We start from the raw sequence: 284,740 nt of genomic DNA on the forward strand, positions 1-284,740 counted from the left end.
GTGCCTTAGAAACATATTGATTGGCACCATCCATGTAAACTTTTTGCATTTAGATTAAAATGAGATAAAAGGAGCAAATCACTGGGCGCACAGATCAAGAGTCCAGTTCCACCCCAAAAGGTGCCAGCAACTGAACTCTAGACAACATCCCCGTTTTACCACAATGTAACTACTGAATTGGAGAAAGCCACATAAAAAAAGAAATACAACCTTGCGTGAGTCAGTACGGAGGAGAGACACAGGCTAGGCAGTGCAAAAGCATGTGGAGAAAAAAAAAACTGGGACTTCAACCTGATCAGATAGCTATTATAAAGAGATGAAGTCAGAAGAAAGAAAAAAAAAAAAGCCTACCAACCTTAGCAAAACGTCAGGGACCTTCTAGCAGCTCAGTGGGAGACCAGAACAATTTTATGAGAGATGCAGTGAGAGGCTGATAACAATCTGAAACTGTCAGTCAATCTGTTAGAGACATGGAAAAAAAGGAAGTTGAAGACAGGAAGAACAAATTAACCCTTATAGCTACCATAAGGAGAAGGCTAAGTATACGCTAGGTATAATGCTAAGAAAAAAGCCTCAATGTACCTAGAGACTGAAATATACTGTACCTGGGATTCAGGATGTCACAGGGACAGAGACAGTTGGGAAAGGGCAGGAAAGGAGCTGTTTGCCAGATCCCTACCCCAACTGGGAGCAGCAGGATTCTGTCAGATTTGGATACCGCACTTTGCCACCAAGGCTAGGTCCCTCTATGAATCCACTAAGGGGGGGGGGGGGAGCCATTCCTATGGGAAAAACAGCAAGACCAAGCCTTCCAAGACATTAAGGTTAGGGATGATTGAACTTTTCAAAAGTTTGGTTCGGCCAGAACAATTAATTAAACAATAATTAAAGCTAACTATAGTGGAAAATAGCACCCTAACTACACTAGATATCCCTTTCCTCACACTAAAAATTGCTAAATGACACTTTGTAGCAAAAGTCACAGAACTGCTTCCACTCTCTTCCATGTCCCTGTATAACAATGCTAGGAATTTGGCGGGGGCTATCTTATATACTGGGGGGCATATTCACTAATGATTGGCCTATGGACCCCCTAGTCACTCCAATCACATTCCTAGCATTCTCCTGCCCCCTCAATTGGCTTTTACTAATGGTTCTGGTCCAATCACTGGCTTTTAAAGCCCATTTCCTGAACCATTGCATTTTGGTCGGTTCTGGTTGCCGAATTCCGAACTTTTTCAGCAAAAAGTTCTAAATTCGGCCGAACCAATGTTCGGGTCGAACCGATGATCGACCCGAACCGTTCGATCATCCCTAATTAAGGTCTCCTTAATGCAGGCACCTGCCTTAGTCCTCCCAGACAGCCAAAAAACCCTTCTATTTGTATGTCAGTGAAAAGCGGGGAATAGCCGTGGGAGTCCTGATGCAATACTTGGGACCATGGCAACGCCCCATGGCGTACCTCTCAAAACAACTGGACACTGTAGCATAGGTTTGGCCACCTTACTTGCGGGCTATAGCAGCCACGGCCCTCTTAATGACAGAAGCTGACAAGTTATCACTAGGTCAGGAAACCTATGTTCGGGTTCCACACCAGGTACAGGCACTAATGGATTACAAAGGAAATCACAGGTTCACTAACAGCCGAATGGTTAAATACCAGGCCATGCTGTGTGAAAATCCTTGAATCCATTTAGAGACTGTGAATACTCTAAACCCAGCCACTCTGCTTCCTACCTCACCAGAACCTCTGGCACATGACTGCCTTCAGGTCATGGATGAAGTCTATGCAAGCCGGCCTGACCTGAAAGACAGCCCCTTGGAAAAGCCAGACATTGAATACTTCACTGGTGGCAGCAGTTTTGTAAAAGATGGGATCCGCTATGCTGGCTATGCAGTGGTTACACAGGAGACAGTGATAGAGGCAGTAATTAATTGCGCTAAACAGAGCATTACAACTTGCTGCCGGACTAATACTGAATGTTTATGTGGACTCTAAATATGCCTTCCTGACTCTCCATGCTCATGGAGCCCTGTGTAAAGAAAGAGGGCTCATTACATCTGGAGGGAAGAACATCAAGTATGGAACAGAAATACTGGAACTCTTGGAAGCAGTATGGGCCCCCTCTGAAGTTGCAGTGGTCCATTGTAGAGGCCATCAAAAGGGAGACTCCCAGATAGCTAGGGGCAACAGGACTGTGGACCAAGCAGCCAGGGATGCAGCATTTCAGCGGCCATCACAACAGAGAATGGCCCCCCTGTTCCAGTACTACTCTCTTAATGGGATCCAATCTACACAAAGGCAGAACAAGATCGGATAGAGACTGAACCTGGGAAGACCAGTGGTACCAGTTGTAGGATGGAAGAATTGTCATCCCAGCTACAGTGGCAACTGAGTTAGTGACATAATTCTACAGGGGAACACACATAGGCAAGGCTTCCATGGAAAAGGCCCTAGAAAAACATTTTTATATTCCCCGGCTACCTACACTGACCCAGGCTGCAGCCAGCAGATGCATAGAATGTGCCTAAAACAACCCCAGACAAGGGCCTGTACAAATTCCCAGAGTACAAGCTGTAGGAGCCTCACCGATGAAGGAATTGCTAGTGGATATACAAGTAGAGGTAGAGGCCTGGCCAACACGAAATGAGACTACAAAAGAACTAGCCAAATGCCTGCTCCATTAAATCATTCCCAGATATGGAATCCCCTCACCCATAGGTTCAGACAACAGCCCAGCCTTTGTTCACATCACAAGTGCCTCCGGGAATTAGCAACAGCACTCAAGATCACTTGGAAACTGAACACCACATATATAGATCTCAGAACTCTGGAAAAGTGTACAGGATGAATCGCAAAGCTGCAACTGGCCAAACTCTTTCAGGAGACCCAAATAAAGTGGACTTTGATTTGATGCTGCCCATTGCTCTGCTGAGGATTCGGAGTACTCCAACAAAGAGGACAAAACTGTCCCCTTTTGAGGTACTATATAGTAGGCCACCACCCATCATAAAAGACATCAAGAGAGACTTACACCAGATAGGGGGGGGGGGGGGTGATGAACCATGAACTGTTACAGAAATTAGGGAAGAATATGCAGGACTTAGTGAAATGGGTCCAAGAGAAACTCCCTATAAGTCTGTCAAACCCAGTCCACCCCTTTAGGCCAGGAGATGCAGTGTGGGTGAAAGAGTGGAACACAACCACCCTAGGGAAAAAAAGGAGAGGCCCTTATACTGTCCTACTTTCAACCCCCACAGCCATTAAGGTGGCCGAGGTGAACCCTGGATACACCATTCCAGGGTAAAGTGAGCTGCTGACCATACAGACTCCTGGCTGAGCACAGAAGGCAGCCAAAAGGCAGATGTGGGTGGACAAAGGAAGCCATGATGAAAAAGGGCCAATGTAAGGGAAAGAGTGCCCACACAGGAACACAGCAAGTGCATGCAAATGCTTGGTAAAGGAGGAGATGCCAGATGGACCAAAAAGAGCATCACCTCAGAGCCCAAACCAAGTTAAGGAAGACTGAAACCCCAACAGGCCAAAGAGCACAGCCAGTCCATATCCCAACATAGAAGATCATAAGATCTATGGAGAAGGAAATATCCTAAAAACAGCCAAGAAAAAAAAAGGAAGGGGGCCAATGCAAAACCATCCTACATAAAACCATCCTATATATATCGTATGGGAAGATACAAAGGTTTGTTAGTGCCCTATTACATAAGGTGCTCAGAGCGTCCAGAAACAAAACCCTCCAGAAACCATTTATAGCTTAAAATTTTGTTCAGACCTGGGGGGCGAGTAGCTTTTAAATTGTAAATCCATCGGGTCTCTTTCTGTAAGAGGACCTTGTTCCAGTCCCCGACTCTCCCATCAGAGTTAATTGTCTTTAAAGCCCAAAAAGTCAATTTAGACATATGATAATTATGGGCATGAGCTACAGTGGGTACGGAAAGTATTCAGACCCCCTTAAATTTTTCACTCTTTGTTATATTGCAGCCATTTGCTAAAATCATTTAGGTTCATTCTTCTTCCTCATGAATGTACACATAGCACCCCATACTGACAGAAAAACACAGAATTGTTGACATTGTTGTAGATTTATTAAAAAAGAAAAACTGAAATATCACATGGTCCTAAGTATTCAGACCCTTTGCTCAGTATTTAGTAGAAGCCTCCTTTTGATCTAATACAGCCAGGAGTCCTTTTGGGAAAGATGCAACAAGTCTTTCACACCTGGATTTGGGGATCCTCTGCCATTCCTCCTTGCAGATCCTCTCCAGTTCTGTCAGGTTGGATGGTAAATGTTGGTGGACAGCCATTTTTAGGTCTCTCCAGAGATGCTCAATTGGGTTTAAGTCAGGGCTCTGGCTGGGCCATTCAAGAACAGTCACGGAGTTGTTGTGAAGCCACTCCTTCGTTATTTTAGCTGTGTGCTTAGGGTCATTGTCTTGTTGGAAGGTAAACCTTCGGCCCAGTCTGAGGTCCAGAGCACTCTGGAGAAGGTTTTTGTCCAGGATATCCCTGTACTTGGCCGCATTCATCTTTCCCTCGATTGCAACCAGTCGTCCTGTCCCTGCAGCTGAAAAACACCCCCACAGCATGATGCTGCCACCACCATGCTTCACTGTTGGGACTGTATTGGACAGGTGATGAGCAGTGCCTGGTTTTCTCCACACATACCGCTTAGAATTAAGGCCAAAAAGTTCTATTTTGGTCTCATCAGACCAGAGAATCTTATTTCTCACCATCTTGGAGTCCTTCAGGTGTTTTTTTAGCAAACTCCATGCGGGCTTTCATGTGTCTTACACTGAGGAGAGGCTTCCGTCGGGCCACTCTGCCATAAAGCCCCGACTGGTGGAGGACTGCAGTGATGGTTGACTTTCTACAACTTTCTCCCATCTCCTGACTGCATCTCTGGAGCTCAGCCACAGTGATCTTTGGGTTCTTCTTTACCTCTCTCACCAAGGCTCTTCTCCCCCGATAGCTCAGTTTGGTCGGACGGCCAGCTCTAGGAAGGGTTCTGGTCGTCCCAAACATCTTCCATTTGAGGATTATGGAGGCCACTGTGCTCTTAGGAACATTAAGTGCAGCAGAAATCTTTTTGTAACCTTGGCCAGATCTGTGCCTTGCCACAATTCTGTCTCTGAGCTCTTCAGGCAGTTCCTTTGACCTCATGATTCTCATTTGCTCTGACATGCATTGTGATCTGGAAGGTCTTATATAGACAGGTGTGTGGCTTTCCTAATCAAGTCCAATCAGTATAATCAAACACAGCTGGACTCAAATGAAGGTGTAGAACCATCTCAAGGATGATCAGAAGAAATGGAAAGCACATATTAACCTAGTTAAATATATGAGTGTCACAGCAAAGGGTCTGAATACTTAGGACCATGTGATATTTCAGTTTTTCTTTTTTAATAAATCTGCAACAATGTCAACAATTCTGTGTTGAACTGGATGGACTGATGTCTTTTTTCAACCTCACTAACTATGTAACTATGTAACTATGTGTTTTTCCGTCAATATGGGGAGCTGTGTGTACATTCATGAGGAAGAAGAATGAACCTAAATGATTTTAGCAAATGGCTGCAATGTAACAAAGAGTGAAAAATTTAAGGGGGTCTGAATACTTTCCGTACCCACTGTATATGCCTACCGATAGTTGTATAGATGTCTCCCAATTCAGCTGACAAGATGTGTTCCTTCACCCTTCGCCAGAACTCCCTCTTCATCTTCCCTATGTAGAAGGCCCCACAGGGGCAGTTCATTAAATAAATGACTCCCACTGTTGAGCAGTCCACATGATGACGTGGTCTATGTTTCTGTACATTAGGCAGAATATGATGGCTAGAGTCAACCAAAAATGGACACCAGTGGCATTTTCTACAAGGGTGTGTTCCCTGATTAGTTCTAGTTGTAGGGACAGAGGTATTGAATATATTCGACACGAGTTTATCTTTTATAGAGGGGGCTCTTCTAAAAGTAATTAATGGCTTGGGAGGGATTAGTTTCGCAATTTTTTTTGTCAGATTGAAGCAGATGCCAGTAATTAGAAATGTGTTTACGTATAATATTATGTTGGAAATTATAGGTAGTAATAAACATAATAGGTTGTCTAACGCAAGAGACATCCTTGGGTTTATTTTGCACTAGTGAAGGTCTTGATGGTTTAAGGGCCTTATTAAACGCCTTTCGTAGGCAGGTTTTTGAGTAACCCCTATGTAAAAGGTTATCTCTGAGTTGAGAAGCTGCCTCTTTGAATTTATCATTGTCACTGCAATTTCGATGTTGTCTTAAAAATTGCGAATACAGAATAGAGCGAATCAGGGGTTCTGGATGGAAGCTATCGGCTCTTAAAATAGTGTTGTCAGCCGAGGGTTTGCGGTAGAGATCACTCACCAGCATACCCTTGGGGGTAACTTCTATAGAAACGTCCAAAAAAGTGACTTTTTCCGAACTGTAGGACATGGTAAATGACAGATTGTAGTTGTTTATGTTCATAGCTGATATGCACTTATGTAAGAGATCTGGAGGGCCATCCCACAAAAGGAAAACATTGTCTATATAACATACCATAAAAGAATATGTTTGGTAAACCACAAAAGATCACCTGAATGGAGGAAAAGACATTCCCATTCATTCCCCCAGTTACAGATTGGCGTAGGATGGGGCACAACATGTCCCCATCGCTATTCCCTGTACCTGGAGGAAATGGGAACCATGAAAAGAAAGAACATTATGATAGAGGATGTATTCCAAAATGTCAAGAATAAACTCATATTCCTCCTCAGAGTGAGTCAGGCTCTGTGAGAAGAAATTTCTAACGACCTGTAAACCCTTGCGATGGGGGATAGATGAATAGAGTGCCTCCACGTCAATGGTCACGAAAAGTGCACCCTTAGGAATGTGGAGGCCATCTATTGAAGACAAAAACTGAGCTGTATCCCTAACATGGGAAGGTAAACTAGTTGCAAAGGGCCGAAGAAAGGAATCAATAAAATTACTTGCATTTTCCGAAAAAAGACTTGAGTTTCCGGAAATAGTCGTTCTGCCCGAAGGGTTTAATAGGGACTTGTGGATTTTGGGGAGTGCATAAAACACAGGTAGTCTTGGATGCCGATTGTAGATGAAATCAAAAACTAGTTTGGTAACAAGGCCTTTTTGAAAGGCCGGTTTCAAGTAACTTGTAGAATTTTTTATTAAATTCCTCAATATTATCTTTGGCAAGGGAATCCAAAGCCTTTTTGAGATCCACAAATACATTTAAGTATGTTGAGGATGGACACACATGGATGGATTCAATGGCTTTCATAGTACAGTGGAGAAAAGCTGCTAAATGTGGGTTTGAGTAAACCGAAGGGAATTTTTGAGATTTATTTTTTAAAAGTGATTGTGAAGCTGGATCAAGGGGTGGAGGGGAGGGATACAGAAGACCCTCCGAATCAATGCGGTCTATAAGGTTCCGTGGGTACCCCTCCTCAAAAAGGAAAGTTAAACCACGTAGCGCTCTACGTTCTTAAATGGTTAAGCGCTCAGGATATTCCTTCTGTACATCTTCAGAATTCACAAGAGTTAACAGTAAGAAGATTTTGTGGGCAAACAATTGAAGATCCTTAATTACAGAGAATTTGTCTAAATCATTAGATATGCAAAAATTGAGACCTAGAGATAGAACAGAGATTTTGTCCCTAGATAATTCACGTGAAGATAAATTAATAACTTTTAACTTATCTTGTTCAATTGTGTCCGTGTCATGTATGTTTCAATCTGTTTGTGACCTTTGTGAGGTTTGTGATGATCTACCAAATGGGAAAAAGCCGGTGTGGAAACTTGAAGGGGAATAGGTGCAGGTGTTCGCGTTTTAGGTGTAGCTCCCAAATCCCGTAAGCCCAAGCCTATGTGCTCCAGAGACTGAGTCTGAGATGCTCGGTAAGAGAGCCCATCACCAGAATTACCTTTTACCACCTGTGCAGAAGAAGAGCATGAACCTTCAGAATTAATAGTGCGTTGTTTGAAATTGGAATCAATAGAGGATTCCAAAAAATTTTTTTATGTGATATAGAAGAAAAAGATGGATCAGTATTATTGGGAAAAGATTGTGTTCCTACATTGCCTTGTTTGTAATTGGATCTATTATTAATTCTAGTTTCCTGTAAGTTCCAATTGTGAACCTTCGCATTGTTAAATGCTCTTCTATCACGTTCAAATTTGTTATCCTTTTTAATGAGGATTTGATTTTTACATTTTTCCAAATATGATTTTAATTTAACCTCAAATTCCGCATATTTCACATGTGACTTTAAAGGGGTAAGCAAAGATAGTAGTCTCTGAATTTCACCATCCAATCCATCCATCCAATATCCATCTGGGTTTTGTAATCAGAGGATAAAAGAATCAGCAAATTCTTTGTGCAAGCATTTAAATTGTCCTCCCATTTTTGTTTGAAATCCGAAGACACATTAGGAAGGTTGGGAAAGATCTGAACTCATAATCCTTTGGGATTATATCCTTCCAACATATATCTCTCAAATGTTCGGGTATGCCAATAAAGAGCAGATTTCGCAAACTTGAGAAAAGAAAAGAAAGATCTGATAAAGGTTTAGAGATCTCATCATGAGTGTTCAAAAAGCTTTGCGTCAACAGATCCCATCCAATGGCTTTCCTCTTTTTGGTGGACTGATTTTATGGATATTCATTTTCTACCATATACTATATTATGCTTTTTATATCTTCACCAGGACTAGATTGTTCATCCTTGCCTTAGTCCCTTATGGGTTCTGGTTTGGGCCTCGGCGTTTGGCTGTTTCCCCCACTGACCTTTTGTCACAGACATTATATATGTTTTTAACAAAGGATTTCTTTCCTTCTATACTTCACTCTGATGTAAGTTTCATATATATATACTAATACATAATGGATATATATATATCTCTATGTTTAACCACTTGCCTACCGGCGCATTGTAAAATGACGCTGGCAGGAACACTCCCTCGATCCGGAGGGGCGTCATATGATGTCCACCCGTTTCCACTGCTCTCCCGCCCCCCCCCCCCACTGGGGGCTCGCAGAGTGGCGATCAGGGATGTGGTGTGTCCGTCGGGACACAGCCCATCCCCGATCAGTGTAAAGAGCCATTAAAAAAATGGCTTTTTACCATGTGACCGGCTGTGTCCAATTACAGCCAGCCACATGCACTGTCCTCATGCATGCCGCTCGTGGGCACCCCCAGGGGCGTGCAGAGCAGCGATCGGGGGTGGAGAGTGTCACTCTGACACAGTCCATCCCCAATCAGGATAAAGACCCAATTAAATTGGCTCTTTACCTCGTGACCGTCTTTGTCCATTTACAGCCGGTCACAGAATGTAAACAGAAACCACGGTAACTAGCTGTTACCATGTTCTCCTCCTCACACACCGATCCTGTGTGAGGAGGAGATTGCGGTAACAGCTAGTTACCGACTACAGTCCACACCTAAACACACTGATTGCCCCCCCAATAAAGAGGACCTGTCACTAGCCCATCAAAGTACCTGTCACTAGCCCATCCCAGTACCTGTCACCAGCCCATCAGAGTACCCGAGTACCTGTCACCAGCCCATCAGGTACTCTGATGACAGGTACTCTGATAATAGTTACTCAGGTACTCTTATGGGCTGGTGACAGGTACTCGGGTACTCGGATGGACTGGTGACAGGTACTTAGGTACTCTGATTTAAGGTACTTGGGTACTCCGATGACAGGTACTCGGGTACTCTGAGTACCTGTCATCAGAGTACCCGAGTACCTGTCATCGGAATACCCGAGTACCTGTCATCAGCCCATCAGAGTATCTAAGTACCTCTCTGTATCCCATCAGAGTACCTGAGTACCTGTCTCCAGCCCAGAGTACCCTAGTACATGTCTCCAGCCCAGAATACCCAAGTACATGTCTCCAGCCCAGAGTACCCGAGTACCTGTCTCCAGTCAACAGTGCCCAAGTTCCTGTCTACCTACTTCTCTTCAGCCCATCAGAGTACCTGAGAACATGTCATCAGCGTACCCAAGTACCTGTCATCAGCCCATTCAAGTACCCGAGTACCTGTTATCAGAGTACTTGAGTACCTGTCACCATCCCATCGGAGTACCCGAGTACCTGTCATGGAAGTACCCGAGTACCTGTCTCCAGCCCTTAAGAGTATCTGAGTACCTGTCTCCAGCCCTTAAGAGTACCTAAGTACCTATCTGTAGCCCAATAGAGTACCTGAGTGCCCATCAAAGTATCCGGGTACCTGTCTCCAGCCCATCAGAGTACCCAAATACCTCTCTGCAGCCCATCATAGTACCTGAGTACCTCTCTGTAGCCCATCAGAGTACCCGAGTACCTGTCTCCAGCCCATAGTACCCGAGTACCTCTCTGTAGCCCATCAGAGTACCCGAGTGCCTGTCTCCAGCCCAGAGTACCCGAGTACCTGTCTCCAGCCCAGAGTACCCGAGTACCTGTCTCCAGCCCAGAGTACCCGAGTACCTGTCTTCAGCCCATCAATTTACCCGAGTACCTGTCTCTAGCCCATCAGAATACCCAAGTACCTCTCTGAAGCTTATCAGAGTACCCAAGTACTTTTCTGAAGCCGATCAGTGTACCTGAGTACCTGTCTGCAGACCATCAGAGTACCTGAGTAACTGTCTGCATCCCATGCCTCCTAGATTATGAAAACAAATGAAGAATCCACACATACTAATGAAAAAAGCAGATAGCAATAAATAGAGCCAACACCCATCTATAAAACAGTATAAGTAAAATTGCAGCGCTGATAAATGTTAGCAGAAAGTCTCAGCTGGGCAGAACTCATGCTCTACTATAAGAAATGTCCAAACAGAGTCAAAAATTCACACGATTGTCCAAATAGAGGGTTCCCAGAAGTAATTCTGGTGTCACATGTGAATAAAATACAGAGCTCACAATAGTGTAATATTGCAATGAGCAGATGTAAGGAGCAGGGGACAAGGTCACACCAGTGATGGAAGTTTAGATGAACACCACGTGCATATCTCCTTCTTCCCCACGTGCAATGCAAGCTCACCAGATTAAAATCCAAAAAGGCATATCAGGTGTTTTGCAGTCCCCGCCATTATGGCTCCATATCCCACACTCAGACACTCCACACGAATATTCACACGTATATACAGTAGGGAAGACACCAGTATTAGCATAAAAGCTAATCCCATTTATTGGTTAAAATGAAAAATACAATACATGGTTACTCACATGTGTCACGCCGCTGCATCACAGCGGCACAACCAGAAATGGCAACCACGCCCAATGCATTTCCAACCAGTGTTGACCATCAGGGGCATAACGTCATGCAATTACTGTGCCCTTGATATATCAGACAGTCATGCAAAATTGTCCATTTCCTGTGTCACATTACCGGGAGGGGTTTGGTGTGTCACTTCCGGTTTCGGTGCCATTTTCCCTTAGTCTAGCGTGTCATTTCCGGTTTCGGTGCCATTATTCCTTAGTCAGGCATGTTATTTCTGGTTTAGGCGCCATATTGCCGTAGTCTGACCGCGGTTTTATTACAGAAACAAAGTGCAGAACCGAAACCTCCTCCAGGAATGGAACAATCCTAAATTGACCCTCGTCAATTTGCAGGTTTAGGAGGTATTCATTTTACCTACAGGTAAGCCTTATTATAGGCTTACCTGTAGGTAAAAGGTAAAAAAGCGATGATACTTCCGCTTTAAATAAAATACACCATATTGGCAATCAGAGAGACTCAAAGAAATACACTCAGCATGGGCAATAAAAAATATACTAGAAAAGAATAAAATGTATAACATTTACAGAGACTAGACATGTATAAGAGGAGAAACAACATAGTAAAGAGAGAAGGTATATCACAAAAGCAAAGATACATAATCACCATCCTTAGCTAGTGTCTATAAAGCAGTTTATGTCCCAATCTATGTATACCCAATACATTTCCAATCTAGAGACTTTCTTAGTTTGATTACATCCTCTCCATTGTGGTTTAGTCAATGCAATCCCAACAAATTTTAAGCAATTAGGGTTTCTGTTATGACACTGCATTTAATGTAACGATAGACTGTGTTTGCTATATCCTGTCTTTATGCAATAAACGTGTTCTGATCTCTTAACCTCCTAGTCGTTCAGCCGAGATACTGTGTGCCGCATCCACATTCCAGCAAATAAACCACATACCCGAGACTCACAGGTAATAAAAGAGTCAATACTATACGTTTTTCCAGTAGCCTAAGGCTGGCCATACATTATACAATTTTCTTACAATTTTCTGTACAATTTTCTTGAAATTTACCTTCAACTATGTAGTACAAAGGCCTGCCTAATTGGATACAAGTGAAAGTGTTGTTAAGCTTTGACCTCATATTATGTGGTTTGTGGTAAATCTAACAGAAAATTGTACAAGAAAATGTAACATTTATGGCCAGCCTTAGAGGAGAAATTAGTAATCTTCCTCTTTCATTTATGGTTCAGTGTACATATTACGCATTTATTACATGGATAGAAACCTTTTAGGTCCCTAAAAACTGATATTTGGGTTCTATGTGGATCTACCACATTATTTACTAGTTTATCTCTCAAATTAGCGACCTTTCTGAAGGCTATATCTGATATTACTCTCTCAGATATTAATCTGAGTATAGTAATCCTCTAATTTGGTACAGTTTTGCTTGATTCTCATCAGCTGACTTTTAGGGATATTATGGAGCCAAGATGGATAATGGCAGCTATTGATAGGAATGTAGCTATTCCTGTTGGTTGACTTGAAGAAAGTTTTTGTTTCCAGTTGGTTATTATTCACCATGATAGTAAGGTCTAGAAAATCTACTTGTTTGCTACTGGAAATGAAAGTAAGTTTGATGATCTGCTCATTGGTGTTCAGGAAATTCATAAAATGTTCCAATGACGGGATATCACTGTCCCACATAAGCAGAACATCATCTATAAATCTCTTACAGAAAACCAGACTGGTCCATTTATTCTTAAAGACCACCTCCTCTTCCCAATGTGCCATGAAGAGGTTTGCTAGACTGGGGGGCAAACTTTTCCCCCATAGCAATATCTCTTTGTTGCAGATAGTAACGATTTTGGAACCAGCAAAAATTATGTGTCATGGCAAATATTAGGAGCTCAATAATACATTTTATCTGTTTCAAGGGACTATTACCATCTTTCTTAAAGTAATGTTTCACGGCTCTTGCCCCATCATCATGGTATTGGTGTATAGAGATGTTACATCTGCAGTCACCAGTATCATACCATCCTTAAATTGGAAGTTAGCAAGTTCATTGAGGACATGTTTTGTATCTTGTAGATACGCCAGGGTGTTAATTACCAGTGGCTGGAGAAAAAAAGTCTACATATTTACCAATACTAGATGTAAGAGAACCTATCCCACTAATGATGGGTCTGCCCGGGGGATTATTAAGATCTTTATGGATTTTCAGCAACCAGTACATGACAGGTATTCTTGGACCAGAGGGAATGAGATATAATTTTTCCTTCTTTGTAAGAATACCCTGTTTATATCCCTTAGATATCAAACATTCCAAATCTTTCACAAAAGTTTAGTCTGATTTTTTGAAAGGGGGAGATAGGTTTCACTATCATCAATGATATTATGCATTATGTTTAGTTTTGTTGTTTATCCAATACCACAACCCCACCACCTTTATCCGCAGGTCTTATTATCAGTTCGTTTCTATTGTTTAACCTTTTAATACCTGAGAAAAGTCTCCTCTCCTCAGAAACCTTTCTAGAATTAACTTCATCCATATACTGAATCACCAGATCTCTGAAGACCACAATATTGGAATTGGTATTTGGGGGGTTAAAGAGAGATGCATTTTTAAGGGTAGTATGTCTATAATTTGTGGAGGCCTGAGATTGGATGTGGATGGGGTTCTGCATAAAGTGTCTCTTTATACTCAATTGTCTCACAAATTTGTTTACATCTATAAATGTCTGAAACTTATTGAGACCTTTTTTAGGAGCATATTTGAGTCCTTTACTTAGAACTTCCAATTCATCCCTCTTTAACGACACAGAGTTAAGATTAAAGATCCCTTTATTCAAACTCTCATCTTCCGCCTTTTTGAGTCTATTTGTCCTCCTCCCTCCTCTCTTTCCTCTCTTCCATCTGTATTTCTTATTCTGTTCCCTCCCTCTCCTAAAAAATGAACACTGGGCTACATTGACTATGTTTACATCTTAAAAACCTTATGACTAGAGTTGAGCGAACACCTGGATGTCCGGGTTCGGCGGGTTCGACCGAACTTAAAAAAATAGTCCGGGTTTGTGAACCTGACTTAACCCGAACTTTGTCCTGATCCCATTGAAGACAATGGAGACCCAAACTTTTGAGCACTAAAATGCCTCTAAAACAAACATGGAAAGGTCTAGAGGGCTGCAAATGGCAGCAAACTCATCTTAAGAGCATGACAAGTGCTCTGCAAACAAATGTGGATAGGGAAATAACTTAAAATAACATAAAAAACAGAAAAATAAAAAATATTAATCTTAAATGATGTAGGAGGAGGACGAGGCCCATATGGAGTAGGAGGTTGAGGTGGCGGGGATATGGCGGTGGATATGGCGGTGTAGGTGGAAGCGGCGGTGGCAGTGGAGTAGGAGGACGAGGTAGCCAACACTGGTTTTGGTTTTTAATAAAAAAAAAATTTACATTCGGGTACACCCCAAAAGAGTAAGAAAGATCAAATCCAGCAATGGCTGGTTAAGGCCAGTATACATGTCTATTCTGCACAAGGTACGGACAAGTCCTGTGGGATCCATGCCTGGTTCATTTTAATGAACATGAGCTTGTCCACATTGGCTCTGGACAGGCGGCTGCGCTTGTCTGTGATAACGCCCCCAGCCGTGCTAAATACCGTTCAGATAATACACTGGCTGCAGGGCAGGCCAGCACCTCCAAGGCGTAAAGGGCAAGCTTAGGCCATGTGCCCAACTTGGAGACTTAGAAGTTGAAGGGGGCAGACCCGTCATTCAGTACGTCTAGGCCTGTGCACACATACTACTCCACCATGTTAGTGAAATGCTGCCTCCTGCTAAGACGTTCCATATCAGCTGCTGGTGCTGCTGGTTGTTGTGGTGAGCTGACAAAGCTTTTCCACATTTCGGCAATGCTAACCCTGCCTTCTGAGGTGCTGGCGGTGCCCTGGCAGCGTTGACAACCTCTTCCTTCCTGCCTTGGCCTTGTGCTTCCACTGTGCCCCCGCTGTCAGGTGGGAATGCCACCAGCAGCGCGTCTACCAGCATCCGCTTGTACTTGCACATCATCCGATCACGCTCCAGTGAGGGAATTAAGGATGGTACCTTGTCCTTGTAATGGGGATCCAGCAGGGTGGCCACCCAGTAATCAGCACAAGTTACTATGTGGGAAACTCGGCGGTCGTTGCGGAGACACTGCAGCATGTAATCGCTCATGTGTGCCAGGCTGCCCAGAGGCAACGAAAAGCGTCCTCTGTGGGAGGTGTATCCTCTGTGTCCTCCGTATCCCCCCAGCCACGCACCAGTGATGGCCATGAGTTGAACATGGTTCCATATCCTCCTCCATCTCCTCATCCTCGTCATCCTCCAGAACTGTGCCCCTGCTGGACAATTGTGTCTCTGGCGTTTGTGGGTGCAGGAACCCACCCTTGGAGCCACTTGCGAATGACTGCCCTGAAAGCCTTGGAAATGTTACCTCTTCCTCCTCCTCCTCCTCCTCCTCATCCTGCGCCACATCCTCTTCCATCATCGCCCAAAGTGTTTTTTCAAGAAGGCATAAAAGTGGGATAGTTAAGCTGAGAATGGCGTCATCGGCACTGGCCATGTTGGTGGAGTACTTGAAACAGCGCAACAAGGCACACAGGTCTCGCATGGTGGCCCAGTTATTGGTGGTGAAGTGGTGCTGTTCTGCAGAGCGACTCACGCGTGCGTGCTGCAGCTGAAACTCCACTATGGCCTGTTGCTGCTCGCATAGTCTGGCCAGCATGTGCAAGGTGGAGTTCCATCTTGTGGGCACGTCACATATGAGGCGATGAGCGGGAAGGCCGAAGTTACGCTGCAGCGCTGACAGGCGAGCAGCAGCAGGGTTAGAACGCCGAAAGTGCGCACAGACAGCCCGCACTTTCTGCAGCAACTCTGACATATCGGGGTAATTTCTGAGGAACCTCTGCACCACCAAATTCAGCACATGCGCACGCCAAGGGATGTGTGTCAAACTGGCTAGGCCCAGAGCTGCTACAAGATTTCGCCCGTTATCGCACACCACCAGGCCAGGCTTGAGGCTCACTGGCACCAACCACTCATCGGTCTGCAGTTCAATGCCCCTCCACAACTTCTTCGCAGTGTGTGGTTTTTCACCCAAACAGGCAAGTTTTAAAAACTGCCTGCTGTCGTTTATCCCCGGCTGTGCTGAAGTTGGTGATGAAGGTGTTACGCTGACCGGAAGAGAAGGCGGTAGAGGATGCGATTGGCCATCAAATAACGTTACCGAACAATGGACAGTACCCGAACATACAGTGAAATGTTCTGGTTTGGGTCCGGGTACCGAATATCCAAAAGTCCGTTATGAACCCAGACAATACAGTCCGGGTTCGCTCAACCCTACTTATGACATCAGAGATTATAGAATCATGGTATATTTCCCTGTTAGAACATTATATCTCTGAGAGAATGGTTCCCAGATCCCTGAGATGGGATGTACCTCTAGAACAGGATGGTTTAGGAGAAGAGCAGGATTGGTTTTAATTCTTCAATGAGATGGGCATTGATCTCCTAAAATTCCTGGTAATTAGAAAGAAAAAGAAGTTGGCCAGACTAGATATTGGGATCAACTCTACTAGGGAGAAGTTGGTAGCCCATAAGGAGAAGGAGGAATATCTAAACAAGTCAGAGAAGCTGAGTAAAATTCTAGTTGTAACTGAAAAAGAACAAAAACTAAAAAAGAAAAAGAAGTTCATTAGAGATACAAAAGATTACAAAGAAGGGAGAGTTTTTAAATGGCAGGATATTCCAGAGGAGACCGATAACATTGTAGTGGATTCCCCTTTGCCGATTATCCCTCCCCCGGTAACACCTGGGCACCTGTTAGAAGGACAAAAAAAGAAAAAATGTTACAATACTAGCTATAATGGCAGGGAGAATGCTCATCCACCCGATAAAGAATGGAGGCCTGATGAACAGATAGACTTTCAGGTACCAATTAGGAATAGGTTTCAACCCTTGGTTAGCGAGAGGGAAGGTCACTATGGAGATAGATTTATCTTTGACCATCCCCAACAGTCCTATGTCCCTCCTCAAAATGGACAAAAAACATACTTTCCCCCTAAGAGGAGAGTTGATGATAACCGTGGTAATTTTACCCCGAAGAAAGCGTGGAATAATATCCCAAGAGGCTCTTTTTTATCATGATAATAGGGGTCATAATGATACCCCAAGAAATTCTAGTTATCATGATAATTGAGGATATAATTCCTATACACCTCAAGGCCCCTATCGCCACTTTGAGAGGAAAAACAACACACCAAGACATTTGAATCAGAATAATGGAAATAACCAAAATGTCTGACAAGTGGGAATAGAAAATGGCCTCCAATATTCAAGCAATGGCAACTATAACAACAGTGGTCATTTTTTAGGAGGGGGAGGGAACAGAATAAGAAATACAGATGGAAGAGAGGAAAGAGAGGTGAGAGGAGGACAAATAGACTCAAAAAAGTGGAAGATCAGGAATTTAATAAAGGGATCTTTAATCTGAGCTCTGTGTCGTTAGAGAGGGATGAGTTGGAAGTTCTAAGTAAAGGTCTCAAATTTGCTCCTAAAAAAGGTCTCAATAAGTTTCAGACATTTATAGATGTAAACAAGTTTGTGAGACAATTGAGTATAAAAAGACACTTCATGCAGAACCCCATCCAATCTCAGGCCTCCACAAATTATAGATATACTACCCTTAAGGGGGTTTTCTCAGGTATGAAAAAGTTAAACAATAGAAAATAACTTATAATAAGACCTGCGGATAAAGGTGGTGGGGTTGTGGTATTGGATAAACAACAAAACTAAACATAATGCATCATATTATTGATGATAGTGAAACCTATCTCCCCCTTTCAAAAAATCTGACTAAACATTTTTTGAAAGATTTGGAATGTTTGATATCTAAGGAATATAAACAGGGTATTCTTACAAAGAAGGAAAAATTATATCTCATTCCCTCTGGTCCAAGAATACCTGTCATGTACTGCTTGCCGAAAATCCATAAAGATCTTAATAATCCCCCGGGCAGACCCATCATCTGTGGGATAGGTTCTCTTACATCTAGGATTGGTGAATATGTAGACTTTTTTCTCAAGCCACTGGTAATTAACATCCCGGCGTATCTGCAGGATACCAAACATGTCCTCAATGAACTTGCTAACTTCCAATTTAAGGATGGTATGATACTGGTGACTGCAGATGTAACATCTCAATACACCAATATTAAACATGATGATGGGGCAAGAGCAGTTAAACATTACTTTAAGGAAGATAGCAATATTCCCTTGAAACAGAGGAAATGTATTATTGAGCTCCTAATTTTTGCCATGACACATAATTTTTGCTGGTTCCAAAATCGTTACTATCTGCAACAAAGAGGTGTTGCTATGGGGGCAAAGTTTGCCCCCAGTCTAGCAAACCTCTTCATGGCACATTGGGAGAAGGAGGTGGTCTTTAACAATAAATGGACCAGTCTGGTTTTCTGTAAGAGGTTTATAGATGATGTTCTGCTTATTTGGGATGGTGATGTCCCGTCATTGGAACATTTTATAAATTTCCTGAACACCAATGAGCAGAACATCAAACTTACTTTCAATTCCAGTAGCAAACAAGTAGATTTCCTAGACCATACTATCATGGTGAATAATAACCAACTGGAAACAAAAACTTTCTTTAAGTCAACTGACAGGAATAGCTACATTCCTATCAATAGCTGCCATTATCCATCTTGGCTCCATAATATCCCTAAAGGTCAGCTGATGAGAATGAAGCGAAACTGTACCAAATTAGAGGATTACCATACTCAGAGTAATATCCTTAAAAATAGATTCATGGGTACCTAGGATGATATCGGCGAGGGATAGGTTCATTCAGCTCAAATTCCTTCATAGGGCGTACTATACTCTGCAGAGGGTGGCTAAGATTTACCCCAGGGGCTCTGATGTGTGCCCCATGGGCTGCGGTCAGGTTGGCACCTTTCTTTCTTCATATGGTGTGGTCCTGTCCGAGCATACAGGACTATTGGCGGGCGGTGGTCACTGAGATCTGGGGTATGGGCGTTCCCTTCATGGTTCTCGAAACTCAGGTGATATTGTTGGGGCTCTGTGAGGTGGTCTCCCCTAGAGTTCATATGCAATTGTTTGTGTTCTACCTTCTGTTTTATGCAAGGAAAATTATTTTGCTTAAGTGGAAGTGGGCTGACCCCCCCCCCCCCGGTGACACATTGGAGGGCTTTAGTGGACTCCGTTCTGCCCCTATATAAGCTTACTTACATGAGTAGGGGTTGCCCCCAAAAATTTGACAAGGTCTGGGGCCTCTGGATGGGTTCCCGGGTTGAAGTGTGATCTCCTTTCCCCGCATATGATTTGGATCTCTCTCCCCCCTCTCCCTTTTTCTTGCCTTGCTGTATTCCCTCACTCTTTCTCTTCCCTCTGCTTTCTTCTCCTCTCCCCCTCTCCACCCCCTGATCTGTTGTCCTGGCCTTTACCCCTTGGCAGACTGTTCCTTTTCCCATGACACCTTAGATGAAGCCTGATGTGCCTAACGGTTTGATTCTGTATATTTGCTGATGCTGCACTGTTGTCACTACCTGTCCTGCTGTAACATGCACTGTACCTTGTATTTTTCTCCTGTATTTTGTATTGCTTAGTTGTACGTTGTACTTTACTTGCTGCTGTAAATCAATAAACACGTTTCTGTTAAAAAAAATAATAGATTTCTGGAGAAGGGATATGATGACAACACTTTGAAAAGGGTGATGAGAGAAGTGGGTAATATGGATAGGAAGTTCTTGCTGGCTAAATCAGAATGTGATCAGACCATTCTCTACTTAATCCTACGAGATTAAGCCCATAATAAACAAAAGGTGGGATATTTTGAGATCTGACCATACTTTGAGGGAACTCCTGCCTCTGAGACCTGAGATAGTCTTCAGAAAGGTCCCTAATTTGAGAGATAAACTAGTAAATAATGTGGTAGATCCACTTCGAACCCAAATATCAGTTTTTAGGGTCCTAAAAGGTTTCTATCCATGTGATAAATGCGTAATATGTACACTGAACCATAAAAGAAAGAGGAAGAGTACTCATTTCTCGTCTAAGGCTACTGGAAAAACGTATAGTATTGACTTTTTTATTACCTGTGAGTCTCGGTATGTGGTCTATTTGCTGGAATGTGGATGCGGCCAACAGTATGTTGGCCGCACCACTAGGAGGTTAAGAGACCGGATCAGAGAACACATTTATTGTATAAAGACAGGATATAGCAAACACTGTCTATCGTTACATTATATGCAGTGTCATAACAGAAACCCTAATTGCTTAAAATTTGTTGGGATTGCATTGACTACACCACAATGGAGAGGATGTAATCAAACTAGGGAAGTCTCTAGATTGGAAATGTATTGGGTATATGAATTGAAATATTTTTTCCCACATGGACACAACATAGATTGGGACATAAACCTGCTTTATAGACACTAGCTAAGGATGGTGATTATGTATCTTTGCTTTTGTGATATACCTTCTCTCCTTACTATATCAGTTCTCCTCTTATACATGTCTAGTCTCTGTAAATGTTATACATTTTATTATTTTCATTGTATATTTTTTATTGCCCATGCTGGGTGTATTTCTCAGAATCTCTAATTTTGAGACTGCAGGATTCTATGACAGAGAAATCAGTTTACACTTCACTCACTAGATGGCGCTACCTGGCTCTGATTGCCAATATGGTGTATTTTATTTAATGGGCATTAGAATTCTGTTCTGGTTAAACGCCACTATCTAATCCTAATTATGATTATTGATTAATGGCAATGATTGTTTCGGATATTAGGTGATGTTTGATTAGTAAGTTTTCTGATATATAGTTTTTATAGAGTTCTATATTCATATATATTTTATATTCTGTGCATCAGCATATGTTTGGTATCTTCATATAAATGTTTTAGGCTGATGAGGGTCAATTTGGGATTGTTCTGTTCCTGGAGGAGGTTTCGGTTCTGCACTTTGTTTCTGTAATAAAACTGCGGTCAGACTACGGCAATAGGGCGCCTAAACCGGAAGTGACATACCGGACTAAGGAATAATGGCACATAAACCGGAAATGACGCACTAGACTAAGGGAAAATGGCGCCGAAACCGGAAGTGACGCACTGGACCCCCTTCCGGTGTAACGTTAAAAAACCCTACCTCGTGAAAATTCCCTACCCTCGTCACTTCCTGTGCACATACGTCATGGAACAGCTGAGTAGCTTCCCACTGCGCATGCTCAGAGCTGCGGAGGGTAGGGAATTTTTACGGGGTAGTGTTTTGTAACGTTACACCGCATCAGCTGTTGCCGCAGGTACATTAAATCATCTCCGCTGCATCATTAAATCATCTCCGCTCCAACCCCTCTGACTTCCCTGATCTCGGCTGCAAAATGTTAATGCGACGGCTGGTCTATGAAAATATAAATCACAGACGATCTCAGCTCCGTGATTTATATTTCCATAGACCCGCCCGCCGCTTTTATATTTTGGAGCCGAGATCAGGGAAGTCAGAGGGGTTGGAGCGGAGATGGTTTAGTGTACCCGCGGCAACAGCTGATGCGGTGTAACGTTAAAAAACACTACCCCGTGGAAATTCCCTACCCTCCGGAGCTGTGAGCATGCGCAGTGGTAAGCTGCTCAGCTGTTCAATGACGTAGGTGCACAGGAATTGACAAGGGTAGGGAATTTTCACAGGTAGGGTTTTTTCACTGAACACCGGTAATGTAACACCGGACATTTTTGCATGACTGTCTGATATATCAAAGGCCCAGTAACTGTATGATATTATGCCCCTGATGATCAACACTGGTTGGAAATGCATTGGGCGTGGTTGCCATTTGTGGTTGCGCCACTGTGATGTTTGCAGCGGGGTGACGCATGTGAGTAACTATGTTTTGTATTTTAATTTTAACCAATAAATGGGATTCGCTTTTATGCTAATACTGGTGACTTCCCTACTGAATATACGTGTGAATATTCGTGTGGAGTGTCTGAGTGTGGGAGATGGGGCCATGATGGCGGGGACTGCAAAACACCTGATATGCCTTTTGAATTTTAATCTGGTGAGTTTGCACTGCATGCGGGGAAGAAGGAGATATGCACGTGGCGTTCATCTAAACTTCCATCAGTGGTGTGACCTGGTCCCCTGCTCCTTACACCTGCTCATTGCAATATTACACTATTGTAGGCTCTGTTTTTTTTTTCACATGTGAAACCGGAATTACTTCTGAGAACCCTCTATTTAGACAGTTGAGTGAATTTTGGACTCTGTTTGGACCTTTCTTATAACTGCCCAGCTGAGACTTTCTACTAACATTTATCAGTGCTGCAATTTTACTTATACTCCTAGATTATGTGTTGGGGTGTTTGCTTTTCAAAATGGGGTCATTTTGCGGGGGTTTCCATTGTCCTGGTGCTCCAGGGCTGTCACTATCTGGAGTCAGGCTCGAAGACCAATAGCTATAGCAGCTTACACAGGAACCAGCTGGATAGGAACACAGGCAGGTCACTCTGGCAGATGATGCAGGCTCACTTGAGGTGCGGAATCTAAGTACTAACCGGTGTTCACCAGTGCTCCTGATGTTTGGAGATGGATTTTGCTGTGTGTTAGTACCAGGTCGCGGTCCTCAGGATTGCCCCCCAGGAGGTGAGCAAGCCAGGGTCCAGTAGCAGATATAGCAGGTTAGGATCAAGCAGAAGCGGAGTCTAGCAATAGCCAAAGGTCAGTAACGAGTATTTGCAGTTCGGGATTAGGCAGAAGCATAGTCAAGGAACAAGCCAAGTGTCGATAACGAACGGTAGTGAAGATAGCGATGGCAGCAGGACAGACAAGCGAGATATTGGCTGGTGAAGGCACAATATTCTGATGACCAGGAAGCTCAGAGACATGGCTAAAAATCAGGAAGTTCATGGGAGGAGCAAAGGGTTCAAGTTTCAAAGCAATCAAGATTCACGGCAGGATCATTCAAGGATTTGTCCAGGGAGCCATCCAGCATTCCAGGTTGCTCGGTAAGTAGAGTCATTGCCAGGCACAGTCAGTGTCCCAGGTTCAAGTCTGGGTCCTGACAAGGGCCTTCAAAAGTGTGATTGGTTGTAATGAAATTCTATGTGTAATTTATGCTCCTAGAACACCTGACAGTGCTCCTTGCATTTTGGGTCTTTGTATGTGGCTATGCTGTGACAAAGTCTCACAAATGTGGTATCCCCATACTCAGGAGGAGTAGCAGAATGTATTTTGGGGTGTAATTTTTGCAATGTACATGCTATGTGTTAGAAATATTTTATAAATTGACAACTTTGTGTAAAAAAAAAATATGTTTTCATTTTCTTTCCACATATTCCAAAAACTTTTGGGAAAAAATGACATGTTCAAATGACTCATTATGTCTCATAGAATATACGTTGGGGTGTTTGGTTTCCAAAATGGGGTAATTTTGTGGGTAATTTTATTGTTCTGGTGCTCCAGGGCCTTCAAAATTGTGATAGGTCGTTAGGAAATTATATGCCTAATTTATGCTCGTAGAACACCTGACTCCGGGGCTCCTTGCATGTGTGGCCTCTGTATGTGGCCAGGCTATGTAAAAGTCTCACACATGTGGTATCGCCATACTCAGGAGGAGTAGCAGAATGTATTTTGGAGTGTAATTGCAAGTATGCCTATACTGTCTGTGAGAAATAACCTGTTATTATGACAATTTCGTGTAAAAAAAATAAATAAATAATTTCCTATTTTTCCAAAGACATGTGGGAAAAAAATTCAACTTCAAAAAACTCACCATGCCTCTTACTAAATACCCTGGAATGTCTACTTTCTAAAAAGGGGTCATTTGGCGGGTATTTGTACTGTCCTGACCTTTTCAGGGCCTCAAGAAATTAGATAGGCCGTCGGTACATCAGGTGTGATTAGGTGTGATTAATTTTCAATGATTGGCACCATAGCTTGTAGACTCTATAACTTTCACACAGACTAAATAATAACCATTAATTTGGGTTATTTTTACCAAAGATAGGTAGCAGTATAAATAATAGAAACTAAAACAAAATGTTTTTTTTTTTTTCCCCAAAATTTTTGCTCTTTTTTCACTTATATTGCAAAAAATAAAAAACCCAGTGGTGATTAAATACCACCAAAAGAAAGCTCTATTTGTGTGAAAAACATGATAAAAAAATTTGATTGGGTACAGCGTTGCATGACTGAGTAATTATCATTCAAAGTGTAAGAGCGCTGAAAGCTGAAAATTGGTCTGGGCAGGAAGGGGTTGTAACTGCCCTGTATGGAAGTGGTTAATGATTGTTGTGATTTTATGTATACTACTTACCTGTTTTATTTGATGGGACTGATGGGGTGGCACTGATGGGGTGGCACTAATATGCAGCACTGATGGGCACTGATAGGCAGCACTGAAATGCAGCACTGATAGGAAGCACTGATATGCAACATTGGTGGGCACTGATAGGTGGCACTGACGGACGCTGATAGGCGGCACTGATGGGCACTGGTGGGCGGCACTGATAGATGGCAATGATGGGCACTGGTGGGTGGCACTGATAGATGGCAATCATGGGCAGCTCTGAGGGGGAGGGCACTGAAAGGGTCCCTGAGCCCTGATTGCCATCCCTGGTGGCCATGGGTGGGCATCCCTGGTGGTCATGGGTGGGCATCCCTTGTGGCCATGGGTGGGCAATACCTGGTGGCCATGGGTGGGCAATACCTGGTGGCTCTAGTGGCACCCCCCAAGGGTCTGCACTGGTAATCAATGCTCTGATTACCAGCACAGACCCCCCCCCTGTCAGTAGAGCCGCAGTTCGGCTCTCCTCTACTCGTGCCTGTCAGGCACGAACTGAGGAAAGCCGATCAATGGCTCTTCCTAATTACTATGTGACCAACTGTGATTGGACACAGCTGGTCACATGGTACAGAGCCGGGAGCGCGCAGTGCGCTCTATCCTGCTGGACGTCATATGACGGCCAGTCAGGATAATACAACCACTTTGCCGCCGTCAATCTGTTATAGGGCGGACGGCAAGTGGTTAATGTAAATTATTTTCTTTCCTTGAGTTTATTATTTTTATCTATCTTTTCTAAACAATCATTGATTTGATCTGTTGTCACAGGGCCCTTAAATGGTACATGGCCCATAGGCCAGTGCCTACTTTCCCTATTTGGTAATCTAGCACTGAGAGAAGTTGCTAGACCCTGGCACCCAGAGCACATGCCCCGGCCTTCTACTGAGTGCCCCGGGTGCCTTCTGCAATAGTTCCCATCATCCTAAATATGGTCAGTTTTGGTCATCCATTTATATCACCATTAGTAACTGCATTTTACCTTCACGGTTCTTTAGAATCATGTTGGTAGATATTCGTAGAACCTGGCAGTTTTAGCTATGCACTTAGCTTTTACATTTACCTAAATATCACAATGCATATTTGTTTCTCATTTAACAATATTAGCCCATTGATTACCAATGACATATAGTATATTACATGCACATTACGCTTTTAGATCATTATTTTGTTTATCCACATTTTAAATAATTTATTATTTATCTTTTTTTAAACAATATTATGTTTGTTTTTTATGTTCAGTAAGCAGTTCCGAGAGATTTTACCCACTATTTATTATGGTATACTACAAACGCTACAACCTTTTGGTCCAGATGCCCAGGGGTGCCTCAGGTCTTTTAGGAACCTAAAAACGCCCCTGCAAGGACATAAACCCAGGAGGCCTGAAAAAGGAGTGCATGCTCCGCAAACGCGTCGTCTTGGCAAACCCCCTGCACCGGGAAGTCGAGCACAGGACAGTCTGCTGAGCCGCGGAGAGGCTGACACACATCAGCCGCGTCAACTTACTTCCTCCCAGGGAAGTCTGATATTAGGACTGATCATTTGAGCCAGAAGCACACTCTATACCAAAGTGTGAGTAACTATGTTTCTTCTGCCACAATAAAAATGTTATGCTGCACTCACATGGCGCTTTTTGTTTTCCTCCAGTTACTGAACAAGCCCCTTCTTGCTTAAACATAGAGCAGCCGTCACATGAGCCAGCACACATCTCCTATCAACACACCAATACTAATTGGGGCGCAAACAGAAAAATGAGTGACCAGCGTGCCCCCATCAATGCAGAATGCCACAGCATTGCCCCCAATCAATGCAGAATGCCACAGCATTGCCCCAATCAATGCAGAGTGCCACAGCATGCCCCCCAATCAATGCAGAGTGCCACAGCATTGCCCCCAATCAATGCAGAGTGCCACAGCGTGCCCCCCAATCAATGCAGAGTGCCACAGCATTGCCCCCAATCAATGCAGAGTGCCACAGCATTGCCCCCAATCAATGCAGAGTGCCACAGCGTGCCCCCAATCAATGCAGAGTGCCACAGCATTGCCCACAATCAATGCAGAGTGCCACAGCATGCCCCCCAATCAATGCAGAATGCCACAGCGTGCCCCCCAATCAATGCAGAGTGCCACAGCGTGCCCCCAATCAATGCAGAGCACCACAGCGTGCCCCCAATCAATGCAGAGCGCCACAGCATTGTCCCCAATCAATGCAGAGTGCCCACAGCATTGTCCCCAATCATTGCAGGGTGCCACAGCATTGCCCCCAATGATCATTGCAGAGTGCCACAGCATTGTCCCCAATCATTGCAGAGCGCCACAGCATTGTCCCCAATCATTGCAGAGTGCCACAGCATTGTCCCCAATCAATGCAGAGCGCCACAGCATTGTCCCCAATCATTGCAGAGCGCCACAGCATTGTCCCCAACCATTGCAGAGCGCCACAGCATTGTCCCCAATCAATGCACAGTGCCACAGCATTGTCCCCAATCAATGCAGAGCGCCATAGCATTGTCCCCAATCATTGCAGAGCGCCACAGCATTGCCCCCAATCATTGCAGAGCGCAACAGCATTGTCCCCAACCATTGCAGAGTGCCACAGCATTGTCCCCAATCATTGCAGAACGCCGCAGCATTGTCCCCAATCATTGCAGAGTGCCACAGCGTGCCCCCTTCAATGCAGTGTGGGCTTCCCCCTTCCCCCCTGAAACCAATGCACTTACCTGGAGGTGGCTTCTCTTCAGTCCGGGCGGTGGCGGAGGCGGCTTTTCCTCTCTCTGTCCCCCGGCGCGTCTCCATGAGTACTTCCGGTCCCGCCTCCTCCTCGGCCAATGGCAATGGGTTTGCCTTGCGGCCAATCAGGAAGTGCGTATCGGACGCGCTTCCTGATTGGCCAGGAGGAGGATCGGTGTGGCAATAGCGAATTTTCATTTTCATTCGCTATTGTCACACAATGGGTGGAGTCGGGACGCACTGCTCTGCGCCCCGGCTCCACCCTTTGCATCGCCCTATTAGAGCCTTTGGCTTCAATCAGGTGATGTAAAAAAAAAAATCCCCATTAAGCTCCATGCGTCCGGCGCCCTGCATGCAGATTAGGGGGCCGGACGCATGGATGGGGGGCGGCGCCCCTGCGCCCCATATACACCGGCCGCCACTGCGGTGCTCATATAGACCCAAGGACCTGCGTCTCCTCCTAAAGGGCCAAGTTTAGCAAATGTGCCACAGCCAGGCAAACTCAGGCTACACTAAACTGAGATTCACCTTTCTGCCTATTTTTTGATTATCTAGTATTCCTAACCCTCTCTCCCGAAGTTGAAATGAGCAAAAAAAATAAGAATGGTTTAAAGTGATTGGCACTCAACTTACCATATGCCATGGATTCCCCAGGGAAGGTGGTACCAGGGAATGCAATGTCAGCCTGCTATACCATTTTGGGGTTTGAGTGTCAAAATTGGTGCAACACACCCCGAGTTGACAAACCAAAATGATGTTTTATTCCAAATAGGTGCTACAGCCAACATGTTTTGGGGGCTGCATATTTTGTCATGGAATAATGTAGGGGAGGGAATGGGGGGAGAGTTGGGAACGCAAACAAGCCCCTGAGATATTAGCTTTTTTTGGCTTTTGTTACTGTGTTATGATCTTTTCTATTTATTATTAAAGCGGAGTTCCACCCAAAAGTGGAACTTCCGCTTTAGGGAGTCCTGACCCCCCGACATGCCACATTTGGCATGTCATTTTTTTGGGGGGGGAGCGGGTACCTAGTTTTGACAGGTACCCGCTCCCACTTCCGCTCGGAGCGCCGCGGCGCCCTGAGCGGAAGTTCTCCTCTCCCCCTCCCTCCCTGAAATCTTCTGGGACACATCAGAGGTCCCAGAAGATTGCCGGCCAATCACGGCGCGCAGCGCGACTCGCGCATGCGCAGTGGGTACCCGGCTGTGAAGCCGCAAACTGTAACAGCCGGGTGCCCACAGCAGTGATGCCGGCGCCGAGGGAGAGGATCGAGGCTTCCGGCAGCCGCATCGCTGGACCGTTGGACAGGTGAGTAAATGGCTCGAACTCCGCTTTAAATACATTTATAATTTGGTAGCTTCTAGTTGTTGTCTCTGTACACATTTCCTCTTTGGTTTAGATAAAATTCTACTGTAGAAACACCCACTATTATTGTTGTTCATATTTTTATACACATTGGGTTAGCACCAAAATCAATTGTGTGGGCCTCCAAGACTGACTGCTTCATCAGGGCTTAAAATCAACAGTATCCTTTGGTAGGAATTCAAACCGAAAGTTTAAAATTCTGTGTTAAAAGCACTCAGCTCATCTTCAGCAACTGGTTTGGAATAAGAATAAACATAAAGGAGTTTTGGACTTTAAATGAAACCGCAGGTGCAATCTGGGGAAATTGTATAAATGTATATATATATGTATATACTGGTACGTATATGTATAAGGTCATAGCACAATAACCATAATGTATAAAAATTACCAACATTTTATTCACATAAAAAGTATATAATGTTACAATGCAGTAATAATGGTAAACATGATCAAAATAGCTGGCACCATAAAATACATATTAATCAACATGATAGTACAGAGAATAACATGATTGCACGTATAGAATTAATAATGACCGAAATAGCTCTCTAATCACACAACAAAGAATTACATAGTATTAAAATAAATAAATATATATTGTATCTAATTCATAAAGGTATAATGATAATACACTGTATGATGGTATGGTGTAGCATCTAGAATATCTCTACGCGTTTCGTAAATACGTTCACTCATCAGCAGCAGATGTGAAGTGTACAGATGTATAATCTACAATAGAATATAGACTCATTGAGTTCATATGCCAGTAGGTAAAGGAAGAAAAAGGAAAAAAGGGACAAGACTCAAAAGAAAGCACAAAGCAAATAAGTTTTCCTCCTCATGGTTTGGAATAAGACCTCATTATGAGTTCTAAATCGTGGTGTGGCACTCAAACACCATTTCTACAATCCAAGGCTGCTGGACCAGTTTCTCAATTTGCTGGAGCAGCCCAACCATCGTCTGGAATGCCCCAGTGGGATACTACAGTACATTTTTGTCTAATACATTAGTTGGGGCCTAAGCAGGGCCAGATTAACGTAGGGGCTATTGGAGCTGCAGCTCCAGGCCCCTACCTTTATATAGGCCCCGGGTTGGCCATATTCACTGTTACCGCTCTACTGTCTCTTGTAAACACAGAAGTCTGGCTTCTATGCTCGCTTCCCCAGGCAGCTCCCTCAGAACCTCCCCACACAGCACGAAGGCCGGACAAGGAGGGACAGTTGCCGATGCATGGATGTGTTTATGGGCTTCAGAGACAGCATCCCATGTTGAATTAGGCATGCATGGCTGCACCCTTCCTCCTCTGGGTGCATGCCAAGGCACGGCCCTTAAGGCCCTTCAAAATCCTCAGCACCAAGCCCATGATGCTCTTAATCCGGCCCTGGGCCTAAGCGTATCTACCCAAGGTTCCAGCACCATCCATCCACTTCTTTAAGCATACAGTGGTCAGTCCACACCAATCTGAGAGGAGAAGGGCTACATTTAGTAAGTATAAATTATACAACCAAATTTACTCCTCTTAAGCCTGTGGTCTTGAAGTTTGTTTCATAGATTAGACACGGAAAATTATGCTAGATGACAACATTTTCTAATACTTTATTTTGCCACAGGACAATACATCATCCCAGATGTAAACTGAGAATATAATTGACTCTATTTCAGCACAATCCATCATCACAGAAGTAAACTTAGAGCATAACGACCTTCATTTTGTTTTAGCCCGGGTGAACAGCCTCATGCACAATCTAAAAGAACAATGCACAATAGGTTATCAAGCGTGAAAACAACTCCAATCTTTGTTAAAAATTAACAGTCAGAGTGGATAAAATACATCCAAAAGACAAAGGGATCACTTAATGCATCACACAGGTCTTGCAGCTCTCTTTCAGTGGCTTGGAAACAACCACCAATACTGCAATAATGCAAAATACAGCACAATGAGCTAAAGCAAGAAAACAACTAAAATCCCAAATTTTGTAGTAGTCTAAAAATCTACAGTGATTATCTTTGGCCCAATACAGCAATCCTCTATGTAGAATCAAGTAGCTTGGCCAATGGTGGGGCTGCACACAAAAACAACATCCAGAGTCCCATACCTGGGAGGGGAGTGGAGGGTAGGGTAGAGTTCTTCCCCTCCCACTTCCTGAGTTGGAGCATTCGGTCACCAAGGCAAAGCATTTCAGGGTGGAATACCCCTTTGTTAGACCTAACATGCTGCAGGCTATGTCCTCCATGAACTGGCTTTCTAGCAGGTTTACTAATATTACACCGCATGAGCTTATTTTACATAAACACACAATTTCAAAAGGCAAACTAATTAACGAATATACATAAAAAGCCAGTTTTTAACCAGTTCCCGTCCCCAGCCAATAGCAAAATGATGACCAGGCGGTGTTTAAGTTATCCTGACCTGACGTCATATGACTTTCTTCAGGATGTGCCATTAGTGCGCGCCCCTGGGGATGAGGCGTTTCCCTCGAACACAGCGCATCCCTGATCAGGGTATAGAGCAAATAACATTGGCTTTTTACCACGTGATCAGCTGTGTCCAATCGCAGCCAGTAACAACCGTAAACATATATCGGTTACTCGCTGTTCCTGGCTTTTTCTCTTCACACACCGATCGTGTGAGGAGGAGAACCGAGAACTGTGAGTTACCTGTTACTGTGGATTGTACACACACTACTGTGCACCACACGCCCCCCCAAAATAAAGAGAACCTGTCAGTATAGTGGATCTGCCACACAGCCCATCAGTGGACCTGTCATAGAGCCAGTCATTGGATCTGTCAGGACAACCCCTTAGTGCCACCATCAGTGGATCTGTCTTACAGTTCATTAGTGCCACCATTAGTGGATCTGTTAGTGCAGCCCATTAGTGCTGCCATCAGTAGATCTGTCACAGGGCCAACGCCACTGCCACCCATCAGCAGTACACCCAATACAACTTTACATCAGCCGCTATGTTCAAAAGATATTTTACTTCTGAGGAGGTACTTAAAATCCTTACTATGTTGGATAATGAGAGCAGCGAGGAGCTCTCACTATTCGATTCTGATTCGGAATATGACCCAGTAGAGAGTAGTGAATCAGGGACCGAATCAGAGAAGGAAACAGTCCCTCCCAAATGAATAAGAAGATCAGAAGACCTGCCTACCACCAGCAGTGCTATACACCCCAATGGTACCAAAATCAATGGAGCTAGAACCCAGGAGGAAAGTCCCAGCACTGGAATAACGCACCAGACCCAAAGAATCTGGGCCCAAACCTATCTTCCAGATGCCCTGGCAAACCCATTATGGTGCCTTCCAGTTCAGGGTCAGCTACAATCCCCCCCCCGCCTTTCACTATACAGCCAGGTGTGCAGCCCAACAAACTAAAATTTCTGTTAAAAATGTTTATTTTATTTGTTTTTACCTGAAAATTTGCTGCAATACATTGTGGACCAAACTGGCCTTTTTGCAGAGCAACATATTGCCACCAACCCCAATTCATTATATGCTCATATGTTTAATTGATGACTCCTCACAGTGGAGGAGTTAAAAATTGTTTTTGGGCCTTATGTTTAATATGGGGCTTATAAAGAAACATTAATCGGATGCCTATTGGTCCCCCAACCCCGTCCATCACATGCCAATTTATTCTGCTGTCATGTCCAGGACACACTATGACATGATCATGCGCTTCCTGCATTTCAATGAAAACTCACAGTGCCCTCCCCAAGATCATCCCAACCATGATAAATTTTATAAAACATTTATAAATTCTTTTTCTAAGTGATTTGCAGAAATGTATGTCCCAGACAAAAAAATTTGTGTGGACAAATCCCTTGTCTATTTCACTGGCCGACTGCAATTCAAACAATATATTACCAGTAAGAGGGCCAGGTATGTACAGATTGAAACTAAGCAAACTTTGCCCAAGAGTCCCAGGATATGTGTATGCCTTCCACGTGTACAGAGGCAAAGACTCCCAGCTCCAGGCCCCTGAGTGCCCAACCTACATTGAAACAAGCGGAAAGGTTGTCTGGCAACTAACATACCCCCTGTTCAAAAAAGACTATCATATCTACATAGACAATTATTATACCAGTTTTTCCCTTTTAAGCCACCTGTTCCATGAAAAAACCTTGGCCTGCGGTATCACCAGAAAAAAACAGGAAGGGCTTCCCACAACATTTAGTGACAACAAGGCTACAAAGGGGGCAATCTGCAAGTCAGAAGGACAAGGAAGTGTTGGCCATGAAGTAGAGGGACAAGAGAGATGTTTATGTCTTGTCCATCATCCACAATGGCACCTTGGTGGAGTTTCACGGAAGACGCGGTCCCATTGTAAAGCCTGAATGCATCCACAATTATAAACAGTTAATGGGGGGGGGGGGTGTACTTAAGCAGATGCTACAGTCCTATTTACCAATTAGAAAGTCCTGTTTCTGGTATAAAAACGTTGCATTTTTTTTCTCTTCCATGTGGCCATGTATAATGAGTACATCATCTATCAAAAGTCAACAGAAAGACCCAGCACCTTCCTCAAATATATTGAAGAAATTGTCACTGCCCTGATCTACCAGAAAGGATCCCCCCCAGGAAGCATTCGCTCTGATTGTGTGAGTCGACCTCATGAGCAAAATTTTCCTGAAAACTTTCCCCCCACAGAATCAGGAAGAAGACGCCAAAAGAAATGGCATGTATGCAGCGGAGGAGGAGTTAGAAGAGAAACCAATTATCATTGTCCTCAATGTCCCTCCCAACCAGGCCTATGCATCAGAGACTTTACACAGACGTTATAACATATTCCTAAGATATTAGTTCCCCATATTTTAACTGCCATTTCCCTGTTTCTAATACCTGTGTGGATCATTTGCCTGCTGCCTTGATTGACCATGACTCTACCTTCCACGTTAACTGACCCTGGTCTGTTTACCAACAATTCCTCTGCCTGCCGTTTTGATTGTTTCCAAACCATGTTTCTACCTTCCAAATTACCTGACCCTGGCCTGTTTACCAATGACACCTCTGCCTGCCGTATGGATTGTTTCTAAACTACCTTTCTGCCTTCCGCGTGCATTGACCTTGGCCTGTTAATTGACCATGTTTTTTGCCTGCCGCTTGGACTAATCTTTTGCCCTGCTACTGTAGTAGTGGGATGCAAGATAAAACAGGGATCTCACATATGTGGGGGGCTTGGGAATAATGTTCTGAGTAAAGAAAAACAGTTTTTGGTTTTCTCTGGCTTTTGTAGTTCCCAGAAATGGGTCTGGAGACTAGAAGCTTCAAAGAGATTTGGGTGGGAGAAGCCTCTACCACTGTCCCTATGCTTTTCTGACCAAGTCATCAGCTTGATGTTTCTTCCTCCTGCCTGGACAAATACTGTGGCTTTGCTGACCATATCTCTGCCTGCTTCCTGTAATGATCCAGGACTTTATGGACCATATTCCTTCCTGCTGCCTGGACCAATACTTTGGCTGCACTGACCATATCTCTTCCTGCCGCCTGTACTGACTATGAACAGTCTTGCTGCCTGGACGATTCCTTTTGCAGCTGCTGACCATGTCTCTGCCTGCTAGCTGGACCAGTGCTATGGCTGTGGTGACAGTAACTCTGCCTGCTGCCTGTACTGACTATGGACAGTATTCCTGACTGCTGCCTGGACGATTCCTTCTGTTATCGCTGACCACGTCTTTGCCTGGTGCCTGGACCAATGCTCTCCTCTGTGGATCACTGCGCTACTAAAACCACAGGTAGTCTTTTGTTTACCCTTTGCTCAGCAGAATGTATTTTGGGGTGTAATTGGTATGTACATGCTATGTGTTAGAAATATGAAGGGCCTTAAAAAAATGCAACAAGTTGTCAGGAAACTATATATGTAATTTATGTCCCTAGAACACCTGATGGCGCTCCTTGAATGTTGGGCCTCTGTATGTGGACAGGCTGTATAAATGCCTCACACAGGTGGTATCACCATACTCAGGAGGAGTAGAAGAATGTATTTTGAGGTTTAGGTTTAGCTATGAACATGCTATTTAGAAAAATTATATAAATTGACAACTTTGTGTAAAAAAAAAAAAGAAAAAAAATATATATATATACAGGTATATGTTTTTGTTTGCTTTTCACATTTTCCAAAAATGGGTGAAAAAAAATGGCATGTTTAAAGGACTCATAATGCCTCATAGAATATACGTTGGGGTGTTTTCTTTCCAAAATTGGGTCATTTTGTGGGCATTTCCATTGTCCTGGTGCTCCAGGGCCTTCAAAGGTGTGATACATAGTCAGGGTGTGTAGATCTGTAATTTATGCTCCTAGGATGTCTGAAGGTGCTTCTTGGATGTTGGGCCTCTGTATGTGGCTAGGCTATGAAAAAGTTTTACACATGTGGTATCGCCATACTCAGGACGAGTAGCAAAATGTGTTTGGGGGTGTAATTGCAAGTATGCCTATGGTGTGTGTGAGAAATAACTTGTTATATGACAATTCTGTGTGTCAACAAATGAATAAATCATTTCTTTATTTTCCCAAGAATTGTGTGGAAAAAAATCAAAAACTCTTACTAAATACCTTGGATTCTCTACTTTACAAAATTGAGTCATTTGGGGGGTATTTGTACTGTCCTGACCTCAGTACTTGACCTCAAGTATTGGGACGCCATGCCTTAATGGCATCCCAGTCTTAGTCCGTAGGGTTCAATATTGAGTTGGCCTACCATTTTCAGCTATACCAGCTTCGACTCTTCTGAGAAGGCTGTCTACAAGGTTCAGAAGTGAGTCCTGATCTCAACCCGATAGAAAACATTTGGGATGAATTAAAGTGGAGACTGCGAGCCAGGCCTTCTCATCCACATCAGTGCCAAACCTCACAAATGAGCTTCTGGGAGAATAGTCAAAAATTCCCATAGACACACTCCTAAACCTTGTGAACAGTCTTCCCAGAAGAGTTGAAGCTGTTATAGCTGCAAAGGGTGGGCCAACTTAATATTGAACCCTACAGAGTAAGACTGGGGTGCCATTAAAGTTCATGTGCGTATAAAGGCAGGCATCCCAATACTTTTGGTAATATAGTGTATGTAGCAGTATAAATGTTGACCCAAATTTCTCTTCACTTGTATTGTACCTTATCATGGCACTGGCACACTTCTAACCTCATGAAGTTTGTTGTCACTTGGAGAAACCATGGTATGTGTCCCATGTGGACAGGGGTCCTCTCTCTCCTTCTCTCTTTCTTTCTCTCTTTATGGAAATGGATAAAATATAGGATGGGACATAGAACTAGGATAATATCTTGGAATGTGAGAGGATTGGAAGATAGGGGTAAAAAGCAAACAGTTTTTGAAACAATAAAAACTTATAAACCAGAAGAGGTACTGTTGCAGGAAACCCACTTAGAGTGAGAGGACACAATACTTTATGATACATCAAGTTGATGATAAATGGGTTTTTTTTGGTGAATGTTTATATACCTCCCCCTTATACTGATGAGGTATTGAAGAAGGTATATAAAATAATGAAACAATCTCCAGGAACCCCAATATTAATAATAAGGGATTTTAATAACATACTAAATGTGAAGGAGGATACATTTAAGGCACCAAAAATTAAGGGGAGAGCAATGAAAACTAGGTTTGCTAGTTATGTACAGGAGATGGGGTTGGTGGATATATAGAGGTTAAGACATCCATTATTAAAAGTAGGGATCGACCGATTATCGGCACCACCGTTATATCAGGGGCCGATATGCACTTTCCCCCATATATCGGAATTGGCCCCTGAGGTTACAGATATTGCAGATATTTCAGGAAAGTGCTGTACCGGAGTGATGCCTGCAGCTAGATGCATCACCCTGGTACCGGCGTCCATAGTCGACGGTCGGCTGTCTTGTAATGACAACCGATGCGGCTGAGAAGCCGCTCAGCTGTCATTACAAGGTGCGGGAGGGGATGTTCCCCCCCCCTCCCGCCACCTTCCGCGGCTCGTCTGGGTCTCCCGTCCCACCGAAAGACCCGGGCATCCTACCTGCATGGCCGCCGAAGACCCGATCAACGCCGCATTCGGCTCTGATTGGGTCTCCATGTAAAACACCCGGAAGTGATGTCACTCAGCGCCAAATTAAAAAAACTGACAGCATTCAAAACAGCCAAACTTGGCGTTTTGAATGCTTTTCAGTGCCAAGGAGGTGTTTGGGGTCTTTAATGGCACTTTTCCACTGCAAGTACCGGCTAGTACCGGCTCGGCTCTACTTGGCCCTGCTTGGCCCGGTTTGCTTTTCCACTGCGGTACCGCATGGTATAGTTTCGGAACGGTTCGGTACGGTACGGTATAGGTTTGCTTTTCCACTAAAGTAGTACTAAAGTTAAGTGGGTGGGATAACAACAGGGTGGGTGTGATTCTCTGACCAATCAGTGGCTAGTAGTGACTGCATGCAAAGGATTGTGGGATATGGTACCAGTTTGGTACCTGTTGGAACCACAATCGAGTAGGTACTGTTTTTTTAGAGCCGTACCGTACGGTTCGGTTCCATGCAGTGGAAAAGCAAACCCATACCGTTCCGACCCTATACCATGCGGTACCGCAGTGGAAAAGCACAAAAGCGTGCAGAGCCAGTACGGTTCTATGCAGTGGAAAAGCGCAATTAGACTGCTAGAACCCTCCACAAGAAGTACCTGTGAAAAAAAAAATTTTAAAAAAATATATTTTTACATGTCTGAAAATATCGGCCGATACCGATATCCGATGACCAAAATATCGGTATTGGCAATAAAAAAACTATATCGGTCGATCACTAATTAAAAGAATATTGTTGTTCAAGTACATATGGTTCCTTATCAAGAATTGACTTGGCTTTGGGGAATATTTTCCTGGGTTGATACTATTCAATATGGACCCCGGGGAATTTCCGATCATTCCCCTTTAGTATTATTGATGGAGACTGCGGGGGAAAAATTTCTTTTACCATTTTGGAAAATGAATCCTCAATGGTTAACATTATTGAAGAAGAGGGGCATAGTGGAAAATAATCTAACTGAATTTTTTAAAAATAATAAGGATACAACGTCACCATTAATAGTATGGGACTCTATGAAAGCTTACTTACGTGGCATACTGATCAAGGAAATTGCTAATATTAAGAGCTCATCAAGACAACATGAAGAGGTAGTGATGAAGTTAGTAAAACAAGCAGAGCAGGTTTTTACTACTAGCTATACTGAGAAAAATAGACTAGCTTGGCAGAACGCCCAAAAAATATATAGAAATGTAATCTTAACTAAGACGGAGAATGTGAGATTCTTTCAGAGCCAAAAGCATTTCGAAATGAGGGAACAGGTAGGACATATGTTGGCGGGTATAGTGAAAGTTCAGCAAGGCCCTGTAACTATAACAGCTGTTGCTAATGGTATAATAGTACATGACACAAGAAGAATTCAGGACACCTTTGTTGACTTTTGTACATCATTATATAGGTCTGAACAACAAAAGATAACAAATCAAATTGAACAATTTCTTAGTAAACTTGATATCCCAAAACTTACAACTAATGAGAGCGAGTCTCTGGGAAAACCGATTAACTTTAGAAGAAATAAAACAGGCAGTAGCACAGATACGTATTAACAAAGCACCGGGGCCAGATGGCATCCCGGTTGAAATATATAAGAAATATGGTCAGATATTACTGCCAGAACTTTTAGAAGTATTTAATGCGGCTTTTAGGGCACAAAAACTCCCCGATTCAATGTTGGAAGCAATATTAACTACTTGCCGACTGCGCACAGTATATTTACTGCGGCAGTCGGCCCCGGCCAGGCAGAGTGACGTAGATCTACGTCGCTCGCCTGTCACTCCTTCTAGAGCCAATAGCGGGCGAGTGCGCGCCCGCCGAGGCGCGTGCCCACCGAGGCTCGTTCATGGAGGAGTGCGGGAGTGTGACTGGCGGACCCGATGTCCGCCGGTCACACTACGATCGCCGGTACAGCGGGAGAAAGACAGAGCGGCTTATGTAAACAAGCCGCCTGTCAGTTCTCCCTGTGTAAAAATGAAGATCAGACGGTTCTACTATGTAGAACCGTTGATCTTTGTTTTTACACCAATAGCAATGTCCCACTACAGTTAGAAGCACACCCCTAGGACACACTTAACCCCTCCCTGTCCAATTCAGTTAACCCCTTCCCTGCCAGTGTAATTTTTGCAGTAACAGTGCATATATATAGCACTGATTACTGCAGTAATGTCACTGTTACCCCCAAAGTGTAAAAAATGTCAGTCAAGGGTCCGATCTGTCCGCCGCAATGTCGCAGTACCGCAAAAAAAATCGCAGATCGCCGCCATTACTCGTTAAAAAAAAACACCAAAAATGACAAAAATCTTTCCCTTTGTTAGTAAACGCGATAACTTTTGCGCAAGCCAATCAAAATACGCTTTTTGCGATTTTTTTTACCAAACATAGGTAGCGTAAAACAAATTGGCCGAAAATGTTAAAAAATTTAGATTTTTACATTTTTTTGGGGGGGAATTTCATATAAAAAAAAGTGAAAATATTGTTATTTTTGCAAAAATTACGCTCTTTTTTTGTTTATAGCGCGTGATCAAAAAATTGCACAGGTGATCAAATACCACCAAAAGAAAGCTCTGTTTGTGGGAAAAAAAGGACATGAAATTCGTTTAGGTACAGCGTCGCACGACCGCGCAATTGTCCGTTAAAGTCACGCAGTAAAAAATCGCAAAAAACCCCCTGGTCTTTTAGCAGGAAAATCCTCCGGTGGTAAAGTGGTTAATAGTGATTCCAAAACAGGATAAAGACCCTCTAAACCCTGAATCTTACCGTCCTATATCACTTCTTACATCTGATGTTAAGATTCTAGAAAAAATACTAGCTAATAGACTGGCCCAATATGTTAAGTCATTAATACATGAAGATCAAACGGGTTTCATACCATCCAGAGCTACTTCAACAAATATTTGTACATTATTTCTTAATATGCAACTACCTATGCACAATAATGGTACAAGAGCTATATTGAGTTTGGATGCTCAAAAATGTATATTTATGTGCACATTTAATTCATTAATTAATTGCACTTGGTATTTATACTCTTGACACTATTAGTTTGGTCTTTGCTATATGTGCTTAATTTATATAGTTTTTGCCACTATATCTATACACTTTACATAATTTAATTATTTAATGGGTTGAGTGCAGCTATTATATATCATCATATAATTTCTTCATAAGATGGTATGGAACTCGCAATTACTTTATATATTGCATAATTTCCCTGTATGGATTACCTCATGTTGATTTAACCACTTAAGCCCTGGAAGATTTTACCCCCTTCCTGACCAGGGGGTATTCTGCGATTCGGCACTGCGTGACTTTAACGGACAATTGCGCGGTCGTGCGACGCTGTACCTAAACGAATTTGGCGTCCTTTTTTCCCCACAAACAGAGCTTTCTTTTGGTGGTATTTGATCACCTGTGCGATTTTTTGATCATGCGCTATAAACAAAAAAAGAGCGTACATTTTGCAAAAATAGCAATATTTTTCACTTTTTTTTATATGAAATTCCCCCCCAAAAAAATGTAAAAATCAAAATTTTTTAACATTTTCGGCCAATTTGTTTTATGCTACCTATGTTTGGTAAAAAAAATCGCAAAAAGCGTATTTTGATTGGTTTGCGTAAAAGTTATCCCGTTTACTAACAAAGGGAAAGATTTTTGTCATTTTTGTTGTTTTTTTTTTTAACGCGTAATGGCGGCGATCTGCGATTTTTTTTGCGGTACTGCGACATTGCGGCGGACAGATCGGACCCTTGACTGACATTTTTGACACTTTTGGGGTTACCAGTGACATTACTGCAGTAATCAGTGCTATATATATGCACTGTTACTGCAAAAATACACTGGTAGTGAAGGGGTTAACTTTATTTGAGAGGGAGGGGCTGTGTGTGTCCCTAGGGGCGTGCTTTCTACTGTGATTGGCTGTGGCTTGAGCTGTAAGGACACTGATCAACGGATCTACATAGTAGATCCGTGTAATCAGTGTCTTTACACCGAGGAGAATGACAGGCAGGTTGTTTACACAAGCTGCCTGACTTTCTCCCTCTCCCCCGCCGATCGCAGAGTGGCCGGCAGACATCGGGTCCGCCGGTCACACGCGCGGGGGGGTCCGTGACCACGCGGGAGCGGAAGCGCGCCTCCGGGGGCGCGCGCTCGCTCCCTAGACCCTCACAAGCAAGCGACGTAGCCCTACGTCACTTTGCCTGGGAGGGGCTGACCGCCGACGTAGATAGTCGTGCGGCGGTCGGCAAGTGGTTAAAAGAATAGATTCTCTGTTCTGGGAACTCATATGAAAGTAAAAACAACCTTGATTTAAGCTATCTACATTAATGTTAGATAAAGAAGCTGGTGGTCCATCGATCCCCAATGCTAAAAACAATTTTCTTGCTTCGCAACTGCAGCAGTTTTTTGGCTGGCCGCAAAGGACAATGGAATCGAAGCTGAAGCAAACCAAGAGACAAATGCAGTGCCAGTTTCTCCGGATGAAAATCATCCACCCACTCAAGCACCTGTGGTATGTTTCTTTCAAAGTGTCACATTTTGTCATATCACAACCCCCATCTCCAAACCACTTATTGTTGACCCCTTCAAAAAATGGCAGATGGTGTTAGTGCAGTGACATATTTGTAGAAAAGCTTATCTGTATTCTCATTCCATAGGCCCCAACATCCATGGCTATAAATTTCATGTTGGCATCACTGAGTCCCAGCAGAACAATACAGAAATACTTCTTGTAGTTAAAGAAGCAGGAACCAGAATTTGGTGGCTTGATGAAACAGACATGTTTATTATCTAATGCCCCAATGCAATTTGTGAAGTTAGTTTTCTCCCAAAACGCATCAGCTATTTCTTCCCACACATTGGATGCTGGTTCTGGCAGGATGAGACAAGTGTCATGCACAATTGTTGACACGGTTGATATTCCCATTAGACATTGATTGTGCAGGGAGGTGAAACTGGCACCAATGGCAAGGTAATTAAATAATTGAGAAAAATGAGAAATCTGAAGATAGATAATTAACCGCTTGCCGACCGCCGCAAGTAGATATACTGCGGCGGTCAGCCCCTCACAGGCAAAGTGACGTATATATATGTCACTAGCCTGTGAGGCTCAGGGGAGCGAGCGCGTGCCGCCGCCGGCGCGCTCCCGCTCCCGCGCGGTCACGGACCCCCCCGCGCGTGTGACCGGCGGACCCGATGTCCGCCGCTCACTCTGCGATCATCGGGGGAGAGGGAGAAAGTCAGGCAGCTAATGTAAACAAGCCGCCTGTCATTCTCCCCTGTGTAGAAACACTGATCATACAGTTCTACTATGTAGGACCGTTGATCAGTGTTCCTACAGCTCAAGCCACAGCCAATCACAGTTAGAATCACGCCCCTAGGGACACACACAGCCCCTCCCTCTCAAATAAAGTTAACCCCTTCACTGCCAGTGTATTTTTACAGTAACAGTGCATATATATAGCACTGATTACTGTAGAAATGTCACTGGTAACCCCAAAAGGGTCAAAAATGTCAGTCAAGGGTCCGATCTGTCTGCCCTAATGTCCCAGTACCGCAAAAAAAATCGCACATCGCCGCCATTACGCGTTAAAAAAAAAACAACAAAAATTACAAAAATCTTTCCCTTTGTTAGTAAACGCGATAACTTTTGCGCAAACCAATCAAAATACGCTTTTTGCGATTTTTTTTACCAAACATAGGTAGCATACAACAAATTGGCTGAAAATGTTAAAACATTTTGATTTTTACTTTTTTTTTTTTTGGGAATTTCATATAAAAAAATGTGAAAAATATTGTGATTTTTGCAAAATTGTCGCTCTTTTTTTGTTTATAGCGCGTGATCAAAAAATCGCACAGGTGATCAAATACCACCAAAAGAAAGCTCTGTTTGTGGGAAAAAAAGGACGTCAAATTCGTTTAGGTACAGCGTCGCACGACCGCGCAATTGTCCGTTAAAGCCACGCAGTGCCGAATCGCAAAATACCCCCTGGTCTTTTAGCAGCCAAATCCTCCGGGGCTTAAGTGGTTAAGCATATTTTTTAAGTATTGGTTAAACATATCAAAAACCTACCTTAAAATCAATGGTAAGCTGTTCTTTCGCACTTATGCTTCTTCTCATGTTGGTGTGCCTTCAGTTCATACGTCCTCTCTTACAAGGTCTAGTACTTGATCAAAAGTTGCCACCGACACCTGAGTAAAATTGTAGAACTTGTCTTGGTGAGTGCGCAGTTCACCAATCATGAGGTCAAAGTAGCCAATAGATGGATGCTGGGAGGTCAAAGGATGGACCCAGTAGAGACAACGTCTCCTCCGCTGAATCAGATCCATCTGTCTCCTCCTTTTAATTCTCATAAGCAGCAATATGAGCATTGCAATCAGATGTCATCCCTAATCCATACTCAATGATCACGATTCAACAAAGGTTGAACTCCATTCACCGAACAAAGACACAGGAAATGGGTGGGAAGAAATGCACTATGGGTAGTCAAGGGACAAAAAAATAAACATAGTTGCTATAAAAATGACAAAAATAGTTCCATTGCAGCTAAACGCCGCCGCATGGAAACGCAAGCAATCGTAATGTACACCGCAAGTGATCGTTGTGCTTGGAGCAAGGGATTTCAAGATAACAAAAACATGCTTTTACCAAGGGCAGAACAACCGCCCGTGTGAAAGAGGCCATACACAAAGGATCTACTAAATAGAAACACTATTGCTATAAGAATTTGGATGATTAAAAAAAAAAACATAATACCACCTTATTGTTAAATGGATATATGGTAGACATAAGGAACACAAATGCAACTATCATTTTTATTCTCTATATAGCAGGACAGAGGCGTAACTAGAACCTTCAGGGCCCCGATGCAAGAAACCATGAAGGGCCCCCCAGACCCCTGGCCGGGGCCCTTCCCTTCAAGCCCGGGGCTCTTCCCACTAATCCTGGGGCTCTTTACTCTCATTGCATGGCCTTTTATTATGGTCCCGCATCAGGATCCTTTCACAAGTTCTGCAGTGGGCCCCCTTCCTGCAATCTTGGGGCCTCCCCACAGTGGTGAAATGCCAGGGCCCGGTCGCAAGTGTGACCTTTGAGATCCTAGAAGTTCACCCACTGGTTTGCTACCGGGCCCCCTGGAGCATGGGGCCCGGTAGCGATTGCAACCCCTGCAACCCCTGTAGTTACGCCCCTGTAGCAGGATCATTAAAGCATGGTACTGATTTACAGCTCCTTGTTGAGGTCAAATGATGCCGGTGTGTTTCATTTGAAAATCCAATATGTTTCTTGTTTACAGAGAATTATAAATCTCTTATTATTGGGAATTATGTAAATGAATGAATGCTAAATATACAATGTGATATATATATTAAAAAAAACTGATGAAAGAACTTCTGGCATGTTCGAGATAAAAAGTGTACCACCCTCCTAGGTAGGTGCTAGGTAGGTAAAAACCTAGTGTCTCCATCTGTTTATCAGGGGAGCCTGATTGTTAGTTAGGCCTGTTGCATGTGTCCATGCGTGATTCATCTGGTCTGAGGGAGTGTTCCCCCACTGTATCCAATAGGGGAGCCTGTTAGACAGTGGAGGAAACCCAGCCAGTGACACACAGGCTTTGTGACTGTCCAAGAGGGTTGGCACAGGCAGTAGTGCATCCTGGGATACGTTATATAAGCCAAGGGCACATGTGACAGGGCCTCTTTGGGTGGGAAGCCAGGTCCCAGGAGGAGGGTGAGGGCTGTCTCTCCTCCTGTTGCTGAGGAAGGTGGGCACAGGCGGTCGGCCTTGTGGACCAGAAGTGTGGTGCTGAACCAGGAGGTCCAGTGGATGCTGACAAGGGAGTTGGAGGCAGAGCGACCCAGAGAAAAACAGTGTCCGTGAGTATCGGGAAGCTTGCCGGGGTCTGCCCAGGAAGGGGACGACTCAAGTAGAGTGTCAGTGGACAGGGGGTCAACACACACAGCAAGTAAGAAAGGGGGTGCCAAGTTAGACCCTGAAGAGTAAATTAAACAAGAGTGCATATTCTTATCTTCACTTCAGTGGCAAAGTGAAGCAGCGGCCTTGCCGTACACACTGCAGATAGTTTCCTCAGGATTGTGCATAGTTCAAGTTGGAGTATCCCATCCAAGTTCTAAAATAAAATACAAAAAAAACAAATCCCCTGGACTGTTCATTGTCTGAGCCAAGAACTGTTAATGCCGTGTATCTGCTATCAGTTGCTAATGGTAACCCAGGGGAACCCAAGAAGTGTAATTCTCAACAACTCCCTAGGGGGCAGTGCTACATATAAAAAAAAAAAACAGATGAAAGAACTTCTGGCATGTTCGAGATAAAAGGATGGCTGGCCATATAATATACAATTTTCCTTTTAGATTTACCAAAACCGTATAATATGAGGTCAAACCTAAACACTTTAAATTTTGTATCAAATCAGACATGCCCTTACACTACATAGCCGAAGGTAAATCTGAAGGAAATTGAATATGAAAATTGTATAACATATGTGATGTTTGTGTAATGTATGGTTAGCTTAACCACTTTAGCCCCGGAGGATTTTCCTGCTCAACGTCCAGGCCACTTTTTCAACTTGGCACTGCGCGAATTTAACTGATAATTGCGCGGCCATGCAACACCATACCCAAACAAAATTTACGTCCTTTTTTCCCCACAAACAGAGCTTTCTTTTGGTGGTATTTGATCACCTCTGCGCTTTTTATTTTTTGCGATATTAATAAAAAAATAGCGAAAATTTTGTGAAAAATTGACATTTTCTACTTTGACAGTTAAAAAATATTCAATATATTCAATTTTTGTCATATATTTAGGCCAAAATGTATTTAGCTACATGTCTTTGACAAAAAAATTCTCAATGAGTGTATTTTTAACCATTTTAAGACCGGAAGATTTTACCCCCTTCCTGACCAGGCCATATTTTGCGATTCGGCACTGCGTTACTTTAGCGGACAATTGCGCGGTCGTGCGACGCTGTACCCAAATTAAATTTACATCTTTTTTTTTCCCCACAAATAGAGCTTTCTTTTGGTGGTATTTGATCACCTGTGCAATTTTTAATTTTTAAAAAAAGGAGCAACAATTTTGAAAAAAAAAGCAATATTTTTCACATTCTGATATAGAACATTCCCCAAAAAAAAATTATAAATCAAAATTTTTGAACATTTTAGGCCAATTTGTTTTCTGCTACATATTTTTGGTAAAAAAAATCACAATAAGCGTATTTTGATTGGTTTGCGCAAAAGTTATTGCGTTTACTAACTACGGGAATTTTTATTGTTTATTTTTTTTTTTTTTACTTGTAATGGCGGCGATCTGCGATTTTTTTTGTGGGACTGCGACATTGCGGCGGACAGATCGGACCCCTAACTGACATTTTTGACACTTTTGGGAATACCAGTGACATTATTACAGTAATCAGTGCTATAAATATGCACTCTTACTGTACTAATGACACTGGCAGGGAAGGGGTTAACACTGTTGGTGATCAAGGGGTTAAATGTGTGCCTCAGTAGGTGATCAAGGGGTTAAATGTGTGCCTCATGCTTACTGATGTGTGTGGGGGGTTCTGTGACACAGACAGAGATCGCAGGTTCAGCTATGCTGAATCCTGTGATCTGTCACTGTCTGTCACAGAGAAGATCCACCTGCTTTGTTTACACAAGCGGGCGGATTTTCTCACTCTTTCCCCGATGATCGGAGAAGAGCGGAGGTGATCACCACCTCTCCTCCCCTGGCCCGACTCCCGCTGTGTCTGAATACAGAGGGAGCGAGCCTCTGGCGGCGCGCGCGCGCCGCCGAGAGTGGGAGGAGTCCAGCGACATAGGTCTACGTCGCTGGACCCAGCCGAGCCGCTCTGCTGCAGTAGCAGCAATGTGAGCGGTCGGCAAGTGGTTAAGTTGTTGTCTGAATGATGTCAAAATTATCGTATTTTTTACATCCGGGTTCCCAGTTTGACTTGTTTTTGCAGTTGCATCAGATTTCTTGTAATAAAATCTGAGTAATGTAATGCTGAATATTAATCTGTTCATGTGCAACAAATCTGGTTTTTACCTGGAAGCAAAATGTAATTCATTATTCAGAAGAGATAACTTAAATCAGCTGATAGGGACCCGTTTCTTTTTGGTTTGGAGTGATTTGTTGGAGAAACCCCTAAAAATGGAGAGGAAGGGTAAGGGAGATCAATGATAAATTTTATGTATTATTGATGAAGAGGACTTCTTTATAATGTAGACCCAGAAGATCTTCTTTCTTCTGTTCTTCTACTGCTGGAACCCAACAATTATTTGAAATGGGAATAGCATAAAATGGCAAAAATTTGTCTACTTCCTTATCCTTCTTACTATCCTATACTTGTTTTTGTATAAGGGACTCATGCATGATTCTTTGCAATTTCCTCCTAAAATTATTTATTTTAGGGGTGGTAAAACTTTACAGCGTCATTAGTGATCTAGTTTTCCATTGTATTTTTTTTTTTTTTAAATAAAATTTTATTGAATTTTAACAGTATAAGTACAAACAGGTGAAGGTGATAAGAAATGCAACATAAAAGAAAACCAATGGACAACAGGTCACATAGTGAGAATATGGTTAAAGCGGAGTTCCACCCTGGATTTTTTTTTTTAATACCCCCGGGACAGTCAGGGCTAGTACATTCCACAATGGCTAGCCTCTGATCTGTCCCGGGTTGCACTTACCTGTTAGGACAAATACTTACCTTGCAAACGTCTTGTCCAGCGCTGCCATCTCAGATGTGGGCAGCTTGAAGCCAGCGAGATCCTCTTCGGCGTCTTCTTTCGCCTTCTTTGGTCCCACGATGCTCTGCGCCGGCCCCGACGTCACTTCCGGGTCGCGCGCGTCATCCCTCTACAGCTTCTGGGCATGCCCAGAAGCTGTTTAGAAGGGGATGACGCGCGCGACCCGGAACTGACGTCGGGGCCGGTGCAGGCGCAATGATTCCTGGGAGCTATGACGTCCAGCTCCCAGGAATCATTGCAGAGCCAGGAAGTGACGACGGGCCGCGGCCGAGGAAGGAGGAAGAAGGAAGTAAGGTAAGTATTTTTTCTTCGCTACGAGGTAAGTAAAAAAAAAAAAAATATGCGATTATCCATTTCTTTTTCAGGTGACCCGGAGCGAGAAGATGGAGGTAAGTATAAAAATAGGGTGGAACTCCACTTTAAGTCCATTTTATTTTTTATTGTGTAAGTTCTTGAATTGTTTTGTTCTAGGAGTGATCAGACTTTTTTTGATACCTAACTACTTCTGGACCGGAAGGATTTGCCCCCTTAATGACCAGGTCATTTTTTGCCATTCGGCATTGCGTTATTTTAACGGAGGATTGCGCGGCCGTGCGACGCTGTAGCCAGATAATATTGATGTCCTTTTTTTCCCCACAAATAGAGATTTCTTTTGGTGGTATTTGATTACCTGTGCGATTTTTATTTGTTGTGCTATAAACAAAAAAAAAAAAGAGTGACAATTCTGAAATATATATATATATATATATATATATATATATATATATATATATATATTTTTTTTTTTTTACCTTTCTGCAATAAAACATTGGCAATAAAAAAAAAAAAAATCAAATTTTTGTCATCATTTTAGCCTAATATGTATTCTGCTAAATATTTTTGGTAAAAAAAAAATCCCAGTAAGTGTATGTTGATTGGTTTGCGTAAAAGTTTTCGCGTCTACAAACTAGGGGAAAGATTTCTGTCATTTTTATTTATTTATTTATTCTTACTAGTAATGGCGGGGATCAGAGATTTTTAGCGGGACTGCGACATTGCGGCGGACAGATCGGACACCTTGCTGACATTTTTGACACTTTTGGGGGGGACCAGTGACATTACTACAGTGATCAGTGCTAAAAATATGCACTGTTACTGTACTAATGTCACAGGCAGGGAAGTCGTTACATTTTTTGCGGGACTGCGACATTGCGGCGGACAGATCAGACCCCTATTTGTGACATTTGTGACACTTTTGGGGGGGACCAGTGACAATAATATGCACTGTTACTGTAATAATGACGCTAGCATGGAAGGGGGTAACAGTATAGGTGATCAAGGGGTTAAATGTGACTCTAGGGGAGTGATTCTAACTGTACGGGGATGGGCTTCTGAGATGACCACAGAGACCTGTGATCCTATATAGAAGGATCACAGGAGCTCTGTAATCATTTCAGGGAGAAGGACGGTCGGCTGTGTTTACAACAGCTGACCGTTCTTCTCTCTCAACGGGGAGCGATCGCGGGTGTCAGGTGGCAATCGGAGCCGCCTGACACCCGCATCGGGGCTTCCCCACTGACGATCGGGGGCAGCGTGCGCTCACCCCCTAGCTCCTCCCAGGCGAGCGACGTAGCCCTACAATGTTTTGCCTGTACGAGCCAACCTGCCGCAGTAAATATAACGTAAGCGGTTGAGAACTGGTTAATATATGTATAAAAATGATTTAGGTGTGTAAATTATTCACAGAGTTATTGTTAAGTTAACTGATAAGCTTTTAAATTTGACCTAGGTATCCAAAATTAAATATTTCTAAAGTCTATCTAGATTGCATGCAGGTATATGGGGACATCAGATGCTGTGTTTCATCATCACCTGCCATTGTGCAATACAATGGCTCTTTTGTTCTTCAATCTTGGAACTGTTGCAGTGTTTTGTAATGTGAAATTCTTGCCCCATGTCTTACCTCACTGACAGGATGAAAATTCCGGGATTTCATCATCCTTTTCTGTTTATTTCATGGCAGAACATATTGCTCATAAACAGCGAATTAAAAAAATGATAAAAGTATACATAGCATTGGCAATGCTCGTTATATATTCTATCTTTTACAAATATGCAGTAACTGGGCTGAACTTAGCTGAAATTGTTTACTATGAATTCACTGCATGCTGTAGGAAGCCAGATACAGCCCACTTCAATTCCTGGCTGTTGGACCTCCAGAACCCTCTAGGCCTTTCCTTTCTTAGTCTGACTTTCCCTGGTCTACCCCTCTCAGTCTGACTTTCCCTGGTCTACCCCTCACAGTCTGACTTTCCCTGGTCTACCCCTCTCAGTCTGACTTTCCCTGGTCTACCCCTCTCAGTCTGACTTTCCCTGGTCTACCCCTCTCAGTCTGACTTTCCCTGGTCTACCCCTCTCAGTTTGACTTTCCCTGGTCTACCCCTCTCAGTCTGACTTTCCCTGGTCTACCCCTCTCAGTCTGACTTTCCCTGGTCTACCCCTCTCAGTCTGACTTTCCCTGGTCTACCCCTCTCAGTCTGACTTTCCCTGGTCTACTCCTCTCAGTCTGACTTTCCCTGGTCTATCCCTCTCAGTCTGACTTTCCCTGGTCTACCCCTCTCAGTCTGACTTTCCCTGGTCTACCCCTCTCAGTCTGACTTTCCCTGGTCTACTCCTCTCAGTCTGACTTTCCCTGGTCTACCCCTCTCAGTTTGACTTTCCCTGGTCTACCCCTCTCAGTCTGACTTTCCCTGGTCTACCCCTCTCAGTCTGACTTTCCCTGGTCTATCCCTCTCAGTCTGACTTTCCCTGGTCTACCCCTCTCAGTCTGACTTTCCCTGGACTACCCCTCGCATTCGCTAGATTACAGTTCCTTGAATTATGGAAATCCAGCATCTCAGGTGGAAGTTAACTGAGGTAGTCTGCATGCAAATGTAATTGTAGCACTGCCCCCTAGGGAGCTGATGAGATTGGATTCCCCTGGGTTACCCATAGCAATAGTCTGTAAAAACATATCATTTTATCGCTTGGCTCAAACAATGAACAGTCCAGGGGATTTTTTTTGTGTTTTATTTTAGAACTTGGATGGGAGAAGGGATGAGTGGGATACTACAACTTGAACTATCTGAGGACAACTGACTGTAGTGTGTGCGGCAAGGCCACTGCTTCACCTTGCCACTGAAGTGAAGTAGAAGATATGTTCCTGAATAGATTCCTCTTCAGGGTCCTAACTTGGCACCCCCTTTCTCATTTCCCATGCATGCTAGCCCCTTGTCCACTGACTCTCCGCTGGAGTGGTCCCCTTACTGGCAGACCCCCTGGCAAGCTTCCCGGTACTCACTGACACTGTTTTTTCCTGGGTTGCTCTGCCTTCAGCTCCACTCGTCAGTATCCTCTGGACCTCCTGGCTCAGCACCACATCTCTGGTCCACTAGGCCGACTGCCTGTGACCACCTTCCTTGCTGACAGCAGGAGAGATAGCCGTCACCCTCCTCCTGGGACCTGGCTTCCCACCCAAAGACACCCTGTCACATGTGCCCCCGGCTTTTATGACCTATCCCAGAATGCACCACTGTTGTGCCAACCCACTGGGACAGCCACAAAAGCCTGTGTGTCACTGGCTGGGTTTCCTCCACTGTCCAACAGGCTCTCCTATTGGATACAGTGGGGACACATTCTTTCAGCCCAGATGAATCACACCCTGGACACATGCAACAGGCAGAACTAACAATCAGGCTCTCCTGATAAGCAGATAGAGCTACTAAGCTTTTACCAACCTAGCACCTACCTAGGAGGGTGCTACATAATCTACCTAGAGACACCTACTCCTCCAGACTGACACCTACCCATCAAGCACTTTTCATTTTTTTTTTTTAAGTGAAAACTGGAACGTTTTGTTTGGAAACTTCATTAGCATGTGAACAGCAGTAATGGGAATAATGGCGTTATCAATAAACAGCATTACTAACGGCGTTACTTTTTTCAGTAACGAGTAATCAAATGAATCAATGTTTTCCCCGTTACTGCAGCATTACTGACTCGTATAGGTTGTCTTTAGTAAAAGAGCTCTCATCTACCACTAGAGGGTAGTAGAAAACTATGTACCATCATGCATATGAATGCATCTCTATGATCCCCCGCTGTCGAGATCAACATTCGCTGGTGACGTCATTTCCAGGCTCTCAGCCTTCCGCTGTCTGCTCATCGGTCCTGGTGTACAGTGCTTCTGGAGGCCATTCTAGGTTCACCAAGAGCCACCATACCCTCCCACAGCCATCAGGCCATATTGGCAAATGAGACAGCCGCTGGATTGCCTCAATTTGGCCTCACAACCTACAGCAGGGGGTTTTCCTTCATTCCACCAAACCCTTCCTCCTACAGCCATCCATCAGGCCATATTGGCAAATGAGACAGCCACAGGATTGCCTCTATTTTGGCCTCACGACCTACAGTAGGTAGTTTTCCTTCATTCCACTATACCCTCTGTGACTGTATTACCCGTCACCGGAGGTGAGGAGCAGATACTTAATGGTTTGAATTGCTTCAGATGGGACAGTAATATTTGTCAACCACATCTTCATATACAAATATGAAGATTTAATAGCACCTTACACAGTGTATTCCATTTGCTTGTCTGTGAAAGAGACACACAGACTGTCATTGGCAGACTTCCCTATTGTTTGTGTATTGGAAGGGAATGTGGATTGTGCGTGTCTCATTGTTAAATGTTAACGACCTCACATTTTTCTGTCTGCCTAAAGATAAGCTTATTATGGGATGTATATGTGTATGTGGATTGGCTGCTACGGGGGAGGGTGGATTGTCCCACAGTGTATATCTTGGTGTACACTGTATGGGAGTGTAAAACTCTGTTTTCATTGGATTGTGAATGCCAGGGCCTGTTTTTAACAAGGTCCACCTGGGCGGTAACCTTGAGGGGGAAAACTGTATAAAAGTATGTTTCTTGTTCAATAAAGTTTGAGATATACTTAACCCTCAATCTAGAGTCCTGTCTCTCATTGGGGGTACCTGCTAAAAGGGATTGCTACGTTCCTTATACTCCCTTGGATAATCACTAAGCTCTTGTAAGAGCTTGTTCCTGTTCCTGCTGTACTCTCTGGAGAAAGAGAGGTTCACCCACTGGAACCTGGAGCCTTGCCATAGGTCCAGGGTGGGTAGGAGATTGCGAGACCCCAACCAAGTTGCTGCAGTTCGTGGGGTCTGAGGTGGTTATGGTGTCTGGTGGAGTGCTTGGAGCCCTCGGGAAGCACTAGGAGCATCCATCAATGGAGGTACCCAGTTGGGGTGCCGGTTGATCCGTTACACCCTCCCTCCTACAACCATCCATCCATCAGGCCATTTAGCCAAATGAGACAGCCGCGGGATTGCCTCTATTTTGGCCTCACAACCTACAGCAGGTGCTTCATTCCATCTCACAGTCAGTAGAGAGTGCATATTAAGGCTATGGCTATGTAATTATGTCATGGTGTGAACCAACTTTTTATGGTCCTAAATAAAAACGCTCTTATGGAAGCTGTATTATCTCCAGCACCTTCATTGAACCATTATTATTACAAGTTCTTTGAGAGAATTTTTGGTGTTACTGTTCAGTTCACACACACGCCCAGACACAGTCGCACACAATGGCGGGGACGACCAGGAGTCAGAGCAATGAAAAATCCAACGAGTTCAAAGGTAGCTTTTCCAAACTGGAAGTATAGGCACTACTTTTCCCTCATTGAGGTCAAAAGGCGAGAATGTCTTATTTCCTGTGGATAAGTTGCACGTTACATAGAGTCTCTCCACGTCGGTGGCAAGTAATTCAAATCTAATGAAGCACCTCACATCGTCTCATGCTGCCACAAAACTAGTGGCCAAGAACGCAGTTGATAACGTGAGCTCCGCTATCAAAGGAGGAGATGGAGCCACGGCATCAAAGCAACTGAAACTTGATTTTTCACCACCGCAAACTCTTCTAACTCAGACAGAATTAAACAAAATAATTTCCAGATATATAGTTAAGGAGATGCTGCCGTTGTCGACAGTTGAGTCAGATTATTTTCGGGCAATCATTGCCAAAAAAGCCGTGAGACAGGGGGCAGGCCCGCCATACAAAAATACTTTTTCAAAGTACATAGAAGCCGAGTATGCCAGAACGAATGCCGAACTCAAAAAGACCTTTGAATATGTAGAATATTTTTCTACAACAGCTGATATTTTGGTGGCACATAATAAAAGCTATCTTGGTGTAACCGCGCATTGGATAAATCCAAACAGCATGAAGCGAGGGAAAGCAGCATTAGCATGTAGAAGATTCAAGGGTCGTCATACTCATGAGTCATGACATTATTGCAATTGAGCTTGGCAATATTCATCCTTCCTTTGGCAAATCCCATAAAATGACATCAACTGTGACGGATAATGGCTCCAAGGCCTTTTAACCACTTGCCGACCGGTCTGCGGTTACTTCGGCAAAGTGGCTCGATGTCGTCCAGCGACGTAGGCCTACGCTGGACCCCTCCCCTTGTGGGCGGCGCGCGCGCCGCCGGCAGCTCTCTCCCGCTGTATTCAGCCACAGCGGGAGTCGGGCCAGGGGAAGTGAGGCGGTGATCACCGCCGCTCTTCCCCGATCATCGGGGATCGAGTGTGGAAATCCGCCCGCTTTGTTTACACAAAATCTCCTAAGTGACAAACAGTGACAGATTGCAGGATTCAGCATAGCTGAACCTGCGATCTGTGCCTGTGTCACACAGTCCCCTCCCCCCACACACGTTAGTAAGCACCAGGCATACATTAACCCCTTGATCACCAATAAAAATTAACCCCTTCCCTGCCAGTGTCATTTTTACAACAAAATTTATAGCACTGATTACTGTAGTAATGTCACTGGTACCCCCAAAAGTGTCAAAAATGTCAGTCAAGGGTCCGATCTGTCGGATCAATGTCGCAGTTCCGCAAAAAAAATCGCAGATCGCCGCCATTACTAGTTAAAAAAAAAAACAATAAAAATGACATAAATTTCCCGTAGTTGGTAGCTGCAATAACTTTTGCGCAAACCAATCAAAATTCGCCCATTGCGATTTTTTTTTACCAAAAATATGTAGCAGAAAACAAATTGGCCTAAAATGTTAAAAAATTTTGATTTTTACATTTTTTTGGGGGAATTTCATATAAAAAAATGTGAAAAATATTGTTATTTTTTCAAAATTGACGCTCTTTTTTTGTTTATATCGCAAAAAGTAAAAATCGCACAGGTGATCAAATACCACCAAAAGAAATCTCTATTTGTGGGGAAAAAAAGGACATAAATTTAATTTGGGTACAGCGTTAAAGTAACGCAGTGCCGAATCGCAAAATATGGCCTGATCAGGAATCAGGGGTAAAATCTTCCGGTCTTAAAGCGGTTAAAAATACGCTCATTGAGAATTTTTTTTGTCAAAGACATGTAGCTAAATACATTGTGGCCTAAATATATGACAAAAATTGAATATATTGGATATTTTTTAACTGTCAAAGTAGAAAAATATTGTTATTATTTCAAAATTGACGCATATTTTTATTAATATCACAAAAAATGAAAATCGCACAGGTGATCAAATACCACCAAAAGAAAGCTCTGTTTATGGGAAAAAAAGGATGCAAATTTTGACAGCCATGCAGACCAATTTGATTCAGTGTGCGGTGTATGGTCTGAGCACTGACAGACTGGCCCCCACCCCTTCAACCTCTGCAGCAATGCTGGCAGCACTCATATGTCTATTTCCCAAAGACAACCTTTGGATATGCCGCTGAGCACTTGCACTCAACTTCTTTGGTCGACCATGGCAAGGCCTGCTCTGAATGGATAATGCACAATTAAAGATCTGGCACCTGCTTGAAAGTGATGGCATGATAACATAGCCTAAAATGTTCTAAGCTGCTTTGGAAAAACTCTCCATGGGGAGGAGAGACAATGACAAAAAAAACACAATATAGTATACTAGAGCGCTAAAGGACAGGCTTGGATGAAAAAAGGAGCTTGACAAGGCGCAGGCGAGTGAAACATGTTGCCATAGTGACGGAACCAACCCTCCGAAGCTTGCCTTCTAGTGCATTTCGTCCTCTTTTTCTTCTGGTTTCCAGGCGCGGTGATTGACGTCATCACCGAGCGAGCGCCCCTTCTACTTCCGGCTGTCCAGTGCGTTCCAAGGACTTCTTCCAAAACATCTCGGACACCTGTCCACCAGCCGTCTGGGCTCTTTCATCTAGATTGGTGTGTCCCCCAGGTCAGAGCCTTCCATTGGCTTGCCCCTCTGCCAACAAGTGTGGCTATCTATCTCCAATGGTGTGGACAAGGATGCAGATGAAACCCCAAAGGACATAGGAAGGCTACTATCAAGGTACTACCCCAGTCTTTTATTGGAACTGTAATTCGTCTGCAATTTCTGAAGTTTTCCTTAATAAACATGGATTTTTAAAATACACTTATTGAGGATTTTTCCCAGTCCCTGTACAGTTCTGGTCATGATCATCAGTGGATCTATGTTCATCCAAGCCTGTCCTTTAGTGCTCTAGTATACTATATTGTGGTTTTCTGTTCTGAATGGAACCTGTCCTGTTAAACCTCTGTATGGTCTTGGCCACCGTGCTGCAGCTCAGTTTTAGGGTCTTCTTATAGCCTAGGCCAGTGATAGCGAACCTTGGCAACCCAGATGCTTTGGAACTACATTTCCCATGATTCTTAACTATACTGCAGTGTGCATGAGCATCATGGGAAATGTAGTTCCAAAACATCTGAGGTGTGGAAGTTCGCCATCACTGGCCTAGGCCATCTTTATGTAGAGCAACAATTCCTTATTTCAGATCCTCAGAGTGTTCTTTGCCATGAGGTGCCATGTTGAACTTCCAGTGACCAGTATGAGATAGTGAGAGCGATAACACCAAATGTAACACACCTGCCCCCCATTCACACCTGAGACCTTGTAACACTAAACAGTCACATGACACCGGGGAGGGAAAATGGCTAATTGGGCCCAATTTGGACATTAGGGGTGTACTCACTTTTGTTGCCAGCGGTGTAGACATCAATGGCTGTGTGTTGAGGTATTTTGAGTGGACAGCAAATTTACACTGTTATACAAGCTGTACACTCACTACTTTACATTGTAGCAAAGTGTTATTTCTTCAGTGTTGTCACATGAAAAGATATAATAAAATATTTGCAAAAATGTGAGGGGTGTACTCACTTTTGTGAGATACTGTATATGTAAAGAGCTGCGTAAATTGAAGGCACTATATAAGTACCTGAAATAAAAGGTTGACAGGATCGGTCCAATCATGTGAAAGGAGCCTTACAGTGAAACCATGGACAAAAGAAAAAAAGATGTACTGGTATAATTAGTGTAGGAAACCAATGCGCTACCAAAATGAAGGTGGTGAAAACTCGGAGGACTCTGATGTGAATGACCAAATGACCCTAATGAGCAGCAGCCAATCCTTATACTGTAGTGTCTCCACATATAACTGGATATAGATAAAAAAAAGTGGATAGGCGCTATTCCAGAGGGGGTCTATAATACTACTCTAAGTGAAATTGTGCTGGAAAAATGTATACAAATATATATAAAATATATATAAAATCTTCATATAAGCACATAAAAATCACAATAATGTATTACATCAATAAAGTGCATGTAGTATTGTGCAACGTTGAATGTGAATCATGCTAAGTGTACATATTTCATATATAATGTGCAAAACTAGTGCATAGTCCCAAAAAAGAAATCATAATAGTCCACATAGATATATGTATATCAGCACAAGAAAATATATATATAAAAAAAAGAATAAATATGAAATCATCTCAAGTGCATAGGATAAATAACTAATCCAACCCAAAGTGAAAAAATTATTTCAAAGTGAAAAAAATTCCCAAAAACATAGATGGATGGGTGTCTTCTGTGAGGTGAAGAAAATCCCAGAGAAACCAGAACTATGACCACCAAATATGTGCAATGGCCGCTCACCTTAATAGCAAGGTATACATCACAATCTGATAAGGCTTTGAGGTCATGTAAAATCTTTCCACAGCTGGCCAACAGATTAATCATGGACTGGGATAGCTTCAAGGCAGGTGGATGGATCCTCTCCAATATAACTCCACTCATCTATCGCTCCACTCATGTAATGACAATAAGCGGCTCCATGGTGTAGTATTTCAACATAAAACTTTTATTGTAAATAAGGTAACTTACATTAAAAATCACAATATCCAGTTAAAACGGCGACAGCGGGGTCCCCAAGCAGTGCAGAGCGTCTAAATCACCTACTTCCGGCCTCGGCTGAAAACTGAAAGTGACGTCACCCGGCTCCTCCCGATGCGTTGCGTCACATTCCCACATCCCTCCTTACTCCTGATGGCTCATCACACAAAAACAGTCCAGGGATATTGGTTTTTAGTGTTTATTTTGGAACTTGGATGGGAGAAGGGAATAGTGGGATACTCCAACTGTAACTATTCCCAATGGATAAGGACAACTCTCACTTGGCCTCACCAGGTTGTTTGTGGAAGCAGCTGCACTGCTTAAACCATACTGCCACTTGTATGGAAAGGGTTAATTCTCCTTTCTCTCTTCTTTCCAGCAATAGACTTGGTGAATCTACATTACCTTTGGAACACTCACTAGCAGCCCCTTTACTGACACCCATCCACTGACTCTTCTAGCTGCAGGGGTGGACCCCCCCAGGTCAGGCCCCTTGACGCAGATCTGTACTCACTGTACTGCAGAAACAGATTCTCCAGTGTCTCCCCTCCCCTCTCAGTCAGATTCCCTGGACCTCTGGGTTCAGCTCCTCACTGGCACTCTCTAGGCCCACAGGTCGACCACCTGAGGCCTCACGACCCCTCTACAGAGGAGGGAAAGCTGCCCCCTCTCTCCGGGACTTCGCTATCCAGCCAAAAGACCCCGAGCTCATGTGCTCCTGGGTCTTTATACAGTATCCCAGCATGCGCCGAGACACTTTTCTTCCAAAATCCTAAGTCCCCAGTGCAAATGTGCAATATAAATATATAAATAGCAAATCGTTAATATATAAAATATTGCACCCAAAGGTTTTAAAAATAAATATGAAAGTGACAAGTGCTCTTAAGGTTCCAAATCAATGCAGTATAAATATATAAATAGCAAATAATGAATGTGTATCCAGATATTGCACACAGAAATAAATATAAATATAATAAAAGTTCATCAATTATAGGTGGCAGGTGCTCTTAAAAGTCCATCAACCATAAAGTGGCAAGTGCTTTCCACAAGTTAATTCTGTGTTTCCAATAAACAGTCAGTCCCAGAATGTCAATGGCAAAATATCATTCAGTGTATTTTAATCTCCTAAATTGACAGTGACAAGTGACCGGTGCTCTTCAAGGGACATCCAGTGTTTCCCAGTGCTCAAAAAGTGCTCCCCCGATGGTCCCGCACTCACCAAAAAGCAGTGCCCTCAAGGGGCTCTCAGGCCTTTCAACAATAAGGTGGTATCCGGATCTCTTACTCGGGGTCCACTCTCATAGGGTTTGACTCATTACCATGTAAAGACAATATCAATAGCCCATAGTGTACCAAAAACCTGTCATTTATTTAAATTAACATATCCACTTACTCTACAAACAGCAGTATTCAGTATAAATTTTCCATCCAGGATATCTGGGTCCTGTGCGCTCCACGGCCCGTAACCAGAAGCTGCTGGAAGTGACGCAATGACGCTCAAAGCTCTGCCCTACGCATTTCGTCAGAGTGACTTCATCAGGAGCTGCGCCATCTTGCTGCACCTTCAGCCTATTTATGTGTTGCCGTAACTTAGCAACCCGAGTCACATGATGTGGCGGCCATATTGGAATTTGATAATAGAATCTTTAGGCTTTAAATAACCAGGATCATAGCCTAGCATGCCGGAATTTACATGAATCGGTGTTGTTCCCCCTCATTTAGATGGCCCATATTGGATCAATTTGTCTCTTTATTCACGCTGTTTGCGGGTTATACTGCTGTTACTTACATGACAAAAATTGAAAATCAATACTTACATTTTATTAAATCCAAGTTAAAAAATCTAATAAAATTTATATAGGTAATATAATAAAAATAAATATTATATAAAAATATTGTAAAATAAAATAATTTTAAATATTGTTAACATTAAAAAAAAAAAAAAAATCGACATTTATTTTTCTTTAACCACTTTACCGCTGAGTACCGTAGTACTACTGCGGCAAAGTGGCTCTTGTAGGTCTGACGACGTAGACCTGCGTCGCCAGACTCCTCCCCCTGTAGGCGGCGCTTGCGCGCCGCCGGAGGCACGCTCCCGCTGTTTTCATTCACAGCGGGAGTCGGGCCAGGGGAGGAGCAGCGGCGGTTGCCGCTGCTCTGCCCCGATCGTTGGGGAATCCAGTTTGGAGATCCGCCCGCTTGTGTAAACAGAGCGGGCGGATCTCCTAAGTGACAGGGAGTGACAGATCGGAGTCCCTGTCCCTGGCTCACTCAGTCACCCCCCCCCCCCCCACACGTTAGTAAGCACCAGGCATATATTAACCCCTCCCTCTCCAATAAAATTAACCCCTTCCCTGCCAGTGTCATTTTTACAGTAACAGTGCATATTTATAGCACTGATTACTGCAGTAATGTCACTGGTACCCCCAAAAGTGTCAAAAATGTCAGTCAAGGGTCCGATCTGTCCGCCGCAATGTCGCAGTCCCACAAAAAAATCGCAGATTGCCGCCATTACTCGTTAAAAAAAAAAAACACCAAAAATGACAGAAATCTTTCCCTTAGTTAGTAAACGCAATAACTTTTGCGCAAACCAATCAAAATGCGCTTATTGTGATTTTTTTTTTTACCAAACATGGGTAGCAGAAAACAAATTGGCCAAAAATTTAAAAAAAAATTGGTTTTTACATCTTTTTTGGGGGGAATTTCATATAAAAAAATGTTAAAAATATTGTTATTTTTTCAAAATAAACGCTCTTTTTTGTTTATAGCGCAAAAAGTAAAAATCGCACAGGTGATCAAACACCACCAAAAGAAAGCTCTGTTTGTGGGAAAAAAAGGACGTAAATTTCGTTTGGGTATGGCGTCGCACGACCGCGCAATTGTCAGTTAAAGTCACACAGCGACAAATCGCAAAAAGTGGCCCAGACGTAAGACAGCAAAATGCTCTAGTGGTAAAGTGGTTAAATTCTGTGTTATGTTTGTGTCCACTAATATTGATTTTAGTGTATTTTTAGAGAAAAGATTGTCTTGATAAATTCGGGGGGGCTGCCAGGTAGGCTGTACGGGGGCCTGCCTGCACACATATGTATACGGTGATCGCACCACACATCACCACGAATGTCAGTATTGGAGCAATAATTCTTGCTCCAGACCTCCAGTGTAACTGTAAACTGATGGTAACCTGTAAAGGCACTTAAAGCATTGCCTATGGAGATTTTAGGTATTGTACTTTGGCGCTGTTCCACAGGCGTACGCAATTTTAAAGCAGGACATGTTTGGTATCTATTTACTCAGCGTGACATCTTTTATATTTTACCAATAAATTGGGTTTTATATTGTGTTTGCTGCACTAAAATTTGTTAAAATGTGTTTTAAAATGGCTGCGCAAATATTGTGCAACATAAAAAAAAATCGCAATAATCACCGTTTTATTCTCCAGGTTTTTCTGCTTTCAAAAAAATATATCATGTTTGTGGGTTCTAAGTAATTTTCTAGTAAAAAAATTGCTGTTTTTTTTTTTACATGTATGACAGAAATATCAGAATTGGCCTGGGAGTAAAGCGGTTAATGTAAATCTTTTTTTTTTTTTCTTTAAACTGGAGAGGCTCTTGGAACATGAAGTGGTTCATTCAGTTCATCTGGCCTGTGTAGCTTCACTCTTTACACGCCCTCTGTGTTTTTATCAATAAATATGTAAGTTATTTATGTCTGCTCTTTATCTTGTACTTAGCAAAACATCTGGATTCACGGAGTGCAAGTCCCATAGATCACTATTACCTGCCATCCATCCTCATACTTAACCTGGAGTTCTCACAGCCAGTCCTCCTTCTTAAAGTAGAACTAAAGGCAAAACTTTTATTTTATTTTATGGTGGATAGAGTAAGTGGGGGTTATAACCCTTGTAATTGTTTTTTTTTTTTTTTTTTTTTGGGCTATTTATTACTACTGTAAAACCTTCTTTATTTTAGTATATTATGTGTGATCCTCTTATATAAGCACTGTCTGCTAATGAGTGGGGGGGAGGGGGGAGGGGGAGGGTGAAGGGGGGAGGAGAAGAGGGAGGAGGGGAAGGGGGGGAGAGGGAAGGGGGGAAGAAGAGAGGGCAAGAGGGGGGAGAGGAAGAGGAGAGGGGGGAGGGGGAGAGGGGGAGGGGAAGAGGAGAGATGGGAGGGAGAGGAGAGATGGGAGGGGGAGAGGGGAGGGAGAGGAGAGATGGGAGGGAGAGGGAGGAAGAGGAGAGATGGAAGTAGGAGAGGGGGGAAGAGGAGAGAGAGGAGGGGGAGGGGGAGGAAGAGGAGAGATGGGAGGGAGAGGGAGGAAGAGGAGAGATGGAAGTAGGAGAGGGGGGAAGAGGAGAGAGAGGAGGGGGAGGGGGGAGACGAGAAAGGGGAGGGAAAGAGGGGAGGAAGAGGGGAGATGAGAGAAAGAGGGGAGGGGGTAGGAGGGAAGGAGGGGGGAAGAGGGGGTAGAAGGGGAGGAGAAGGAGGAGGGGGGGGGAAGAGGGGGTAGAAGGGGAGAAGAAGGAGAAGGTGAGGGGAGGGGAAGAGGGGGTGGGAGGGGAGGAGAAGGAGAGGGGAGGGGAAGAGGGGGTGGGAGGGGAGGAGAAGGAGAGGGGAGGGGAAGAAGGGGTGGGAGGGGAGGAGAAGGAGAGGGGAGGGGAAGAGGGGGTGGGAGGGGAGGAGAAGAGGGAGAGGTGAGGATGAGGATAGAGGGGAGAGAGAGAAAGGGGAGGGGGAAGAGGGAAGAGGGAGAGGGTAGGTGAAGAGGTGCTAGGAGGAGAGGGGAGGGGAGGGAGAGGGAAAGGGGAGGGGAAGAGTGGAGGAAGAGGGGAGGGGGTAGGAGGGGAGGAGAAGGGGAGGGGAAGCGGGGGTAAGAGGGGAGGAGAAGGAGAGGGGAGGGGAAGAGGGGGGTGGGAGGAGAGGAGAAGGAGAGGGGGAGAGAGGGGGAAGAGGTGAGGATGAGGGTAGAGGGGAGAGAGAGGGGGAAGAGGTGAGGATGAGGGTAGAGGGGAGAGAGAGAAAGGGGAGGGGAAGAGGGAGAGGGGAGGTGAAGAGGTGTTAGGGGGGAGGGGAGGGAGAGGGAGAGGTAAAGGGGAGGGGAAGAGGGAGAGTGGAGGGGAAGAGGAAGTAGGAGGGGAGGGGAGGGGAGGGGAGGAGAAGTAGATGGGAGAGATAGAGGGAGAGGGAAGAGGTGAGGAAGAGGGTAGAGGGGAGGAAGAGGGGAGAGGGAGAGTGAAGGCAAAGGGGGGAGAGGAGAGGGGAGAAGAGGAAGGTGGAAAGAGGGGAGGAAGAGGGGAGGGGAAGGGAGGAGAGAGGGGAAGGGAGGGAAGGGGGGAGGGGAAGGAAGGAGAGGAGAGAGGGTGAGGGGAGAGAGAGGAGAGGCGATCTAACTCTCTGGGGCCATCTCACGTGGCTTTGCTTTGTACCAAACTGTCCCCCTCTGGCATGAAGAGGCGACTGAGATCAGGAACACAATGGAAAGCCGCTGCTTTGCATTGTAACCTTATAGTGTAACATTATACAAATCCTCGCTCAGCATCCATATGGTTAAAGCTCAGCTCTACTGGTTAAATAAACAAGATTTAGATGGCTGCACTCCTTTGATCCTCAGTTAAAAAGCCATCTTTATTATAAATTCTAAAAACAGCTCAACAAACACAGGGATAAAGAACAGACAGGGATGACGTGTTTCACATTACATAGAGCACCCACCGATAACCGGTTGGGTCACCTGGTTAGGCCACCTGATATACCCACCACTGGCAGGCTGTTTAAAAGGAAAACACACAAAAAAACCTGGCGCTGAGAACTGACATATAAAGAGCAAAAACTAAAAAATAACGAAACCTAATAAATAAAAAACTGCTATTGATAAAAAATGACCATAGATCTTGTCAGGGGTGCAGCTGACCCATACTCAGTCCCAATGAGATAATACAAACAAAAATGGGGAAAAAAAGAGCTCCCCCGGACCAAGGACAAAACTTGCTTGAAGATTAAAAGTACAAAAGTCACAGTTTATTGAAAACATCACAAATAAAAGATCCAAATGGGGAAATAAAAAACGCTAGCCACCATGTGGAACAACATGGATGGAAATGAGCAGTACCTTAGCAGGAGCCAATGCCGGTGGCAATATGCTGTGAGGGAGGTGATGACGCCCTAAACGGGGGATGAGATGGAAAGCGTGCCTGGCAGAGATGGAAGAGAAGTCAGACAGAGGGACACCTATCTCATCCCCCGTTGGGGATGTCACCTCGCTCACAGCATATTGCCACCGGCATTGGCTCCCGCTATGGTACTGCTCATTTCCATCCATGTTGTTCCACATGGTGGCCAGCGTTTTTTATTTCCCTATTTGGATCTTTTATTTGTGATGTTTTCAATAAACTGTGACTTTTGTACTTTTAACCGCTTCCCGACCACCCGCCGGCTTTTGCTGCGGCAGGGTGGCTCTCCTGCGCAAAACGGACGTAGACCTACGTTGGGCATGCGTGGGAAGCTAGGGGGCGAGCGCGCTCCCACCCCCACCCGGCAGCGGGGAAGTCGATGCATGGATCAGGCGGCTCGGATTGGCACCTGACACCCGCGATCGCTCCCCGCTGAGAGAGAAGGACGGGCAGCTGTTGTAAACACAGCCGACCGTTCTTCTCCCTGAAATGATCACAGAGCACCTGTGATCCTTCTATATAGGATCACAGGTCTCTATTATCATTTCAGAAGCCACGCCCCCCACAGTTAGAATCACTCCCCTAGGCTCACATTTAACCCATTTATCATCCTCAGGGTTAACCCCTTCCCTGCCAGTGTCATTATTACAGTAACAGTGCATATTTTTAGCACTGATTACTGTAGTAATGTCGCTGGTAACCACAAAAGTGTAAAAAATGTCAGTTAGGGATCCGATCTGTCTGCTACAATGTCACAGTCCCGCAAAAAATCGCAGATTGCCGCCATTACTAGTAAAAATAAATAAATAAAAATGACATAAATCTTTCCTGTAGTTAGTAGACGCGATAACTTTTGTGCAAACCAATCAAAATGCGCTTATTGCGATTTTTTTTTTTTACCAAAAATATGTAGCAGAATACAAATCGGCCTAAAATGTTAATAAATTTTGATTTTTAAGAATGTAATATAGCATAAAGTAAAAAATATTGTTTTTTTTTTTTTTTTCAGAATTGTCGCTCTTTTTTTGTTTATAGCGCAAAAAATAAAAATCGCACAGGTGATCAAATACCACCAAAAGAAAGCTCTATTTGTGGGAAAAAAAGGACATCAATTTTATTTGGGTACGCGCAATTATCTGTTAAATTAACGCAGTGCCGAACCGCAATATATGGCCTGGTCATTAAGGGGTAAAGTCTTCCGGTCCAGAAGTGGTTAATCTTCAAGCAAGTTTTGTCCTTGGTTGGGGCGGGGGGAGCGTTTTTTTCCCCCCCATTTTTGTTGTTTGTGCTTAAAAGGAAACCATAAGACCCGTTTCACAGGTTTCATCAAATCAGTCACATTTTTTCTAAGAAAAAACAGATTCAGTTTCCATCAGTTTTCAGTTCAGTTTACGCCAGTTTTTAACTCTGTCTACTCGTGTCCTTAACAACCTTGAGTAACCCCAGCTGTCAGTGATGAAATCCTCACTGACAGCAGAATTTAAAAAAAGAGCTGGAATTACTATTCTTTTGTTTATTAATTCCTATTTTTTTTTTACTTTATTTTTACATCCTGTTGTCAGAGGAGATGAGTCACTTAACGTTAGAACGCTGGCGGGTGCCGTCCCATAACCACCGATGCAAAAAATAGATGCAAAAATGGACCATTGCCTATTTACATCTACTGTACATCAGGTTAGGTCCCCTTACATTTTTTTTAAATGAAACAAAAACAGTTCCTGAATGGATGCGGATATAAACAGATGATCATCTGTTTACATCTGTTTGCCCATAGGAATGCATTGCTCTCCTTTTTTCATCTGTCAATGAACAGGGGAAAAACAGACCTCCTCTTCTTGAAGTATCGATGTATCCTTAAAACCCAACTCTGGGCAAAAAGAAATGTTGCCATGCAGTAGGGCTGTGCCCACAGTGCACAGGTTACCTGCTCTGTTTTGTCTACGGGATTAGAGAACAGAGATATACTTACCTAATCCTCCGATCCCCCCCCCCCAAGAACGATCCCTGTGGCTCCTGCCCCCCCCCCCCGCAGTCTTGTGTGGTGGACTCTTCCTGATGTCATCATGCCCATAGACCTGCTCTGGACCTGGCTCCTCCTGTTGGTGTGAGGAAGGTGGTTCAGGCGGTCGGCCTAGTGAACCAGGGGTGTGGAGCTGAGCTGCAGAGGATCCAGCGCGCTGACAAGTGGAGCTGCTGGCAGAGACTTTTGGGAAAAACAGTATCGTGAGTACCAGGAGTTTTGCCTAAGGGTCTACCTAAGAGAGGGGACCACTCCAGAGAAGTCAGGTGATCAAGGAGCCAGCTCACACAGGAATCATAACACTAAAGGGGGAGCCGTGTAGTTAACCCTGAAGAATAGGAACAGTAAAGGGGGTGACAGGAAGGACCCTGAATATTGTTCTGCAGTAGAGGGCTGCATTGGGTGCGGGCTCCCGCGGGACCCGCGAGACCCGCCACAAATCTCGCGGGTGCGGGCGGTTTTCCCATTGCTGCGGGCGGGTGCGGGCGGTCATGAACTTTTGCAGGAGACCCGCCGGGAACTCTATGATGTAAGGACACACTGTACTTGTGCATGCTCTCCCCGCAGCTATGGTTTCTTCCTTCCCCAGCGCAGCCAATAACCAATGCTGATACAAAGCCAGACCGAACCATTACACAGGAAAAGGAGGTTGCGCAAAGAAAAAAAGTCTTCCCTGACCTCGCTCCGCCAGCTCTCGGTACTCTTCTCGGGGTATGGTGCATGACTGTCAGTGTACCATACCCCGAGAAGAGTAATGAGAGTGGGCGGAGCGAGGTCTGGGAAGACTTTTCTTCTTTCCCTCCCTCCTTTTTCTGTGTAATGGTTTGGTCTGGCACTGTATCAGGCATTGTATGAGGTTATTGGCTGGGGAAGGAAGGAACCATAACTGCGGGGATAGCATATGTGTAATGGTTTGGTCTGGCACTGTATCAGGCAACATTGTATGATGTGGTTATTGGCTGGGGAAGGAGAAGGAGAAACCATAGCTGCAGGAAGAGCATGATGAACCTCTAAAGTGGGGTACACACTAGTAGAAAATCTGCCGAAAATTCCCGTCCGAGGTAAAATCGTACACAACTTTCAGCAGCCGATGCCGACATTTTCAACTAAAAAAAAAACGGAGGGACAAACACCAAAATTTGTATCGTCCGTCCCCAGACGACCAATTTTTGTTGAATTTGTATTCAGTACGTCCGCGAAAAATCGGATACGAAGGACCGCGCATGATCTGAAGTTGCTGACGACCCGGAAGTCTAGGAACAAATGTCCCAAAAAAAAAAAAAAAATCGGACGAGAAATTTTGTGAAAATTATGCACTGTCAACTAAAAACGGTTATGAACACTGAGCAAGAGAGAGAAAAATCGGAGGATATTTCGTCCAATTTCCATCAAGTGTGTACAGGCCTTAACTCTAAGACCTCTTTTCAGCATCATTATACAGCATTATAAGATAAGGGCTTTGACTGCAGATAAGGGCCAGCACTGAGATAAAGTTTGCGGGAGTGGACACAAACATTGCAGGTGCAGGCGGGATTGGACACAAACATTGCGGGTGCGGGCGGGTGTGGAACACATAGGTTGCGGGTGCGGGCGGTCCTGGTCATACATTCAGCAGGTGCGGGCGGGTGCGGGTTTAAGAAAACAGGCCTGCACAGGGCTCTAACACAGAGGTCTGATGTATCAGCAAGCCTCACTCCTTTAGGCATGTTTGCTCCACTGTCTCTAAGTTGCGCAAGCATCACTCGGTCTTTGTTGATTCCCCATTCTTCAAGCATGCCTAGAAACATTTCTCTACTGGACTCAGCTGTGCATCACTTTTGCATTCAACACCAATTGCCTTTTTGTCTATCCGCTGTTAATGAAGTGGAATGTAAGAATGATTAGTGACTCGGACTCTGTTTGTGACCAGCAGTCCGTTGTGAATGAGAGTGAGTTGCCAGCATTCTCTGGTTGCAGCATAGCCTTTACTTTGTCAACTATCTTTTGGTGTAGCTTTGCCAGCATTTCGTTTCGATAATACTTCTCACTATTCAGTGTGTAGCTTGGCTCAAGCATGGAAATCAACCGCTTAAATCCTGAGTCAGACACCATTGTAAATGGATAGAAAATCCCAAACTAGATGGGAAAATATAGCGCTTGCTGGTGTGTGCAGGGAACTATAGGAGTGGGTGTGCAATATAGTAATATCTAAAAATCTCTAAAACATTAAAATGGGCTGTACCCTTAAAACATAAATATCATAAAAAATATTATAGTTAATGTGCCAAAATCAAGTCCAACAATTCACTGTGATAACAAAGTGCTGAGTGATATTCAAAATAGTTCATGGGTGACTCAGTGATGAGTATTCCAAAAAGTGCCAAAAAAAGGAAATAAAGTGCTGGTGCTTGGTGCTGGATCCTCCAATGAGACAGGATATCCAATCATGCAGATATTAAGGGTATGATGCAAACTCACCAGATAGGGTGGGTCTCAACTACCTTACGGCAAAGAGACCAGTGGTGCTTTGGTGACCTTCCAGGTCAGAATAATGGCAACTGCTGGGCTCCTATCCCTCTCGGCCGGAATCCCCCAGATGGGGTAAACGGGTTCCTCACGGATTCTCCGGATATAATTTCAGGGAACAAAAAGGACAGGCTTAGCCCTTGCTGTGTTTGTTAGAAAGCTTCATTACTTGATGGTATGTAGATTTGGGATAGAGTAAACTCCTTCCTGTGTCTTACTGGTTGCTCTATCCCAAATCTACATACCATCAAGTAATGAAGCTTTCTAACAAACACAGCAAGGGCTAAGCCTGTCCTTTTTGTTCCCTGAAATTATATCCGGAGAATCCGTGAGGAACCCGTTTACCCCATCTGGGGGATTCCGGCCGAGAGGGATAGGAGCCCAGCAGTTGCCATTATTCTGACCTGGAAGGTCACCAAAGCACCACTGGTCTCTTTGCCGTAAGGTAGTTGAGACCCACCCTATCTGGTGAGTTTGCATCATACCCTTAATATCTGCATGATTGGATATCCTGTCTCATTGGAGGATCCAGCACCAAGCACCAGCACTTTATTTCCTTTTTTTGGAATACTCATCACTGAGTCACCCATGAACTATTTTGAATATCACTCAGCACTTTGTTATCACAGTGAATTGTTGGACTTGATTTTGGCACATTAACTATAATATTTTTTATGATATTTATATTTTAGGGGTACAGCCCATTTTAATGTTTTAGAGATTTTTAGATATTACTATATTGCACACCCACTCCTATAGTTTCCTGCACACACCAGCAAGCGCTATATTTTCCCATCTAGTTTGGGATTTCCTATCTATTCACTTTGCAATTTATAGTAGCTGCTCATCCTATAAATTTATTCTTTTTATCTATTAGCCACATTACCCATTTGATTAGGCACTCCTAGGCGCGAGGAATATATTCAACTGAATATATACATTTGCACCAATGTAAATGGCTGGTTATCAGTGACAATCATCTCTGTAATTACTCTGTCCAGCAGTTAGGATCTTCCATCTGAATCTAGACAATGACATCTGTTTTTTTTTCACAAGCATATCTGGTATTTTTGCTTGTATATCTGTTATTGTTGCCTGGTACAGTGGAGGAGGTATTGAATCAAAATTACATTGATATTAATTTTGTTTTTTTCTGTGCTGTATGATACAATTCAATATGATGAACTCTTAAATGGGCCCAAAGATTTGAGGTATTTTTGTTTTTTGCAGTTACTGATCCCATGCTTATGTTGTTTGTATATGTGTTGCACACTGCTGATTTTCCTGGAGATGGTCAAGACGAGAAACAGTCCCAGACCACACTTTTACTCTTTCTCTCCTCATCCATCTCCATTTCAACTTGAAAGACACAAAAAAGATTAAAGGAATGGTTTGCTTAAGTTGCTGCTGATGCTGGCACTGGCACCCATTTGTGGGTTGGTGGCTGACGCCTGGCAGTGTGGCTGGCTTGGTGTCATCCGATTGTGGGTGACTTGCTTGCCGGAACACTGTGGTGGCTGGCTGGTGTCACCCTGTTCTGGGTGGCTGGCTTGCAGGAACACTGTAGTGGCTGGCTGGATTGGTGTCACCCTGTTATGGGTGGCTGACTTGCAGGAACACTGTGGTGGGTGGCTGGCTTGGTGTCACCCTGTTATGGGTGGCTGGCTTTCAGGAACAGTCTCTGCGGTGCCTGGTTGGCTTGCTTGGTGTCACCCTGTTATGGGTGGATGGCTTGCAGGAAAACTGTGGTGGGTGGCTGGATTGGTTTCACCCTGTTATGGGTGGCTGGCTTGAAGGAACACTGTGGTGGGTGGCTGGCTTACAGGAACAGTGTGGTGGGTGGCTGGCTTGCTGGAACACTGTGGTTGGGGGCTGGCTTGGGGTCACCCTGTTGTGTGGGTGGCTGGCTTGGTGCCACTCACTCACCCTGGCCTGTTGTGGCGGGTAGCTGGCTTGCTGGAACACTGGTCACAGTGGCGGGTGGCTGGCTTGGTGTCATCTGGGTGGCTGGTTACTTGGTCGCTGGGCTGGCACCCTGTTGTGGTAGGTGGCTGAGGCCAGGGCCTGTGGGTGGATGGATGGCTGGCAGCGTGACCGGACCAGACTGCAGCTGGCTGTAACACGAGGCTGTGGGAGGAGGGGGAGGCGTGGGAGGCGGTGTTAAGTGCAGTGCGCATGGTGAAATGGCGTCACGTACGGGCCGCGCAGGCGTGGGAGTCGGTGTTAGAAGGCAGAACGTGTGTGCGCAACATACGGAATGACGTCACGGAAATATCGTCAATATCGGTAAATCAAAGAGAAGATACAGATCTATTAGGAAAAGTGCATATCGGCCCCCAATATATCGGTGTTGCCGATAATTGATCGAGCTCTACTTTTAAGGCGTCGCCTACAGATGTAGCACTGCGCCCTTAAGGACTGCTGGATAACACACTCTCGGGTCCCCCTGGGTTACCATTAGCAACATTGGCATCCACAAATGAACACTTCACTTCTTTGGCTCAGTCAATGATCAGTCCAGGGGTGTGTAGTTGTTTTTGGTGTTTTATTTTAAAGAGAAAATAAAGAGAGATGGGAGAAGGGAATAGTGGGATACTCCAAATTGAACTATTCACAATGGATGAGAACTCCTTTCTGGAGATGCAGCCAGGGTGCAGATTCACCTTGCCACTAGATGAATTTAGGTCAAGTCTCTGTTCAGACGACTTAGTTGGATAGATTATCTTCAGGATACCTGCCTAGTATCCCCTTTCATTCCACGGACTGACACCCGTCCTCTCATTATCCTACACCAGGGTGGCCCCCCTCAGGTCAGGCCCCTAGACATGATCCCCTGTACTCACTATACTGTTTTTTGAGGGTTTCCAGTGTCTCTACCCCTCCAGTCAGTTCTCCTGGATCTCTGGGTTCAGTTCCTTTCCTCTGGTCCCCAGGCCGACTGCCTGTGACCGCGTACCACTGCTACAGAGGAGGAGGCAGCCGCCACCCTCCCTCCGGCACTCTGCTCACCAGCCAAAGACCCCGCAGCGCACGTGCTCCGGGCTTTTATACAGTATCCCATAATGCACTGAGACTGCCAATCACTGGGACTGTATCAAAGCCAAAGTGTACTCATTGGTCAGGTTTCCTCCCACTGTCCAACATGCCCCCCTATTGGACCAGTGTGGAAACACTATCTAGACCCAATGAATCACACACTGAGCACCATGATCAGACCTAACTCACAGATCCTGCTCTCTGGTAGGCAGAAACCAACACAGATTTCCCTGCTGCTCCTCTGATAGGCAGACAGAGCCAAAAACTATACTCTCTCACTAGCACCTACCTAGGAGGGTGCTACACAGAAAATATAGGGTACTGAAGTTTATCACCAGTTCATGGACGCACACAAATTTAAGGTTTAACATGTTGGGTATCTATTTACTCTGTGCAACCTCGTCTTTCTATTTTACAAAAACATTATGTAATTTATTAAGTTTGCATCCCTTAACCGGTTAAGGACCGCCCCACGTACATATACCGCGGCTGGACGGCCCTTTCGTGTGAAATCATGTACCTGTATGTGATTTTTTTTCTGCTGGGTCTGGGGCATGCACGCAGGACACAGCGGGAGCTAATCAGCTGGTTTGGCAGACCCGCTGATCATTAACAAGACAGATTAATCAAATCTAATGGGATTATAACTTCAAGCGTAGAAGCGAATGTGAGGGTTGAGATCCAGAAAGAGCCACCACCAACACCAAACACACTGCCTCTTACCCCAAATAATGGACCTCCTGTAAAGAAATTCAAACTGGCATGATAATATCCTCAGTGATCGGAGCCCCAAACACCATTCATTCCTCAGAGGTCCCTCTCGTATAACAAAGAACTCTCTCTATTATGGTCCAGAGGCTTTTAGTGTCTCAAAAATGCAGAACGGGAACACTCATTGGGTAGTACCTTCAAACAAATTAATTTATTGAAAATAATCCAAAGAATAAACTCACAATGCGGTGGGAATAAAATCGTGATGCTTTCCAGGAAACCGATTGTTTCCAACCTAGAAAATGGCTGCTACGCTCGGGTGCACGATGACATCACATGTCTAACTACCTCCCTACGCATTCCGTCAGCAATGACGTCGTCAGGTGTTCCCTTTCTGCATTTTTGTGACACTAAAAGCCTCTGGACGATAACAAAGAGGATTCTTTGTTATCGGAGAGGAATGAATGGTGTTGGGAGGAGCTCTTTCTGGATCTCAACCCTCACATTCGCTTCTACGCTTGAAGTTATAATACCATTAGACTCTAGACTTTTAGCAGTGGCAGCTGGTGCTCCATGGGCCGGGGAAGCGGCAGAGGGATCACACCATACCCCCCGCGCCCCCGGTCACCGGAGAGGAGGGTTTACTTCCTCTTTAATGACCAGGCCATTTTTTGTGATTCGGCACTGGGTTACTTTAACCACTTTACCACCGGAGGATTTTGCTGTCTTCCGTCCAGGCCACTTTTTGTGATTCGGCGCTGTGCGACTTTAACTGACAATTGCGCGGTCGTGCGACGCTGTACCCAAACAAAACTTACGTCCTTTTTTTCCCACAAACAGAGCTTTATTTTGGTGGTATTTGATCACCGGTGCGCTTTTTACTTTTTGCGCTATAAACAAAAAAAGAGCGTTTATTTTGAAAAAATAACAATATTTTTCACATTTTTTTATATGAAATTCCCCCCCAAAAAAATGTAAAAATCTAATTTTTTAAAAATTTTTGGCCAATTTGTTTTCTGCTCCATATGTTTGGTAAAAAAAATCACAATAAGCGTATTTTGATTGGTTTGCGCAAAAGTTATTGTGTTTACTAACTACGGGAAAGATTTCTGTCATTTTTGGTGTTTGTTTTTTTAACGCGTAATGGCGGTGATCTGCGTTTTTTTTTTGCGGGACTGCGACATTGCGGCGGACAGATCGGACCCTTGACTGACATTTTTGACACTTTTGGGGGTACCAGTGACATTACTGCAGTAATAAGTGCTATATATATGGCAGTGAAGGGGTTAATTTTATTGGAGAGGGAGGGGTTAATGTATGCCTGGTGCTTACTGACGTGTGGGGGGGGGGAGGTGATTATGTGACAGAAGGACAGATCGGATGTTCAGCTATGCTGAACACTCCGATCTGTCAGTCCCTGTCACTTAGGAGATCCGCCCACTCTGTTTACACAGGCGGGCGGATCTCCTCACTTGATTCCCCGACGATCGGGGAAGAGCGGCTGCGATCGCCGCTGCTCCTCCCCTGGCCCGACTCCCGCTGTGACTGAAAACAGCGGGAGCGCGCCTCCGTCGGCGCGCGAGCGCCGCCTACAGGGGGAGGAGTCCAGCGACGTAGGTCTACGTCGCTGGACGGGAACGAGCCACTGTGCCGCAGTAGCAGCACAGTGGCCGGAGTTAAAGTGCTTAATGGGCAATTGTACTGTAAAAAAAAATTGATGTCCTTTATTTCCCACAAATAGAGCTTTCTTTTGGTGGTATTTGATCACCTGTGCGATTTTTATTTTTTGCGCTATAAACAAAAAAAGAGCGACAATTCTGAAAAAAAAAAAAAACAATATTTTTCACATTCTGCTAAAAACATTCCCAATAGAAAAAAATGTAAAAATCAAATTTTTCCATAATTTTTAGGCCAATTTGTATTCTGCTACATATTTTTGGTAAAACAAATCCCAATAAGCGTATTTTGATTGGTTTGCGCAAAAGTTGGATAAAGAATGAATGAGGCACACTCTAAAGCATACTATTGCCACATCCCTGTAATGAACGAGAAAAAAAAAGGGGGAGGGGAGAATGAGAGAGCTTCACAGTATAGTGGGGTCTCTCTGCCCCTCAGTTGGGACTTTATAGGCAACTAGCAAATGCTGATCTCAGTGGGAATAAGTGTAACAATCATTTGATACAAAAGTCATTTATTTAACACGAACATACAAAAAAATGCAACAGTAGACATGTATTCAGTAAAACATGGTATATACATGCAAAAGTTATCGCGTCTACAAACTACGGGAAAGATTTATGTCATTTTTATTTATTTTATTTTTTTTTACTTGTAATGGCGGCGAACTGCAATTTTTAGCAGGACTGCGACATTGTGGCGGACAGATCGTACCCCTAACTGACATTTTTGACAATTTTGGGGGGACCAGTGACATTACTACAGTAATCAGTGCTAAAATATGCACTGTTACTGTAAAAATGACACTAGCAGGGGTTAACCCAGGGGCGATCAAAGGGTTAAGTGTGAGCCTAGGGAGTGTTTTCTAACTGTATGAGGGATGGACTTATGGAATCAACACAGAGACCTGTGATCCTAAATAGGAGGAACACAGGCGCTCTGTATTGATTCCTGAGAGAACAACGGTCTGCTGTGTTTACAACAGCTGACCGTCATTCTCTCTCCACGGGGAGCGATCGCGGTTGCCCAGCAGCAATCATGGCTGCCGGCCCCTGCACGCCCCCAGGAGCGCTTCCGCGAACCGATGTACCTATGCAGTCAGCAAGGGGGTAAATAAGTATAAAAAAGGTTTTTTTCTTTGGTCCCCTGAGCAGTGTCCAGCCTCCCCTGGCCTTTGGTTGACAATCCAATGCCTATTAGCCTAGAATATGGGCATTACTGATATGTAAGATGTAGCTTCTATTGATTTCATTAGGGTCCAAATTTGGAATCTGACTGTGGGGTACAGGGTCAAAGTTTGCTCAATGATGATGTATAGGAGGCGGACCGAACATCGCATATGTTCGCCCGCCGAGGCGAACGCGAACATGCGAAGTTCGCCGGCGAACAGTTCGGGACATCTCTAGTGTCCACAGGGAAAAAAGAGGAGAGGTGTGAGAGCCCTTATAGTGTAGTGTGCATCTGAATAGGTAGTGAACTAAGGAAAATGTAGGTAGAAAAGAGGAAATTAAAGAACTTACATCTGGTGTGCTTGTGGTTACCCTGCAGGGTGAGACATGCAACCTTAGAGGGTGCAAGTGGAGAAAACTGCTGTCTCTACGCAGGTTAAAGCTGGTTGAAGGGGTCCTGAGCCTGGATACCAGAAGGTCTCTCAAGCTGGTTAGATAAGCGGAGGTAAAAAAAAAAAAACATTGGTGGTCCAAAATTGCAGAGGTGTCCATTGTGGTGTACTGTATAATGCGAATATGGTGTGTCTAGAGATGGATCAGAGTCATGTTTGACAAATATCATAGGAAGCCATTTTGTGGCTCACAAATGCCACTTCTTCAGTTTATAGTGATACACAAAAGTTTGCTGATTCCTGGTTCTAAGCTTTACCATATGTAGCACCCTCCTAGGTAGGTGCTAGGTTAAAAGCATTGTGGCTCCATCTGCTTATCAGGGGAGCCTGATCTGTTAGTTATGCCTGTTACATGTGTCCAGGTGTGAGTCATTTGGTCTGAGGGAGTATCCCCACTGTATCCAATAGGGGAGCCTGTTGGAAAGTGGGGGAAACCTGGCCAGTGGCAAACGGGCTTTTGTGGCAGTTCCAGTGGGAGGGCACCACTGCAGTGCATCCTGGGATTGACCATAAAAGCTAAGGGCACATGTGACAGGGCGTCTTTGGCGGGAAGTAGAGTCCCAGGAGGAGGGTGATGGCTGTCTCTCCTGCAGTCTGAGGAAAGTGGTCACAGGCAGTCGGCCTAGTGAACCAGGTGTGGAGCTGAACCTTGAGAATCCTGGAAAGCTGACGGTGGAGCTGCAGGTAGAAGTCAACTGGGAAAAACAGTGTCTGTGAGTACCAGGGGGCTTGCCAAGGGGTCTGCCCAGGAAGGGGGACCACTCCAGTAGGTCAGAGGACAGAAGGTCAGCTCACAAAGTAAGCAAGAGTAAAGGGGGTCCTGAGTAGAATCCTGAAGAGCAAGGGTAAAAGGGGGTGCCAAGCGGGACCCTGAACAGTAATTCGCTAAATAGTTTGCCTATCAGACACTTCACTGCAGTGGCAAGGTGAAGCAGCGGACTTTCCACACTCAACATAGCTAGAAGTCCTTAAGTTGTGCATAGTTCATTTAGTTGGAGTATCCCACTCATCCCTTCTCCTATCCCAAGTTCTAAAATAAAACAACAAAAACCAAATCTCCTGGACTGTTTCCTGACTGAGCCAAATGCTTGAAGTAGTTTTAATTGCTATATTGTTGTCATGGGTAACCCAGGGAAACCCGCTTCAAGCAGCTCCCCAGGGAGTAGTGCTACACATACCATGTTTGAAGTTTAAGTTCAGCCCAAACTTTTATTCTATTTTGTATATGATTTGGAATATTTAAACCCCTGGCAGTTTGGTTTTCCATATTTGTCCCATTAGGGAGATTCTCATTAATTTCCTGTCCTGTATAATAGTGATCGACCGATAGCGTTTTTTTTAGTGCCGATACCGATACCGATATTTTGGCAAACATTTTCGGACATTTTAAAATATATATTTTTTTTATTTTTCACAGGTACTGTTGTGGAGGGATCTGGGGGTCTAAAAGACCCCAAACCCCTCCTCTGCACTTAAAAACATCAAAAACTCCAAGTTTGGCTGTTTTGAATGCTCACTTTTTTAAATTTGCTGCTGAGTACCCGGAAGTGATGTCATGACATCACTTCCGGGTTTTTTTACATGGAGACCCAATCAGAGCCGAATGCGGCTTTGATCGGCTCTTCACTTCGGCGGCCGTGCAGGTAGGATGCCCGGGTCTCCCGGTAGGACGGGAGACCCAGGCGAGCTGCGGAAGGTGGCAGGAGGGGGGACGTCCCCTCCTGCTCCTTGTAATGACAGCCGAGTGGCTTCTCAGCCGCATCAGTTGTCATTACAAGGCAGCCGACCGTCGGCTATGGACGCCGGTACCGGGGTGATGCCTCTAGCTGCAGGCATCACTCCGGTACAGCACTTTCCTGAAACATCGGCAATATCGGTAAACCTCAGGGGCCGATTCTGATATATAGGGAAACGTGTATATGGGCATTGCCGATAATCGGTCGATCCCTCCTGTATACACAACAAGATGTAAGAGAAAATTTCCTCAAAGTGAAGGAAATCCCCTGTCAATGTCCTTATTGGAAAATGTCCCCTCTATTACTCTTTTAGTGACAACTCAAAATGAACACAGGTTTTCACCCAAAGCTACAAAAAAAAACGTTTGACTTTAGATACAATTTAACTTTTTTCTCAACATCTTTCTATGAAAATCATATATATTTAGATGAGTGTTGGAATTATTTCCAGGAGTTCTGCTAACTTTCTTAGAAAATTTCATATGGATATTTTGCAATCAGTACTCCCTTCCCTAAAAGCTGACGGAGCTTAATTGTGCCTTGCACTGCGTAATCCTTCAGTGCTCTGTTGTACATTGCAGCCAGCTAGCTACTTCTTGTTACGGGAAGGTGTGATACATAAACTGGGAGGTAGATTTGCTTCCTTGATCCCTGGATTGAAGCCAAGGCTAATAACCGGTATATAGGACAGAACTTGTTCTTTGTAAGACATTGTCAACATGGAGAACTGGCTTGGATTATGCCTTGTGCTACTCAGCGTTACCTGCTCCTGCAAAGCTGCTAACACCTGCAGTAAGTATGATAGATATCAAAAGATGAACAGATGACAAGATGTGGCTTCCATTCTGATAAAAAAATTAATAAATAAATAAAAATGGATCTCTATCTCTTTTTCTAGATGTTCCAAACACCAAAAAGTCTTATGTCATCAGCCTGGCCATCAACATGGCTCGTAGCGTGGGGCCATGTGTCCCTCCTGATCCCAGTGTTCTTCTGGCACTAAACCTTGGGCAGGTCAAGGACCCTACAGCCCAAGACATCCTAATTGAACAGTTGAAAAACGATGCTGTGGATAGAGTGTCAAAAAGTAAGTAACTTTCATACTTTTTTTCTTTAGCTGTCCATCTTTTGTTGTACCAATACCTCTTTTGGGCAATATTGTTCTGGTTTTTCTTCTCTTTCCCTCTTGTTCTCTTGCTGAATTTAGCCACAGTTGTTCACAGAAGGGATCAAAAAGTGTTAAATGTTGGGTCACAGTACTGCCAATGTTCATCCTTCTGCCTTAGGGATTGGTTCGAGAATTATGGTAAATTGGTTGGAAATTATGAAATTATGATTTGAAATGATGGTAAATTGATTGGAAATTATGGAATTATGATTTGAAATTGTGGTAAATTGGTTGGAAATCGTGAAATTATGGTTTGGAAATTATGGTAAATTGGTTGGAAATTATGAAAATATGATTTGAAATTATGGTAAATTGGTTGGAAATTATGGAATTATGATTTGAAATTGTGGTAAATGGGTTGGAAATTATGAAATTAGGATTTTAAATTGTGGTAATTTGGTTGGAAATGATGAAATTATGGTTTTGAAATTGTGGTAAATTGGTTGGAAATTATGGAATTATGATTTGAAATTGTGGTAAATGGGTTGGAAATTATGAAATTAGGATTTTAAATTGTGGTAATTTGGTTGGAAATGATGAAATTAGGATTTGAAATTGTGGTAAATTGGTTGGAAATGATGAAATTAAGATTTTGAAATTGTGGTAAACGGGTTGGAAATTATGAAATTATGGTTTAGAAATTATGGTAAATTGGTTGGAAATTATGAAATTATGATTTGAAATTATGGTAAATTGGTTGGAAATTATGGAATTATGATTTGAAATTGTGGTAAATGGGTTGGAAATTATGAAATTAGGATTTGAAATTGTGGTAATTTGGTTGGAAATTATGAAATTATGGTTTTGAAATTGTGGTAAATTGGTTGGAAATTATAAAATTATGATTTGAAATTGTGGTAAATGGGTTGGAAATGATGAAATTATGTTTTTGAAATGATGGTAAATTGGTTGAAAATTATGATTTGAAATTATGGTAAATGCAAGCTCCAAAGTTTTTATTGCAGTGTCTTTTTTTTTTAACCTTCCTTTACTTATTGTCCCAATAGAAGAAAAAGTGAGAGCAAATCTCATTTTTTATTGCTGAAACAGGAGGTGAGGGGTAGTTAAAATAGTATGTCACCACAGAGTGGCTTTGTGGACATAATCTTCTACCATGCCTTGTCCTAATGGGCTTAATAAAATAATTATATAGATAAAATGGACTTTAATGGCATGACACTATTAAATTGATAGATACATTCTAAAAGTTTTATTAAGCATACAAAGTATGATTAAAATTTTTAACTTAGTTTTAACAATATTTGCTGTTGTTACAAAATGTGTACACCTTTTTCAATGACAGCTATAAAAAAATATATACAGTAAAACCTTGGTTTGAGAGTAACTTGGTTTAAGAGCGCTTTGCAAGACAAGCAAAATTTCCACATAAATTTTGACTTGATATACAAGCGATGTCTTGATATACAAGTAGCCTCAAGTTACAGCTGAGTATAAAAGAGAAGAGAGGCGCCTCTAAGTGTAGCAATATGGTTAAATTTAATGAAGGTACAACATTTAGCAACTCACATGATTGATGATTAGAACAGGCACATCTAAGGATGCAGGCATCAGGGGTAAAGCTGTCCACATAGACCATCCTCTGCACCGACATCTACTTCATCCCTTCCATGCCGCCCCTCGCTTTCAGATGGCTTTACTGCAGGGTAGTCTTCCCGGTCAGGGTTACAGACTAGCAGCCGGCGGTGCAGAAGTTGGTCTATGTGGACAGCTTTACTCCGGATGCCTGCATACTTATGCCTCATACACACGTGCAGATTATCTGCAGACTTTTGTCTGCAGACTTACCAAAACCATATAATATGAGGTCAAACCTAAACACTTTCAATTTGTATGCAATCCGGCAGGCCCTTGCACTACATAGAAAAGGTAAGTCTGCAGACAAAAGTCTGCAGATAATCTGCACGTGTGTACGGGGCATTAGATGTGCCTGTTTTATTCATCAACCATGTGAGTTGCTAAATGTTGTACCTTCATTAAATGGAACCATATTGCTACACTTAGAGGCGCCTCTCTTCTCTTTGATACCCTGTAGCTCCTGCTGGATTTTGCTTCTAATCCCGTTGTGGAAGCGGTTATTTGTGGATGGACATTTTATGGTTACACAACCTATAACATTTCTATAATCTTTTTATATGGACTATAAATTGAAGTATTTATGAATAAATGGTTGTGGAACTAATCATCTGAGTTTCCATTATTTCTTATGGGGAAATTCGCTTTGATATAAGAGTGCTTTGGATTACAAGCATGCTTCCGGAACGAATTATGCTCGCAATCCAAGGTTTTACTGTATATACATATTATAATCTTTATTATATTAATCTCTTGTAAAAAACAAACACCTTGGACTGTCCTGGATTGTGAAACACGTGTTTGTATGAATCAGACACACCAATGCAATTGTTTAGAAATGCATTAACCCTTTTGGGGCTTAAGAGCTAAATAATCCAGCCATACAGTAACTGTTAATATCAACAAAAATTAGATGAAGGTCCAATTTACTTGAATCGAGAGAGGATGCACTCTTTTTAGACACCCCCTGACCCAACTATTTGTAGAAAAAATCAATCATAAACAAAAGATTTGATTTTCTTTGATTATTTCTATTGTTCCCTAAAAGTAAAGCCAGAGTTTAGGGTGCATTTAGTGCATAACCACTAACACTTGCCTGAAAAGATGATAGCTGTTTTATGGAAAAAAATATCTGTATTCTTAAAAAAATCTCATACTGGGAGTGCCTGCATTTGTTTCTGAAATGGGAATAATGCAAATAATAATAATATTTAAAATAATATATGCTGATTAAAAATTGGAGCTAATGAGAATAAATGTATAAATATAAAATATATCCAAAAACTGATATGTGTATAACTTGAGCATCAATATATCAGTTTTCAATATACTTTAAACATTTATTTATATTTTTATTCTCATAAGCATAAAATAATGTCATAGTGGGAGTGTCTGCGTTTGTTTCTGAAATGGGAATATTATTACAACTAAAAAAGAATCAAAATAATACATTCTGAATAAAATATGTATGGAGTTAATAAAGCTAAATATTTAAATATGAGTAAACTATATCCAAAAACGAATATGTGTGTGTATATATATATATATATATATTTATATATATATATATATATATATATATATATATATATATATATATATATATTAGTTTTTGGATATATTTTTTAAATGTTATTCCCATTAGGTCTAATCAGATTGTATTAATAATATTTTATTTTAAAAAAAAATTCAGATTAAAATATGGAGGTAATGAGGGGGTAAATATGAGTAAAATATATCCAAAAACGAATATGTGTATAAATATATTTGTTTTTGGATATATTTTACAAATTGTATTCCCATTAGGTCTATATTTAATCAGAATGTAAATTAAATTCATTATTTTCCTCAAAATTCTACAAACAATATCCCATAATGACAATGTGAAAGAAGTTTGTTTGAAATATTTGCAAATTTATTAAAAATAAAAAATGAAAAAAATCCCATGTACATAAGTATCACAGCCTTTGCTCAAAACTTTGTTGAAGCACCTCTGGCACCAATTATATCCTCAAGTCTTTTTGAGTATGATGCTACAAGCTTGGTACATCTATTTTTGGACAGTTTCTCCCATTCTTTTTTGCAGGACCTCCTAAGCTCCATCAGGTTGGATGGGGAGCGTTGGTACACAGGTATTTTAAGATATCTCCAGTAGAGATCGACCGATTATCGCCAACACTGATATATCGGGGGCCGATATGCACTTTCCCCGAAATATCGGAATCAGCCTTTGGATTTACCGATATTTCCGTGACGTCATCGCATATGTTGCACCACTTGGCAGCTCTTAGGCCGCCTCCTTCAGCCTCATTACAGTGTCTTTTTCCCGCCGTGGCCACACTGGAGTCTGCATGCTGCACAGGCGGTCGGTCGGGACAGTGAGTTCTTCTACATCTAGTGAGTGAACAGTGACCAACAGTCTGACACATGTTCTGTATCTGTTCTGTGAGTGATAAGCGATAACAGTGACCAACAGTCTGACACATGTTCTGTATCTGTTCTGTAACACAGCCGCCGCGGCCACCCACCACCCACAGCTTCCAGGTGCCAGCCAGCAACCCAGTCCCACACACCCAGCTAGCCAGCCAGCCACCCAACCACAGGCCCTGCCTGAGTCCTGAGTCCTGACTGTACAACTACAAGCTAGCCAGCCACAGGCCCTGGGCCTGTACATGCCAGGCCCGCCACAACACAGGGTGCCAGCCAGCCAGCCAGCTAAAAAAGGGTGCCAGCCAGCCAGCCACCAAATGGTGCCAGCCAGCCACCAAAGGTTGATGACAGCCAAGCCAGCCACCCACCCACCCGGTGCCAGCCAGCCACGAAAGGGTGCCAGCCAGCCAGCCATCAAAGTGGTGCCAGCCACCCACCACAGGGTGCCACTGCCAGCCAGCCATCCGGCCATCCACCACAGGGTGCCAGCCACCTACCACAGGGTGCCAGCCACCCACCACAGGGTGCCAGCCAGACACCCACCACCACAGGGTGCCAGCCAGCCACCCACCACAGGGTGCCAGTCAGCCAGCCACCCACCACAAGGTGCCAGCCAGATAACTACCCACCACAGGGTGCCAGCCAGCCACCCACCACAGGCTGCCAGCCAGATAGCCACCCACCACAGGGTGCCAGCCAGCTACTCACCACAGGGTGCCAGCCAGCCACCCACTACAGGATGCCAGCCAGCCACCCACCACAGGGTGCCAGCCAGACAGCCACCCAAAACAGGGTGCCAGTCAGCCAGAAAGCCACCCACCACAGGGTGCCAGCCAGTCAGACAGCCACCCACCACAGGGTGCCAGCCAGACATCCACCCACCACAGGGTGCCAGCCAGACAACCACGCACCACAGGGTGCCAGCCAGACAGCCACCCACCACAGGGTGCTAGCCAGACAGCCACCCACCACAGGTTGCCAGCCAGCCACCCACCACAGGGTGCCAGCCAGACAGCCACCCACCACAGGGTGCCAGCCAGACAACCACCCACCACAGGGTGCCAGCCAGACAGCTGCCCACCACAGGGTGCCAGCCAGACAGCCACCCACCACAGGGTGCCAGCCAGCCACCCACCCGCCACAGGGTGCCAGCCAGCCAGACAGCCACCCACCACAGGGTGCCAGCCAGCCAGACAGCCACCCACCACAGGGTGCCAGCCAGCCAGACAGCCACCCACCACAGGGTGCCAGCCAGCCATTTTGTTTAAGCCTATATTAGTGTCTGACTCTTTCTTCTTTCAATAGAGATGGATGGAGATAGAAAAATTAAAAGTGTGGTCTGGGACTATTTCTCTTTTCCATCTCCAGGAAAATCAGCAGCACTGTGCAACACTTGCAAAAACAATGTGAGCATGGGATCAATAACTGCAAAAACCAAAAATACATCTAATCTTTGGACCTATCAAAGAGTTCATGTTGAATTGTATAATGCAGCACAGAAAAAACAAAATGAATCACAAGGTGAATCATCCCTATCCCAGGCAACAATAACAGATATGTTTCAGAAAAAAAACAGGTGGCTAAAATCTGATGGAAGATCCCAACTGCTGGACAGAGTAATCACAGAGATGATGGTCACTGATAACCAGCCATTTACAATAATGTCTGATTTAAGCGGTTGATGTCCATAGTTGAGCCAAGGTACACACTGAAGAATGACAAATGTTATTGAAATGAAATGCTGCAAAAGATTCACCAAAAGGTCGTTGACAAAGTAAAGACTATGCTGCAACCAGAGAATGCTGGCAACTCACTCTCATTCACGATGGACTGCTGGTCAGGACAAAAAGAATCACTAATGAGTCTTACATGCCACTTCATTGACAGCGGATGGACAAGAAGGTATGTGGTGTTGAATACAAAAGTGATGCAAGGATCCCACACTGGGGAGTACATTAGAGAAATGTTTCTAGGCATGCTAGAAGAATGGGGAATCAAAAAAGACAGAGTGATGCTTGTGCTGCAAGACAGTGGAGTGAACATGGTTAAAGGTATGAGACTTGCTGAAGTGTCAGGCCTCAGTTGCATGGCACACACCCTCCAACTGGTGGTAAATGATGGTCTGTCAAACCAGAAGGCTTTGCTGGACATTATTAGTTACCATGCTGAAGAATTGTGCAGGCCATTTACACCATTCTGTTCTTGACAAGCAGCGACTGAGGTGCATTCAGGAAGACCTTGACCTACCCAAAAATAACCTGATACAGGCTGTTCCAACACGATGGAACTCAACGCTACACATGTTACAAAGGATGCTGGAGCAGAAGCGAGCTCTCACTATATATTCTGATGAATATGGACTTGGAGGACATTCTTTTCCTACTGCAGATCAGTGGGACATAGTAGGCAACATTATAGAGACACTCGTACCCATTGAGGAAGGGACACTGGAGGTGAGTCATTATGACTCATCTGTTTCCGCTGTGATCCCATGTGTGAGTCCTGAAGATGCTTCTTCAACAGAATGAAGGACCCAACACACGTGGCATCAAAGCATGTAGGCAGGCCATGAGGGACAGCCTCGCCAAAAGGTTTGAGAAGCATGAGGAGAATAAAAATGTTGTGCTTGCATGTCTTTTGGATCCTCGATACAAAAACCATCCTTTCTCTTCTGATGATGTATTGGCCAAGGCAAAGCAATGGCTGACAGAAGATATTCAACAGAAGGTGCAGGAAAAAATGCAAAAAAAATGTGATAATTGGTCTCGGCGCTACCTTATAGTATGGAGTAAAACCACACAAATATCAGAGTGTCACCAATGTATAGTGAATGAACTCCTAGATGAAATAAATAATTACATAACCAATGTGTTTAATGAAAATACAAAATGAAAACAACCAATACGGTGATAGGTGTACAAAATAACCATATACAATAATAGTGAACATAAGGGAAAAAGAGAGAGGGGGAGTAAACCCACTAACCACAAGTGTGTTTATCAGGTATAGAATTTCCTGATATATGTGCCCCACATGTGATATAAAAAATGATAAATAAATATAAATACTTGCTGCTGAGTGAAAATTATAATTGTCCACTAGGTGGCGTTTCCATTAAGGGCTCATGCAGCAGTATATGGTAAAAAAAGTGAATGAGTGCTGCTAAAAAGATGTGTAAAAAAACCACTAGGTGGCGTTTTACAATACAACCTGTGCAGCAATATGGATGGGGGTCTCTTCTCCGTGACGAAGGAGCAGCTCCGAGCCGGCACTTGTGCCCTAAATGCTCACACAGAGAGAAGGCCCCATAATGAGTAGTTAATCCATACAATATGTAAAGAAAGCGCAGTACACTCACTGGTAGGTTTGCGATGATCGGGATCAGAATGCAGTCGGTGCGCGCCGGGATGCTTCCGCGTTCCACGGCCGACAACCGGAAGTGACGTAGTACGTAGCAAGACTCCAGTTGACGTCCCTCTGACGAAACGCGTAGGGCGGAGTCTTGCTACGTACTACGTCACTTCCGGTTGTCGGCCGTGGAACGCGGAAGCATCCCGGCGTGCACCGACTGCATTCTGATCCCGATCATCGCAAACCTACCAGTGAGTGTACTGCGCTTTCTTTACATATTGTATGGATTAACTACTCATTATGGGGCCTTCTCTCTGTGTGAGCATTTAGGGCACAAGTGCCGGCTCGGAGCTGCTCCTTCGTCACGGAGAAGAGACCCCCATCCATATTGCTGCACAGGTTGTATTGTAAAACGCCACCTAGTGGTTTTTTTACACATCTTTTTAGCAGCACTCATTCACTTTTTTTACCATATACTGCTGCATGAGCCCTTAATGGAAACGCCACCTAGTGGACAATTATAATTTTCACTCAGCAGCAAGTATTTATATTTATTTATCATTTTTTATATCACATGTGGGGCACATATATCAGGAAATTCTATACCTGATAAACACACTTGTGGTTAGTGGGTTAAATCCCCCTCTCTCTTTTTCCCTTATGTTCACTATTATTGTATATGGTTATTTTGTACACCTATCACCGTATTGGTTGTTTTCATTTTGTATTTTCATTAAACACATTGGTTATGTAATTATTTATTTCATCTAGGAGTTCATTCACTATACATTGGTGACACTCTGATATTTGTGTGGTTTTACTTTATACTATAAGGTAGCGCCGAGACCAATTATCACATTTTTTTTGCACTTTTACCCTTGTATCCAAGGGTTGATTGGTGGCAGCTTACACCTTCTATTCACAATACCTTTCCCCTTCCCCCCTCATATGCACTTTAGTCCATAGCGCTGGTCATTTCCTTTTATTAGAAGGTGCAGGAGGCTCCTCTTGATGAAAAGAAAAGTCAAGGACAAGAAGAGAAGGTTTCTGATGTGAAAGAGCAGGATGCAGGAGAAAAATGTCCCAAAAGACAATGGACAGAAGGGAAAATTCATCATGGTCAAATAGATGCAATGTTCAGCGTTTTATTGGGACCTCATACGGAGGATTCATCAGAATCAGCAATAATGAGCCTGAATGATGAACTTCATCTCTATTTGAAAGAACCAGTAATTGACAGAAGAAGTGATCCTCTTCAGTGGTGGAAAGAAAATGAGGCACGCTACAAAAGACTTGCTTCTCATGCTAGAAGATATCTTTCTGCTCCTCCTTCCTCAGTACCAAGTGAGCGTGTTTTTAGTGAAGTGGCAACAATTTATGAAAAGAAAAGAAGCCGTTTTAATTGGTGAACATGCTGAAATGTTATGCTTTCTGCACTATAATATTGTTCTACTTAACTTGGTATATTGATTTTAAAGTGTAGTAGTAGTGTTTGTCCACCAGTCCACTGAGTCTGTCCAATCCACTGTCTAGCTTGTGTCTATTTATTTTTTTCTAGCAGTTTTGCACTGACTGCGCTGCGGTTAGTGCATAACTGCTAGAAAAAAACTAGTCATAGTAGACGGTGGATTGGAGTCAGTGCCAGTGGACTACTGCTGCAGTAGAACTCCACTCACTGCTGCAATAATTTTAAATCACTACTGCAGTAGTGCAGTAGTGATTTAAAATTATTGCAGTGAGTGAGTGCCCTACTGCAGCGGTAGTCCACTGACTACAGTCCAATCCACTGTCTAGCTGTTGCCTTGCTTTTTTTCTAGCAGTATTGCACTGGTTGCAGTGAGTGCCATACTGTGCAGAGGTAGTCCTCCACTGACTCCAGTCCAATCCACTGTGACATGTGATTGTGTGTAGCTGTTGCCTTGCTCTTTTTCTAGCAGTATTGCACTGACTGCAGTAGTTGCAGTGAGTGCCATACTCAGGTAGTCCTCCATTGACTCCAGCCCAATCCACTGTGACATGTGTAGCTGTTGCCTTGCTCTTTTTCTAGCAGTTTTGCACTGACTGCACACTGCAGTAGTTGCAGTGAGTGGCATACTGCAAAGGTAGTCCTCCACTGACTCCAGTCCAATCCACTGTGTATGTGTATTTATTGTGTAGCTGTTGTTGTTGCCTAGCTATTTTTCTAGCAGTTTGGCACTGACTGAACTGCAGTAGTTGCAGTGAGTGCCATATTCAGGTAGTCCTCCATTGACTCCAGTCCAATCCACTGTGTAGCTGTTGCCTTGCTTTTTTTTCTAGCAGTATTGCACTGACTGCAGTTGTTGCAGTGAGTGGCATACTGCAGAGGTAGTCCTCCACTGACTCCAGTCCAATTCACTGTGACATGTGTAGCTGTTGCCTTGCTCTTTTTCTAGCAGTTTTGCACTGACTGCAGTGCAGTAGTTGCAGTGAGTGCCTTACTGCAGAGGTAGTGTAGGAGTGTGTCTATGGCAGTGTTTCCCAACTCCAGTCCTCAGGGCACACTAACAGGCCAGACTTTAAGTATTACCTTGGGGAGATGCAGACTAGAATACTGCAATCCCTGAGCAGAAAATTATATCACCTGGGATGTATTTCAGTTTTCTTGCAAACCTGGCCTGTTAGTGTGCCCTGAGGACCAGAGTTGAGAAACACTAGTCTATGGGAATGTTTGACCATTCTTCCAGAAGTGCATTTGTGAGGTCAGGCACTGATGTTGGACAAGAAGGCCTGGCTCGCAGTCTCCACATTCATTCATCTCAAAGATGTTCTATCGGGTTGAGGTCAGGACTTTGTGCAGGCCAGTCAAGTTCCTTCACCCCAAACTTGCTCATCCATGTCTTTATGGATCTTGCTTTGTGCACTGGTGAGCAGTCATGTCAGAACAGGAAAGGGCCATCCCCAAACTGCTCCCACAAAGTTTATAGCATGAAATTGTCCAACCATATGCCTATTTAACAATCATATGCCTCTGTTCAGCTTTTCACCTACCCTTTACCTAACACTTGTCAATGAAGCCCAGGGTGGGCCATGGTCTGCCTCTAAGACCTGCCATATCTCTTAATTGTAAATTATTGTTTCCTAGTTTCTGCATTATAAGCTTGCTGCATCATATTCATTTTCCATTACAGCTTAGCCATTCAGCCAGTAGGGATGATCGAACTTTTGAAAAGTTTGGTTCGACCAGAACACCCGAATTTCCCGAAAGTTCGGTTCGGATTCCAGAACCCCATTGAAATCAATGGGACCTGAACTTCGGTAATAAAAAAACACCATTTTGAAGCCCTAAAACCCAACAAATGCCCCTAAAAAGTGCCTAGGGTTCTGGGTCATGCCCCAGGGACTATGAATCAGGCAAAAAAAAGTTCTTAAAAATTGTCGTTTTTGATAGAGAGCCAATTATTGAAAAAATTATTGAAAAACAAAAATGAGATTTCTTTGGATTTAGTGTCTGGGGGGTCTAAAAGGTGTACCTGTGAAGTTTCAGCTCTGTAGCATGTCCAGAACCAGAAAAAAAAAAACAGATTATTTTTCTTAGAATTTCAGTAGCGCAGGGATGGTGTTACCCTCCTTTCACACCTGGGCGTTTTTGTTTCAGGCGTTTTTCAGGCAGAGTCAGGGGAAATCTTCCATTGGGAAAACATTCCCATAGACACACTCCTAAACCTTGTGGACAGCCTTCCCAGAAGAGTTGAAGCTGTTATAGCTGCAAAGGGTGGGCCAACTCAATATTGAACCCTACAAACTAAGACTGGGATGCCATTAATGTTCATGTGCGTGTAAAGGCAGGCGTTCCAATACTTTTGGTAATATAGTGTACATCCCCTCACTGCAACAAATGTTCCTATTAAATGAATTCCCTTATCTTTCTGTTCTTGTGATAACGGTAAAATGTTACCATCTCTTTCAGCCCAAGTGAAAATTGTCACTATGACAGATAGGGTGAATCTACCCAATGGGAAGCTTCCTAAAACTAACAGAATTTGTTTGTTGTCCTTTTTACCCATCTGGAGAAAATGATGACTGGTATAGTTGGAGATGGGATCTCATCCTTCGTATTCTTCTGGTCACTTGGCCAGCTGTCTAATCTTTGGTTGGTTGTCCTCAGGGTGATTCATTTGGGCCTTCTCTCTTTCTCTGTGTAGATGTATCCTTCACCTCGGGGAAAGTGGCCCTTTATGTTCTGGCTCTTCGTTCTTCGTGTGTTGATCCCAGCAACATCTCTGTCCAAAAAGGAAGCATTGACCTTGTCCAGCTTCTGGAGAAAAAGACTCGTGAGGAGCTGCGTGCTTTTGGTAAGTTATAAAAACATGCTCTTGTCAAAAAGAAAGCTTAATATTGTTAATATATAATGTATAGCTATTTTTGTATATAATTTATTAGTCATGTTTAGAAAAAAATAGAATTCTTATACTAGTTTGTCAGGTAAATATAAAATACTGCATATGAATATTATTAGTCTTCTGTCAAGCCAGTAGCTGGAGCTCTGAAGTCCTTTAGATATTTTCCTCTTTTTACCACTTGACCTCCGCAAGGTTTTTACCCCCTTCATAACCAGGGCATTTTTTGCTATTCAGCACTGCGCTACTTTACCTGGCAATTCCCTGGTCATGCAACACTGTACATAAATGAAAGTTATATAATTTTTTCATACAAATAGAGCTTTCTTTTGGTGGTCTTTGATCACCACTGGGGTTTTTTGTTATTAAACCACTTGCCGACCGCCTAACGTACATTTACTGCAGCAGGTTGGCTCTATTGCATTAAATCACATACCTGTACGTCATTTCGTGCAATAGCCACTAGGGGGCACACCCCCATCTCCGTAAGCACGATCGCGTGCTGATTGGACAAAGGGGGAGCCAACCAGCGGGTCCGGTGGACCTGATGTCCGCCGGCCACCTGCAATCATTCCTGAGAGAGGCAGAATGTAAACAAGGCAGATCGCCATTCTGACAGGGGAGAAGATAGAGATCTTGTGTTCCTGAGCAGGAACACGGATATCTGCCTTCCCCCCAGTCAGCGCACCTCCCCCACACAGTTAGCAAGCACCCCGTAAGGACACATTTAACCGCCCCCCTGATGTTAACCCCTTCCCTGCCAGGGTCATTATTACAGTAACAGTGCGTATTTTTAGCATTGATCACTGTAATAATGTCACCAGTCCCCCCAAAAGTGTCAAAAGTGTCAGTTAGGTGTCAGATTTGTCCGCCGCAATGTCGCAGTCCCGCTAAAAATCGCCGATCGCCACCATTACTAGTAAAAAATAAATAAATAAAAATGCCCTAAAAATATGTAAGTTATAAGTTATAACTTTGTAGACACAATAACTTTTGCGCAAACCAATCAATATACACCTATTGGAATTTTTTTTTTACCAAAAATATGTACAAATTGGCCTAAATTAATGAGGAAATTAGATTTTTTGAATTTTTTACCAAAAGAAAACTCGATTTGTGGGGGAAAAAAAGGACATACATTTTATTTAGGGAACAGCATCGCACAAGCGCACAATTGTCAGTTAACCTCTTGCCGACCGCCAGCAGTACATATACTGCAGCAAGTCGGCTCTGTCCCGCGAAACGACGTAACTGTTATATAGCAGAAAGTGGAAAATATTGTTTTTTTTTTTTTTTCACGCTGTTGAGAAAAACACAAGAAATTATCTAGAAGGTTTTCATATTTTGCACCATTTTTTAAAGATATGATATGTAACTAATTAGATGTCAAGTTTTTTTTTTTCTCTTGTGGGATTAATTATGAGTTTATTAGAGTGAATGAATAATCACTGATTCTTATTACAGAAAATGGGTCATCTCAAAACGCATCCGTAATAACCACCTGGTACCAAGTAGGTCTTGACCTTATCGGTCTCTGCACTGTGTCCAGCCCTTACGCTATTTCAGCAGCACGCATCGTAGCCAATCACACTACGCCAGAGGTGTGTGGTACTGTGGGTGAGTATATGAACTGGACCTACGGCCAGATTTATGCAATATCAAACACACCCTGTAAATAATAATAGTCAACTAACATCAATGTATTTCACACAATTCTATCAATTATGCCAATAAAAGGCCCAGGCTCTTGCTTGAAGCACCAAGCTCTTGCTGAGATTGTGACCCCAACTCCCCACACACACACACAACCCCCCCCCCCTTCCACTGCTCCATCTTCTTCCCCCCTCCTTAAAAGCTTTGCCATCTTGTACATGTCCTACTGTTGATGCCCCTATTAAGCTGAAGCACCCAGCCAGCTCTAGTACCACCCACACAATGTAGGTGGCTTTACCTCTCTCACTTGCAGGGAGATCATCCAGCAGGGGTGTTGGTATACGGGCACCAGGGAAAATGGAGATCACAGAGGGTCAGTGTCAGGGAAGAAGACGTAAGCACAGGCACATAGTTATGTGCAGACGGAGAGTGTTAACCAACTGAGAAAGTCTATTTAGCCAAACCTATGGACTTTGGATTCCTGTTCACTTTCCACGCCCGCCAGTGGCGCCAAATGGCCTATATAAATACCTCTGCTGCACTAGGACCTTGCCTTATGGTCTACAGCTTCCTGCTTCCTGTTTCCTGTTCCTGGTGTTTTATTCTGTTGCTGTCCTGATCCGTCTGACCACGCTTGAACTCTGCCTGAACCGACCCCTGGCTTGCTCTTCGACTACGTCTCCGCTTTATCCTGCTGTCTGCCTGTCTGCCGTTGCCAACTCCAGCCTGAACCTGACTTCTCTGCTGCCTGTGATCTGCCAGCCTGCTAAGCATTTGCTGCCTGTGACCCGTCAGTCTGCCAAATACCTGCTGTCTGCGTCACGATCCAGCCTGCATCCAAGTACGCACGGACCTCACATCTGCAGCCTTCACCACCTGAACTTCTAGGCGCTCGTGCCACTCCAGGCTTCTGTGCCTCCTGTTGCATTATCAGGGGGACTAGGCCGGAGGTGTAAAAGATCGCCTTCCTCTCCACGTCAGGCTCCATCTCCAGGTACGTGACAGTCAGCCTAACATACGATGCCCTTTTCCCTCCCATGACCACACTGCACCCGGTGAACCTGCATCTCTCTTGTCCTTTTCCTGCACTCACTAGGATCTGCTCAGGAGATCAGATCTGTGGGAGTGATTGGGAGACAAGCTGTCACTTGTAAACACAGAAGCAGGACTTTTGTGTTTACAAGTGATAGTGGTGAGCAGAAAGCTTGAGCCAAAGGTGGAGGAACTGAGTTCCACCATGTTCCAGCTGAAAAAAAACCCTGCCCCCTGCACTCTGCACTACTTGCTCCTGTCCTCGGCTCTCTGTGTATTACTTACTACTAACCTCTGCATTATTTGCTTCCAGAGATGTATAGTAACTAAGTAGAACTACTTCACTACTGTACTTAAGTACCGAAAGGCGGTATCTGTACTTTCCTAGAGTAGAATTTTTTTCTCCTACTTCCCCTTTTACTTCACTACATTTTTTCGATGATTTCAATACTTCTACTCCGATATTTTTTTTTTGTGCTGCATAGTTACTCGTTACTATTATAAAAATTACCACTGCCAGAACAGTAGATGACAGGTTTCATGAAGCTCAAAAAAAATGTGTATAATGTCATGTGTACTTTTGACTTTTGACTTCTTTTGACTTCTTTTTTTAATAACTTTAAATTTAACTTTAAGTTTAATAAACTTTTGACTTCTTTCTTTAATAACTACATAACACAGTACTTGTACTTTTACTTTCAGTACTTGAGTAGCAAATTTTTTGTTAAAAAAGTACTGGTACTTTTACTTTCAGTACTTGAGTAGCAAAATTTAAAAAAAAACTACTTGCAATACTTAACGGATTTCAGAACCCCATTGAAATCAATGGGACCCGAACTTCGGTAATCAAAAAACACAATTTTTAAGCCCTAAAACCCAATAAATGCCCCTAAAAAGTGCCTAGGGTTCTGGGTCATGCCCCATTAACTATTAAACACACAAAAAAAGTTCTTAAAAATTGTCATTTTTGATAAAAAAGCCAATTATTGAAAAAATTTAAAAAAAAAGAGAGATTTTTGGATTTTTTACTTTGGATTTTGTATCTGGGGGTCTAAAAAGTGTACATGTGAAGTTTCAGCTCTGTAGCATGTCCAGAACCATAAAAAAAAGATTGTTTGTATTAGAACACTTTCAGCACAGGAGTATGGCTTCTCGGTTTTCACACCTTGCCGGTTTAATAGCAGGCATTTTTTTTGGGTTCTTTGCAGTCAGGAAAAACATCTGAACTTGTGTATAGTGGTACTGTGCACAAGTTCTGATGTTTTGCCTGCCTCCAAAAAACCCCAAAAAATGCCAGCAAAAACACACCTGGGCATGTTTTTTTGACGCTAGCGTTTTTTTGGCATTTTTTTGGGTTCTTTTGAGGCAGGCAAAACATCTGAACTTGTGTATAGTGGTGTATATACACACATACTTATATGTATATACACACCTAGCCTTATATAGGTGTGATAGTAGCAGAAATATATTACTGTAAATGATTTCATTAGCGCAAGCATATATTTCTGCTACTATCACACCTATATGTCTAGGGGTATATATACAGACATATATGTGTATATATACCCCCTATACACATGTTCAGATGTCATGTCTGACATCAAATATGTCCTCAAAAAAGCACTGGCAGTGGCAACCCCTGCAGCATAAAAAATGCTTGGTTGGTGAGAAGCCATATGCCTGTGCCGAAGCAACTCAGAGAAATTATCATTTCTCTATAGCGGTCACCCTGCTATGGAAGGGTTTTGTCACCCTTCCATAGCAGTCACTGTCAGTTAACCCTACACTACACTACGGTCCCCTTACACTTAACACTTTCCCTACAGAAACTAAATTTTTGAAGCTAACTAAAGTGTAAAAGGAGCACTCTAACTACACTAGATATCCCTTTCCTCACACTAAAAATAGCTAAATGACACTTGTAACACATTAGAACAGAACAGCATTCCACTCTCTTTCATGTCCCGTATAAGAATGCTAGGAATTTGGCGGGGGCTATCTTATATACTGGGGGCGTATTCACTAATGATTGGACTATGGACCCCCTAGTCACTCCAATCACATTCCTAGCATTCTCCTGCCCCCTCAATTGGCTTTTGCTGATGGTTCTGGTCCAATCACGGGCTTTTAAAGCCCATTTCCTGTCCCATTGCATTTTGGTCGGCTATGGTTGCCGAATTCCGAACTTTTTGGGCAAAAAGTTCTAAATTCGGCCGAACCTCGAACACCCAATGTTCGATCATCCCTAATTTTAAGCAACATAATCAGAATAGAAGTCCGGTGGACAGAACAGAAGTCAGTACGGATGGAAATGGTAAAAATGTATCATTTATCTAATGTCAAATCTAATTCCTTCATAGACACGGCAGCCGTAGTGGCGATGGGGTTGGTTTGTGTGCTTGACATGAAAAATGTTCCTAAAGAAACACTTAAAGAAGTAAAGAAAACCCTGTCTGGTCTGCTGAATTATATTTTGGGGCAACAAAAAGATGGACTCATCGGCAATGCTTACAGCACAGGCCTAGCTGGACAGGTATGGACAGTACACTTGTACTATGTAGGATGAAGTGTATATAAAAATGAGAACACAAATGTAATAAATTGTGACTCACCAGTTCTCAGATGTGATGGCTGCTTTGGTTTTCCATTTTAAGTTATTTTTTTCTATTTTATCTGGTGGTCCTGCCAGTAACATGCCTGGCTCAGGGTGACAACGCTCCACACTTTGTACTGTATTTATGGAAGAGCTGTGTTGTCATCCAAAGACAGGACTACAGAACACTTCCCCATCCCCTATAGTATTAGATTAAACCCTTGTTATTGTGAATCAAAAAAGTATACAGGTGCATCTCATAATATTAGAATATCATCAAAAAGTTAATTATATTCAGCAATTCAATTTAAAAATTGAAACTAATGCATTTTATATAGATGTGTTACACACAGAGTGATATATTTCAAGCATTTTATTTATTTTAATTTTGATGAATAGGGCTTACATCTAGCGAAAATCCAAAATTCAATATCTCAGAAAATTTGAATATTACATGTAGCACCCTCCTAGGTAGGTGCTAGGTAAAAGCATAGTTTGTTCTGCCTGCTTATCAGGGGAGCCTGATTGCTAGTTCTGCCTGTTGCATGTGTGATTTATCTGGTCTGAGGGAGTGTCCCCACTGTATCCAATAGGGGATCATGTTGGACAGTGGAGGAAACCCAGCCAGTAACACACAAGCTTTTATGACTATCCCAGTGGGTTGGCACAGAGAGTGGTGCAACCTGGGATAGGCTATAAAAGTCACGGGCACATGGGACAGGGCGTCTTTGGGCGGGAAGCCAGGTCCAAGGAGGAGGATGACGTCCGTCTCTCCTCCTGTCAGCAAGGAAGGTGGTCACAGACAGTTGGCCTAGTGGACCAAGTGTGTGATGCTGAGCCAGGAGGTCCAGGATACTTACAAGTGGAGCTGAAGGCAGAGCAACCCAGGGAAATACAGTGTCCGTAAAAACCTGGGAAGCTTGCCAGGGGTCTGCCCAGTAAGGGGACCACTCCAGTGGAGAGTCAGTGGGCAGGGGGCTAGCATGCATGGGAAGTGAAAAAGGGGGTGCCAAGTTTGGACCCTGAAGAAGAATTCATTCAGGAACATATCTTCTACTTCACTTCAGTGGCAAGGTGAAGCAGCGGCCTTGCCGCACACACTGCAGTCAGTTGTCCTCAGAAACTGTGCATAGTTCAAGTTGGAGTATCCCACTCATCCCTTCTCCCATCCAAGTTCTAAAATAAAACACAAAAACAACATCCCCTGGACTGTTCATTGTCTGAGCCAAGTCTTAAAGTGATACGTTTTACAGACTGTTGCTATGGGTAACCCAGGGGAATCCAATCTCAGCAGCTTCCTAGGGGCAGTGCTACATACATAAGACCAATAGAAAAAGGATTTTTATTACAGAAATGTTGGCTCACTAAAAAGTATGTCCATGTACAGTATAGTAGTCAGTCAATACTTGGTCGGGGCTCCTTTTGCATGAATTACTGCATCAATGCGGCATGACATGGAGGCGATCAGCTGCTGTGGCACTGCTGAGGTGTTATGGAAGCCCAGGCTGCTTTGATAGTGGCCTTCGGCTCATCAGCATTGTTGGGTCTGGTTTCTCTCATCTTCCACTTGACAATATCCCATAGATTCTCTATGGGGTTTAGGTCAGGAGAGTTTGTTGACCAACCAAGCACAGTGATACCATGATCATTAAACCAGGTATTGGTAGATCATGAAACCAGGTATTGGTAGTTTTGGCAGTATGGGCAGGTGCCAAGTCCTGCTGTAAAATGAAATCAGCATCTCCATAAAGCTGGTCAGTAGAGGGAAGCATGAAGTGCTCTAGAATTTCCTGGTAGAAGGCTGCACTGACTTCAGATTTGATAAAACACAGTGGACCAACACCAGTAGATGACATGGCTCCCCAAATAATCACTGACTGTGGAAAATTTTGCATTTCATTTGGAAATCAAGGTCCCAGAGTCTGCAAGAAGAGCGGAGAAGCACAGAATCCATGATGTGTAACACATATATATATATATATATATATATATATATATATATATATAAAAAATATATGAGTTTCCCTTTTTGAATTCAATTACTGAAATAAATTAACTTTGTGATGATATTCTAATTTCTGAGATGCGCCTTTATAGTCCATTGACTATCTTTTTGTGGACTATGTTTTTTTATTTTATGTGATATAAGGACTAGGGATGATTGAACTTTTGAAAAGTTTGGTTCGACCAGAACACCCGAACTTTCCGAAAGTTTGGCCCGGATTTCAGAACCCTATTGAAATCAATGGGACCCGAACTTCGGTAATCAAAAAACACAATTTTGAAGCCCTAAAACCCAATAAATGCCCCTAAAAAGTGCCTAGGGTTCTGGGTCATGCCCCAGGGACTATTAATCACACAAAAAAAAGTTCTTAAAAATTGTCATTTTTGATAGAGAGCCAATTATTGAAAAAATTATTGAAAAAAAAAAAAAAAGAGATTTCTTTGGATTTAGTGTCTGGGGGGTCTAAAAAGTTTACCTGGGATTTTCAGCTCTGTAGCATGTCCAGAACCAGAAAAAAAAAGATTGTTTGTATTAGAATTGCAGTAGAGCAGGATAGTGGCTCCGCTATTTTCACAACCGGCCATTTTTGTTGCAGGCGTTTATTGGGCTTTTTTGTGGACGTCTTTGGAGGCAGGCATGACATCTGAACTTCTGTGTAGGGGTATATACACACACACATGTATGTATATATAAACATATATAGGTGTGAAAGTAGCAGAACCCTATGCCTGCGCTAAGGAAATTATTTGCAGGCATAGGACTTCGCTCCTATCACACCTAATTGTGTGTATGTGTATAAATACATATATGTATGTGTGTATATATACCCCTATACTGAATTTCAGATGTTATGCCTGCCTCCAAAGACGCCCAAAAAATGCCCAAAACAAACACCTGCAACAACACACCTGGGCGTTTTTGTTGCAGGCGTTTTTTTGGTCATTTTTTCTTTGTTTCTGTAAAGCAGGGACACCAATCCATGTCTTCCACTAGTAAAAACACCTCCTCTATAGTAGTAAAACACTAAGCTCAGCACACATTTAACCCTTTCATCCCCTCCTAGACAGGGCAGTCTTTAAGGCAGGGCAAAAGGGGCAGCTGTCCCAGGGGCAGTCATTGTTGTGGGGCCTAAAGCAGCTGCTCTTTGAGCCCTGAACTGCCTGAGAATGGTTGATAAGTGGATTTGGGAGGGCCCAAGAAAATGTTTGCCCATGGTCCAATCAATAATAAAGATGGCCCTGCTCCTATATGTTAACCCCTTCCCTGCCAGTGTCATTAGTACAGTGACAATCCATATTTTTAGCACTGATTACTGTTCTAGTGTCACTAGTCCCGAAAAAGAGTCAAAAGTGTCAGTTAGGTGTCTGTCGCAATATCGCAGTCCTGCTATAAGTCACTGATTGATGCCATTACTTGTATAAAAAAAAAGAAACAAAAAATATCCCATAGTTTGTAGAGGTGTTAACTTTTGCGTAAACCAATCAATATATGCTTAGGCTGGCCATACATTATTCAATTTCCTTTAGGTTTACCAAAACTATATAATATCAGGTCAAACCTAAACACTTGCAATCTGTGTGCAATCAGGCAGGCCCTTGCACTGCATAAGAAATTCAAAGTAAATTTCAGGTCCACTAGGGAAGGAGAGGGAAAGGGAAAGGGAGGGGGAAGGGGAAGGGGAAGGGGAAAGGGAAAGGGAAAGGGAAAGGGAAGGGGAATGGGAAGGGGAAAAACAAGGAGACATTGGAATTTGAGCATTCGGGTGTGCCCACAAGAAAAAAAGCTAAAATAGCTAAAAACCATGAGTTTTGTTAGATGACAAGAAGGACTAAACTAACAAACATACGTTATACATACAAACTATTACATGTTTTGCATGTAATCATACAATACAAGTATTTGAATGTTGGATGATCCCAAAAGGGGGGGGGTACGGATCAACGTGTTTCGCCCACAATGCAAGCTTCTTCAGGATCCGATTTCAAATATGTATGAGCCATATGATAAGTAAACAGTATACAGTGAGTATCAATTTCCAATCTATACAGATTACATATACAGGATATACAAATATTAGATTACAATTAGATAGTGATCAACCAATATTGGTTTTTCGTTGCCAATACCGATACCGATATTTTGGCCAATTGTGGCCGATATTTTCATACATTTAAAAAACATTTTTTTTTTTATTTAGTTGACAGGTACTCTTGTGGAGGGATCTGGGGGTCTAAAAGACCCCAAACCCCTCCTCTGCACTTAAAAGCATTCAAAACGCCAAGTTTGGCTGTTTTGAATGCTGTCATTTTTTTTGAATCTGGCGCATTCATTGCTTATATCTTTAATTTGTACATATGTGGCATTTTCAATAACATTTGTAAACAGAATTATGGTATGTGACATCACTTTACCCTTAAATGAGCAATATTTGGAATATCGGCAATATCAGCCATCGGCAAAAGTCAATATCGGCCCTCGATATATCGGCCTTGCTGATCATCGGTCGATCCCTACAATTAGATATACCAAAGATGAGGGTAATGACAAAAAACAGGAAAAAAAAAGAGGGGGGGAAAAGTAAGGGAAGAAAGAGGGAAGAGGAGGCAAGGAAGGGAAGGAAAGGGAGGGAAAAAATGTCCCTTGGTCAGCATATTGGGGGGACAATAGGCAAAACTGGAAAATAGGAAGAACCATTGGTATTACCAAAAGCTTACCTTCAAAAATCATCAATAATGCATATGTACAAATGAATATACAATCAGCATCTATCTTGAAAGGATAAGGGGACCTTTGATATAGAATCAGATATGATGTTGGAACCGGGTGTTGATAAAATGAGTGAGATCGCCAACACAATCTGGTGAACATAATCAAATAGATAGCAATTAGACTCCGTTCACACTGGGGCGACCTGTCAGGCGACCTGGTCGCCTGACAGGTCGCCGTAGGTCGCCTTCCATAGAGTAGCTGTGGACCCGTTCTAATAGGAGCGACACAAGTCACTCCGACTTAGAAAAAGGGTCCGGAGCTTCTTTGGGGCGACCTGGAGCGACCTGCATTGACTTCAATGATATGAAGTCCGTGCCGGCAGCTCCGAGGTCGCGGTGCGAGCTGCGCACCGTGACCTGTGAGGTCGCCCCGGCAAGTAGCGTCGCCCCAGTATGAACGGGGTCTCAAGAGAGAAAGTAAACAAACCCCAGTGGAAGCCAAAATATATAAATACTAATTTATTGTGACTGGATATTAATAAAACATGTGAATGTGTGTCCACATAAATAGAGTGTGCCAAAAATAAGTATGTAGAGCCAAAAATAATGATCAAGAATCAAAGTAACCAATCACTATAATCAAATTTGACTTATATTATATATAAGATATTATATTATATATTCAACTTCAATCAATAATAACTACATGTATGTCATAGATAAGGGGTAAAATTAAATCTAGAAGATAACCCCTAAGCAAGCCCATCAGATCAGATATAAAAGAGTCAAATATCCATGTCCAAAATGATATGACCCTGGGTACAAAGTAAAAATGGACCCATAAGTGGACAGTTCTAGTCAAGAGAGATTAACTGTATATATGAGAATGATTCCACTTACTGACCATATCCAGAGGGTGCAAAAAGTTTCCCCTGTCCTGAGTCCAGTAGGAGCAATGCCGCAAACCAGAGGCTTCAATGAGCCTCTATATACACAGGGTAATGAATGGCTTCCACATGCCTCCTGTCCCCCACGTCCCATCCGAGGTGCCGTCGGGAACAGCGTACACGTGGGGAGACATTCCTCCATTGCGATGATGCAAAACCGGAAGTGACATCTAAATCCAGAGATGGTCAAAAAACAGGAAGTAAACAACAAGATTTCAAGGCCCCAAATGGTCAACAAACATAGAACTGGGCCATGAAAGCCAAAATAGGGGCATCAATCCTACCACCACCAAAACAAGGGTACAAACAAAGGCCTCCCTCCAGCCTGTGTCTTAGAATAAAACGTTTTTACACTGTATAGATATAACAGTGCTTGCTCTTAGTTTAAAATCTTGTGTCTCCCTGTTTTTTTAGGCTTTGTTGGCTGCAAAGAAGTGTCTTTCAGTGGTCTGGAATTGTTCTGGAATAATAGAAAAAGTGATTGACCTAATACCCAAGAAGACATTCTCCTTGCCCATCGCTGCTGCCCAGGTGCTGCCTTTCCTGTGGGGTACAAGCTATGTCTCTGTGAAGGGTCTGCCATGTCCAGCAGATAATGGTAATTATTTTATTTCATTTAGTAGTAGGTGGGGCCCCCCAAGGATCTGTCCTGGGACCAATTCTGTTTAATTTATTCATAAACGATATAGAGGATGGGATGAACAGCTCAATCTAAAAATTTGCTAATGATGCCAAGCTAAGCAGGGCAACTTCCCAGCAAGATGTGGATACCTTACAAGACACAAATACCTAAATAAAATAATGGGTTGGGCAACTACATGGAAAATGAGGTTTAATGTTGAAAAACGCAAAGTAATGCATTTCGGTGCTATAAATACGAATGCAAGTTACTCGCTAGGGGTATAACCTCTGGTGGAATCTAGAATGGAAAAGGACCTGGGGGTCCTAGTAGATGACAGACTCAGCAATGGCAAGAAATGCCAAGCTGCTGCAAGCTAAGCCAACAGAATATAGGCATGAATTAAAAAGGGGATTCACTCCAGAGAAAAAGAGGGAAAAAGGGGAAGGAAAAAGGGGAAAGGGAAAAAAAAGAAAAAAGGGGGGGGGGAATATTGATCCCTTCCATTTCCTGGCGGGCAAATGTTACCTATACCCAAAGAAAAATACTCAACGCTTACATCATACTTCCATTAAATTTTTCAATCTAGTAGTGCTATACCTTCTCTCGATAAGATAAATACAGTAGATTCCATGCTCCCCACGTCTCTATGTATTTTCTATTTTCACCATTAATTGATGCAATAATAAGGGGCAGAACTATTTTACATTTCAAATATCCAATCAAATTCAGTATTTTATGTAAGTTTACATTTTTATGATAGTGGGTTTAGTGGCTTTTTACAATTGTTGATACAAATGTTAGTCCACCCAAAACTCTTATTTTATAGATGCTGGAGAATTAATCTACTTTACAGTCTCTCCTATCTTCTGGGGACTCCAAGTTCCTGGGTCTGCAGACCTGCTGTGCCCATTAGAATGCACTATTCCTGTTGGGTTTTATATAGATTTTAGAATAATTAGAATGTAACAGAAGAAGCTAATGTTGGTCGGGAATACCCAAAACTCCGAGGTGGACAGGAACTGAGCTGAGAATTATGACAGGGAGATGCTACATTTGGAGTATCCAAGACCCAAGCCAGCAGCTGACTCAGCCCACCGGGCTCCACAACTACTTCTAGGTGGATTGGCCGTTTAAGGATCTTTAGGATTTTTTTAAAAGTTCCATTAAACCAGTAACTAAATAGGCTGTATTGAAGGGCAACAACACAAACACTGGCGTTCCTTAAAGTTGCGTTTCTCAATATCTGTATTCACCGTCTGTTTTGTCTCCTACCTTTATGCAGCTAACCTTATCTCGGTGAAATTCACGATTGTGAATAACTTAATAGGACAAAATTTTCAATATACTATTACCGTAGCAGTGAAAGTAGGATCCACTCTACTGAAGGTCATGCAAAATGCCGCTGCATTAGATTCTAGTAAATTCAGGTGAGAACTTCCATCTTAACAGTGACTAAAACTGTTTCCTATTTGATGTTTGGAGTTTAAGCGATACTGTAACAGGATGCCTAATCAGTTAAATGACCAGACCGAGAGTAACTCTAATTTGAAGAATACTAAATTGGTGCAAAACATTTTCAGAATGACAAAGAACATTCATACGCTCCTGAATGAGCTAAAACAGAATATGAAAGCTGCACAAACATAGATTTAGACTTCACAGCAGTGTCTCTGTGGTTCAATCTTGGTAATATGTGGTTGCATATCATAGTCTCTTTAAGATAATATAACAACAAGGAATCTAACTGAGAATCAATATTTCATTAATACAATTCAGAACACAAACCACTACTAGTGATTAAACTCAAAACAATGTCCTTCTCAGTCCTTTTGTTAAGATCAAGTGTAGCATCTGTTCTTATCGGTGTCCAGTAGGGGTGCTCCACCGTCATTATGGCCTTTCGGCTGAGATGGATAGATGTATAGTGTCCCTGCTATTATGATGATGGTCCTGCGGGATCTTCATGGGAAAAAAATAAATTAAGCATCCATCCATTAAAGCTTCTTCTTTCATTAATACAATTCAGAACACAAACCACTACTGGTAATTAAACTCAAAACAATGTCCTTTTCAGGCCTTTGGTTAAGATCAAGTGTAGTATCTGTTCTTATCAGTGCCCAGTAGGGGTGCTCCACCGTCATTATGGCCTTTTCGGCTGAGATGGATAGATGGATAGTGTCTCTGCTGGTATGATGACGGTCCTGAGGGATCTTCATGGAAAAATAATAAATTAGGCATCCATCCATTAAGGCTTTCTCTGGATCAAATAATAGTGGTCGTTCATACCAGATGTGTTGAGGCTTCACTGGCTGCTATGTATTAGAGATTATTTATACAATGGCATGAGACTTTTGAATACCTTCTGTTATAAGATGACTTTACTGTGCTTTAACTTAACTATATATATATAAAAGTGTTGTATCTCTAAACAATTAACTTTTATCTGCCTTGCTATGCCTCAGCTTTGAGTCACAAGATTCCACGTTTGGAGTTTTCATCACCGCCATTAACCACCTTGCTGGAAGCACCACTGATAAGACATACTGGCAATTCCTTAGCGATAACAAACCACTGGAAGTAGGTGAGTAGTCAGCAGACCTACCTGTTTATTACACATCTGTGTAGAAATGGCGATTAAACTATACATAAAAACAGGATCCAGTTCAGAACATGCGGGTACCCCAACAATGTCCAAATTCAAATGGGTGCTAACTCACCTAAGAATGTTTTAGGTGGCATCTCAGGAACTAAAAAGCTACGCACAATAAAAAAACATGGACCAGAGGATCCACAGTGTGTAGTAGTTCCCCAATAAGACGAACAGCAGTCTCACCCACAAAAATCTTTATTAATATCAAAATTTCATACATAAATGGAAAACACAGAATGGCCTCCACCACTCACTATTAAAACAAATGACAACATTGTGTTTTCTATTTATGTATGAAAGTTTGATATTAATAAAGATTTTTGTGGGCAAGACTGCTTTTCGTCCTATTGTGGAACTACTACACACTATGGATCCTCTGGTCCCTGTTTGTTATTTTATAAATGCATGCAGATTACAAGCAATGAGCAAATAACTAGGGGTTTCACTGCCCTGAAATATTGGGAAATATTGGAAGCTATCAGTGAAATTTTAAAGTAATGCAAAAGTAGTGTAACTAAAGGCAAACCTTTAGTTTTAGTTTTGGATAGAGTAGAGAGGGATTAGAAGATAAGTCAGTTTTAATTGCTATCTGTGTCCCGTTAGGGAGATTCGCCCTCTCTATTTGTCCTGTTTACCATTATCAATGAAAGTGAAAGTAAAAGAAAATCCCAAATGTTGGGTTGTCCCCAGAAAAGTATTAGTGCTAAAATCCTCCAATGAGGACACTAGTTCTGGTGACCTGGAGATCCCCAAGTGATTCCCTTAATTTGCAGGGATTTTCTCCTGCTTCCTGTTTTGGCTGTTGGACAGGAAGGGAAGGTAAATCTCCCCATTGGGACAAAGAAGGCAAAAAACAGAAAACAGTATAAAATTCCTATGGAAAATTGCCTTTCCTGATTTTAGTCCATGGCAGCATACATGATATAGCTCTGCCCCTATCACCACCCACAGGACCTGTTTAAATCTATAAAAGTCTGACTGAGAGCAACCTCCCCCATTCTCCATACAAAGAACAAGATCAAAAAAAGGGAGGGCTCGTATGCTGCCATAGATTGGCATCAGGAAAGGAAAGTTACAGTAAGTATTTAGTGCAAGTTTCCATTTTCCTGACACCAACATGGCAGCATACATATGATAAATAATGAGCTAAACAGGTAAGGCTTATCCTGCGAACTCAATTTTTATTGGCAATAGACATGAAGTCTTGGATGGCTTTCTTCCCAAACTCCAGGGTAGTAAGGGCTCCTAGATCCACTCTGTAATGTCTTAAGAACCTATGTTGTGATTACCAGCTTACCGCCTTGCAAATGGTCTCTAACGCCATGTGCCGTCCAAGACGAATAAAAAGCCCTGGTGGAATGAGCTCTAACATCCCCAGGAGGATCCATTATGCCTGCTCTATACGCTCTTTTTTATTAATCTTAACTATCCAGGCCAAAATAGTTCTAGCTGTAGCTTCCTTCCCCTTAAATCTTCCGGAAGGGTGGATAAAGCGCCTGTCAGAAAGTCTGAATGAAGAGGTAGCATTGGAATAAGATCTCAGAACCTTTGGGACATCTAACTCCTGCAGGCCAGGGTCTGATTCTGCTGAAAAGGCTGGAAGCACTCATTCCCTTGAGAGGTAAAAAGTGGAGGCCACTTTAGGGACGAAGTGTTCTAGAGGGTCTCAGCACGACCCTATTTGGAAAGAATGTGACATAAGGCTCTGCTGACCCTAAGGATTGGAGTTCCAATACTCTGCTGTTATGGCTACCAGGAATGCTGTTTTTAGAGTGATATCCCATAAAGAACAACTTTCTTGTTGGAGTGAAAGGAGGACTGGCCAGGAAACTCAGGATTAGTGTTAAGTCAAAATTTGATTCTCTTTGGAAGGCGAACTCTGAGGACCACGCCATTTTTTTCATTTGTAGGCAAAAAATGGCTGAGACTTGAACCTTAAGAGAACTCAAACTGAGACCCGAACCAATCCCAGTCTGAAGGAAGGACAAGACTTGCAAAACACTTGAGTCACTGGGGTCAAATTTTTGCCCCACTACAAAGGCCTTACGCTAAATTTTGTGTTGGCTTGAGTTGGCTCTTCTAAAGTTTCACAATCCATCTGAAGGCTTGTAAGGCGGATAACAAGATTTCCCTCTGCCTCAGTAGTTGGTCTTGGCTCTTGGCTAGAAGGATAATATAGTTTAAATAGTGGTGGACTCTTAGACCCTGCTCTTTCCTGAAAGTTTAGGGAGAGGTGGATAGGCCGAAGAGGAGACGTAAACTGGTAATGTTTCTCTCCCAATGAGAATTTGAGGAACTTCTGAAACTGGTGCAGGATCAGGATGTGTAGATATGCATCTTGTAAGTCCACAGAGATCATCCAGTCCCCTGGTTGAATGACTTGAATAATGGTGTAAAGTGCTTCAATTTTGAACCTCTCCACTCGAAAAAATCGATTTGATTTCTTGAGATCGATCACTGGTCTGAAACCTCCTGTCTTTTTTTTTAACCAGAAACAGCGGAGAGTAGAAGCCTGTAGACCTCTGACAAGAAGGGACTGTCAGAATCACACCCTGAAGCAATAGAATATCTATGTATTCTCAGAGTACAGCCAATTTCAGGGCACTGAACTGTTCTCATGGGGGTAAAGGAGTATTCTAGGGGTTGATGCTTGAAGCGCCAATAATGGCTTTGCGTCACAGTAGATAGGAACCATGAATCCTGGCAAAGAATTTTCCAAATCTGGGTGAATCTGAGTATTCTGGCCCTTACTGCCTCCCCTCTTAAGAAGGGGAAAAACAAGAATGGTGAGTCTGGCAAAAGAACTCACACAAACATACCAAGAGATGCATAAGAAACACAGGAGCCATGCATCTCCAGCCCCCGAGCTTTGGAAAACCAGCAAGCATGCCACAGGAGAAGAACTGTCCCTGGTTAGAGAACAAACTAACCACCTTGTTAGTGCATTTAGCAGCCTAAGATGCAGGTCAGCAGGTAAGGGGCTTATCCTTAACTCAACAGTCTGGTGTTGATCTTGAGGACAAAAAGGAAAATGAGGGAGGTTGCTCTGAGTCAGACTTTTATAGATTTAAATAGGTCATGTGGGTGAGGATAGGGGTGGAGCTATATCATATGTATGCTGCCATGTTGGTGTCCAAAAATGAACCTAACGGGTTATAATCCTCCCTTACTGTAACCAAAATGAAAGAAAAAAAGTTTTGCATACAGTTCAACTTTAACTTAGTTTGAATTTTCTCACGTTGGTAAAGTACGTTTTCCTCTATAGCAGTGGTCTCCAAACTACAACCCATGGGCCACATGCAACCCTTTGCCTGCCTTTATCTGTCCCTTGGGGCACTATCACTGATACGAGGCTCTGTTGTGCTTTGATATGAGGAACTATTCCTCTGACTGATACCAACAATGAAACACCATTCCTTCCACTGACACCCACAATGGGGCACAATTCCTTCCACTGACCCCAAAGGTGGGGTAATATTCCTCCAACTAATACCAAGGAGGAGGCACTATTCCTCCTCCTACTGACCACCAAGTCTGAGACATTGTCTACTCCCGCTGATGCTGGGGCATTTTCTACTGTCGCTGGCCACAGTCTGGCCCCCTATGGTTTGAAGGACAGTAATATGGCCCTTTGTTTATAAAGTTTGTAGACCCATGCTCTATAGTAACCATGTTTCATTCACTGATCCAGTACACAGGCTGTTTAGGAGTGTGACATCTCTGAGTTACACTTTGCAAGGATTAGCTTGCACTTCATTTCAACAGGATATATTCAGTGTGGAAGTCTTAATATCATCCCCCACAAATGCCAATCTTGGAGATTAAAGAGACACAGCTGCATGTAATGCTTTAGGGCTCATTCAGTAGCCCCATGGCTTATTTCAAGACAGCAGTGGAAATATATACCTAAAGCTGTGTGGCTCTCCCAGTGTGAAGGAGCCATCCATTCATTCCTATGGGAAGGTTGTCTATTATTTGTTCCAAAAGTGGACTGCCTCTCTAAAGAAATGAATGGAGATCTAAGGAAGGAGTATAACCGAGAGACTTCCAGTGATGAAGCCAATGTGGCTCCAAGCGGGCAGTAGAGTAATGGGGAGTTGGGGACAGATCAATATAAGTCTTGGGATGGGGGGGGGGGGGTCAAGGTCCTGTTGTCCTTTAAAGTTTAAGGTATGAATGTTTACAGCTTACTTTACAACTTTCTCTTTTGCCTTTCTAGGTGTCAGCAGCTACATACCCCAGAACAATGAGCATATCTTTGCCATCTTCAGCAGATACTGAATAGACCGGCCCTGCGGCATATACGTATCTCTATGTACAGCTAGGCAGTGGATTTAACAACTTTAAAGAAGAACTAAGCTCTCTCAATCAGCTATTTTTTTTCCTTATGTTGCTAACATTAAATATATAGGAAGGTATATTATATTTACTTGTTTTAACCTTTTTTTTAACATACAACATACCAGTTGCTTCCTGGTTTCTGTCCTAGGCAAATTATGTCATATATTCCAGGAGTCTTCATGGGCATTTTTTTTTCTTTCATCTGGAGGAGTGGAGGAGGGGCTTTCACAGCTAAGCACCCTCCTGCCTACATGACTGAGCTAGGGGCAGATGGATTGTGGGAAGTAAATGCTACACAAATCATCTGCCCTTACTCAAGATGGCCACAGCTGGAAATGCTAGGGGAGTGTTTTTCAAAGTGATTTCTCAACACAATAATTTATGGAGATATGGATGGATGAATTTGCTTTGAATATTAAAAATGAATTAAATAGTTTTATCAGTTTGTGGTGCTCAGATAAAGTTGCATTCCTCTATAACTCTTCAATAAAGGAGAAGAAACTTTACTTTTCTTGTAGTTGCATTTACTGAATTTGTCCTTTTTGTTGGTAAACGGCAACACATACAAAACTGAGTATAAATTCTTCATACTAAGAGCATTATGGATTACAAACACTGAACCAGGTGGGATAACACACTAAAGTGATATTAAAGGTTCTTTAAACTTACTTACATACTTGCGTGCTCTATGCAATGGTTTTGTACAAAGCAGCCCCATTCCTCCTCTTGTCGGGTCCCATGCCAGTGCTCAAGGCCTCCCTCTTGACCAATGGAATACAATATTAAAACAGCGCTACCAGGCATATAGGAATAAATATAAAGTGCACTAAAAATCTCTACAATGAATGTTAATAGAAAGTGCATCAGTGCTGAGAAAATATATAATCATATAATCACATAGATAAATAGAAATGATGTACCACATAAATGGTTAAAGTGCACACAAATATGCAATAAATATAAAGTGCCAAAATGTGCAAAAAAAGTGCAAATATATATATATATATATATATATATATATATATATATATAGTGCAGTCCAAAAATGGTGAATAGTCCACTTGTATATAAAGTGCTGAATATCGTGATCCACACAAAAAGTGCCCAGTGCTTCCAAAGAACCCTCTTGGGGATCCACTCACCAGACTTAGGAGAATTAAGAGCCTTATGTATATCAAGCAAAACCTCCAAAACAGCCTCCAACCTCAGATGCAGGATACTACACAGCCTTGGTGTCCCCCAGTATAACAATGGGAATAAGCCTCCAGAGAACCTTTGATCACCTCCAAGATTCCTTTCCTTTTCAAACTGCAAAAACAACAAAATTGCCCAAGAAATGTAATTATCTCCTAGTGTGAATCAGGGTTGTAGGATGGCATCTGCCAAAGTGGTGCCTCTTATCCTTTGGGTAGCATATTGCTTTACTGCCACAAGCCTTGGGGCACCAATGGCTCCTGCTGCTGTCTCGACCAGTGAGGAGAGAGAGAGACCCGCGATAGCCGAGGCTCCCATGCACATTGCCTGATTGAGAGGGAGCTTAGGTAAATATTATGGGGAGCTCTGGGTGGTGCAGCACACAGAAGGGTTTTTACCTTCATGCATAGAATGCTTGCAGGTAAAAAAAAAAAAAAAAAACTTTTAGCCTTTACAACCACTTTAAGCTAAATAATTCAACATTTAACTGAATATACAAAGAGTTTTGCTAACAATCAGTGTGGTCACTTACAGTCACTTACAGGCAAGTAATATCCCAGACAGGAGTGTTAGGAAGAGGAACACTGGACACATGGGGGCATGAAAAATGGCAGCAATAAACTTCCAATATACAGTAAATGCCCATAACATAATGACAGATGACAGGTAAAGTAAATAACATTGAATATGTGGTTACAATGACACCTGAAAGTGGGTGGGATATATTAGGCAGCAAGTGAACATGTTGTCCCTGAAGTTTATGAGTTGAAAGCAGACAAAATGGGAAAGTGTAAGTGTAACGGAACAGGACACCCCTGACCGGGTACCTCCATTGGCAGATGCTCCTAGTGCTTCCTGAGGGGCTCCAAGCACTCCACCAGACACCGTAACCACTTCAGACCCCATGAACCGCCGCAGCTTGGTTAGGGTCTCGCAATCTCCTACCCACCCTGGACCTACGACAAGGCTCCAGGTTCCTGTGGGTGAATCTCCTTTCCCCAGAGAGTGCAGCACGAACAAGCTCTTACACAAGCTCTTACAAGAGCTTAGTGATTCTCTAAGGGAGTATGGAGGACCATGCAGCAGATTCCCCCAATAAGAGACAAGACTCTAGATTGAGGGTGAAGAACTAACTCCTTTCTTCTTTATTGAACAGACTTATATACAGTTTTCACCCACAAGGTTACCACCCAGGTGGACCTTGTTGAAGACTGGACGTGATATTCACAATCCAATAGGAACAGAGTTTTACACTCTCCTACAGTGTACACAAAAATATACAATGTGGGACAATCCCCCCCCTTAGCATCCAATCCACATACCTATAAGTTTCTCTTAAGGCAGGCAGACAGAACAATGGGAGGTCATTAACACTTAACAATGTGAAAGGGCAATCCACATTCCCTCCCAATACACAACAAAAGGAAAACCTGTCTGACATTGAAAGATATGTAATATACACAGCATTTAGGAAGAACAGATTTCATGGCAAATGGGAATAAATCTTTATATTCCTATATGGAGATATGGCTGGCAAATATGACCGTCCCATCTGAAGCAATTCAAACCATTAATCATCTGTCTTTAACTTCCAGTGACGGTGAATACTGTCACAGTAAGGATGTGAGGGACTTTGACAAGGACCAAATTGTAATGACTGGATGACTGAGTCAGAGCAACTCCAAAACTGCAGCTCTTGTGGGATGTTGCCAGTCTGCAGTGGTCAAGACCAACCAAAAGTGGTCCAAGGAAGGAAAACTAGTAAACCAACAACAGGTTTATGGGCGGGCAAGGCTCACTAAAGTATGTGGGAAGTTATTGCCGGCCCGTTAAGTCTGATCCAATTGTAGCACCCTCCTAGGTAGGTGCTAGAGAGAGAGTATAGTTTTGGATCTTTTCTGCTTACCAGAAAGATTGCAGTTAAATCTATATTGTTCTCTGCCTACCAGAGAGCAGGATCTGCTAGTGAGGTCTGCTCATGGTGCTCAGGTGCAGCTCAGTTTGTATGAAGTGTTTCACACCGGTCCAATAGGGAGGCACATTGGACAGTGGAAGGAAACCTGGCAAATGATTGCACAAGTATTTAGTACAGCCCTGGTGTTTGGCAGAGGAAAGTGCCTCAGTGCATGCTGGGTGTGACGGGAGTCACTTTGGGCATGGGGGTTGTGGACCCCAAATTCCTTTTGAGAGGTTGGGGGGCACCATGCCCAGCCTTATATGGCTCTCTTATGTTGAAGTCACCCTGCATCTGTTATGCATGCAGGGTGACCAGGAGGGTGGTGAACACTGAAAATATGGTTTGGACTACTACAAATGGGACAGTCATATTCAGGAATAATGTCGCCCTTGTAATATGAAGATTTTTATTCCCTGGACAGCATGAGGTCTCTGACCTGGAAGTTCAACTCCTAATATGGTCATTCCAGGAAGTTCAATGTGGAGACGGGCTGTCTAAACAATGTTGCTTTTGGTCTGAGGTGGCTTTCCATTCACCTATTGTCAGGTGTGCTAATGACCTCACCTGCTGTCTGCTAATGGATGTATTGACACTCAGAGTAATGTGTATTGAGGGCTTGTTAGGGAACCATTGTTCTGTGTCTGACTATTGTGTACATTGATTGCCCCCTGGGGCTTCTGTCTCCTTGCACCTGGCAGTCCTTCTGGTCAAGTTATCTGACCAATCCCTGTTGACTCATTTTCAAGTCCTCATTTGCATGGCAGTCCTTCTGGTCAAGCTATCTGACCAATCACTGTTGACTCATTTTCAAGTCCTCATTTGCATGGCAGTCCTTCTGGTCAAGCTATCTGACCAATCACTGCTGACTCATTTTCAATTCCTCATTTGCATGGCTAAAGAGGACCTGAATGGGAACTGCAGCTACTTTGCAATTGACCAATGAGAGGGCGGTTGTTGGGGGCAGGATGTTCCAAATTCTGTATAAAAGTGTGCTGTGTTCTTCCAATAAATTGTCTTCCTGTTTGAACTTACATACAGCTTGCTTGGTGTTTGTTCTAATGGATTCCGGACGGCTCATAGCTGTAGTTCGGATCCCGGATCCTTGGTTGACCGAACCATCAGACGTTTTGATCTGCAAGCGGGCTTACTAGAAACAGAGGAGTGTCGGGAGAGCGGACAGAGCGAGCAAGGGTCTCGTCACACTGGGATACTGTATAAATGCCAAGGACACATGTGCTCAGGGTCTCTCAGCTGGAGAGCGGGATCCCGAAGGGAGGGGGCGGCTTCCCCTCCTCTGTAGAAGTTGCCCTGCGGCCTGAGGTGGTCAACCTGAGGACCTGAGAGTCAGAGAGGAGCAGAATCCAGAGGTCCTGCATAGCTGACTAGAAGGGAGACACTAGAAAGGATCTAATTCTGCATAAAGTGAGTACAGATCTGTGTCATGGGGCCTGTCCTGAGAGGGCCATCCCTTCAGCCAGAAGACTCAGAGGATGGGTGTCAGTCAAGGGGATGCTAGAGAGTATCCTGATATAATGTAGTTGCATCAAGTCTGCTGCTGGAGAGAGCAAGAAGACTTCCATACAAGTGGCATTATGGTTAAAGCAGTGTGTCTCCTTCCACAAGTAACCTGGTAGGCCAAGTGAGAGTTGTCCTTATCTTCTGTAAATAGTTCAGGTTGGAGTATCCAACTATCCCCTTCTCCCATCCAAGATCCACAATAAATACCAAAAACCAAAACCCCTGGACTGTTTATTAAGTAACGTGCCATTGAGAGTAAGGATGGATGTGTGAACTGTCCCTAAGTGACTGTCTGTAGGTAATCAGAGGAGGCCCAAGAAGTCATCATACAGCAAGGGACAGTACTACACAATAGAAGAGCTACCTTAGTTCAAATATTAAAAAAGTGAATGGTGGTTCTGATAAAAAGGTGTCAGAACACAGCGCATCCCTGTTTGTTGTGTATGGGGCCGTGTAGTCCCATGCTAACCCACATCCACAAGTGCCTGCAATGGGCAAGTGTGGATCAAAACTGGAACGCAAGCAATGGAAGAAGGTGGCCTGGTCTGAATAGTGTGAGGAACACAAGTTTCCAGTGTTGACTTGACCTCCAAATTCTTTAGATTTCAATCCAATTGAGCATTTGTGGGATGTGCTGGAGAAAAATGTCTGTTCTATGGAGGCCCCATCCCGCATACTTATAGGACTTAAAGGATCTGCTACTGATAGCTTGGTATATGTAAAGAATCCGCACTTAGGATATATTAGATTACTGATATAGCTGGCTGCAGCCTACCTCTATAACTATAATCCTAGGATATATAGTGAAATAGAAAAGGTAAAAGGGGAGGTGTATGGCGCTGCCTATAGCTTCCTGATTGGTTAAGTAAAATACTTAAAGTGCAATGGTGCAAATAAATATTGTGTGACCTTTTTATATTAATAGGTGAAGGTGCAATAACAAACAATTGGATGGATCCACTATTAAAAACTGGTAATGAATGAATTAGTGAATAAAAAATGTCATAACCTATGACTGTATAAACTAAATACTAATTGGTGATAAAAAAACAAGTGAATAAACCATGGGTCAGTATAGTGATATGGAATAAAGGTAATCAAAAAATTAATAGTAATCAAAAAAGTTATAATAAATATCATTAATATTGGTAAAAGTAGAAAAAAGTGAAAAATCCTCTGTGTATGCGTTTTTGAAATGCAACTAGATAAAATCCAAAAATCACAATGTAAACCAACAGGATGCTAATTAGAAACAGGCTAGGAGATACAAAATATAAAAACAGCAGGGAACCCCATATAAAACATGGGATATAAAAGGTACAAGAATAAATATGAAACCACTCTCAATAAATATGATAAAAAAGTTTCAAATAAATAGGAATAAATTATGAATATAGTCCAACTAAGAGTGTCCAATGATTTATATCCCACAGTACATTAATCATAAGTATGGTAATGATCTAATATCCACAAGTGGCTCCTATGCAAAGAGAGACAAATTTCCAAAGAAAGTGACTTCAGTGCAGGTGCTTCAGTACATTTCTTAAGGGTGCCGAATATGGTGATCACTCTGTGCTCCCCGTGTCCCCAGGACCGCACTCACCAGAAATAATTACCCCTGCAGGGGTAACAGGCCTTAGATATAATATCACCTCTAATGCCTCCGGATCCCCTGTCATGGTCTTACCTTCTTGCTGTTCTCCTTCGTTTGACATGTGCTGGCGGCCATCTTGGTTTCTGGGTTTCTTGTAGCCTCCCACTCTGCGGCTCCTCCTTCCCACTGGGAGGAGCTGGATGCCTAGCTCATATATATAGGAGGTCTGTGGCTTCAGTTCCTTGCTTGGTCCTCCTGTGTTCACATGCTTCTAAGACTGCTGCTGCTTCTGGTTCCTGATCCTGGCTTCGTCTGATTACCCTGCTGGTTCCTGATCCTGGCTTCGTCTGACTACCCTGCTGGTTCCTGATCCTGGCTTCGTCTGACCACCCTGCTGGTTCCTGATCCCGGCTTCGTCTGACTACCCTCCTGGCTCCTGACCTCTGGCTTCGCAAAGACTCTGCTTCGGTTTTGCCATCCGTTTGGACTTTTGCTTTACAGCTTGATTTTCAATAAAGCCTTCTTATTTTCACTTATCTGTTGTTGTACGTCTGGTTCATGGTTCCGTGACATTAGGACCAAGCCATGAATTCTGACGGTACAGGGCCATCCTCGCTACCCACGCTGGTTGCCAGACTTGATCAGCAGGATCACCTGTTGGGTCAGTTCGCCGTGGCGTTGCAAATCCTGCTTGAACGCACGGCTCATTTCGCTCCCGTTGCCGATGGGTCGGTTGTCGCTCCTGGGCCCGCTCCTACTGCCGCTCCGGTTGTTGCGCCAGAGTCTACCCCGACACCCGATTTTGATTGACACCAGACTCAGGGAGAGACCTTCCTTTAAGGAGAGTCTGCGGAGGCCTCCTAACAGATTGGCGCCTACCTTTGCTGTCCCACCCGTGCCTCCCTCTCCTCCCACGCCTCCTGGGGATGACTTGGCTGGGGATGAACCCATGCAGCTGGGCTTTGCTCGCCTGTCCGAGGGGGAGAGGGTACTCCGGAGACGCGAGGGCCGATGCATGTACTGTGGTCTCGGTGGGCATTTTCGGTTGGCATGTCCGAACCGTCCGGGAAACGCTCGCACCTGAGATCCTGTCAGGGGCAGATCTTGGGTGGAGTCTCCTCGTCCCCGGTTTCCCGTGTTGACAAACCACTGATCACTGTTGTCCTCTCCTGGGTCGGGGGCTCAGTGACGACCCAGGCGTTGGTGGACTCTGGTGCTGGTGGTTTGTTCATTGATAGTGTGTTCGCTGCCGCCAATTCCATTCCTCTGCAGGCCCGAGATTCTCCACTGGCTCTTGAGGCGATAGACGGCAGACCCCTTCTGCCGCCACACGTGACTCATGAGACCCTTCCAGTGGGGATAGCCATTGGTGCCGTTCACAGAGAGTCGGTCTGCTTCCAGGTTATTTCGTCTCCACACTACTCGGTGGTCTTGGGGTACCCCTGGCTCCAGAAGCATAATCCGACTTTCGATTGGAGATCGGCCGAGATCCTCTCGTGGTCACCACAGTGTGGGGCTAGTTGCATCCATGGGCCTGTCAAGTTGCTGTGTACTTCCTCGGACTCTCTGTTGCCTCCTGAATACGAGGAGTACCGGGATGTATTCGATAAGGTGCGCGCGGTTACCCTACCTCCGCACCGCCCATACGATTGTGCCATCGAGTTACAACCTGGTGCCGTTCCTCCTCGTGGCAAGGTCTATCCACTGTCGGTAGCGGAGAATGAGGCCATGGAGGAGTACGTGAAGGAGGCGCTTTCACGCGGACACATTCGCAAATCCTCGTCCCCGGCAGGGGCTGGATTTTTCTTTGTGAAAAAGAGGGGCGGTGAGTTGAGGCCTTGCATCGATTACAGGGGTCTCAATCGCATCACGATCAAGAACGCTTACCCGATACCCTTGATTTCCGAGCTGTTCGATCGCCTTAAAGGGGCCACGGTCTTTACCAAACTCGACCTGAGGGCGGCATATAACCTCGTAAGGATCAAGGCGGGCGATGAGTGGAAGACCGCGTTTAACACCAGGACCGGTCATTATGAATCCTTGGTTATGCCCTTTGGGTTGTGCAATGCGCCCGCAGTCTTTCAGGAATTCATCAACGATGTTTTCCGTGACCTGTTGCAGCAGTGTGTGGTGGTCTATTTGGATGACATCTTGGTATATTCTGAATCCATGGAGACCCACATTCTGGATGTCAGACGAGTGTTGCAACGGTTACGAGAGAACAAGCTGTTTGGTAAGCTTGAGAAATGCGAATTTCACCAATCCCAGGTAACCTTCTTAGGTTACATCATTTCCGCTGAGGGGTTCTCCATGGATCCTGAGAAGGTTTCGGCTGTCTTACAGTGGCCCCAGCCCAGTGGTCTTCGCTCCCTGCAGCGCTTTTTGGGCTTCGCCAATTATTATCGGAAGTTCATCAGGGACTTTTCCATGCTAGCCAAGCCTCTCACGGATCTGACCAGGAAGGGCAGTAATTCCCAGGTCTGGCCGCTCGAGGCCATCCGAGCTTTTGAGGCTCTAAAGTCCGCCTTTGTGTCGGCTCCGATTCTGTCGCATCCCAACCCTGGGTTGCCCTTTGTCCTCGAGGTGGACGCGTTTGAGACGGGAGTAGGCGCCCTTCTGTCTCAGCGTAGAACACCAGAGGGTCCTCTGCTTCCTTGTGGGTTTTACTCCCGGAAACTGTCTTCCGCGGAGTGCAACTATCAGATTGGTGACAGGGAGTTATTGGCCATCGTGCAGGCCCTTAAAGAATGGAGGCACTTGCTCGAGGGTTCGGTGGTTCCGGTCCTCATCCTGACGGACCACAAGAATCTGACCTACCTTTCTGAGGCCAAGAGATTGACACCACGTCAGGCCAGATGGGCTCTGTTCTTGTCACGTTTTAATTACGTGGTCTCCTACCTACCCGGTTCCAAGAACATCAGGGCGGATGCCTTATCACGGCAGTACTCCGACCTGTCCTGTCCAGGGAGGAGTCGATTCCGACTTCGGTCATACCTCCGAATCAGATCCTGGCCGCCATTCGCACCAGCCTGACCTCTCCCCTGGGTGAGCAGATTTTGGCGGCTCAATCTGGTGCTCCCTCTGGGAGACCCAACGGCAGATGTTTTGTGCCTGAGGAGTTGCGCACTCGGTTGTTGCGAACCTACCATAACTCCAAGACCGCGGGGCATCCTGGAAAGAATCAGCTGTCCTGGGCTGTTTCACGTCTGTTCTGGTGGCCTTCCCTACGTTCCGACATCGCCGCATATGTAGCGGCATGCTCCGTTTGTGCCCAGAGTAAGTCCCCTCGGCACCTTCCGTTGGGCCTTCTGCAACCCATAGTCACCGGGGAGCGCCCATGGTCACACCTGGGGATGGATTTCATTGTGGACCTCCCTGCATCCCGAGGCCATACGGTCATTCTCATGATTGTGGATCGGTTTTCCAAAATGTGCCACTGTGTTCCTCTCAAGAAGTTACCCTCTGCACAGGAGTTGGCCACGATTTTTGCCAGGGAGGTTTTCCGGTTGCACGGTTTGCCCAAGGAGATTGTGTCGGACCGGGGGAGTCAGTTTGTGTCCAGGTTCTGGCGCGCCTTTTGCTCCCAGTTGGGGATTCATCTCTCCTTCTCCTCGGCCTACCACCCTCAGTCCAATGGGGCCGCAGAACGATCCAATCAGGCCTTGGAGCAATTCCTTCGTTGCTATGTCTCCGATCACCAAGACAATTGGGTTGACCTCCTGCCTTGGGCTGAGTTTGCCAGGAACACGGCGGTGAACTCTTCCTCTGGGACGTCTCCCTTCATGGCCAATTATGGGTTCCAACCTGCCGTGTTACCGGAGGTATTCTCTCCCCAGGATATTCCGGCTGTGGAGGATCACCTTTCCGTCCTACGTGTTTCTTGGGTACAGATCCAGAAGTCCCTTGAGGCCTCTGCGCAGCGCCAGAGACTCCAGGCTGATCGCAGACGAGCGCCTGCTCCTTCCTACCAGGCCGGAGACCGTGTATGGTTGTCCACCCACAACCTCAACCTTCGAGTGCCCACTCCCAAGCTGGCGCCTCGCTTTGTTGGTCCCTTCCGAGTGCTTCGCAGGGTAAACCCGGTAGCCTATGCCCTTGCGCTTCCTCCTGGCATGCGGATCTCCAACGTGTTTCATGTCTCCCTGTTGAAGCCACTGGTGTGTAATCGTTTCACTTCCTCGGTTCCTCTGCCTCGTCCGGTCCAAGTGGGCAATCGTGAGGAGTATGAGGTGAGCAATATCCTGGACTCACGCCTGGTCCGCGGTCGGGTGCAGTTTTTGGTTCATTGGCGTGGTTATGGTCCAGAGGAGCGTTCCTGGGTTCCCTCCGCAGATGTCCATGCTCCTGCCTTGCTCCGTGCCTTCCACGCACGCTTCCCTCAGAAACCGTTCTTTACTCCGCGGAGGAGGGGCCCTTGAGGGGGAGGTACTGTCATGGTCTTACCTTCTTGCTGTTCTCCTTCGTTTGACATGTGCTGGCGGCCATCTTGGTTTCTGGGTTTCTTGTAGCCTCCCACTCTGCGGCTCCTCCTTCCCACTGGGAGGAGCTGGATGCCTAGCTCATATATATAGGAGGTCTGTGGCTTCAGTTCCTTGCTTGGTCCTCCTGTGTTCACATGCTTCTAAGACTGCTGCTGCTTCTGGTTTCTGATCCTGGCTTCGTCTGATTACCCTGCTGGTTCCTGATCCTGGCTTCGTCTGACTACCCTGCTGGTTCCTGATCCTGGCTTCGTCTGACCACCCTGCTGGTTCCTGATCCCGGCTTCGTCTGACTACCCTCCTGGCTCCTGACCTCTGGCTTCGCAAAGACTCTGCTTCGGTTTTGCCATCCGTTTGGACTTTTGCTTTACAGCTTGATTTTCAATAAAGCCTTCTTATTTTCACTTATCTGTTGTTGTACGTCTGGTTCATGGTTCCGTGACATCCCCTTAGGTATCCCTGGATGATCCTCTTAGCCCTGAGCATTGTCCTGTAGCCTGCCCGAGTCCAGTCTCACTGTACTTTGCATATATGCTCCATGGATATGTATGGGGAAGAAAGGGCCTCACATAGAGTAGTATTGTCTAATAGGTATTTATTAATTCAAAGAATAATACTCACAATAAGAGCGATAATAAAAAGCAGGAAGAAAACAATCTCGGTCACGCACTTCCGGGACGCCGTGCGTTCCACAGACCGGATATGCGTTCCAACCAGGCGGATGTGATGTGATGACGCTCTACGCGTTTCGTCTGTCCGATGTCATCAGGAGTGGCGTCATCACGTCATTCCCGCCTATTTATAGCAGCATGGTAAACAGGCCACCTCCGCTAATCCAATGAAAAAAACGGAACACAGTGTCCAATCAGATTGAGTCTTGTCGCACACTGTTGCCAGGTAGACAAAGACCATTAATATATACTTGGAATCTAAAATGTTCCGGACACTTCCCGTTCCCCTAAAAAATTACCAAATTCAGATGTTGTTACAAGAAACGTCAGTTTTAAAAGCACACTTTTACTTTCGGCAGATGGTGGTATGTTAAAATATAATTAAAGGTAAACTAATGCTACCATGATACTACAAGGTTTAACCCTTTAAACATCTGCATTTGTACACAAAAAATGATATCCACACTATGAGGAAATCATTTAAAAAGAATATCCTACGAACTTTAATATAACTATTTGGGACAAATGTAAACCCATAAAACCAGAAAAAATGAATAATGATAAAAAAATTTAAAAATAAAAATAAAACAAATAAAGAATGAAAATAAAAAATGGATAAAGGTTGTATGTATGTCTGAAGGTTGGAGTCCCTACAATTAAATATTTAGATCCCAAATATAACCTGAAACTTTTTAGTCGGATTTACAGTAACTAATAATGGACTGTTTGTACATGATAAGAGCTCATATTGTTATAAGGAAAAAATTAAGGTATATCCCAAACCTAATTGTCCCAAGACCAGGCATGTATAAAAATAGATTATTCTCAATAGTATTCCTAGGTTTTTATTAATAAATAATCTGTAAAATGATTACAGATTATTTAAATATGTTATGGTTAATTATATAAATATATAATTTATTCTACTGACTAGAAGAGGTAAAGCTATAGTTTATTCCGTTGGGCAAAGTGCCCAGGACCAGGAGAAAATTGAAGATATATTATTATTAAAAATTATAATTTATTCCATTGGGCAAGGACCAGAAGACACTTACTGATGACCTGAGTTCTAAGGGGGTGGAATTGGTACATATAAATTAACCCCTAGGAAAAAACTTTAAATATAAAGTATGTACTGCAAATATATATACAAAAGTAATGGCTGGACGTAAAGTAATCGAAGGACTTGAACATAAATAAACCACTGTTTAAAAATATAAATATATTAAATATTCATGTTAAAACTTTTTTAAAAAATCTGAAATAAAACAATTCAGGTCTATATCCAAATTAAGTCCTTTAGGCTGGAGAGATTTGAGTAGATAAATCCACTTCGTTTCATTCTGGGAGATTTTTCTTTTTTTATTCTCCCCTCTCCAGTGACCATGAATAGAATCTATACCGTAAAAAATCAAGCCTTTTGGGTTTTTATTATGTACCTGTAAATAATGTCTAGAGAGGCTGTGTTTTGGAAAGCCATTCTTTATATTATTGATATGTTCTCTAATCCTCACATGGAGGGGTCTCGTAGTACGTCCTACGTATTGCAGATTGCATGTACATTCCACTATATATGTGACATGTGTGCTATTACATGTAATTAAATTGTTAATTTTATATTTCCTATGGTTCGCTTTGGATTTAAAATCCAGTATTTTCCGAGGCTGGGAAGGATTATTCCTGCATGCCAAACACCTTCTACATCTAATGAACCCCTTCATATCAGGAAAGATTTTTACATCTTTCGGAGGGTCTATAACATTTTTGACCAATCTATTCCTTAAGGTCGGTGCCCTGCGGTAAATAAATGTCGGCTTTTCTGGGAGTACTTTGGCTAGTACCTTGTCCGTCTTCAGTACCGGCCAGTATCTTCTGAATATCCTTTCCACATTTTTATACTGTCTGTGGTACCCTGAAATGAAGGCACAGTCAAACGATCCGTTAGTTTTTTTTGTTTTGATCCCTAAAAGGTTCTCTCTATTCATGTTTCTAACTTCTGTCCTTGTTCTTTCCAGGGTGTCCATTTGATATCCCTTCTCTTCAAATCTCTTCATTAAAATTGATGTTTGTTGATCATAATCCTCTAACTTTCCACAATTTCTCCTCATCCTCATAAATTGTCCTTTCGGGATGTTGTTTTTCCACTTTGGGTGGTGCAACTTGTTTTTGGGATATACCCATTCTTGTCTGTGGTTTTAAGAAAAAGTTTTTGTTTGTAGGTAACCATCTTCTTTAAAAATTTGTAAATCCAAATAGTCTACCTGATCCTGGCTCCAATGGCCAGTAAAGGTGAGCCCATATTGGTTAGAATTAATTTCTTCCAGGAAATTTTGTAAGGAGGATCTAGATCCTTCCCAAATCATTATTATGTCATCTATGTAGCGTTTATATAATTTTATCTCTAGTATATTCTGATTGTAAATCTCCTGTTCCTCCCACATATTCATAAAGACATTCGCCACACTGGGGGCATATCTAGCCCCCATGGCGACTCCTTTTGTTTGGACATAAAATTATTTCTTATACCAGAAGTAATTACTTTCCACTGCCAGTTTTAGGCCTTCAAGGATATACTGTATTTGGGTCTTTTTCAGGCTCTTATCTTCATAGAGTGCTTTTTTAATTGCTCTAAGTCCATCTGTTTGCTTGATGCTTGTGTATAATGAGTTCGCATCTATTGTAACTAGAAATTGGGATTCGTCAATGCTTATATTCCTAATCTCTCTTAGAAGTTGTGTGCTGTCCTTCAAGTAGGACCTTCCTTTGGATACAAGGGGTTGGAGGAATTTATCTAAATATTCTCCCAATCGGGAGAACAGGGAGTCTACCCCACTGACTATGGGTCTCCCTGGTGGTTTCTCAAGTCTTTTATGTACAGTATTTTAGGTATGTGATAGATAACAGGTGTTTTAGAGGACTCCGGAACCAGATATTTTGCTTCCTTTTCCGTTAGGATCCCTAAATCCTTTCCTTTCTGTACATATTCCTTTAGTTTCCGCTTGTATTCCATTTTAGGATCTTTCTTTAATTTCCTGTATGAGTCCATTATTAGTTACTGTAAATCCGACTAAAAAGTTTCAGGTTATATTTGGGATCTAAATATTTAATTGACGGTTTGGTATAAAACCTGTTTGGGCAGGAGAAATAAGTTTATGTATAATTGTAGATAGTCTCGTAGCCAGTATTTTTCTGAAAATTTTTAAATCGTTGTTGATAATTGAAATGGATCTGAAGTTTTGGGGGTGCGAGAGGTCTTTGTTTGGTTTAGGCAGGAGAGTCATGTTGGCCAACAACATTTCCTCAGGGAATTTTTCACCTTGCAGTATATCATTATATAAGGACGAGAGTTTAGGGGCTAGGATCGGAGAGAATTTTTTGTAATATATGGCAGTATAGCCATCTGGGCCGGGAGCAGAAGAGTTCCTAAGGTCACAAATAGTTTGAGAAATTTCTAGCTCTGTGATGGGAGAATTTAAAGTAGCCACGTCTGAGGAAGAGAGTTTCGGTAGTGAGATATTGTTAAACCAGTTTATGGTATCCTGTGTGATTTCTGTCGATTGAGGTGATAATAATTTGGAATAAAAATTTTCAAATACTCCTAGAACTTCCCTTTGGTGTGAGGTAGGTAAACCCGATGTATATTAAAAAAGAATACCGCACACATGCAAAAGAAAAGGCTATCAAATATGGAAACAATCCATAAATAAAAATGGGGATTTAGTCCCACCATATGGCCATATCGTGCTCAAGCCCACCACTACGTCAAAGTACCCCATTATCAGTGGGTCCTACACTATCCATAAAAAAGGATTTTTTTTTTCTTCTCCTTTTTTATGGATAGTGTAGGACCCACTGATAATGGGGTACTTTGACGTAGTGGAGGGCTTGAGCACTATATGGCCATATGGTGGGACCAAATCCCCATTTTTATTTATGGATTGTCTCCATATTTGATAGCCTTTTCTTTTGCATGTGTGCGCTACTCTTTTTTAATATACATGTTGCTTGGTTCATAGCTGCACCGGCTTTAGATATACATGTTCAGGGTTTGCTCCCCCAATTTTTTGCTTGTTTATTAGGTAAACCCGATGAGGTGTTTAATTTGTATATGTGTGGGGGTTTTATTGATTGATTCAGTTTTCTAGCCAGCATAGTAGAGGCAGCATTGCCGTATAGTAAGAATTTGGACCTAGAATAGCGTAATGATTTCTCCGCGTTTTCAGACAGGATATTGTTTAGTTCTAACCGTTTATCATTTATTTGTTGTCTAATGAGAGGGTCATGAAGTGTTTTAGGGTTTTTATATAAACGTTGTAGGTCAGTGTTCAGGGACTGTATTTTTGCGGATCTTTCCCTATTCCTTTTAACCGCTAGAGCAATAAGTTTACCCCTAATGAAAGCCTTATGCGTTACCCAGGTATTGGTGTTAGAAGTATCCATAGGTGGATTTTGAGTATAAAAATCTGTGATTGCTTCTGAAAATTCTTGAACAATCAGGGGATCAGAAAGAATAAAGTCATTAAGCCTCCAGGTAAAAGAGAACGATGGGAAGCCTATGTGTTTAGTGTCAAATATCATCATGTGGTGGTCCGACCAAATGCAAGGGTAGATTTCCGCTGAAAGGGAATTGGCCAAGATAACTTGGGAAGTGAATATATAATCAAGTCTCGCCGAAGAATTGTGGGGGTGGGAATAAAAGGTATATTCACTAGAGCCCATATTTAGACAGCGCCATGTGTCTGTTAGTTGTAATTCTTGTAGCTTTTTAGTAATGATTTTGGGAAAAGTTTTAGAAATAGAAGAAGGGTTACTATGGTTAAGCGAAGGGTGTGCTACCATGTTGAAATCGCCCCCTAGAATCATATGTGATGACCGATGTTTATCCAATTGTTCAAAGAACTGCAGAAAAAATTCTGTGGAGGAGACTGAGGGGGCATATACTGTACATTAGCTATAGTTATTTCTTTACCTAGTATTCTACCCTTAAGTATAATATATCTGCTATCGACATCTCTGCAGACCTCAAGAACCTCCAGCGGCAGCGAATTATGTATAAAAATTGCTACTCCCCTGCTTTTTGCGGAAAACAAGGTGTAATATGATTTAGAGTAAGCCCTATGAAAAAATTTAGGATGATTTCCCTCTGCGAAATATGTTTCCTGCAATAATATGATTTTCGCATTCAACCGTTGTATTGATGAAAGGCTTTTTTCCTTTTATTGGGAGAATTGAGTCCTTGGACGTTATGCGAAATGCATTTAATCGTCATTTTTTAAAAGTAAAAAAAAGAGCTGCTGGAGATGATAAAAGTTAAATACTGTAAACACTGCCACTGGGAGGGTGAGGTCAGCGGAAAAATTGTATAGTAACTTGGGAACAATTTGAAATGAAGCGATACGAGTTACGTATATAAAGCATTGAATGAATGGGAGTATAGTTCTGATCATAGTACTTGTTCTGAGATAGCTTAAAAGGATCTTTACATCATTAAAGTGATCACATCTACACCAAATAAGACAAAACAGACTTGAAACACAGCCTATGGTGTGAATAAAAACAAACCAAAAATTTGAACTAGGGTTCAGTCGACCAAAAAGGTACTGAAACAATGTGAAAAGAATTAGAGGAAAACATCCTCTTAAACAGCCCGCCAGGGACATGGACAAGCGAACAGAGAGGGTCAACCCTAAAATCAGAGTTGATGATAAAGCAATTACCGCCTCTATAAGCCCGTCCGTCCCCATCAGGCTGAGTGTGTGCGGCTAGTACAAGCGCGGGGCAGCTGGCCTAAGTAAGTGTATTAAGAAACATTTACAGGCATAGTGTATTATATCGTATTATAATATAATAGAACAATTACTTTCCCGGAGAGGGTGCAGAAGGTCAAAGTCCTCACATCATCCTTTTGTATTTTCTCACTCTTCACGCATTCTTCTTGTCTTCGGTGAAACTAATGAATGTAATTTGTGATCAAAGAAAAATAAAATGTTAGTGCAGGAGAACTTTGCATTTAACCACTTGCCGACCGCCGCACGACTATTTACTGCGGCGGTCAGCCCCTCACAGGCAGAGTGACGTAGGTCTACGTCGCTAGCCTGTGAGGGTCTAGGGAGCGAGCGCGCGCCCCCGGAGGCGCGCTCCCGCTCCCGAGTGGTCACGGACCCCCCCGCGCGTGTGACCGGCGGACCCGATCGTCCGCCGGTCACTCGCGATCACCGCTGCAGAGGGAGAAATTCAGGCGGCTAGTGTAAACAAGCCGCCTGTCATTCTCCCCGGTGTATGAATGATGATCATACGGTTCTACTATGAAGGACCATTGATCACTGTTCATACATCTCAAGCCACAGCCAATCACAGTTAGAATCACGCCCCTAGGGACACACATAGCCCCTCCCTCCAGTGGCGGAGCTAGACTTTTAAAACAGGGGTGGCAAAGGGGTGGCTAGGTATTATTTTGGGGGGTCAATATACAAAGTGTAATTTAGTGTCAGATTCGTCCACCACAATGTCGCAGTCCCTCTAATGATCGCTGCCATTACTAGTAAAGACAGGATACAGGTGGTGGTGATCAGAGGATACAGACAGGATACAGGTTTGCCCCCAATGATTATTGCAGAGTGCGACAGCAATGCCCCCAATGATTATTGCAGAGTGAGACAGCAATGCCCCCAATGATTATTGCAGTGAGACAGCAATGCCCCCAATGATTATTGCAGTGAGACAGCAATGCCCCCAATGATTATTGCAGAGTGAGACAGCCTTGCCCCCAATGATTATTGCAGAGTGAGACAGCAATGCCCCCAATGATTATTGCAGTGAGACAGCAATGCCCCCAATGATTATTGCAGTGAGACAGCAATGCCCCCAATGATTATTGCAGAGTGCGACAGCAATGCCCCCAATGATTATTGCAGAGTGAGACAGCCTTGCCCCCAATGATTATTGCAGTGAGACAGCAATGCCCCCAATGATTATTGCAGAGTGCGACAGCAATGCCCCCAATGATTATTGCAGAGTGAGACAGCAATGCCCCAATGATTATTGCAGAGTGAGGCAGCAATGCCCCCAATGATTATTGCAGTGAGACAGCAATGCCCCCAATGATTATTGCAGTGAGACAGCAATGCCCCCAATGATTATTGCAGAGTGAGACAGCCTTGCCCCCAATGATTATTGCAGAGTGAGACAGCAATGCCCCCAATGATTATTGCAGTGAGACAGCAATGCCCCCAATGATTATTGCAGAGTGAGACAGCCTTGCCCCCAATGATTATTGCAGAGTGCGACAGCAATGCCCCCAATGATTATTGCAGTGAGACAGCAATGCCCCCAATGATTATTGCAGAGTGAGACAGCCTTGCCCCCAATGATTATTGCAGAGTGCGACAGCCTTGCCCCCAATGATTATTGCAGAGTGCGACAGCAATGCCCCCAATGAATTTTTGCAGAGTGAGACAGCAATGCCCCCAATGATTATTGCAGTGAGACAGCAATGCCCCCAATGATTATTGCAGAGTGAGACAGCCTTGCCCCCAATGATTATTGCAGAGTGCGACAGCAATGCCCCCAATGATTATTGCAGAGTGCGACAGCAATGCCCCCAATGATTATTGCAGTGAGACAGCAATGCCCCCAATGATTATTGCAGAGTGAGACAGCAATGCCCCCAATGATTATTGCAGTGAGACAGCAATGCCCCCAATGATTATTGCAGTGAGACAGCAATGCCCCCAATGATTATTGCAGAGTGAGACAGCCTTGCCCCCAATGATTATTGCAGAGTGAGACAGCAATGCCCCCAATGATTATTGCAGTGAGACAGCAATGCCCCCAATGATTATTGCAGTGAGACAGCAATGCCCCCAATGATTATTGCAGAGTGCGACAGCAATGCCCCCAATGATTATTGCAGAGTGAGACAGCCTTGCCCCCAATGATTATTGCAGTGAGACAGCAATGCCCCCAATGATTATTGCAGAGTGAGACAGCAATGCCCCCAATGATTATTGCAGAGTGAGACAGCAATGCCCCCAATGATTATTGCAGAGTGAGACAGCAATGCCCCCAATGATTATTGCAGAGTGAGACAGCCTTGCCACCAATGATTATTGCAGAGTGAGACAGCCTTGCCCCCAATGATTATTGCAGTGAGACAGCAATGCCCCCAATGATTATTGCAGAGTGAGACAGCCTTGCCCCCAATGATTATTGCAGAGTGAGACAGCAATGCCCCCAATGATTATTGCAGTGAGACAGCCTTGCCCCCAATGATTATTGCAGAGTGAGACAGCAATGCCCCCAATGATTATTGCAGAGTGAGACAGCAATGCCCCCAATGATTATTGCAGAGTGAGACAGCAATGCCCCCAATGATTATTGCAGAGTGAGACAGCAATGCCCCCAATGATTATTGCAGAGTGAGACAGCCTTGCCCCCAATGATTATTGCAGTGAGACAGCCTTGCCCCCAATGATTATTGCAGAGTGAGACAGCAATGCCCCCAATGATTATTGCAGTGAGACAGCCTTGCCCCCAATGATTATTGCAGAGTGAGACAGCCTTGCCCCCAATGATTATTGCAGTGAGACAGCCTTGCCCCCAATGATTATTGCAGAGTGAGACAGCAATGCCCCCAATGATTATTGCAGTGAGACAGCCTTGCCCCCAATTATTATTGCAGAGTGAGACAGCAATGCCCCCAATGATTATTGCAGTGAGACAGCAATGCCCCCAATGATTATTGCAGAGTGCGACAGCAATGCCCCCAATGATTATTGCAGTGAGACAGCCTTGCCCCCAATTATTATTGCAGAGTGAGACAGCAATGCCCCCAATGATTATTGCAGAGTGAGACAGCAATGCCCCCAATGATTATTGCAGAGTGAGACAGCAATGCCCCCAATGATTATTGCAGTGAGACAGCCTTGCCCCCAATGATTATTGCAGTGAGACAGCCTTGCCCCCAATGATTATTGCAGTGAGACAGCAATGCCCCCAATGATTATTGCAGTGAGACAGCCTTGCCCCCAATTATTATTGCAGTGAGACAGTAATGCCCCCAATGATTATTGCAGAGTGCCACAGCCACAGCATTTGCCCGCAATCATTGCAGAGTGCCAGCGTCCCCCCCAGCGTCCCCCCCCCCCCCGTGAGACCGGCTTACATACCTCATGGACGGACGGTCATCACAGCAGATTCTCATCGGTCCGCGGCTCCCTGCATCTTCTCAGTCCTCCCGCCGGCGCCTCCTCGACCAATGGCACGGCGTTTGCCATTCGGCCAATCAGGAAGCGGGAGGACCCGCTCCCTGATTGGCCGGAGGAGGATCCATGTGACAATAGCGAATTTTCATTCGCTATTGTCACAGAATGGGCGGGCTCGGCTTCGGGACGCACTGCTCTGCTGCTCCCTGACCCTGGCCGCCAGCTTAGAGGGATCAGCCGGTTCTGCGAACCGGCTGATCCCACCACTGCATGTGATTCCTCTGCTGCCAGCCAGGATCGGGGTGGCAACAGGGGTGGCAGGGACTTTTTCTGGGGTGTCAATTGACACCCCAGCTAACCCTCTGGCTCCGCCACTGCCTCCCTCTCAAAAAAAGTTAATCCCTTCACTGCCAGTGTAATTTTACAGTAACAGTGCATATATATAGCACTGATTACTGTAGAAATGTCACTGGTAACCCAAAAAGTGTCAAAAATGTCAGTCAAGGGTCCGATCTGTCCGCCGCAATGTCGCAGTCCCGCAAAAAAAATCGCAGATCGCCGCCATTACGCGTTAAAAAAAAAAACAACAAAAATGACAAAAATCTTTCCCTTTGTTAGTAAACGCGATGACTTTTGCGCAAACCAATCAAAATACGCTTTTTGCGATTTTTTTTTTACCAAACATATGTAGCATAAAACAAATTGGCCGAAAATGTTAAAAAATTTTGATTTTTACATTTTTTTGGGGGGAATTTCATATAAAAAAATGTGAAAAATATTGTTATTTTTGCAAAATTGACGCTCTTTTTTTGTTTATAGCGCATGTATAAAAAAATCGCACAGGTGATCAAATACCACCAAAAGAAAGCTCTGTTTGTGGGAAAAAAGAACGTCAAATTTGTTTAGGTACAGCGTCACACGACCGCGCAATTGTCCGTTAAAGTCACGCAGTGCCAAATCGCAAAATACCCCCTGGTCAGGAAGGGGGTCAAATCTTCCGGGGCCTAATTGGTTAATTATCTCCCATATCTGAAATGAGACATTAAGGATTGTTGTGAAAGTGGTGAAGAAAGTTAGATGGAATGGCCACAAGATGGTGCTATTACTGTATCACTAAGAGGAACACTGATGTCTTCTTGTAGGATTTGATAATTCCAGAAAAAAATGTAAAAATCCAGTGAAGAAACAGAATTGCCAGTAGATGTCGCTGTTGGCTAAGAATTGGATGACAGTGCAAAGTACAGCAGAGCGTAGGAAGTCAGTTATAGTGTGGAATCTAGATGGTGAGTTGGTGAATAATTCCAATGAAAGTGAACATTGGGCTGTGAGAGGAAGCATTTCAGGAGTGAAAACTGAGGATGGATGATAAAACAAAGCATTTCGGGTAATTAAAGAAAAAGGCAAAGCAATTCAGAGAGGAAATTGAATTTTCGCATGATTAAAGAAATTTATCTTCTATTATATCACACAGGATCCAATATCTTGAGAAACAGGGAATTCCAGGGGTAGAAGTTATTAATAGCCAATTTCATTCCTCACTCTTCTGTGTCCACGCCTGAACGCTGGTGTTTGCCATAAAGGGGATGGACGAGGTGCCGGGGAGGGGGCTGGGGCGTCCATGTGGTCCATGAGACCCAGTTTGACGAGGGTCTCCCTGCCTTCGTGAAGATTTGTAACCACATAGGTAGAGCCATTGTGTGGGATAATTAATTTGAACGGGAACCCCCATCTGTAGCGTCAGGGCCGGCCTTTGGGGTGTGCGAGCTGTGCGGCCGCACAGGGCGCCATGGGCAACAGGGGCGCCGTGCGGCCATCACAGCACGCAGATGATCAGGCTGCACAGCAGGAGGTAAGGGTCTCTGATGTAAGGGGGGCCTCTGTGAGGGTCTTTGATGCAAGGGGGCCTCTGTGAGGGTCTCTGGTGTAAGGGGTCCTCTGTGAAGGTCTCTGGTGTAAGGGGGGCCTCTGTGAGGGTCTCTGGTGTAAGGGGGGCCTCTGTGAGGGTTTCTTATGTAAGGGGGGCCTCTGTTAGGGTCTCTGATGTAAGGGGGCCTCTGTGAGGGTCTCTGATGTAAGGGGGGCTTCTGTGGGGGGGGGTCTCTGATGTAAGGGGGGTCTCTAATGTAAGGGGGGCTAAGTTATTAGTGATAGTAAAAAAAAGAAAAGTCAAAGTGCAAAAAAGGTGCAAGAAGATGTGCGGGGGGCGCCACTGGATTAGCTTGCACAGGGCGCCTGAACACCTAAGGCCAGCCCTGTGTAGTGTAGCCGGGCTGACTGAAGAATGGAAGTAATCTCCTTCATGTTACATCTTCTTTCCAGTGTAGCTTGAAAAATATCTGGAAAAATTTGTAATTTGAATCCATCTATCATAATATTAGGTGTGTTTCTTACTGCTCTCAGTATTTCCTCTTTTGTGATGAAGTCCTTCATGCACAAAACTATGTCCCTGGGTGGCTTATCCGCAGGAGGTTTGGAACCGAGAGCGCGGTGGATACGGTCGCAAGTAAAATTAGAATCTTCTAGCTCAGGCAACAGTGATTTAAAGAGTCTGGTGATAGTTGGAGTTAAATCTGTGTAAGACTCTGGAACTCCACGCAATCTTAAATTATTGCGTCTGTTACGATTGTCAAGATCCTCGACATGCGACTGCAATTGTGTGAAAGCTGTATGTAAGGATTCGTGATCTCTGCTGAGTTCCTTGTAAGCTAAGCAAAGTTCGTCATGCTTAGTTTCTAATTTGTCTGTCCCCCCCCCCCCCCCCAAAGCAGAAATCTCCTGTGTAAGGGTAGTGGCTGTCTTATTTAATTCTGCTTGAAAGTTGGTGATCAGTTTAGTGTAAATAGCTTCTAAACTCTTGTCAAGGTCTACCTTAGTGAAGGGTGCATTGTACTCACTGTTAGGAATAGCTTGAGTAGGCATGGAAGAAGTGGAAGCCTGCATGCTGTGTCCTTTGCTGGGGGAGGAGGGGCCGGCGCCATCTTTCTCAATGCTGAACTTTCCTCTGCTCCTGAGGAGATAGTGGGTGAGTGATTTCCGTGGGGTCCTGTGCTTTTTTTTTCCGGTTGGACGACATACATCGCCTGCCTGTGCCCCAGGGGGTAATAAAGGAAGTTGGTGGATGAGTTATGACGGCCCCTGTGCTACTTATTGCCGCCGCTCCGAGACAGGCTGTCAGCTCAGGCGTCCATAGCGTCCCGCGCCGCGCATGCGCAAAAAATGTACGCCCTTTGAAATTCTGATGGTGGTGATTGGTTTTCGGGGTCCCGTACACAGCTAGGCTCCCAAAAAGTCTCACATATGTGGTATCCCTGTACTCAGGAGAAGCAGCAGAATATATTTTGGGGTGTAATTACACATATACCCATGGAATCTGTGAGCAATATATCATTTCAATGACAACTTTGTGTAAAAAGGTCATTTTTCAAACACCTGTGACAAAAAAAATGAAATATTCAATGAGCTCAACATGCCTTTCAGGGCATTCCTGAGGATGTCTTCTTTCCAAAAAAGTGGTAGTTTGGGGGGGTTTGTACTGCCCTGCTATTTTAGCACTTCATGAAATGAGATAGGCAGTCCGAAAGTAAAAGCTGCATAAATTCCAGTATTTACACCATAGTTTGTAGACGCTATAACTTTTGCGCAAACCAATAAAAATACGATCATTGAGATTTTTTTTGTCAAAGACATGTAGCTAAATATATTTTGGCCAAAATATATGACATAAATTGAGTATATTGGATATTTTTTAAAAGACAAAGTTGAAAATGTAATTTTTTCTCCAAATTTTCGCTCTTTTTTTATTAATATCGCAAAAAATAAAAAGCGCAGAGGTGATCAAATACCACCAAAAGAAAGCTCTGTTTGTGGGGAAAAAAAGTACGTAAATTTCGTTTGGGTACAGCATTCCTTGACCGCGCAATTGTCAGTTAAAATCACGCTGCGCCAAGTTGAAAAAAGGGGTCTGGTCTTTGAGCAGCCAAATCCTCCGGGGCTTAGGTGGTTAAGGGGGAAAATCTTCCGGTCCAGAAGAGGTTAATCTTCAAGCAAGTTTTGTCCTTGGTCGGGGCGGGGGGAGCGCTTTTTTTTCCCCATTTTTGTTGTTTGTGTTTAAAAGGAAACCATAAGACTCGTTTCACACGGGTGTCATCAGATCAGTCACATTTTTTTTAGAGAAAAAACAGATTCAGTTTCCATCAGTTTTCAGTTCAGTTTACGTCAGTTTTTAACTCTGTCTACTCGTGACAACCTTGAGTAACCCCAGCTGTCAGTGGTAAAATCCTCACTGACAGCAGAATTTAAAAAAAAAGAGCTGAAATTACAATTTTTTTTCATTTTTTAATTCTTATTATTTTTTTATTTTATTTTTACATCCTGTTGTCATGGGAGATGTAAAAAGATGATGATTCACTTAACCCCCGGAAGATTTTATCCCCATTCCGACCAGGGTTTTTTTTGCGATTCGGCACTGCGTGAATTTAACGGACAATTGCGCGGTCGTGCGATGCTGTACCTAAACGAATTTGACGTCCTTTTTTCCCCACAAACAGAGCTTTCTTTTGGTGGTATTTGATCACCTGTGCGATTTTTACTTTTTGCGCTATAAACAAAAAAAGAGCGTAAATTTTGCAAAAATAACAATATTTTTCACATTTTTTTATATGAAATTCCCCAAAAAAAATGTAAAAATCACAATTTTTTAACATTTTAGGCCAATTTGTTTTATGCTACATATGTTTGGTAACAAAAATCCCAAAAAGCGTATTTTGATTGGTTTGCGCAAAAGTTATTGCGTTTATTAACTAAGGGAAATATTTTTGTAATTTTTGGTGGTTTTTTTTAACGCGTAATGGCGGTGATCTGCGTTTTTTTTTGCGGTACTGCGACATTGCGGCGGACAGATCGGACCCTTGACTGACATTTTTGACACTTTTGGGGTTACCAGTGACATTACTGCAGTAATCAGTGCTATACATATGCACTGTTACTGTAAAATGACACTGGCAGTGAAGGGGTTAACTTTTTTTGAGAGGGAGGGGTTATGTGTGTCCCTAGGGGCGTGCTTCTAACTGTGATTGGACATGGCTACTGGCGTAGGAACAGTGATCAACGGTCCTACATAGTAGAACCGTATGATCACTATTCCTACACGGGAGAATGACAGACGGCTTGTTTACATTAGACGCCTGCCTTTCTCCCTCTCCACCAACGATCGCCGAGTCACACGCACGGACTTCCTAGGGAATGAGCCGGGGCGGGCGCGCTCGCCCGCTATATGCTCACAAGCAAGTGACAGGCAAGTGACGTACCAGTACGTCACTTTGCCTGGCCGGGGCTGACCGCCGCAGTATATGTACTTGCGGCGGTCGGCAACCGGTTAACGTTAAGACGCTGGCTGGTGCTGGCCCATAACAACCGATGCAAAAATAATAGATGCAAAATTGGACCATTGCCTATTTACATCTACTGTACATCAGTTTAGGTCCCCTTACATACAACTAAACAAAAATAGTTCCTGAATGGATGCGGATGTTTACATCTGTTTGCCCATAGGAATGCATTGCTCTCCCTTTTTCATCTGTCAATGGACAGGGGGAAAACAGACCTCCTCTTCTTCAAGTATCAATGTATCCTTAAAACCCAACTACGGGCAAAAACAAATGTTGCCAATCATGCAGTAGGGCTGTGCCCACAGTGCACAGGTTACCTGCTCTTTTTTGTCTACGGGATTAAAGAACAGAGATATACTTACCTAATCCTCTGCTCCCCCCCCCCCCCCAAGACCAGTTCCTGTGGCTCCTGCCCCGACCCCCCCCCCCCTCCGCAGTCTTGTGTGGTGAACTCTTCCTGATGTCATCATGCCCATAGACCTGCTCTGGACATGAGGACGTCAGGAACAGTCCACCACTGGATCGTGGGGGAGCACAGTTTGCCGGTGGAGGGGGGGATCAGTTGAGTATATTGCTTTCTCCTCTCCCCTGGACAAAACGAGCAGTTAACCCATGCCGTGTGGGCACAGTCCCACTGCATCGGAAAACACTTTTTTTGACCTGAGGTTGGGCTTTACTAAAAATAATTGTAGCAGCCTCCTAGGTAGGTGCTAGGTAAAAGCATCTAATGCTCCTTCTGTTTATCAGGGGAGCCTGATCTTTGGTTAGGCCTGCACTCTGAGCTCAGTGTGTATTCATCTGGTCTGAGGGAGTGTCCCCTCTGTATCCAATAGGGAGGCCTGTTGGACAGTGGAGGAAAGCTGGCCAATGATACACAAGCTTTTGTAACTGTTCCAGTGGGTTGGCACCTGGAGAGGTGCATCATGGGTTTGGTGATAAAAAGGGAGAGCACATGAGGCAGGGGGTCTTTTGGCGGGAGCAAAGTCCCAGGAGGAGGTGGACGACTGTCTCTCCTCCTGCAGGTGTGAGAAAGGTGGTTCAGGTGGTCGGCCTAGTGAACCAGGTGTGTGGAGCTGAGCTGCAGAGGATCCAGAGTGCTGACAAGTGGAGCTGCTAGCAGAGACTTTTGGGAAAAACAGTATTGTGAGTACCAGGAGTTTTGCCTAAGGGTCTGCCTAAGAGAGGGGATCACTCCAGAGAAGTCAGGGGATCAAGGAGCTAGCTCACACAGGAATCATAACAGTAAAGGGGGTGCCGTGTAGTTAACCCTGAAGAATAGGAACATTAAAGGGGGTGCCAGGAAGGGCCCTGAATATTGTTCTGCAGTACAATTTACCTCAAGAAGCTCATTTAACCACTTTAGGACCGGAAGATTTTGCTGCTTAATGACCAGGCCCTATTTTGCGATTCGGCACTGCGTGAATTTAACAAACAATTGCGCGGTCGTGCGACGCTGTACGCAAACGAAATTGACGTCCTTTTTTTTCCCACAAATAGAGCTTTCTTTTGGTGGTATTTGATCACCTGTGTGATTTTAATTTTTTGCGATATAAACAAAAAAAGAGTGACGATTTTGAAAAAAAACACAATATTTTTACATTCTGCTATATAACATTCCCCAAAAAAAAAAAATGTAAAAATCAAAAATGTTTAACATTTGAGGCCAATTTGTTTTCTGCTACATATTTTTGGTAACAAAAATAGCAATGAGCGTATTTTGATTGGTTTGCGCAAAAGTTATCGCGTCTACTAACTACGGGAAAGATTTATGTCATTTTTATTGTTTTTTTTTTTCACTAGTAATGGCGGCGATCTGCGATTTTTTTTTTTTTTGCGGGAGTGCGACATTGCGGCGGACAGATCGGACCCCTAACTGACATTTTTGACACTTTTGGGGGTACCGGTGACATTACTACAGTAATCAGTGCTAAAAAATATGCACTGTTACTATAATAATGCCATTGGCAGGGAAGGGGTTAATACTATGGGTGATCAAGGGGTTAAATGTAAGCCTAGGGGAGTGATTCTAACTGTGGGGGGGTTGGGCTTGTGAGATGACCATAGAGACATGCGATCCTATATAGCAGGATCACATCGTCTCTGTGATCATTGCAGGGAGAAGGACGGACGGCTGTGTTTAGATCAGCCGTACGTCCTTCTCTGTCAGTGGGGAGAGATTGCCGGTGTCAGGCGGCCATCGGAGCCACCTGACACACGTGCCAGCTTCCCCGCTGATGAGCAGGGGCGGGAGGTATGGTGTGTGGGCTGGTGTGGCTCGGGAGGGGGGGGTATGGTGTGATCCCTCTGCCGCCCCCCCGGCCCATGGAGCACCAGCCACCACTGCTAAAAGTCTAGAATCTAATGGGATTATAACTTCAAGAGTGGAAGCGAATGTGAGGGTTGAGATCCAGAAAGAGCCACCACCAACACCAAACACACTGCCTCTTACCCCAAATAATGGACCTCCTGTAAAGAAGGTCAAACTGGCATGATAATATCCTCAGTGATCAGAGCCCCAAACACCATTCTTTCCTCAGAGGTCCCTCTCGTATAACAAAGAACCCTCTCCATTATGGTCCAGAGGCTTTTAGTGTCTCAAAAATGCAGAAGGGGAACACTCATTGGGTAGTACGTTCAAACAAATTAAATTATTGAAAATAATCCAAAAAATAAACTCACAGGATTCTTTGTTATCGGAGAGGAATGAATGGTGTTTGGGGCTCCAATCACTGAGGATATTATCATGCCAGTTGACCTTCTTTACAGGAGGTTCATTATTTGGGGTAAAAGGCAGTGTGTTTGATGTTGGTGGGGGCTCTTTCTGGATCTCAACCCTCACATTCGCTTCTACGCTTGAAGTTATAATCCCATTCGATTCTAGACTTTTAGCAGTGGCGGCTGGTGCTCCATGGGCCGGGGGGGGGGGGGTGGCAGAGGGATCACACCATACCCCCCCTCCCGAGCCACACCAGCCCACACACCATACCTCCCCCCCCTCCCCGGTCACCGGCTCACTCACCCTGGACATGTGGAGGGCAGGCAGGCAGGCATGGCTTCTCCTTTCGGCCAATCGGCAAACGGGTCTCAGGACCCACTTCCTGATTGACCAGGAGGAGGATCCGTGTGACAATAGCGAATGTTCATTCGCTATTGTCACACAACTGGGTGGGCTCAGGGCGCAGTCACGAAGGGGTAAAAAATTAACTGCAGTATATTTTTTAATGAAATTTTGCCTTTTGCAGTGATATAGTGTGGCATAAAATATTGGAATGACCACTATATTATTCTCTAGGGTGCCTGCTGTCAGAAAATATACTGTATAATGTTTTGGGGGTTTATGCAATCTTCATGCCTAAAATGGTCTTTTAAATGTGTGCAAAAAACACAAAAATGGCTCGGTAGGTCATAAACATTGTACAGATGCGCTGCTTCACAAGCATGTTACAGTATTTAGCTTTCTTTTGGTGGTATTTGATCACCTGTGCGATTTTTATTTTTTGCGCTATAAACAAACGTCAATTCTGAAAAAAAAAATATATATATATATATATATTTCACATTCTGCTAAATAACATTCCCAATAGAAAAAAATGTAAAAATGTATTCTGCTACATATTTTTGGTAAAAAAAATTCTAATAAGCGTATTTTGATTGGTTTGCGCAAAGGTTATCGCGTCTACAAACTAGGGGAAAGGGGATGGGCTTATGGAATCAACACAGAGACCTGTGATCCTAAATAGGAGGATCACAGGCGCTCTGTATTGATTCCTGAGAGAACAACGGTCTGCTGTGTTTACAACAGCTGACCGTCATTCTCTCTCCACGGGAAGTGATCGTGGGTGCCCGGCAGCAAACACGTGGATCCGCTTCCCCGCTGCCTAATGGGGGCACGAGCACCCCCCCAGAAGCGCTTCCGTGAACCAACGTTCCAGTTTGCTGCTGTTGGCTTGACTGCTGTTCTGAAAACTTCCTCTTTAACCTCTTCCCTTTTGCTCTGGGGGTTCAAAGCCTCTGTATCTTTCACAGCCATTTCCATCACTGAAGCTATCTCAATTGCCTTTGTAAGGGTAACGTCTTTCTCTGTTAACAGTCTCTTTTGGCTAGACTCACTATTCAGTCCCATGACAAACTTATCCCTCAGTGCAGTAGGTAAATACTCCCCAAAAGAACAGGTTGAGTCTAGTCTGCGAAGGGAGAGCATATATGCCATAATATCTTCACCTGGCTGTTGCTGCCGCTGATAGAACCTGAATCTTTCTGCAATCTCTAGTGGTTTAGGCTGGAAGTGATTTCCTAACAGTGTCAGGAGCTCTGCCAAAGTCTTAGTTGCTGGTTTTTCAGGGAAAAGGAGATCCCTAAGAGTGCCAAATGTCCTAGCACCAACCAGTGTCAAAAATACTGCTACTTGCCTGTCGCCTGGGATGGCATTTGCACAAAAATACTGTTCCAGTCTCTCAATCCAGGAACTCCAGGTTGTATGTTCTCCATCAAATTCACTTAATGTCCCGATCAATGACATTTTCCTGCTGGGCTCTGTGGGTGTTTGTATCCAGCTGACAATCCAGAGTTTTTTTTCGTCTTTTCTTTTCTCACACAGATAGTAACCTTGTAAATCCCATCCTCGTCACCACTGTTATATTCTCCGTGTTGTGAGAGACACAAGACTCTGATCTGGAACAACGGTTGTTTATTCAGGACTCACTGTACACTCCAACATGCATTACAGGACAGCTCTGTATATCAATGCATCTCTTACATGTTTCTAAGATGGCCACTCTGCCCCTTGACCCTTGTCATCACTCCTGGGTGGAGCCAGCCTTAAAGTGACAGTACATGTGAAGCCCTTCAGGTATAACAGTACCTATGCGTCAGTTTAAGCAGCCGAGCCAGCCTGCTGCAGTATATCTGCAGCTCGCAGTCAGCAAGTGGGTAAATAAATATCAAATTTTTTTTTCTTTGGTCCCCTAAACAGTGTCCAGCCCCCCCCTGGCCTTTGGTTGACAATCCAATGCCTATTAGCCTAGAAAATGGGCATTACTGATATCTAAGATGTAGCTTCTATTGATTTCATTAGGGTCCAAATTTGGAATCTGGGATTCGAATGTTGGCAGTCCTCAAAGGTCTGAAAGGTCAAACCGAAAAAAAACAAAGAAAAGACGCATCAGATGGTCCAGAGTAGCCTTTCTTAACCTTTTCAACACAGAGGAACCCTTGAAATAAACTTATGGTCTCGGGGGCACCCCTGCTAAAAATTTTAAATCTACAACTCATAACACATTAGTGTGACAGTCAGTGGGAAGAATGCTCCTTATTCTTGTCATCATTGGGAAGAATTATCCCCTTACAGATAGCTAAAAGGAACAATGGTGTCATTGGGAACATATCTGAGAGGCAGAAATTTCCTATTGCTCAAGGAACCCCTAGCAACCTCAGGAGGAACCTTAGGGTTCCACGGAACCCTGGTTGAGAAACCCTGTTCCAGAGTGTCCACCGAGAAAAAAGAGGAGAGGTGTAAGTGCCCTTATAGTGTAGTGTGCATCTGAGGTAGGTAGTGAACAAAGAAAATTGTAGGTAGAAAAAGAGGAAATTAAAGAACTTACATCTGGTGTGGTTGTGGTTACCATGCAGGGTGAGACATGCAACCTTCCAGGGTGCAGGTGGAGAAAACTACTGTCTCTACACAGGTTAAAGCTGGTTGAAGGGGTCCTGATCCTGGATACCAGAAGGTCTCTCAAGCTGGTTAAATAAGGGGAGGTAAAAAAAAAAAACAAAAAAAACATTGGTGGTCCAAAATTGCAGAGGTGTCCATTGTGGTGTATAATGCGGATAAGGTGTGTCTAGAGATGGATCAGAATCATGTTTGACAAATATCATAGGAAGCCATTTCGTGGCTCACAACAGGTACTGTTGTGGAGGGATCTGGGGGTCTAAAAGACCCCAAACCCCTCCTCTGCACTTAAAAGCATTCAAAACGCCAAGTTTGGCTGTTTTGAATACTCGCATTGTTTTTTAATTTGCCGCCGAGTACCCGGAAGTGATGTCATGACATCACTTCTGGGTTTTTTACATGGAGACTGCATTCGGCTCTGATCGGGTCTTCACTGCGGCGGCCGTGCAGGTAGGATACCCAGGTCTCCCCGGTGGGACGGACCCGGGCGAGCCGCGGAAGGCAGCGGGAGGGGGGGGAAGTCCCCTCCCATGACAGCCGAGCGGCTTCTCAGCCACATCAGTTGTCATTACAAGACAGCTGACCGTCGGCTATGGACGCCGGTACCGGGGTGATGCTTCTAGCTGCAGGCATCTCTCCAGTACAGCACTTTCCCAAAATATCGGCAATATCGGTAAACCTCAGGGGCCGATTCTGGTATATCGGGGAAAGTGTATATCGGCCCCCGATATATGGGCATTGCCGATAATCGGTCGATCCCTACTGTATACACAACAAGATGTAAGAGAAAATTTCCTCAAAGTGAAGGAAATCCCCTGTGAGTGTCCTTATTGGAAAATGTCCCCTCTATTACTCTTTTAGTGACAACTCAAAATGAACACAGGTTTTCACCCAAAGCAACAAAAAAAAAGTTTGACTTAAGATACAATTTAACTTTTTTCTCAACGTCTTTCTATGAAAATCATATATATGTTGATGAGTGTTGAAATGATTTCCAGGAGTTCTGCTAACTTTTTTAGAAAATATCATATGGATATTTTGCAATCAGTACTCTCTTCCCTAAAAGCTGACGGAACTTAATTGTGCCTTGCAATGCATAATCCTTCAGTGCTCTGTTGTACATTGCAGCCAGCTAGCTACTTCTAGTTACGGGAAGGTGTGATACATACACTGGGAGGTAGATTGCTTCCTTTAACCCTGGATTGAAGCCAAGGCTAATAACTGGTATATAAAACAGAACTTGTCCCTTGTAAGATATTGTCAACATGGAGAACTGGCTTGGATTATGCCTTGTGCTACTCAGCGTTACCTGTTCCTGCAAAGCTACTAACACCTGCAGTAAGTATGATAGATATCAAAAGATGAACAGATGACAAGATAAAAAAATAAATAAATAAAAATGGAACTATATCTCTTTTTCCAGATGTTCCAGACACCAAAAAGTCTTATGTCATCAGCCTGGCCATCAACATGGCTCGTAGCGTGGGGCCATGTGTCCCTCCTGATCCCAGTGTTCTTCTGGCACTAAACCTTGGGCAGGTCCAGGACCCTACAGCCCAAGACATCCTAATTGAACAGTTGAAAAACGATGCTGTGGATAGAGTGTCAAAAAGTAAGTAACTTTCATCCTTTTTTTCTTTAGCTGTCCATTTTGTTGTACCAATACCTCTTTTGGGCAATATTGTTCTGGTCTTTCTTCTCTTTCCCTCTTGTTTTGTTGCTTAATTTAGCCACAGTTGTCCACAGAAGGGATCAAAAAAATGTTAAATGTTGGGTCATAGTACAGCCAATGTTCATCCTGATGCCTTAGGGATTGGTTTGAAATTATGGCAAATTGGTTGGAAATTATGAAATTATGATTTGAAATTATGGTAATTTGGTTGGAAATTATGGAATTATGATTTGAAATTGTGGTAAATTGGTTGGAAATTATGGAATTATTATTTGAAATTGTGGTAAATTGGTTGGAAATCATGAAATTATGGTTTGGAAATTATGGTAAATTGGTTGGAAATTATGAAATTATGATTTGAAATTATGGTAAATTGGTTGGAAATTATGAAATTATGGTTTTGAAATTATGGTAAATTGTTTGGAAATTATAAAATTATGGTTTTGAAATTATGGTAAATTGGTTGGAAATTAGGAAATTATTTTTTGAAATTGTGGTAAATTGGTTGGAAATTATGAAATTATGATTTGAAATTATGGTAATTTGGTTGGAAATTATGGAATTGTGATTTGAAGTTATGGTAAATTGGTTGGAAATTATGAAATTATGGTTTTGAAATTATGGTAAATTGTTTGCAAATTATAAAATTATGTTTTTGAAATTATGGTAAATTCGTTGGAAATTAGGAAATTATTATTTGAAATTGTGGTAAATTGGTTGGAAATTATGAAATTATGATTTGAAATTATGGTAATTTGGTTGGAAATTATGGAATTGTGATTTGAAATTGTGGTAAATTGGTTGGAAATTATGAAATTATGGTTTTGAAATTATGGTAAATTGTTTGGAAATTATAAAATTATGTTTTTGAAATTATGGTAAATTGGTTGGAAATTATGAAATTATGATTTGAAATTATGGTAAATTGGTTGGAAATTATGATTTGAAGTTATGGTAAATGCAAGCTCCAAAGTTTTTATTGCTGTGTCTTTTTTGGGTAAACCTTCCTTCACTTATTGTCCCAATAAAAGAAAAAGTGAGGGCAAATCTCACTTTTTGTTGCTGAAACAGGAGGTGAGGGGTAGTTAAAATAGTATGTCACCACAGAGTGGCTTTGTGGACATAATCTTCTACACCGTGCCTCGTCCTAATGGGCTTAATAAAATAATTGTATAGATAAAATGGATTTTAATGGCACAAAACTACTCAAACGATAGATCAATTCAAAAAGTATTATTAAGCATACAAATCATGATTAAAAACTATGACTTTGTTTCAACAATATTTGCTGTTGTTACAAAATGGGTACACCTTTTTTAATGACAGCTATAAAAATAAATAAAATAAAAAATTATTAAAATTCTTATTATATTAATCTCTTTTAAAAAAAAAAAAAAAAAAAAAAACGGACTGTCCTGGATTGTGTAACATGTGTTTGTATGAATCAGACACAGCAATGCAATTGTTTAGAAATGCATTAACCCTTTTAGGGCTTAAGAACTAAATGATCCAGCCATACATTAACTGTTAATATCAACAAAAATTAGATGAAGGTCCAATTTACTTGAGTCGAGAGAGGATGCACTCTTTTTAGACACCCCCTGACCCAACTATTTGTAGAAAAAATCAATCATAAAAAATAGATTTTTTTTTTTTTATTATTATTTCTATTGTTCCCTAAAAGTAAATTCAGAGTTTAGGGTGCATTTAGTGCATAACCACAAACACTTGCCTGAAATGATCATAGCTGTTTATGCCACGGCTGTTTTATGGAAAAAATAACCTTATTCCTTAAAAAATCTCATACTGGGAGTGCCTGCATTTGTTTCTGAAATGGGAATAATGCAAGTAAAAATAGTAATATTTAAAGTAATATATGCTGATTAAAAATTGGAGCTAATGGGAATAAATGTATAAATATAAAATATATCCAAAAAATGATATGTGTATAACTTGAGCATAAATATATATCAGTTTTTCAATATACTTTAAACATTTATTTATATTTTTATTCTCATAAGCATAAATTAATCTCATAGTGTCTGCATTTGTTTCTGAAATGGGAATATTATTACTACTAATAATAATTAAAATAATGCATTCTGAATAAAATATGGAGTTAATGAGAGTAAATATTTAAATATGAGTAAAATATATCCAAAAACTAATATGTGTATAAATATATATTAGTTTTTGGATATATTTTACAAATTGTATTTCCATTAGGTCTATATTTAATCAGAATGTATTAATATTATTATATTTTTACAGTTTTGTTTTTTATTCAATTGATGAACTGAAATGGTTTATTATCTATATTCTGAAATTTGTGTGAGGTGCTTGTATATTGACTATCAATTCAGTGTTACCATCACATTAATTTTTATACTTCCAATAATTTTGGCTACTGGGTATTTGGATTTAAATATGACCCCAAGGAGGGGTCTTGTATTGATATAGAGATGTATTTATGTTTTTCTATCCCTGATGAATGGGCATTCTTGGACCCCAAAAATGCGCTGGATACTTTATGGATTGTCCTCATGACTATTATTTATTATAAAGTTGTACCTGGACCTCCTAGCAGTGGTGTGGCGCTTCAATAACCATTTTTGTTACAATGAATCTCGGAGCTTATGAGACACCCCCCTTATCAGGGCTCAATGCACTTACAGTGCATCCGAAAAGTATTCACAGTGCTTTGGTTTTTCCACATTTTGTTATGTGCCTTATTCCAAAATAAATTACATTTATTATTTTCCTCAAAATTGTACAAACAATACCCCATAATGTGAAAGATGTTTGTTTAAAATCTTTGCAAATTTATTTAAAATAAAAAATGAAAAAAAAAAATCCCATGTACATTAAGTATCAACGGCCTTTGCCCAATACTTTGTTGAAGCACCTTTGGCACCAATTACAGCCTCAAGTCTTTTTGAGTATGATGCTACAAGCTTGGCACACCTATTTTTGGGCAGTTTCTCCCATTCTTCTTTGCAGGACCTCCAAGCTCCGTCAAGTTGGATGGGAAGCGTTGGTACACAGCTATTTTAAGATATCTCCAGAGATGTTTAATCCAGTTCAAGTCTGGGCCCCTCAAGGACATTCACAGAGTTGTCCCATAGCCTCTCCTTTGTTATCTTGGCTGTGTGCTGAGGGTCGTTGTCCTGTTGGAAGATGAACCTTCGCCCCAGTCTGGGGTCCAGAGTGCTCTGGAGCAGGTTTTCCTCAAGGATGTCTCTGTACATTGCTGAATTCATCTTTCTCTTGTTTCTGACTAGTCTCCCAGTTCCTGCTGCTAAAAAACATGCCCACATCATGATGCTGCCACCACCATGCTTCACTGTAGGGAAGGTATTGGCCAGGCAATGAGTGGTTTCCTCTGGACATGACGCTTGCGATTCAGGCCAAAGAGTTCAATCTTTGTTTCATCAGATCAGAGAATTTTGTTTCTCATTGTCTGAGAGTCCTTTAGGTGCCTCTTGGAAAACTCCAGGTGGGCTGTTATGTGGCTTTTACTGAGGAGTGGCTTCCATCTGGTCACTCTACCATAGAGGCTCGATTGGTGGAGTGCTGCAGAGATGAATGTTCTTCTGGAAGGTTCTCCTCTTGCTACAGAGAAATGCTGGAGCTCTGTCAGAGTGACCATCGGGTTCTTGGTCACCTCCCTGACTTAGGTCCTTCTCCGCCAATCGCTCAGTTTGGCCGAACGGCTCACTCTAGGAAGAGTCCTGGCGGTTCCAAACTTCTTCCTTTTATGGATGATGGAGGTCACAGTGCTCACTTCATGACACTTGCCAAAAACATGCCCAAAGCATGATGCTGCTACCCACATGCTTCACTGTAGGGATGGTATTGGCCAGGTGATGAGTGGTTTTCTCCAGACATGATGCTTGCCATTCTGGCCAAAGAGTTCAATCTTTGTGTCATTAAACCAGAGAATTTTGTTTCTCATGGTCTGAGAGTCCTTCAGGTGCCTTTTGGAAAACTCCAGGCAATGAAAGTGTGTGTGTAATCCACATTATGGATGATAAAAACTAAAATATGTGTGAAATGAGCTGCTGCCCCCACTTAAACTGGCTAACTAGGTATAATATCTTAACAAAAAATGGGGTTGGCACTGCTCTGTGCGTGATAACGCCCTGGAGGAGGGTGAAACGCGTCAACGCAATTTCCGGCTCACTTTTGAAGCTTACGCCGCTTCCGGTCTTGGTGGAACGCTAGGCGGGACCAGCGCAACCCGTGCAGTCACCGCAAGTCTGGAAGTCCTTTCTGCATAGGAGATTGTATCTTCACTGAAAGCTTGTGATCACTCCTGAAATGTGAGTTTTTTTCTGCATTATTTAATAAAAGCTTATGAAACGGGATTACATTATCTTGAGTTTTTCCCTCCTATGGTCCCACATTCTTTGGCTTATTGAGGAAAGATTGGGTATTTCAGTCCACAAGACTAGTCTCAAAGGAAAACAAAAGACCCACACCAGACTAAGTGCGTTTGACCCACATGCAATATTGCTAAGGGGTCGTGGCAGTCTGGTAAGTGGAAGTATCCACGGGGAGTGGACCCTCTCACCATTGCACCTTATCTTTTTGGCACGGATTGTCACCAGTTTGTACAATAAAGAGCACTTAAGCACATTGCACCTTCACTGGCTACTTGCTTAAGGACTTTTTTGGGACTTTTATGGAACTTTATTTATTTATTTATTCATATTTAAATTATTTATGCACCATTGTATGGTATATTGATTTGCCTTCTATCACGCATATGTATTTGCACTTGATTTCACAGCACTGTATGATTCAGATTAGGATGAATTATTTAATTTATTAATTTACTGTTCATTTATTTATTTGCAATATTGCACAGTTTTCACCCACCTACACAAGAATTTTGGCACCAGTCACTTTATATATTCCGATTTGCGCTGTGTGTCCTTTTTTGTCATATATAAAATAATGTTGGCTGATATATAGTGATCTGTGCTCTAAATGGACAGTCCATACATAGTATGCAATAATCCTTCTGTTAATCCAACATTCCAACCATCATTGCAAATCCTTATGTAGCACTGTCCCCTTAGGGCTTGCTCTATAATGACTTCTCGGGCCTCCTCTGATTACCAGCACACAGCCATTTAGGAAACAGTTCCCACATCCCTCCTTACTCCCGATGGCTGGTCACACATTAAACAGTCCAGGGGTATTGATTTCTAGTGTTTATTTTGGAACTTGGATGGGAGAAGGGAATAGTAGGATACTCCAACTGTAACTATTCACAATGGATAAGGACAACTCTCACTTGGCCTTACCAGGTTGTTTGTGGAAGCAGCTGCACTGCTTAATCCATACTGCCACATGTATGTAAAGAGTTAAGTCTCCTTGCTCTTTTCTCTCCAGCAATAGACCTGGTGAATCTACATTATCTTCGGGACACTCACTAGCATCCCCTTTACTGAGACCCGTCCACTGACTCTTCTAGCTGCAGGGGTGGCCCCCCTCAGGTCAGGCCCCTTGACACAAATCTGTACTCACTGTACTGAGAATAAGATCCTTCGGTGTCTCCCCTTTCAGTCAGCTTCACCAGACCTCTAGGTTCAGTTCCTCACTAGCACTCTCTTGGCCTTCAGGTTGACCTCCTGAGGCCGTATGGCAACTCTACAGAGGAGGAGGCAGCAGTCCCCTCCCTCCAAGACTCTGCTATCCAGCCAAATAACCCCAAGCACATGTTCTCCTGGCTTTTATTCAATATCCCAGCATGCAACAAGACACTTTTCCTCTGCCAAATCACCAGGGCTGTATCAAACGTCCGTGTACTCATTTGTCAGGTTTCCTCCCACTGTCCAATATGCCTCCCTATTGGACCAGTGTGAAACACTCTGTAAACACAATGAGTTGCACCTGAGCACAATGAGCAGGCCTCACTAACAGATCCTGCTCTCTGGTAGGCAGAGAACAATATAGATTTAACTGCAGTCCTTCTGGTAAGCAGACAGGACTCAAAACTATACTTTCTCTCTAGCAGCTACCTAAGAGGGTGCTACATCAACCCCCCCACCAAACTGAGCCATGTCCTCATTGGCTCTAGGCACCCCCCCCCCCCACAAAAAAAAAACCTGTACAAAAATTTACAAGGAATATCCCACAAACTTGGAAAGGGGGAAAGGGGAAATAACATATGTACAGGGCCATGGGCCATACCCAATATGTGGCCAGTGAATACAATAAATTACGAGAAAAATATATATCTCTGCTGTACAATTTTTACACATAGAAATGTACCGGATAAATTTGTGCAACCCCCCCGCCAAACAAAAATCTGCCTGACAGGTAAAGGTAAACATCCTAACTGACTAAACTACACATGACAACTTTACATATGTACAATGAAGACAGTGAATTGCTTCTCCAAGCCTGCAAAGGAAAAGGGGAGTACACAGCAATTTTTACATCCTATATACTCACGGTCTGAGAGTCCTTCAGGTGCCTTTTGACAAACTCCAGACAGGTTGTGCCTTTTTCTGAGGAGTGGCTTCCATCTGGCCTGATTGGTGGTGTGTTGCAGAGATGGTTGTTCAGAGAAACACTGGAGCTCTGTCAGAGTGATCATCGGGCTCTTGGTCACCTCCCTTACTAAGGCCCTTCTCCCCATTTACTCGGGCGGCCCACTCTAGGAAGAGTCCTGGTGGTTCCAAACTTCTCCCATTTACGAATGATGGAGGCCACTGTGCTCATTGAGACCTTCAATGCTGCATAAATGTTTCTGTACCCTTCCCCAGATCTGTGTCTCAAAACAATCCTGTCTCGGGGGTCTACTGACAATTCCTTGGACTTCATTGGTTGGTTTGTGCTCTGACATGCACTGGTAACTGTGGGACCTTATATAGACAGGTGTGTGCCTTTCCAAATCATGTCCAATCAATTGCATTTACCACAGGTGGACCCCAATCAGGTTGTAGAAGCATCTCAAGGATGATCAGTGGAAACAGTATGCACCTGAGCTCAATTTTGAGTGTCATGGCAAAGGCTGTGAATACTTATTTATGCGTAAATCTTTCATTATTTATTTTTAATAAATTTGCAAAGATTTCAAACAACAGATGTGCAGCATATGCCAGTATAAGTGTCCATTCAACCTTTAGGCCCCTTTCACACTTGTGTGTCATGTCTTGCGACTTGGAACTGCAAAGTCGCATGACAAGTCGTACTCCATGATTTTCAATGAGTACAATTCATATCTGTGCGACTTCAAGTTGCAATGACTTCAAAGTAGTCCCTGCACTACTTTCATCCGACTTTGATGACTTGGGTTGTCCCTGGTTTGTATAGCTGAATGTACTTACTTTGTTCCTGTATGTAGAAGGTCCCAGTAGGTAGTTACTGGGATTACACCGTCCCCTGAGAATAAGGGGAGGGGGTGTTACTAGTAGGCTCAATGAAAGTTCCTACTTGTGTGTTGAAGAAGTTTCTTGGCTTAAAACTTACATGTCTGGTTGTTTAGGTTCCTCTTGGAAGAAGAGGTCAGTCAGAGGCCCCTGATTATGGAAATATAGACCTGGAAGAGGATGCATCATTTTTAACTGGATACTGTCTGTGGAGGGGACGGTAAACTAATGTGACCTAGAGAGGAAGCTGCCTACTTGCTTAGGTCCACTGTGTATGTGGGTTTATTGGAGGGTGTATCCAGAGTCCTCCTTTAAGGTTAAGGAAGCCTATGAAAAGTAAGAGAAGTGGTGCTTCTTAGTGGGGGATGCATTGAGGCCAGGTGATTGCCTTGTAGAGTAGTACAAGGTAAAAAACAAAGAAGGGGTTTTTCCTTACTTGTTCAGGGGTAACTCTGCCGTGTGGGTCTCTTTAAACTATGTCCTTGTGTGCTTCCACTGCTGCTGCCCTCCGAGACGTTCACTCCCCACCGGCTGGTGAGGAATGGCGTCCCTGGAGATCCCCGGAGTCTATTTATATGCATTGCGCATGCGCGGTGCCGCGCTGCGTGATGCCTGGGAACCAGGGCTTTGGCCGGTCTGCCGACATCTGCGCATGCGCCGAGCGGCTGCGCGCGCTCCCTGTCAACTACAAGCCTCAGCTCATATAGATAGAGATGCCGCCAACACAGAGAGTAGCTGCAGGGACCCAGTGAGGACTGGGTTTGAGGACTGCCAGGGTGGTGCTGATGGGATGATAGGCAGCTAAAATGGCCCCTAATAAAAGGGCTTACCGTGCATGTCTTTTTCTACACTTGTATCCAAGAAGGTCACTTGGTTTGCACTATACGACATTGAGAAATACAGGTTGTAGCTGTTTCAGTTCATCTTTTTGAGGCATTCCTCTATAAGGTGTTCGGGACCGTTCCAAATGATGAACCTCTGCCATAGTAGGATGTGTTGAGAGTATTCTGAGTTTTCCTCTTTGGCAAGGAATTCCTGTTCCCACACCCCCAGGTATAAGTTGACGTACGATGAGGCGCAGCTGGTCCCCATTGCTAAGCCGCATACCTGGAGGTAGTGAGAGCCGGAAAAGAAAAAATAGTTAAGTGACGATATAAACTCCAACATTTGCAGTATGAAGTTATTGAATTTCACGTCGTGTAGACTTTGTTGTCTCAACACTTGCTTGACTGCCTGCAGGCCTTTGGTATGTGGGATGTTGTTGTATAATGATTCAACATCAATGGTTAATAGGAATGCGTCTTTAGGGATTTCCATTCCATCTATGACTTGTAAGAAGTGGATGGTATCTTTGGTGTGGGAGGAGAGGTCCTTTACGTGGGGTCTAAGATACACGTCAATTACCTGGCTGATGACTTCTGTGATGTTGCCATTGCCAGATACAATCGGTCTCCCAGGGGGGGTCAAGAATGTTCTTATGCACCTTGGAGAGTGCATAAAAAGTAGGTGTCCGAGGATGTTGAATACGGATGTATTCCCAAAGGGTTTTTGATATGATGCCCTCGTTGAGGGCCTTATCTACCTTTCAGTAGAAATCCTCGTTGTATGAGTTTATGAGAATGGGAGAGATTTTTTGGTTGCAATTGGTATTTTCGGGGATTTATGAGCACATCTGTTTGTAGTGGTCTTTGTTCATGATCACTACGTTCCCACCTTTATCCGATGGCTTGATTATTATGTCATCGTTGTCTTGGAGTGTTCTGAGGGACTCGCGTTGTGTTTTGGTTAGATTATCCATTCGATAGTTGTCTTTCAATTTTTCAATTTCTTTGGTTGTCTCTCTTACGAACAATGCGATGGCTGGATTTTGATTAAAAGGTGGAAACTTGTGTGATTTCTTTTTGAATGTTGGATTGGTACGATCTTCTGTGTCATCACTGTCTTCGTCCTGTTGTATGGAGTCCCGTGGTTCCTTTGAGTCGTCTAATCCTCCTTCTTTTGCCATACATGGTTTTTAGTAAAAGTTTCCGTGCAAATAGGTTTATGTCCTTGATAGTTTCAAACTTATCATTTTGACGATTAGGACAAAAAGAGAGGCCTAGAGATAGGACCTCCCTTTCTCCTTCCGTCAGTGTGTGGGAAGAGAGATTTATTATTGACATTTCCTCCATATTTTGAGAGCTTGTGTCTTTTGGTCTGATAGTGCTTGTGCCCTGGATATTGGTTTGGCTTTGCCTAAATAAAAACTTATTTTGTGTGGTAGGGTCCTGATTCTTCTTCTTTGATCTTGTGAAGATGTCATGATGTTTGATGGAGGCGGTTGTACCCTCTGCTCCCTGTAGGTTATTTGAGTCTGTGCCACTATTCTCCCCTCCTTCATTCTCGGTGTGTCTGTTGTCCTCTCGTGTTTGTTTTTTTGTTTGTGACCCGCCATTTCTTGGTTTTTGGAATGGCCCCCTTCTCCTCACTACCGGTTGTTCTGTGCCGGATGCGTTGGAGATTCAGGAGGAGTCTGATGAATAGCTGTTGCCAGCCTGTTCATGATATTTGTTCCCAGTTAGGGGTCTATTTTTGGGCCTCCTGGGATTGTTCCACTTATATGCCTGTGGCAAACACAGCCACTGTATATTGTCCTTCGTATATGCATTATGTTTATTGCATGTGTATACCTTTAAGAACCAAGTGTTTTGAGTGTGGTTTATGTGGAGAGAGTGAGAACTCTTTCACTTGGGCCTATCATATGTCTGAGCAGTGTCCCTCAGGAGATGGGTGGGGGTTTGTTATTGTTAAATACCTGCCTTCTATTGTCATATTGTTTCTGTCTGGCAGAGTAAGGTATTATGGGATGTTCAGCTTTGTGTGTGGAATGTCTTGAAGAGGGAGGGGTTTTGACTGAGTGTAGATCCCTGTGTTTTTCAATAAACAAGGCAGTCTAGTTTTGACCTCCAAGCTATGTGTTGTCTGGTTATTGGAGGGTTGGGAATATTATACGCTACCAGGATTATTGTATGCTGTGCCTGACTACCAGTGGAGATATCGTGGATCATACTGCTACTCCGCTACAATGCCCTTCCTTGGGTGAAAGCATTCTTGTCCCTCCAATATTTTTTCTCTTTATTTCTCAATATGTTTTTGCTATGCTCCTCCAGATGTTCTTTTAGTTTAGTTTCCTGCTCACTATAGAGCGGTAGGGTTTTTAATGGTGTGAGTTGAATGTATAGCGATTTTAAGTCATCATCCAGCATTTTTATTTGTCTTTGATATTCGTCTTGTAATAGTCACATAAGGGTTGCGCGAGCATTCATTTAGAATGTTTTCCCACTCCTTCTTCATATGACTGGTGATATTGTCAAGTGTCGGGAAAATTTGTATCCTTAATCCTATCGGGTTTATGTTTTCATTGATGTATCTCTGAAAGGTTTGTATGTTTCAGTGTAGAGCCGATTTTCTTATGTCCTTTTCAGTGATGAGAACTGTGCCAAGGTGTCTTATTTCTGTTGCTCTTTGGTCTGAATGTTGGTATGTATCCCTGTCATTAGGTTGTCCCATTCTGTCCCCACAAGGTCACCCATTTTTGTGCCTGAGGTCTGTCAGTTATAGAACCTCCAATTGTAGGAGGGAAGCTCCTTCCTGAATATCTTATCTCAGGGAGGAGGAAGAGGAAACTCCTGCTATTAAGTAGGAGTGGTGTTTCTTTAAGGTGTAGAAAAAAGTATAATAGACTCTAAAGATTAGAGAGGGTTGGATGATTCACCATCCTAATTGAATTGTATTGCTTTATCTCTAGAGCTATATATAGAAAGCAGTAGTTGCCATCATCCCTAATGAAATTGGTAGAAAATAGTTGGTTCCTCAAGCCAAGAAAAAATTGGGATTGTGCAGGCAATAGTATTATATATAAAACAAAATGTATTGTGTCATACAAGAAAAAAAGAAAACACAAAGAAAAACTGTATTCATTTGAATTCACATAAGTGCTGTACATATCAAACAGTGGCGGCTGTGTCGCATGGTTGCATATTACTTATAAGCAGGTATGGAGATTCTCGATGTAGAGAACATGGGGTTCCGACGCCTTTCGGCATTAAGTCGAAAAATTGCCTTTTTCAAGGTTATCACCAAACTCTAAAAAGTGAAAATACATTAAATTAGTGACATTACGTTGGTTTTTCATTCTATTCAAAACATAGTCTTTTTTGTTGCATACCGGTTGTGCAGAGATTCCCAACCCGAAATTGGTAGGGGCTCACCTCATCTAGGGCCACAGGAGCTGCCACTGGATCTAGAAGATGGGCCTGCGTGGGAGCCAAGGGGATATGTATTGATACCTATGAGTGTACATTTGTGAGGGAACTAGTGTTTGGTTATACCAGGATTTCCCAATGACTTGGGTTGTCCCTGGTTTGTATAAATGAATGTACTTACTTTGTTCCTGTATGTAGAGGGTCCCAGTAGGTAGTTACCGGGATTTCACCGTCCCCTGAGAATAAGGGGAGGTTGTTATACTAGTAGGCTCAATGAAAGTTCCTACTTGTGTGTTGAAGAAGTTTCTTGGCTTAAAACTTACATGTCTGGTTGTTTAGGTTCCTCTTGGAAGAAGAGGTCAGTCAGAGGCCCCTGATTATGGAAATATAGACCTGGAAGAGAATGCATAATTTTTAACTGGATACTGTCTGTGGATATACCAGCCTAACAGCTGCAGAATATAGAACCATCAGAGACCTAAATCTCCTTCTCCAAGAAGGATTATATTACTCAGAGGAACCACGGGACTCCATACAACAGGACTAGGACAGTGACAACAACACAGAAGAACGTACCAATCCAACATTCAAAAAAAAAATCACACAAGTTTCCACCTTTGAATCAAAATCCAGCCATCGCATTGTTCGTAAGAGAGACAACCAAAGAAATTGAAAAATTGAAAGACAACTATCGAATGGATAATCTAACCAAAACACAACACGAGTCCCTCAGAACACTCCAAGACAATGATGACATAATAATCAAGCCATCAGATAAAGGTGGGAATGTAGTGATCATGAACAAAGACCACTACAAACAGATGTGCTCAAAAATCTTCGAAAATACCAATTGCTACCAAAAAATCTCTCCCATTCTCATAAACTCATACAACGAGGATTTCTACCGGAAGGTAGATAGGGCCCTCAATGAGGGCATCATATCAAAAACTCTTTGGGAATACATCCGTATTCAACATCCTCGGACACCCACTTTCTATGCAATCCCCAAGGTGCATAAGAACATTCTTGACCCCCCCTGGGAGACCGATTGTATCTGGCAATGGCAACATCACAGAAGCCATCAGTCAGGTAATTGATGCGTATCTTAGACCCCACGTAAAGGACCTTTCCTCCCACACCGAAGATACCATCCACTTCTTACAAATTATAGATGGAATGGAAATCCCTAAAGACGCATTCCTATTAACCATTGATGTTGAATCATTATACAACAACATCCCACATACCAAAGGCCTGCAGGCAGTAAAGCAAGTGTTGAGACAACAAAGTCTACACAACGTGAAATTTAATAACTTCATACTGCAAATGTTGGAGTTTATATTTTCACATAACTACTTTTCCTTTTCCGGCTCTCACTACCTCCAGGTATGCGGCGTGGCAATGGGGACCAGCTGCGCCCCATCGTAAGCCAACTTATACCTGGAGGTGTGGGAACAGGAATTCCTTGCCGAAGAGGAAAACTCAGAATACTATTAACAAATCCTACTATGGCAGAGGTACATTGATGACCTGTTCATCATATGGAACGGTCCCGAACACCTTATAGAGGAATGCCTCAAAAAGATGAACTGAAACAACTACAACCTGTACTTCACAATGTCATATAGTGCAAACCAAGTGACCTTCTTGGATACCAGCGTAGAAAAAGACATGCAGGGTAAGCTCCATACCAAATTGTACAGGAAGGAAACCACAGGAAACACCATCTTACATGCAGGAAGTTTCCACCCAAAATCATTAAACAGTCTATTCCATACAGCCAATTCCTACGTATCAAATGCAACAGCACAAGATACGAAGATTTCCAAAAAGAGTCCGATGCCCTGACAACATGCCTACTCAAATGAGGCTATACTAAATCATGCTTGAAAAGAGCCTTCAACCGAGTAAGGACTCTGGATCATCAAGAAGTACTCTTTAAAAAAGCCCCTAAAAAAGCCACTGATGAAGAAAAATAAGTAACCAGAGTCATTCTAAGATACACCAACCAGCATCTCCAGCTGAAAAAAATCCTAGAGAAAAACTGGGCCATTCTCACCCAAGATACCACCATCAAAGACCTGGTATCCAACACACCAGCCATCACCTTTAGAAAAGCGGGCTCCATCCAAGACTCCCTGGTGCACAGTGAATTTAAGGAACTGTCAAGCAAAGACCCATGCAAGGACTAAGGCACATTTCAATGCCGGAGTTGTATGCAGTGCCAAGTGATACATAAATGTACCACTAAAACACTACTGAACGGTAAAACCTTTAGGCCTAGGCATTTCGCTAACTGCAAGACTAAGGGAGTTGTATATTTAATGGAATGCCAATGTGGAGCCTTTTACGTGGGTAAAACCCGACAGGAATTTGGTATAAGAGTGAACAAACACATCCAGAGCATGACAATAGGGAACTTCCATCTCCCTTTAGGGCGTCATGTTGTCAAGACACATAAAAACAGAATGCCAAAAGTGACTTTTATGGCCCTAGATAGGGTCCACATCCCCCGAAGAGGGGGGTTATGGAATAAAGTCTTATTGCAGCGGGAAATGCGCTGGATAAGACACCTCCAAGTGACTATCCCCCCTGGTCTGAATGATTGCGAAAGTTACCGCCCCTTTTTGGAGGGCTTCTCCTTCGGAAAAAGGGACTAACTCAATCAGCTAGTGTAGGTTTCCCCGCACTCAAACACCCCATCAACACTCCCTGTTGAGAGAGGGAGGGTTGTTTCAACCCTGTTCCATTCAAATTACACCAGCACCCCCACTAACTACCCCCTCGTTTCAAGTGCAGATCTCTGTCTAAATACTAGGAGTCTATTCTCCGCCCCTTTATTATTTATTCATTTTTAACTTTATCTTTGTCTAATACTTTGTTCATTATTGACATAACATTTATGTAGTTTCTCAAACTTGTCTTGCAACTGCAATATTGTAAATGCATCCTTGTGCAAAAGATTGTCTCCCCCCTGGGGGGGTGGACCTCACATGGACCCCAACAGAAGCTGCGCCCGGCACGGTAAGCCCCTTGATTTGGGGCTATTTTAGCTGCCTATCATCCCATCAGCACCACCCCGGTGGTCCTCAAACCCAGCCCTCACTGGGTCCTTGCAGCTACTCTCTGTGTCGGCGGCGTCTCTATCTATATGAGCCGAGGCTTGGAGCTGACAGGCAGCACGTGCAGCCGCTCGGCGCAGATGTCGGCAGACCTGTCGAAGCCCTGGTTTCCAGGCATCGCGCAGCGCGGTGGCGTGCATGCACGATGCATATAAATAGACGCTGGGGATCTCCAGGGACGCCATTCCTCACCAGCCGGCGGGGAGTGAACGTCTCGGAGGGCAGTGGAAGCACACAAGGACATCGTTTAAAGAGACCCACACGGCAGAGTTACCCCGGAACAAGTAAGGAAAAACCCCCTCTTTGTTTTTTACCTTGTACTACTCTACAAGGCAAACACCTGGTCTCAATGCATCCCCCACTAAGAAGTATCACTTCTCTTACTTTTCATAGGCTTCCTTAACCTTAAAGGAGGACCCTGGATACCCCCTTCAGTAAACCCACATACACAGTGGACCTAAATAAGTAGGCAGCTTCCTCTCTGGGTCACATTAGTTTACCATACCATCCACAGACAGTATCCAGTTAAAAATGATGCATCCTCTTCCAGGTCTATATTTCCATAATCAGGGGCCTCTGACTGACCTCTTCTTCCAAGAGGAACCTAAACAACCAGACATGTAAGTTTTAAGCCAAGAAACGTCTTCAACACACAAGTAGGAACTTTCATTGAGCCTACTAGTAACACCCCCTCCCCTTATTCTCAGGGGATGGTGAAATCCCAGTAACTACCTACTGGGACCCTCTACATACAGGAACAAAGTAAGTACATTCAGTTATACAAACCAGGGACAACCCAAGTCATTGGGAAATCCTGGTATAACCAAACACTAGTTCCCTCACAAATGTACACTCATAGGTATCAATACATGTCCCTTGGCTCCCACGCAGACCCCTCTCCTAGATCCAGTGGCAGCTCCTGTGGCCCTAGATGAGGCGGGCCCCTACCAATTTCTGGTTGGGAATCTCTGCACAACCGGTATGCAACAAAAAAGACTATGTATGAATAGAATGAAAAACCAACGCAATGTCACTAATTTCATGTATTTTCACTTTTTAGCGTTTGATGATAACCTTGAAAAGGGCAATTTTTTTACTTAATGCCGAAACGCGTCGGAACCCCATGTTCTCTACATCGGGAATCACCATACCTGCATATAAGCAATATGCAACCATGCGGCACAGCCGCCACTGTTTGATATGTATAGCACTTATGTGAATTCAAATGAATACCGTTTTCTTTGTGTTTTCTTTTTTTCTCGTATGACACAATAGATTTTGTTTTATATATATTACTATTGCCTGCACAAACCCAATTTTTCCTTGGCTGGAGGAACCAACTATTTTCTACCAATTTCATTAGGGATGATGGCAACTACTGCTTTCTATATATATAGCTCTAGAGATAAAGCAATACAACCATATGCCTATGTAACAATTATATGCCTCTTTTCAGATTTTCACCTACCCTTTACCTAACACTTGTCATGGCAGCCTAGGGTGGGCCATGGCCTGCCTCTAAGACCTGACATATCTCTTAATTGTAAATGACTGTTTCCTAGTTTCTGTATTCTAAGCATGCTGCATCATATTAATTTCCCATCACAACTTGGCCATTCAGCCAGCTTCTGTCAAAGGGGCATGAACGAAAAAGATCTGTTGATTGGCCAATGGCTGAGAGCGCTGATTGGAGTGTTCTGGCGGGGTCAATCCCCCTGTCAGAACACAATAGCACACAAGGTAAGATCGCTGTACTAACACCTGATAGTTAGTACAGTGATTTCTTCTGAGCTGTCAGTTTTTTTTCGTTCAACCCACTTCGCTGAACAAAAATAAAATTAGTAGCGTATACAAGGTTTTGAAGTAGGGAATGGCTAGAATACCCATCTGTCTGGGAAATTTCTCTTCACTTTCTGATTTGCAGACATCTTTGAGGACAAAAGATGTTAGATTAGATTATTGTCGCCAGAACAATGTAAGATTTCCCAATGGAAGATTTCCCCTTACCTCTTCTTTTGGCGCAAGATACACTATATTACCAAAAGTATTGGGATGCCTGCCTTTACACACACATAAACTTTAATGGCATCCCAGTCTTAGTCCGTAGGGTTCAATATTGAGTTGGCACGCCCTCTGCAGCTATAACAGCTACAACTCTTCTGGGAAGGCTATCTACAAGGTTTACGAGTGTGTCTATGGGAATGTTTAACCATTCTTCCAGAAGATATGAGGTCAGGCACTGATGTGGACGAAGAGGCCTGGCTTGTAGTCTCCGCTGTAATTCATCCCAAATGTGTTCTATTGGGTTGAGGTCAGGACTCAAGTTCTTCTACCCCAAACTCACTCATCCATGTCTTTATGGACCTTTCTTTGTGCACTGGTCCAAATTATTTGGTGGAGATGAGATTATAGTGTGGGGTTGTTTTTCAGGGGTTGGGCTTGGCCCCTTAGTCTTAGTGAAGGGAACTCTTAAGGCGTCAGCATACCAAGACATTTTGGACATTTCATGCTCCCAACTTTGTGGGAACAGTTTGGGGTTGGCCCTTCCCGTTCCAACATGACTGCGCACCAGTGCACAAAGTAAGGTCCATAAAGACATTGAGTAGTGAGTTTAGGGTGGAGGAACTGACCTCAACCCGATAGAACACCTTTGGGATGAATTGGAGTGGAGACTGCGAGCCAGACCTTCTCGTTCATATCAGAACTGCGCTTCTGGAAGAATGGTTGAACATTCCTAAAGACACACTCCAAACCTTGTGGACAGCCTTCCCAGAAGAGTTGAAGCTGTTATAACTGCAAAGGGTGGGCCAACTCAATATTGAACCCTACAGACCAAGACTGGGATGCCATTAACCGGTTGCCGACCGCCGCACGACTATATACTGCGGCGGTCAGCCCCGGCCAGGCAGAGTGACGTATCGGTACGTCACTCGCCTGTCACTGACTTGCGAGCCTATCGCGGGCGGGCGCGCGCCCGCCGAGGCGCGCGCCCGCCGCGGCTCGTTCACAGGCAAGTCAGTGCGTGTGACCGGCGGACTCGATGTCCGCCAGTCACACTGCGATCGCTCCTGTGAAGGGAGAAAGACAGAGCAGCTTGTGTAAACAAGCTGCCTGTCAGTTCTCCCTGTGTAAAAGTAAAGATCTGACCGTTCTACTATGTAGAACGGTTGATCTTTGCTTTTACACCAATAGGAATGTCCCTACACAGTAGAAAGCACGCCCCTAGGACACACTTAACCCCTCCCTGTCCAATAAAGTTAACCCCTTCCCTGCCAGTGTCATTTTTGCAGTAACAGTGCATATGTATAGCACTGATTACTGCAGTAATGTCACTGGTAACCCCAAAAGTGTCAAAAATGTCAGTCAAGGGTCCGATCTGTCCGCCGCAATGTCGCAGTACCGAAAAAAAAATCGCAGATCGCCGCCATTACGCGTTAAAAAAAAAAACACCAAAAATGACAAAAATCTTTCTCTTTGTTAGTAAACGCAATAACTTTTGCGCAAACCAATCAAAATACGCTTTTTGCGATTTTTTTTACCAAACATAGGTAGCATAAAACAAATTGGCCGAAAAATGTTAAAAAATTTTGATTTTTACTTTTTTTTTTGGGGAATTTCATATAAAAAAATGTGAAAAATATTGTTATTTTTGCAAAATTTACGCTCTTTTTTTGTTTATAGCGCGTGTTTAAAAAATCGCACAGGTGATCAAATACCACCAAAAGAAAGCTCTGTTTGTGGGAAAAAAAGGACGTCAAATTCGTTTAGGTACAGCGTCGCACGACCGCGCAATTGTCCGTTAAAGTCACGCAGTAAAAAATCGCAAAAAAACCCCTGGTCCTTTAGCAGCCAAATCCTCCGGGGCTTAAGTGGTTAATATTCATTATGTGCATGTAAAGGCAGGCATCCCAATACCTTTGGTAATATAGTGTACATCCCCTCACTGCAACAAATGTTCTTATTAACCACTTGCCGACCGCCGCACGACTATCTACGTCGGCGGTCAGCCCCTCACAGGCAAACTGACGTAGGTCTACGTCGCTTGCTTGTGAGGGTCTAGGGAGCAGGCGCGCACCCCCGGAGGCGCGCTCCCGCGTGGTCACGGACCCCCCCGCGTGTGTGACCGGCGGACCCGATGTCCGCCGGCCACTCTGCGATCGGCATGGGAGAAGGAGAAAGTCAGGCGGCTTGTGTAAACAAGCTGCCTGTCATTCTCCCCTGTGTATGAGAGATGATCATACGGTTCTACTATGTAGAACCGTTGATCACCGTTCATACAGCTGAAGCCACAGCCAATCACAGTAGAAAGCACGCCCCTAGGGACACACATAACCCCTCCCTCTCAAATAAAGTTAACCCCTTCACTACCAGTGTATTTTTACAGTAACAGTGCATATATATAGCACTGATTACTGTAGAAATGTCACTGGTAACCCCAAAAGTGTCAAAAATGTCAGTCAAGGGTCCGATCTGTCCGCCGCAATGTCGCAGTACCGCAAAAAAAATCGAAGATCGCCGCCATTACGCGTTAAAAAAAAACAACAAAAATGACAAAAATCTTTCCCTTTGTTAGTAAACGCGATAACTTTTGCGCAAACCAATCAAAATACGCTTTTTGCGTTTTTTTTTTACCAAACATAGGTAGCATAAAACAAATTGGCCGAAAATGTTAAAAAATTTTGATTTTTAAATTTTTTTGGGGGGGGGAATTTCATATAAAAAAATGTGAAAAATATTGCTATTTTTGCAAAATTTACGCTCTTTTTTTGTTTATAGCGCATGATCAAAAAATCGCACAGGTGATCAAATACCACCAAAAGAAAGCTCTGTTTGTGGGAAAAAAAAGGACACCAAATTCGTTTAGGTACAGCGTCGCACGACTGCGCAATTGTCCGTTAAAGTCACGCAGTGCCGAATCGCGAAAAACCCCCTGGTCGTTTAGCAGCCAAATCCTCCGGGGCTTACGTGGTTAAATGATTTCCCTTCTCTTTCTGTTCTTGTGATAACTGTAGAATTTTACAATCTCTTTCAGCCCAAGTAACAATTGTCACTATGACAAATAGGGTGAATCTATCCAATGGGAAGTTTCCTAAAATTAACACAATTTGTTGTCCTTTTTACCCATCTGGGGAAAATGATGACTGGTATAGTTGGAGATGGGATCTCATTCTTCGTATTCTTCTGGTCACTTGGCCAGCTGTCTAATCTTTGGTTGGTTGTCCTCAGGGTGATTCATTTGGGCCTTCTCTCTTTCTCTATGTAGATGTATCCTTTACCCCGGGGAAAGTGGCCCTTTATGTTCTGGCTCTTCGTTCTTCGTGTGTTGATCCCAGCAACATCTCTGTCCAAAAAGGAAGCATTGACCTTGTCCAGCTTCTGGAGAAAAAGACTCGTGAGGAGCTGCGTGCTTTTGGTAAGTTATAAAAACATGATTTAGTCAAAAAGAAAGCTTAATATTGTTAATATAGAATGTATAGCTATTTTTGTATAAAATGTATTAGTCATGTTCAGAAAAAAATAGAATTCTTATACTAGTTTGTCAGGTAAATACAAAAAGCTGCATATGAATGTTATTAATCTTCTGTCAAGCCAGTAGCTGGAGCTCCGAAGTCCTTTTGATATTTTCCTCTATGTACAACTTGACCTCCGCAAGGTTTTACCCCTTTCATAACCAGGGCATTTTTTGCTATTCAGCACTGCGCTACTTTTGACTGGCGATTCCCCAGTCATGCAACACTGTACACAAATGAAATTTATATCATTTTTTCACATATATGCCTCGTTTCCACTGAGCGGTATGGTTCGGTTCGGTACGGTACGCAATTTTTGCCGTTTCCATTGTCAAAAGTTGTGAATGGTACCCTAATTCCCGAACCATACTGTACCACTTTTTTGGGGCCCCCTTTGTTGGGGTACCAAGCACAATCATACTGTACCAACAGGGTGGAGCTACACTCTGCAGAACATTGATTGGTTGACAGACGCCTATCAAGTGATGTCAATCACTACTTTCCGGCTACACCACGCCTATCATGTAAGGGTACTGTTGGCAGTGGAAGTGCAAGCCTGATCAAGGTGTACCGTTCCAAACCTTACTGAACCTTACTGAACTGTACTGAACCGAACCGTACCGCTCAGTGGAAAAGAGGCAAAATAGAGTTTTCTTTTGGTGGTATTTGATCACCACTGGGGTTTTTTGTTATTTAACCACTTGCCGACTCGCCTAATGTACATTTACTGCGGCAGGTCGGCTTTATTGCACGAAATCACATACCTGTATGTCATTTTGTGCAATAGCCACTTGGGGGCGCACGCCCACCTCCGGAAGCACGATTGTGTGCTGATTGGACAAAGGGGGAGCCAATCAGCGGGTCCTGATGTCCCCCAGCCACCCGCAATCGTTCCAGAGAGAGGCAGAAGGGCAGTCTGCCTATGTAAACAAGGAAGATCGCAACTCTGACAGGGGAGAAGATAGAGGGCTTGTGTTCCTGAGCAGGAACTCGGATCTCTGTCTTCCCCCAGTCAGAGCACCTCCCCCACACAGTTAGCCAGCACCCCGTTGGGACACATTTAACCGCCCCCTTCCCTGCCAGTGTCATTATTACAGTAACAGTGCATATTTTTAGCACTGATTACTGTAGTAATGTCACTGGCCCCCCCCCAAAAGTGTCAGTTAGGTGTCAGATTTGTCATCCGCAATGTCGCAGTCCCGCTAAAAATCGCTGATCGCCGTCATTACTAGTAATAAATAAATAAATAAATAAGTAAGTAAAAATGCCATAAAAAATATCCCATTGTTTGAAGACGCAATAACTTTTGCGCAAACCTAACAATATACACCTATTGGGATTTTTTTTTACCAAAAATATGTACATATTGGCCTAAATGAATGAGGAAATTAGATTTTTTACATTTTTTACCAAAAGAAAACTCTATTTGTGGGGGAAAAAAGGACATGCATTTTATTTGGGTACAGCATCGCACGGCCTCACAATTGTCAGTTAACCACTTGCCGACCGCCAGCAGTGCATATACTGCAGCAGGTCGGCTCTGTCCCGCGAAACGACGTAACTGTACGTCGCTTCGGGGGAACACAAGTAGGGGCGTGCGCCCATTTGCCGCAGAGGAAGCTGATCTGCGGGTCCGACAACCATGATTGCTGCCGGGCACCCGCGATCATTCCTCATGGAGACAGAACGGCGGTCTGCCACTGTAAACACGGCAGACCACTGTTCTGTCAGCAATGAACACAGGGATCCTGTGTTCCTCCTATTCATTCCATATGTAAGTCCCCCACACAGTTAGAAAGCACCTCCTAGGGACACATTTAACCCTTTGATCGCCCCTGGTGTTAACCCCTTCCCTGCCAGTGTCATTATTACTGTAACAGTGCATATTTTTAGCTCTGATTACTGTAGTAATGCCACTGGTCCCCCCCAAAAATGTCAAAAATGTCAGTTAGGGGTCCGATCTGTCCGCCGCAAAGTCACAGTCCCGCTAAAAATCGCAGATCGCCGCCATTACTAGTAAATAAAATAAATAAATAAAAATTACATAAATCTTTCCCCTAGTTTGTAGACGCGATAACTTTTGCGCAAATCAATCAAAATACGCTTATTGGGATTTTTTTAACACAAGTATGTAGCAGAATACAATTGGCCTGAAATGATAAAAAGAATCGATTTTTTATTTTATTTTTTATTTTTTGGGGGGAATGTTATATAGCAGAAAGTGAAAAATATTGTTTTTTCTTTTTTTTTTTCACTCTGTTGAGAAAAACACAAGATATTATCTAGAAAGTTTTCATATTTTGCACTCTTTTTTAAAGATGTGATATGTAACTAATTAGATGTCAAGTTTTTTTTTTTTTCTTGTGAGATTAATTATGAGTTTGTTAGAGTGTATGAATAATCACTGATTCTTATTACAGAAATTGGATCATCTCCAAACCCATCCATAATAACCACCTGGTACCAAGTAGGTCTTGACCTTATCGGTCTCTGCACCATGTCCAGCCCTTACACTATTTCAGCAGCACGCATTGTGGCCAATCACACTACGCCAGAGGTGTGTGGTACTGTTGGTGAGTATATGAACTGGACCTATGGCCAGATTTATGCAATATCAAACACACCCTGTAAATAATAATAGTCAACTAACATCAATGTATTTTACACAATTCTATCAATTATGCCAATAGAAGGCCCAGGCTCTTGCTCAAAGCACCAAGCACTTGCTGAGATTGTGATCTCTGACTCACTGGTATAGCTTAAGTTTACCATTGGACCCCTTTTTTTGTGGACAGTCTCTGGTGGGAGGAGTCGCTGGGAGCCTGGCAGCTTACCCTAAATCTTGCAGTGCACAGACCCCAACTCCCCACACACACACACACAACCCCCCCCCCCTTCCACTGCTCCATCTTCTCCCCCCTCTTTAAAAGCTCCGCCATCTTGTACCCTACTGTTGATGCCCTATTAAGCTGAAGCACCCAGCCAGCTCTAGTACCACCCACACAATGTAGGTGGCTTTGCCTCTATCACTTGCAGGGAGATCATCCAGCAGGGGTGTTGGTATATTGGCACCAGGGAAAATGGAGATCACAGAGGGTCAGCCTAACATTCCATGCCCTTCTCCCGCCCATGACCACACAGGACCCTGGGTACCTGCATCTCCCTTGTCTCCTTCCTGCACTCAGTAGGATCTGCTCAGGAGATCAGATCTGTGGGAGTGATTGGGAGACAAGCTGTCACTTTTAAACACAGAAGCCGGACTTTTGTGTTTACAAGTGATAGTGGTTACATAGTAGGTGAGGTTGAATAAAGACAATAGTCCATCCAGTTCAACCTGTGTAGGTGTATGTGGCCGTAATCATCTCACATACCCCTGAATGTTCTGATCCTTGAGATGTACGTCTAAGTGTGTTTTGAGAGCCACCATACTTCCCGCAGAAACCACCTCTTGTGGTAGAGAATTCCACAATCTTGTAGCCCTAACAGTAAAGAACTGGTGAGCAGAAAAGGTGGAGGAACTGAGTTCCACCAAGTTCCAGCTGAATAAAAAGCCCAGCCCCCTGCACTCTGCACTACCTGCTCCTGTCCTTGGCTCTCTGTGCATTACTTACTCCTAACCTCTGCATTAATTGCTTCTGATCTCTGTGTGTTACTCATTTCTGCTCCTGTTTTCTGTGCATTACTTACTCCTGAACTCAACTTTATTTAATACATTCTGAGAGGTTACAATATGTAATACAGCAGAACAACTAAAGCTATACCAAAAAAAGAACAGTAGGTGGCGCCTGCGCTCAGTACATAACTAACTTGTGTTTATGTTGCTTAAAATAACATGTTGGGTTTTCTTGATTCACACAAGTAATCAGAATAGAAGTCAGTACGGAAGGAAACAGTAAAAAATGTATCATTTATCTAATGTCAAATCTAATGCCTTCATAGACACGGCAGCTGTAGTGGCGATGGGGTTGGTTTGTGTGCTTGGCATGGAAAATGTTCCTGAAGAAACACTTACAGAAGTAAGGAAAACCCTGTCTGGTCTGCTGATTTATATTTTGGAGCAACAAAAAGATGGACTCATCGGCAATGCTTACAGCACAGGCCTAGCTGGACAGGTATGGGCAGTACACTTGTACTATGTAGGATTAAGTGTATATAAAAAATGATAACAAAAATGTAATAAATTACGGCTCACCAGTTCTCAGATGTGATGGCTGCTTTCGTTTTCCCTTTTTTTTTTTGTCCTCTTCTCCACAACATAGAGGAGTTATATTCTGTAGTCCACAGAGGTGAACAGGGCTAATAACACTGCAGAGAGCACCGGAAGTTAAAGTGTTTGTTACCCCAACATTTTATATTCCTGATATGTGCCTGCTGTACCATGTACTTGTATGAGAAAGTATCCCGTACTCTTTGTATTGCTTCCTTTATGCAAAATCCCTGGTGTCCCGGTCAGTCCCCCCTGCTTTCCTATTACAAACTGACCACACTAATCAGAAAAACACACTGTGGTCAGTTCTCTAGCTGTGTTGTGAACTCAGACGTGTCCTGACACACCTCCCCTGCACAGCCTAACATTGGGAAGCTCAGTGTGCTGCTGCTTCTCCTCCCCCAGCTCTTATACAGCTGAGAACAGAGGGAAAGTGATCACTTATAAATGAAAAAAAAGGGATTCATAATGTTTTATCTATACACAAATGTTTTTCCTTTTATTTTTATTTTAATCACTTTCCGACCACCCCGTAGCAGATTTACTGCTACAGGGCAGCCACGCTGTGCAGAATCACATATATATATATATACATGATTCTGCACTTTCAGGTTTGGGCGCGAGTGCGCGCCGCCTGCTGGTCACTCTCACTGTGATTTTACATAGCGGGAGCTGATCAGCGAGTCCCGCAGACCCCATCTCCGCTGACGCCGGCACCGGCTGATCATTCGTTACACTGACAGAATGTCAGTCTGCCTATGTAAACAAGGCAGATTGCCATTCTGTCAATACAGAAGACATAGATCCTGTGTTCCTGTAAAGCAAGGAACGCCAATCCATGTCTTCCACTAGTAAAAACACCTCCTCTATAGTAGTAAAACACTAAGCTCAGCACACATTTAACCCTTTCATCACCCCCCCTAGATGTTAACCCCTTCCCTGCCAGTGTCATTAGTACAGTGACAGTGCATATTTTTAGCACTGATCACTGTACTAGTGTCACTATTCCTGAAAAAGGGTCAAAGGTGTCAGTTAGGTGTCTGCCGCAATATCGCAGTCCTGCTATAAGTCATTGATTGCTGCCATTACTAGTATAAAAAAAAAAGAAATAAGAAATATCCTATAGTTTGTAGAGACGTTAACTTTTGCGCAAACCAATCAATATACGCTTAGGCTGGCCATACATTATACAATTTTCCTATTCAATTCTCTTTTAAGTTTAACAAAACCATATAATATCTGGTCAAACCTAAACACTTTCAATCTGTGTGCAATCAGGCCAGGCCCTTGCACTACATAAGAAATTTAAAGTAGATTCCAGGTCTCACTAGGGAAGGAGAGGGGAAGGGAAAAGGAGAGGGAAAGGGTAAGGGAGAGGGAGGGGAAAGGGAGAGGGAGGGGAAAGGGAGCGGGAGTGGGAAGGGGAAGGGGAAAGACAAGGAGTCATTGGAAATTGGGGATTCAGGTGTGCCCACAAGAAAAAAAGCTAAAATAGCTAAAAAACATAAGTTTTATTAGATGACAAAAATGATTAAAATAACAAATATACGTTATACATACAAATTATTACATGTTTTGCATGTAATCATACAATACAAGTATTTGAATGTTGGATGATCCCAAAAGGGACGATAGGGATCAACGTGTTTCGCCCACAGTGTGAGCTTCTTCAGGATCCGATTTCCAATATGTATGAGCCATATGATAAGTAAACAGTATACAGTGAGTATCAATTTCCAATATATACATTTTACATATGCAGGATATACAAATATTAGATTATAAATAGATATACCAAATATGATGGAAATGAAAAGAAACAGGCAAAAAAAAAAAAATGGGAGGGGAAAGGGAAGGGAGGAAAGAGGGAAGAGGAGCAAAGGAAGGGAAGGCAAGGGAGGGAAAGAATGTAAGTCCCGTGGTCAGCATATTGGGGGGACAATAGGCAAAATGGGAAAATAGGAAGAACAATGGGTTTTACCAAAAGCTTACCTTCAAAAAAACATCAATAAAGCATATGTACAAAGGAATATATGATCACTAGTTCAGCACCTATCTTGGAAGGATAAGGGGACCTTTGATATAGAATCAGATATGAGGATGGATCTGTGTGTTGATAGTATGAGTGAGATCTCCAACAAAAGAGTGAAAAGCTGGTGAACATCATCAAATAGATAAAAATTAAGAGAGAAAGTAAACAAACCCCAGTGGAAGCCAACATATATCAATACAAATTTATTGTGACTGGATAGTAATAAAACATGTGAATGTGTGTCCACATAAATAGAGCGTGCCAAAAATAAGTATGTAGAGCCAAAAATAAACAAGTGTATAATGATCAAGGATCAAAGTAGCCAATCACTATAATCAAATTCGACTTACCAATAATAACTACATGTATATCATAGATAAGGGGTGAAATGAAATCGAACAGATAATCCCCCAAACAAGCCCATCCGGGATCAGATATAAAAGAGTCAAATATCCATGTTCAAAATGATATACCCCTGGATACAAAGTAAAAATGGACCCATAAGTGGACAGTTCTAGTCCAGTGGCGTATTTTGGTTTTCTGCTGCCCTAGGCCTGACCAAACTTGTGCACCCCCAATTTAAATATGACCCACCCCTTCCTGTAAAGGCCACACCCCTTCCTGTTTAGGACCCGCCCTGTTGTTGTATTAAGTGTGGTCGTCAGCCTGCGGTCTGTCCGAATGTCCTGACCGGCTGGTATTATCATACTAGTAGGTAGCAGTGTGACCGCTTTATGGGGGTACCAGACTGATTTGTCACCTGGACCCTGCCCTCCAATTCACCACATAAGACTGGCACTATACAAAAAGTGTAGCGCAAGCTGGCGGGGACCCTTTTCGTGCCGGGAGGAGGCTGTTTTTTTTTCCGTGCAGGGTATAGCTCTTTGCTGCCCCCCCTGCAAAGTGCCGCCCTAGGCCTGGGCCTTGTTGGCCTAGGCCAAGATACAGCACTGTTCTAGTCAAGAGAGATTAGCTGTATACATGAGGATGATTCCACTTACTGACCATATCCAGAGGGTGCAAAAAGTTTTCCCTGTCCTGAGTCCAGTAGGAGCGATGCCGCAAACCAGAGGTTTCAATGAGCCTTTATATACACAGGGTAATGAATGGCTCCCACATGCCTCCTGTCCCCCACGTCCCATCCGAGGTGCCGTCGGGAACAGCGTACACATGGGGGGACATTCCTCCATTGCGATGATGCAAACCGGAAGTGACATCTAAATCCAGAGATGGTCAAAAAACAGGAAGTAAACATCATGATTTCAAGGCCCCAAATGGTCAACAAACAGAGAACTGGGCCACAAAAGCCAAAATAGGTGCATCAATCCTACCACCACCAAAACAAGGGTACAACCAAAGGCCTCCCCTCCAGCCTGTGTCTTAGAATACAAAGTTTTTACACTGTATAGATATAACAGTGCCTGCTCTTAGTTTAAAATCTTGTGTCTCCATGTTTTTTTAGGCTTTGTTGGCCGCAGAGAAGTATTTTTCAATAGTCTGGGATTGTTCTAAAATAATAGAAACAGTGATTGACCTAATACCCGAGAAGACATTCTCCTTGCCCATCGCTGCTGCCCAGGTGCTGCCTTTCCTGTGGGGTACAAGCTATGTCTCTGTGAAGTGTCTGATATGTCCAGAAGATAATGGTAATTCATTTATTTCATTTAGTAGTAGGTGGGGTCCCCCAAGGATCTGTTCTGGGACCAATTCTGTTTAATTTATTCATAAACGATATAGAGGATGGGATAAACAGCTCAATCTGAAAATTTGCTGATGATGCCGAGCTAAGCAGGGCAACTTCCCAGCAAGATGTGGATACCTTACAAGACAAGAATACCTAAAAAAAAAGAATGGGTTGGGCAACTGCATGGCAAATGAGGTTTAATGTTGAAAAACGCAAAGTAATGCATTTCGGTGCTAAAAATACGAATGCAAGTTACTTGCTAGGGGGAGAACTCCTAGTAGATGACAGGCTCAGCAATGGCATGGAATGCCAAGCTGCTGCAAGCAAAGCCAACAGAATATTGGCATGCATTAAAAAGGGGATTCACTCCAGAGAAAAAGTGATAATTCTGCTACTCTACAAGACTCTGGTCCGGCCACATCTTGAGTATGCCATCCAGTTCTGGGCACCGGTCCTCAGGAAGGATGTGCTGGAACTGAAGAGAGTTCAGAGTAGGGCAACAAAGCTAATAAAGGTACTGGAGGATGTCGGTTATGGCGAAGGACTACAGGCATTGAACCTATTCTCTCCGAAGAAGAGACACTCTAGAGGAGATATGATAGTGAAATTCAAATACTGTACTGGTGACCCTAGCATAGGGAATTTTTTTTTTTTATAAAAAGACACATGCCCATTCAGTGAAATTGTAAAAGAGTGTAAAATCTGCACCTAGTACAAATAAGAAAACCCTCACACTTAGGCTTCTTACCAGATATCCAGGACTATAAATTATAATGGTCAAACAAGCAGCAGCAAGTTTATCCAGTAGGATCACAAATCATATGAGGGAGCCTCAAAATAAAATAAAAAGTAAAACTAGTGAAGCCCATCATGATATAAAAAAATGTATTTAAAAGATGGCTACAAATACCTTCATACAAAACATAACTGGCACTAGTTTTGTATAGCAGAAGAGCAGCAGGCTGCTTAGCGATCGGGTGTGTAATGTTATCACTGTCAGGCCACTTACTGATACATTTCGTCATCAACAAGACGTCTTTGGAGGATAGGCTGAGTGAAATTGGAAGAGAAGTGGTTTAACCCTAAACTGCATAGAGGGTTATTTACTGTCAGAGTGGTAAAGATGTTGAATTCTTTTCCACAAGCAGTGAGAACTGATAGTTTAAAAGAACTATTAGATGGGCATGTTAACGATCACAACATACAGGGGTATACAATGTACTATTGACACAAACACATACACACACACATACACACACACCACAGGTTGAACTGGATCTTTGGTCTTTATTCAACCATACCAATTATGTAACTATAGAATGCTGCACATTTTTCACTACATCACTTTTTACCTTTAGGTGATGCCATTCGTATTTTTTAATTAATGTCTACTATAGGATTTAAAAAAAAAATAAACGGTTAAAAAAAATTACATTGAGAAGTTAATGAGACTCTATGAACTTACTTTAGTGGCGCGTAGTTGGTGTCTTTCATGGCATCTCTTGTTTTGTTGGTGCCGTTTCAGGGCATGCTTAGTTTGAATGATGTGGACAGAAAGTTACATAGTTACATAGTTAGTGAGGTTGAAAAAATACATCAGTCCATCCAGTTCAACCTATGAAGTGTGTGTGTGTTTGCTGCTAACCGTACAGTATACCCCTGTATGTTGTGGTCTTTAAGGTGCCCATCTAAAAATCAGCAGTAAAAAAAGAGACAGTCCAAAGTAAACGGTGACTTTGTGCTTAAAATATTGTCCTTAGTGAAAGTGAATCATCACAATTGGAAGGTGCAAGTGCTCTGGCTTGATTGGCTATGACATTGATTTCTTGTCCCGAGTGAATGAGTAAAGTGGATCACTTACCAGATCTCGTGGGTCCTATATGCCATATGGCATTAAGACCAGGCTTTGATGGCCCCCTGGGCCAAATGGATTCCCCTTTTGGTGGTCCTATGGGCTGGTAATGGCTCCTCTAGGCTCCGGGGTGTAATGACCCAATATATTAGGAAAGGAGAAAGAAGGCTCCAAATAGCGTAATATTGTAAGGATTGAAATGTTTATTACCCATACATTGGGTTCAGAGTATAAAAGCAAGGTTACACTATCACTGGTAGTCAAGCGGTGCGGGATGCGCATCCTCCTTGCGGAATAACGGGCTGGCAACTCTGAGGACATCACCGGAAGTGACGAAACGCATCAGTTTGGACCGCATAGCGTCATCGCGTCACGCATACTAGCAAGCGCTGTATTTGGCCTTTTTTAAAGACCGTTCTTTTGTCTCATAAAACACCATTGCGCACTTATAATATATATATGGGGTTTAAAACACCCCCTTAGTAGTTTGCACTGACAGCTTACAAATGTATTGGGTGCCGCACCACTCACCCTTCCTGAATCCTATGTCAGTGCATGAGTATGTTCCACTGGTGGTTTGAATAGGAGAACACAATTAGTTATTTTTAAACATGGGTATATAAAGAGGAATTGGTAGCATAGATGTTCAGTTTTAACAAAACAGGAAGCATATTAGCGTATTTGCTCTGTGTGGCTTCCCCGACATACCTCCAGGGAATGGGAGCACAAGAAGACGATAGGAGGGTCACATATGGACATTGTTTTCAGATGCTGATCTATGGATATGTGTTTACAATACTAATAGATGGACATTGGTTTTATAATGCTGATACCTACTTTGAGTCATGATAGGAATAGCAATTTATTTTAAAGTTATATTAATGCAATAGTAAAGGACAGAACTATTTTACATTTCAAATATCCAATCAAATTCAGTATTTTATGTAAGTGTACATTATTATGATAGTGGATTTAATGACTTTTTACAAATGTTGATTCAAAGGCTAGTCCACCCAAAAGTCATATTTTATAGATGCTGGAGAATTAATCTACTCGACAGTCTCTCCTATCTTCTGGGTCCGCAGACCTGCTGTGCCCATTAGAATGCACCATCCCTCCTGGGTTTTATATAGATTTTATGATATTTAGAATGTAACAGAAGAAGCTAAAGGTGGTTGGGAATACCCAAAACTCCCAGAGGGACAGGAAATGAGCTGAGAATTATGACAGGGAGACACTACATTTGGAGTACCAAAGACCAAAGCCAGCAGCTGACTCAGCCCACCGGGCTCCCCCACCACTTCTAGGTGGATTGGGCCTTTAACTATCTTTAGGATTTTTTTAAAAGTTCCATTAAAACCTGTAACTAAATAAGCTGTATTGAAGGGCAACAACACAAACACTGTCATTCCTTTTAAAGTAGCGGTTCTCAATATCTGTATTCATCATCTGTTTTGTCTTCTACCTTCATGCAGCTACCCTTATCGCGGTGAAATACACGATTGTGAATGACTTAGTAGGAGAACATTTTCAATATACTATTATCGTAGCAGTGAAAGAAGGATCCACTCTACTGCAGGTCATGCAAAATGCCGCTGAATTAGATTCTAATCATTTCAGGTGAGAACTTCAAGCCTAACAGTGACTAAAACCGTTTCTTATTAGGGATGATCGAACTTTTGAAAAGTTTGGTTCGACCAGAACACCCGAACTTCCCGAAATTCCAGAACCCATTTGAAATCAATGGGACCCGAACTTCAGTAATCAAAAAACACAATTTTGAAGCCCTAAAACCCAATAAATGCCCCTAAAAAGTGCCTAGGGTTCTAGGTCATGCCCCAAGGACTATTAATCACACAAAAAAAGTTCTTAAAAATTGTCTTTTTTGATAGAGAGCCAATTATTGAAAAAATTATTGAAAAAAAAAGAGATTTCTTTGGATTTAGTGTCTGGGGGTCTAAAAAGTGTACCTGTGAAGTTTCAGCTCTGTAGCATGTCCAGAACCAGAAAAAAAAAGATTGTTTGTCTTAGAATTGCAGTAGAGCAGGGATAGGGCTCCGCTACTTTCACACATGGCCGTTTTTGTTGCAAGAGTTTATTGGGCTTTTTTGTGGACGTCTTTGGAGGCAGGCATGACATCTGAACTTCTGTGTAGGGGGTATATATACACACACACATATATGTATATATACACATACACACATATAGGTGTGATAGGAGCGGAGCCACATCCCTGCAAATAATTTCATTAGCGCAGGCATAGGGTTCCGCTACTTTCACGCCTATATGTGTGTATGTGTATATATACATATATGTGTGTGTGTGTGTGTGTATATATACCCCTACACAGAAGTTCAGATGTTATGCCTGACTCCAAAGACGTCCACAAAAAAGCCCAATAAATGCCTGCAACAAAAACGGCCAGGTGTGAAAGTAGCGGAGCCCTATCCCTGCTCTACTGCAATTCTAAGACAAACAATCTTTTTTCTATGGCGGTCACCCTGACATGGAAGAGTTTGGTCACCCTGCCATAGCAGAGTCAGTTCACCCTACACTACACTACGGGCACCCTGACACTTAACACTTTCCTTACAGAAACTAGATTATTGAATCTAACTATAGTGGTATATAGTGCCCTAACTACACTAGATATCCCTTTCCTCACGCTAATAATTGCTAAATGACACTTTTGCAGCAGGAGTAACAGAACTGCTTCCACTCTCTTCCACAGCCCCTGTATTACAGTGCTAGAGATTTGGCGGGGCTATGTTATATACTGGGGGGCATATTCACTACTGATTGGCCTCTGGACCCCCTAGTCACTTCATTTACATTCCTAGCATCCTCCTGCCCCCTCAATTGGCTTTTACTAATGTTTCTGGTCCAATCACAGGCTTTTAAAGCCCAGTTCTTATCCCATTGCATTTTGGTCGGTTCTGGTTGCCGAATTCCGAACTTTTTTAGTAAAAAGTTCGGATATCGGCCGAATTTCGAACAGTCAATGTTCGGGTCAAACCGATGGTCGACCCGAACCGTTTGATCATCCCTATTTCTTATTTGATGTTTCGAGTTTAAGCGATACTGTAACAGGATGCCTAATCAGTTAAATGACCAGACCGAGAGTAACTCTAATTTGAAGAGTACTAAATTGGTCCAAAACATAGTCAGAATGACAAAGAACATTCATACGCTCCTGAATGAGCTAAAACAGAATATGAAAGTTGCACAAACATGGAGTCAGACTACACAGCAGTGTCTCTGTGGTTCAATCTTCGTAACATGTGGTTGCATACCATAGTCTCTTTAAGATAATATAACAACAAGGAATCTAACTGAGAATCAATATTTTATTAATACAATTCAGAACACAAACCACTACTAGTGATTAAACTCAAAACAATGTCCTTCTCAGTCTTTTTGTTAAGATCAAGTGTAGCATCTGTTCTTATCGGTGTCCAGTAGGGGTGCTCCACCATCATTATGGCCTTTCGGCTGAGATGGATAGATGTATACTGTCCCTGCTATTATGATGATGGTCCTGAGGGATCTTCATGCGAAAAAAATAAATTAAGCATCCATCCATTAAGGCTTCTTCTTTCATTAATACAATTCAGAACACAAACCACTACTGGTAATTAAACTCAAAACAATGTCCTTTTCAGGCCTTTGGTTAAGATCAAGTGTAGTATCTGTTCTTATCAGTGCCCAGTAGGGGTGCTCCACCGACATTATGGCCTTTCGGCTGAGATGGATAGATGTGTAGTGTCCCTGCTGGTATGATGACGGTTCTGAGGGATCTTCATTGGAAAAAAAATAAATGAAGCATCCATCCATTAAGGCTTCTTCTGGATCAAAATTATAGTGGTCATTCACTGGCTGCTATTTATTAGGGATTATTTATACAATGGCATGAGACTTTTGAATACCTTCTGTTATAAGATGACTTTACTGTGCTTTAACTCACCTATATATATATATATATATATATATAAAAGTGTTGTATCTCTGAGCACTTAACTTTTATCTGCCTTGCTATACCTCAGCTTCGAGTCAGAAAGTTCCACTTGGGGAGTTTTCATCACCGCCATTAACCACCTTGCTGGAAGCACCACTGATAGGACATACTGGCAATTCTTTAGCGGTAGCAAACCACTGGATGTAGGTGAGTAGTCAGTAGACCTACATGTGCCATCGTTTATTTCACATCTGAGTAGAAATGCCGATTAAACTATACATAAAAACAGGATCCAGTTCAGAACATGCGGGTACCCCAACAATGTCCAAATTCAAAGGGGTGCTGACTCACCAAACAATGTTTTAGGTGGCTTCCCAGGAACTAAAAAGCTACGCACAATAAAAAAAAACAGGGACCAGAGGATCCTCGGTGTGTAATAGTTCCCCAATAAGAGGAACAGCAGTCTCACTGACAAAAATCTTTATTAATATCAAAATTTTATACATAAATGGAAAACACAGAATGGCCTCCACCACTCACTATTAAAACAAATGACAACATTGTGTTTTCTATTTATGTATGAACCCCCCCGCTGACGACGTCATTAGTCTGACTAAACGCATAGGAGAAGCCTGCGGCACGTCACGTTGCTACCAACGAGGGGATGCGGCGGCCATCTTTCTGGTAGGATACTAGGCTGAGGACATGCCTGCCTTCACAGCCTAAAATGTGAGTTGCCATTTGTTTGTTTTACTTCTAATAAAAGTCTTTTGACGTTATTACACCATGGAAGTCGTTTTTTCTCTCTATATGTATTGGTTATGAGAGGAGCGGGTGCGGCGGCTGAAGGAGCTGGTGTGAGATACCTCGCTTTTTCCAGGATTTGTTTTTTCCCCGCTGTTCATGATCCCTGTAAGAGTCTAACTTAATCTCCATGGTGGTGGCTATCCTCACATCTTGCTTGGAGTGGTGGATTATTTGCATGTTTATCATTGGGACTGCACATTTTGTGGAATCTCCTCAACATCATGATTATGTATCCACTTATTGTACATGATTTTTTTAGGGACTGACGGACAATCTGTTCATATATATTGTGTTTTTATAGCGCTACATCATTTATTATTACTATTTATGTATGAAAGCTTGATATTAATAAAGATTTTTGTGGGCAAGACTGCTGTTCGTCCTATTGTGGAACTACTACACACTATGGATCCTCTGGTCCCTGTTTGTTATTATAGAAATGCATGCAGATTACAAGCAATGAGCAAATGACTAGGGGTTTCACTGCACTGAAATATTGGGAAATATTGGAAGATATCAGTGAAATTTTGAAAGTAATGCAAAAGTGGTGTAACTAAAGGCCAAACTTTAGTTTTAGTTTTGGATAGAGTAGAGAGATATTAGAAGATCAGTCCGTTTTAATTGCTGTCTGTGTCCCTGTTAGGGAGATTCCCCCTCTCTATTTGTCCTGTTTATCATTATCAATGAAAGTGAAAGTAAAAGAAAATCCCAAATGTTGGGTTGTCCCCAGAAAAGTATTAGTGGTAAAATCCTCCAACGAGGACACTAGTTCTGGTGACCTGGAGTTCCCCAAGAGATTCCCTTAATTTGCAGGGATTTTCTCCTGCTTCCTGTTTTGGCTGTTGGACAGGAAGGGAAGATAAATCTCCCCATTTGGTCAAAGAGGGCAAAAAACAGAAAACTGTATCAAATACTTATGGTAATTTTCCTTTCCTTATTCCAGACCATGGCAGCATACAGTTCCCCCCCTATCACCACCCAAAAGACCTATTTAAATCTATAAAAGTCTGACTGAAAGCAATCTCCCACATTCTCCATACAAAGAACAAGATCAAAAAAGGGCGGGCTCGTATGCTGCCATGGATTGGCATCAGGAAAGGAAAGTTACAGTAAGTATTTGATACAAGTTTCCATTTTCCTGATGCCAACATGGCAGCATACATATGATAAATAATGAGCTAAACAGGTAAGGCTTATCCTGCAAACTCAATTTTTATTGGCAATTGACATGAAGTCTAAACATATTGGACTAGGTGGGACTTTAGATGAGACCCAAGCTGGTGTTGCCCGGCGTCTCCATCCCTATATCAAGAAAAAAAGAGGTTTAAGGATTGTAAGAGGTGCATGAAAGTCAGCCAGCCCCCAGTCTGATGTACTCACCCTCCAGTCTGTCACCAGCCAAATAAAACCTGTCTCTTGGTACAAAGAATAGGGGTTTAGTTGACACACATTTGCAAACGCATGTGAAAGCTGCAGAGCCACTTCACGGCACCCTGTTTAAATCTGCAGTCCTACACTCTCAATTTAGTGTCCTCACACTGGAGGCACATGGCCGCTAATGGGTGGAACAGGTGAGAGGGAGACAGCCCAACCTCCCCCAACCCAACCCCATACACGACTGGCTGTTGTCTCAAAGACTCAAATAATTAGGTTATAACCATGGTGCAAACTGGAAAAGACCAGCTGAAAAGCATTACACCTCCATCCCCTTGGTGGATGCAGTATATAGATAGGAATAAAATCCCTTCCTATCTATATACTGCATCCACCAAGGGGATGGAGGTGTAATGCTTTTCAGCTGGTCTTTTCCAGTTTGCACCATGGTTATAACCTAATCATTTGAGTCTTTGAGACAACTGCCAGTTTGTGTATGGGGATGGGTTGGGGGGGATTGGGCTGTCTCCCTCTCACCTGTTCCACCCATTAGCGGCCATGTGCCTCCAGTGTGAGGACACTAAATTAAGAGTGTAGGACTGCAGATTTAAACAGGGTGCCGTGAAGTGGCTCTGCAGCTTTCACATGCGTTTGCAAATGTGTGTCAACTAAGCCCCTGTTCTTTGTACCAAGAGACAGGTTTTATTTGGTTGGTGACAGACTGGAGGGTGAGTACATCAGACTGGGGGCTGGCTGACTTTCATGCACCTCTTACAATCCTTAAACCTCTTTTTTTCTTGACATGAAGTCTTTCTTCCCAAACTCCAGGGTAGTAAGGGCTCCTACATCTACTCTGTAATGTCTTAAGAACCTATGTTGTGGTGACAAGCTCACCGCCTTGCAAATGGTCACTAACAGCATGCGCCGCCCAAGACAAAGAAATAGCCCTGGTTGAATGAGCTCTAGCCTACCCAGAAGGGTCCTTTATGGCCGCTCTATTCGCTCTTTTTTATTAATCTTTTTTTTTTTTTACAAACAAGGTTGCCCTTTATTGAAGTAAAACTGTGTAAAAACAGTATACAACAAACATGTAGCCAATGGCCACCATGAGAAACAGCCGGGGAAAACACAAAAAGAAATAAAGTAGAGATTAACAAAGCACAGGTAAGCATGGTGGGAACACAGTACAAGTATACTATGACAAATATATAAACCAAAAGAAACCAGGAGAGAACCAGCAGACCAGTAAACAAAAGCATATCCAGAGGAAGGGAAATCAAGGCACATCATCCACCCAGGGCTGCCAAATCTTTTCGTATTTGTGGGGACAATTTCTATTAATGTAGGTGAGTTTATACATGGGGAGAGCCCCATTCACCAGGGCCACCCACGCCGACAGCGTGGGGGGGGGGGAGGGGGAACCCCAACGCAGTATGATCTCCTTCCTAGCATAATACAGTAACAAAGAAATCAGCAGTCTTGAATACTTAGAGCGTCTAACTTGATCCGGAATACCCAGGAGTGCCAGCTCCGGGGTACACATGACAGTGAGGTTGAGACGAGTGTTCAATAGGTCAAACACCGCGCCCCAAAACTCCTCCACCCGTGGGCAAGTCCAGAACATATGTAGGTAGGAGCCCTCAGCCACCAGACATTTAGGGCAGTCAGCCGATCGCGCAGGGTTCATTCTGTGCAGTCTCAATGGAGTGAAATAAACTCTGTGCAGAAATTTAGTGTAAATGAGTTTGTCTCTGGAGGCAATAACCGAACCTGACCCCTGACCCAGGCAGTCCTCCCAGTCCTCTCTATCCAGATTAGGCAGATCCGCGGACCATCGCTGCCACAAACGCTCCAGGGCAGGAGAGTCCGCAACAAGCAGGGTGGCGTACAGGGCAGACAGTGGCTTGGGGAGCTCGGCCTGCGCGAGGACCTCCTCCAGACGGTCAGTCTGAAGGACTGGGGTGGTCGGAAACTGGGCACGAATCGCATGGCGCAGTTGGAGGTAGCGGAAACCTATCCAGCGGGGGAGGGCAAAGAAGCCACGCAAGTCCGGGGAGCGTGCGCAGCGTGCCAACTGGCATTATGTCCCTCAGTCTGTGGACGCCGCAATCGGCCCACACCTGCGGGTCAGGAAGCATCCGCAAATGAGGGAGGGACGGGTTGCCCCAAAAAGGCTGATGGGGGGACCAAGTGTTAGGTTGGAGAAACCGCACTCTAGCCACCTTCCAAACCCGGAGGGTAGTCCTGGTGGGGAGGGGAAGAGACGGATAGGCACCCGTGCCATGGTAGGGCAGGTTGCCAAGGCCCGCCAGGGAGCCCAGACAAGCAGCCTCGAGGCACGTCGCCGCATTCGACCGGGAGCCCGCAAACCACCAATGGACGGTGACCAGGGCAGCCGCCCAAAAATAAAATTTAAAATGAGGAAGGGCCAAACCCCCCGAAGACACGGGCAGTTGCAAGGTAGACCGCACCAACCTGGGGTGCGAGCCGGCCCACAAAAAAGAGCCAACACAGGCGTCCAGGTCCCGAAAAAAAACGACTGGGATCCATACCGGGGAGTGGCGGAAAACATACAGGAATTTAGGCAAAAAAATAATTTTGATTATGTTGATGCGGCCCAACAGGTTCAAAGGCAAGGACCCCCAGCCCGCGCAGCGCTCACGAAGACGGTCCAGGATAGGGGTAACATTGCGGGAGAGGTAATCTCCGTTGCTTTTAGTAATCCGGACCCCCAGATATTTGAATTCGTCCACCCACAACAAGGGAGAAGGGGTCGCCAGAGTGCAGAGCGCCTCTGAGTGCAATCGAAATTTAATACAGCACTCAAAAATGTAGTAACTCACATCGAGGTAAGAGATAAAGCGTATATCTTGAACGTCAGTGGCTCCGTTGTTCTTGGAGAGAGAGAAGAGTGGCGGGTTTCTGTTGTCTTCCGGGCGGGCAGGAGGTGGAGACCGCGAGGCGGAGGCTAGTAGCGTCTGACGTCAGGAGCAAGAGAAGGGCGGAAGGGCGGAATGGACTTCACTACGCGTTTCGGAGCATGCGCGAACACCCAACCGGACATGCGCACTCCTTTATCAAGTGTCCAGGACATAGGGAAGTTACAGTCTAATAAATCGGCTGCAGGGGGCATGTGTAAGTACTTAAGGTGGCAATGGCAAAGTCTTAAAGCAGCAATCTACGAGGGGCATGTTAAATAGCCCAAAACAATAATAATGATAATAATAGTGACACATTGGAGATCGTGTGGGCGAACACCACAACAGAGTGGATGTGGAAAAAGTGCAAATACTACTATGCATATAGGAGCAGCATGGGTAATAAAAGACAAGTAACACAGCCTGAAACATCAGGTCAACGTAAGGGCATATGCAGGTGAATGTGCATGGCAAATAAACCATGGTAAAAGGTATGGGAAATAAAACATGGAGAAGATATGCATTTATAAAACTCTCTAAGATGGGAACAATAATAAATATGCATATGTTGAAGGAGATACATAAAACACTATATGCATGAAATATACATAGAAAAAGCATCTCTATAGGAACTTAAATGTATGTAAAAACAATATACAAACAATATACAAACTTACATGTCTCAAAGCAAGCATATAGAGCAACAGGTATATGTAACAATACCTGTAAATAAAACATCATGTATTTAAAAACATATAACTTCGGGGGTGGTTTTTTAGAGATATAAAAACTGAGATGGATTTGTTGCCATCATCCCTGTGATAATTCGAAAAAGAAGTTTGGTTCCTCAGGCCAAAAAGGAAAAAGTGGGATTTTATAGGCAAGTTTAAATATTATTCATTTTATTAAGAAAGGATTACATATCAAGGTAAAAAACAACAAAAGAATAACATTGGTTGCATAGGTAATAGGTATTCCACAGTATTACACAGTAGGTAATTTATGAACCATTTTACTTATTAAATGGTGATTCCTGGTTGTAGAACTAGGGTTCCGACGCGTTTCGGCATATATTGCCTTTGTCAAGGAAAAAACATCACCATTTGCTATAAAGTGAAAAAGTGAAAAATACAGAAAATTAGTGACTTATTGTGAGAAATATATCAAAGCAAAACAAATAAACATCGTTTTTTCTTTTTGTGTACCTAGACTTCAGGAACATCTGTGCCCATGGGGAAGTGGGGGGAAAGAAAAGTTCAGGTCCTATGCCCCCCAAGCTTGTTACTGGATCCTTGAGCCTATTGGTCTGAAAAAGGGGAGTGGGTTGGTTTGATGCAGGCATGAGTCATTTAGTGCCATGTTTAAGCTAATAAATTTGGATATCCCAAAATTTACCTCAAGTACACGATTAATTCCTCTTGGGGATGAGTAGAGTCCTGGGGTATGTGGGAAAAAACCCAGGCTTCTGGGTTTTTTACTCACATAACGTGTGGTTATGAGTAAGCGACCTACAGCGTTGTGAAACGCGTCAACCCGACACGTCTGTTTGTACACTGTCTGTCTACTTTATTTATGAGGAATAAAGAAACCTTTTGATTTCATCATAACACCCTGAGTGCGGTCTCAAACTTGGATTTCTTCTGCCTTTATCTGTCCCTTGGGGCACTATCACTGATACGAGGCTCTGTTGTGCTTTGATACGAGGAACTATTCCTCTGACTGAAACCAACAATGAAACACCATTCCTTCCACTGACACCAACAATGAAACACCATTCCTTCCACTGACCCCAAAGGTGGGGTAATATTCCTCCAACTAATACCAACGATGGGGCACTATTCCTCCTCCTAATGACCACCAAGTCTGAGACATTGTCTACTCCCGCTGATGCTGGGGCATTTTCTACTGTCAGTGGCCACAGTCTGTCCCCCTAAGGTCTGAAGGACAGTAATCTGGCCCTTTGTTTATAAAGTTTGGAGACCCCTGCTCTATAGTATCCATGGTTCATTCACTGATCCAGTACACAGGCTGTTTTAGGAGTGTGACATCCCTGAGTTACACTTTTCAAGGATTAGCTTGTACTTAAATTCACCAGGATATATTCAGTGTGGAAGTCTTGATATTATCCCCCACAAATGCCAATCTTGGAGATTAAAGAGTCACAGCTGCATGTAATGCATTAGGACTCATTAAGTAGTCCCATGGCTTAGTGGAAATATATACCTAAAGCTGTGTGGATCTCCCAGTGTGTTTGAGTCATCCATTCATTCCTATGGAAAGGTTGTCTATTATTTGTCCCAAAAGTGGACTTTGTCTCCAAAGAAATGAATGGAGATTTAATGAAGGAGCAGAACCTGGAGACTTCCAGTGAAGGTTCCGAGTGGCTCCAATGTGGCTCCAAGTGGGCAGTAGAGGAACGGGGACAGATCAATAAAAGTCTTGGGATCGAGGGGGTGTTGAGGTCCTGTTTTCCTTTAAAGTTTACTGTATGAATGTTTACAGCTTACTTTACAACTTTCTCTTTTGCCTTTCTAGGTGTCAGCAGCTACATACCCCAGAACAATGAGCATATCCTTGCCATCTTCAGCAGATACTGAATAGACCGACCTTGCGGCATATATCTCTATGTACAGCTAGGCAGCTGATTTAACAGCTTTAAAGAAGAACTAAACTCTCTCAATCAGCTATTTTTAATCCTTATGTTGCTAACATCAAATATATAGGAAGGTATATTATATTTCCTTGTTTTAATCTATTTTTTTTAACAAACCAGTTGCTTCCTGGTTTCTGTCCTAGGCAAATGATGTCATATATTCCAGGAGTCTTCATGGGCATTTTTTTCTTTCATCTGGAGGAGTGGAGGAGGGGCTTTCACAGCTAAGCACCCTCCTGCCTACATGACTAAGCTAGGGGCAGATGGATTGCGGGAAGTAAATGCTACACAAATCATCTGCCCTTACTCAAGATGGCCACAGCTGAAAATGCTAGGGGAGTGTTTTTCAAAGTGATTTCACAACAAAATAAAGTATGGAGACATGGATGGATGAGTTTGTTTGAATATTAAAAATGAATTAAATAGTTTTATCAGTTTGTGGTGCTCAGATAAAGTTGCATTCCTCTATAACTCTTCAATAAAGGAGAAGAAACTTTACTTTCCTTGTAGTTGTATTCACTGAATTTGTTCTTTTTTTTGGTAAACTGCAATACATACAAAACTGAGTATAAATTCTTCATACTAAGAGCATTATGGATTACTAACACTGAACCGGGTGTGAAAACACACTCACTGCAGAATCCTAAAGTGATATTGAAGGTCCTTTACCTTACTTACATACTTACGTGCTCTATGCAATGGTTTTGCACTAAGCAGCCCCATTTCTCTTCTTGTCGGGTCCCAAGCCAGTGCTCAAGGCTTCCCCTTTGACCAGTGCCCCCAATAACAAGTCACCTGCTATGGGGGCACTGGTGCATGCTCACTCCTGAGCCTACTCTATGCGTCCATAAGACATATAGCGCCTTGGCTCGGCCCTGCCCCCCGCTCTCTCCTCATTTCCTCACTGGTTGTGATTGAAAGCAGTGGGAGCCAATGTAAATTGAGCAGCGCTCAAATGTTAAAGTGAGTACACTGGGATACACACTGAAATGCAAAAATAAAGTCCAATATTCAAAATTAGACAAAAAAGGAAGGTGACCAGTCCCACATAGAAGAGTAAATACTTGTGATAAATCCCACACCAAAAAGAGAATATAATTCGCTCACCAGATGGCATGGACCCAAAGTACCTTACAGCAATTGGGTCATGCAGGCTGAAAGTGATGATCTTCTTGGAACAGATGGCAGAGGCTTCCACGAATTCTCCTCCAAATGGTGGATATAGGAAGGTCACTCACTGCTGGACACTGTGCATTGAATGGGGGACATGCTGGACAATGTGCATTGAATGGGGGACATGCTGGACACTGTGCATTGAATGGGGGACATGCTGGACACTGTGCATTGAATGGGGGACATGCTGGACACTGTGCATTGAATGGGGGACATGCTGGACACTGTGCATTGATGGGGGACACACTGGACACTGTGCATTGATGGGGGACATGCTGGACACTGTGCATTGATGGGGGACATGCTGGACACTGTGCATTGATGGGGGACACGCTGGACACTGTGCATTGATGGGGGACATGCTGGACACTGTGCATTGATGGGGGACACGCTGGACACTGTGCATTGATGGGGGACATGCTGGACACTGTGCATTGAATGGGGGCACGCTAGTCACTGTGCATTGAATGGGGGCACGCTGGTCTCTCTGCATTGATGGGGGACATGCTGGACACTGTGCATTGATGGGGGACATGCTGGACACTGTGCATTGATGGGGGACACGCTGGACACTGTGCATTGATGGGGGACACGCTGGACACTGTGCATTGATGGGGGACACGCTGGACACTGTGCATTGATGGGGGACATGCTGGACACTGTGCATTGAATGGGGGCACGTTGGTCACTGTGCATTGAATGGGGGCACGTTGGTCACTGTGCATTGAATGGGGGCACGCTAGTCACTGTGCATTGAATGGGGGAACGCTGGTCTCTCTGCATTGATAGGGGACATGCTGGACACTGTGCATTGATGGGGGACATGCTGGTCACTGTGCATTGAATGGGGACACGCTGGTCAATCTTGAACCAACCTAATGATTGTTTGTTAAGTCACGCAATTTTTTACAGCGTTTTTTGCCGCAAAGCAATGCCTATTACATTTTTCTGTTTACGCCCCCCCAAAAATTTTGAGCACCAGCCGCCACTGTCCATAACTTGGCACCCAGCTACATCACTAACCAGGTCTCAAAATACCAACCAACTCGTTCTCTTCGTTCCTCCCAGGACCTCCTGCTCTCTAGCTCCCTTGTAACCTCTTCCCATGCTCGCCTCCAGGACTTCTCCCGAGCCTCTCCCATCCTCTGGAATGCTTTATCCCAATCTGTCCGTCTATCTCCTACTTTGTCAACTTTCAGACGATCCCTGAAAACACATGTCTTCAGAGAAACCTATCTGGCAACCATCTAAAAACTGTACTTTTATTTTTCATCAATCAGCCTATCCCCCACAGTTATTACCTCTTGTATCTCTTGACCTTCCCTCTTAGATTATAAGCTCTAATGAGCAGGGCCCTCTGATTCCTGCTGTATTAAAGTGTATTGTATTTGTACTGTCTACACTCAAAAGCAAACCCTGGAGAATAAAATGGTGGTAGTTTTTATGTCACACAGTTTTCAACTACATATATTTCAAAAAAAGATAGTAAAATTAATTTTAGTGCACACAAACCCAATTTTTTTACCCATTTTTTGGTAAAATATAAACAGTGAGGTTTCGCCTGAGTAAAGAGATGCCCATCATGTCAAGCTTTAAAATTGAATGTGTCTGTGTGACAGGGTCTCTTCAATGAGGAATCTGTGCTCCACTGGCTTCTTCCCCAACCACAGTGGTCAAAAAAAGTGGTGCAATATATATTGCTGCTAGCTAAGGGAGATGAGTGGAGGAACAATTATTGGGCTCCCTCATCTCTACCAGTCAGCATATGTGATGCCGGTCCTGGGCCAGCTATGGGATAGTGGAGTCTGGAAAACATGGTGGGGGATCTAGTTTGTATTTTCAGGGGTCCCAATGCCATTTTCTACAAAGAAAACCAAGCTAGCAAGTAAATGTAATTTACCAGCAATTTAAAAAGCAATTTCTTTCTTTGTAAACATCCCTTTTGCTGTAGTATATACTGTGGTATACATGCCCCTCCTGTACGCCTGTACGCCTGTATGCCCTGTGTTGAAGGCAAATCCAGGAGAACCTGTGTATTTGCACCCAGTCAATGTATATGTTTGCCTGGATTGCTGCCATTGTTCTGTTATGCATGGCACTTTATGCATTGATCTACATCCTTAGGCATATTCTGTCTGAACAGTATGGTCACTTGGCACCATCCACAGGCAGTTTATCTCTTTAACTAGTTCACACACGGCCTATGGTACAATGACAGCTGGGCGGGACCACTCTAGTTCCATGTGGACATCATATGACTCCCACAGTCACAGTCTCACACTCAGCCTGATGCTGATTTAGCAGTTCCGGGCCCAATAGCTAATGGCAAAATCCAGGACGAGCCCCCAAATGTAGCAAGGTTTCCAGGCCTGTGGCCTGATGTGGGTCTGCCCTTAGTGCCGGAATCCTCTCCAGCCCATGTGAGCTGAGTCCCCAGTGACAACTGCGGCATCTTTGTTTGTGCTTTTTATTATAAATTAAGGGGATGGGAGAAGGGAATGAGTGGGATACTCCTCTCGGCTTGAACTAATTACAATTGGGACTTGATCCTGACGCTTCCTTGACGCTAGCCAGCACCAGCCAACGCTCACTGACTCAGAGAACACTCTGTAAAACAGAGGAAGTTTTGAATCCCCGACCTATAGTCCAGTAGATCCAAGACTGAGAACCATAGAACTCCTGACACTGCTTCACTGTGTAAATCTTTGAATACTTTTCTCTTGCCTGGCACAGCTTGAGGTAGTATTTTGTAGAACTCCAAATAGCTAACACTGTAACTGGCACACGCAATACAATTCAGGGACCAGACTGCAGGTGCCCCCTTTGCTCCTTGAACTCTTCAGGGTCCACTGACTATGTACCCCCTTTACACTTCAGGGTCCTCAACCTAGGTACCCCCTTTACAGCTAGCTGACCTTGGATACCCAAACTTCTCCCAGAGTGGTCCCCTCTGACTCTAGGCAGACCCCCAGGGGCAATCCTCAATACCCACGACCTGTGTAGGCTTTCCTGGGACTGGACCCCTCTCTCTCTCCGCAGGTTCTTGGCACACCGGATCCCTCTCAGCTCAACTCAGCACTCTCTGGACTCTCAGATGACACCCCGAGACATCCACCTTCCTCAGACAGGAGGAGTGACAGCTGCACTCTCCTTCCTGGGACTCTGCTCCCACCAAAGACACCATGCCACGCATTTCCCCCCAAACTAATACCCACTCCCAGAATCCATTGCAGCATAATCTGCCTTCTGGGGTAGTTACAAGCTGGGATGTGTCCCCTGATTGGGCTTCCTACACTGCCCTATGAGAAGCCTCTCACAGGCGCCAGTGGGGATACTTCTCCTTTCAGCAGGCACATCTGGAAGCCCTGACACCCCGGCTAGATAAATCACAGCCCTGCTGTTAAGCAGACAAGGCCCACTATGGTTTAACCTAGCACCTATCTGTAGGGTGCTACACCAGGAAAAACGATTGTTAGCAAAAATATAAAAAAAAAAACATTTTTATTTTTTTTGCATACTGTCACGAGTTAATGTCACTGTTCACCGCCACACCAGTTTTATGATGATTCTGTACTGTACCGGTGACATGTAAAAAAAATGTCTTTATTTTCCCAAAAATTGTGATAAAAAATTACAACGTCAAAAAGCTCTCCATGCCTCTTAATAAATACCTTGGAATGTCTACTTTCCAAAAGGGTGTCATTTGGGGTGGTGTTTGTACTTTCCTGGCATTTTCGGGCCCCAAGAAATGAGATAGGCCGTCAGTACATCAGGACTGATCACATTTCATATATATATATATATCCCATAGTTTGTGGACTCTATAACTTTCCTACAGACTAAATAATATACACTGAATTGGGTTATTTTCATCAAATAAATGTAGCAAAATACAAGTTGGCCTAAATTTATGAAGAAGGATTATCTATTTGCAAAATTATTTAACAGAAAGAGGCACACTTTCCCTCTCCTCCTGGCAAGCCAGGCTCTATGCTCTGACTAAGGGTCCGATATTGATTTTTAAGGAGACCTCATGTTTTTTTTTTTTTTTTTTTTGGAGTGGGAATTATTCTTGCAATCCACACCAGACTCAAGGGGTTTTTTCATTACTGTGGTATTTTTGTATTCTTGTCCTAAATTTATGAAGAACAATTATTTATTTGCAAAAATTTTATAACAGAAAAGAAGAAAAATGCATTTTTTTCCTTTTCAATATTTTCAGTCTTTTTTCGTTTCTTTAGAAAAAAAAGAAAAAAACCCAGTGGTTAAATACCACCACAAGAAAGCTCTATTTGTGTAAAAAAAAGAAAAAAGAAAAATGAAAAAAATGTCATATGGGCACAGTGTAGCATGACCGAGCAATTGTCGTACAAAGTGTGACAGCGCCGGAAGGTGAAAATTGGCCTGGGCAGGAAGGGGGCGAAAGTGCGCAGTATTACATAGTTACATAGTCTGTTTGAAAAAAGGCACAAGTCCATTTAGAATGGAAGTGTTTAATGTGGTGAAGTGGTTAATAAGACAAAGAAGTTGAATCCCAGTTGTAGTGGCCCAAAACCACCACTAGATGTCGGCATACTACAAAATAATAATCTCCTGATACAGTTCAATACAACACTATGCAATACAGTACACTATCACAATACTATATCACACTATATACTATCACAATACAATACAAAAAAAATTATATATGTAACTCATTTTCACACATTACCTGTTCCATGTGCTGTGGTTATATAGCATGGACACAATTAGATAGGAAAAGACAGACATGCCTATGGGTGGTGTGGCCCAACCACTGTTTTGTCCTGCAGAACCTGTTCACCCCCTACTGCAGGACATGTAGGGTGCATATATAGCACCCTTCTAGCATAGGTTGCTGAAGAAGCTCAGGTAGATCTAATTTTTTATTTTTTTGGCTCCTCATTGGAGCAATGTGTGATTATTTGTGGCTGCTCTGGGTCCCACTAGCTGCAGGCTCGACTACTTCTCCCTGCCTTCTAGTGGATTCTAGAATGTAGTGGGCTGGAAGAGGTAGATGTGACGGAAGTGGTTATCAGATGCCTGCCCTCCTCATTAACTCATGACAAAGGACTGGCCCATCTCACACCCACTGTCTGCTGCACCCTGCACAAAGATTTTCCAGCTTGCGGGATCACAATCTAGGTGCCAGCAGCCTAAAAGCAATTGTCACTGGGCTAATTAAGCAATTAATCCTTTAACTGCCACCACCTCCTTTTTTGACCGAGCAGGAGGAACTCATAATTTTAGCAATAGCAATTATGATTTAAGGATAAATGTCTGTAACACACGTTGTCACCACAGACAGGTATATTTCAGAGATATATTGTTCAGTAGCACTCTTCAAGAGACAGGTTATTTGTTAGCTTGCATTTAAAGCTTAGGGACAAGGTTAGCATTTTTTTTTTTTTAAATAAGGGTTTAATAATGAAAAGGTCAAAATTAGTGCAAAAAAAAATATTTACAGAAAAGGGTGTTTCAAATAAATAGACCTAATTCAGCAACAGAGAAACAAAACAGAGTGAGAAGGAAGATACTTGCACAATGTCCTTGGGTTGAACAGGGTACGAATCGATGAGCCAGATGTTATCGGTTCTCAAATTTGACAGATGTTTCTGCTTTGATGGTACATGAGAACTGCCAAACTGTCCTGGCATCTCCCTTTTCTTTGGGATCAAAGGGGTTTTGACAGTGACCTTCTGACCAATCGTCTGGTCATCTAGTCTAAGGAGTGGTTGCTGGAAGGTCTCCACATTCATGACCAAGTCTCAGATACAATTTCCGTTCATATCTAGAATATCTCCAGTTTACAGTTTGAGAATGATCAGATTATCATCCAGCGGGAAATTCACTTCAAAACAAATATAAATATAGAAGCTCAAAAACGCAATTACCGAAGCTCAAGAACGCAATTACTGAATTCTGTCTAGGTGGTATCGTTGCCCCAGTGTTCTCCATAAAATTGACCATACCATACCAGATACATGCTGGAGATGTTTGCAGGCACCTGGCACCATGTCACATATTTGGAGCTCCTGTCCAAGGATCATTCCCTTCTGGGATAAAATTATTCACCTGTATGACAAACTCACGAGGGACAAGTTGCCGAATGATCCGCGTATAACCATACTGTCCATGTTGCCCGGCTCCTATAAACAAATTGAAAAAAGCCTAATTCGACACTTCCTGACATCTGCCCGATCTGTGATTGCTAGATGCTGGAGGCAACCACTGACACCCTCAATGGCAGATTGGACTTGTGAAAAGGGCAGGATCGAACATCTGGAACGCATGCTCTCATGGGACACTGGTTCCAATGAAGCCCACTCCATTATGTGGACTCTATGGCTTCATTTCCGATTCTCCTCGGCCTTTGGTGACTTTATAGCGGAGGGCCCGGACCACCCTTAAGGGTAGAGTCTTCCTTTTACCTTGCCTCCCCCCCCCCGTTTTTTTTTTTTTTTTCTTTCTCTCTTCTTTATCCCTTCTTTGTCTCTTTTCTTATTCTCTTATCTTTATCTTAACTTTACTGTATATTAATGCCACTCGATTTCCATACCTACTTCTTCCATGCCTAATGTAATTTAGGTACTCATGACATTGCTCTACTTCAGACTCTGATATCTTGGTTTACCGAATACTTTATTACTATTTTACAGTTGATGGATTCCCCTGTGTGCCAGTTGCCCTACGATCTAGCTTAGGTCGGTCGTCTTTTGTAGATCGGGGCTCAATGTGTAGCCCTGCGCTCTCGGCACAGCTAGTACCCCGTGGGGGTGTTGGGTTGGCACACCCAAGTCCCGAGGATGCCACACTTTGCATTTATTACTTGTTGAATAATTAACACAGGATATGTTACTATATTGTTGTAAATTCCTTTTAACTGGCTGACAAGTACCTTAACTGTCAGGATTTCACGACAACCGTTTATTTACCGTCTATGTATTTTATTGTTTTGTTTTTATTTGTTTCTTCTTTTCCCCCATGTATTGTTCATGATTCTGTTTGGAGTTTTGAAAATAAAAACTGATTGAACATAAATATGGAAGGCTTCCATTGTCTATTGTGCCTAGGAGGAATATGGGTTTCCAGTGGTTCACCATATGATCTGACATAGGGGTATCTGGACTTGAAATGTTACAAATTACCAGAGGAAAGTAAATATGTCCATATTATGGCTGTGCTATTGGTATTTTGAAAGTTATAAAACATGCTGAAAGTTTCAGAGTTATAACTGATAAACTGTCTGCACTTTAGTGAATCGAGCTGTTTATGACAGGTCTCCGTTAGTTCTCTGGATTGAGATGGTGACAGTTTGTTTAGGGTTTCTACATGGGCATGTGGACTGGGTAATGGAAAGGTCTGTGCTTTTGATCAATGGATTGAGAAGGTCCCAGCAGGGCCGTCATCAGGGGGGTACAGGCCATACAAGTGTAAGGGGACCCAGCGTCTGAGGGACCCGGTTCCTCAGGATGCCCGGGCCCCAAGTTGGCACCTCCACTTTGTTGTTTTCCACATTGAGAGAAGCCGCTGACTGAGAGCCCCTGGGGACCATCTGAGCGAGCAAGCACTGTGACAAGACCCTGCCCTCTCTCTCCCTCTCTTCCTGCTCCCCCTCTCTCTCCTCCCCCTCTCTTCCTGCTCCCCCTCTTTCTCCCTTCCCCCTCTCTTCCTGCTCCCCCTCTTTCTCCCTTCCCCCTTTTCTCTCCCATCTCCCCCTCTCTCCCCCTTGCTCTCCTTACTCCCCCTCTCTCCCTGCTCCCCCTCGCTCTCCCTGCCCCCTCTCTCCCTGCTCCCCCCTCTCTTCCTGCCCCCTCTCTCTATCTGTCCCCCTTTCTTTCTCTCTCTGTCCCTCTCTCTTTCTCTCCCTGCCCTCCCCTCTCTCTCCCTGCTCCCCGTTACTTTCCCTGCTCCCCTCTTTCCCTTACCCCACTCTCTCTCCCTGTCCCCCTCTCTCTCTGTCCCTCTCCCCTCTCTCTCTCTCCCCCTCTCCCCTCTCTCTCTCTCCCCCTGCCCTCTCACCTCTCTTCGTGTCTCTCACCCCCTGTCTCTCGCTCACCCCATCTCCTCTCTCTTTCCCTGCCCTCTCCTTACCCTCTCCCCTCTCCCTGCCCTCTCTCTCTCTGTCCCTGCCCCCCCTTCTCTCCCCCTGCCAGCACTGTTTACCCCAGTCTGTTTATTAAAAACCTTCCTTCCCATCATCTACCTACAGATGTAATATATAATAGTGTAGCACTACTCCCTTGGGGGCTGCTGGTTACAGGTTCCCCTGAGTTACCCTTAGCAGCAACATGACAGTTCAGCATTTTTAAAGTGCTTTGGCTCAGTCAGGAAATAGTCTAGGAGTTTTGGTTTTTGTAGTTTTATTGTAGTTTGCTGGGACGACTAGATATTGCTCATTGCGGCTAGGGATGAGCTTCGAGTTCCAGTCGAACGTAAGTTCGACTCGAACATTGGCTGTTCGCTTGTTCGTCTGACGAATTGTTCGAATGATGAACAAATGGGCTTCTTCGCGGGAACTTCGAGTTCTCGCATTATCATGGACTCTCTGACTTCTGAATTCCAATAAATAGAAATCACTGGATGGTAAGGGGAATTTAACACACAGCTGTTATCATGGCAAGCCTGGTATTCTACCACCTATGCCACTAAGCCTGCCTCAGCTGACTCCAATCTCCCTAACTTTTATCTCATTCACTGTGTGTAGGGTGAGATACGAGTTAGTTCGTTAGTTAGACAGGGAAAGTGTATTCAACCTAGCTGTACTTGACGGTGGTGTAGCTGGTAGAATACCAGACCTACAATTGCAATGATTGTGAGATTGAATCCCTTGGCCAGCAGGTGATTGATAAGTGGAATTTATAATTAATAATACATTGCTAGCAGGGAGAGAGATTTTTGCTTTTTAGTTTGTTGAGATCAAAGTTATTTATATATATTTATATTTCATAGTTCAGTTTATATCAGTTTATGTCAGTATTGCTAAAAAAACGGGATGGGGGTTCCCCCCAGTCATTACAAGGCCCCCTGGGTCAGGCATGGATTTTAAGGGGAACCCCGCGCCAAAATTAAAAAAAAACGGCGTTCCCCCCTAAAATCCATAACAGACCATTATCCGAGCACACAGCCTGGCTGGCCAGGAGGGGGGTGGGGGTGAGCGAGCGCACCCCCTCCTGAACCATACCAGGCCACATGCCCTCAACATGGGGGGGTGGGTGCTTTGGGGTGGGGGGGCTCTGCCCCCCCACCCCAAAGCACCTTGCCCCCATGTTGATGGGGACAGGGGTCTCTTCCCCACAACCTTATCAGAATATGGAAGCCCCCTTTAACAAGGGGACCCCCAGATCCCGGCCCCCCCATGTGAATGGATATCGGGTACATGGTACCCCTACCCATTCACCATAAAAGTGTACAAAAAATAATGACAAAAGCCAGTTTTGGAAAAGTCTTTTATTAAAAAATAAAAAAAATACTGTCCCCCGATGATCAGTCGCTCCATCTGTCCAAAAAATAGAAAAAAAAAGAAGAAGCTCCTGCTTCTCCAGACGCATCCCGCGGAATGAGCTGTTTTGATTTTGACAGCTCTTATATAGTGACCTGAATTCACAAGCCATCCCACAATGCACTGCTCAAGTGCAGTGAATAAATTACTGATGTCAGTAATTTATTCTCTGCACCTAAAGCAATGGATTATGGGGCGACGTCAGAGCCCTATAAAACTCAGCTAGAAGTTAGTTAGCCAGAAAGAGTCCAATGTTAATCAGGTAGCTTAGCTTGTAGAATAACAGGCTTGTAAATGAAAGGCTGTGAGTTTGAATCCCAAGGCCAATGGGTGATTAATATTAATTATGGATTTTAATTAAAACCTATTCATTGTCCCGCCCCTTCTGAAGTGACGTCAATAATTTATTCACTGGACCTGAGCAATGGATTATGGGGCACTGGTGATGTCAGATCCCTATAAAAGAGCTGTCAAACTCAGAAAGAGAATTGATAGGCAGAGAGAGTGTTAGGTTACCCAGCTGCCTTGGTGGCGTAGCCATTAGAATAACAGGCTAGCAAGTAAGAAGCTGTGAGTTTGAATCCTTGGCCAGCGGGTGATTAATAGTCACTTACATTTAAGCCTTTAAAATGAGGACTTGTGATTGTTCGTGCTTGTATGTTCGCTAGAACATTTCCCCTGTTCAAGATGTTCTGGTGAGAACGAACAGGGGGGTGTTCGGCTCATCACTAATTGCCGCAAGGCCGCTGCTTCACCTCGTCACTAGTGATGAAGAATTAATGAACCACTTTAGATAAGCTGTACTGTACTGCAGAACACTCTTTAGGGCCCTTCCTGGCATCCCCTTTGATCCTATTCTACAGGGCTTTCTACATGGCACCCTCTTTACTGTAACACTCTCCGTGTGAGCTAGCTCCTTGATCCCCTGACTTCACTGGAGTGGTCCCCCTTCCTGGGCAGACCCTTAGGCTGGCCATACACTATACAATTTTCTTATTCAATTTCCTTTAGATTTACCTTAAACTATGTAGTGCAAGGGCCTGCCTGACTGCATACAAATTGAAAGTGTTTAGGTTTGACCCTATATTACATGGTTTTGGTAAATCTAAAGGAAAGTTGAACAAGAAAATTGTATAGTGTATGGCCAGCCTTAGGCAAATCTCCTGGTACTCACGGACACTCTGTCAGCAGCTCCACTGGATCTTCTGTAGCTCAGTTCCATACCTGGTTCACTAGGCCGACCGCCTAAGACCACCTTCCTCACATTCTGCAGGAGAAGAGACAGCCATCCACCTCCTCCTGAGACTCTGCTTCCCACCAAAGATGCCCTGTCACACGTCCCCTCAGTATTAATGTTAAATCCCAGGATGCATTGCAGGAATGCCCTCCCACTGGGACTGCCATAAAGCCTGATGTGTCACTGGCTGGGTTTCCTCCACTGTCTAACAAGCTCCCTCATTGGATGCAGTGGGGACACTCCCTCAGACCCAGTGAATCACACCTAGAGATATGCAACAGGCAACCTAACAGATCAGGCTCCCCTGATAAGCAGAAGGAGCAAATAGATGTGTTTTCCTAGCACCTACCAAGGAGGGTGCTACAATCGTTTAACATAATTACTTTATTAACTTTATCCACTTAAAGGGATATTAAACCCCAAAGTAAATATTTATTATATTGCAGCTTACCAGTTCTTAGATGTGGTGGCCACATTAGTTTTCTTTTTTAGGTTTTCTTTCGTTTATTTTCACCTGGTGATCATGCTAGTAAGTCTGCTGTTTATCAAAAGAACGAGCTGTCTTGGAGACTGCTGTCTAAAGGTGTCTCTGTTGCTCCTTCATCCAGAGTGGAGGCTCTCTTATACTGGAGGTGTGCTACTGACCAGATCACCAGGGGAAAAATAAAATAAAAAGCTGAATGCAGCAACCACATCTAAGTATTGGTAAGCTGTAAATTGTATTCTCTCCATTCACAGCGGATTCGGTGGGACGGACAGTGGGTGGACACTGGGGAATGTTGGTGGTCAGGTCGGGGGGGCCCAGTCCTAAAGCTGTGTAAGGGGCCCCAACATTCCTGATGGCTGCCCTGGGTCCCAGGCTCAGTTAACAGTTTGTATATTGTATAACTGAAAGAAAAAATATGGGGGCAAGGTCACTGTGGTCTGCCTTTCACATGACACCATGGCTAAGGTGAGCTGAGACATGACAAAATGGATGCTACACACATCGCTAGTTGTTGGCCCAGTACGCATGACTATTACAGTAGACCCTTGCCATGAATATTTATGTAGTCTTAGCTAGTGATCGACCGATACCGTTTTTTTAATGCCGATACCGATATTTTGGTCATCGGATATCGGTATCGGCCAATATTGGTAGACATTAAAAAATATATTTTTTTGTTATTTTTTAGGTACTCCTTGTGGAGGGATCTGGGGGTCTAAAAGACCCCAAACCCCTCCTAAGCACTGAAAAGCATTCAAAACGCCAAGTTTGGCTGTTTTTAATGCTGTTAGTTTTTTTTATTCAGCGATGAGTGCCCGGAAGTGATGTCATGACATCACTGCCGGGTTTTTTACATGGAGACTGGCACATGCGCGCTTGCGGCAGGGATACCGGCTTTCACGGGGACACATCTTCACGCTACACCGGGTCTTCTCTTTGGCGGCGGTGGAGGTAGGATGCCCCGGGTCTCCCGGAGGCTGGAGTCCCAAGAGTGTCTGCTCCCCTAGTGTCTGGCATGAGGCAAGTTGCCCTGTAGAGAGTAGACAAGGTGAAGCGTGTCCTCAGGTTACTCATGCAATAAATTCAGAGTATGCCAAAGCTCACGCTGCACCCAAACTAACTTTACCAAGCAATTAGGCACAAAAAGTTGCTCCCCCTGCCTGGTCATTGCATTGTGCCTGACTGCCTGTATACCCAATCAGAAAGAGAACCTGGGGCAAATAAGCAGAGCCTGATTGGGGTCTGCGCTGCACATGCTGAGATAGCACAAAAGGCGTTGACTCTTTCCTTTGTTCTCACAATGTGTAGGTGCTGTATTTAGGTGATTTTTATTGTTCCAATAAAGCTGGATGTTTCTTCACAGTGCAGCTGCCTAGATATTTATGGTTTTCCATATCTATACTTATGTTCATATCAATGCTTTCAGTGATTTTCATTCAACCAGGTGTATCAGAGGGGCTGAGGTTGTTCTTGGAGTCGAAGTGCAGAACAGAGAACCCGAGTTACCAAGCGGCCCCTTCGGGGGTAGCGATACACATAGGGATATATAGTAGGGTTTTGAATCATGTGCCAGGGTTTTAGTCCTCCTGAAACCCGGACACATTATTAAGACAGGAATGTAGCTCAGAACAGGGCCTGACAGGAGGGTGAGGGGGCCCCCTACGTACCGCATTACTGTTCCCTTTGGAGTGCCCAAAGGTGTCCCAGGTCTGTTACAATCCTATAGCATATACGAAAAAAAGAATATTTGCTGTGTGCCGCTAAAGTGTCCGGGTTTGGCTTGAAAAACAAGTGGCAAACCTAATGTATGGGGACTCTTCTCCATGTCATGGAAGAAGAGCACTTCTACATTGGTGGCTGTGCAGCATCCAATGGGCAGCACAGTGAAGATCTTGGGGGAGCAAGGACAAGTGAGTATAAGACTTGGAATGGGGGGCCTGCTGGTGGAAGTAATTTAAAGTATAAGTACAGATATTGTTTTACGTATTCCCTGCTATCCCAAAAATAGTTTTAAGAAAAATTGTGTGGTGGTGAAACCAACTAACCCGCGCAAAAGGATGTGAAAACCAAATAAATAAAAATATTAAATCAGTGAATAAATATATAAATAGTGTAGGAAAAATCCTCAAATTAGAAGCAGCAATCAACACGTGAAAACCGTGGAATATAGAAAAATGAATAAATGTTACTAAATATAAGATTGCGCTCAACTAAACACTAGTGCAATCATAAGACTTATGTGCAAAAATTGATATATATCAATAAATAAATATATAAGTGCAGAATATAGATTGGTATAAAAATAGATAAATATGGTGAGACAAAATTGATCAAAAGTCCATTAATCATAAATATCATGAATAAGAGTCCATGGTGATGGCAATGAATATCCGAGAAGGAAATGGTATCAATATTATTGCAGGGCGTTTCCACACATGTAAGAAGACCAAGGTGGTGGGAAGTCCAAGGCTCATCGTTTATGAGCAGATGTGCCGCAGAGCCATGTCAGACCCGAAGAAAAAGGTTTTGCCTTTAGTTATACCTTAACCACTTTACCCCCAGCCACTGTGCTGCTACTGCGGCACAGTGGCTCGTTCCCGTCCAGCGACGTAGACCTACGTCGCTGGACTCCTCCCCCTGTAGGCGGCGCTCGCGCGCCGCCGGAGGCGCGCTCCCGCTATTTTCAGTCACAGCGGGACTCGGGCCAGGGGAGGAGCAGCGGCGATCGCCGCCGCTCTTCCCCGATCGTCGGGGAATCGAGTGAGGAGATCCGCCCGCCTGTGTAAACAGGGCGGGCGGATCTCCTAAGTGACAGGGACTGACAGATCGGAGTGTTCAGCATAGCTGAACATCCGATCTGTCCTTCTGTCACTCAGTCACCTCCCCCCCCCACAAGTCAGTAAGCACCAGGCATACATTAACCCCTCCCTCTCCAATAAAATTTACCCCTTCACTGCCAGTGTCATTTTTACAGTAACAGTGCATATATATAGCACTGATTACTGCAGTAATGTCACTATTACCCTTAAAAGTGTCAAAAATGTCAGTCAAGGGTCCGATCTGTCCGCCGCAATGTCGCAGTCCCACAAAAAAAAAATCGCAGATCGCCGCCATTACGCGTTAAAAAAAAAAAAAAAACACCAAAAATGACAGCAATCTTTCCCGTAGTTAGTAAACGCAATAACTTTTGCGCAAACCAATCAAAATACTCTTATCATGATTTTTTTTACCAAACATAGGTAGCAGAAAACAAATTGGCCAAAAATTTTAAAAAAATGTGATTTTTACATTTTTTTGGGGGGGGGTTTCATATAAAAAATGTTAAAAATATTGTTATTTTTTCAAAATAAACTCTCTTTTTTTGTTTATAGCGCAAGAAGTAAAAAGCGCACAGGTGATCAAATACCACCAAAAGAAAGCTCTGTTTGTGGGAAAAAAAGGACGTAAATTTTGTTTGGGTACGGCGTCGCATGACCGTGCAATTGTCAGTTAAAGTCACACAGCGCCGAATCGCAAAAAGTGGCCTGGACGTAAGACAGCAAAATCCTCCGGTGGTAAAGTGGTTAAGTGTGGAGTCCACCCCCAGGTTTAGTGTTATTAAAGGAGGAGTCACTTGGAGTTGTTCCGGTAAGCTTGTATACACGCCGGGTGTCCCTGCTTTCTGGTGGAGGTGTATATAGCTATCAAGTGCCAATAATATTGATACCATTTCCTTCTCGGATATTCATTTCCATCACCATGGACTCTTATTTATGATATTTATGATTAATGGACTTTTGATCAATTTTGTCTCACCATATTTATCTATTTATATACCAATTTATATTCTGCACATATATATTTATTTATTGATATATATCAATTTTTGCACATAAGTTTTCTGATTGCACTAGTGTTTAGTTGAGCGCAATCTTATATTTAGTAACATTTATTCATTTTCCCAAAAATAGTTATATTTATAGCTAAAATTTAAAGGTGATGTCCAGGTTTTGACCCAAATTTTTTTGATGAATTTTTTTTTTCCCTGTAATGCACTTTAAGGCAGTAGTATAATCTTATGTTAGAGGTGACTTTGTAATATGCAGGCTCTGTTTTACAGGCAGAGTAATGTACACAGCCAAATCTATCCTTGGAAACCTAATTTCCAACTACCTTTTATTTGCTGAGCCAAAAGATAAAGGTTTTCAATAATGAGACGTGTTCCACTGGTGGTTTGAGTAAGAGAAGAGTCTGACTGGGTGGTCACATGAGAATATAAAGAGGAGTTGATAGCTTAGGTGTAACATTTTTACAAAATTCTGTCCAGAAAAGGAAACATGTTAGCGTATCTGCTCTGTGTGGTTTGTCTGTTGTGCCTCCAGGGCACGGGAGCACAAGAAGACGGTAAGGGGTCACCTATGGACTTTTGTTTATAATGCTGATAAGTCCTTTTAGCTGTGATAAGAATAGCAATTCGTTTTTATCATTAATGCAGTTTCCAAAGCAAGCAAAATAATTTATTTTAATTCTTTAATTTATATTATTTTCGGACACCAGTTCACAAAAAGGATATCGGGGAACTGGAGAAAGTGCAGAGAAGGGCAACCAAACTGATAAGAGGCATGGAGGAGCTCAACTATGAGGAAAGATTGGTTGGGCTAAATGTATTCTCTCTCGAGAAAGGGTTATGGGGGTATGATCACCATGTATAAATACATATGTGGTCCATATAGTGAACCCCCCCCCCCCAACATTGCCCTTAAAAGTAATAAAGAGATGTAAAAATTAGGAAAAGACTCCTTCAGGAACTAGTTCTGGCCAGCTCAGGAGATTTATTTATTTTTTTAAGAGCTAGATATATTGCTAAATGCACAAAATATAACTGGATATTAATATTAATAGACAATAATGTTAGTGTTTATTAGTCCAGGGAGATTCTGATTTCCTTTGGGGATCAGAAAGGATTCGCCAACCCTCCAATGCCATCATATTAGTCCAGGGAGATTCTGATTTCCTTTGGGGATCAGAAAGGATCCGCCAACCCTCCAATGCCATCATATTAGTCCAGGGTGATTCTGATTTCCTTTGGGGATCAGAAAGGATCTGCCAACCCTCCAATGCCATCATATTAGTCCAGGGAGATTCTGATTTCCTTTGGGGATCAGAAAGGATCCGCCAACCCTCCAATGCCATCATATTAGTCCAGGGAGATTATGATTTTCTTTGGGGATCAGAAAGGATCTGCCAACCCTCCAATGCCTTCATATTAGTCCACGGAGATTCTGATTTCCTTTGGGGATCAGAAAGGATCCGCCAACCCTCCAATGCCATCATATTAGTCCAGGGAGATTCTGATTTCCTTTGGGGATCAGAAAGGATCCGCCAACCCTCCAATGCCATCATATTAGTCCAGGGAGATTCTGATTTTCTTTGGGGATCAGAAAGGATCTGCCAACCCTCCAATGCCCTCATATTAGTCCAGGGAGATTCTGATTTCCTTTGGGGATCAGAAAGGACCCACCAACCCTCAAATGTTCATCATATTAGTCCAGGGAGATTCTGATTTCCTTTGGGGATCAGAAAGGACCCGCCAACCCTCCAATGCCATCATATTAGTCCAGGGAGATTCTGATTTCCTTTGGGATCAGAAAGGATCTGCCAACCCTCCAATGCCATCATATGCCATGATTGGACCATGCTTTTCTGTGGTTTTAGTTGCCGCCTGTAGGTATGGGGGTTCTGTAAGAGCTAGATATATTGCTAAATGCACAAAATATAACTGGATATTAATATTAATAGACAATAATGTTAGTGTTTATTAGTCCAGGGAGATTCTGATTTCCTTTGGGGATCAGAAAGGATTCGCCAACCCTCCAATGCCATCATATTAGTCCAGGGAGATTCTGATTTCCTTTGGGGATCAGAAAGGATCCGCCAACCCTCCAATGCCATCATATTAGTCCAGGGAGATTCTGATTTTCTTTGGGGATCAGAAAGGATCTGCCAACCCTCCAATGCCATCATATGCCATGATTGGACCATGCTTTTCTGTGGTTTTAGTTGCCGCCTGTAGGTATGGGGGTTCTGTAAGAGCTAGATATATTGCTAAATGCACAAAATATAACTGGATATTAATATTAATAGACAATAATGTTAGTGTTTATTAGTCCAGGGAGATTCTGATTTCCTTTGGGGATCAGAAAGGATTCGCCAACCCTCCAATGCCATCATATTAGTCCAGGGAGATTCTGATTTCCTTTGGGGATCAGAAAGGATCCGCCAACCCTCCAATGCCATCATATTAGTCCAGGGAGATTCTGATTTTCTTTGGGGATCAGAAAGGATCTGCCAACCCTCCAATGCCATCATATTAGTCCAGGGAGATTCTGATTTTCTTTGGGGATCAGAAAGGATCCGCCAACCCTCCAATGCCATCATATTAGTCCAGGGAGATTCTGATTTTCTTTGGGGATCAGAAAGGATCTGCCAACCCTCCAATGCCATCATATTAGTCCAGGGAGATTCTGATTTTCTTTGGGGATCAGAAAGGATCCGCCAACCCTCCAATGCCATCATATTAGTCCAGGGAGATTCTGATTTTCTTTGGGGATCAGAAAGGATCCGCCAACCCTCCAATGCCATCATATTAGTCCAGGGAGATTCTGATTTTCTTTGGGGATCAGAAAGGATCCGCCAACCCTCCAATGCCATCATATTAGTCCAGGGAGATTCTGATTTCCTTTGGGATCAGAAAGGATCTGCCAACCCTCCAATGCCATCATATGCCATGATTGGACCATGCTTTTCTGTGGTTTTAGTTGCCGCCTGTAGGTATGGGGGTTCTGTATATGGATCTTTGTTATGTATTTTCTTCTGTTGTTTGAAATAGATGGACTAGGTGTCTTTTTCAACCTCAACTATGTAAGTATAAAGGGGATGACTATTAAATTTGAAGTACCCAATCAAGTTCAGAAAAACCTAAGACCCACACAAATCCTGATGATAATTTTAGTGACATTATACAGTTGTCAATTAATTAATTGAAAGGGTCAGTCCACTCAAAAACTCATGGCACAGGTCCTCAGGAAGGATGTGCTGGAATTGGAAAGAGTCCAGAGAAGGGCAACAAAAATAATTAGGGGAATGGAGGACATCAGCTATGAGGAAAGACTACAAGCACTGAACCTATTCTCTCTGGAGAAGAGACGCTTGAGGGGGGATATGATATCAATGTACAAATTATGTACTGGTGACCCGAGCATAAGGAACAAACTATTCAGAGAAAGGAGATACAATAAGACACGTGGCCACTCACTAAAACTAGAGGAAAGGCGGTTTAACCTTAAAATGCGTAAGGGGTTCTTCACTGTAAGAGCGGTAAGGATGTGGAATTCTCTTCCACAAGCAGTCGTATCAGCAGGGAGCATTGATAGTTTCAAAAAACTATTAGATGGGCACCTTAGAGACCACAACATACAGGGGTATACAATGTACAGTTAAAAGCAAACACGCACACACATCATAGGTTGAACTGGATGGACTGATGTCTTTTTTCAACCTCAATAACTATGTAACTATGTAACTATGTAACTATGTTTCATTATTTTGTATGATTTTCTTCTCTTCGATGAGTTTCAAGGTCTTCACACGAGCTGTGGCTCATGAGGGGGACTGCTCGATTTTTTAATCAATTTTTTATATTATGGAGAATGTAACTGGAGCAGATGGGATACACAAATGTGGGCAGGAACATCCACAACTTCTAGGTGGACAGGAACTGAGCTGAGAATTATAGCAGGGAGATCTTGAAGTCTGAGTAGCCAGGACATATAAGGCCCCTTCCACATGGGAGTCCACCTGCTCAGCGGCAGTGGTGTATTTTGGTTTTGTGCTGCCCTAGGCAAGACTAAAATTGGTGCGTCACCCCTCCTTCTTTGTAAATTTGCCCCACCCCTTCAAAATTGAAGGACTCCAAGTCCCAGCAAGGACCCCTAAGATCTCACGAGAGGGGGGGGGGGTTAGAGATGGTGGGAGAGAGAGAGTGGGGGTGGGTAAGGGAGGGTGAGGGGGAGAAATAGAGAGAGGGAAGGTGGAGGGAGAGAGAGGGAAGGTGGTGGGAGAGGGAGAGAGGGTGGTGGGCGAGAGAGAGAGCATAGTGGAAGAGAGAGAGAAAGAGGGTGGTGGGAGAGAGAGAGGGTGGTGGGAGAGGGAGAGAGAGGGAGAGAGAGAAGGTGGTGGGAGAGAGAGAGAGGGGGGATGAGAGAGAGAGAGGGAAGATGAGAGAGAAAGGGGGAATGAGAGAGAGAGAGGGGGGAGGGGAGTGAGAAAGAGGAGGGTGGGTGAGAGAGAGGGGGGAATGGAGAGAGAGAGAGAGAGGGGGTGAGAGAATGAGAGGGAGAGTAGGAGAGAGAGGGTGTGGGTGGGAGAGAGAGAGAGGGTGTGGGTGGGAGAGAGAGAGGGGGTGTGGGTGGGAAATAAAGGGGGTGGGGGGGAGAGAGAGAGAGAGGGGGTGGGAGAGAGAGGAAGAAGGGAGTGGGAGAGAGAGGGAGAGGGGGTGGGGGGAGCTCAAGGGGATGGGGGGAGCTCTAGGCACAGAGGAGGAGGAAGTTAAATCCTCCTCCACTTTGAATTATGGGCAGGGCCAGGGAGTCAAGGTCGTGACGCCCTTGGTTGCTAGACGCCAGGAGGCTCTAGCAACCAGTGGCCAATAGAGTCTCAGATGGAGGTGGAAACCGCTATTTTGCTGCCCCCCTGCAAAGTGCCGGTACAGCACTGCTCAGCAGAGAATCTGTCCGCTAAACCCCACACTGAGCAGGTGGATGGCTGGCCCGTGTCCGCTCCCCTTATTCAGAGTGGACACAGACACAATCCGCTCTCCTTTGTGGGCGGTTGGATGTAAACGGTCCTGTCTGCCTACACCCGACTGCCATCTGATCCCTTAGACCAGTGATGGTGAACCTTGGCACCCCAGATGTTTTGGAGCTACATTTCCCATGATGATCGTGCACTCTGCAGTGTAGTTGAGCACCATGGGAAATGTAGTTCCAAAACATCTGGGGTGTCAATCACTACCCTAGATGGATGGGGAACGGATCCCCATTCATCTGTTTTTAGCAGATCGGATAGGATTGGATGTTACCAGTTATAAACAGACGCATGTCCGTTTACATCTGTCGCTCCATAGAAGAAAATGGAGGGTCCGATCGGGTCCGCCTGAAAACTGACAGGTGGACCCAATCAGTCCCCTTGTGTGAAAGGGGCCGCATAATCCAGCAGCTGATTCAGCCCACCAGGCTACACTCATCATTTTTGGGTTGAGTGGCTCCTTAAGCAACTTTAAGTATTTTCAATTAAAACGTCTATCAATATGTGTTGTTGCCTTCCATTACAGCTGATTTAGATACTGGTTTCGAAGTTGTTTCTCCTCAATATCTCTATTCATCCCTGCTTTTTTCTTTTATGTCCATGCAGCTGGCTTAATCAAAGTAGAATTCACAGTTATGAATGACTTAATAGGGAACTTTTTTAAGGATTCCATTATCGTAGAAGTGAGAGAAGGGTCCACACTACTGCAGGTCATGGAAAAGGCTGCTGAACTGAAACCCAAGGAATTCAGGTGAGAACTTGCAACTTGACATTGACGAAAACAGTTTCTTGTTTGACATTTGATAATGAAACACCTGTGTGGTTCTCAGAGAGTATTTATCAGCACTCCTCGCTATAACCTCGCTCTAGGCTTATCATTTTAGAGGTTTCAAAAACCCAACTCCAGACAATTTTTTTTTTAACCAGGCTGTATACACCATTCAGCCATAGCATTAGGATCATTGACAGATTAAATTAATAACATAGATTATCTCATTATAATGGCATCACAATGTTGGTGAGGTATATTAGGCAGCAAGTAAACATGTTGTTCCTGAAGTGGTTGTGTTGAAAGTAGAAAAAAATGGGCAGTTTGTTGTATATGGGGCTGTGTACCCACAGACTGGTCAGGGTGCCCATGCTGAACCGTGTCATCAGCCAAAAGCACCTACAATGGGCATGTGAGCAACAGAACTGGACCAGAGAGCAATGGAGGAAGGTGGCCTAGTCTTAGGAACCTTGTTTTATTTTACATCGTGTAGATAGCCAGGTGTGTGTGCGTTGCTTACCTGGGGAGAGAAGTCACCAGGATGCAGTATGGGAAGAAGGCAAGCTGGCGGAGGCAGTGTGATGATTTGGGCAATGTTCTGCGGGGAAACCTTGAGTCCTGCCGTTCATGTGGATGTTACTAAAGCCCCGTACACACGCGTTGAAAATTGGCAGGGAATTTTCCGCCAACGTCCGATCTGCCGATTTTCGGCTTGTTAGTATGATGCTTCCGACAACCGACTCCGACTTTTCGGGCGAAAAAAATCTGGTGTGCAGACTAACATTTTTGTTGGCCGTCAAGACAACAGCCGATTTTCGTGCAGTCAGTACAGATTTCGACAGGGAAAAATCTGATCAGCAAGTCAGGGCTCAGTGAAGAAAGAACACAAAGAAAGCAACCCAACACATGACATCATTTCTGAAGTAGAATTTTGTTGGGCGAGAAAATTCTGTGCAGTCTAGGCACATTCCAACCAACAAAACACAACTCTGGACAAAAGACGGACGATCGGTCGGCCGATAATCGTTGCGTGTGTACGGGGCTTTAGACACATACAACCTACCTAAACATTGTTGCTAACCAAGAACACCCCTTCATGGAAATGGTATTCAGCAGGATAATGTGCCCTGTCACACTGCTAAAATGGTTTGAGGAACACAACGAGTATAACGTTGTGCCTTGGCCTCAGAATTCTCCAGATTTCAATCCATCGAGATTGTAGGATGTGCTGGAAAAACAAATCTGATCCATGGAGGCCCCATCTTCCCAGATAGCAAGGATAGCTTGCCACAAATTTGTGGCAGTGTTGAGTTGTAAATTTTGTTAATTTGCTGCACATTTTCACTGGCAAGTTGGACACTTGCAGAGCACTTGAATTTTACAGGTTCTAGTTGACACTTTTCCAATTTGTAGCAAATTTGTTAGACAAGTCTCTAGCAAGAGCAAGGTTGCAGTGGTGAGTTTACAGAAACAGCTCTGCAAGTCTACAGCAGGGAGCAAAGATGAAAATTCAGCCATAGTGACACTTGTGGTGGGATCAGGGGCGTACCTAGAGCATTTGGCACCCGGGGCGGATCCTATATCTGGCACCCCCCCCCCCCCCCAGGCAACGAACATTGACGTGTCATGTGTAAAATGTATGGAGACCCCCTTTTACATTACACAGAACCCTTACCCCTGGACCCCTTTACATTACACAGCTCCTGTACCCCTGGACCCCTTTACATTACACAGCCCCCTTACCCCTGGACCCCTTTACATTACGCAGCCCCTGTACCCCTGGACCCCTTTACATTACACAGCCCCCTTACCCCTGGACCCCTTTACATTACACTGCCCCCTTACCCCTGGACCCCTTTACATTACACAGCCCCCTTACCTCTGGACCCCTTTACATTACACAGCCCCCTTACCTCTGGACCCCTTCACATTACACAGCCCCTGTACATTACACAGCCCCTTTACCGCTGGACCCCTTTACATTACACAGCCCCCTTACCCCTGGACCCCTTTACATTACACAGCCCCTGTACCCCTGGACCCCTTTACATTACACAGCCCCCTTACCCCTGGACCCCTTTACATTACACTGCCCCCTTACCCCTGGACCACTTTACATTACACAGCCCCTGTACCCCTGGACCCCTTTACATTACACTGCCCCCTTACCCCTGGACCCCTTTACATTGCACAGCCCCCCATTGGAACCCTTTACATTACACAGCCCCATCCCCCATACAACCCTTTACATTACACAGCCCCCCAATATAACCCCTTTACAATACAAAGCCCCCACCAATAGAACCCCTCTACAATAAATCCCCCCATAGAACCCCTATACAATACAAAGCCCCCCCATAGAACCCCTATACAATACAAAGCCCCCCCCCCATAGAACCCCTATACAATACAAAGCCCCCCCCCATACAACCCCTATACAATACAAAGCCACCCCCCCAAAAAAAGAACCCCTTTACAATACAAAGTCACCCCCCCCCCTCAAAATAGCCCCTTTACAATACAAAGCCCCCCCACCCCCCCTCAAAATAACCCCTTTACAATACAAAGCCCCCCCGCCCCCCCCCCCTCAAAATAACCCCTTTACAATACAAAGCCCCCCCGCCCCCCTCCCCTTATAATAACCCCTTTTCAATACAAAGCCCCCCCGCCCCCCCCCCTCAAAATAACCCCTTTACAATACAAAGCCCCCCCCCGCCCCCCCCTCAAAATAACCCCTTTACAATACAAAGCCCCCCCGCCCCCCTCAAAATAACCCCTTTACAATACAAAGCCCCCCCCCCTCAAAATAACCCCTTTACAATACAAAGCCCCCCCCCTACCTTTTTAGGAGGAGAGCGGAGGAGGAGGAACTGTTTAAAGCAGAGAGGATGTGAGAGACTCACTGTCACTCCCGAGCCCTGAATACACAGCGATCGGCGCCTCGGCGGGAACTGCAGAAGTTACTATGCTGGTTAATGAGCAGGTGATTGGTTGATAGGCGGTCCTAGCAACCAATCGCCTTCTCATTAACCAGCATAGTAAACTGCGGCAGCGCCGATCGCTGTGTATTCAGGGCTCGGGAGTGACAGTGAGTCTCTCACATCCTCTCTGCTTTAAACAGTTCCTCCTCCTCCGCGGTGGAAGCAGTCTGGCGGCCGGCCCCGGGTGTCACCCTGATCTTCCCTGACACACTGAAACCCCCCTAATGTGTGGCACCCGGGGCGGACCGCCCCCCCCTATTGGTACGCCACTGGGTGGGATGACTATTACACAACATAACTGAACCAGAACTCGCAGCAGACTTGCAGAATGTTTGCAAAGAAAGTTGATCTGGAGTCATGCAATGGGGACTTGCCACAATTGTACATCAAACTTGTGAAGCCTGGCAAGTCTAGCAATAGCATAGCAAGTAATTTTCAAACTTGCAGCTCAATTGCTTGCTATTTGGGTTACAACTTACAGGACGTAAAGGATCTACTACCGATGGCTTGGTGCCACATACTACAGCATACCCATACCTTCAGAGGTCTAGTGACGTCCATGACGTGAAGGGTCAGGGCTGTTTTGGTGGCAAAACGGGAACCCACTCAATATTGGGTCATCATAATGCTATGGCTGATTGGTGTATACCAGGGGTCTTCAAACTATGGCCCTCCAGTTTTTCAGGAACTACAATTCCCATCATGCTTAGTCATGTCTGTGAATGTCAGAGTTTTACAATGCTTCATGGGATGTGTCGTTTCGCAACAGCTGGAGGGCTGTAGTTTGAGGATCCCTGGTGTATACCCTTTATTAACAGACTATACAGTGGGTACGGAAAGTATTCAGACCCCCTTACATTTTTCACTCTTTGTTATATTGCAGCCATTTGCTAATATAATTTAAGTTCATTCTTCTTCCTCATGAATGTACACATAGCACCCCATACTGACAGAAAAACACAGAATTGTTGACATTGTTGCAGATTTATTAAAAAAGAAAAACTGAAATATCACATGGTCCTAAGTATTCAGACCCTTTGCTGTGACACTCATATATTTAACTCAGGTGCTTTCCATTTCTTCTGATCATCCTTGAGATGGTTCTACACCTTCATTTGAGTCCAGCTGTGTTTGATTATACTGATTGGACTTGATTAGGAAAGCCACACACCTGTCTATATAAGACCTTCCAGATCACAATGCATGTCAGAGCAAATGAGAATCATGAGGTCAAAGGAACTGCCTGAAGAGCTCAGAGACAGAACTGTGGCAAGGCACAGATCTGGCCAAGGTTACAAAAAGATTTCTGCTGCACTTAAGGTTCCTAAGAGCACAGTGGCCTCCATAATCCTCAAATGGAAGACGTTTGGGACAACCGGAACCCTTCCTAGAGCTGGCAGTCCGGCCAAACTGAGCTATCGGGGGAGAAGAGCCTTGGTGAGATAGGTAAAGAAGAACCCAAAGATCACTGTGGCTGAGCTCCAGAGATGCAGTCAGGAGATGGGAGAAAGTTGTAGAAAGTCAACCATCACTGCAGCCCTCCACCAGTCGGGGCTTTATGGCAGAGTGGCCCGACAGAAGCCTCTCCTCAGTGTAAGACACATGAAAGCCCACATGGAGTTTGCTAAAAAACACCTGAAGGACTCCAAGATGGTGAGAAATAAGATTCTCTGGTCTGATGAGACCAAAATAGAACTTTTTGGCCTTAATTCTAAGCGGTATGTGTGGAGAAAACCAGGCACTGCTCATCACCTGTCCAATACAGTCCCAACAGTGAAGCATGGTGGTGGCAGCATCATGCTGTGGGGGTGTTTTTCAGCTGCAGGGACAGGACGACTGGTTGCAATCGAGGGAAAGATGAATGCGGCCAAGTACAGGGATATCCTGGACAAAAACCTTCTCCAGAGTGCTCTGGACCTCAGACTGGGCCGAAGGTTTACCTTCCAACAAGACAATGACCCTAAGCACACAGCTAAAATAACGAAGGAGTGGCTTCACAACACCTCCGTGACTGTTCTTGAATGGCCCAGCCAGAGCCCTGACTTAAACCCAATTGAGCATCTCTGGAGAGACCTAAAAATGGCTGTCCACCAACGTTTACCATCCAACCTGACAGAACTGGAGAGGATCTGCAAGGAGGAATGGCAGAGGATCCCCAAATCCAGGTGTGAAAGACTTGTTGCATCTTTCCCAAAAAGACTCCTGGCTGTATTAGATCAAAGGGGGGCTTCTACTAAATACTGAGCAAAGGGTCTGAATACTTAGGACCATGTGATATTTCAGTTTTTCTTTTTTAATAAATCTGCAACAATGTCAACAATTATGAGTTTTTCTGTCAGTATGGGGAGCTATGTGTGCATTCATGAGGAAGAAGAATGAACCTAAATGATTTTAGCAAATGGCTGCAATATAACAAAGAGTGAAAAATTTAAGGGGGTCTGAATACTTTCCGTACCCACTGTATATTCGTTTTCAATGCTGTGATAGTTTGACAATTACTGGGCCATGTAATAGTGTACCCAACGACATTTTTATTCCTTTTTTCACTTTTTTACATTTTTTTCTTTACTATATAAAGGAAGACAAGACCAACTTTTTTGAAGAAAAAAAAAAAAAAAACATTTCCCTTCCTTTCTGCCAGAAAACATAGTGAATAAAAATGCCAGGACAGTATGAACACCTCCACAAAATGACCCCTTTGTTTATTTCCAAAAATTATTGGCAAAAAAATGAGGTCACCTTGGGGTATCTACTTTCCACAAACATGCTAGTATTGAGGTTGGAAATGGTCCACTAGATATGCTGGTATTGAGGTTGGCAATGGTCCACTAGATACAGCAGCAATATACAGTAGGTCATACACAGAGGGAGGAGGTGAAGGGCACATAAAGTGGGAGGATAAAGATGAAGGGGTTAATGTTCACAGATGGTTAAAATCCTAATACATAACCACCATTGCTTCCGTTCAAGGGTAATAAATAATCAATAATCATATATGTGACAAATAATGCAAATATTAATTGCAAATATTAATTGTAGGCAACATAGCGCATCAGGTTAAAGAAAAGGTCAGCAGGGCAATCAGTCTCTCGATCAGAGTTCGTACCGCGAGGCGAGCATGGAACGCAAACCTCCGCGTGTGTTCCACCACTGAGCCGGACGTGACATCACTGAGGAACCGGAATCCACGTCACCAGTTCCCCCCTTTATCAGCTGGTCTTATAACTACTTATTTGTTCTGTTCTAATAATTTTCAACGTTCTTCTTCCATCTCCCTGGTTTGATGTTTAAGTCCTCTAGGTCCTGTTTTACCCTCTGGTGGCCAACAACCACTTTTGTGAGGTGTTTAGGATCCTGGTAGAACAGGACCTAGAAAACCTAAACGTCAAACTCCCCGCTGTTTTTTTTTTTTTTTTACAATACAGCGGTAGGGAGGGGGTTAAAGTGCACCTATGCTCAGACTATGAACATTAAACTATTTACATATTCTTAATAAGCCATAGAAGAGCTTTAAAACATATTCTTAATAAGCCATAGAAGAGCTTTAAAACAAGTCCTCATTCACCTCTCTAGATACTTGTACTATGAAGCAAATCATTCTAAGGGCTCACTCACACTTGCTCAAAATACTGACACTTATCAAACGCATCGATATCGTTAATGCGCGTCAATAGGTGCAATTGATAAGCGTTTAATGAGCATTTAAAACACTCCTCTAAACACCCTATGTGCGTGTGCAGCGTGGTTGAAAAGCGTTTTTGACTTATTAAAACTGCACCACAAACCTCTGCAATAGCTGGGCGTTATTGTTGCAGGCGTTTTTTTGGGCATTTTTTGGGCGTCTTTGGAGGCAGGCATAACATCTGAACTTGTGTATAGGGGTATATATACACACACACTTATATGTATTTATACACATACACACCTATAGGTGTGATAGGAGCGAAGTCCTATGCCTGCAAATAATTTCATTAGTGCAGGCATAGGGCTCTGCTACTTTCACACATATATATGTGTATGTGTATATATACATACATGTGTGTGTGTATATATACCCCTACACAGAAGTTCAGATGTTATGCCTGCCTCCAAAGACGCCCAAAAAATGCCCAAAAAAAAAGCCTGCAACAAAAACGCCCAGGTGTGTTGTGCAGGCGTTTTTTTTTTGGGCATTTTTTGGGCGTCTTTGGAGGCAGGCATAACATCTGAACTTCTGTGTAGGGGTATATATACACACACACTCATATGTATTTATACACATACACACATATAGGTGTGATAGGAGCGAAGTCCTATGCCTGCAAATAATTTCATTAGCGCAGGCATAGGGTACTGCTACTTTATATGTGTATATATACATACATGTGTGTGTGTATATATACCCCTACACAGAAGTTCAGATGTCATTCCTGCCTCCAAAGACGTCCACAAAAAAGCCCAATAAACGCCTGCAACAAAAACGGCCAGGTGTGAAAGTAGCGAAGCCACTATCCTGCTCTACTGCAATTCTAATAGAAACAATCTTTTTTCTATGTCAGTCACCCTGAAATGGAAGGGTTTGGTCACCCTGCCATAGCAGAGTCAGTTCACCCTACACTACACTACGGTCACCCTGACAGTTAACACTTTCCTTACAGAAACTAGATTATTGAATCTAACTATAGTGGTATATAGTGCCCTAACTACACTAGATATCCCTTTCCTCACGCTAATAATTGCTAAATGACACTTTTGAAGCAGGAGTAACAGAACTGCTTCCACTCTCTTCCACATCCCTGTATTACAATGCTAGAGATTTGGCAGGGCTATCTTATATACTGGGGGGCGTATTCACTACTGATTGGCCTCTGGACCCCCTAGTCACTCCAATCACATTCCTAGCATCCTCCTGCCCCCTCAATTGGCTTTTACTTATGGTTCTGGTCCAATCACGGGCTTTTAAAGCCCAGTTCCTGTCCCATTGCATTTTGGTCAGTTCTGGTTGCCGAATTCCGAACTTTTTCAGCAAAAAGTTTGAAATTCGGCCGAATTTCGAACAGTCAATGTTTGGGTCGAACCGATGGTCGACCCGAACCGTTCAATCATCCCTAGTAATGACCACTGGCTGGAAACCACAGACAATCTGAATGGAGAAATGTCATAAGCACACCAAGGATTCCTCAGAAGGGTCCAAAGCTTTATTCACATGGTCACACAGTGCACACACGGCAACGTTTTGGAGCCATGCAGGTCCCCTTCGTCAGGCAAGCTTTAGACCCTTCTGAGGAATCTTTGGTGTGCTGATGACATTTCTGCATTCAGATGCTGATAGCAGAGGAACAAGGCAATATACGGAAATGACCCTTAGTGCTCTGGATTGAGATAAGTAAACATTATACAGAGATATACTTTGTTCAAATTTAACATTTGAGGTTTACAACCACTTTAAGCTCACCTTCTCCATGCTAAGAAGATTTGGAAAGGAAGGAAAGAGTGCCGTGTCCAAAGAAATGTGAGTTTGAAGGCAGGTTAAGCTACTTTCAAAAAACGCCTTTTAACCTACCTTCAAATTCGCATTTCTTTGGACATCAGGTGTTCCTTCCTTCCTTTCCAAGTCTACATAGGAAAATTACCATAAGGCTGTACCAAAAAGGCAGCATTCCAAGCCCCAAGGGGGTTCACCATCCATCATTATGCACGACCTACTGCAAGGGATTTCTTCCCACTCGCCCACACAACTACCCACCCTTGACCAGTGATTGATCCAGTCACAAATGAGTTGCCGTACTAAGAAGAGAACCTAAATAATTAAGAGTCATGGAGGGGGTCCGCTATGAGGAAAATTAACTGAACTAAATTTATTCTTCCTTGAAAAGGGAGGCAACTAAGGGGGATATGACCACTTTCTTGAAATACATAAATGTTCCATATACGATGGTCCTTTACAGTAAGAGCTTTGAAAATGGGATGTGGAGGCTTCCACAGCAGCTAGTTTTAGCTGATTTAATAGGTTCACAAAATGCTGGATGTGTTTCTACAGTCACAAAATATACCTGGCTATTACTATGTGTAGCACCCTCTAGTGTGTGCTAAATGTAGGTTAGGTTTTGTAGTGTAGGTTTGTTAGCATAGGTAAATTTATTTGGCTCAGGGCTAACCCTGAGCTGTGGAATCTGGGTCAGGGTTCAGTGGCTCAGGGCTGGATGACTCATCTGGCAGCTCTCTCTGGTATTTCTTCCTGGTCTGGAAGTTTGTATAAACTTCCAGAACTTGAGGGTGGAAGAGGGGAGGGCTTGCAATGCATATGTATGAGGCTTCAGCCAATCCCAGTAGTGGGCTGCCAGGGGGCAGAGTTTGCCTCATAAATAGACATGAGCCATGCCAGCAGGGGCAGTCGGGTGGAAGATGGACATGAAGTGCTGAGGATGCTGTCAGTGGCCCTCAGGGGTACCACCTAGTCTGGGGAGGGGGGTGACTATGGGCTCAGGCTCAGGTTCTGGAGGAGGAGGCTGTCAGTGACCCTCAGAGGTACCCCCTAGTCTGGGGATGGGGGGGGTGAACATGGGCCAGGGCTCGGGTTCTGGAGGATTCCTACTAAAACATAGAGGAGGAAGTCTTCCCGGAGGCTCGGGAGCATGAGCAGCACTGTGGGGACTACAAAGGGGGAGAATTAAACATGTAGTCAGTCTCCCTTGAAGACAGCAGTGTGCTTAAGTCTTCTGCCTTTCCCTGGAGATCTCAGGTGGTTCACCAGCCGGGTGGGCTGGTGAAGAGTCAGTCAGGTGGAACGGTGTAAAGAGGCAGATGCAGCCAGGTAGGTTGACATTGCCTGAAGATGTGGTGCTGGGCTCAGTGAACACAGGGGGGAAGTGAAAAAGTCTGAGCTGCGTCATTCCAGTGTGCTATTGTCAAGGGACTGAGAGTTCTTGCCTGTAATGGGCTATTGCTGAGCTGACAGTCAGGCCCTGTCAGCTTCCCTCAAGGAATGAGCCAGCAGAAACTGAATAAAGGAGAAGGAACCAAGTGCGTACATGTTGCTGAAGAAGAGAAGACTGTATATAGAGACTGTATATAGGAAGTGGTCCCTGAAGTTATTGAAGTCAAGTGGGCTTCCTATAACTTCCCATCCTTATCTAAGTTGAGACTCCCTAATAAAACAAAGCTCTAAACCAGGGATCCTCAAACTACGGCCCTCCAGCTGTTGCCGAACTACACATCCCATGAGGCATTGTAAAACTCTGACATTCACAGACATGACTAGGCATGATGGGAATTGTAGTTTCTGAACAACTGGAGGGCCATAGTTTGAAGACCACTGCTCTAGACTGTCTCTGGAGAGCTTGTGAAGAGTTGGTGTGCCTGGCTGTGCAGAAGTGGGGGATCTCTTTAAACTGCAGCTCCTACATGGGGTGTGCTACATATGTAAGAAATAGCATTGTAGATCATTGATCCATGAAGTATCTGGTTGCCTTTGGAAACCCAGGAAGGATTTTTGCCAAGTTAGGACAAATTGGACCAAGACTTATAATAATTGTTTGACTTTCCCTGGACAAAAGGATAGTCTACTTGAAGGATATGTTATTTTTCAATGTAAAGATGTAGTTATATAAATAAAAAGTATAAAAAGTGCTGTATCTCGTAAATAATTCACTTTTATCATCTGTACCATACCTCAGCTTCCAGGCAAAAGAATACTCTTTCGGAATTTACATTACGGCCATTGGCAAACTTGCCGAAAACAACAATGAAAAGACATACTGGCAATTCTTTGGTGGTAACAATGCACTGACAGAAGGTGAGTACTATGCAGATTACTAGGCATGAGGGAATGACTAGCAATTTTCCTTTCTCTGAAATTTTGGGGCAGTGTTTGTCACCTTTTTTCAGTCAAGGCACCCTTTAAAAATTATGGACAATCTCAAGGCACCCTTTAAAAATGATAGACAATCTCAAGCTACCCTATAAAAATGATGGACAATCTCAAGGCACCCTTTAAAAATTATGGACAATCTCAAGGCACCCTTTAAAAATGGACAATTTCAAGGCACCCTTTAAAAATGATAGACAATCTCAAGGTACCCTATAAAAATGATGGACAATCTCAAGGTACCCTATAAAAATAATGGACAATCTCAAGGCACCCTATAAAAATTATGGACAATCTCAGGGCACCCTTCAAAATGATGGACAATCTCAAGGCACCCTTTAAAAATTATGGACAATCTCAAGGCACCCTTTAAAAATAATGGACAATCTCAAGGCACCCTTTAAAAATTATAGACAGTCTCGAGGCACCCCATTCTAAGTTTACATAATGCAGCAACATCCACAAGTCCAAGAAGGACATCCAACATTAGAGGTGATCTATTCTTCCAAAGCCAATACACTTTTGCAAACTTGTACTGACCAGTATTCCAATGTTTCTCTATCAGCTAATGTGACCCCACCGCTGAGAGGGAGAGAGGCAGGGGACAAACAAACAAGGAGGCTATGCAGGGGACTGACATCCTCCTTATCAACTGATTGGTCTTTAGGTTGGCAGCAGCTAGAAGGTTGTAATGGTGAACAATGAAAACCTGTGACAAAAGGCAGCCTTCATCCACACTCTGGCTTGTATACATTTTTTGGGCAATTTTTAGGCATTTTGTCAAGGCACCCCTGAAGAAACCTCAAGGCACCCCAGGATGCCTGGACACCTTGGTTGAAGGTGTTTTGGGGGAATATTAGGAAATTTCGATGAAATTTTGCCAATTTGGCAAAATGCATTGGAGTCAACGAGGAAGGAAAAAATAAGGCGTTTTATAAAAATGTAATGGGCTTCAAATGATTACGGATTCCCGGAAAAAAAATACTGTGTGGCACTGAACAGGCTGGGCTTTGAACTTCTCCACAGAGTAGCTTTAGGTAAGTATCCATCTTTGCAGAACTGCAGGAAGAGCAAACCCCGGCCCACTAAGGCCAAGTACACTAAAAATGTACTTCTCTTTTAACATTTCAAACCTGAAGCTGAAAGGTGTCTTAATAGCTTTATGTGTATGTCTGTGCAAAAAAATAGAAAAAAATATTTCTGTACATCTCCACATTGTATCTTCACTCACTGGTCAGCTTTCTCTCTATACATCTTAAATTGTTTAAGGTGGTTCCTTCTCATCTTCTCTGTTATCTTTCCTCAAAACTCACTCCTTTTGCACCATCCCACCCAAAAAAAAAATGTCAGTGCTCCCCAAAACCAGCCCTACATGTTTCATCACTAATTGCGGCTTCATCAGGGGTGCTAGCTGTTAAAAGTGCATTGTGTACTGTACATCTCCACATTGTATCTTCACTCACTGGTCAGCTTGTTACTACCTTTTGCTCTATACATTTTAAATTTTTCCAGGTGGTTCCCTCTCATCTCCTCTGTTATCTTTTCTCAAAACTCGCTCCTTTTGCACCATCCCACCCAAAAAAAAAAACATTTTTCAGTGCTCCCCAAAACCAACCCTACAGGTTTCACCACTAATTGTGGCTTCATCAGGGGTGCCAACTGTTCAAAGTGCATTGTGCACTGTACTTCTCCACATTGTGCCTTCGCTCACTGGTCAGCTTGTTTCTACCTTTCTCTCTATACATCTTAAATTGTTACAGGTGGTTCTCTAGTCTTCTCTGTTATCTTTCCTCAAAATTTTTCTCCTATTGCACTATCCCACCAAAATAAAATATTTTCAGTGCTCCTCAAAACCAACCCTACAGGTTTCACCACTAATTGAACAGTTGGCGTCCCTGATGAAGCCACAATTAGTGGTGAAACATTTTTCAGTGGTCCCTAAAACCAACCCTACAGGTTTCACCACTAATTGAACAGTTGGCACCCCTGATGAAGCCACAATTAGTGGTGAAACCTGTAGGGTTGGTTTTAGGGACCACTGAAAAATGTTTTTTTTTTTTTGGTGGGATGGTGCAATAGGAGCGAGTTTTGAGGAAAGAGAACAGAGAAGACGAGAGAGAACCACCTGGAACAATTTAAGGTGAATAGAGAGAAAGGTGGTAACAAGCTGACCAGTGAGTGAAGATACAATGTGGATAAGTACAGTGCACAATGCACTTTGAACAGTTGGCACCCCTGATGAAGCCACAAAGTGCATTGTGCACTGTACTTCTCCACATTGTATCTTCACTCACTGGTCAGCTTGTTACTACCTATCTCTCTACACATCTTTAATTGTTCCAGGTGGTTCTCTCTTGTTTTCTCTGTTATCTTTCCTTAAAACTCGCTCCTATCGCACCATCCTACCAAAAAAAAAAAAATTTTCAGTGCTCCCAAAAACCCTACAAGTTTCACCACTAATTGTGGCTTCATCAGGGGTGCCAACTGTTCAAAGTGCTTATAAACTGTTAGCTGGAGTTTAGCTTCAATTTGTTAATGTATCTAAATCTGCTAATACATCTAACACTGCCCATCCCCTAGACTGACGATGCTGCTATCCAAAGGTGCTCCAAGTGTTCCTTCATGTAGAGTGGGGGCATTCTAATACAGGAGGTGTGTTACTGGCCAGATCACCAGGTGAAAACAGAGGAGGAAAAAAGCCTAAAAAAAAAAAAACGAATGTAGCCACCACATTGTATGATTGGTAAGCTGCAATATATTACATTTTTGGTTTTTAACACTGGTTTAAAGATGCACACTGTGTTCACAGTACATACATATATGCATACAAGTATAAATTACATAAATATCCACGATAGGAAAAACAGTGTCTAAATAGATGTATAAAGAAATGACGACCAATAGTACATGTAATAAAGAGGAAGTTAAAAAATAATAAATAAATAATAATAAATAAAAGTAAATTTTTAGACATTTTTAGGGTCATTCTAAAAGAAGAATGAGAACAGCTCGCTGTAGTCATAGCCTCATATCCATTTATTTATCAGTTCAACCAAGAGACCAATCTATGCCAGATGCAAACACCCAATGTGTTTCATTTGGCAAGGAGCTTAATTATAGTGACCCTATAGTGATGAACGAAACGCGTTAAGATGTTTGCATCTCTGGATGGATTGGTCTCTTTGTAGAACTGAAGGATAAATGGATGTGAGGTGTTGAATATAATAAGTGATTCCCTTTCATCTTTTGGAGTTGCCGTAGAGTCTACTTTATAAGCCTACAACTGTAAAGGACCTGCTCCAGTCATTGGTGAGAGCCGGGGTTTAGAGCCTTAAATTGAGTATTTATCCTTGATTTAATTTCATGGGTAATGCTGTATCTTTAGATGTTTGGATGGTGTATTGGGTTGGGTAGTGCTATGGGGATGGGGTATCTATAGATATTTGGATAGCATATTGGGTTCAGGAGTGCTATGGGGGGTAGGGTATCTATAGATGTTTGGATGGTTTATTGGTTTGGGGACTGCTATGGGGGTGGGGTACCTATGGATGTTTGAATAGTGTATTGGATGGGGAATCTATAGATGTTTGGAGGGTGTATTGGGTGGGGATTGCTTTGGGGGTGGGATATCTATAGATGTTTGGAGGGTGTATTGGGTTGGGGAATGCAATGGGGTTGGGGTATCTATAGATGTTTGGATGGTAATTGGGTTGGGGAGTGCTATGGGGGTGGGGTATCTATGGATGTTTGGATGGTGTATTTGGTTGGGTAGTGCTATGGGGTGGGGTATCTATAAATGTTTGGAAAGTGTATTGAGTTGGGGAATCTATAGATGTTTGAATAGTGTATTGGGTTGAGGAGTGCTATGGGGGTGGGGTACCTATGGATGTTTGAATAGGGTATTGGATGGGGTATCTATAGATGTTTGGATGGTGTATTTGGTTGGGTAGTGCTATGGGGTGGGGTATCTATAAATGTTTGGAAAGTGTATTGAGTTGGGGAATCTATAGATGTTTGGAGGGTGTATTGGGTTGAGGAGTGCTATGGGGTTGGGTTATCTATAGATGTTTGGATGGTAATTAGGTTAGGGAGTGCTATGGGGGTGGGATATTTATAGATGTTTGGATGGTGTATTGGGTTGGGAAGTGCTATGGAGGTGGGGTATCTATGGGCGTTTGAATGGTGTATTGGGTTGGGGAGTGCTATTGGGGTTGGGTATCTATAGATGTTTGGATGGTGTATTTGGTTGAGGAGTGCTATGGGGATGGGGTATATATAACTGTTTGGATAGTGTATTGGGTTGGGGAATGCTATGGGGGTGGGGTATCTATAAATGTTTGGATGGTGTATTGGGTTGGGGAGTGCTATGGGGGTGGGGTATCTAAAGATGTTTGAAAGGGTGTATTGGGTGGGGACTGCTTTGGGGGTGGAGTATCTATAGATGTTCGGAGGGTGCATTGGGTTGGGGACTGCTATGGGGGTGGGGTATCTATAGATGTTTGGATGGTGTATTGGGTTGAGAAGTGCTATGGGGATGGGGTATATATGACTGTTTGGATAGTGTATTGGGTTGGGGAATGCTATGAGGGTGGGGTATCTATAAATGTTTGGATGGTGTATTGGGTTGAGGAGTGCTATTGGGGTTGGGTATCTATAGATGTTTGGATGGCATATTGGGTTGGGGAGTGCTATGGGAGTGGGGTATGTATAGATGTTTGGATAATGTATTGGGTTGAGGAGTGCTATGGGGATGGGGTATATATGACTGTTTGGATAGTGTATTGGGTTGGGGAATGCTATGGGGGTGTGGTATCTATAGATGTTTGGATGGTTTATTGAGTTGGGAAGTGCTATTGGGGTTGGGTATCTATAGATGTTTGGAGGGTGTATTGGGTTGGGGAGTGCTATGGTGGTGGGGTATGTATAGATGTTTGGATGGTGTACTGGGTTGAGGAGTGCTATAGGGGTGGGGTATCTATAGATGTTTGAATAGCGTATTGGGTTGGGTAGTGCTATGGGGGTGGGGGGTTTCCCTAATTTAAAGCTTACAATATTAATGTGTGTAGCTAACTTTACCACATTTTCTTTTGTCTCTGTAGGTGTCAGTGACTACATACCCAGCAACAATGAGCATATCATTGCCGTCTTCAGCAAATTCTGAACACTAATGTATTTTTTTACTTTTATCATTTTATATACATGCAAATCAAAATTTGAGATTGTTTTATTCTAAAAAAAAAAAAAAAAAAAGGAGCTAATAGTAGGGACATACCTGTTCATCTCAATAAGTCACAGTACCTGGGACATACCTCACAGTCTTCTGCAATGTAAACTTGGGACTTTTTTGGTCCACCTAAAACTGATGAACATTAGTGACTTTTTATCTTTATCTTGGTGACAATCAGATCTCTGAGCCAGGAATTTCAGGGCAAAGATTGAGGGATATTCTTCACAAAAAGTTAAAGTATTGTTTCTTTTATTCTCTTTCCCACTGTCCAAAATTACAAAAAAAGGCTGAAACTACGAGACTCTATTATATGATAATGTTATGGTGGAGGTGATGAGTTTTGTGGGCCTGAGGTCAAGGGTATGCCAGTACAGTGGTCAAGGGTATGCCAGTACAAGCTTGTTTCCTTTACTTGCATAAAACTCAATCATGACGGATTATTTTTATTTATTTTTTTTTTTTTTTTTTGTTCCAAAAAGCTTTATTGAACAAAGAACACATTAGAAAAGGGGATTTTTAAAGAATAATATTACTCTTAAATCAAATCGCAAAACTGTTGCAGGTAAAAATCATAAATAAATTTAACTTTTTTGTCCCAAAACTGTTTCCGGTTCTTTCTGGTAAGTAAGTACCTGAATTAAACTTGGCATCAGCCTCTTGTGATCCTTGTACAACAAAGCCCAACCTGAGAGAAGAGGGAGAAGCAGAACAGGGAGCCAATAAACTGTGGAGGGCCTAAGCTGGCATTACACTTTAAATATGGACAATTTTCAGGGTAACTTTAAAGTGGTTGTAAACTTCTAATTTAAAAAAAGAACAAAGCATATCCTCATGTAGTGTTTGTGGTGTTGAGGTGATATATACTTATGTGGTAGATGCGTTTTTCAAGGCATTTTTGCCAGCCCAAACTGTATTTTAGGGCATGGCAGCCCACTTTTATTAACCACTTTACCACTAGAGCATTTTGCTGTCTTACGTCTGGGCCACTTTTTGCGATTCGGCGCTGTGCGACTTTAACTGACAATTGCGCGGTCGTGCGATGCCATACCCAAACGAAATTTACGTCCTTTTTTTCCCACAAACAGAGCTTTCTTTTGGTGGTATTTGATCACCTGTGCGATTTTTACTTTTTGCGCTATAAACAAAAAAACAGCGTAAATTTTGAAAAAACAACAATATTTTTCACATTTTTTTATATGAAATTCCCCCCAAAAAAATGTAAAAATCTAAATTTTTTTACATTTTTGGCCAATTTGTTTTCTGCTACCTATGTTTGGTAAAAAAAATTCACAATAAGCGTATTTTGATTGGTTTGCGCAAAAGTTATTGCGTTTACTAACAAAGGGAAAGATTTCTGTCATTTTTGGTGTTTTTTTTTTTTAACGCGTAATGGCGGCGATCTGCGTTTTTTTTTTGCGGGACTGCGACATTGCGGCGGACAGATCTGACCCTTGACTGACATTTTTGACACTTTTGGGGGTACCAGTGACATTACTGCAGTAATCAGTGCTATACATATGCACTGTTACTTTAAAAATTACACTGGCAGGGAAGGGGTTAATTTTATTGGAGAGGGAGGGGTTAATGTATGCCTGGTGCTTACTAACGTGTGGGGGGGGGGGACTGTGTGACACAAGGACAGATCCAGGGTTCAGCTATGCTGAACCCTGCAATCTGACCCTGCCTGTCACTTGGGAGATCCGCCCGCTTGTGTTTACACAAGCAGGCGGATCTCCACACTAGATCCCCGACGATCGGGGAAGAGCGGCGGCGATCGCCGCTGCTCCTCCCCTGGCCCGACTCCCGCTGTGACTAAAATTTTACAAATAAGTATTTTTTCTTCTACACTGAGGGGCACTGATAAGCTGCACTGATGAGACGGCACTGATAAATGGCACTAATTGGTTCCCTGGTTATCAGTGTAAACAATTTACTCACTGTGCACTGTCAGACTTATGGGCTCTACTTTCCTCACAAAGAGACAGAATGTAAGGAAAGGAATACCGATAACCAGCAAGTCTGTTTACATGTTACTAGTTGTGATTGGACACAGCTGATCACATGGTAAAGGACTGCTGTGATTGTACCTTGTTTGTGCACTGATGCGCAGTCATGGTGTAACAGAAAGGGGCCATTCCCAAACTGTTCCCACAAAGTTGGGAGCAAAAAATTGTTCAAAATTGATACCATAATCATGTGATCAGGTATTGGTAGTTTTGGCAGTGTGGGCAGGTGCCAAATCCTGCTGGAAAATTAAATCAGCTTCTCCATAGAGCTGGTCAGCAGAGGGGAGCCTGATGTGCTCTAGAATTTCCGGGTAGAGGGCCGCGACGACTTTTGATTTGATAAAACACAGTGGATCAATCTGCAATTTCACAGAGTGTTGGTGTGAATTCCCCCCTTTAAGGCTTATAGGCAGTGGCGGCTGGTGCGTTGGGGGTGCAGGGACACCGCCCCCCCCTATCCATGCGTCCAGCCCCCTAATCTACATGCGGGGCGAAAGACGCATGGAGTTCATTGGGGCTTTTTTTTTCTTTCTGAAGCACGTGATTTGAGCCAGAGGCTCGAATAGGCTTCAGAAAAGAGTGGGCCCGGGGCGCAGAGCACTGCGCCCTGAGCCCACCCATTTGTGTGACAATAGCGAATGAATATTCGCTATTGTCACATGGATCCTCCTCCTGGCCAATCAGGAAGCGGGTCCGAGACCCGTTTCCTGATTGGCCGAAAGGCGAATCCATGCCATTGGCCAAGGAGGAGGAGGGAGGACCAGAGGACGCAGGGAGATGCGGGGGACTAAGGACTGAGGAGAAGCAGCCACTGCAAATCAGGTAAGTGCACTGGTCACTCTGCATTGATGGGGGCACACTGGTCACTCTGCATTGATGGGGGAACACTGGTCACTCAGCATTGAAGGGGGCACACTGGTCACTCTGCATTGATGGGGCACACTGGTCACTCTCTGTTGAAGGGGGCACACTGGTCACTCTGCATTGATGGGGGCACTGGTCACTGGTCACTCTGCATTGATGGGGGAACTGCTCACTGGTCCCTCTGCATTGATGGGGCTCACTGGTCACTCTGCATTGATGGGGCTCACTGGTTACTCTGCATTAATGGGGCTCACTGTTCACTGGTCACTCTGCATTGATGGGGCACTGCTCACTCTGCATTGATGGGGGAACTGGTAACTCTGCATTGATGGGGGCACTGCTCACTCTGCATTGATGGGTGCACTGCTCACTGGTCACTCTGCATTGATGGGGCTCACTGGTCACTCTGCATTGATGGGGGAACACTGGTCACTCTGCATTGATGTGGGCCCACTGGTCACTCTGCATTGATGTGGGCCCACTGGTCACTCTGCATTGACGTGGGCACACTGGTCACTTTGCATTGATGGGGGAACTGCTCACTGGTCACTCTGCATTGATGTGGGCACACTAGTCTCTCTGCATTGATGGGGGCGCACTATACCTTGATTACTGAAGGCCCCTTTCACACTTTTGTGACCTCAAAGTCACGCAATTTTTTGCTGCGTTTTTTGCCACAAAGTAACGCCTATTACATTTTTCTCTTTGCGCCCCCCCCCCCCCAAAAAAATTTTTGAGCACCAGCCACCACTGCTTATAGGGATACATTTTTCTTCTGCTTTTTTTGTAATTCAAAAACTGATCATTGTGAAAGCCACTTACTCAGCTCTGCCTGTACAGTATTGCAGTGTGAGAGCAACAGCAACACCAACAAGAACAGACTTATATTGCAAAGAAGGAAGGGAGGTTGTGTGTGGCCAGGTCTGTTACTAAGTGCTAATTATTGAGAGCAGTGCGTCCACTTTGGTGGCTATTGCACTATACATACTTAGGTTGTAATTACTATGTCTATCTGACTACAGACCTATCTATGTGACATTATTTGGACCTACAGTATCTCACAAAAGTGAGTACACCCCTCACATTTTTGTAGATATTTTATTATATCTTTTCATGCGACAACAATGAAGAAATGATACTTTGCTTCAATGTAAAGTAGTGAGTGTACAGCTTGTATAATAGTCTAAATTTGCTGTCCCCTCAAAATAACTCAACACACAGCCATTAATGTCTAAACAGCTGGCAAAAAAAGTGAGTACACTCTCAAGGTAAAATTTCTAAATTGGGCCCAATTAGCCATTTTCCCTCCCCAGTGTCATGTGACTAATTAGTGTTACAAGGTGTCAGGTGTGAATGGGGAGCAGGTGTGTTAAATTTGGTGTTATCGCTCTCACTCTCTCATACTGGTCACTGGAAGTTCAACATGGCACCTCATGGCAAAGATCTGAAAAAAATAATTGTTGCTCTACATAAATGGCCTAGGCTATAAGAAGATTGCCAAGATCCTGAAATTAAGCTGCCACACAGCGGTTTAACAGGACAAGTTCCACTCAGAACAGGCATCGCCATGGTCGACCAAAGAGGTTGAGTGCATGTGCTCAGCGTCATATCCAGAGGTTGTCTTTAGGAAATAGACGTATGAGTGCTGCCAGCATAGCTGCAGAGGTTGAAGGGGTGGGGGGGTCAGCCTGTCAGTGCTCACACCATACGCCGCACACTGCATCAAATTGGTCTGCATGGCTGTCATCCCAGAAGGAAGCCTCTTCTAAAGATGATGCACAAGAAAGCCTGCAAACAGTTTGCTGAAGACAAGCAGATTAAGGACATGGATTCCTGGAACCATGTCCTGTGGTCTGATGAGATCAAGATAAACTTATTTGGTTCAGATGGTGCCAAGCGTGTGTGGCGGCAACCAGATGAGAAGTACAAAGACAAGTGTGTCTTGCCTACAGTCAAGCATGGTGGTGGGAGTGTCATGGTCTGGGGTTGCATGAGTGCTGCCGGCACTGGGGAGCTACAGTTCATTGAGGGAACCATGAATGCCAACATGTACTGTGACATACTGAAGCAGAGTATGATCCCCTCCCTTTGGAGACTGGGCCGCAGGGCAGTATTCCAACATGATAACGACCCTAAACACCCCTCCAAGATGACCCCTACTTTGCTAAAGAAGCTGAGGGTAAAGGTGAATGACTGGCCAAGCATGTCTCCAGACCTAAACCCTATTCAGCATCTGTTGGGCATCCTCAAACGGAAGGTGAAGGAGTGCAAGGTCTCTAACATCCACCCGCTCCGTGATGTCATCATGGAAGCGTAAAAGAGGACTCCAGTGGCAACCTGTGAAGCTCTGATGAACTCCATGCCTAAGATGGTTAAGGCAGTGCTGGAAAATAATGGTGGCCACACCAATTAATCCACTTAGGGGTGTACTCACTTTTGTTACCAGCGGCTTAGACATTAATGGCTGTGTGTTGAGTTATTTTGAGGGGACAGCAAATTTACACTGTTATACAAGCTGTACACTCACTGTACATTGTAGCAAAGTGTCATTTCTTTAGTGTGGTCACATGAAAAGATATAATAAAAGGTTTACAAAAATGTGAGGGGTGTACTCACTTTTGTGAGATACTGTAGGTTACAAATTGGGTTTTGTAGCAATTTCATATGTTTTATCATTTCTTCTTGGCAAAAATGTTTTCCCTTGCCAGACATTCCTATAGTAGGCCACTGGGGGGCAATGTCTGACCAATTGTCATTACTGTATATATAAAAGGCTTCCAAGGAATTAAAGGAGAAGGCCAGCCTAACACTAAAAATGCTACATCTATAGACATCTACAATCTAACACTAACCTATCTAGCCCTGTAAGGAAGAAATTAGTATGCATACCTTTTTTTAAGTCGATCCGGTCCAATCTCCAGCGGTGGGAGCTCTGCAGAGGACACAGCCGACAAAGGCTGTGAAATGAATAGGAAGTGACATCACCCATAGACTTAGTATGGGGCTTTGATTATCGGCTGCCTCCTCTGCACCCGCCTCCACAGCAAAGCCGCGGCTGACAGCTCAGCATGGGATTGGGTCGGATCGGCTTTAGAAAAGGTATCTGTACTGATTTCTTCTTTACAGGGCTAGATAGGTTAGTGGATGTCTATAAACGTAGCAATTTTAATGTTAGGCTGGTCTTCTGCTTAAAAAAAATAAATAAATACTATAACACTAGGTGAAGAATGAAAAGTTCTCTAAACTCCCTGCTGCTTCAACTCCACAAGGCGTCAATGGAAATTAAACCCTCTTCGTCTTACAGTGGTCTTGAGAATAAGAGCCTCCTTCTGGGAAAACTAGATGTATATAAAGCCCAGAATATTAGAAACATTTTCATGACAACCCTCTATCGTGATGGTATGGTGTCATTTAGGCAATTTTTTAAACTTTATTTTTAAAACTCAAAGTACAAATGAAAATAATATAATGACCAAGGTCCAAATGTTGCAAAGTGAGATGAAAAGGAGCAAATCCCAGATCAATAAAGCCCAATATTTCCTGATTGTTGTGCAATTCTCATTCCTAAACTCAGGATCTCCCCCCGTAAATGACAAAGCGGGGCCTTTTAAAAGGTAGGGTACCTTCACCCAATGAAGGATATAGGGTACGTTAAAAGTACGAATAAAGGCAAAAATGGGATTTTTGACTTATCGTGAAATCTATTTGTCTGATGTTCATTGACGGACACAGATCCTGGTATTTATAACCATTGGTTTATACTGCCCCCCGTTCAGGCGCCCTAAGAGAATGCTTGCCAAGGATGCCTCCCCAGCCAAACAGACTGACATCCGTGTTGGCCACCATCCAATACAAGGGGGGGAATTATTTTCCCAGCCGACGCCCCGGAGAACTTAGCCACCATATCAGGGACTCCCTCGTTCCCCGACTCAGCTGGATTTGATTGTCCCGAAACAGCGGAGTCTTGTCCCATTTGGTCAGAATCTCCCTTTGCAGGGACCTTGTATGGAACTGTACAAAACTGAACTGCCTCGGAGGTAGACACCATCAGGCCCAGCACCCGCATGCAAGTCCAGAGGGACGACCACCTATTGGACAGCAGGAAGTGAATTGCAGCCTGCAATTTCTGGAGTTTGTCCAGAGGAAGGAGCACTGGCCTAAGGCCAAGTCCAGAGTCAGGCCCAGATAGTCCAGCTTCATGGACGGAGCCAGAGCTGACTTCTGAAAATTCAGAATCCAGCCGAACTCCCACAGAGTTCGTATTGTGATCTCCAGGTTTTCCACCAGAGCAGAGGGAGACTCCGCTCTCAGAAGGCGATCGTCCAAGTAGCCCAGTACTGCGATCTCCCATTGGCGTAGCAAAGCTAGCACTGGGGCGAACACTTTTGTGAAGACCCGAGGAGCAGAGGCGAGACCAAAGGGTAACGTCCCAAACTGATAATCCTCCTCTCCTACAGCAAAGCAGAGAAAACGCTGGTGACTGGTACATATTGGAATATTAAGGTAGGCATCCTTGATATCGATAGAGGCGAGGAAAATCTCCCTGACGCGGGGATGCCACCACTGTTCAAATGGGTTCCATTCTGAAATTCTGTACCAGCACAAAGCGCCTTGAGGTCCAGGATTGGACACGCTTTGCCTTCCTGGGGACTGTGAACAGGTTTGAGTAAAAACCCTGAATACGTTCCGAAGCCAGAATCGGGACAATCACCCCTTGAAGGCACAGGTCTTGTACCGCCCCAAACAGACCCTGTAAGCGGTATGGGGACAGGCGCAAGTTGGAAGGAAAAATCCTTGCTGGGGGACAAGAGCAAAACTCAATCTTGTAGCCAGACCGAATTACTTCCTGGACCAACTTGTCCACGAATCCTGAAACCAGCGAAGACGTCCCCCCACCCCGGATACAGCTTAGGGCGCACCTTCATGCTGAAGGAGCCTTGTCCATTGGTCTGGAGAAGCCTGATCTTGGCTTGCCAGACCAGGTTCATTTGGATCCTCCTGAAGAGGCCCTGAAAGTCACTGAGCCCTTGTCAGTCGACCCTGAGGAACGAAAAAAACTTATGAGCTGAGAAGGAAGGCCCACGTCTGCGACGAGGATCCTTGCCCTTAGTAGCCTGCGGAAGAAAAATACTCTTCCCCCTGTAAGTCCTTTAATGATGTCATCCAGGGTAGCCCCAAACAGGCGATCTTGTTGGAAAGGAAGATCAGTCAAGGCCTTTTTTGATGTCTGATCCACAGACCAGCACTTGAGCCAAAAGACATGCCAAAGGACCACTGCCAAAACAGAGAGGCGAGCCATCAGGGGAGCCGCATCCAAAGAGGCATCTCAGATAAACTGCAGCCCCTGGACCAGCTTGACAAAGGCAGAAGGGAGTTGTGCCCCCTCCAGGTCAATGCGTAAGAGCTTAGCCTACTTGGTCAGAGTTTGCAACACTAGGCCAATGGTGATTACCGGCCTCATTGCTGAACCAGCCAGAGTGTACATATTGCGGGCCACAGCCTCAGCCTTTCTGACCAGCCGGATTCCTAAAGGTCGGGGACTCTTCAACCGGAATCATGGTTGCCTTGTTTAATCTGGAAATCGGAGGGTCCACCACTGGTGGCACAGTCCACTTATTTAGAAGGGACTCCTCATAGGGGTAACGCCTAATAAAGCCCTACGGGGACACTTTGGCCATCCCCACTCTTTAGCAGCAATTCTGTCATAATAGGCAGGGAAAGGAAACAACTTTGCCGCTCTGGATGGCTAGTGAGTGCCAAAGGGAACCTGCACCTCCGTTGCAGCTTCTGCCATGGCCTCCATCTTTAGGGACTCATGCACAGATACAATCAGTGCATCCGCCAGCGCCTTTTCGTCTCAGACGTGGAGGAATCATCCTCACTATCAGAGGATTCCAGGCGCGTGGTTGCAGACCCAGCAGGGTGACCCACGTCCGTGTCAGCCAAATCAGATTCAGGATCTGATCAGACAGATGAGGCAGGGGGCGCATTTTGCCAGCCCATCGCCCAAAAGCCACCTCCACCCGGGATACAAGGGACTCCAGGACCGCCGTCAGTCCATGGATGGATGATTGGGACCCGGAGGGACCTGCAGCCTCAGAGAGGGGATCAGGTGGGAAAATGTGCTCCAAAAATTTCATGAGTCACCAGGGGGACCCCACAAAGGGTGTAAACCACTGCTAAGGGAAAACCCCCACCGCACCGGCAGCACCACCCACAAAGCACTCAGCGAACCTCAGCAGAGGGAGAGGACCCCACCAGACTCATCACCCACAGAAACATGCCCCTGCAGCAACCAGGATAATGCACTAAACATGCAGTGATCAGGAAGTAAAAAAAAAATCCAGTAGTCAGCACCAGGGGATGAGGGGCTCCCACTGCCGAAATCGCCGCTCACAGGGCTTCACTGTCATGGCCGCCGCTATATTCAATAGCAAACCACAGCAAAATGGCGGTCAAACTACCCAAACATGGCCGCCGTGTATAGAAATACACAGTCCACAACAAAATGGCGGCATCATGAGGCATACAGGGACCAAGGATGTAGACCTGGCCTCAAAGACAGATCCAGGCAGAATAGGGGGCCCTGGCAGGAGCCACCCCCCAGGTACAACCCACCCCACACAGTCGATCTTCCGGACGCTGGCGGCGCAGCCCCCATAGCAAGTAAGTGTCCTGCCTTTACCCCAGGGACAGTGGCCATACCACCCAAACAGCCCCAGCGTATGTGGAGGGGAGGGGGGCAGATAAAGGAACTCGGCTAGGGTGGGGGGGGGGCTGTGGGAAGGAGAAGAACCTGGGGGTCATACTGTCCCAAGGATGGGCCCACGTTTATCCCAAAACCCTCCACGGGGAGAGGGGGGACAGCTACTCACCATACCAGGAACCAGACGGGCACCGCTCCAGACAGAACCCCCCTGAAATTGGGGGCGGTCGGCCAGGAGGAACGCTGCGACTCCGGCCGAGACCCATTCGTATGCGACCTCGCAGGCAAGCCCCCGTCCAGTGAGACTATATCGCAGCTGACCTAGCTTAGAGCTAAGGTTTGCACGGGCTCGCTAGCCAGACTGGGGTAACCACTGGATCTAGATTATCAAACCTGTCGCCCAGTCCAGCAGTTGATTGTAGATCTCACAGGAAAAAATCCAGGAGAAAAAAATTCCATCTAAAAGAAATACATTTTCTATCCTTGAGACAAAAGTTTGTGCATAGTTCTGCTGAAATAGAAAAGGATGTTTCCCAAAGTCAGATTTATAAAGATATGGTTTGACCAGCATGGTGACCATTCAAGGAGACCGACCTCAATACTAAACACGTTTTGGATGAAATGTAATGCCAATTGTAAGACAAGTCTTGACTCATTTAGTCAACTTTAGTGCCTGACCTCAGAAATGCTTTTTTGGCTGAATAATTACAAATTCCCACACATTCAAAAATGTTGTGAAAATGCTTCCCAAAAGAGTGGAGGCTGTTTTACTCATTAAGATAGGGCATATTAAGGCTTAAAGTTACAATTTTTCAAGGCTGAGCACTGCCCCCACCACCATGATCCATCTCTGCAGGAAGGCCTCATTCGAACGGTGCACAGGCTTCCACCAGCTTATCACTGATTTCCAATCATCAGCTTGAGCTGGACTGAAGGGAATTCAGCTTTTTTCAGCACAGGGCAAGCCTGGAGGGCACAGTCTTTTTTATAGCTGTTCCACAATATTTTTAAATTTGAAAGAGTTAATTTCCATTTTTGTTTCTACCAATTTTAACATGGCTGGCCTATGGTTTCAGATTGGCCATGTGCGTGCATGCATGCAGTATCTCACTCTTAGACACATGCTGGGTTCACACTTATATAAATTGGATGTGGGTTCCCCGCATCCAATTCGCATGACAAGAGAGAGTGCCTGGCTTGCAATGAAGCTGGTTCACACCTTTCCGGGTGGCTGCGGTCCACATTTGGAAAGGGTTCTGTGCGTCTTTGGCACTATTCAGGCAGAAATTCAGGCCTGACTTGCACCTGAATCGGTGAACAGGGATGCACCGGACCCCCTGTTTTGAACCGCAGCAAGTGTGAACCCAGCCTGAAGCACCACCTTCTCCATTAGATGCAGTAGCGGTCTTTAAAATTAAAATGGTTAATAATACTGTAACGAGACCCTTGCTCGCTCGCTTCCGCTCTCCCGACACTCCTCTGCTACTAGTGAGTCAGCTTGCAGATCGCAACGTCTGATGGTTCGCTCAACCAAGGCTCCGGGATCCGAACTACAGCTATGTGCCGTTCGGAATCCATTAGAACAAACACCAGGCAGGCAGTATGTAAGTTCAAACAGGAAGACATTTATTGGAAGTACACAACACACTTTTATACAGAATTTGGAACATCCCGCCCCCAACAACCGCTTTCCTATTGGTCAATTGTAAAGTACATGTAGTCCTCCTTCAGGTCCTCCTTAGCCATGCAAATGAGGACTTGAAAATGAGTCAGCAGGGATTGGTCCGATAGCTTGATTAGAAGGACTGTTATGTGTAATGAGACAGAACCCCCAGGGGGCAATCAGTGTACACAATAGGCAGACACAGAACAATGGAGCCGTCTGGAGCCTTAAGACAGGGCAGAAGACCCCCCACTGTGTAACAGATTTCAAGGAGGAACACTTCCATATTCCAAGGTTTATGACAAATACCACTTAATGAAATAAAAAATATACATGTGCCCCTAGAAAGCAGCGTACTCCTAAACTCCTGGTAAGTTAAAATGAGATAAAGACAACGTCGTAATGACGAAACGCATTGGGAGGAGCTAATCCAGCGTCACCTCGTCACACCCGGAAGCCCGAGGTCGGCCATCTTTTTGGTGGATCCAGGAAGATTGATCGCCAGAAGCCTCCGGTGCGACATAGCAACTATATGCTCGTTCTTTTGTTTTGTGGGCGAGTGCAATTCTTACTTTGTTGGCAAATAAACCATATTTTGGCGGTATCACACTATGGGCTTGTCCCGTTTTTTTAATAATTCCCCACTCCATATCGCTTCTGTGAGAGAGTTACCATCAAGTTTTTGGAAGGGAGCCAGTGTTGGTATACACTCTGTGGTTGAATTCTACTGGAGCAGTCATGCTGGGAGTAGGCTGTAGTAGTCCTTAACTACTCGATGTGCACTTCCTATTTCTCTCTGGTAAGAGACTGTGTGTGGTGGATGGGATCACATGCTGTTTGTCATCTTAGCGTTCACCTGGGTGGAAGTCCTTTATCACATTACCATTTGAATTGAACTTTATTGGAGGATCATCTACCATTTGAGTGGACTGTACAATGTTTTGACACAAGATACATCCGTGTGTTTTACATGCTTTAACCTTATGATCCTGACAGATCAGTGTTACCTATTTATATCTTATGCATTGTCCAGTTGCCTCAATTTTTCCAAATACCACTTAATACCACTGAAGAGTAGATACCATCAGGACCAGAAATGTATGTATATCCTCCTACACAATAAATTTAGAAAGGACTAATGTCTGCGAAATTGATTTAATAAAAAACGGGACACTCAGTTTTGTTCAACAATCCACTGAAAATAAATATGCTCGAAAAAGTAAAACCTTTCATTTTTTCTAGAGGATGTTTATTTCTGGGGGTGAGGGGGTGGGGGGGTGGAGAATATGTATTCAGGCTTTTAACTATTATTAATTGTTCTTTACATATTTCTGTTTCCTTTTTTTGCTTAAACATAATGGACTAGGTGGGACTTTAAGTGAGACCCCAGCAGGTAGTGCCCGGCGTCTCCATCCCTATAACAAGAAAAAAATGAGGTTGAAGGATTATAAGAGGTGCATGAAAGTCAGCCAGCCCCCAGTCTAATGTACTCACCCTCCAGTCTGTCACCAACCAAGTAGACCTGTCTCTTGATACAAAGAACAGGGGTTTAGTTGACACACATTTGCAAACGCATGTGTAAGCTGCAGAGCCACTTCACGGCACCCTGTTAAATCTGCAGTCCTAACACTCCTAATTTAATGTCTTCACACTGGAAGCACATGGCTGCTAATGGATGGATGGGGGAACAGGCGAGAGGGAGACAGCCCAACCTCCCCCAACCCACCCTCATCCATGACTGGTCTGTTGTCTCAAAACTCAAATAACTAAGTTGTAACAATGGTACAAACTGGAAAGGACCAGCTGAGAAGCATTACACCTCCATCCCCTTGGTGGATGCAGTATAAAGACAGATAGGGATTTTAAATATATGGGGCATGGCCTGTAAAGCACAATGCCTTTCAAGCCCTAATTTCCATGGGGATTTTGGGCTGTCTCCCTCCCACCTGTTCCCCCATCCATCCATTAGCAGCCATGTGCTTCCAGTGTGAAGACATTAAATTAAGAGTGTAGGACTGCAGATATAACAGGGTCCCATGAAGTGGCTCTGCAGCTTTCACATGCGTTTGCAAATGTGTGTCAACTAAACCCCTGTTCTTTGTATCATGAGACAGGTCTACTTGGTTGGTGACAGACTGGAGGGTGAGTACATCAGACTGGGGGCTGGCTGACTTTCATGCACCTCTTATAATCCTTCAACCTCATTTTTTTGCTATTTTTTTAAACTTTATTTTTTCAAACAATAAAGATAAATGTAATGCAGTTCTTTGGCTCACGAAAAGCTCTAGGATGGATAGGAGATGCAGTAAAGTGAATAGGAAAGGTTTTTGAGGGTGCAATGGGCTTCAGAGGTTATTCAGGATAAAGTGTTTGCAAAAAAATCTCCTGATTTTCACAAAAAATACAAAGAAAAGAAATAGAAACAAGTGAAAACAAGAACATTAAGTAGCTTTCAAAATAACAAATTCTGATTATTTTTATATAATACAAAGTTCCAAACCTTAGTTTTGGTCTTAAACCTTAAACCTTGGTCTTAACCCTGCCTGCAAGGGCAGCCCACCTAGGTCTTCATTATTGCAGTCCTAAGACTCTTTGTGCGTTTTCATTGGTGGCAAAAATTGTGTACTTACAGTTCTAGTTCCCCCAGTCTATACACCTAGAACAATAGGTAGTAGGGCAACAGATCGCCCCACTCTTTTAGTCTTCAGTTCCAGATATACTGACACTGCTTTTGTAATCTCTCTTCCAGCTGCTCTTCACCCAAGTTGCTGTGTGCCTTATTAGGAATAAAGTTGGGCATTTGAAAGGCATGGAATAGTGGTAGCCCAGGGCAGTTGGACTAAGGCGTAAAGGCAGGAAGCAGAAATCCAGGTCTGGGGTACCACAAGGGGTCAAAATCACACTTGGGAATGATAGAGACAGGGCTTTTTTTTCAGCTGGAACTCAGTTCCTCCACCTCTGGCTCGGGCCCCCTGCTCCCCACTATCACTTGTAAACACAGAAGTCCGGCTTCTGTGTTTACAAGTGACCGTTTGTCTCCCAGTGGCTCCCACAGATCTGATCTCCTGAGTGGCTCCTCTTGAGTATAGGATGGGCACAAGGGACTTGCAGGTGCCCCGGGGTGCCGTGCAGATGCCAACACCCCCACCGGATGATCCTCCCACAAGTAAGAGAGCCAGAGCCAACTACAGTGAGCAGTGAGGTACCAGAGCCAGCTACAGTGCCTTGTGAAAGTATTCGGCCCCCTTGAACTTTTCGACCTTTTGCCACATTTCAGGCTTCAAACATAAAGATATAAAACTGTAATTTTTTGTGAAGAATCAACAAGTGGGACACAATCATGAAGTGGAACGAAATTTATTGGATATTTCAAACTTTTTTAACAAATAAAAAACTGAAAAATTGGGCGTGCAAAATTATTCAGCCCCCTTAAGTTAATACTTTGTAGCGACACCCTTTGCTGCTATTATAGCTGTAAGTCGCTTGGGGTATGTCTCTATCAGTTTTGCACATCGAGAGACTGAAATTTTTGCCCATTCTTCCTTGCAAAACAGCTCGAGCTCAGTGAGGTTGGATGGAGAGCATTTGTGAACAGCAGTTTTCAGTTCTTTCCACAGATTCTCGATTGGATTCAGGTCTGGACTTTGACTTGGCCATTCTAACACCTGGATATGTTTATTTGTGAACCATTCCATTGTAGATTTTGCTTTATGTTTTGGATCATTGTCTTGTTGGAAGACAAATCTCCGTCCCAGTCTCAGGTCTTTTGCAGACTCCATCAGGTTTTCTTCCAGAATGGTCCTGTATTTGGCTCCATCCATCTTCCCATCAATTTTAACCATCTTCCCTGTCCCTGCTGAAGAAAAGCAGGCCCAAACCATGATGCTGCCACCACCATGTTTGACAGTGGGGATGGTGTGTTCAGGGTGATGAGCTGTGCTGCTTTTACGCCAAACATAACGTTTTGCATTGTTGCCAGAAAGTTTGATTTTGGTTTCATCTGACCAGAGCACCTTCTTCCACATGTTTGGTGTGTCTCCCAGGTGGCTTGTGGCAAACTTTAAACAACACTTTTTATTGATATCTTTAAGAAATGGCTTTCTTCTTGCCACTCTTCCATAAAGGCCAGATTTGTGCCGTATACGACTGATTGTTGTCCTATGGACAGAGTCTCCCACCTCAGCTGTAGATCTCTGCAGTTCATCCAGAGTGATCATGGGCCTCTTGGCTGCATCTCTGATCAGTCTTCTCCTTGTATGAGCTGAAAGTTTAGAGGGACGGCCAGGTCTTCGTAGATTTGCAGTGGTCTGATACTCCTTCCATTTCAATATTATCGCTTGCACGGTGCTCCTTGGGATGTTTAAATCTTGGGAAATCTTTTTGTATCCAAATCCGGCTTTAAACTTCTCCACAACAGTATCTCGGACCTGCCTGGTGTGTACCTTGTTCTTCATGATGCTCTCTGCGCTTTAAACTGACTTCTAAGACTATCACAGTGCAGGTGCATTTATACGGAGACTTGATTACACACAGGTGGATTCTATTTATCATCATTAGTCATTTAGGTCAACATTGGATCATTCAGAGATCCTCACTGAACTTCTGGAGAGAGTTTGCTGCACTGAAAGTAAAGGGGCTGAATAATTTTGCACGCCCAATTTTTCAGTTTTTTATTTGTTAACAAAGTTTGAAATATCCAATAAATTTCGTTCCACTTCATGATTGTGTCCCACTTGTTGTTGATTCTTCACAAAAAATTACAGTTTTATATATTTATGTTTGAAGCCTGAAATGTGGTAAAAGGTTGAAAAGTTCAAGGGGGCCGAATACTTTCGAATACAGAAACAAAAGAAAAACACGTGGAAGATGGTGGAGTTTTTAAGCAGGTGGGGAGAAGATGGGGGCAGTGGCATGCAGAGGTCAGAGCTGAAGAAGGGGGGGGAAAGTGAGATGTGGATAGGGGATGCAGAGGTAAGCAGCTGTGGAAGAAGGCTAAACTCTGAATGCAGCGCACCCCTGAATTCTGCACTATGTACGCAAGGCACCTCTGAACTCTGCACTATGTACATAATGCACCCCTGAACTCTGCACTATGTACATAATGCACCCCTGAACTCTGCACTATGTACGTAATGCACCCCTGAACTCTGCACTATGTACGCAAGGCACCTCTGAACTCTGCACTATATATGTAAACACCCCCCCCCCAACTCTGTTCTATGTACTTAATGCACCCCTGAACTCGGCACTGTTTGTAAACACCCCCAAATATCAGGAGTACACACTGTATGTAATGCACTCCTGGTATTTAATGCCTCTTTAAAACCCTCACACTGAGGGTTTGACCAACTCACACTGAGTTGACCATGCCCACTATTTGATGTGGTTTGGTGTGTGTGTGTTTTTTCTTTTTTTTAACAGGGGGTCGTGGTTGAGTTCCTGTACCTATTTTCTGAGAAAAAAAGCCCTGGATAGAGATGATCTGTATCGATCTACACTCAGCTAGAAGGCTTCAATTTGGCTAAGATTATGAACCCTGCTATACACACCAGCAGTGGCGGCCGGTGCGTTGAAGCCCCCCCCCCCCATCCATGCGTCCGGCCCCCTAATCTACATGCGGGGCGCTGGACGCATGGAGTTCAATGGGTTTAGAGGCTCTAATAGGCTTCAGAAAAGGGTGGACCCGGGATGCAGAGCAGTGCGCCCCGAGCCCACCCATTGTGTGACAATAGCGAATGAATATTCGCTATTGTCACACGGATCCTCCTCCTGGCCAATCAGGAAGCGGGTCCTAGACCTGCTTCCTGATTGGCCGAAAGACAAAACCATGTCATTGGCCGAGGAGGAGGCGGGAGGACTCGAGGAGACGCCGGGGGACTGAGGAGAAGCCGCCGCTGCAGGTAAGTGCACTGGTCTGGGAGGGGGGGCACGGCACGCTACGCTGGTCACTCTGCATTGAATGGGGGCACGATGATCTCTCTACATTGAAAGGGGAGCACACTGTTCTCTCTCTGCATTGAATGGGGGCACACTGGTCTGTCTGCAATAAAAGGGGGCACACTGGTCTGGCTGCATTGAAAGGGAGCACACTTATCTCTCTGCATTGAATGGGGGCACACTGATCTCTTTGCATTAAATGGGGGCATGCTGGTCATTCTGCATTGAAAGGGGGCACGCTGGTCACTCTGCATTGAAAGGGAGCACGCTGGTCACTCTGCATTGAAAGGGGGCACGCTGGTCACTCTGCATTGAAAGGGGGCACACTGGTCATTCTGCATTGAATGGGGGCACGCTGGTCTCTCTGCATTGAAAGGGGGCACGCTGGTCACTCTGCATTAAAGGGGGAATACTATACCTTGATTACTGAAGGCCCCTTTCACACTTTTGTGACCTCAAAGTCACGCAATTTTTTACAGCCACCACTGCACACCAGCAACTCCTAGCAGTAGCACATAAAAGGTCCCACATCCCACAATGCAATGCAGGTACCTCAGCAGCTAGTAGGGGAAGAAGATAATATCTTGCATTGCATTTTGATATGCAAGAACCTTCAGTGGTCAATGAAAGGAGCAGTTAAAATGTATATACCTCACAATTAGGGTTGAGCGAACACCTAGATGTCCGTGTTCGACGGGTTCGGCCGAACTTTAAAAAAAAGTCCGGGTCCGTGTCCCGGACTTTTACCGAACTTTTCCCGGACACCGAACCCCATTGAAGTCAATGGGGACCCGAACTTTAAGGCACTAAAATGGCTCTAAAACACCAAAGGAAAGGGCTAGAGTGCTGCAAATGGCAGCAAAACGTAATTAAGAGCATGGCAAGTGCTCTGCAAACAAATGTGGATAGGGAAATAACTTAAAACAACAAAAAAAAAACAGAAAAATAAAACAATGTTCTTCTTCATCTCTGAAGGACGAGGCCCATATGGAGTAGGAGGGAGGTTGAGGTGGTGGTGGATGTGGCGGTGACATAGGCGTGCGCACAGGGTGTGCTGGGTGTGCCTGGGCACACCCTAATCACCTAGGGCACATAGCATTGCCAGTGAGGAGATGGGAAAGATCTCCCTGGGACCTGCTCTGCTCTATTTCTCCTTGCCTACAGGTACATGGCCCCGATACATTACTCTCCCTGCTGGCAAACACATGCATGTGTATTTCAACTTTGGGGTGCACACCTTAATGCAATAGGCTGCGCACACCTATGGGCGGTGTAGGTGGAAGCGGCGGTGGAGGAGGACCAGGGCCGGATTAACAGCATCATGGGCTTGGTGCTGAGGATTTTGAAGGGCCTTAAGGGCCGTGCCTTGCCATGCACCCAGAGGAGGAAGGGTGCAGCCATGCATGCCTAATTCAACATGGGATGCTGTCTCTGAAGCCCATAAACACATCCATGCATCGCCAACTGTCCCTCCTTGTCCGGCCTTCACGCTGTGTGGGGAGGTTCTGAGGGTGCTGCCTGGGGAAGCGAGCATAGAAGCCAGACTTCTGTGTTTACAAGTGACAGAAGAGCGGTAACAGTGAATATGGCCAACCCGGGGCCTATATAAAAGGTAGGGGCCTGGAGCTGCAGCTCCAATAGCCCCTACATTAATCTGGCCCTGAGGAGGAGGACGAGGTAGCCAACACTGCTTCTTTTCAAAAATTTTAAATGAGGGTACACCCCAAAAGAGTGAGAAAGAGCAAAAATGGAACAATGGGTGGGTAAGGTCGGTATCCATTGCTATTCTGCATAAGGTACGGAAAAGTCCCGTGGGATCCATGCCTGGTTCATTTTAATGAACGTGAGCTTGTCCACATTGTCTCTGGACAGGCGGCTGCGCTTGTCTGTTATAACGCCCCCAGCCGTGCTAAATACCCGTTCAGATAATACACTGGCTGCAGGGCACGCCAGCACCTCCAAGGCGTAAAGGGCAAGCTCAGGCCATGTGCCCAATTTGGAGACCCAGAAGTTGAAGGGGGCAGACCCGTCATTCACTACATGTAGGCGTGTGCACACATACTGCTCCACCATGTTGGTAAAATGCTGCCTCCTGCTAAGACGTTCCATCTGAGCTGCTGGTGCTGCTGTTTGTTGTGGCGTGCTGACAAAGCTTTTCCACATTTCGGCCATGCTAACCCTGCCTTCTGAGGTGCTGGCGGTGCCCTGGTTGCGTTGGCGACCTCCTCCTCCTCCTCCTCTGCCTTGTGCTTCCACTGTGGCCCCGCTGTCAGATGGGAATGCCAGCAGCATGGCGTCTACCAGCGTGCGCTTGTACTCGCGCATCTTGCGATCGCGCTCCAGTGAGTGAATTAAGGACGGTACGTTGTCCTTGTAACGGGGATCCAGCAGCGTGGCCACCCAGTAATCAGCACAAGTTAGAATGTGGGCAACTCGGCGGTCGTTGTGGAGACACTGCAGCATGTAATCGCTCATGTGTGCCAGGCTGCCCAGAGGCGACGAAAGGCTGTCCTCTGTGGGAGGTGTATCGTCCGTGTCCTCTGTATCCCCCCAGCCACGCACCAGTGATGGCCATGAGCTGGCCTGGGTGCCACCCTGCTGTGAACATGGTTCCATCTCCTCCTCCAGCTCCTCCTCCTCCTCATCCTCCAGAACTGTGCCCCTGCTGGACAATTGCGTCCCTGGCGTTTGCGTGTGCAGGAACCCACCCTCGGAGCCCCTTGCGAATGACTGCCCTGAAAGCCTTGGAAATGTTACCTCTTCATCCTCCTCCTCCTCCTCATCCTGTGCCACATCCTCTTCCATCATCGCCCGAATTGTTTTTTCAAGGAGGCATAGAAGTGGGATAGTTAAGCTGAGAACGGCGTCATTGCCACTGGCCATGTTGGTGGAGTACTCAAAACAGCGCAACAAGGCACACAGGTCTCGCATGGAGGCCCAGTTATTGGTGGTGAAGTGGTGCTGTTCCGCAGAGCGACTCACGCGTGCGTGCTGCAGCTGAAACTCCACTATGGCCTGCTGCTGCTCGCACAGTCTTTCCAGCATGTGCAAGGTGGAGTTCCACCTTGTGGGCACGTCACATATGAGGCGGTGAGCGGGAAGGCCGAAGTTACGCTGCAGCGCTGCCAGGCGAGCAGCAGCAGGGTGAGAACGCCGAAAGTGCGCACAAACGGCCCGCACTTTCTGCAGCAGCTCTGACATATCGGGGTAGTTTTTAAGGAACCTCTGCACCACCAAATTCAGCACATGCGCCAGGCAAGGGATGTGCGTCAAACCGGCTAGGCCCAGAGCTGCTATGAGATTTCGCCCGTTATCACACACCACCAGGCCGGGCTTGAGGCTCGCTGGCAGCAACCACTCATTTGTCTGCTGTTCCATGCTCCTCCACAACTCCTGCGCGGTGTGTGGTTTGTCCCCCAAACAGGCAAGTTGTAAAACTGCCTGCTGTCGTTTACCCCTGGCCGTGCTGAAGTTGGTGGTGAAGGTGTTACGCTGTCCGGATGAGGAGGCGGTAGAGGATGAGGAAGCGGAGTAGGAGGAGTTACGAACAGGAGGCAAACTGAAGCGCCCTGCAATCCTCGGTGGTGGAAGGACATGCGCCAAATTGCTATCCGCCTCAGGCCCATCCGCCACTGCATTTACCCAGTATGCCGTTTGGGAGATATAACGCCCCTGACCGTGCTTACTGGTCCACGTATCCGTAGTTAGGTGGACCTTGGCACAGATGGCGTTGCGCAGTGCACACCTGATATTTTCCCCCACTTGGTTGTGCAGGGAAGGGATGGCTTGCCTGGAAAAGTAGTGGCGGCTGGGCACGACGTACTGTGGGACAGCCACCGACATAAGGTTTTTAAAACTGTGCGTCTCCACCAGACGGAATGACAGCATTTCAAAGGCCAATAATTTTGAAATGCTGGCATTCAGGGCCAGGGATCGCGGGTGGGTAGGGGGGTACTTCCTCTTCCTCTCAAGTGTTTGGGAGATGGAAAGCTGAACGCTTCCACGGGACATTGTGGAGATGGTTGTTGGTGACCCAGGTGGTGGTGTTGCTGACAGATCGTCTGTTTGCGGGGTGGCAGGTGCCGGTATCACTACAGATGTGGCTGGAGCGGCCGAGACTGCAGCAGAAGAGGAAGCAGGATGAGCCAGAGACGTTTCTTGGTTTTGAAGGTGTGTACTCCACTGCAGCTCGTGCTTTGCACTTAGATGCCTGATCATGCAGGTTGTGCTCAGGTTGAGAAGGTTCATGCCTCGCTTCAAGCTCTGATTGCACAGGGTGCAAACCACTCGTGTCCTGTCATCAGCACATTTTCTAAAGAACTTCCACGCTAGAGAACTCCTTTGAGCTGACTTTGGTGCGCTCGTTCCCTTGCTGCGTTGGGCAGTAGCGGGCGTAGTGTCTAGGGCACGGCCGCTCCGCTTCTGCACCCTGCTCCCTCTTCTGCTGTGCTGGTGGCTCTGTGCGACCACCGCCTCTTCCTCCAAACTACTCAGGTCACCTGCATGACGTTCATTCCATGTGGGGTCGAGGACCTCATCGTCCTCCACATCATCTTCCACCCAGTCTTCACCCCTGCCCTCCTTGTCGGTCTCCACAATGCTGAACGCCGCAGCAGTTGGCACCTGCGTTTCGTCATCATCGGAGACGTGCTGCGATGATCCTTGCATGTACTCATCTTGAGAAATAAGTGGTTGGGCATCGCTGCACTCAATCTCTTCCACTTCTGGGGCAGGGCTAGGTGGATGGCCCTGGGAAACCCTGCTGACAGAGTCCTCAAAAAGAATAAGAGACTGCTGTATGGCTTGGGGCTCAGACTGCTGGCCTGATTTGCAAGGGGGTGAGGTGAAAGACGGTTGGACATTGGCTGCAGGTGCCAACTCTGACCTTTCTGCAGTAGACTGGGTGGGAGACAATGTGAAGGAACTGGAGGCACTGTCAGCAGCAAACCAATCTACTATCGCCTCAACTTGTTCTGGCCTCATCACTTCTAGGGGCGTTTGATGCCCTACCAAATACTGATGCAGGTTCTGTCGCCTACTCACACTTGAGGAAGGTGTTTCACTTGTGCGTGTAGCTGGCACAGATCGACCATGTCCTCTCCTTGCAACAGGAGCTCTACCAGCAGCACCACGACCCAGGCCACGGCCCTTATTTGACGGTCTCCTCATATTTCTGTAATTTAAGATCTTGCCCTAGAAAGGTTTTTATTGAATAGCGGAATAGAAAATATGATCCAAAAAAAGTGTATGTATATCACACGTACACAACCACACTAGGCCCCAATTACTATTGTTTGTACCCCTAAAAGGCTAGATGAGGAGTAGGGGGAGTATGGAACAGGCAGCACCCTCAAACCTTCAGAAGTATGAGATGAACCCCAACAACTTGGAAAGGTGGATCTCTCTCACACGTACCGACACAGACTATCCCGCAATTCAATTGATCCTCAAAGGTTTTTATTGAATAGCGGAATAGGAAATATGATCAAAAAAAGTGTATGTATCTCGCACGTACACAACCACACTAGGCCCCAATTACTATTGTTTGTACCCCTAAAAGGCTAGATGAGGAGTAGGGGGAGTATGGAACAGGCAGCACCCTCAAACCTTCAGAAGTATGAGATGAACCCCAACAACTTGGAAAGGTGGATCTCTCTCACACGTACCGACACAGACTATCCCGCAATTCAATTGATCCTCAAAGGTTTTTATTGAATAGCGGAATAGGAAATATGATCAAAAAAAGTGTATGTATCTCGCACGTACACAACCACACTAGGCCCCAATTACTATTGTTTGTACCCCTAAAAGGCTAGATGAGGAGTAGGGGGAGTATGGAACAGGCAGCACCCTCAAACCTTCAGAAGTATGAGATGAACCCCAACAACTTGGAAAGGTGGATCTCTCTCACACGTACCGACACAGACTATCCCGCAATTCAATTGATCCTCAAAGGTTTTTATTGAATAGCGGAATAGGAAATATGATCAAAAAAAGTGTATGTATCTCGCACGTACACAACCACACTAGGCCCCAATTACTATTGTTTGTACCCCTAAAAGGCTAGATGAGGAGTAGGGGGAGTATGGAACAGGCAGCACCCTCAAACCTTCAGAAGTATGAGATGAACCCCAACAACTTGGAAAGGTGGATCTCTCTCACACGTACCGACACAGACTATCCCGCAATTCAATTGATCCTCAAAGGTTTTTATTGAATAGCGGAATAGGAAATATGATCAAAAAAAGTGTATGTATCTCGCACGTACACAACCACACTAGGCCCCAATTACTATTGTTTGTACCCCTAAAAGGCTAGATGAGGAGTAGGGGGAGTATGGAACAGGCAGCACCCTCAAACCTTCAGAAGTATGAGATGAACCCCAACAACTTGGAAAGGTGGATCTCTCTCACACGTACCGACACAGACTATCCTGCAATTCAATTGATCCTCAAAGGTTTTTATTGAATAGCGGAATAGGAAATATGATCAAAAAAAGTGTATGTATCTCGCACGTACACAACCACACTAGGCCCCAATTACTATTGTTTGTACCCCTAAAAGGCTAGATGAGGAGTAGGGGGGGTATGGAACAGGCAGCACCCTCAAACCTTCAGAAGTATGAGATGAACCCCAACAACTTGGAAAGGTGGATCTCTCTCACACGTACCAACACAGACTATCCCCCAATTTAACTAATCCCCAAAGGTTTTTGATTAAATAGCGGAATAGAAAATATGATCCAAAAAAAGTGTATGTATATCACACGTACACAACCACACTAGGCCCCAATTACTATTGTTTGTACCCCTAAAAGGCTAGATGAGGAGTAGGGGGAGTATGGAACAGGCAGCACCCTCAAACCTTCAGAAGTATGAGATGAACCCCAACAACTTGGAAAGGTGGATCTCTCTCACACGTACCGACACAGACTATCCCGCAATTCAATTGATCCTCAAAGGTTTTTATTGAATAGCGGAATAGGAAATATGATCAAAAAAAGTGTATGTATCTCGCACGTACACAACCACACTAGGCCCCAATTACTATTGTTTGTACCCCTAAAAGGCTAGATGAGGAGTAGGGGGAGTATGGAACAGGCAGCACCCTCAAACCTTCAGAAGTATGAGATGAACCCCAACAACTTGGAAAGGTGGATCTCTCTCACACGTACCGACACAGACTATCCCGCAATTCAATTGATCCTCAAAGGTTTTTATTGAATAGCGGAATAGGAAATATGATCAAAAAAAGTGTATGTATCTCGCACGTACACAACCACACTAGGCCCCAATTACTATTGTTTGTACCCCTAAAAGGCTAGATGAGGAGTAGGGGGGGTATGGAACAGGCAGCACCCTCAAACCTTCAGAAGTATGAGATGAACCCCAACAACTTGGAAAGGTGGATCTCTCTCACACGTACCAACACAGACTATGCCCCAATTTAACTGATCCCCAAAGGTTTTTGATTAAATAGCGGAATAGAAAATATGATCCAAAAAAAGTGTATGTATATCACACGTACACAACCACACTAGGCCCCAATTACTATTGTTTGTACCCCTAAAAGGCTAGGAGTAGGGGGAGTATGGAACAGGCAGCACCCTCAAACCTTCAGAAGTATGAGATGAACCCCAACAACTTGGAAAGGTGGATCTCTCTCACACGTACCAACACAGACTATCCCCCAATTTAACTGATCCCCAAAGGTTTTTGATTAAATAGCGGAATAGAAAATATGATCCCAAAAAAGTGTATGTATATCACACGTACACAACCACACTAGGCCCCAATTACTATTGTTTGTACCCCTAAAAGGCTAGGAGTAGGGGGAGTATGGAACAGGCAGCACCCTCAAACCTTCAGAAGTATGAGATGAACCCCAACAACTTGGAAAGGTGGATCTCTCTCACACGTACCAACACAGACTATCCCCCAATTTAACTGATCCCCAAAGGTTTTTGATTAAATAGCGGAATAGAAAATATGATCCCAAAAAAGTGTATGTATATCACACGTACACAACCACACTAGGCCCCAATTACTATTGTTTGTACCCCTAAAAGGCTAGGAGTAGGGGGAGTATGGAACAGGCAGCACCCTCAAACCTTCAGAAGTATGAGATGAACCCCAACAACTTGGAAAGGTGGATCTCTCTCACACGTACCAACACAGACTATCCCCCAATTTAACTGATCCCCAAAGGTTTTTGATTAAATAGCGGAATAGAAAATATGATCCCAAAAAAGTGTATGTATATCACACGTACACAACCACACTAGGCCCCAATTACTATTGTTTGTACCCCTAAAAGGCTAGGAGTAGGGGGAGTATGGAACAGGCAGCACCCTCAAACCTTCAGAAGTATGAGATGAACCCCAACAACTTGGAAAGGTGGATCTCTCTCACACGTACCAACACAGACTATCCCCCAATTTAACTGATCCCCAAAGGTTTTTGATTAAATAGCGGAATAGAAAATATGATCCCAAAAAAGTGTATGTATATCACACGTACACAACCACACTAGGCCCCAATTACTATTGTTTGTACCCCTAAAAGGCTAGGAGTAGGGGGAGTATGGAACAGGCAGCACCCTCAAACCTTCAGAAGTATGAGATGAACCCCAACAACTTGGAAAGGTGGATCTCTCTCACACGTACCAACACAGACTATCCCCCAATTTAACTGATCCCCAAAGGTTTTTGATTAAATAGCGGAATAGAAAATATGATCCCAAAAAAGTGTATGTATATCACACGTACACAACCACACTAGGCCCCAATTACTATTGTTTGTACCCCTAAAAGGCTAGGAGTAGGGGGAGTATGGAACAGGCAGCACCCTCAAACCTTCAGAAGTATGAGATGAACCCCAACAACTTGGAAAGGTGGATCTCTCTCACACGTACCAACACAGACTATCCCCCAATTTAACTGATCCCCAAAGGTTTTTGATTAAATAGCGGAATAGAAAATATGATCCCAAAAAAGTGTATGTATATCACACGTACACAACCACACTAGGCCCCAATTACTATTGTTTGTACCCCTAAAAGGCTAGGAGTAGGGGGAGTATGGAACAGGCAGCACCCTCAAACCTTCAGAAGTATGAGATGAACCCCAACAACTTGGAAAGGTGGATCTCTCTCACACGTACCAACACAGACTATCCCCCAATTTAACTGATCCCCAAAGGTTTTTGATTAAATAGCGGAATAGAAAATATGATCCCAAAAAAGTGTATGTATATCACACGTACACAACCACACTAGGCCCCAATTACTATTGTTTGTACCCCTAAAAGGCTAGATGAGGAGTAGGGGGAGTATGGAACAGGCAGCACCCTCAAACCTTCAGAAGTATGAGATTGTGTTCACTGTACCCCACAAAGATTGAGTTCACTGCACCCCACAATGATTGTGTTCACTGCACCCCACAAAGATTGTGTTCACTGCACCTCACAAAGATTGTGTTCACTGTACCCCCCAAAGATTGTGTTCACTGCACCCCACAAAGATTCTGTTCACTGTACCCCACAAAGATTGTGTTCACTGCACCCCAAAAAGATTGTGTTCACTGCACCCCAAAAAGGATGTTGTTCACTGCACCCCAAAAAGGATGTTGTTCACTCCACCCCAAAAAGATTGTGTTCACTGCACCCCACAAAGATTGTGTTCACTGCACCCCAAAAAGATTGTGTTCACTGCACCCCAAAAATGATTTTGTTCACTGCACCCCAAAAAGGATTGTGTTCACTGCACCCCAAAAAGATTGTGTTCACTGCACCCCACAAAGGATTTTGTTCACTGCACCCCAAAAAGATTGTGTTCACTGCACCCCAAAAAGGATGTTGTTCACTGCACCCCAAAAAGGATTTTGTTCACTGCACCCCAAAAAGATTGTGTTCACTGCACCCCACAAAGGATTTTGTTCACTGCACCCCACAAAGATTGTGTTCACTGCACACCAAAAAGGATTGTGTTCACTGCACCCCAAAAAGATTGTGTTCACTGCAGCCCAAAAAGATTGTGTTCACTGCAGCCCAAAAAGATTGTGTTCACTGCAGCCCAAAAAGATTGTGTTCACTGCAGCCCAAAAAGATTGTGTTCACTGCAGCTCACACACAGAAAAATGGATGTGGATCACTGACACCTGCCTATCTCCAATCCCACACCACACAGCAATATCGATTGTAGTTTGTAGAACACAGTTTCCCTAAAATTCAGCAGACTCTGTCCCTAACAGGATTGAGAAGAGATCGTAGATCAGGATTGAGTGCAGATTCACCCCACCCCCCACACAGCAATATCGATTGTAGTTTGTAGAAGACACTGACCCTATAATTCAGCAGACTCTATCCCTAAAATGCCTACAACTCGCCCTGCCTAAACACTCCGACCTGTCCCTCAATTCTATCCGGACACAAATGGTTTTTTCCTGCCTATCTTTCCCTAATCAGCAGCCAGCACGTTGATGTGTGCTCTGTCCCTGAATCTAAGCAGCATAATGACGCCGCTGCGGCTGCCTCGAACTTATAAAGACTTGGTCACATGCTTCAGACGGCCAATCACAGCTACTGAGACATTTGCAGGCATGGCTGGGATGGCTTAAGGCACACCAGTTAAACGATTGTTGATTGGCTGTTGAAAGCCCGCCATGAAAAGAGCGCCAAAGCATGCAAAACCCGGAAATAAAACGACCGAACACGGATTTTTACCCGAACATACAGTAAAGTGTCCGTGTCCGTGTTCGGGTACAAAAAATCCAATTATTCGGTACGAACACGAATAATACAGTCCGTGTTCGCTCAACACTACTCACAATGCAAATACTACACCAGCCATTGGAAGAAGCAGATAAAACTCTTACATCACACAAAAATTTGTATACTGTACCTCATAACTGGTAAAAACAGCAAATAATGTTACTGAATTCCACAATGCAATGTGTGTCCCTCAGCAGCCAACAGAAAAAGGAGGAGAATGTACCCGCATCCCTCATTGCAACATGGAAACCTTATTTGCCGGTAGAAGAAGCCCATAAAGTTTCTCTATCCCACAGTGCAACACAAGCATCGCAGTGGCTCCATCTTTTGGCTGGTGAAGCTAAAGAATAACATGACAAGGCTTCAGGTCACAGGGAATTTGATTATGTGAGTTGAGGGCAACCAGGTTTGGGGCTTCCCTGGTTGCCCCCCAAACTTTTTTTTTTTTTTTTTAATTATATTGTGCAGTGCCTGGCTTAGACTGTTACAAATGTGATTTTTAATGGAAAGTAACCAGTGTGTAAACCTTGTAAGCCGCAAGTTGTATTGATGTGTGAGAAAATCAAACCCCTTCATTTAAAAAAAACACATAAAACACAGATTATTTGACAAAATCTTTATTGAAGCCACTCAACAGACACAATTGGTCGTTTACATCCAATGTCTTCCTTTATTCTTGTTTAATTGATTCTAACGTGTGGTCTGTAGCATAATAGGGAAGAAAACAAATATAAAATATAATGCAAGGTTTCCACCAACCAACCTGGGTTTTATTCATTATTAATTTAATATGGTAAGATAATGGGTTTCTACATATACTACCGAAGAACGAATATCTAGGCATTCTCATTATTTAAGTCCTGAGAACAATATGGCTTTTGCCTTAGTGTGAAGTTGTGCTTTCGCTATACAGAACAAAATAACAGGTTCTCTTTTTAAAGTCAGGTCCACCAGCAGCACATACCGGCCATTCCTCCACTCTCCTAGAGCTCTACTGGGAGTAAAGAATATCCAGCACTTCCAAGTATGAATCAACATGTAACATACCTAAGGTGACAGAATTGACTACAACAAAGTCATGGCTATAGCTGTAGCCGTGAGCTTGGTGTAAATATATATATATATATATATATATATTTTTTTTTTTTTTACAGCTGGCGATCAGCTGTTCAGTATAGGTAATCTATGTGGCTCTACAGCCACCTTGATCACTTTTACAGCACTGTTAGATGGTGCTGGGAGGCAGTCAGCCCTGTTTAATCTCCAACTGGAATTCTGGCTGGCGAAAGAAAGGTAAGGATATGCTGCTGGGAAGGAGGGAAATAAGGTAAACCTGTTACTTTGCCCTGCAAATACTGCTTCTCAATATTAAGAGTAATCAGTCATACCCAACTCATTTTTTATTAAACCACTGTAAGAAGAAACAAATGGGATGCCATTGTTGTGTTTCTGAATATAATTGCCCATTCCTTTTGAAACATTCTGAGACACTGATCAGGGAACAAATATTTGGATCAGGAATCTTTACTGCTTTCTGAATTTATTGGATGTCTACCTATTCCAGGGGAACAACTCAAATTATTGAGGACGTTGCATTACCAATCCAGCATTTTCAGAAGATGATCATTGGTCAACAATGATAACCTATTTGGTTCTCTTAAGCCTCGTACACACGCAATGATTATCGGCCCGACCGATCGGCTGACTTTTGTCCAGTGTTGTTGAGTTGGTTGAAATGTGCTCTAGACTGCACACAAATTTTCTCGGCCAACAAAAATCTACTTCAGAAGGGATGTCATGTGATGGTTTACTTTCTGTGTGTTTTTTCATCTCTGAGCATGCCCAGTCTTGCTCATCAGATTTTTGTCTGCCGAAATCTGTACTGACTGACAGAAAATCGGCCGTTGTGGTGACGGCCAACAAAAATTTTATAGCCTGCACACCAGATTTTATTCGGCTGAAAAGTCGGAGTCGGTTGTCGAAAGTATCACACTAACAAGCCAAAAATCGTCCGATTGGACGTTGGCCAAAAATTCACGGCCAACTATCGATGCGCGTGTACGAGGCATTAGTACTCAAATTATTGAGGATGTTGCATTACCAATCCAGCATTTTCAGAAGATGATCATTGGTCAACAATGATAACCTATTTGGTTCTCTTAGTACTCAAATTATTGAGGACGTTGCATTACCAATCCAGCATTTTCAGACGATGATCATTGGTCAACAATGATAACCTATTTAGTTCTCTTAGTAGAGGTTTCTTCAAGGGTACCCGGCCCTAGTTTTCTGACAGTACCCTAATTATAAAACAGGTCCTCTGATCTCTAGCATATGTTGAACCAAGGTTTAGGCATTAGCTGCTACTAGAAGCTTGCTGCCATGCCACCACTCTCTCCCATAAAGCAATGAGGAAGCTATTGGCACCATAGGTGATCCAACTGGATTTTCATAAATTGGGGGTTAATGATGAAGTTGAAGCTTCAAATAAAGGGAACAATTCAGGGTAAAATGACATGGGTATTATACTGGTGTCATGCTCTGTTGGGGTTTATACCAGGTTAAAGGAGAACTAAAAGGCAAACCTTTTTCATTTGTAGATGTAAAAAAGGAATTGACTACAACAAGGTCATGGCTATAGCTGTAGCCATTTTTTTTTTCTACAGCTGCCGATCAGCTGTTCAGTATAGATAATCTATGTGGCTCTACAGCAACCTGATCCCTTTTACACAGTGGTGGGAAGAGCTAGCTATGTACGGTAGTGAGAAGGGTTGGGTACCATGTCCCCCTTACTCATTTGCATAGGTAAGGGGGTATTATTAAAGAGGGCTTACTGGTTCCAAAAAGCCCACCACCCGTAGTCCCCCACAACCACCTGTGGGGAAAGAGTCCCTTGTCCTCATCAACACGGGGACAAGTTGCTTTACCCACTGGCAAGGGACCTCCCCCATGATGAGGGCATGTGGCATGTTATGGTTCAGTAGAGTGTGTGCGTACCCATCCCTACCCTTTTCAGGCCATCTATTGAGGGTTTGTTCTGTAGAGATTTGGGCGTAAATACTTTAGACGTAAAGGTCCAGTGTTCATAAATCTTTGGCAATTCACTACAGCCTCTGTTATCTTGGGGATATGTTTACAGAAAAGCAGTCCAATTCAGCCGTTCAGCAACAAAGCCGGCTTAGGCAGGGTATTGATTTGCATTGCATTAAATGTGCAACAGCAATGGGCTTTTATGATGGAAGAGTTTTGATACAATTTCGACACTACCCCATGTAATAATGGCATATGACCACCCTTGGAAAATGCAACATTGGTCATATTATAATCACAAGTGATCTGCTTAACAAAAAAAACCTTGTTAACCAATTAAGCCATCATACATTCAATCAGTTCCAAGGACATTTTGCTCTTCGATAATTGTTCAGCACTGCAAGGGCATAGCTGTCAATCCTTCAGGGCTTCGGGGCTGGGTTGAGCCTTTTGTCTCCAAGTATGGGACAAAGGGGTTTGGATAATACTGGATGTCATGCTGCTCGAGGGTGAGGTGGGGTTATTGTACATAGAGGGTCTTTAAGTGGCCACTGTGAGGGGCTCATAGCATGTATTGACTTTCAAGTAGACATGTTTCTTTAAAGCAGAGGAGCCTGGGCAATTGTGGAATATTTAGGTTAAGGCTGGAATTTAGTGTTATTTCTTCTTGGAGAAGATGTATGATAACAGCAGTGAGTTTTTAAACCTTCCAATGGGTGTTGGTGAATAAATGCCCTTAAAAAGGTCTACAATTCATGCAATAAAAAACAAATATTCTCTCAAAAAGAACTACACATTTAAAAATAGTTTTATTCTATGTGAGCTTAAATCATTGCAATAAAAGATAAATTAATATGTACATTCTTTCACATAAATATTTTATGACCAAATGATACAGTTCCCAGTTTTGTTTATTACCTCCCATGTGTGCTATAAGGTTCTTACCTTAGGCAAAGATTCCTCCGATCGTGGATGCTAGGATAATTATAAGAATTATACAGCAGATCAGGATCATTATCTTCTTCTGCAGCGTGCCAAAAGCCAGAAGAGAGGGGGTGTTTCAGAGACAAATTAAAATTGGTTTTTAATTTAAAAAAAAAAAAAAAGGGGGTGGGAGACCTGTATGATTTGGGAAAGGCTAAATTGATCATTTCCTCATCCCTCAAGTTTGAAACAAACTCCTACATAATAGAAAAGGATAGCACCAACCTAATTTCATATTACAGTGCTGGGTTGTTGATGACAAGCTGACTTACATGCTAGCTTGTCACATCCCAATGGTTAGTTATCTCACTAGAGTTCACAATTCTGGCTCAGGAAGCCACAATTCAAAAAGATGGTGTCACACTCTATTATTCAATTCTCCAAGATGTGAACAGTAATGACATCTTTGTCAGGTCCTGGTGGGAGGGAACAGGAATTCAAATTACTGCACAGAAATCCCATCACTGGAACCTTTGAAAAGACCTTCCATCACTGGAACCTTTGAAAAGACATTTCGTTTTTTACTTCCCAGATACATCCATAATGGAAACTAATTTTGGTTAAATTTGCCCTAAGCTCAAACATTAAAACAGTCTTGCTGGACTGAATAAACAAAGTAACCGAATACTGCCATCTCTAGTGCTTGCCGACTAAGACTAGCCATTCTCAACCAGGATTCTATGGAACCCTAGGGTTCCTCCAGAGCAAGGGTCTTCAAACTATGGCCCTCCAGCTGTTCAGGAACTGCAATTCCCGTCATGCCTAGTCATGTCTGTAAATGTCAGAGTTTTAAGCCTAGTACACACGCAACGATTTTCCGCCGTCTGGTCATCCGTCTTTTGTCCAGAGTGGTGTTTTGTTGGTTGGAATGTGCCTAGACTGCACACGATTTTTCCCGCCCGACAAAATTCTACTTCAGAAGTGATGTCATGTGTTGGTTTGCTTTCTTTGTGTTCTTTCTTCTCTGAGCATGCCCAGTCTTGCTCATAAGATTTTTCCCTGTCGAAATCTGTACTGACTGCACGAAAATTGGCCGTGTTTTGACGGAGGACAAAAATTTTATAGCCTGCACACCAAATTTTTTTCGGCCGAAAAGTCGGAGTCGGTTGTCGGAAGCATTATACTAACCAGCCGAAAATCGGCAGATCGGTAGTCGGACGAAAATTCCCTGCCGAATTTTGACGCGTGTGTACGAGGCTTTACAGTGCCTCATGGGATGTGTAGTTCTGCAACAGCTGGAGGGCCGTAGTTTGAGGATCCCTGCTCCAGAGGTTGCTAGGGGTTCCTTAAGCTGTGGGTGATTAACCTTCTATCTGATGGTATCCCAGTTCAAGGGATAACATAACATGGCAAAGCCTGCAGCATTCCACCAATCATCTTTTTGTTTGTCTGCAAGGGTGGCATTCTACCCATCATTCGAAGGTCGCATTCTACCCATCATTCGAAGGTTGTTTTGTTTTCTTCCTAATCACTACCAATATATGAGGTATTTTTTCCATTGTCCCCCAGATAAACTGATTTCAGTATGGGTTCCCTGAGATCTGAAAATCATTTTAAGGGTTCCTCAGGGGTAAAAAGGTTGAGAAAGGCTGGCCTAGAATGTTGGGCATGTGATCTCTATTGAAGTGAAAGGATCAAGTAATCTGAACACCGGTCCTTCAAAATCGATCATGTGACTACATTGCATGGCTTTGGGCTCTCTAATAGCACTGTCTTGAGCTGAAGCAGCATTTTCTCCAAGAAATGTAGGTTTTAAACACTTTAACTACCCCTTATTTATCCAGTGCAGCAAGGCTGTAGAAAAGGCTCTAGGTTAATACTTTAAACAATGTTCATGCTTCAAAGGCATACTTAACATTTCTAGTAAGTTTAATAATATATACCTGATTATTTCACTGAATTATATTCTACAATATGCAATTTGTTTTGTTAGATGCTGTGCCCACTGAGAAATGTTAACATTTTCTTGGTTGCCCTATAATATATTTTGATACAGAATGATCAACTTAGCATTGCCCTCATCATACCTAAAGAGGATATCTATCCGGCTACGGAAGCAGGGAATCTACCCAAATGCTACCCACCTGCTGATCAGTAATGAGTCCAGATATCTTTATTGCAAAATGAATTATCTTTAGAAAGCCAGTGCAGTAGAAACAGTCACAGCCCAACCTTGTAAATCCATAGAAAAGATTTAGGATTCTGGGGCTGAATCAAACAGAAAAGCTCCAAGAAGAGTCAACAACAAGAATTCAGAGCAAGAACTCCTTCCAGTCAGCAAATGGGTGTCATTGTGGTCAAAGCGGAAATCCTCCCTAAATCAAACCTACACTCAAATGTTAACCAAGCTAGGAGTGTCTTTGCAAGGGTGGATAAGTAAAGAGCAAAAGAAGAGCTAAAATACTTATGTTTCCTATTGATACGTTACTCAAGGCACCCTCCAGTGATAGTTATATTCAACCAAAAGCCTGGGTCTCTGCTGAAGGAGATCATAAACCGTAAAGTTTACCTGGAGGAAGCATTTTCTCTATTATAAATATTTTGGCCTTTTATTACTTGCTCTATATTCCATCCCATCAAGCACCAAGTTAACATTTAATTATAAGCCAGTTTAGGTCAATTCATAACTCCTAAAAAATAAAGCAAGGAAACGGGTTCCTTCAAAAGCTTCAGATTGGTTTAGATTACACTATTAACAAATGTACAAAAGAGCACTTTGGGACTACGGTCTACAAACATGTAAAGAAGCCAAAAAACATTCTCCTCTCTTTTTTCATGTAGATAAAAACCAGTGTTGCCAGTGACCAGATCCTCTGAAAAGGTCATAAACCTATTGATGTTCAAACTCTGGAAGTAAAATCCACAATCTCCTCCTAGATCACATTTCCAACAATGGGGTCCAGGTAGTTGTCTACAGTAGATGAAAACCTACAAGGCTGAATAAGGCCACGTTTACAAGATCAACCTGGTAATACCACCAGGGATAGTTGATCCAGGAAAGATCAGTTTGCCTCCTGGGGATCAGGAAGAATTTTTTTCTCTCCCACTGGACATATTGTGGTTGATTTACTAAATCTGAAGTGTGCAAAATCTGGGGCAGCTCTGCATAGAAACCAATCAGCTTCTATGTTTTTTCGTCAAAGCTTAATTGAACAAGCTGAAGGTAGAAGCTGCACTAGACTTTACCACTCCCCACCTTTAGTAAATCAACCCCCTTGGCTCATGCTTTCTTGGGATTTTTCTTTTATTTGCCTTTTTCTGGATCAACTATAGAGATAGAAAACCTCCATATAGAGATTTCTATTTTTTTTCTGTTTGTTAAACTAGATGGACTTGGGCTTTTTTCACAACCTTCATAACTATGTAACACGGGTGATCTCATGCAAAAACCCAACCAAAAATTCTTTAGCACAAAAATGCCAACAATGCATTTTCTGACAACTATTCATAACCCATACAGTCACTGGGAGTTTCACATAAACAAAACCAGTTAATCTAGTCCATTTCCCCTTTTGACCTAAGAGAAAAACTGGGAGGTATTCACAATGTTGGCAATGAAAATGAAAAAAAAAAAAACAAGTCAAACTTCAAAAACAGGTTGGACCAGTATGAAGTAACAGCCACCCTACTTATGTATGTCAAAGTTTCCATACCAGGATATGAGATGTTTTTTCAACTAGTAATGTATTGTTGTGCATCTACAACAATAGCCAACAGCAGGTATGTATTTTTAGGTTTCCGGGGCATGCAAAATCTAGCATAAGATTTCCATATTAAAAAGGTAATTTGAAACCACTGGTTTATAAGCAGCCATAAATTTAAAGGGAAGTATCAGGCGACCCAAAAAAAAAATTAATGAGCTACTAATGCTTTCTGCACTAAGAAATTTACCTTACCCACTTTCTGACCGCCCTATAGCAGATTGACATCTACAGGGTGGATGCGCTGCACAGGATCACACACATTACATATATTCACACACATATATATATATATATATATATATATATACATACATATACACATACATACACACATATACATATACACATATGTATATATATATATATATATATATATATATACACACATACATACATACATACACACTAGGGTTCGAACGATTATCGGCGAAGCCGATATATCGAGGGCCGATATGCACTTTCCCCGATATATCGGAATCAGCCACCAAGGTGGCCGATATTACTGATATTTCGGGAAAGTGCTTGTACCGGAGTGATGCCTGCAGCTAGAGGCATCACCCCGGTACCAGTGTCCATAGCCGACGACGGTCGGCTGTCTTGTAATGGCAACCGTTGCGGCTGAGAAGCCGCTTGGCTGTCATTACAAGGAGCGGGAGGGGACGTCCCACCACCTTCTGCGGCTCGCCCCGGTCTCCCGTCCCACCGGGAGACCCGAGCAACCAGCCTGCACGTCCGCCGAAGACCCGATCAAAGCCGCATTCGGCTCTGATCGGGTCTACATGCAAAAACCCGGAAGGGATGTCATGACTGGCGCCAGATTAAAAAAAAAAAAATTACAGCATTCAAAACAGCCAAACTTGGCGTTTTGAATGCTTTTAAGTGCAGAGGAGGGGATTGGGGTCTTTTAGACCCCCAGATCCCTCCACAAGAGTACCTGTAAAGTAAAAAATATGTTTTTTTAAATGTACAAAAATATCGGCCGATACAGATACGCGATGACCAAAATATCGGTATCGGCCGATATTTTGAAATGAAAAAACTATATTGGTCGATCCCTAATATATACATATACACACACATACACATATATATATACATATACACACACACCTGATCCTGCACTTCTTGGTAGCGGGCTCGAGTGCGTGCCACCGGCAGCTTGCTCTCACTGTGATTCTACACAGCGGGAGCCGATCAGCGGGTCCCGCACACTTGATGTCCGCCAGGTACCGCCGATCGCTCTGTACACAGGCAGAATGGCAGTCTGCCTATGTAAACAAGGCAGATTGTCATTCTGTCAGTACAGAAGGCATGGATCCTGTGTTCCTGTAAAGCAGGAACACAGATCCATGCCTTCCACTAGTAAAAGCACCCCCCCACTACACTAAAACACCAGCTAGGCACACAGTTAACCCTTTGATCCCCCCCTGATGTTAACCCCTTCCCAGTCAGTGTCATTACTACAGTGACAGTGCATATTTTTAGCACTGATTACTGTATTAGTGTCACTGGTTCCCAAAAAGTGTCAGTTAGGTGTCCGATTTGTTTTCCGCAATATCGCAGTCCCGCTATAAGTCGTCGATGGCCGCTATTACTAGTAAAGAAAAAATAAATAAATAAAAAAATTCTATAAATCTATCCCATAGTTTGTAGACGCTAAAACTTTTGCGCAAACCAATCAATATACGCTTATTGGAATTTTTTTTCTTTAACCAAAAATATGTAGCAAAACACATATTGGCCTAAACTGATGAAGAATTTTTTTTTTTTTTTTTTATTGGATAGATTTTATAGGAGAAAATAAAATATATTGTTTTTATTTTAAAATGGTCAATCATTTTTTGTTTATAGCGCAAAAAATAACAAAAATGCAGAGGTGATCAAATACCACCAAAGGAAAGCTCTATTCGTGGGGAAAAAAGGACATAAATCCTATTTGGGTACAGCGTCGCATGACCGCGCAATTGTCAGTTAAAGTAATGCAGTGCGATATCACAAAAAACGGCTTGGTTGTGAAGGGGGATAAATCTTCAAGAGCTGAAGTAGGTAAAAAGTAACCAAGCATAAGTTTTAAATAGAGAAGGATATGAAAATAACCCTTTTTTGCTGTCTGTTGGGGAAGATTTCCTCAGACTTCCAGCACCAGAGATTTTGCAGGAAGCATAAAATCCTGCCAAAAGCTAAAAAAAAAAAATCCCAGTCACGAGAACAGGTGTCCCCATTGGAAAATTTCCATAATGTTCTTGTTGGAAACCATGGTCACCAGAGCAAAAACAGGGTGAATATTGACAGCAAAAAAAGGCAGTCATGGGTTTCAACCCTTCTCTTATCAATTCAAAATTAAAACAAAAAAAAAAATTTGGGCTTTACATGCACTTTAAAAACATTTGCAGCTTTGTAATCTAACAATTCTTCTCCTAACTGACAAAAATGTTAGACTTTCTGTAAAATACCATAACCAAAAGGAAGGAAAAGAATGGGTGTAGTTACAATAAACCAGAAAACTGGATTTTCGACTTTCCGTAAAATCCTTTTCTCTGAAGTTCATTGACAGACGCAGCTCCATATCTTCTTGACCATTGGGTTATGCCGCCCCCTACAGGAGTAGGACATTAGGCAGGAAAAAGCTTTAGCACGCCTATGGGGCCGTCCCTGCAAGCATACAGCCACTCACTCGGCTATAGCTCTCAGTGTGTGGGGTTATGCCTGCAAGGACAGCCCCATAGGCGTGGTAAAGCTTTATCCTGCCTAGTGTCCTACTCCTGTAGGGAGAAGCATAACCCAATGGTCAAGAAGATATGGAGCTGCGTCTGTCAATGAATGATTAAGAAAGATTGTTTTCATTATCTAACCTGAACTCGAAATACGGCAGCTATTGACAGTGACAAGTCTTTATAGAATTGATTAAAATTGAGGTCTGTTGCGCGCTTGGTCAAAGAAGAATGTCCGAAGTTAAGAAAAATGAATTGGGGGTACAAAATAAGAGCTGCCCAAATTGCTCATAGCAACCAGATTCTTTTGGTCAGTTTTCCGGTGCAGGCCTAAAAATGTAAGGCACTATCTGATCAACGCCAACAATAAAGGAAGGCCAAAGTGGTTAACTCCCTATTTAGTAAGGTCTCACGGCATTTGGTTTACTGAACACTCAATGAAAAAACTGAATTTTTGTAAAATCTTACCTGTAAAATTCCTTTCTCTGAGTCCTCCGACAGTCGCCGCCGCCTCTAAGTCATCACTGTTGGGTATTGACTTCCGCTCCGCAGGAGTAGAGCGAAGTCAATACCCAACAGTGATGACTTAGAGGCAGCGGCGACTGTCGGGAGGATGTAAGAGAAATTAAATTTGATAGGCTACCACCATTTTCATAATAACAGCCATTTTGCCTGCTTATTAAACATTGAAAACCAAGAAGTTATTTATACCTTCCATCTGAACTTATTTGGTACGACAGTTACTTTTTTTTTAAAAAACAGTAGCTCAGAAGAAAGAGTCCCATCTAAGCATGTGGCTGGACAGGTCTGGTAAGGAAATGGGATGAAGAGTCCAGGTTCTGTTTTGGTTAAGGTTTAGATTTGAAGATGGCATACGTACTCAAAATTATTCTACAAATATAAAGTCTTTCTTCATATTATATACATTTAAAAATCTTTAAAAAATAGCACACATCAGTCTCGTCCCTTCTCTTAACATTGTAACAGGATTCTGTTGAGCAGGTAGTGCACACAGTCAGGAAGAGAATGCGAGATCAAAGTTCCAGGGCAGCCATATTGGGTGAGGCCTTCAGGAAGCAAAAGGTAGGTTCTTTTACAGGAAAAGTTGGGCAATGGTATAGGAGAAGGCTGGAGGAGGTAGATGGGATCTGGATAAGGCATCATGGATGGAGTGTTATGCTGGAGAACAGATAAAGGGAATAGTTATAAGAAGGTTTTATCCAACGTCAATCACAAAATAACCTAACCACTTTATTGCATCAATGGTTAAGTAGCACTTTTACTTTCTCATTGGGGCACACAACTGACTTACCGCAATCCATGCTGGCAGTGAAATGACCCCTCGAGCACACACTAGCCAGTTTTCACACCCAACGTTTATGTGCATTCATCCCTTCTCCCTTAATGACCGGTCCCCAGGATCTATGCATTAACTTGGTAACCAGACCCTTCCCTGTGTGTATACATTAGCCATCAAGTGACTGGTATTGAGCATATACAGTGCCTTGCGAAAGTATTCGGCCCCCTTGAACTTTGCAACCTTTTGCCACATTTCAGGCTTCAAACATAAAGATATAAAACTGTAATTTTTTGTGAAGAATCAACAAGTGGGACACAATCATGAAGTGGAACAAAATGTATTGGATATTTCAAACTTTGTTAACAAATAAAAAACTGAAAAATTGGGCGTGCAAAATTATTCAGCCCCTTTACTTTCAGTGCAGCAAACTCTCTCCAGAAGTTCAGTGAGGATCTCTGAATGATCCAATGTTGACCTAAATGACTAATGATGATAAATTGAATCCACCTGTGTGTAATCAAGTCTCCATATAAATGCACCTGCACTGGGATAGTCTCAGAGGTCCGTTTAAAGCACAGAGAGCATCATGAAGAACAAGGAACACACCAGGCAGGTCCGAGATACTGTTGTGGAGAAGTTTAAAGCTGGATTTGGATACAAAAAGATTTCCAAAGCTTTAAACATCCCAAGGAGCACTGTGCAAGCGATAATATTGAAATGGAAGGAGTATCAGACCACTGCAAATCTATGAAGACCTGGCCGTCCCTCTAAACTTTCAGCTCATACAAGGAGAAGACTGATCAGAGATGCAGCCAAGAGGCCCATGATCACTCTGGATGAACTGCAGAGATCTACAGCTGAGGTGGGAGACTCTGTCCATAGGACAACAATCAGTCGTATACTGCACAAATCTGGCCTTTATGGAAGAGTGGCAAGAAGAAAGTAATTTCTTAAAGATATCCATAAAAAGTGTCGTTTAAAGTTTGCCACAAGCCACCTGGGAGACACCAAACATGTGGAAGAAGGTGCTCTGGTCAGATGAAACCAAAATCGAACTTTTTGGCAACAATGCAAAACGTTATGTTTGGCGTAAAAGCAACACAGCTCATCACCCTGAACACACCATCCCCACTGTCAAACATGGTGGTGGCAGCATCATGGTTTGGGCCTGCTTTTCTTCAGCAGGGACAGGGAAGATGGTAAAAATTGATGGGAAGATGGATGGAGCCAAATACAGGACCATTCTGGAAGAAAACCTGATGGAGTCTGCAAAAGCCCGGAGACTGGGACGGAGATTTGTCTTCCAACAAGACAATGATCCAAAACATAAAGCAAAATCTACAATGGAATGGTTCACAAATAAACATATCCAGGTGTTAGAATGGCCAAGTCAAAGTCCAGACCTTAATCCAATCGAGAATCTGTGGAAAGAACTGAAAATTGCTGTTCACAAACGCTCCCCATCCAACCTCACTGAGCTCAAGCTGTTTTTCAAGGAGGAATGGGCAAAAATTTCAGTCTCTCGATGTACAAAACTGATAGAGACAAAACCTAAGCGACTTACAGTTGTAATCGCAGCAAAAGTTGGCGCTACAAAGTATTAACTTAAGGGGGCTGAATAATTTTGCACACCCAATTTTTCAGTTTTTTATTTGTTAAAAAAGTTTGAAATATCCAATAAATTTCGTTCCACTTCATTAATGTGTCCCACTTGTTGATTCTTCACAAAAAAATTACAGTTTTATATCTTTATGTTTGAAGCCTGAAAATGTGTCAAAAGGTCGCAAAGTTCAAGGGGCCGAATACTTTCGCAAGGCACTGTATGCCTTCCCTTCAGTGTTTAGTCTCAAGATGATGTACATTAGCTACATATGCTCAATCTCCAGCATATATACATTAAACCTGGACCAGTGTCCAATGTATATGCTTTAACTCAAAGTCACTAGTCTCCTACATATTTGCATTAGCCTTCAATGGCTGGTCTCCAGAGTATATACATAAACCTTCACTGGCTGGTCTCCAGAGTATATACATAAACCCTAAGTGACCAGTCTCAAGCATATGTGCATTAGTCCTCAGTAACCAGTCTTCAGGGCACATTTAATAATGCTCAGTGACCAATTCCCAGTGTATATGCCTTAACCCCCAGTGGCCACTCTCCAGCATATGTGCATTAACGTTAGTTGCAGATCTTTATGTGCATTAGCCCTCAGTGAGCAGTCTCCAGGGCATAATTAATAACCCTCAGTGACCAGTTTCCAGCATATGTTCATTAACCTTTGGTCACTGAGGGCGAATGCACATAGAGACCTGTACCTAAAGGTTGATGCACATATGGTGTAGACTGATTACTGGGGGTTAACGCGCATACAGTGAGGGGAAAAAAGTATTTGATCCCCTGCTGATTTTTTTATGTTTTCCCACTGACAAAGAAATAATCAGTCTATAATTTTATTGGTAAGTTTATTTTAACAGTGAGAGACAGAACAAAAAAAAACATCCAGAAAAAAAAAGTTATAAATTGGTTTGCATTTTAATGAGTGAGATAAGTATTTGATCCCCTATCAATCAGCAAGATTTCTGGATCCCAGGTGTCTTCTATACAAGTAAGGAGCTGAGATTAGGAGCACTCTCCTAAAGGGAGGGCTCCTAATCTCAGCTCGTTAGTATAAAACCCATCTGTCCACAGAAGCAATCAATCAAGATTCCAATCTCTCCATCAGTGTCTGGCCTCAGAAATGCGCTTCTGGAAGAATGGTCAAACATTCCCATAGACACACTCCTAAACCTTGTAGACAGCCTTCCCAGAGAGTTGAAGCTGTTCTAGCTGCAAAGGGTGGGCCAACTCAATATTGAACCCTACGGACTAAGACTGGGATGCCATTAAAGTTCATGTGCATGTAAAGGCAGGCGTCCCAATACTTTTGACAACATAGTGCAGGCCAGTCAAGTTCCTCTGCCCCAAACTCGCTCATACATGTCTTGGTCCGTAGGGTTGGCATCCCAGTCTTAGTCCGTAGGGTTCAATATTGCGTTGGCCCACCCTTTGCAGCTTTAACAGACACCCAGGAGGCACTGAACGATCGAGTACAGTGCGCCTTGACAGGGAATGGAGGAACCTGACACCTGATGGAAAAGGCCTGAATCACTTTCTGTCTGATCCATCTGGAAATGTTCACAGAGGAAGCGAACAACCCTTTCCGAGGTCCATCCATAAGCACAAATAGTGAGTCTGACTTCCTAAAAGACTCCGTAGCTGCCAGGTACATCCTAATTGCCCAAACCACACTCAAAGCATGTAAGGCATTTTCCTTAGAATGTTTTGGCCTGGGACACAGGGAAGGCAACACAATATCTTCATTCAAATATAAATCTGAGGCAACCTTTGGAAGGAACGATGGACAGGGCTGAAGAACCACCTTATCTCTGTGAATCACCAAGTAAGGTAAACGACAGGATAACGCCGCCAGTTCCGACACCCTGCACGCAGAGGTGATAGTCATCAAAAAAGCCACCTTCTGAGACAGCGTAAGCAAGAGAATCTCCCGAAGGTTCTCAAAGGGAGGCTTCTGGAGGACCGAAAGCACCAAATTGATGTCTCAAAGCGGCAATAGAGGCCACACTGGAGGAACCAAATGTCAAACATTCTGAAGAAAGGTATGAACCTCTGCACCTTTCTGTTGAGCCAAGATGCCAACAGATCCAGCTCACGGTGCCCCACTGGAGAGACAACTGATAAAACACCTCCGGATAAACAGACCATTCCCCCTGGTCCAACAGCTGCCGACTGAGGTAATCCACCTGCCAGTTTTCCGGTAATGTGTACAATGGAGAGGCTGGAATGAAACATTCTGTCCACCTGAGCATGCCAGCTACCTCCAGAGCCATCAAGACACTTCTTGTGCCCCTTGGTGATTGACATAAGCCACGGCCGTGGCATTGTCTGATTGAATACGCACTGGACATCCTTGGAGAAGATCAGTCCAATGTTCCAGGCACAGTCTGATCACCTGGAACTCCAGGACATTGATCGTTAGTCTGGACTCTTCCAGGGTCCAGACCCCAAGTAGAATTTCTGTCGAGAACGCCTCCACCAAGACAGGCTGACATCGGTGGTGACAACCGTCCCAAAACAAGGGGAGGATAGATTTGCCCTGCCGGAGCGCCAGAGAACAAAACCACCAGATCAGTGACCCTATTGTACCCTGGCTCAGCTGGATTTGGTTATCCAGAGACTGCAGATTCTTGTCCCATTTGATCAGAATCTCTCTATGCAGGGACCTCGTATGGAACTTTGCAAACGGGACCTCCTCGAAGGTCGACACCATCAGGCCCAGCACCTGCATGCAAATCCGGAGGGATGACCATCTGCTGGACAGCAGGAGGCGAATTTTAGCCTTCAGATTCTGAAGTTTGTCCAGCGGAAGGAGTACTCTGGCTACGACTGAGTTCAGAGTCAGACCCATATAGTCTAGCTTCGTGGAAGGAACCAAGGCAGACTTCTGAAGATTCAGAATCCAGCCAAACTCCTTCAGGGTCCGTATGGTGATCTCCAGACTTTCCACGAACACCTAAGGAGACTATTTGCAGAAGAAGGTCGTCCAAGTAGCCCAGGACCTCGATCCCCTGCTGACGTAACAATGCTAGCACTGGGGCCAACACTTTCGTGAAGACCTGAGGAGCGGAGGCGAGACCAAAGGGTAATGCCACAAACTGATAATGCTCCTCTCCCATGGCAAAGTGGAGGAAGCGCTGGTGACCGACATATACTGGAATGTGAAGGTAAGCGTCCTTGATGTCGATGGAGGCAAGAAAATCCCCCTGATGAAGGGAAGCCACCACCGTGCGAATGGATTCCATTCTGAACTTCTGCACCCGCACAAAGCAGTTCAGCACCTTGAGGTCCAGAATTGGATGAACCTTGCCTTCCTTCCTGGAGACTGCAAACCGGTTTGAGTAAAAACCCCTGAAAACCTTCGTAAGTCTGAATCGGGACGATCACCCCTTGAAGCAAAAGGTCTTGCACTGCCCCAAAGAAAGCCTGTAAGCGGACCAGGGACAGTCGCACGTTGGAAGGAAAGAACCTTTCCGGAGGGTAAGAATGAAACTCGATCTTGTAGCCAGACTGTATGACTTCGTGGACCCACTTGTCTTGTTCCAGGGAAGTCCATGGGTCCAGGAACCAGCGAAGATGTCCACCCACCCCAGATACAGGTGAGGGCGCACCTTAATGCTAAAGGGCCCTTGTCCGCGGGTCTGGAGAAGCCCGCTCTTGACTTGCCAGACCCAGTTTGCTTGGATCCTCCAGAGGAGGCCCCGAATAGCTTTGATCCCTTGCCAGTCGACCCTGAGGGATGAAAAAACTTCTTGTGAGCCGTAAGAAGGGCCCACATCTACGACGAGGGTCCTTGCCCTTTGTAGCCTGCGGAAGAAAGGTACTCTTCCCCCATGTGAGACCTTCAAGGAGGGGAACCCGGGGGTTGGACCGACCCAGGGAGGGGCCCACGTCCACCCCAAAATCCTCCAGGGGGAGGGGGGGGGGAACGACAGCTACTCACCATACCAGGAAACAAGCAGTCACCGCTCCAGACAGAACCCCTTGCCATCAAAATGGGGGGCTTTCCGCCAGGAGGAACGCTGCGACTCAGGCCGAGACCTAGTCGTTTGCGACCTCGCAAGGGGTTAACTCGCAGGCCAGCCCCTGTTCGGTGGGGCTACATCATGGTCAACCTAGCGCAAAGCTGAGGTCTGCACGTGCTTGCTGGCCAGACTGGGGTGACCACTGGATCTAGATTATCCAGCCCATCGCCCAGTCCGGCAGTTGATTCTACATCTCACAGGAAAAAAAAACAGGAGATAAAAATCTGTCTCAAAAGAAGAAAAATTGCCAGGACCAGAGATCCCAGCAAGGAACTAGGTCCTTACTCCTGACTAGGCAGAAAAAAAAATGGTGGGCTCCAGTTGTTTTGGTTGAGCTCCTGTTGCCTGGTTGGCTAGTGTTTAGCCTTGGGAATTTTTTGCTGTTCCCACCCCTCATGGGTTTGGGACGTCCCAATGGTTAAAAAGATCAGGAGCTGTGTACATCAATGAACGAAAGAGAAAATGGGATTTTTGACTTACTGTAAAATCCATTTCTCTGATGAACATTGACGGACACAGCACCCTCCCTTCTGTGGAGTTGTATTTTCTTCTGACACTGCTTGTAACAAAACTGAGTACCTATAAACGAAAGAGGGAGTATACCCCCTGTAACTGCCCATAGACGTAGCCAGACTTTTCTGCCTAGTGTCCTACTCCTGTATGGGGCAGTATAACCTAATGATTAAGAAGATTAGGAGCTGTGCCCGCCAATGAACGAAAGAGAATGTTTTTTTTTTAATTATCGTTTTGCTACTTACATGTGCATATGCCCGGCACAGCAGGGTGCCAGTCTCAGCGTTTCAATCCCACGGATAAGCCGATGATCAGGGCCACAATTGCTAGCAGGATAATTACCACCACAATAATTATGATCATTTTCTAGGGGAGGGAACATCAAGGAGAAGGATCAACTACAATGAGCAATTGTACAAAACAGTCACGTCTTTGTCTTTTAGATGTCACTTGTCAGTCCAAAATAAGCATGTCTTTCCTGGTAAAACAGAACCTAGAGAGCACCGGAGATTGTACTGTTGACACAAGCTGTAGAAGAGGAAGAAGATGGAGAAGAGGAGAAAAGGAACGTACTCCGATAGGAAAGTTTTCATGTCTAATTGAAGTATACCTTTACGGTGAACCTTTCTATTGAACAAGCAATAAAAACCGTTCCTTCAGATCCGTTCCATAAAAATGTTCTCTTTCATTCAGCCTAAGTAGACTAAACAGCACTGTCACCGATAAGCCAATCTTGACTTATTGCCAAGTCAGCAGCTTAGCCCTCATCTCCATCTCTAGCCACCACCACTCAGACAGATTTATGCCGAGAGCAGTGACACGTGACTGTCACTAGAACTAGAGTAGTGTCTCTGATGTGTTCTCTGCCATCCACAAGCTGGCTTTGCTTCTCCGTGCAGGAAGCAAGATGGCAGCCTCCAATAGGGACATAACCGGGTCTCCAGAGACAGACTAAAGCAAAGATGTTGTCTCCAGATAATGCACTGGTGAGATGTTGATAGGCTGAATAGCGGTTTCTGTAAACACTTGTAATTGTAGGCTTTAACTGCCTGCTGTGAAATTAAAAATTATATACAGTCCAGGCGCTTACAGCCCAAAAAAACCCCTACGGAAAAACAAACCAGTGGTCACTTTAAATAGCAAAAACCACTCACAGTGCCGCCAGTCCGCAGCATGGGATGTGGATGCAAAGAGCTTTAAAACAGTATATGGACAGTGCCCAGTCATGGTGTCTATAGGAGATAACCCATGGGCAGCCGGCAAAAGATAAAAGAAAACTAGTTGATTGACAGTTAAAAATTGATAGCAGTGAGACTTCTCCATCGTCAGAATACACTGCTCAGCGCTGCCGGATGTGCCGATAGAGCAGCATTTATCTAACAGGGTGGTTTGACTTTTGTACAACCTCCATCCCCATAAATGGATGGAGATATCTCTCTCCATTAGATAGATAGATAGATAGATAGATAGATAGATAGATAGATAGATAGATAGATAGATAGATAGATAGATAGATAGATAGATAGATAGATAGATAGATAGATAGATAGATAGGATAGATAGGATACCATCAGGGACCGGCCAAACTTCCTTCCATATATGGCAGGCATAAACCAAAAAGTCTTTGTCCTTCCGCACATAAGATGTGGGAAGATATAAAGTGAAACAAAAAAAAGAGGAGGAGGTAAACAATAAAGGATGCACAATATATGGACTTATTTAGGAAAACTGAAGTAAAGGGTAACTAACAGACTGACCAATATAACCAATCTGGCCAACCTCCCATAACACTCGGCACTTCATGGTCACCAATTTGCCATTATTGCAATAGTAAACATTAACTTTGGGCTAGATAATATATTCTAAAAAACTAAAATAAATTATATATATATACACATATACATATACACACACACACATACAGTAAACCCCAGATCCATCGCGGTTCAGTTTTCGCGGTCCCGGTATATCAAGTTTTTTTCTGTAATGTTATTTTACTATATAAGTCATTAAAAATTAAATATTTTTGTGTTTTCCATAGCTCTTGCTATGTCTCTCAGTATCTTTTATGTGTTTAAATGAGTTTCTATGGTTTTAAAAGTGTGTTCAAAGACCTTAAAATGCTTTTAAAAGTACAGTGACAGTAAAAAAAACATGCCTACAGTGTATTTTAATAGGGTTTTTCTATTTTGCGGATTTTCACTTTTCGCGGCTGGGTCCGGAACGTAACCACCGCAATGGAGGGGGGTTTACTGTGTATATATATATATATATATATATATATATATATATATATATATTATATATGTATATGTGTGTGTGTGTGTGTGTGAGTGAATATATATATATATATATATATATATATATATATATATATATACACACACACACACACACACACACACACACATATATATGTACACATATACACACACACACACAATTTTTTTTATTATTATTTATCTAAAATGCACACACGCACGCACACTCACCAGCCACCTTATTAGGTGCACCCTTGCTAGTACCAGATTGGGCCCCCTTTTGCCTTCAGAACTGCATTCTTCGTGGCATAGGTTTCAACAACAACCACCTCTAGGGTTTACAGAGAATGGTACGAAAAAAGGGAAAATATCCGTAAGCGGAATTTGGGCGGACAAAAATGCCTTGCTGAAGTCAAAGCAGAACAGGCAGATTGGTTCGAGATGAAAGGCAACAATAACTCAAAATAACCACTCATTACAACCAAGGTATGCAGAATACAATCTCTGAACACACAGCACATCGAATCATAAAGCAGATGGGCTACAGCTGCAGAAGACCACACCGGGTGCCACTCCTTTTAGCTAAGAACAGGAAACTGAGGCTACAATGCACACAGGCTCACCAAATGGGGACAACAGAAGACCTAATTTTCCCTACTCCGGTTTTTATAAATGAGCCCAGTCCTATCTAAACAAACTCAATCCAAAAATTCAAAGTAGGGTAACAATAGCAGGAGATGAATCAAAAGCAATACACTACCAGTACAACATAACTATATGCAGGGATCTGGTTGCTACTTGGGGTCCTTCAAGGCTGCCAAGCCCTAAAATACTACTGAGCAATCTAAGCGGTTCTTCTCACCCTCCGGGCCTCACTCTGGTATTTTACGGCTTTCTTTGTATCGGCCACGGCTCGTTCGACAAAACCTACTGACTCGTCCATGTTATTTTCTATACGGTCTATAAGACAACCCTTAAGAAAGGAAAAGGTGTGGGAAAAAAAGAAAGAAAAAAAAAAAAGACAGGGTGGTGGAGAAATAGCAGAAGGAAGCCAAGACACAAGTATAGGAATGGGTTAAGAGGTGTATGTTGTTAAAGGATTATGAGAGAAAACGATTGTGGTAAGTGTAAAAGGAAAGAGTAAGGACATGGCAGGACACATGGATAAAGGTTTTAAAGAGAAGAAAGAAAAAAAAAGGAAAAAGAAAATAAAAAAAAAATAAAAAAAAGAAAGAAAGAAAGGAAAAAGAAGAAAAAGGAAAAAGGGGGAAAAAAAGAAATATAAAAGCCAAGACAGGATATGGCAGAACACATGGATAAAGGTTTCAAAGAGAAGAAAGAAAAAAAAAGGAAAAAGAAAATAAAAAAAAAAAATAAAAAAAAGAAAGAAAGAAAGGAAAAAGAAGAAAAAGGAAAAAGGGGGAAAAAAAGAAATATAAAAGCCAAGACAGGATATGGCAGAACACATGGATAAAGGTTTCAAAGAGAAGAAAGAAAAAAAAAAAGGAAAAGAAAAAAAAAAAAAAAAAAAAGAAAGAAAGGAAAAGAAAAGAAAAAAAAAAAAAAAAGGAAAAAAGGAAATAGTGAGGATATGGCAGAACACATGGATAAAGGTTTTAAAGAGAAGGACGAAAAGAAAGAAAAAAAAAAAAAAGAAAGAAAGGAAAAGAAAAGAAAAAAAAAGAAAAAAAAAAGATAGGAAAAAAGGAAATAGTGAGGATATGGCAGAACACATGGATAAAGGTTTTAAAGAGAAGGACGAAAAGAAAGAAAAAAAAAAAAAAAAGAAAGAAAAAAAAAAAAAAAGAAAGGAAAAAGAAAAAAAAAAGAAAGAAAAAAGAAAAAAAAATGAAAGAAAGGAAAAAGAAGAAGAAAAAGAAAAAGGAAAAGGGGGACAAAAAAGAAATATAAAAAAGGAAAAGAAAAATAGCGAAATATAAATGAAAGCACAGAAGGCGGCCGTAAAGCATTAAGAATAGAAGGTTTGAAAATGCAGTGTATTTAGAGTTTTAAAAAGGACAAGTTTGGGCCATTATAGAAGGAAGAACATACAACATGAGACAGAAGAGATAGGTGTAAGCACGTTGACGCATGGCAGAATATTAATTGTAAAAAAAATTATGAAGTTGGGGTAGGTTTTAAGAAAATCAGGAAAGAAAAAAAGGGTAGATAAAACATCGGGAAAGGAAGGTTGGGTATTGAGAGTTGAGATTTAGGTAGACATTTTAAGCAAAAGCATAGGAAAACACAACGTAGGAAGCAGAGAAAAAAGTTTGGTAAAGACATACGAGTATTAAATATTAAAAAAAGTCAAGAACATTGGAAAGATAGTGAAAGGATATGGTGGAGAGAATGAGATCAATATTTGAGGAGAAGCATAGATAAACCCATGGTAGAAACCAAAGAGGTTTAAAAGGTGTATTTAGAATTTTGAAAATAACAAGTTTGGGCATTATAGAAGGAAGAACATACAACACAAGACAAAAAAGAGTGTAAGCACATTGGTGCATGGATGAATATTAAATGCAAAGAAAATTATGAAGTTGGTGTAGGTTTTAGTAAAATTAGAAAAGATAAAATGGTAGATAAAACATCGGGAAAGGAAGGTTGGGTTTTGAGAGTTGAGATTTAGGTAGAAGTTTTGAGCAAAAGCATAGGAAAACACAACGTAGGAAGTAGAGGAAAAAAAGGGTGGTAAAGACATATGAGTATAAAGCATAAGCGTAATAAAGCCAGGATCAAAAAGTCGAAAACAGTGAAAAGATAGTAAAAGGACATGGTGGAGAGAACGTAAGGAGGATGAGATGAGAAGCATTGATAAACCCATGGTAGAAACCAGAGAGGTTTAAATGGTAGAAAGGTACAGTTAAAATGAAACAACACAGAGGAACACAAGCATAGAACACACAATGCAAGAAGCACAGTAAGAAATGTTCGTGGTAGAGATAGAAAATTGAAATATGATGGAAAATGTTCATGGTAGTGATAGAAATTTGAAATATGATGGGAAATGTTCATGAAATAAGCAGGATATAGTGTGAGATGTTAAAGAAAAAAAAAAAACAAAAAAACACGATATTGTAGTGTCACATAAAGAACTTTGTTCGGTCATCTGTAGCCCTAAAATGTATCCTACTACCAGCTCTTAGGTCAGGTCAGGTCAGGTCAGATATGCCATTGACTATTGGGTCCTCCCACCCTCACCTTGCGTGCTTTGTTATTGTATTTCACAGCTTTGGTTGTCTCTTCTCGAGCTTTCTCTACGTGTTCCACTGATTTCATGACATTGATCTCTATGTTATCAGTCACTTCCCCCTGTAGCGGACACAAAGGATCAGTTAGTACACTGGACAAGTAAAGGGTTCTCAGATGAAGGCCAAAGTCAGAGAGAAGCGGTATAGTTACCTTAGCTTGGTTGAGCCTCAGTCTCCAAGCAAAGCATTAAAGACAGAAAATGAGACACAACTGAGATATCGAATGGCTTTTATAGAGGCCATGTTTGGGTGATTAAAGATAAATATAAAACAGTTTACATAGTACTCCTATTCCCTTAAATAAAGGCCCTGATTTGTCGTTTTTCTTTGTCTTCACCCGCCCATTTTGTTCATGATGGTTACCTGGTTCTCAACCAGCATGGCAATATCCATGAACATGTCATGGAGCTCCTTCAGGCTGCTCTCTAGCCGTACAATGTCCCGATGACGAGATTCAATTTCACTCAGGGCTTGGCGTGAAATCTGCGAGTCGTTAATTATCTACAGGAATAGATGGAAAAGTGTAGTTTAGGATACGGGTACCAGATCATACTGGTAAGTAGCTATGCCAAAGCTGTACATCTTCTTTATTGCTAGATGGTATGTCCTACACTAAAATGTTGAAATGTTTGCGGACACTTACCTTCCCACTTTATATGAGTTTATTGGACATCCTATTCTAAAACCATTAGGCATTAATATGGAGCTGTGTTCCCCACCCCGCTCCCGTGTGGCTAAAACTTCTTTTACTCATCTGGGAAGGCTTTTCACAAGATATTGCAATGAGTCTGCGGGAATTTGTCCCCATTCAGCTTAAAGAAGATGTGTGAGGTCAGATACTCACGTTGAACAAAAAGACCCTTCGATAAATCAACTTCAGAACAACCGGCCTGCCCATAGATAGATCGAATCTCAGCTGGCCCCTGCTGAACCAGCCAAGATTCGATCCATCTATGGCCAGCTTTAATCCCCATTCATACTTGCGAACGGGACCGTCATAGATTATATGCAAGTACCCCAGTGGGGGTTCCCAATAATTAGATGCAGGAGGCAGCCCTATTGAAATCAATGGGAGGCTGCCAGCTCCTGCAGCTAATCTTGGCCTCTTTTCATGGAGTGATTACCTGTGAATGATCGAGCCTGGTCGCAGACAGTTTCTGCAGTCAGTCAATGAGCAATTTCATGTGAAAGGCCATGATTAGCTGCTGGAGCTGTCAGCCTTCCATTGATTTCAATGGGGCTGCCTCCCGCATCTGGAAACCCTGATGGGGTTCTTGCCGGTAAACGTTAACAGCCCCATTCACAAGTGTGATTGGGGCCCAAACCAGGAAGGTCTGTTTAAATTATGATTCACTCCACCTAGAATTCCTTCTTTAACCTGGCTCACAATCATTGTATGTGATTTCCCAATGGTGCTCAATCGGGTTGAGGTCAGGGCTCTGTGCAAGCTGTACCATTAATAATAGCAATCACTGGAAACAGCTGAACCCATTAATTAGGATCGTGCCCATATAGTTGGAGTAATTGTTGGGTGTTCACATAGGGCATCTCCCTTACACCAACGAAAGGCTCCACTAAAAACAAATAGTTATTGGGTATACAGTATGTAGGTGATGGAAGTACCCACTGACTTTTCACAATCCCCTACCTTCCCCAAACCGAAAGCCTTAACTCCCTGAGTCGGGATCATGCTTTTGGGGCCCCTGGGGCTACAGATCAAGTATACCCATCCTTTTCTCTGCCATGTGACAATCACCTAAACAAGCCCTATAGTCTCGACCACACCCAATATCACAGTCCTGATGAAGGGGGAGCCACTTCTGTTGGCTTTACTCACCACCTGTGAACTGTCAAATTCAATATGTTTTATTAATAACTCAAGTGGAACGAACTTCTTTATACCGATCCAAGTCTACCTTGTGGAGCGCTTTTCCATCACCAACAGAGAGGCAGCAGCAGAGAGCCTAACGAGGCTCAACCTACATCATACCTTCATAAGCTAAACCCCCTTGACGGAAATGCATCCCAGATCAACTCCAGCCATATCTGACCACACTAGTCCAGTACGGTCATACACTTACACACTTTTTTAGGCATTAATGAAGGGTTGTTAGCTCCTTCCTTTATAAAGCTAGGACCTAGATCTGCATCTGGCACATCTTTCTTTGCCATTCAGAGGGCACGCCTGCCAGGAGATGGGAGGTTCTCAAACACTTTTTGGCTAATGTCAACACAACCTACAGAAACGGGTGATCTTACAGAGTGATGGACATCTGCAAGCCACAGTATTTGGAATGTGCAGTATAAAGGTTATAACCAACTGTATGTGACAGGTCCACTTTATAGAAGAGTCTTACCCCGGAAGTGAAGATGTTGGGATTTCCACTTTCCAGCATCTCCTCTAACTCATCATCTGTTGTGTTTTTGCCGGCTTGAAGGGAAAACAGCGATGACAAAATGACAGATGTTAGAATCACATTGGTAATTACAATGCCCTATTATAGACCAGAGAGTGCTGTGGACAGACAGACAGAAGTAGAACTTTGATAATATGTCATAATGGTAATACAGCCTCTTTTCTCTCCGACCCCAAACACAGTTTCTTTGCTGCTGCACCACCAAAATAGGAATATGGCGGTGGTGCTCTGTGGCTTTCTGAAAAACTAGTGTCCTGGATGTCTCAGGCTGCAATGCTTTCTGAGCCATTGGCCCAGAACAAGTATGAAGCCACTGAGTCGGCCGGATAACCAAGTACTTCGTATTTTCAGAAGCCAGTAATGGTAGCCTTGGTAATCTCTCATGAAAGATTGCTTTTAAGCCCACTTTAACTTAGAACTGAAATCATCTAAATGCATTCCAGGTGCAACGTCCTGCAAACTGAAAGTGTGCGAAATCTTACAGTACATTTGTTTAGAAAGCAACCACAGCCTGAGTAGAAAAGCCTGTTCCCTGGCAGAATGTGCAGAGGAGGATCCTTGGTCTTTGTGCAGGGCCGGTGCTACCTGTAAGGCGACCTAGGCGGCCGCCTAGGGCGCCGGCATCCTGCACCCGGAATCAGGATGAGGACCTCCAGCATCGCCGAAATCCCCATAGGAAAGCATTGAATAATGATTTCCTATGGGGAGGTCTAATGCGCGGCCATTGCCGCGCATGCGCATTAGGTCTCCCCGGCCCGCTAATGTCGGCGGGGAAGGACAGTAGGCGGAGCCTGACCCAGCGCCGAGGTAAGTCACTGAAGGGACTGAAGTTACCTAAAGCAGTAAACTTTATTTCATCTAAACAGATCAATGCAATGTGAATGCCAAGATATAAAGAAACCACAGCCTGAGTAGAAAAGCCTGTCCCCTGCCAGTATGCTTCAGAAAAACCTGTCCCCTGCTGAGTCAAAACAAGAGCTCTCTGGACAGCAAAATTCATGATCCCGTCTGATTGGAGAGCTCTAGCTTTGACTGGCTCGGTAGGGGAGCCTGTTGGACCTCTGCAGAAAGACCACTGCTTCTTCACAGACAGTGAAGGTCAGTCTCTGCATGATTTAGTGCTTGTGGTAGGTGACTGACTAGCTCTACAGCTCTGGATCCTGGATTAAAATCCCAACAGATATCTACAGCCGTGGCCAAAAGTTTTGAGAAGGACACAAGTATTATTTTCACAAAGTCTGCTGCTTCAGCACTTTTTAGATCTTTTTGTCAGATGTTACTTTGGTATACTGAAGTATAATTAAAAGCATTCCAAGTGTCAAAGGCTTTTATTGACAATTACATTAAGTTTATGCAAAGAGTCAATATTTGCAGTGTTGACCTTTCTTTCTCAAGACCTCTACAATTCCCCTTGGCAATGTTGACCTTTCTTTCTCAAGACCTCTGCAATTCCCCTTGGCAGTGTTGACCTTTCTTTCTCAAGACCTCTGCAATTCCCCTTGGCAGTGTTGACCTTTCTTTCTCAAGACCTCTGCAATTCCCCTTGGCAGTGTTGACCTTTCTTTCTCAAGACCTCTGCAATTCCCCTTGGCAGTGTTGACCTTTCTTTCTCAAGACCTCTGCAATTCCCCTTGGCAGTGTTGACCTTTCTTTCTCAAGACCTCTGCAATTCCCCTTGGCAGTGTTGACCTTTCTTTCTCAAGACCTCTGCAATTCCCCTTGGCGGTGTTGACCTTTCTTTCTCAAGACCTCTGCAATTCCCCTTGGCAGTGTTGACCTTTCTTTCCCAAGACCTCTGCAATTCCCCTTGGCAGTGTTGACCTTTCTTTCTCAAGACCTCTGCAATTCCCCTTGGCAGTGTTGACCTTTCTTTCTCAAGACCTCTGCAAATCCCCCTGGCATGCTGTCAATCAACTTCTGGATCACATCCTGACTGATGGCAGCCCATTGTTGTATAATCAATGCTTGGCGTTTGTCAGAATTTGTGGGTTTTTTTTGTTCGCCCGCCTCTTGAGGGTTGACCACAAGTTCTCAATCGGATTAAGGTCCTAGGGAGTTTCCTGGCCATAGACCCAAAATGTCAAAGTTTTGTTCTCCCAAGCCACTTAGTAATCACATCACTTTTGCCTTATGGTATAATGCTCCATCATGCTGGAAAAGGCATTGTTCCTAAACGATTCTTGGATGGTTGGGAGAAGTTGCTCTCGGAGGATGTTTTTGTACCATTCTTTATTCATGGCTGTATTCTTGGGTGAAATTTGGAGTGAGTCCACTCCCTTGGCTGAGAAGCCACCCCACACATGAATGGTCTCAGGATGCTTTCCTGTTGGCATGACACAGGACTGATGGTAGCGCTCACCTTTTCTTCGCCGGAGGTTTTTTCCCGGACGCCCAAAACAATGGAACCAGTGGAAAGGGTATCCATCAGAGAAAATGACTTTACCCCAGTCCTCAGCAGTCCAATCCTTGTACCTTTTGCAGAATATCAGTCCCTGACATTTGTCCTGAAGAAAAGTGGCTTCTTTTCTGCCCTTCTTGACACCAGGCCATCCTCCAAAAGTCTTCTCCTCACTGTGCGTGCAGATACCCTCACACCTGCCTGGTGTCATTCTTGAACGAGCTCTGCACTGGTGGTGCCCCGATCCCGCACCTGAATCAACTGTAGGAGACGGTCCTGGCGCTTGCTGGACTTTTTTGGGCAGCCTGAAGCCTTCTTCACAAATGCAGTGGAAATGTTTTTTTAAGGGATTAATTTCATTTTCATGGCAAAGAGGGACTTGTGGTAGAGAATTTAGAATAGGAGCTCCTTCCGGAGAATGATATTAATGGACCTATTTACTATATCCAAGCTACTGAAGATAAAATATATTGTTTAATTGCAATTAAAAAAACGGAGTGTAATAAGTTTGGCAAAAATGTGTAAAAAAAACAAAAAAACAATAAATAGATTTAACTCATTCAAAAATAATATTTCATTAATGGGTGAATGCTTTTAAACCAAATCACCTTATGCTTATAAATACAAATTGTTTTTTTATATCTCTTGGTGAAATCGATTAGATCCCCCCCCCCCCCCCATTGAAATAAGGGTAGGTGTCCCTGGGAACCTAAAAGATCACATTGGACTTTTTCTACAATATGTAAAATGGACCTTCAAACGTTGGGACTTAAGAGATGCCAATTCACAAATATAAAACATTCTTCCTCTAATAATCCATTAATTTTATGCAAATTATTTAAAAAACATTTATTATAAAAATACATATACAACGATTGGCCTCATCAAGGTTATCTATAGGCATGAAACAATATCACTTAATAAAACATTTTTTTTTTCCCCCATCACATTTGCCTTTTTAAGCCACACCCTTAGACCATATATAGTTTTGTTTAACTGGATAATTAGGTTTCGGACGGTATCTAATACCGTGTTGTACACAGATCATATGATGTGGTCCTGGCATGTTTTGTTGATTCCTAGAATCACATCACCAGGTATCTATGAGGATCACAGATAAGTAGAACTGAACGATGGATCATGAGTTGGAGACCTCCGTCTCACCAGACCGTCCCTCTGGGACAGGGGCCTCCAAAATTTTGAAACAAGGGGCCAGTTTACTGCCCTGCAAACTTCAGGGGGGCAAGCCTCTGGCCAGTGGGAGTAGAAAATGCCCTGGCATCAGTGGACGTAAACTGTGCCATAGGCTTCGTGGTCAGTGTTAGAGGGAGGAATAGTGCCCCATCGTTGGTGTCAGTGGGAGGAATAGTGCCCCACCGTTGGTGTCAGAGGGAGGAATAGCGCCCCATCGTTGGTGTGTCAGTGGGAAGAATAGCGCCCCATCGTTGGTGTGTCAGTGGGAAGAATAGCGCCCCATCGTTGGTGTGTCAGTGGGAAGAATAGCGCCCCATCGTTGGTGTGTCAGTGGGAAGAATAGCGCCCCATCGTTGGTGTGTCAGTGGGAAGAATAGCGCCCCATCGTTGGTGTGTCAGTGGGAAGAATAGCGCCCCATCGTTGGTGTGTCAGTGGGAAGAATAGCGCCCCATCGTTGGTGTGTCAGTGGGAAGAATAGCGCCCCATCGTTGGTGTGTCAGTGGGAAGAATAGCGCCCCATCGTTGGTGTGTCAGTGGGAAGAATAGCGCCCCATCGTTGGTGTGTCAGTGGGAAGAATAGCGCCCCATCGTTGGTGTGTCAGTGGGAAGAATAGCGCCCCATCGTTGGTGTGTCAGTGGGAAGAATAGCGCCCCATCGTTGGTGTGTCAGTGGGAAGAATAGCGCCCCATCGTTGGTGTGTCAGTGGGAGGAATAGCGCCCCATCGTTGGTGTCAGTGGGAGGAATAGCGCCCCATCGTTGGTGTCAGTGGGAGGAATAGCGCCCCATCGTTGGGGTCAGTGGGAGGAATAGTGCCCCATCGTTGGAGTCAGTGGGAGGAACACAGATCATATGTTGTGGTCCTGGCATGTTATACGGATTCCTAGACCCACATCACCAGGTATCTATGAGGAATCACAGATTACTAGAACTGAACGATGGATCATGAGTTGGAGATCTCCACCTCACCAGACCGTCCCTCTGGGACAGGGGCCTCCAAAATTTTAAAACAAAGGGCCAGTTTACTGCCCTGCAAACTTCAGGGGGGCAGGCCTGTGGCCAGTGGGAGTAGAAAATGCTCTGGCACCAGTGGACGTAAACCTAGGCTTCGCGGTCAGTGTTAGAGGGAGGAATAGTGCCCCATTGTTGGTGTCAGAGGGAGGAATAGTGCCCCATCGTTGGTGTCAGTGGGAGGAATAGTGCCCCATCGTTGGTGTCAGTGGGAGGAATAGTGCCCCATCGTTGGTGTCAGTGGGAGGAATAGTGCCCCATCGTTGGTGTCAGAGGGAGGAATAGTGCCCCATTGTTGGTGTCGGGGTAGGAATAGTGCCCCAAGGGGCAGATAAAGACAAGCAATAGGGCCACATCCAGCCCATGGGTTTCAGCTTGGAGATCTCTGCTCTGGGAGGTCAGCAATACGAATAATAATGTCACTGAGAGGGTCTCATAGTTTAGAAATGTCCGTGGTGAAGACACAACAATGAGTGCTACAATCATTTAGCCTTCCAGTATCCAAAGTCAAATATGTTTAGGCCCTTATATAAATAAGCTCAACAGTCTTCCAATTTATATAGTGTAGATCATCAACACAGTAAGCGGCATATATCTCCGTATAGAAGACTTGCTAATGCCAGCTAAGGAACCTTCAATCAAACAATTGGTATCCACCATATAAGTCTCTTCTGGGCCCATTATCCGAGGAGGAATCCCCCTTTCCAATATGGAAACCAATAGCCGATTCAGCTGACCATACGCCACCCAAAATAAGACTATCATATCAGGGAGATCAAACCTTTCTGCATGTTCTTTTTTTGTTTGACTCCATCTGGCTGCTTTTGAAAACCAGAACATTGCTTCGAGTTACCTTAACTCTTAACACTGGACAACCTACAATGCATTGATTCTTTATGTCGACAAAGGAAACCACAAAACATAACCATGGTGGTGGTGACTCACTGATCTCCAGCTGCCTCTGGATCCGCCCTTTACTTCGCTCTCTGAAATCCACCTGAGCCTCATTGTACTTGGTCATGACGTCCACAAACTTCCGTGACAAGACAGAATGCTGCGGAGAGGGTGGAAAGTGGACAATTCAGACTTTGCCGACAACGGTCACTATATACAATGGTACAGGACCAAAGCCACCATATCAAAGCGAGCAATTAGGAACTAGGCAAGATATTTTAACCACTTAAGATTTAATGACCAGGCCACCCCCTTAATGACCAAGCCACCCCCTTAATGACCAGGCCATTTTTTGCGATACTGCACTGCGTTACTTTTACCACTTTACCACCGGAGGATTTTCCTGCTTTACGTCCAGGCCACTTTTTGCGATTCGGCGCTGTACGACTTTAACGGACAATTGCGCGGTCATGCAACGCCGTACCCAAACGAAATTTACGTCCTTTTTTTCCCACAAACAGAGCTTTCTTTTGGTGGTATTTGATCACCGCTGCGCTTTTCATTTTTTGCGATATTAATAAAAAAAGAGCAACAATTTTGAAAAAATAACAATATTGTTCTACTTTGACAGTTAAAAAATATCCAATATATTCAATTTTTATCATATATTTAGGCCAAAATGTATTTAGCTACATGTCTTTGACAAAAAAATTCTCAATGAGCGTATTTTTAACCGCTTTAAGACCGGAAGATTTTACCCCATTCCTCACCAGGCCATATTTTGCGATTCGGCACTGCGTGACTTTAACGGACAATTGCGTGGTCGTGCGACGCTGTACCCAAATTAAATTTTCGTTATTTTTTTCCCCACAAACAGAGCTTTCTTTTGGTGGTATTTGATCACCTGTGCAATTTTTACTTTTTGCGCTATAAACAAAAAAAACGACAATTTTGCAAAAAATAACAATATTTTTCACATTTTTTATAGGAAATTCCCCCCCCAAAAAAATTTAAAAATCTAAATTTTTTAACATTTTTGGCCAATTTGTTTTCTGCTACCTATGTCTGGTAAAAAAAAAAAAAAAAAATCACAATAAGCCTATTTTGATTGGTTTGCGCAAAAGTTATTGCGTTTACTAAGGGAAAGATTTTTGTCGTTTTTGTTGTTTTTTTTTTTTAACGAGTAATGGCGGCGAACTGCGATTTTTGCGGGACTGCGACATTGCGGCGGACAGATCGGACCCTTGACTGACATTTTTGACACTTTTGGGGTTACTTACCAGTGACATTACTGCAGTAATCAGTGCTATAAATATGCACTGTTACTGTAAAAATTACACTGGCAGTGAAGGGGTTAACTTTATTGGGGAAGGAGGAGTTAAGTGTGTCCCTAGGGGCGTGTTTCTAACTGTGCAGGGATGTGGCTTTACATGTAACAGCAGAGATCTACGGTCCTACATAGCAGGACCGTTAGATCAGTGCTGTTACACAGGGGAGAATGACAGGCGGCTTTGTTTACATTAGCCGCCTGCCTTTCTCCCTTCACAGCGGACGATCGCGAGCAGCGGTCGGCAAACGGTTAATGGCCAGGCCATTTTTTGCGATACTGCACTGCGTTACTTTGACTGACAATTGCCGGTCGTGCGATACTGTACCACAAATAGAGCTTTCTTTTGGTGGTATTTGATCACCTCTGCATTTTTTATTTTTTGCGCTATAAACAAAAACAATAATTTTTTTAATTTCTGCTATAATACAAAGCCAATAAAAAAAAAAAAAATAAAAATAAAAAAATCAATTTTTTTCATTAATTTAGGCCAATATGTATTCTGCTACATATTTTTGGTAAAAAAAAAAAATCCCAATAAGTATATATTGATTGGTTTGTGCAAACGTTATAGCATCTACAAATGATGCAATATTTTTATAGCATTTTTATTTATTTTTTTTACTAGTAATGGCGGCGATCAACGATTTTTAGCAGGACTGCGATATTGTGCGGAAAAATTAGACATTTTGACACTTTTTGGGGATCAGTGACATTATTACAGTAATCAATGCTAAAAATATGCACTGTCACTGCACTAATGAAACTGACAGGGAAGGGGTTAACACCAGGGGCGATCAAAGGGTTAAGTGTGTCCCTAGGGAGTGCTTTCCAACTGTGTGGGGGATGGACTCACTGGATGAACACAGAGATCTGTGTTCCTGTGTAGCAGGAACACAAGATCACTGTGTTCATGCCTGACAGAACGGCGATCTGCCTTGTTTACATAGGCAGATCGCCGTTCTGCTTCTCCAGGGGATTGTTGCGGGTGGCCGGCGGACATCGGGTCCTCCGAACCAGTTGATTGACATCCCTGCTAGCCGAACACAGCACAATCGCGCCTCCAGCGGCGCGATCGTGCCATCTAGTGGCTATTGAATGAATTGACGTACAGGAACGTCGATTCGCGCAATAGAGCTACACAGACGCAGTATATACCCGGCGGGCGGTCAGAAAGTGGTTAAGACAATGTGTCAATTATGGATCATTATCTGTTGGTAAACTCTGCCATGGAACCGTGTCTTTGGTTCTGAAAGACAAGCAAGTAGCTTTTCGGCCAACATTTAAAGCCTAAAGCCGGCCATACATGGATTGAAATTCGGCCGGTTAAGCAGGGACCAGCTGAATTTCGATCCATGTACAAGCAGGCTGATTGTACCCAAGTCAATTTATCGATCGACTTTGGAAAAACCACCCTTTTGGAGTTTTCCTCATGAAATTACTGCCAGTGGCTGGAGCCGCAAAGTAGTAATCATTGTATTCTGCTCCCCGCATACCCCCCCCCCCCCCCCCAACCCCACATATACAGTGTTTCACAAAAGTGAGTACACCCCTCACATTTTTGTAAATATTTTATTATATCTTTTCATGTGACAACACTGAAGAAATGACACTTTGCTACAATGTAAAGTAGTGAGTGTACAGCTTGTATAACAGTGTAAATTTGCTGTCCCCTCAAAATAACTCAACACACAGCCATTAATGTCTAAACCGCTGGCAACAAAAGTGAGTACACCCCTAATTTAAAATGTCCAAATTGGGCCCAAAGTGTCAATATTTTGTGTGGCCACCATTATTTTCCAGCACTGCCTTAACCCTCTTAGGCATGGAGTTCACCAGAGCTTCACAGGTTGCCACTGGAGTCCTCTTCCACTCCTCCATGATGGCATCACAGAGCTGGTGGATGTTAGAGGCCTTGCGCTCCTCCACCTTCTGTTTGAGGATGCCCCACAGATGCTGAATAGGGTTTAGGTCTGGAGACATGCTTGGCCAGTCCATCACCTTTACCCTCAGCTTCTTTAGCAAGACAATGGTCATCTTGGAGGTGTGTTTGGGGTCGTTCTGTTGGAATACTGCCCTGCGGCCCAGTCTCTGAAGGGAGGGGATCATGCTCTGCTTCAGTATGTCACAGTACATGTTGGCATTCATGGTTCCCTCAATGAACTGTAGCTCCCCAGTGCTGGCAGCACTCATGCAGCCCCAGACCATGACACTCCCACCACCATGCTTGGTAAGACGCACTTGTCTTTGTACTCCTCACCTGGTTGCTGCCACAC

The 284,740-nt window shown here is 43.7% G+C and overlaps 3 protein-coding genes across 3 annotated transcripts in view; 2 read left to right on the forward strand and 1 right to left on the reverse strand.

Annotated features, from left to right (window-relative positions):
• The first annotated feature begins 77,776 nt into the window (after window positions 1-77,776).
• LOC309564347 (uncharacterized protein) lies at window positions 77,777-184,292 on the forward strand. Its single transcript, XM_082268973.1, has 18 exons — window positions 77,777-78,050; window positions 78,157-78,345; window positions 89,964-90,113; window positions 91,623-91,775; window positions 95,204-95,376; window positions 101,511-101,694; window positions 103,001-103,145; window positions 104,181-104,299; window positions 108,588-108,638; window positions 141,634-141,717; window positions 141,803-141,991; window positions 162,066-162,215; window positions 164,733-164,885; window positions 166,252-166,424; window positions 170,014-170,197; window positions 173,563-173,707; window positions 176,131-176,249; window positions 183,677-184,292. The coding sequence occupies exons 1-18, from the start codon at window positions 77,978-77,980 to the stop codon at window positions 183,736-183,738; spliced, it is 2,496 nt and encodes an 831-aa protein (XP_082125099.1). The 5' UTR covers window positions 77,777-77,977; the 3' UTR covers window positions 183,739-184,292.
• Window positions 184,293-200,499: 16,207 nt separating this feature from the next.
• Window positions 200,500-221,887, forward strand: LOC309562583 (cobalamin binding intrinsic factor-like). Its single transcript, XM_082266834.1, has 4 exons — window positions 200,500-200,597; window positions 205,665-205,809; window positions 216,464-216,582; window positions 221,754-221,887. The coding sequence occupies exons 1-4, from the start codon at window positions 200,531-200,533 to the stop codon at window positions 221,813-221,815; spliced, it is 393 nt and encodes a 130-aa protein (XP_082122960.1). The 5' UTR covers window positions 200,500-200,530; the 3' UTR covers window positions 221,816-221,887.
• Window positions 221,888-261,012: 39,125 nt separating this feature from the next.
• LOC309562844 (syntaxin-3-like) overlaps window positions 261,013-284,740 on the reverse strand; it is a 103,379-nt gene continuing 79,651 nt past the window's right edge. The window contains exons 6-11 of the mRNA XM_082267160.1: window positions 281,189-281,297; window positions 275,581-275,654; window positions 273,587-273,724; window positions 273,174-273,284; window positions 267,954-268,074; window positions 261,013-261,434 (exon numbers count right to left, since the gene is read on the reverse strand). Of these exons, the coding sequence (XP_082123286.1) occupies window positions 267,988-268,074; window positions 273,174-273,284; window positions 273,587-273,724; window positions 275,581-275,654; window positions 281,189-281,297 (519 nt within the window). The 3' untranslated portion in view covers window positions 261,013-261,434; window positions 267,954-267,987. The remainder of the gene's footprint in view (window positions 261,435-267,953; window positions 268,075-273,173; window positions 273,285-273,586; window positions 273,725-275,580; window positions 275,655-281,188; window positions 281,298-284,740) is intronic.

Source organism: Pelophylax lessonae (assembly GCF_965119305.1).
Source record: "Pelophylax lessonae genome assembly, chromosome: 9".
Lineage (NCBI taxonomy): Eukaryota > Metazoa > Chordata > Amphibia > Anura > Ranidae > Pelophylax > Pelophylax lessonae.

Coding starts and splice junctions, on each gene's coding strand:
- LOC309564347 (XM_082268973.1), top strand. CDS start 77,978: ATGGAGAACTGGCTTGGATTATGCCTTGTGCTACTCAGCGTTACCTGC. Junction 90,114..91,622: donor TGAGGAGCTGCGTGCTTTTG/GTAAGTTATAAA, acceptor TTCTTATTACAG/AAAATGGGTCATCTCAAAAC. Junction 103,146..104,180: donor TTAGATTCTAGTAAATTCAG/GTGAGAACTTCC, acceptor GCTATGCCTCAG/CTTTGAGTCACAAGATTCCA.
- LOC309562583 (XM_082266834.1), top strand. CDS start 200,531: ATGTTAGCGTATCTGCTCTGTGTGGTTTGTCTGTTGTGCCTCCAGGGC. Junction 200,598..205,664: donor CACGGGAGCACAAGAAGACG/GTAAGGGGTCAC, acceptor ATGTCCATGCAG/CTGGCTTAATCAAAGTAGAA. Junction 216,583..221,753: donor TAACAATGCACTGACAGAAG/GTGAGTACTATG, acceptor TTGTCTCTGTAG/GTGTCAGTGACTACATACCC.